At 41.2% G+C, this 275,489-nt stretch overlaps 9 protein-coding genes, 3 long non-coding RNA genes and 2 other non-coding genes across 17 annotated transcripts; 7 read left to right on the top strand and 7 right to left on the bottom strand.

Annotated features, from left to right (window-relative positions):
* Nucleotides 1-16,406: 16,406 nt before the first annotated feature.
* LOC101742328 (fatty acid synthase) lies at nucleotides 16,407-51,142 on the bottom strand. Its single transcript, XM_038016584.2, has 37 exons — nucleotides 50,946-51,142; nucleotides 50,281-50,473; nucleotides 48,843-48,963; nucleotides 47,476-47,679; nucleotides 46,690-46,806; nucleotides 46,405-46,583; nucleotides 46,044-46,186; nucleotides 44,267-44,470; nucleotides 44,003-44,189; nucleotides 43,754-43,916; nucleotides 43,497-43,666; nucleotides 43,074-43,225; nucleotides 42,816-42,999; nucleotides 40,149-40,297; nucleotides 39,875-40,059; nucleotides 39,678-39,797; nucleotides 39,490-39,599; nucleotides 39,048-39,238; nucleotides 37,805-37,959; nucleotides 35,949-36,203; nucleotides 35,134-35,236; nucleotides 31,520-31,666; nucleotides 31,323-31,447; nucleotides 29,963-30,125; nucleotides 28,527-28,716; nucleotides 28,300-28,412; nucleotides 26,369-26,527; nucleotides 25,288-25,460; nucleotides 23,960-24,109; nucleotides 23,338-23,538; nucleotides 20,490-20,595; nucleotides 20,237-20,381; nucleotides 18,709-18,859; nucleotides 17,872-18,019; nucleotides 17,625-17,801; nucleotides 17,399-17,501; nucleotides 16,407-17,319 (listed from the first exon to the last, which is right to left on the bottom strand). Exons 1-37 carry the CDS (start codon nucleotides 51,090-51,092, stop codon nucleotides 16,733-16,735), a joined length of 6,270 nt encoding a protein of 2,089 aa, XP_037872512.2. The 5' UTR covers nucleotides 51,093-51,142; the 3' UTR covers nucleotides 16,407-16,732.
* Nucleotides 51,143-71,186: 20,044 nt separating this feature from the next.
* On the top strand, nucleotides 71,187-73,801 carry LOC105842680 (uncharacterized). Its single transcript, XM_021353036.3, has 2 exons — nucleotides 71,187-72,932; nucleotides 73,207-73,801. The coding sequence occupies exons 1-2, from the start codon at nucleotides 72,683-72,685 to the stop codon at nucleotides 73,764-73,766; spliced, it is 810 nt and encodes a 269-aa protein (XP_021208711.2). The 5' UTR covers nucleotides 71,187-72,682; the 3' UTR covers nucleotides 73,767-73,801.
* A 37,690-nt stretch (nucleotides 73,802-111,491) lies between these two features.
* On the bottom strand, nucleotides 111,492-112,394 carry LOC134200375 (mucin-1-like). The gene has a single exon (XM_062673173.1). The coding sequence runs from the start codon at nucleotides 112,392-112,394 to the stop codon at nucleotides 111,492-111,494; it is 903 nt and encodes a 300-aa protein (XP_062529157.1).
* Nucleotides 112,395-117,476: 5,082 nt separating this feature from the next.
* LOC101742625 (fatty acid synthase) lies at nucleotides 117,477-172,268 on the top strand. Its single transcript, XM_038016324.2, has 38 exons — nucleotides 117,477-117,596; nucleotides 118,629-118,777; nucleotides 119,456-119,648; nucleotides 132,365-132,485; nucleotides 132,559-132,762; nucleotides 136,608-136,724; nucleotides 136,812-136,990; nucleotides 137,561-137,703; nucleotides 144,339-144,542; nucleotides 147,464-147,650; nucleotides 148,053-148,212; nucleotides 148,287-148,456; nucleotides 149,162-149,313; nucleotides 149,830-150,013; nucleotides 150,271-150,419; nucleotides 150,759-150,940; nucleotides 152,835-152,954; nucleotides 153,410-153,519; nucleotides 155,327-155,517; nucleotides 156,532-156,680; nucleotides 157,174-157,428; nucleotides 158,154-158,262; nucleotides 158,348-158,467; nucleotides 158,718-158,827; nucleotides 162,058-162,208; nucleotides 162,626-162,797; nucleotides 163,065-163,177; nucleotides 163,260-163,424; nucleotides 163,681-163,853; nucleotides 164,017-164,166; nucleotides 166,734-166,943; nucleotides 168,272-168,383; nucleotides 169,384-169,540; nucleotides 169,657-169,807; nucleotides 169,895-170,033; nucleotides 170,316-170,492; nucleotides 171,298-171,400; nucleotides 171,669-172,268. The coding sequence occupies exons 2-38, from the start codon at nucleotides 118,634-118,636 to the stop codon at nucleotides 172,220-172,222; spliced, it is 6,180 nt and encodes a 2,059-aa protein (XP_037872252.1). The 5' UTR covers nucleotides 117,477-117,596; nucleotides 118,629-118,633; the 3' UTR covers nucleotides 172,223-172,268.
* LOC119629740 (U6 spliceosomal RNA) lies at nucleotides 150,559-150,666 on the bottom strand. Its single transcript, XR_005245642.1, has one exon. It is a non-coding gene; the product is annotated as a U6 spliceosomal RNA (small nuclear RNA).
* An 8,544-nt stretch (nucleotides 172,269-180,812) lies between the features above and the next one.
* Nucleotides 180,813-183,914, top strand: LOC119629677 (fatty acid synthase-like). The gene is made up of 6 exons (XM_062673172.1): nucleotides 180,813-180,956; nucleotides 181,381-181,573; nucleotides 182,693-182,813; nucleotides 182,887-183,090; nucleotides 183,521-183,637; nucleotides 183,725-183,914. The coding sequence occupies exons 1-6, from the start codon at nucleotides 180,813-180,815 to the stop codon at nucleotides 183,912-183,914; spliced, it is 969 nt and encodes a 322-aa protein (XP_062529156.1).
* A 676-nt stretch (nucleotides 183,915-184,590) lies between these two features.
* LOC110386402 (fatty acid synthase) lies at nucleotides 184,591-196,559 on the top strand. The gene is made up of 13 exons (XM_062673104.1): nucleotides 184,591-184,724; nucleotides 185,288-185,491; nucleotides 185,909-186,095; nucleotides 186,734-186,893; nucleotides 186,967-187,134; nucleotides 188,598-188,751; nucleotides 189,030-189,213; nucleotides 189,981-190,129; nucleotides 193,685-193,866; nucleotides 194,264-194,383; nucleotides 194,835-194,944; nucleotides 195,349-195,539; nucleotides 196,451-196,559. The coding sequence occupies exons 1-13, from the start codon at nucleotides 184,671-184,673 to the stop codon at nucleotides 196,469-196,471; spliced, it is 1,884 nt and encodes a 627-aa protein (XP_062529088.1). The 5' UTR covers nucleotides 184,591-184,670; the 3' UTR covers nucleotides 196,472-196,559.
* Nucleotides 190,251-190,357, bottom strand: LOC119629739 (U6 spliceosomal RNA). The gene has a single exon (XR_005245641.1). It is a non-coding gene; the product is annotated as a U6 spliceosomal RNA (small nuclear RNA).
* LOC119629676 (fatty acid synthase) lies at nucleotides 196,361-210,668 on the top strand. Of its 2 annotated transcripts, XM_062673097.1 has the most exons (17): nucleotides 196,361-196,559; nucleotides 196,645-196,764; nucleotides 197,014-197,123; nucleotides 197,724-197,874; nucleotides 198,004-198,175; nucleotides 198,448-198,560; nucleotides 198,638-198,802; nucleotides 199,059-199,231; nucleotides 199,388-199,537; nucleotides 200,558-200,764; nucleotides 202,503-202,614; nucleotides 203,277-203,433; nucleotides 207,792-207,942; nucleotides 208,030-208,168; nucleotides 208,499-208,675; nucleotides 209,690-209,792; nucleotides 210,074-210,668. In XM_062673097.1, exons 2-17 carry the CDS (start codon nucleotides 196,678-196,680, stop codon nucleotides 210,514-210,516), a joined length of 2,610 nt encoding a protein of 869 aa, XP_062529081.1. In that variant the 5' UTR covers nucleotides 196,361-196,559; nucleotides 196,645-196,677; the 3' UTR covers nucleotides 210,517-210,668. The 2 variants fall into 2 exon arrangements, with proteins under 2 accessions (XP_062529081.1, XP_062529082.1); XM_062673098.1 differs by lacking the exon at nucleotides 199,388-199,537.
* Nucleotides 210,669-211,399: 731 nt separating this feature from the next.
* LOC134198720 (fatty acid synthase-like) lies at nucleotides 211,400-224,530 on the bottom strand. The gene is made up of 13 exons (XM_062673099.1): nucleotides 224,148-224,530; nucleotides 223,581-223,693; nucleotides 222,758-222,916; nucleotides 216,926-217,098; nucleotides 216,539-216,688; nucleotides 214,988-215,203; nucleotides 214,682-214,790; nucleotides 213,860-214,001; nucleotides 213,342-213,492; nucleotides 212,584-212,731; nucleotides 212,333-212,509; nucleotides 212,097-212,199; nucleotides 211,400-212,014 (listed from the first exon to the last, which is right to left on the bottom strand). Exons 1-13 carry the CDS (start codon nucleotides 224,329-224,331, stop codon nucleotides 211,431-211,433), a joined length of 2,409 nt encoding a protein of 802 aa, XP_062529083.1. The 5' UTR covers nucleotides 224,332-224,530; the 3' UTR covers nucleotides 211,400-211,430.
* LOC110385482 (uncharacterized) lies at nucleotides 212,706-217,262 on the top strand. Its single transcript, XR_005245608.2, has 2 exons — nucleotides 212,706-214,304; nucleotides 216,884-217,262. It is a non-coding gene; the product is annotated as an uncharacterized LOC110385482 (long non-coding RNA).
* A 448-nt stretch (nucleotides 224,531-224,978) lies between the features above and the next one.
* Nucleotides 224,979-255,859, bottom strand: LOC101735422 (fatty acid synthase). The gene is made up of 28 exons (XM_062673171.1): nucleotides 255,722-255,859; nucleotides 255,226-255,418; nucleotides 254,604-254,724; nucleotides 244,982-245,185; nucleotides 244,624-244,740; nucleotides 244,345-244,523; nucleotides 243,178-243,320; nucleotides 242,423-242,626; nucleotides 241,603-241,789; nucleotides 241,358-241,520; nucleotides 240,943-241,112; nucleotides 240,705-240,856; nucleotides 240,342-240,525; nucleotides 233,885-234,033; nucleotides 233,620-233,804; nucleotides 232,117-232,236; nucleotides 231,929-232,038; nucleotides 231,632-231,822; nucleotides 230,965-231,119; nucleotides 229,297-229,363; nucleotides 228,502-228,797; nucleotides 228,301-228,415; nucleotides 227,963-228,211; nucleotides 227,482-227,886; nucleotides 227,256-227,408; nucleotides 226,844-226,956; nucleotides 225,432-225,594; nucleotides 224,979-225,053 (listed from the first exon to the last, which is right to left on the bottom strand). Exons 1-28 carry the CDS (start codon nucleotides 255,857-255,859, stop codon nucleotides 224,979-224,981), a joined length of 4,701 nt encoding a protein of 1,566 aa, XP_062529155.1.
* Nucleotides 255,860-263,837: 7,978 nt separating this feature from the next.
* LOC101746481 (uncharacterized) lies at nucleotides 263,838-268,156 on the bottom strand. Of its 3 annotated transcripts, none has more exons than XR_005245597.2 (3): nucleotides 268,052-268,156; nucleotides 266,913-266,987; nucleotides 263,838-264,359 (listed from the first exon to the last, which is right to left on the bottom strand). It is a non-coding gene; the product is annotated as an uncharacterized LOC101746481 (long non-coding RNA). The 3 variants fall into 3 exon arrangements; XR_005245598.2 differs by having other exon boundaries at nucleotides 268,080-268,152; XR_009975230.1 differs by having other exon boundaries at nucleotides 267,978-268,150.
* On the top strand, nucleotides 266,436-271,376 carry LOC101746712 (uncharacterized). Its single transcript, XR_001139761.4, has 3 exons — nucleotides 266,436-266,652; nucleotides 269,015-269,284; nucleotides 269,573-271,376. It is a non-coding gene; the product is annotated as an uncharacterized LOC101746712 (long non-coding RNA).
* Nucleotides 271,377-275,489: the final 4,113 nt, after the last annotated feature.

The following is a 275,489-nucleotide window of genomic DNA, read 5'->3' as shown; positions in this document are numbered from 1 at the left end:
TATAAAATATTTTGTATAAAATGTGGTATAAAGTATGGTAATAAATGGTATTATGTATAAAATATGGCATAAAGTGTGGTAAAACTTAATTTTTTTTTTATGTACTTTATTAAATGCAACACAGTACACTCAATCAATTTAAAGCTTTTTGATATAGATAAGACGCTGACTCGTTCCATGGCGTTTTTATAATGAAATAAATTGTTAACAGCTACAAGAGAAATTTTTTTTATAACCTAGTTTCTCTCTGTATCTGTTTAGATCGGAAAACCATATATTTTTCGTCAAATGATAGATTCTAACTTATAGAATATATTGATTTTAGGTTCACTACGCAAGCCTTACTCCTATATACTATACTGGTAAAAAGGCAACAGGAGCAGTATCTCATCAAGCAAACGAAAGCTGCTATGGCATGGATTACAGCGGCGTTACTGAATGGTACATATTTGTAAGAATAAAAGGTAAAAGTAAGGTAAGTACATTTCCACGAGGAGACGAAAACATTGCAGAATCGCTGCAGGATCTACAAGAAATGCTTTACAGCCTTAATACGACCATTTTAATTAGAAAGGTCGTATTCGCATATTGGTATGTGTGGGTTCCAAACCAGGAAAGTCTAACAACAGTACTAGGTACAATACTGACTACTTAGTCTGGCCACAAATACTGTTAAAAAAAAATTTAATTTGGAATCTGTCATTTTTATATGATTGCTCATTGAGTTTTCTCACTTTGGCGCCAATACATTGTACAATATTTTGCGATAGTAAAATGGAGTGGGGTGATAAAGTGAACCGAATCGATGTGATTGCATTACACAAAGTAGGTATGGAGCCAAATGCAATTTTTAAAACTCTCCATATGCTTGGTATTAGTAAAATGTTTGTGTACTGGGCTATTAATAGGTGCAATGTGACCTCCTCTGTTTGTGACAGAAAAAGATCTGGCCGTCCACGTAGTGTTCGTACGAAAAAAGTGGTCAAAGCAGTAAGGGAAAGAATTCGAAGATATCCTATCCGAAAGCAAAAGATTTTATCTCGGGAGATGAAGATAGCACCAAGAACCATGTCGTGTATTTTAAAAGATGACTTAGGAATTGCAGCCTATAAGAGACGTACTGGTCATTTCTTAACTGATAATTTAAAAGAGAATAGGGTGGTAAAATCGAAACAACTACTGAAGCGGTACGCAAAGGGAGGTCATAGAAAAATTTTGTTTACGGATGAGAATTTTTTTACAATGGAGCAACATTTTAACTAACAAAATGACCGTATTTATGCTCAAAGCTCTAAGGAAGCTTCCCAATTAGTCGACAGAGTGCAACGTGGGTACTATCCGACTTCAGTGATGGTTTGGTGGGGTCTTAGCTATGAAGGAGTGACTGAGCCATACTTTTGTGAAAAAGGTATCAAAACATTGGCACAAGTGTATCAAGATACTATTCTTGAGAAGGTTGTGAAGCCCCTTAACAACACCATGTTCAATAATCAAGAATGGTCCTTCCAGCAAGACTCGGCGCCAGGTCATAAAGCTCGGTCTACGCAGTCTTGGTTGGAAACGAAAGTTTCGGACTTCATCAGAGCTGAAGACTGGCCGTCGTCTAGTCCCGATCTTAATCCGCTGGATTATGATATATGGTCAGTTTTAGAGAGTACAGCTTGCTCTAAACGACATGATAATTTGGAGTCCCTAAAACAATCCGTACGATTGGCAGTGAAATTTTTTCCCATGGAAAGAGTGCGTGCTTCTATTGATAACTGGCCTCAACGTTTAAAGGACTGTATTGCAGCCAATGGAGACCACTTCGAATAAGCTTTTTATACTTTAAATTAAAAGTAATAAATGTTATTTGCAATAGATTTTTTTTTCCTTTGTCTCAGTATTTATGGCAAGACTAGGTATAGTATTCGGCAAACTTCTTGAGCAAATGACCTTGACTGCGCAGAACCGAATTTTAGATCACTTTGGTGGTGAGGGTGAGGTGCGACGGCAGGGCAAATCGTATCTAGCGCGTTATTGGTAGATCAGTCGAACCTTGCGTCCCGCACCGCGCTCGTTCCTCGTTCCTCGTTCCGCTTGCTCCCAAAAGTACGCTTGCGTATAGTGAAAAGTCTATCGTTATTAATCGTTAAGTTATTTGTTATAATTGCTTGTTGACTTTGTTGCCATTGCTATTTGTTGAGTGTTTGTTGATTTTTTATAAAAAATACACTATGCAGTGACAAACTGGTGTAGTATTCAAAAGAAAGGGTAGAAAAATTGTGTACGACGTATATTGCTTCATTATAAAACAGGGGAAGAATGATATGGTAAAAGTAAAACAGACTTCGGAAGCAACAAAAAAAACATCAGTGAGTACTGTTAGGTGCATTATTAACGAAGCTAAAGGCTCTGGCTTGCTCGCCGTGTTTCGGACTCCGGGTAAGAAAAGATCAGGGAAGAAGAAAGTTACCGGAATGGGTAGTTTCATTCAATCTGTAATAAAAAGATGTAATCATAATAACTACATAACAAGCAGCGAAACTCCGTACCGTAGAAAGGCTTCGAAAAATTTAAAGAAGATATAAATTTTAATGGCTCGGAATGAAGTTTACGACGAATTATGTCAGATGGAAATAGAAAACAAAAAATTATCGGAACCTGGTAATTGAAAAAGTTACATTCGATTACTAAGAATCGAATATCTTCAAAAAATAATTAATTATAGACAATAAAGAAGACCGAACCGACCGAGTTATAAACTACACCGATGAGAGCCCTATGTCGACTCATCACGATGATAGCGACTCGGGTGATGAAAACAGTGATGATGATGATGGTCAAGATTATGATAACGAAAAAAAAATTACAAATACCAACTTCGCTTCAACTGAACCAAGACCTGGCAACAGCTCTAGTTTTTACTTAATAGAAGGAATATCTATTTTACCCCAAGATTCAATTATTAAAATTATTAACCTATATTTTTGTTGATGTTCTAATAAATATATAAATAAAGACATATGTTGATTTTAATAATTTAATTGCATTATGACGCAGAGTAAATAATGTTTTTGCACGTGAGTGTACCATGCGCGAACTTACCCCCACTACGTCAACAAATGCTCAAGAAGTTTGCCGGCTATTATAGATTATTGAATATACGCTTATGTTACGAATTATACGCTTTTTTACAATAAAATCATTTTTTCTTACACTATTTTAATTCAAATTTATTAAAATTTATTTTCTATCGTTTAGTTGGATTTTCTCTAAAAGCGTATTTTTTTAGTTTTTTTAAACTATTACTTATTTTTCTTTTTTAGTTAAATTTCAGTTTATTCAATATATTTTTTTATGTTGAATTGTCATCGGTAATTAATAAGTATACCAAATTTCGAGTTCATCCAACGTTTTGAAGGGGGTCAAAAACATGTTCAAAGATTCCGTTACGTCTGAAGCTAATAAAAGCGAATTAAAATAGAAAAAACTCATTCATTCGAAATAATAAAATTGTACTGAAAGATACGTCTGATGTCGAAAAAAGAAAGCGGGAAACCTCGACATCACCCAATATTATGCATACACTTAGACACACCAGAAACTCGAAACATATTATTGCACCACCAAAATTACACAAAACCAATGCATTCGAATATATGAGGGCAAGATCATCCTCTTTCAGTGAAAAACAATCTCAACTTTTTGAACCATGGGAATTATCAGACACCGGTAACGAAATCGCAACTAGAATAGGAAAACCATCCAGTACACATAATGAAAACTCCAATACGGCTGGTCACCGTGTAACGGTAAGCGTTACACCAACCGGTAGCCACAGTGGAGAGTATGAGTTCTAAAAAAAATTCTCAAGGCGCCTTTAAATAAATAAATAAAATGAAGTGCAGTCACAACAAAACATATATTAATTTAAACACACAAATACACAATAAAAGGAAATAACTATACAAAAAGAACACTTAAATTACTTATCTAGATTGTTATAAAAGGTTTATATAATTACAAAATTAAATGATGGTAAATCGTATGATAGTTTTGCGTCGAAATATTACAATAAAGAATGATACGTATCTTTTAAATTATGGTGATGTAGAAGACTAGGATCCTGGGGTCTATCGATGATACTCCAATTCCTTGGCGTCAGTTGAATAGAATTAGGATCAGATTTTGATTCCGGGACGTTACGGGACGTTCCACCGGAGCGTATTCCAATTGCAATAAAAAAGTCTCGATTGACGGGACTATTGGAACCCGATCTTACAAATCGGGCACTAATAATTAACTTGAATGTATAATATTCGTATACAGTTAACTATAAGCGTATTCTGACCTTTCCTTCGACTGTAATAAAGGAAAATTACAATACAATTATTTATATGATTTATTCTATCAAGTAATTGCACTGTGGAAAAGTGTTATCCCTACAATCAATCATTTCTGCACACTTCACTAAACTGTTAATATGAATCCACTGGAATCTTCACTGACTGATATGTCAGAGCTGTTTAATGCACGTATGTTGAAGTTTGAAGCTCAGCTCAACAAGTCTTCAGAACCCTCAATCGCAACGGATTTTTTGTCATTTCGGACCACACAAGGTCTACGGAAAAGGAATAACATAATGTAATAAAAATCAAACCCGCAAAATTGTGATTTGCGTAATTACTGGTGGTAGGACGTCTTGTGAGTCCGCACGGGTAGGTACCACCTATTTCTGCCGTAAATCAGTAATGCGTTTCGGTTTGAGGGGTGGGGCAGCCGTTGTAATTATACTTGAGACCTAAGAACTTATATCTCAAGGTGGGCGGCGCATTTACGTTGTAGATATCTATAATTGCTGGCCATTATAAAATAAATTGCGCCCATACCTGAGATATCTTATCTCACATAAGCTTAGTATACAGATACGCAGATGACGTTGAGTCTACTCCTGCTTAGGGCAGCCAAAGTCATTAATGCGTATGTTTAATTACTGTAGAAACGGCCACTACAACAATTGCAAAAAAACTTATGAAATCAATCAAATAGTTTTGTCTGTACATATTCATGTTGTTGTGAATTAAAAGCGATATTTTATGTGAATTAATGTTTTTGTAATCAACAACAAACGAAAATAGATAACCAGAACGACATGTATTCAACAGTGCACACACGCAAATGCAATGCAATGTGCTAAAAGTATTTTAAATAGAGTAGCAGTAGTAGTATTCTACTCACCACATTTGCATTACCAAGAGTAGGCAATGAATATATCGGTATCGGAACTGAGCTAATCTTCAGCTATGTGAGGGAAGCAAACAGTCAAACCTTGCTTGTTCTGAAAGTTGTTTTCTAGAAAATCTATTTCTCGAAGTCTTAATGTTACAAAATGGAATCTTGTGTGTCATACAACTACTTGCATTGAAAGCAAAGAGGTCGATTACCAGCGACTTCAGCATAATCAACATAATCAATCAGACTTCAATACTTAATAGACAGTAAAAAGCATACGCATAAGCTAAAGGAACAGTTGCTACGTCTTCTAGACTCCAGTGATATGGGACTGGCCACAACAGACTAGGGTGAGGTCGAAGATAATTTTGACAATAGGGAAGTGGAAAAATGCTAGGGAATACCGTTCTCACGCTTGATGGAGAGAAGCGATTCAGTGGGAGTGATGATATCATCATCTCCCAACGGTGCCACTTTCATTTCTTAATTATATCACGCTATACATTAAGGAATAAACACCAAACATCAAAGCTTTGTACCCAAAGGTAGAATTGCCAGTTTCAGCAGAGACACCCATGCTATCGTAATTGGTTGAATGGATGCACCTACAGAAATGGTAGGATGAAAATTTTAAAATCATAATTAAGAATTACTATTCAGTTTTTTTTTATCCTATAGATAAGCCATAACTGCCTTGGCTCACTGGTTTCAAGTAGCTATCGATGCAGATGCCACCGCTCAACTTGAAACACGAAGTGTAAGTCTCAATATGTCGTTGTAACGGCCGCATCATCCTTCAAACCAAATCGCATGAGGCTGTGGCATCTACCTACCCACCTACACATACACAAACACACACAGACACACACTAGCACACTTACTATATACATTGTCATTTATATAATATATACATATTATAAATACATATAATAATAACACGTACACATTTATACTACAACTATAATATTAGTATATTTACATATTTATTAGAATTACACCGACACCAGACGATAAAATAACGGCAATAGAATGTGCAACGAAAACCCACATTCCAATGGTATTTGCAGTGGAGTGTGCGGGGAGACAACCCCGATCCGGTGCATCGTCCCAACCGAGAGCGATTCTCACGACTTCACGCAGATCTCATGTCGCCTATCGATAACTTACTGACTCCGTAATTCTTTGTTTCCTGTATGTTTTATTTAAATTCAGTTTCCACCTTACAATCTATTAGTCTAGTCGACAAGTTAAAAATGGTGTTAATTCGACATACTACTGCTAAAATTATGTGGTGTAGCTCATTCGATTCGGAATAATGTCTAGACCATTGTGCTAAAAAATTGAATTAGCACATAAAAAAATCCAAAAGTTATTAACAATTAAACACCTTCAAAAAATAGCGTTTCGTTTATTGCTTATTGTCCGTAAACTATAAATATTTTCGAAATTTGAAAAAAAGATCCTTAAAGAGGAGGAAATTTAGTAAAAAAAAGTTCCAACTCCCGGAACTGTAGCTCCATTATTTATAATTTTAATTTAACGCTGAAAATAGCCCGCCGCGCGCCATTGTTAGGTTGCGCGCATGGCCTCGAAAGCGAGTACGTCACTTAAAAAATTTTTTTTCAAGTACTTAAAGTTAATTGAAAAATCTAAAAAAAATATTGCATAATCTAAACACTTTAAAAAATTTATTTCCGTTGAAATTTTTTATAAAAACATATTTTTCAATATTCTAGACGATTGTTAATTAAGATTTTTTTTTCCAATTTCCATCATCCTTCTAAACTAAAAAAAATGTTTAAATAATTACCTTAAAATTATTTCGCTTCGTGGACCTCTTCTTATAAATATATTAAACAAGATTGCGTCGTCTAAGTTATGAAATTGTTAATATTTTGTTAATAATAATTTTTTTAAGTTAACAAAAAAGAAAAAGCACAATTATGTTGTAAAGAAAAAATTTTTCTTTATTTATTATTATATTTTCGTTTTTGTCAATAAAAGACATCTTTTAATTGAAAAAAAAATTTTTTTTCTAAAAATCATAATTGACAGTTCTCTATAAAATTGTAAAAAAAAATTTTAAAAAATATATAAATAGTCCATTTGTTAACAAAATGTTTATAAACAAATGGATAAAAAATATTTCATAACTTAGACGACGCAATCTTGTTTAATATATTTATAAGAAGAGGTCCACGAAGCGAAATAATTTTAAGGTAATTATTTAAACATTTTTTTTAGTTTAGAAGGATGATGGAAATTGGAAAAAAAATTCTTAATTAACAATCGTCTCGAATATTGAAAAATATGTTTTTATAAAAAATTCAAACGGAAATAAATTTTTTAAAGTGTTTAGATTATGCAATATTTTTTTTAGATTTTTCAATTAACTTTAAGTACTTGAAAAAAAATTTTTTAAGTGACGTACTCGGTTTCGAGGCCGTGCGCGCAACCTAACAATGGCGCGCGGCGGGCTATTTTCAGCGTTAAATTAAAATTATAAATAATGGAGCTACAGTTCCGGGAGTTGGAACTTTTTTTTACTAAATTTCCTCCTCTTTAAGGATATTTTTTTCAAATTTCGAAAATATTTATAGTTTACGGACAATAAGCAATAAACGAAACGCTATTTTTTGAAGGTGTTTAATTGTTAATAATTTTTGGAATTTTTTATGTGCTAATTCAATTTTTTAGCACAATGGTCTAGACATTATTCCGAATCGAATGAGCTACACCACATAATTTTAGCAGTAGTATGTCGAATTAACACCATTTTTAACTTGTCGACTAGACTATATCTCCTATTTAATTCTATGAACTAATTATTCTTCGTCTGTGCTGTGCTATCTGTTTGTGCGTGTTCAAGTTGTTGTATGTAAATAAATATTAAACCTGGACCTTTAGTGATTAACTTCATTGACTTTGTGGTGCAATTTAAATTCATAAAAACCATTTAACCTAAAGTGGTGACCCCGGTTCAAGAACATTTTAAACACAAAATAAAATGAATACAACAAAAAATATCGTCGGTGATTCGAAACACCAAGCGCATGTTTCCATTGACTCATCTGGTGAATCATGTCGTGTCGGAGTACGGATCCCACCGTTTTGGCTGCAGGAACCGGCATTGTGGTTTGCACAAGTGGAAGGACAGTTCGCGTTGGCGAACATCACAAGTGACGCAACAAAATTTTATTACGTCACCGCCCAACTAGACCACATCTATGCTACCGAGGTAAAAGACATAATTATCGCTCCACCTGAAACAAACAAATACGAGAAATTAAAAACGGAATTAACTAAGCGACTATCCGCATCACGTGAAAAGGAAGTGCAACAGCTTCTCATGCACGAAGAGCTCGGTGATCCGTAAGCCTTCCCAGTTTTTACGTCATCTGCAACACCTGGCAGGACCGAACATTCCAGAGGATTTTTTGAAGACGATATGGACCAGCCGTTTGCCCAGCAGCATACAGCCAGTCCTGGCTGCTCAGCCTTTAACTCCGCTTCAGACACTCGCCGAGTTGGCAGACAGGGTGAATGATATAGTACCAGCAACACCTGTAGTCGCTAGTACTTCTGCTACCACACAGAATACTATCGACCAAATGGCCAAAATGATAGCAGAACTCACCAAGCAAGTCCACGCTTTATCAACTCGAGACGCAATATGATCAAGACCCACATATAGAAGAGAAGAAAGAAGCTGTAGCTCTAGCAGATCACATTCTTCTCACAAGAAATATCCCAACTGTTGGTACCATGCCAAATTTGGCACAAAAGCGAAGAAATGCGTGAAACCCTGCGATTTCTATTCGGGAAACGCCCCGGGCAGTCGATAATGGCGACTCACGATTGCCCTGGTTCTGGTCGCCTGTTCATCACGGACCAAAAAACCAAAACACAGTTTCTCGTCGATACAGGAAGCGACCTCTGTGTTTTTCCACGGACTGCAATTAAAGAATGAAGACAAAGAACCAATTATCAACTCTACGCTGCAAACGGGACACTAATCAATACTTACGGATATAAACATTTGAAATTGGACCTTGGACTTCGCCGCAACTATACATGGAACGATGTTTCCAAAGCCATCACAGGCGTTGAATTTCTAAGTTTCTACAAACTTATCTGTTAACTGCCGACACAAACGTCTTGTGGACAGTACAACCACATTACAAACATCTGCAACACCAGCCCGGTCCAACGTCATTTCTTCGATTCGCACAATATTGGTGAAGACGAACTATCACGAAATCTTAAAGGAATATCCAGATATAACCCGACCTTCTGGAGCTCCGCGTACAGTTAATCATAACACCACGCACCATATACGGACAACACCTGGACCACCAGTTTCCTGCAACCCTCGACGTCTGGCTCCTGACAAGCTAAAAATCGCTAAACAAGAGTTCGAGTCCATGATACGGAATGGCATCGCTAGGCCGTCAGAGAGTCCATGGGCATCACCGTTACACCTTGCTCCAAAAAAGGACAATGGATGGAGACCATGTGGCGATTACCGCATGCTAAATGCGCGTACAATACCTGATTGTTATCCGATACGCCACATCCAAGACTTCGCCCACTGCATCAATGGTTGGACCATATTCTCCAAAATAGACCTAGAAAAGGCTTACCAGCAAATTCCTGTTGTTCCAGAGGACGTACCAAAGACAGCTATTACCACACCGTTTGGCCTGTACGAGTTCCCTTTAATGACTTTTGGTCTGCGTAACGCTGGCCAAACGTTCCAATGATTCGTCGATGAAATAACCAGAGGACTTGACTTTTGCTACACTTTCTTAGACGATTTTTTAATTTTTTCGCATAACGAACATGAGCTCCAATCGCATCTACGTGAAATATTCAAGCGTCTTCAAAATTATGGCATGGTCATAAATAGTTCCAACTGTGTTTTCGGAGTTGAAAAGGTGCAGTTTCTGGGATACACGATCTCAGCTGAAGGAACAACACCTCTCGAAGCCAAAGTAGAAGCCATCCATAACTTTCCTGAGCCGAAAACCATAAAACAGCTTAGAAGGTTCCTAGGGATGCTTAATTTTTACAGAAGATTTATACAATCAGCTGCACAAACTCAAACTGCATTGAACAACCTCCTTACAGGCTCAGTGAAGGGCTCACATCCTGTCAACTTTAACGAACAGGAACTAAAAGCATTTCGAGACTGTAAAGATAGTCTGTGCCGTGCCACATTATTGGCACATCCAGACTGCGAGGCACCACTGGCATTGGTCACAGATGCATCTGAGAACGCTATCGGCGCTGTACTCCAACAATACAAGAATCGAGGATGGCAACCATTGGCATTCTTTTCGCGCAAGCTAAGTCCCAGTCAATTCAAATACTCACCTTACGATCGCGAGTTGCTTGCGATATATGAATCAGTCCGGTATTTCCTTCACATGCTGGAAGCTCGAAATTTCACAATTTACACGGACCACAAACCTATGACGTTCGCATTCCACGCACGTAAAGAAAAAGGCTCGCCCAGACAACATTGTCACCTGGAATTCATATCTCAGTTCACCACTGACATCCGTCACATTTCGGGCAAGGACAACGTAGTGGCTGACACGCTATCTAGAATAGAAGAAGTAATAGCACCACTGGACTATGCACAGCTAGCTAAAGATCAAGCCGTTGATGCAGAGCTCCAAGATCTGTTAAAAGAGGGATCGTCGCTGCGTCTTACAAAAATCCAAATTCCTGCAACAACAACCAGCGTATACTGTGATATCAGCACTGAACACACCAGACCGTTCATAATAAGACAGTTTAAACGTCAAGTTTTTGATAATATCCATGGCCTCAGTCACCCAGGCGCCAATGCTACAATCAAGCTAATCTCACAGCGCTTCGTATGGCCCGGTATAAACAAGGATTGTAGAAACTGGACTCGATCGTGCTATGCATGTCAACGTGCCAAAGTAACACGCCATGTATCAGCACCTCTAGGCACTTACCAGCTACCTCAAGCCAGATTCCAACAAATCCATATTGATCTGATTGGACCTCTACCGATATCACAAGGTTACCGCTATTGTCTAACTGTCGTAGATCGCTTTACAAGATGGTCTGAAGTAGCACCATTAACCGACATAACAGCAGAAACAGTAGCCAAGGCTCTACTAACACGCTGGGTGTCAAGATTTGGCTGCCCTACAGAAATAGTCACAGACCGAGGAACTCAATTTGAATCATAGCTGTTCAAACATCTCTCGGAGCTGACAGGTTTTCTTCATAAAAGGACTACTGCGTACCATTCTTCCTGCAATGGATTAGTGTAGAGATTTCACCGCCATCTGAAAGCCGCTATCGTATGCCACGCCAAAGAGAACTGGACGGAGATACTACCGTTAGTTTTACTTGGCATACGGTGCGCTTACAAGGAAGACCTGAAACATTTCTCAGCAGAATTGGTCTATGGCGAAACGTTGAGACTACCGGGACAATTTTTGACAGTCCTAGTGTGACACCAACCAACGATATGTCTGACTTTATTGCTCGGTTACGCTTATTCGCCCAGCAATTAAAACCACAACCAGCATCACGACACGGACATAAGCCAACTTTTATATTTAAAGATCTCAAGACATGCAGCCACGTTTATTTGAGAGATGATGCAAAGCGCAGGTCATTACAACCTGCATACACAGGACCTCACACGGTGCTGCACAGAGATGATAATACATTGACACTGCTCATAAAAGGGAAATCCATCAAAGTAACGATAGACCGAGTGAAACCAGCCTACTTACTTGATGAACAACCACCGAAACACCAACCTGAAAACGAAATTATCATAGAGAGGCGTACCAGATCAGGTCGCAGAGTACACTTCCCTGACTTTTACCGCCCGTAGCAACGGTCTCCGCGGGGGAGTGATGTGGCATCTACCTACCCACCTACACACAAACACACACAGACACACACTAGTACACTTACTATATACATTTATACTACAACTATAATATTAGTATATTTACATATTTATTAGAATTACACCGACACCAGACGAGAAAATAACGGCAATAGAATGTGCAACGAAAACCCACATTCCAACGGTATTTGCAGTGGAGTGTGCGGGGAGACAACCCCGCTCCGGCGCATCGTCCCAACCGAGAGCGATTCTCACGACTTCACGCAGATCGCATGTTGCCTATCGATAACTTACTGACTCCGTAATTCTTTGTTTCCTGTATGTTTTATTTAAATTCAGTTTCCACCTTACAATCTATCTCCTATTTAATTCTATGAACTAATTATTCTTCGTCTGTGATGTGCTACCTGTTTGTGCGTGTTCAACTTGTTGTATATAAATAAATATTAAACCTGGACCTTTAGTGATTAACTTCATTGACTTTGTGGTGCAATTTAAATTCATAAAAACTATTTAACCTAAAAGGCTTTGTGGCAGAAATGAGCCTGTGGTCACCCACCAGGGCGCGCCAAAGTCCGCAAGTCGTTGTTACATTAATCTATGTAATTTATGGTCATGTCATGAAGTAACACGTGATTTTCTTAATATTTCACATTATATTACTGAATACCAGACGTTCTAGATGTTAGGCCGAAAACGCTGAAGCTTTCATTCTTCAAAACTTTTCTCATATCATTATAAAGATATTGACTGTAACATTGAACTGCAGGTATGTTCCAAGCCACAAATTACTGAAATAATAACTTTTGCATAATATCAATAGTTATTATTATTTTGATAATATCCTGAAACGCTTTTTTTACAATAAAATCATTTTTTCTTACACTATTTTTAATTCAAATTTATTTAAATTTATTTTCTATTTTTTAGTTGGATTTTCTATAAAAGCGTATTTTTTTTTTTTAAACTATTATTTATTTCTCATTTTCTAGTAGAATTTCAATTTTTTAATTTTTTTTTTAATTTATTAATCATTGGTACTTTAATTAGTCGGTAATTACTCCGAAAAATAGGTGATCGGTGCACTTAGTAGTTTCTCTTCTTGGTCTTGATGCAGACACTCCAGGTCTCAGGAAAACAAAAAATCGCTAATCCTGATTATCAGAGAATCAGGACAATTAAACTAACTGTTTAAAATATTGAATTGTCATCGGTCCTTAATAACTATGTCAAATTTCGAGTTAATCTGACGTTTTGAAGGGGTCAAAATCATGTTCAAAGATTCCGTTACATACTCGTACTAACATACATATGAAGCTCATGTGGCGAAACCTTTGGTTCCGTCACGCGCATGCGCGGCTCAAAAATTCCGGAGGCCATAACCCCCGCCATAAGAAAAAGCCATATTTTTACATAAAATTAACATTGTATTATTTTATTTAGAGCCGCTTTTACTTAAGCATCCTAAAATGGTGACCCCCGATATGAAATTAATTATATTATTCAATCAACGCAATGCGACGAACTAGTGATCAACATTCATCATTGTCAAATATTTTGTGCGTCATACCACGATTTGTCCAAGTTTAGATAGTACGAGTATTAATACAGATGAGTTTATCGTCCGTCCAGTCACGTTTTTTTTTTGGATTGATGAGCCTTTATGCTGATTTACCGTTGTTTTGGTCTACATCTTATTCTTCCTTGGAGTGGAAAGCATTATGGAGAACACCGATGAAAACCATTCAGATTAGTCTAAGAGTAAGAATATCTACAATAATTTGGTCTATTTATGCTGTACCTTCAGTTCCTGTGATTTTACGGCGATCAGGACTTAGTGAAGCGATGTGCGTAGTTTGAATAAAAAACAAAAAGGATTGTGTGGTTTTATGAAACCACGGTAAAAGTTTCATTTTTTTTCACATTATAGACATTTAACTAAAAATTTTTGGAATAATATTCTATTAAGGGTGCAAACATCACTTTTTAAATCTTAATTTTATAATAGGTTGGGGAAAAAGTCTTTTCGCGTTATAGTGTGTATGAACTTGTAATAAAATTGTGTGAGTGTGTGTGTGTGATTTTTATTTATTTTTCGTACTGTCAAGATGAATCTAATGAAGAAATTCAATACATTTTAAAATTTTACTACAAAAAAAATAATAATGCAACGCAAGCCGCGAAAAAAATTTGCGATGTTTATGGACCTAGTGCAGTGTATGTGAGAGTAGCACAAATTTGGTTTAATCGTAGTCAATCCAGGAATTTTGATGTCAAAGATGCACGTCGCTCTGGTCGCCCTATTACGGATAAAATGGATGCCATTTTTAAAAAAGTGGAGCAAGACCGGCATATCAGTAGTTAAGACGTAGCTGAAGAACTGAGAATTGACCACAAAATAGTTTTGGCGCATTTGAAAAAACTGGGTACACAAAAAAGCTTGATATTTGGGTCACGAGCTTACTGAAAGAAACCTATGAACCTAGTATTCATTTGTGATTCTTTATTACGACGTAATGAAACCGAAACGTTTTTGAAGAAGCTGATAAGTGATGATGGAAAGTGGATCACGTACGACAAGAACGTGTGAAAAAGGTCGTGGTCAAAGGCCGATCAGGCTTCACAGACTGGTGAAACCCGGGTTGACTCGCAACAAAGTGATGCTGTGTGTGTGGTGGGATTGGAAGGGCATTATTCATTATGAGCTGTTACCACCAGGCAGGACCATCGATTCTGAACTCTACTGCGAACAACTGATGAGATTAAAGCAAGAAGTTGAGAGAAAGCGGCCGGAATTAATCAACAGAAGGGGTGTGGTTTTTCATCATGATAACGCTAGACCTCACACATCTTTAGCCACTCAGCAAAAATTAAGAAAGCTTAGCTGGAAGGTGTTAATGCATCCGCCGTATAGTCCTGACCTTGGACTTTCCGATTTCTACCTGTTTCGGTCTCTTCAGAATTCTTTAGGCAGTGTCAGGTTAACATCACGAGAGGACTGCCAAAACCAATTGTCGCGATATTTTGATCAGAAGCCCCAAAATTTCTTTAGCAATGGGATCATGTACCTACCTACAAGATGGCAAAAAGTTATCGAACAATATAGTACCTACCTACATACTTATACTTAGTTAAATGTAAATAAACTATATTAAAAAATGTTGTGAATTCTCTTAAAAAATGCGAAGAAACTTTTTCCCCAACCTATTACTTGGAAAATTGGAATGATTATGGGAAAGGATAAAAGTAGACTAAGTCTCCAACTGCCAACTCCAACAGCCCTCTAAAAGCCCTTGGGCGTCTCCACTGCACATGACTTATATATAATACTTGGCGACCATGTGGTGACTATCGCGCTTTAAACACCAAAACTGTTCACGATCAATATCCAGTTAGTAATATGAACGATTTTGCCCATAATCTTGCTGGAGCCACTATAATTATTTAGTACTCTTGATCTGGTGAAAGCTAATCATAAAATTCCTGTTTTTACGGAAGATATACCAAAGATGGCCATTGTTACTCCTCCTTTGGCCTCTTTGAATTTCCTTTTATGACTTTCGGGTTACGCAATGCGAGACAAACGTTCCAGCGTTTTATCGAAGAAGTTACACGAGTTCTCGATTTTTGTTTTCCTTACGTCCATAATATCGGTTCGAAGGGTGGGGTAGCCGTTGTAACTATACTGATACCTTAGAACTTATATCTGAAGGTGGGTGGCGCATTTACGTTGTAGATGTCTATGGGCTCCATTACCACTTAACATCAGGTGGGCTGTGAGCTCGTCCATCCATCGGAGCAATAATAAAAAATAAAAAAATATATTTTCACCAGATGAAGCTCGTCATGAGGAGCACCTTGGAATTCTGCTTAGTAGTCATAATAAGTATTTTTGGCGCAAAATGTTTCTTACTGTAATTATGCTTAAGCTTATTTGATTTTCTATACCACATTTTCAAATTTTAAATATACAGAAATGTAGGTCTCAATCTATACATTCCAAATATATACTTAACTCAATATCGACAAAAATGTGATTTACTGTATACATCGTAAGAACGGCAGTATATAAAGCGGTAGTTTTTTTTAATTTGTTCGTTAATTTGGTTATAGGAACATAAGAAAAGATATCAAATAATTTATTAAGATGCCCTCTACACCTCAAGGCAACAAGGTACTAGATTCAGCCTACCTATTAATTATAATAGTTTCTAATTCATCCAGTGTTTGTCTGTAACGTATTTAGCGTATCGTTGGTCGGTCGAAAAATAATAGTAAAAAACAATAACTGTCTTAAAGATTTATTTTTTAATAACTGTACCCCAAAATTTGACGTCCATATTTACACAAAAAAATATTCAAATGATTTCGTAGGCAACAACCGTCAATTCTTCTAAGATCGTCTGACAAAGTTACGATTGCCTCCAATAGATCAATCAACAACATAATATTACAAAAGATGAGATGTTTGAAAAAAATCAAAGTTTAAATAAATACAAAAGTATAATTTAATAATAAAAGTAAGACTGAAATTTTGTAGCAAACTATAATAATACATTATAAAGTAGCATACAGCTTTGAAAGTTAAGAAATTGAACAAGAAGTAAAATTTTACGATTCCTCCATTACTGTGTCAGACATGAAAGTATCCGCATTTAGAAGGTAAGTTTCACACAAATTCTTCTTATCGAATTGGTCTAAAATTTCATCGTCCAGATATTTGTTGATGATGGTAGCGCAACGCATGTCCATGGCGGCATGCGGTAACGGCGCCAGCAAGTCGTGTTCGGTGACCCCTCCCCGCGACAGCCGCTGCCATTCTGGCGGAGCGGAGCGCGCGGTGAGCGGAGAGCGCAGAAGGACGAGCCGGGAGCGCAGGGGCGCCGCCGGGCCGCCGTAGCGCCGCGCGTAGACGAGCCGCGCGCACGCCGCCTCGATCTGTGCGCGCGCGTACTGCGCCGAGTGGGACACGTGACCCAACAGCGTTCGCACTCCCGCATCCACTCGGTCATTCCACAGAGTATGTTTCGAAAATGCATTCTCTACTTCCTTAAAGTGTTCACGGGCCATAATTTTAAGCATGTGCCTTGCCACGGCCTCCTCGAGCTGATCTGTTTTGAATCCTTGCAGTTGATATTCTATCTCATTCAACACATCATTTGGTGATCCTCCCAACAAAAACAATGTACCCGTCAGACCTAAAAGTAAACAGCGGATTAATAAAATACAAGCTCATTACTGCTTAGTCAAGAATGAAACGTTCAAACGTAAACTTACCGTGTTCTTCCAGAATAGCCGTGATTTCTAACGCAACAAATATACCAGTTTCATATCCCAAAATGTAGAAATTATTTTTGATCGCCGATTTTCTTAGCAGCGACTGAAAAGTAGATTCAATTTAATTATTTTCATGAATAACCGACTATATAACCGGCATTGATGTACGAAAATATAATTCAAATTATCAGCATGTAAATTGAACAAAATCTAATAGATGCCTTACATTGGCATATCGTCGTGCTGTTTGTTGTATGGTCTCGTCCAGCTTGTCCAGCCCGGGTTGCAGCACGAGCGCGGGCAGCTTGAGTCGCTCGCACAAAGCTCGGAACCGCCCGTGGTGTCCCTCCAGACCCGGGACGATACACAGCGATGTCACTCTCACGTCGAACTCGTCATCACGCTGCAATTTTTATTAAACGTCACTAGCAATTTTTTACCTAAGCTATTTAAGTCATTTTGCTGAAGCTTACCATGGTCGCGCTACTGGTGAGTGTCGGCATGAACACCATTTCAGTTGTGGCTAGTAGTTCGTCTGGATCTACATATGAGTAGAACGCTTCCAACCCTTTCTTAGTACTATAACCAGGCGCAACAATAGCATCCTCTATCTCGTTAATTCTGTAAAATTGATAAAAATATAAAATTCGGTTTGGTCATAAAGTTTAATGCTTTGTCCGATTGACATTAATTCGCTCTCTGATTGTTATTTCATCGATGGCTAAACGTATTTGAACCATATTTGAACACTGAACCTTTTTAGGCTGACCTTAAATAGTAAAATAAGTACTACACTTAATACTACACTTACTAATATTATTTAATATCAAACTAAAGCCCTTTTTACTAGTGATACGGCGTCGTGTGTAGACCCGCATGTTAGTGCGACCATTTCTGTTACGCTGCAGTTATGCGTTTCGATTTGAAGGGTGGGGCAATCGTTGTATTATAAAACTAAGACTTAAAATTAAATTAAAAACTTAAAACCTCAAGGTGGGGTTGGTGGCATTTACATTGTTGGTGTCTATGTGCTCCGGTAACTACTTAACACCAAGTGATCCATGTACTCGCCCTCCGTACTAGCAATAAAAAAGTGCGCAGCTTATTCGCATAGTTAGTTGGTAGGGCGCATTAGAAGTCCACATACATAAGTAGCACAATTTTTAAGAGTGGGACAGTCGCTATTACAGTTGAGACCTCAAATGTCCAGGACAGCGCCAATCATTTTGCCAACAGGCCATGTGCTTGTTCACCCAATGATGCACAATAATATACGAAAAGATAGAACTTCTTAAAGTAATCAGAGTCACCTTTGCAATGTTAGAGAAGACACATCACTGTCAACCAACGTGATGTTATGATAGTCCCGTAAATAGTTTGTTATATTTGGTATTCTCTCGGCTACGACACCCAGCTCGCGAAGAGTCGTTGTTTCTTTAGAATCCTCTGACATTTCTAAACCTGTTTGAAGATCCATAACTTTGTTGACAAATGAATATACAGAATGGCTACAACTAGTACTTATAAAATTTTGAAGTCGATCGTTGCCTCAAACAATCACATTTCATAATCTTTCCTTAGAAATAACTATAATATTTAACCAAACAGTTTTTCAAAGAGATTCGCGTTCTTGTAGCCTATATGAGCTAAAATTTATATTAATGAATTAAAGTTGTTATTTTTTTTTAAATATCTTTATGTTGAATACGAGTAGGCTAGCCTTCTGAGCGCCATTATAAACGGCAACACAAACAGAAAAAGTTTGCCTACCGCGAGACATAAAATTTAGGTATCAATTAACACAACCTTCTTAATTTTTTGCACTTCAGCATACATTTTGTACAAGTTTTTTTTTGTACTTTGTACACAGCTAAAAAAACTTGAGCGTCTTCCAAATTTCATCATAAGGTTTATATTTGGTTTACGCAAATATTACCACGTCTCTGAGTATCGAGTTAAGCTCAAGTGGCTTCCTATTCGTTATCGCCGGAATGTTCATATATTGTCTCTTCTTTATAGTGTCCTTTTTAATTCTTCGTCCCCGCGCTACCTTCGGGAACGTTTTGATTTCCTACATACTGCAAACTCCCATTCACTTAGGTCATCGGAGAACTTAATGCTGAAGTTTCCGGCTCACGGGACGTCATTTTATGACCATTCCTTTGCGGTTGAAGCAGTCCGTTTATGGAATGCACTACCCTTAAGCATCAAACAATCGTCCTCGCCGGAAATTTTCAAGTTCAGATTAAAATCGCACTACCTTGCACAATAATATGGCTCCTACGATATAACTGTATAAGTTGCTACTTATTTTGCATTTACTTGCATATTTTTAGTATTTATTTGTATTCAATCGTATGTAAGTCTATCTTATATTGTATTTATTTTTCACATGTGTATATAAGTTTATATTTTTATGTAAGTTTATTAAGATATAGCACCGTCCAGTTCGCTAATTCCTCTCCCTGCAAGGTTGCCTGGAAGAGATCGCTTTCAGCGATAAGGCCGCCAATTTATGTCACCGACTATTATTTGTTTTATATGCTTACTCTGTACATATGGTGTTAAATAAAGTGTCATATTATTATTATTATTATTACTTCTATTTCAATTCTGGGGAAATGTGGTCACTCCGCCGTCGTCTTAGCAGTAAAATGCTAAACAACCTGAAGACACAAGTACGGAAGAAGTTCGAGGTCATAGACGAAACAAAGCGAGGTTGCATACTAGTTTCTTCAGATTAATAGCCTTCGAATACATATTTAATATTGTTGTGAACAATCACTAATTAGAGCTTATAAAATCTGATCTCAGAATTTTTAGAATGACTCCACTTACCAGCGATACTGCATAGTTGTTGTACGAGCGATTCTCGAGGAATAACGTGCGGAGCTGCAATCACTACATATTCTCCGGAGCACAAGGCAGCCTCTACAGCTTCCACACACAGACGATTAATTTGGGAAGACGATATATCGCGATCCTGCGAAAAAATATGCCAACCGGTGTTGTCATAAAAAACTTGTTAAATTTCTTGTAAATAAACACTTTAGAGGCGTTCTAAGATTATCTCGCTTTCGACGCCGCATACCTTTCTCAAAGCACCGAGGTCAAGTATAGTTGCTGGGTATTCGTCATTATTTCTTGGCAAACATATTTTGGTTTTCAAATTATCATCAGTTATCACCATGAAGAACCTAAATAAATAAATAACTTGAAATAAATTCTTATATGGACTTGTGGTTCAATATGTTCAGTACAGCGCAGTGTTGTTAGTTTAATTCTAAATAACGTACTGCTCACCGTTGGCAAATTGAGATCAATAACATTAATTATAAAGTTGTTACATACTCAGAAATATGCTGTTAATATGATGTTCATTTTAAAAGAAGTTCAAAGTTAAAGGTTTGAATATAGCCACATATATACTATATAGTATATAACTAGTCCAGCCATGAGTTCTGTTACAAATGAAAATGCATTTTTTTGAAATGAAGTAATGTAATATTATTAAAATGTATACCTACATATTTATTACAATCTAACCAAAAAAGAAAAAAATAATAATCGAAACGGCCGCCTTTGGCTTTTATACAGGCATTTAATCTGTTTGGCCACGAATCTATGGATATACGAACTGTTTCCAAGGGAAATTTCGCCAATGCTTGCTCCAAAATTTTTTTAAGAGACTCAATGTCGCCATGTCGTTTAGAGCAGGCCATGTCCTCTAAAACTGGTCATAATTTGAACTCTAAAGGGTTGAGGTCTGGGCCAGTCAAGTCAGGCTTGGATAGTTCGTACCGTTAAAGTCCACGGTATATTTTTAAAAAGTGTATTGCTGTGAAGTTTCACTACATAATCCGAGACTGTATCTTGATACACTTTGGCTGAAGTTTTCACTGCCTTTTCACAAAAATGTAGTTTTGTGACTCCTTGATAAGATACGCCCCACCAAACTATCACTGACGCAGGATGATGTCACGTTGTACCTTTCCGCCCACTTGAGCAGCTTCTTTAGAACGTTGAGCGTACACTTTATCATTTTGCTTTTTGTAGTGTTCATCAATAGTGAAAATTTTTTCATCGGTAAAAAGGATATTTCTATGCCTTTCACCTGCATATCGTGACAAAAGGCATTTTGATCGAACCACTCTCTTTAATTGTAAAGATTGATTTAGGGCATGCCCTGTATATCGACGATAAGCACCGAGCTTCAGGCCTGACTATGAAAATACGCGATAAAGTCCTAGCGGGAATCTTCATTCCTGGCGATAAGATTTTTTGTTTCTTAATGGGGTTTCGACGAATTCTGGCTTTAACATCAGTAACAACCTCGTAGCTGCGGCGTAACAGCACGCGGCCGCCCCGATCTTTTCGGCGCGGCCGCCTTTTCGACAGACGAAGTGTTGTTGTATCTGTTGATAGTACGATATACCAACATACGGCTGATACCAAGCGTGAAGTGTCTGGAATATGACCGACGACTCCATACCCACTTTGTGCAAGGCGATCACTGCAATCCTATTTTCTTTAACACCCCGTTCCATATTCTAATTTGGTAATGAAAACGATAAAATATGTGAAATGGCGCAAAATCGAAAGAAGTTTTTAAAATAATACACGTGTTCCAAATTATTATTCAAAATGATTAAAAAGTTGAAAAACAGAAAAGTTTTTATTAGTATTTATGGCTAGACTAGTTATATTTACCATTAGTGCTTAGCTAAAGAAATGCCGAATCGGGACGTATCTCATAGTAGCCGTCTCGGAAAAACCTTGTGGAACACGAAAGAAAAGCGCCGGTTTTTTTCATTCCTTTCGAAACGCAGGGTTGTGTCCGACTCAAACAAGATCTTCAGTGTCGGTACAGGCGTTGGCGCCTTTGTAACTATGCCTAGAGCTTAGTGTATTCACGCTCTTCCTTTGATTACGTGGCATGCCTCTCACACGCAGGGGAGTGCTCTGAGGAATTATTCGAGATGACACCGGCATCTCGTTTTTACCATCGCACCGCCCGCCACCGGAGTAGAGTTCATCCATACTACCTGGAGCCACTGCGGTCATCCACAGTGCGCTTCCAGAGATCTTTTTTGCCACGCACCATCCGGCTATGGAATGAGCTCCCCTCCACGGTGTTTCCCGAGCGCTATGACATGTCCTTCTTCAAACGAGGCTTATGGAGAGTATTAAGCGGTAAGCAGCGGCTTGGCTCTGCCCCTGGCATTGCTGAAGTCCATGAGCGACGGTAACCACTCACCATCAGGTGGGCCGTATGCTCGTCTGCCTACAAGGGCAATAAAAAAAAAAACGCTTTAAAGTGCAGAAGAAGCGTTATTTTGTCTGATACCAGGTAAATAATGCAAGTAGATTCCAAGATTCTGAATATTAAAGGCAATTTGGGAGAACATCGAGGCGTTTTTATTCGTATCCAGTCAATCAGACTATCGGCGCGCGTTATATGATACCGTAGATTTCTTCGAGCCGGAACAATGAAGCTGGATGGGGTTTTGTCTGTAGTCGGTTTTGCGGAGCAGGTCTTGCGCGGCTCTTTTACAAGGCGCAGTGAGTGTTCTAAGAGGAATTGGGAGAAGAAAAGGATCTCGGTCTTCCACTTCTCTCTCATCTTCTCTAGAGGCGCCGGAGTCCGGTATGGCCCGGTCTGTTACCCTTCTTGACCAGGTATCCATAAACGATCCCCCAGCGTTACAAAGAGCGGGGTCTAGTACATCAGAGTTCTCATTCGACAGTAATTTGTTTCCGGTAAAAAGGTGCACTTTTTAGTAGAAACAAGAAAAATAAGTGCTCAGCGGGCACCGCCGGGTTCTTAACCCAAAAATGAAATAAAATGTTAAAAATAAATATGGTACGTAAAGATATAAAATATAGTAATTTGAGTACAGAAACCAGTAAATGCGAAACCTAATCTGTTTTACACCGACCTGAGTGACGGGAACAGTTCTTTTGATGCGAGTTCTAGGTTTTTAAGAATCTGTTTTTTTTCACACATTTGTAGTTTATCAATAATAATTCCATCAACCTTTCCTAAGCTAGCTGCGTTATTTAACACTGTAAGAATTTGGTCCATGTTATTAATATTTTCACAAGAGGTTTGTACTTGAACACCTTGACTTTTCCATAATCTGTGAAAACAATAAAAGCATGTCGTTAGAGTTCGATAACATAGAAGATTAATTGCATATTACAATAAATGGTTTATCTAACGATTGTTAAATTTCCTCGTTCCATAATCGATTTTCGTCGTTTAATAACTGATTATATCGATATCAATAATTTATAATTATCGATTAGCCGAACTCTCGAAATATCACTTTACGCCTAGTTCTTACTATAGTGTTTTTGTTTTCGAATAAAGCAGATGAGATCACGGCCTACTCAGTATTAAGTGGTAATGAAGCCCACGGAAATCAAAACATGAATTTCACTGCATACCTTGAAACGTGGGCTCCACGTTCCAATAGTTTGGCCTGACGACTATCTATCTTAGTGCGCTGATATCATTCTCAAAGAAAACCTTGACATAACAATTATTGTAAAACTTACTGTATTTTACATGGAAGGTATCCTGGAAACGAATCATAATGTAGAAACAAATTTCTTGCACCACGCTCTATCAACCTATCCGCTAATTGTATCCCAAACGTGCATTGTGTAGAAAATATCACATAACAAACATCTGGATTGCATTGTATTCTGAAAAATATTAAAAGCAATCATAAATATTAAAGAGATTGAAGATCACCCAAATATACTTGGACAGTTGCGTTCTTTAAAACAACGGTCTTTAATTTAGTGTTTATGCACTTGTGAAGTAGCGTTTATGGAATTCAATCATACTACGGATTGCTGGGGGTGAGACATACTGCACTCTGTAAGTTTCCCTCCAATATCAAAGGATCCTCCTCCCTCTATAAGTCGTCGTGGCCTAACGGATAAGACGTCCGGTGCATTCGTGTTGAAGCGATGCACCGGTGTTCGAATCCCGCAGGCGGGTACCAATTTTTCTAATGAAATACGTACTCAACAAATGTTCACGATTGACTTCCACGGTGAAGGAATAACATCGTGTAATAAAAATCAAACCCGCAAAATTATAATTTGCGTAATTACTAGTGGTAGGACCTCTTGTGAGTCCGCACGGGTAGGTACCACCGCCCCGCCTATTTCTGCCGTGAAGCAGTAATGCGTTTCGGTTTGAAGGGTGGGGCAGCCGTTGTGACTATACTGAGACCTTAGAACTATCTCAAGGTGTGTGGCGCATTTACGTTGTAGATGTCTATGGGCTCCAGTAACCACTTAACATCAGGTGGGCTGTGAGCTCGTCCACACATCTAAGCAATAAAAAAAAAAAAAAAAAAAATCTATACTAAGCCGGCGATCGATAATCCGATACGGAGATACCCTAAGAGGCAGACCCACTGACCGATAGGTTCATTCGCGGATCTCGCACTTTGTGGTGGGATGCCTGTTGACACTAGTAACAGGAGTTTATTTTATTCGTTCAACTCCAGCACACCTTGCGATTGCCTTCTGCCCAAAAATAGTATTGTATGGTGCTCGCCTACCAACATACGGCTCAGATAGTTAAATCCTCTGATACAAGTTATCGCCTAACCGCACTGCCAAACTAATAATCTAACAGCACAACTAACTATAATTTAGGCACACCAAGATTGATTCAAGAACTTAAGTTTTTTTTAATTAAGGCTTAGATGGGTGGACGAGCTCACAGCCCACCTGGTGTTAAGTGGTTACTGGAGCCCATAGACATCTACAATGTAAATGCGCCACCCACCTTGATGTAAATGCGCCACCCAACTAATGTGAATCGATTATAATTCTAGTTTCAATAACGAAACATGAAAATTTACCTATGTTTGATCGACGGTTGGAATCCATCAATTCTCAGCAGCACTCGACCACGATGTTGTCTAGTTACAAGCAGCTGGAAGGCCCGGGATACCTCTTCGGCAGCATACGTCACTCGAGACAAAGGACGAACGTAACCCCTGGATATACCTTCGCTTAATGCTTTTTGCAAGATCTGGAACATGGACGTTAGTATACTATATTAATGTGAATGTTATTGTATTATTTAAACCAGTTCACTATATGTACTTACTTTGCTTATATTATAGATTGTAAGAATATCGACTCGACATAATTATTTCTAATGTACCGAGTCGACGGCCTACGTACCCAATTATAGTAAATAGATACATATTTAACTTAATTTTTATAATGACTCAATATATATGCGTGTATTTAACTTAATTATTCACACTCGAAGACACAATCAGTTATTCCTTAATGTACATCAGAAAACATCAAGCACCAGTTTATCACTGATAAACCCGTACTAGAGAGCGCCATATACAAGATTTATTATAATGGAGCAATATTTTGCAGTGCGACAGATCTAACAATGTTTTGGAAAATCGTCGTATTCAATGGCGAGTTTCATTTTGACCAAAGTAAATCTAGAGTAATCGGTTTTTTTACATGGAATCTAGGAATTTAACGCACACTAGAATAAACAGTACAGGACTAGTGCGGTTGCGACTACGGGAGCGAAAGTTCAAACCAGAAGCCGCCGATTACGATTCACAGTACGATGAATCAGTACTTAGCGCTTAGTAGTTGTTAAACTATAAAAATAATTACAGAAGTTTTTTTTTTGTATACATTCATTACTTTGAAATCAAATCATTATCTGGACGCGCCCTACAGTTTGCGTGTTTACAAGACATGTAATTCCAAACGGTTTCATTTTGTCGCTAAACGCTTACACCTTATTTATGCTGTCTGAATGCTTAATGCTAATGCATGCACATGCACGCACGCATTGCTAACGCAGTTGGACCACCGCCTAGCGATACTACAAAGTCATTAATTAACAAAATCGTAAATCTCTTACAACCTAACAATGAAAAAGTATACTGTTAAACTTACATTCAGCTGCTGGGAATTTCGCCTCATCAATAAGCTCAACACATTTATAGTCACATACGATCTGTCATCATTCAAATTGGCCATTCCGAATAAAGAACTGTCTTGAGGATTGTATTTTGAAACGTCCAGAGTCCATCTTGATGAGCATCTTAATGAAACCTACAGATATTAGTGATGTAAGGACCGGTCATTATATTGAACATTGGGGGAGGCACGAGGCAAAAAAAATTTTTTTTGTTTTTTTTTTGTTTTTAATCACGCCACGTTAACTGGTCCAGTGCTAAGTTCGTAAAGAACTTGTGTTACAGGTACCAGATAACGGAAATAAATGTAAGATTTTTATTATACACATACATATATTTAATATTGAATATACATCCATAACCCTGGAAAAGACATTTATATTTATCATACAAATATCTTCCCTTGGCGGGATTCGAACCCGCGACCCCCTTGTGTAGTGACCATGTCACTTACCACTACACCAGACGGCCGTTAAGCCGTTAATAATATAAGCTTATTATTGCTTACGTAGGTACATATAACATATAAGCTAAGGTGTTATAAAAATCTCACGTTCGTTGTTTCGGGCTTAATTTTCTTTTTCTTTATCATGTTATTTGCCATAAATCGCAATTTAATTCCCATTGTCCCACAAAAACATCTGCAATGCTAGAGCTACAGTAAAGCCGCAGGCTATTGCTATATCTTAAGCCAGATCAAAGGTAAGCAATGTAGCAGTGCAGTTCAGTTTGAGGGTTGGGACAGCAGCTAGACGTGCAGTGTTCCGGCGCGGCGGGAGTTCAAGCGCGGAGGCGGGTTGTGCTCGAGGCTTGTTCTCGCCGCCTGACGGACCTCGTCTACGGACGATGATTCGCCCGATCCTCTCGGACTGGGTGAATCACGACCGCGAACGTCTCATCTTACGAGCGACACAGGTGCTCACGGTACACGGCTGCTACCTGCACCTCATTGCCGAATCATGGAGCCGACGCCGAAGTGCCACTACTGCACTGACTGTGACGAAGACATGGCGGAGCACACGCTCGCGTACTGCCCCGCTTTCGCAGAGCAGTATCGCGTCCTCTTCACGAAGATTGGACCGAACTTGTCGTTGCCGACCGCCGTGACCACGATGCTCGGCAGCGACCAGTTTTTCTAACAGGCAATGCTCGACTTCTGCGAGTCCACCATCTTGCTCTTCTTCCCTCTAGGTGCCGTACCGCCGCCGCCGAGCCGGGGAGGAGGAGAAGGGCGTTCGTCCAGCTCTGACCTCTATGAGATGGTAGTCTTCTGCTGGTGATGGTCACGGGGCAACCTAAGCGACCTAGGGTGTCGAGGTTGCGCCGCACGCTACCGTCACTCTAGCGCGCTGGCACCAGGAGGATGGGGCGACACGTCGGCGGATATGGTCCGCGTTGCCGTTGTGGCTGTCGTCGCCAAACATACTGTGGAAGAGCATCCCGATCGGCGGTGTACCCTTTCGACCCGGCAGGCTGGTTCTGACCCAGCGGGGTATCTTGGAACACCAGCGACATCTCCCGGGTGGGCTGACGGGCCGCCGTACCTCGCAGACTGACGTCATTGGTCGACGACAATCGCCTCGGCGACCTGTTGCTCGGCGTGTTGACCGCGGGAGCCCCCTTACTCTAACCGGGTTCTGATCCCGGGCAGAGATTGGACGTCGGGTGTGAGAATCGTTAAGTGGGTAGAACCCTATACTCTATTACTTGCCCCCGCGATCTGCTTCCAACATCTGCGAACCGTCCAGTCCCGTATATTCGTAGGAAGACGGCCCTCTGGCCCGAAAAAAAGAAAGTTAGGCATGGCCCTCATTTCTCTATGTAGATGGTAGTATTCAAGTAACCTCTTATGTGTTAAAAAATAACTAAATATAAAAACGTAAGCGATCATAGGCATATTTAACTTACATTTCTTAGCTCTCCCTTAAGACAATTAATCACAATATTGCATCCTCTTCCATTGGTGGCGGATAAAACCATGTCTCCGAAACTGGGATTCCTAGAACTCGCAATGTTTTCTTCTGCAAGAAAGCATAAGCAAGCAATAATTAACATTCGTTATTAAATTTAATTTCATCATAACACACATTATGTAAATAGAACTTTAAAAAAGTATTTCATAAAATTTGTCATACCTTTTAGGTTTGGAAACAATCTCATTAGGAATCGTTTCTTCGCACTGTCACTTACAGTTGTAAATACTTGATAACCCATCGCTAATCCCATTGATATTAAAGCTTGACCCAAAGCGCCGGCACCTCCATGAATAAGGATGTTATCGGGTTTCATAGTTTCTACACCTATTCTCCCTCTGGTCAGACTTGTCTGGTAAAGCCAAAAACAAAAACAGCATTAAAACAGATGAAATAAACCTTTTAGGCGCAATATAATAGTAACTCAGAACTTATACTTGCGTCTAAGTCTTTTTAATTAGTATAAGTTTTTTTTTAATTGGGTTTTGCTGACGAAATTTTCGTTCTGGTAAACTTCATGTAACTCTATTTTTCATGATTATAACTGTGTACGTATAAATATCTATAAGGTGAGCTTGAATTTATTTTCATAAATTTCGTCTATCAATATCGATATTCGTCTATCAGTTATAATAGTATCAATATTGAGATTTTCCATATTCTCTACACATCTATACACGTTTTAACTTAGAAACCGTGTATTTTTTAATAATTTAATTTACTAGTGAATTAATTTATGGGTCTGACCGTTCGTTATCACAAAAACTAGAAAGTATTCGATATGTCGGAAATAATATATTATAATGACAATAATAAGCTCAATGTTGCAAGATTAAACTGTGAAGGTAGTTTTAATTACGACTTCGACTCGCGAAACCCAAGAAAATAATAAACAATAATCGAAGTGATATACACAACACTGCATGGTCATGAATACGTAACTTAATTTAAAGCAAGCAGCGGTTACCTTAACGCAAGCTACGCTAAGCTGTACATGCACCATGCGATAACGTAAAGATCTCTTAAACCAATATGTGTGAGGTGGCGGGCGATATTAATATTTGTGCCCCGATAATTGTACTGGTGGTAGGACCTCTTGTGAGTCCGCACTCCTACTGAGACCTTAGAACTTATATCTCAAGGTGGGTGGCGCATTTACATTGTAGATGTCTATGGGCTCCAGTAAGCACTTAACACCAGGTGGGCTGTGAGCCCGTCCACCCAACTAATCAATAAAAAAAAAAACTGCATATATGGGTTGATGGTCTCACGGCCCACCTTATTTTAAGGTGATACTGGAGCCCATTGACATCTACAACGTAAATGTCGCCACCTACCTTGAGATAGGAGTTATTCTAAGGTCTCAGTTTTTCACAGTACAACGGTTGCCCCACTCTTCAAACTGAAACGCATTACTGTTTCACGGCAGAAATAGTCAGGGTGGTGGTACCTACCAGTGCGGACTCATATGACGTCCTACCACCATTAACGACGCAATTATATCGAGTCATAGCTTGACTTTTAAAAGCTAACGCTTTTGAATGGAGTATACCACGAGAATAATTGCCACTATAATATTTAACACATTTTCAACTTACAACACACGAATTGAGACAGTAAAACGCCGTCATGTAGGCCATTGGTACAGTAGCGGCTTCTTCAAACTCCCAATGATCAGGAATCGGCCACAGAAGATCTGGACGTGCGCTCACCGTGCGCTTACATGAGCCATCAACCACAATACCCATGACGCGTTCGCCACTGAATTAGAAATACATTAACATTCTACTAGCAAACTAGAAATTAGACGTATACTTATGACCATGTATATCCAGTTTATTTCTGTAGTAAGCACATGACTTTCATATATCATTTACAGTTACAGAATAATTTATGATATACTCAGTCAGATCATATTCCCAATATTATTCTCCACTGCACTATATATTTCTAGAGCGAAAAAATATGTTGAAAGAGTATAACAGGTATTACGGCGCAGTGCCACCACTGCGCGGACCGCGACGAGGATGACACAGCGGAACACACGCTGGCGCGTTGCTCTGGATTTGACGAGCAGCGCGCCGCCCTCGTCGCGGTCATTGGAGAGGACCTCTCGCTGCCGCGCGTCGTGGCTACGATGCTCGGCAGCGACGAGTCCTGGCAGGCGATGCTCGACTTCTGCGAGTCCACCATCTCGCAGAAGGAGGCGGCGGAACGGGAGAGGGAGAGCTCTTCCCTTTCCGCACCGATCCGTCGCCGTCGAGCCGGGGGCCGGAGGCGGGAATACGCCCGTACGTCCCGGCCCCTGTAGGTGGCGGCCTCCCCCCGGTGAAGGTCAAGGGGCGACCTGAGGGGGTGAGGCCGCGCGGCGCGCTACCAGCACTCTAGCGCGCTGCCGTGGAGTGAATAGAGCGACCGGTCGACGGTGTATCGCGTCCCGACCCGGCAGGCTGGTTCTGGTCCAGCGGGGTATTCCGGGACACCAGCGGCACCGTCTGGGCGGCCCGACGGGCTGCCGTACCGAGACGGCCGACGTTTCAGAGCCTTCGATTCGCCTCGAAGGCTCCGTCGGCTGGGCGTCCTTGGGGTGAGCCGCGCCGTCTGGTTGTAGTGTTGACCGCGGTAGCCCCCCTACCTCATCCGGGTTCTGACCTCGGAGGGGATCGGACGTCGGGTGTAAGAGTGCAGGGGAGTCGTTTAGTGGGTGGGTCCTAAAATCCTTGGGCCCGCGGTCTGCTCACAACACCATGCAGATCGTTGAGTCTCACATACCCCGCGCGCCCCTTTTGCGCGGGGACCTCGTAGGAGGTTCGGCCCTCTACCCGAAAAAAAAAAAAAAAAAGTATAACAGTTATTTATTGTACCTGGTTTTAGGACTATCTATAAACGTGATATTAATAATAAACAGTATACAATCATAAATTCATAGGCGGCTTATGCTTGACAGAAATAATTTACCTTTTTGTAACGCCGCTAAAGTCGAAACCAAAATGATTGTAGTCTGAATCAGTTCCTATTGCAGCTTTATTCATCATACCTATGGCCTTTTCTACATCTAGTCTCGATATGCTAGCATAATGTACCTGTGAGAACAGCATAATATTTTTATAGTCAATGTTGGTATGAATAAAGAAGAATTAGAACTGAAAATGTACCTTGACTTCAATTTCAGAACTGAAATGTTGCGAATCTTGCATCCAGTACAGTGAGTGAATGTCTCCAATCTTAGAAGTTTCCAGCTTAAAGTTGGAATTCAATTTTCGCGGCAAAGGCGTGCGGCCATTGCTTCCTAACAATGCACTCTGAGAAAATGCAACCGTTTAGTAATATATATTTAAATAGAAGATGAAGATCAATTAAGCCGGGTATCCACTAGAGGCAAACTCGGGTCTAGCGGCTGCCTCGCTCCGCGGCCGCACAAGTGGAGACGCTGCCTCAACTTGCGGCACGCCGCGTATGGCTACTTTGTTACCGCGAACCGAGCCATATTTTGTGGGTTTTTTTTGCCGTGCTCAATGGAGCCTCAATCCGAGCCGTGTATTTGATGGAAACGAGCGTGTCCCTTATAATCGTAATTGCCAACGACACTGCTATTAAATTGATAAAATTATATGAGCCGTCAACCTGTTCTCTGGGATACGTTAAATAAAAAATGTGAAACAAGATGCGTGGAACGATATTAGTTTGAAATTGGGGATTGCAGTGGACACTATCGAAAAGAAGATTACCATTCTGTCAGATCTGACAAGGTCATATCGACGAGAAAAATTACGACACAAAAACAGCCTTACCACAGGATCTGGTAATTTTTTCGTGCATTCTGTAACTACAATTTTTAGGCTTAATAGCCTAAAATTTTTAGGCTATTAAGCCTAAAAATTGTAGTTGTAGTAAGTAATTGTAGTTAAAGTAATTGCTAATGCAACTACTTTATTAGCAACTAAAACAACGCTGCTGACATATGGCGCATATCTTTTAGAAACTGAGGCCAGGAATGAATGACGAATAATAAAAAAAAAACAATACGCGGCATATAAGTTGAACCAAAATGGTGGCTATCTGCGCAGATATAATTAGGAACTAAAGTGTTAATAGGGATTTTAGTGGACGACTATTCAATATAATAATATATTTTAGGTCAACTTACGTGCCGCGTATTTTACGTGTGTTTATTGAAGACAATGCAAATCTATGCTGGAATCATCTGAAAACCCAAATAAATGCAACTCTAGACATAATTAGGGCGACCGGAAGGGACAATGATACGTCGGGTAAGACTAAGTCGTGGATAGCTGTCGATACGTGGAAACTGATCCGTAACTGTAAGGAGCAAAGAATGAAGGGTCTGCAATGTCCTGAGGTCAGGAAGAAATACTTTGAACTGTGGAAAGAAGTCAAGAAGAATCGTCGTAAGGACAAAAACAATTTTCTCTCAAACATTTGCGTAGAGATAGAAAATGATTTCTTGAAATTCCAGACATCATACTTATCCAAGAAGGTCCGCCTCATATCTAGGCAGTTCAAACCGAAAACATGGGTGATCAATGACGAGGATGGCAATTCAATTCACGACTTGGACGTAATAGCTGAGAGGTGGCGTGGATACTGTGAAAGGCTTTATGACCAGCAACCGGATGCCTCACTGGAATCGTGTCCAAACTGGAACAACCTAGAGCCGGAGCCCCCAATACTGCGTTCTGAAATAACAGCAGCCATAGCAGCATTGAAATGCAAGAAAGCCCCAGGACCCGACCAAATAACGGCTTAGGTGTTGAAAGCCCTGGGTGATAGGGGCATCGACTATCTTCATCACAACTGCAACCGAATTGGCTGACTGGCAGATGGCCAAAGGACTGGACTGAATCAGTTATTCTACCCCTGCACAAAAAGGGTTCTACTAAGATTTGCAATAACTACAGGACACTGGCTCTGGTCTCTCACAGCAGCAAAATCATTCTACATATAATTAATAAATAACTGCTTAAGATACTTCCTCTACTGTCAGATTCCCCAAAAGCAGGCTGGTTTTGTCAAAGGTAGAGGCACTCGAGAGCAAATTCTCAATATTAGACAAATCATTGAGAAATCTTACGAATTTAACACCTCACTTGTAATATTTTTCATCGATTACAGCAAGGCTTTTGATTGTGTTAACTGACGAAGCCTATGGAGGGTACTTTGCGAACTGGGGGTTCCGGAACATTTGATTGTCTTGCTCCAGTCTTTCTTCATACTCCGACAACCAAGGCATGGTCAGGATTGACGCCACGCTTTCCAAGCCTTTCTCATTTAAAAATGGTTTAAGACAAGGCTGTGCCTTATCTCCTATTTTATTTAACATCTTTGGGGAGTATATAATGCGGCGAGTATGCGAGGACTGGAATGGTGGTGTTTCCATTGATGGAACGAAGCTCACAAACCTGCGTTATGCTGACGACACAACACTTTTCGCGTCCGACGAAGAGGAAATGTGCACCCTGCTGGGCAAATTGGAACGAACCAGCAGAGAAATGGGCTTCTCATAAACAGAGCAAAGACCAAAGTTATGGTGGTCGATCGTAGCCATTCTCTCACTATGACCAATAAGCTAAACCTGGAAGTCGTAGAGGATTTCATTTTTCCGGGCTCCGTCATAGCTAGTAATGGATCCTCCGAAAAGGACATCAGAAGGAGAATTGGTATGGCAAAGAGAGCTATGTCCCAAATGGACCGTGTTTGGGCGGACAGAAACATCTCCAAGAATACCAAAAATCAGCTCATCACCTCCCTCGTCTTTTCCATTTTTCTCTACGGCGCAGACACTTCGACCCTCAAGAAAGCCGACCGCCAACGTATCGACGCGTTTGAAATGTGTTGCTGGAGGAAAATGCTCTGGACTCGTCGGACAGAACACAGAATCAACAAATCCATTCTTACAGAGCTCAAGATTCCAATGCGCCTGAGCACTACATGCGCGCGGAGGAGTTTCGAGTTCTTTGGACATATCGCCAGAAAGAGAGGTGACAATCTGGAAAAGCTGCTGGTAACAGGCAAGGTATGCGGAAGAAGGCCCAGAGGCAGAAATCCAATGGCGCTGGTCGGACCAAACACGCTCCACTCTTAATACCTCAGTCCACGTTTCTATCCACACAGCCGAGGACAGGCAGGAATGGCGCAAGATAAAGCAGGAGAAAGTTATTAGAATAGGCCACGACCCTCAGCACTGAGGATTATCGACGCAAGGAAGAGGATTCATCTATTTTAATTAGATGACGAGACGACATATTATATATTTCAAAATGGTTTGCCTACGACCATTTCTATTTTTTATCAGACATCAGATATGATGGCACCAGTCGCGCATCTGCTGCCATCGCGTTTTGGCTTTAAACTGCCGAATCGAGTTGCGGCGACTCGCCTCGGGCTGATCTACAACGTGCCTCGAGCCTTTGCCTCAAAGCAAACAGCCTCAGTTCAGGATGTTTACTTGAAGTCGAGGCTGCTCGACCCGAGTTTTTCTTTAGTGGATACCCGGCTTTAGAATTATGATTAATTTAGTTTTTCCTTTCTTCACTGACATAAAAACGCTTTTCATGTCAAACCACAACCACGTCATTGTTCACGTTATCCCCCCGTTGGGGGTCTGTATCTTTGTGAAATATATTTGATAATGAAGGTCTTAGTGCGCTTGTTTTAACTCTTAATGTTTTTTTCGGTCTCGTAACACATAATATAATTCCGTTGGCCGTTGGAAGCGTAACGTTTATTTATTTACCAATCAATTACTTACATTTAATTCGGTCTTAACGCCTGATGAGCTTAGTGTAACGGTTTTTTCTGTCAGATGTGGCAAATGATGGAATGTAACTCCCTGTAAAGTCACACCTCCACATCTGCAAATACGTAACACTTTAAAATTAATATCACTTAAAAAGCAATGGTTGTATCTAAGGGGATATCTCAAGACTTAACACATTCTTCGAGAAAGTGGTATAGCACGATAACTCTCTTATTATATTCGTCGTAAATTACATCCTCGCCCTTGACGACCCCGCGACGAGGCAATGTACAGCTGCCGTTGCCCTAGACATGTAATTTTCGATCCTCCTCATCTGATTTTTACTGGTGGTAGGACCTCTTGTGAGTCCGCACGGGTAGATACCACCCACCCTACCTATTTCTGCCGTGAAGCAGTAATGCGTTTCGGTTTGAAGGGCGGGGCAGCCGTTTTACTGTTAAAAGCGAGACCTTAGAACTCAAGTCTCAAAGTGGGTGGCGGCATTTACGTAGATGTCCATAGGCTCCAGAAACCACTTAACACCAGGTGGGTCGCGAGCTGTCCACCAATGTAATCCAAAAAAATTTTTATCATTAAATTATTTAAAAAAATGTTCGTTTTTTAGGAGTAGAGGCCGCTGCATACTTTGACTCCAAAAATCCTAACATTCTCATACACTCGACTTCGCCAATCGAATACGCGACGTAAGAGGTGAAATCTATGAACCATATACTTTATTAATGTATTATATAATCTAATGAGATCAAGATCATCTTAGTCATAAGACATCTAGTAAGGTTGCTTGTTAATGTAAGTATAGAACTTACGTTGTAGTCTCATATTGTTTGAAAACACGGGCCTGCACTACATTCTTGCCATCAACGTTCGTGATATGCTTCTCATGTTCAGAAACATTTATACTCAGATTTCTAATTTCTGTGGGCTGAGATACTCCGACGTGTCGTTGCCTCAATACATTAACTTGTAGCAGACCATCAATAAGTGTTACCCAATTGTTGTTCCAGAGCATTGAAAATGAATCTAAAGCCGAGTTTCCTTGATGTATAGTCTGGAAGTCTTCGCTGTAATGATAAATAGAACTAATAACATTACTTTAGGGTAGCAGTATCTAGGAGAAATACTTTTTTATTGTTTTTGAAGGCTAAGAGCATATGGTCCTCATAACGGTGTGTGGTTATTATTACTCACGGATGCCAGTAACATCAGGGGCATGCCACTGCCTACCTCTTAAGAAGAGGAACATGTCCTAAAAGTCAGAACTAGTGAGCCAAGGTCATTTCAGAGCACTGTGAATGAATATAGGGTATCCAGTTTTTCTGCTCGGAGCGATGCTAAAATCACTTTTTAGTAATGATTTCATAATACGAAGACGTATCTATGAAACTATTCAATTACACAAACAGAATATAATCTTAGAAAGAAAAGCTTAGTCAGTACCTATACAAAGTATGGCATATATTTTTTTTTTTTTTTTGTCAGGAGGAAATCGCCGGACTTCCGCCCTCCACTGGGGATGGAGGGCGGGGCATGTCAGAGTCGAACTGACTAAAACCTCCTGTCGCTCAACAACCAACGTCCAAACCTCGCATGAGACAGAACTCATGAAGAGGCAGAGGGGGGAAAGTGAAGCGTTTAGTGCGGAGCACATCTCTCCCATCACCCTCCCCCTCGGGACGCCGGACCGGCGGTCGTCGGCGCCACGACCACCAGCCCTCTCGGTCGGCAGGCTATCCGAAGCCCGCCTAGATGGCGCCGGTTAGAGTGAGCTATCCTACGGAATACCCCGCTGGACCAGAACCAGCGTGAGTCGAGGATAGCCGGCCTTCCATCACCCGGATGCTCTTGCGTAAAACGCGTGCAGAGCAGTTTGCACGTCGTCTTCTTAGGCCCCCCTCGCCGTTCCCCAGACCGACATGTGAGGGGGACCCGAAACACTTAGAGGGCCAGGGCTTAGGCAAGATCCGCCTCCCTGGCCCCCGCTCGACGGCGGCGGGATTGTGCGTCTCTCACGCGCCCCGCCGCCTCCTTCTGCGAGATGGTGCACTCGCAGAAGTCGAGCATCGCCTTCCACGACTCGTCGTCGCCGAGCATCGATGGCATATACATAAGTGAATTGATGGGAATGATCCCGTCAGTTTCATCTTATCTCAAGATAATTTTTGGTACGCACTATCCGACTCTAGAATCAGCGTCGCTCTGGTACGGTATGGTAAATTGTGAGGCTATAAAATTTCCGGCGAAAAGTTTTGCTAAGATGTCTCGGCAATAACTAGCGTTGTAATCGTGTATTTAGGTGCCAAAAATAAGCGACGGTGACTAGACACGATCAGGATCGGAATCTGCTCATCTGCCGTCGTACTGATCTACATGGTTAGCGTACAATTCTGAAGTTCTTTAAAAACGAGAAACAAACATTAGTATAATCTATTTTCAAATAATACAATTAAATAAATTCTCAGAATACAAGAAGATACCTTCTAAGATGATTGTAACAGATTGTTCGTTTTACCGCAGTGACAGCTTTGAATTGCATTCACAGCTACTTCTAGCATTAGCATTGAAAAATATTTATTTAGTAGAAGAAACAAAACGAAGTCGAAATATAATGATCATGGTACCTCTAATTTACAATAAAATTCTGAAATTTAAAAAAAATACTTACCCGTAGGAATAATCGCGTACTTTTAAAAGTTCATAAATATCATTGCTCTTTATTTCCACACCATTACATTTTAATGAAGTTTCAGTAGTAAAGTTATATACTTTTTCAACGTTTGTGATATAACCCGTTGCCACTTTGATAAATTCATCCAAAACCTAAAAACATAATGGACTATATTTCTTCGACGTAACCTTCGCATGCTATGTAATTCATTGCCAGGTGATGGGGGTGAAAAGCTAAGGGGATGAAACTTATGGCAACTCTGTTTTATATACTGGTCATGAAAAAAATCTTCGATCGCTAAGATTGGTAAAGCAAATTGATACGAAACATCAATACAAAATTTGAGGGCATATTGAGAGAGCAACGCATTCTCTAAATACAATGACCAGAAAGAAATCTGAATAACAGACAAAGCTATTAAAAGCTTCGAACTCGAAATTAAATTTTAAACTTGAAGGAATTCCCTATTTTAACGGTGACAACTTATCAAGATTTTTTAAAAAATGTTTCATATGTGGTTGATGATGTGTGGAACATCGTTCGTCCTGATACAGAAACGATTAATTAAAATTAAATAGAAAAGTGTGCTAAGCATCTCTAATCTTAGAGGTAAGTTGTTCAGAACATTTGCTGTCACTATACATATAGATCTCACTACCAACAGACACTGTGGACGAGTATTTGCATCAGTATGTCTGGAGCAGCAGTATCGGAAGGGAACAGGAGGTAACAAAATAAACCTGTTTCTCTTCTGTTTAGTATTAAAAGCTTTGTTTACAATAAATTTATTTTCTATTTATTAGTTGAATTTTCTATAAAAGCGTGCTTTTTAGTTTTTTTTAAACTATTATTTATTTTTAATTTTTTAGTTTAAGTAGCATTATATATCGTAAATTATTCATTAATGTATTTACATTCAAGCAAATTAATGTTTCTAATTTGCTAAGTGAAAAAACGGAGGCGCTCAAATGAATTTGTTGCTTTGACTACCGAAAGTAAATAACTGGTTTAACTGTTTAAAATATTGAATTGTCATCGGTTTTTGATAAATATGCCAAATTTCGAGTTAATCTGACGTTTTGTAGGGGATCTTAATCATGTTCAAAGATTCCGTTACATACTACATACGTCTAAACCTAATCAAAAATGAATAATTTTACAGGGGATGTTATAAATAAACATTATTAGTCTAGATTAGGTAACAATCGTTACAATACAATAAATTATATTAAAACGCTACCTCAAATCTTCCCGTGCCCCTATGCAGGGCTACAGTCAATCTTAGTTGACTCTGATCATGAAGTGTCGGTTCAGAGAAAAGTTTTATCTCACGGAACATTACTGAAATTTGTTTTCGTTGGGCTTGAATTGACATAGCCAGGGTGTCCCATACTGCTACTAATACAGCCGCAAATGGAAACAAAGTTTTACCTGAAGAAACAAAATTAACATAAAACATCAAATTAACCCATTCTTAGGGACATAACTATAAGTACCTATAGTTATTGTAATCAGTCATATTATTTATGACCCATATTTCTTGTCATAGATACAGCTTAGAGTGAAAATAAAAAATATTTAGTCGTCTCGCAGAATAGTTAATTTGCTTTAAATGCAAAAGATATTAATAACATTTCAATAAATAAATAAATAAATGAACTATGAATAAATAATTTAATTACCTCTTATTTCATTTCCACTGAAATACTTATTTTCATCATCATGAATGGTAATAATAAATTTACAGGAAGCAGCAGTTTTTCTATGGGCCGACATATAGAGCGGTAATGGCCTATACAATAAAATTTTAGGTAGTTAAGTAATCATTACACACAGATTAGATTGTCTTCAAAGTCAATATTGTAGTTACCATTTTTCAGCATGGACCCATTCCACTAAATGGGACAGCATTGGTGTTCCAGTCGCCACTGGGAAATCTACTTTCGGATATAATTCCTGTAGTCTTGGATTATATCCTTCCATATACAAGCTGAAACAAAATTTTATCCTTTCAACGAGTAGTGGCATGCGTTTTATTTTATTATAAGACATGCTGAAGCTACTTACTTTCCAACAGCCTCAAGTAGTAATGCTACATTGTCTGGATGCGCTTTTCGTGTTAGAGCTATATTACGACAATCTGAATGCAATGAGCGTTTAAGTATTGCTTGAAGTAAGCCATGAGGTGCAATTTCAATGACCACAGCATTCGATGGTATTAAATTGGCAGTTTCTTCAAACAAAACAGGGCCCTATATAAATTGATGAAGCAAGATTAATTAATATAGCTGGACAATTTCGCCTCGAAAGTTTTATATTAAGGTTTTTTTGAAGTATTTACCAATAAATTATTAGTGTGGTATTCAGCGGATGAATACTTAGCAACAGGCTCATTCCATTTGTGCTGAGGAATCGATGTAGAAAGCCAACGATCACTTCGTAATTTTGGAGTTTTAATTACTCCCTTTAAATATTCCAATAGAGTAGGTCCTGAAACATTCAACACTAATGGAGCAAAATATATTGTACTTAGTAATTTAGTGATTTTAAAATTGTAATTTTTCATTTAAACTATTTAAAAGAAAAAATACATAAGGTTTATTTCTTCATCATATATCATTCTAATCGTCGACGTCCATTAGCGATGTTAACCAATCACCATCATGCTAGCTCGGAGCTGTGCGATTGCGCTAAACAAATTGTAAACAAAAATTAAACTAAGTTAAATTCACCCCACTCGGAGACTCGCCCAGAGAGCTCTCCGCTCACAACATGTTTTGATCATCTCTCCTACACCACGCTCCGACAAAAGGCTCTGATGGCCGATATATCGCACATCTGCGCTGTCATGCGCATAGCAATGCGTGCCATCAATAGATAGCAGACAGAGCACCGACCCTTGGGAAACGTCAGCGATAATGGCCATGGTATCCGAGCAGAAACTGTCTAAAACGACCGGGATGCTCCGTCCATTCAAAAAGCTAGCGATCCACTTGCAGAGACCCTCCAGGATTCCGTAAGATAGTAACTTCGGCAGAAGTGCCCTATGCCAGACCCTGTCGAAGGCCTTCGCGATATCAAGGCTTACAACTAGGAGTCTCGCCCTTGCTCTCCAAGATTCCAGTCCACCTGTGAGTAAGCTATACAAGAATACCGCCGGCTGAGAGACCATGACGGAATCCGTACTGTCGGTCACTGATTAGTTGGCGGTCCTCAACAAACTTCAGGAATTGCGTATTTATTATTCGCTCCATCGCCTTGGAAAGACCTATAGCTCTATGGGTCCGGGCAGTCAACCTTTCTTCTTATTTATTTATTGCTTAGATAGGTGGACGAACTCAAGGCTCACCTGGCGTTAAGTGGTAACTGGAGGCCATAGGCATTTATAACGTAAATGCCGCTACCCATCTTGAGATGAGATTGAGTTCTAAGGGCTCGCCCCACCCTTTAAACTGAAACGCATTACTGCTTCACGACAGAATTAGGCAGGGTGGTGGTACATACTGTGCGGACTCAAAAGACTTCTTACCGCCAGTAATTACGCAATTTATAATTTTGCGGGTTTGATTTTTTACACGATGTTATTTATTCCTTTACCGTGGAAGCCAATCGTGAAGATATCATAAGTACGTATTTCATCAGAAAAATTGGGACCCGCCTGCTGGATTCGAACACCGGTGCGTCGCTAGATAAAAATGCACCGAATGTCTTATCCGTTAGGCCACGACGAATCTTCTTTGGAATCCCTGACAGAGGCCCGGCTACCACCTAGTTCGACCACTTGTTCTACTACCGAGAGAGAGAGCAAAAGTCCCAAGGTGGTGTTGGGTTTATTGTCCACAAGTCTCTCATAAATATCATAGTGTTTGTCACGAATGTGTCAAATAGAGTAGCGTGCCTTATTGAATATATCACTGCTTAGAACGATCTTATTATGTAGAAGATAAACCGATGTGAGATTCAGCATATTGATGCTTCGATGTTAGCCAGCATGGGAGATCGAGCGACTCCTTGGGGATGCTACGTATAACTACTACACGTATAGCAACGGCAGCTCGGGACTCCACGGCGCGCTTTTTATCCTTTTGTACGAAGGTGTATCCGTCAATCAATGAGGCAAGGGCGAAGTCGACCTCCGAGTTAGAGTCGGAGGACGAGGAGGTGGGTACGACAGAGGCCACGGTGGACGACGCAGGAGTGGCGAGCGCGACAGAGGCCGCGGTATACTACGAGGAAGTTTTGCGCGCGGGGCACAAGAGACTCGGGAGCGGCGAGCGTGAGAGAATCCGTGAGAGGATTCGCGACGTGATCGGCCTTGAATGCTAGAAAATCCAAAATTAACTTCGGGTGTTGTAGGCGGAGTAATTCCGCAAATAGAGCATTGGTCGATTCCATGCTTGTTGAGTGCCCAAGGGGGCTGCCCCGGGACTAAAGTATGCTCATCTTGCGACAAGGCCCCAGCGCAGGAGTTCTTCGACGTTTGGATTGAATTACCAACTGATCACAAAGGGCCCACTGAGTTGCCAAAGGAGTTTCAGGAATTCAGGCGGTCCGACCGTTCACAGATGGCGATGCGACGCAAGTATCACAGGTAGTAACTTCCGAGAAAGCACTTGGACGCCAGATGTGCCACGACCAGAGGTCGAGCGATCGAGTGGTTGATGAGCACGTTTGCACGCGACGGACGCCTGGATCGACATGTCAGTCCGGGTACAGATAGACCGACGACCTAGTGAAAATCGCTGGGTCACGTTGGATCCAGATGGAAATGAACCGACCACACTGGAGATCGACTGCAGAGGCCTATATTCAACAGTGGAACTGTCCACTGTTGAATATAGGTTTCTACTGGGAAACGCTAAAATGATGATGAAGATAGGTACATTGTAGACATACTAGTCAAATGTAGACTTCGGCACCGGTCAGCACACTGGCAGGCTTAAACTCATCCAGCCAATAATTCCAGTCAATAAATGCACAAAAAAGAATAATAATTAAGTAAATTTACCTGCTTCTGCAATATATCTTGAATGATAGGCTATATTCGAGCATGGAACTTCCTTAGCGAATATTCCTTTAGCTGCCAACTCTGCGACGAATTTTTTCATATCTTCAGCGGGACCGGATATTGTGCTTGATTCTGAGCTGTTATGGCAAGCTACTTCAATAGAAGTTGGACACATCGCTGATACCTAATACATAGTTACATTTTTATCGTCAAATGAACAGTGTGAAATTTTGTTTACCAAAAAATGATAAATATTACCGTTTGATGTCCTATCCCAACGGCAGCCATGGAACCTCGTATGAATGGAGTCTGTACCGAAACAAGACCACGACTGTACGCCGATAGTATCATCTCTTCTGCAGTTAAACACCCATCTGCGTAAGCGCACCCCAACTCTCCTACACTGTGACCTGATTTCCATTTGAAATTATCACAAATACGGCAGTAAACAATTAGCTCCCTATCGTAATCGTAAACGTATTGCACGTATGAAATATTTGGATCCGGCCAGCGCTTAAAAATATTACATGATAACACCTGAAAAATTTTAAGGTGCTGTGTTGTCTTGTATTAAGAAAAATGATTAAATAAAAAATATGAAAATTAAAAGCTTAAATTATGAACTAAATTAGTTCCATTGCCGAATAGATTTAAATATGAAATATTCAACTTTGCTCGTACCGATTATTTTATCTGGTTTTATTTCTAGTGCCCTTAAAATATCAGTAAGTCCAATCTGAACGGCAGCTATGCCAACGAACGAATGTAAAATGTTGTCGAAAATTGCTTTATCGGGTGATGTTAGTATGTGCACAATGTCCACCCCTTTAGGTTCCAATACTTTTCGGCACCTGAAACATATTTACAATATTTTTAGTAGCCGAAATTAAAATGTGATAAACTGATACAGCCGTGTTTTATTATTCGTATTACTTTACCTTTCAATAGAAGCCACAAATATAGGAATCCGCATTAGTTGTGATCCCATCGTAGGCCATTGCGATCCCATCCCGCTGTACACAAACCACAATGGACGTTTTCTATCGTCAAAGTATTCTGCTCTTTCTTTTAGACAAATAGTTTTCTGCGCATCGTTTGTATCTGTAAATTACATACATTATCCGTAAGTAGTTGGATTAAAGTTATATATATTTTCGCTTGTAGCAATTAGTAATCAGGATAGTCACCTAAAATCGCAAACCCTCGTCCCATATGACCGGAAACGTTTGTTTGGTGAATATTATGTAATAAGGCTATTTCTTCAGGATCTATTTGACGTGATTTTAAGTCACCCAAAAGGTTTTTAACAGCCGAATCTTGCCTTCCCGAAATGGTCACCAAATATGGTATACTAGCCTGGTAGCGGCTGAGATCCTGTGGAAAAAAATTAAGGGAATCAACTCGGCTTGTTACTTACTCTCTCCGTGTTTAACTACATAAAATACATTTACCTTTGGTTTGTAGTGTCCTTTTAAAAGTACATGAGAATTGACACCAGTCACTGAGATGCCATTGACGGCTGTGTAGTTGCGACTGAACGGAATATTTTCACTCAATACGCGTATTCTTCCGTTGCGGATTCCACTGATATCAGCTCTAGGTGTTGTATAGTGCAAGTTACCTGCTAGTACACCTGTTTCGTATCCTAGTAATACCTAGGATTAAGCAAAATGTTATTTTTTTCATTACATGTAAATCGTTAATGGTATACTGTCAGATGGGCATCCTCGTGGTGAACCGTTAAATACGGATGGGTATGAAGCCGAACCAATAAACATTAGAACATTATACAGTCACCCACCCGAAAAGCCTGGACTGAAGTCCCAGTTGTGTTGCATAATGGTGGTTCCAGTATTTAAATCGCAACTCATGATTTCTTTGTGGGTGTGGAATGATAGTATATAATAGTTAGTGCTAGCTTACAATAATAATAATAATAATAATCGGTACGCTGCTGGATAGCAAAAAGTTTCGATCAACACCTTAACAAACTTTCGTTATCCAGCGGGGTTAGGAGCCTGATACAGAAGGCAATTATCCTCGATACTGCGCGTATTATGAGGAGGTTTCTCACTCTGAAGTCCTAACCACCGGTGGCTTGTGTCGTAGACATCGCCATCAGCTGCAATCTATCTTTATAATATTAATTATAGTGTTTTTTTTACAAATTGTATTTTTAATATATATATTTTTTTAAGTAGTGTATACCGGTTTGATAGCGGTTACCGATCACAATATGGTAGTTTAATACTATACACATACACAACAAGTTACTTTAAAAGATTGTTTTTACGACAGCCCAAAGAATGTAGATCATAGAGCTGTTAGATTATCTTGTTCTTCTATACCTATATATGTTGGAGTATTTCTACTTTCGGGTAGCGACATGGTAAGCGGGCGGTCTTCGTAAGTCAATAAAACCAGAAATGTTAACTCAGAGCGTATATTACGCAAGAGCGTTCAGTCTGATACGGCGACTCGCTCGCTTCTGAGCTCGACAGACAACAACGTATATATATATATATATATATATATGTCGGCGCGTGTTTTAAATGAATGTATGTAAATGAATGTGTATATAAATGAATTGCTGTTCGTTAGTCTCGCTAAAACTCAAGAACGGCTGGACCGATTTGGCTAATTCTGGTCTTGAATTATTTGTGGAAGTCCAGAGAAAGTTTAAAAGGTAGATAAATATGAAAATGCTCAGAATGAAATAAAAATTTTGTTTTTCCTTTGATGTCCCCCCGTCGGACTGATTCCTTTTGTTTGTTTTATGTTTATTTTATACAAAAGTTTAGGTCTCTTATTTATCGATTGAGGCACTACGAAGTCTGCCGGGTTAGCTAGTACTTAATAAAAGGCATCAGTCGTGTTGTCCTAAAGTAGAAGACCACAAATGTACTTAAAACGAACCATCTATATATATAAATGAATTGCTGTTCGTTAGTCTAGCTAAAACTCGAGAACGACTGGACCGATTTGGCTAATTTCGGTCTTGAATTATTTGTGGAAGTCCAGAGAAGGCTCAAAAGGTAGATAAATATGAAAATGCTCGGAATTAACTAAAAATAACAATTTTGTTTTTCCTTTGATGTGTCTCCCGTCGGACGGATTCATTTTGTTAGTTTTAAGTTTATTTTGTACAAAAGTGTAGGTCTTTTACATATCGATTGAGGCACTACGAAGTCTGCCGGGTCAGCTAGTTTATAATAAAATTTTAATAACCTTTGTAATGGAGGAGATTCCAGTAGCAGCTTCACTGTAACCTATGTTTGACATCACACTGCCGACCAGTAGAGGATCTTTTCTATTATTACAAAATACCTTATCGATAGTCTCTAGTTCTGATCGATCCGCTTCAGATACAGCTGAAATAATGTTGCAAAGGTATGGTGTTATCCATCTTTTACATCCTAACATTTGATTATTAATTAAATAATAAGTTGTTAAGGTTTATTCTTTAATGATATTTTTACATAAGTACAGCTTAGTTCAGTAATTCATTCACTGATTTACTCGTAGGAAACTCCAGCTTGAATCTTTATATTGTGCTATAACTAGGATACAGTAATAAATATTTATTCACCTGACCCAAAAGCTTCTACGTATTCAACAGCATCAGGTGACACTCCAGCATTTTCATACAACTTCTTTAGGAAATTCGCTATGACATCTGGATCACGACAAAATCCAAACTTTGGTCCAGTTACGGCATTTGGTAAAGCCGTAAATTCTGTTTTCACAAAAACAATTTCTGCGTAAACTCTGAAAGTTAACGCAGCTTACGTAGTAGAATTTTTTTATTTGTTCTCTTATAATTTCCAAAATATTGTTTCATTTTGGAAGTCATAAAATTTTGAGCTTTTTTTACCTGAGCGCATTTTCGGCCTTCTGAAGAAATAAAACGTTTATAGCTTCCGATTTGGCACAACCATCTGCGTTTTGATCGAAGGATTTCGTTTTCGCATCCATGCAAATAGTCAAGAGCCTAGAATTAATAAGTTCAGTAGTAGCTTTACCTAAATAATAATAATTTTTATAAGTTCAGTTTATTAATATTTCAAAATTGTACTTTGCTCAATCCGAATCCAGCCCCCTCGTGGTAACCTGGGGCTCTGGAAACCAGCACGAGGGGCCTGTCAAACACACGCCGCGATCGCGCGGTGCCGTGATTTATTTTCTTAATATATTATAATTATTGGCTTTTCACTCACCACAAACCGATGACCTCGTCGTATTGTGCATTAGGATAGGAGGTTTCAGAGTTTTTTTATGGCCCTTTTAGGCCGACGAGCATACCTGATGGTCAGTGGTTACCGTCACCCATGGACTTCAGCAATGCCAGGGGCAGAACCAAGCCACTGCCTACCGCTTAATACTCTCCACAAGCCTCTTTTGAAGAAGGACATGTCATAGGGAAACACCCTGGAGAGGAGCTCATTCCATAGCCGGAGGATGAGGATGTGGTAGGGAAAGTTGGGGATGATGAGATACTGTGGCTGTGCGGCCAACCCGTGTGTCTATCTTGCCAACCGAGAGGTGACAAATGTCGTGTCCAGTGTTGCCGTGGTAAAAAACTCAAAAACCCCCAGATTGATTTCGAGCATTCTTTGCAATTTTAAATCATAACCGACAATATTTAAAAGGTCGTGTTTACCTTCCGTGATGAATCAAGGAATGTGGATGAAGGCATATGTTAGTTCCTCCGACGATAGCCGCTTCGCATTCCCCTCGAGTCATGGCGAGGTAGGCTTGTTCAATAGCTGCAGTAGAGCTACAACAGGCTTCGTCTATTGCCATCGACGGTCCTTTGACATTTAACCAGTATGAAATACGATTTGCAAACATAGTTTTGCTGCACCTAGAATGTTAACAATAATTGCAGATACTTAGTTCAGTAAAAAGTATATGTCCATCTTGATTGAGCTGAAAGTCGTCGTATCCTAAAGGATAAGACGTCCGGTGCATCCGGGTTGAGCGATGCATCGGTGTTCGAATCCCAGGCGGGTACCAATTTTTCTAATGAAACTTAACAAATGTTAACGATTGACTTCCATGGTGAAGGAATAACATCGTGTAATAAAAATCAAACCCGCAAAATTATAATTTGCGTAATTACTAGTGATAGAAGTCCTGTGAGTCCGCACGAGTAGGTACCACCACCCTTCTGCCTTGAAGTTACCGTAACTATGAGACCTTAGAACTTATATCTCAAGGTGGGTAGCGCATTTACGTCGTAGATGTCTATGAGCTCCAGTAACTACTTAACACCAGGTGGGCTCTCCATACATCTAACCAATAAAAATAAATAAATAAAAAGTTTTTTTATTAAAATTCGTGAGTCCTAGTTCTAATTAAATCCACTTTAACGATTGAATATCGATCAACTTCATCCGTGCGTTTCGTCCGTGTCGAAAACTGTAAATATTTCGAAATATCGCCAAGAATATAATGACCATAAAAACTCGCGATTCTAGTCATTGTTATAATATGTAGTAAGTAGCCTTTTTATTTTCCTTCATTTTTAATCCAACTTTCCCTATGGTTTCTATGTTGCATCACGTAATCCACGTTCTGAGTTAATCATGAATTGGAATTATCCTATCGTTATCCCAGGCAATTTACTCCAACCATATTGGAAGCAAGGAGCAATAAAATTGAGGAATCTGTGGACCTCTATCTGCCCACAGACATCCACTGCTCGACATGGAGCTACCACAAGCCTCGCTACAACCGGTATTCACTGCCTCCAGTGGATTCCTACGGCCTGGAGCAGATCGTCGAGAGGATCTACGTAGGCTATGTCTTTCGGTACGCCGTCGCCACTAGATAGCTTTTTGGTCTCAGCGGAAATATGTTCGACGAACAATGTATCCTGCCCACTGCCACTTCAATCTGGCAATCCTATAGGCCCCAGTAATCACTTAATACTGGCAGCCCTTCAATATTTATATGAAAAAAAAAAGTTTATCTTTTTCTTTTTGAATATATTATTAACATACATTTTAAAATCGTATAACTTACCCTGCAATGCCAAAACCTGTCCTAGAGTTAGCTACATAAAAGCTAGTCTTTTCAGTTTCAGAGAAACATGTCCCAATGTACACTCCTACTTTTTTTCCAGCAAGATGTTGTGGATTAACACCTGTAAACAGAATAACGCTTGATATCGGTAAATTAATTGTACCCAATATAGCTATAACAACAACTCGGAATAAAATAATAATAATAAAACATAAAATAAAAATGAATGTCATAACTCCTTTAACCTAAAGGCCGGTTTGGATCCAGAGTGTTCAACATGCACACGTGTCCAGTGTTGCATTATTGGACAGTCCAGATCCATCCGCTAGACGAACAGCCGCAGGTAGCTGCTGCGACTGACCCGCACGCGGCAAATCAGGGAAGCGATTCGATTACGAATGATCGCTGCGAAGATATCTATTCTAGCATCCGCAAACATAAAGAAAGTACGAGTAATCATAAATTTGTAAAGACAGACACTGGCTGACGAGATTTGCACCGCTTTCAGAGATATTATTCACTATTAGATTAAAAGACTTACTAGAAAAGCTGTTCTCACTTTACAATGCCTCCAGCAGTAAAAAATAATAAAATACAAATTTCTAATAAAAATTAACTCGATGTAACTCGGACGCCCGACCGACAGGTCGCCGAGGCGATAGTCGACGACTTAGAACCGTTAACCTAAGTCCACGACGCTGAATCCTAGTAGCACAAACCAGATGCCCACTGCATTAAAAGGCCCTTGATTTATTTGTAGAAATTAACAAAGGGAAGGATTCCATGGACCGGCTTTTTTTTTCTGTAGAACCCAGTTCTAATATTAATTTCAGAACTTCCAAAGCATCCATTTTTTTCTTAAAAATGTCGTGAGCGCAATTCAGGGTTTGTCAATTCACTTATTGTACTAACTTTTTTTGGATTTTTTAAAATTATATATAAATTATAAAAAAAAAACAATATGCTGAATTTGTTTATGAAAAAGTGGATGAAAGTCGGCCTAGTAGTTTTTTATTTATTGTTTAGATGGGTGGACGAGCTCACAGCCCACCTAGTGTTAAGTGGTTACTGGAGCCCATAGACATCTACAACGTAAATGCGCCACCCACCTTGAGATATAAGTTCTAAGGTCTCAGTATAAATAAACAACGGCTGCCCCACCCTTCAAGCCCAAACGCATTACTGCTTCACGGCAGAAATAGGCGGGGTGGGGGTACCTACCCGTGCGGACTCATAACATGTCCTACCACCAGTGAAAAAGTTAGTCGCACTAACTGACTAATTTATGTGTATTATCTATGCTCGCCGAGTCAGTCAAATATTCGATTGCACTTGAACAGAATTACATATCGATTATGCCTTTCGAGCTCTATGTTCTGTATACTTTGTATTTTCTTTGTCTATCTAAGTAATATCGTAACAAACTTGAACTATTTACCGGCATCATATATTGCTTGATATGTTTGCTCCAGCACTTTTCTTCCCATTGAATCCATGCTGTTTCCAAGACGAAAATGCACCTTGAAGAATTGAGCATCGAAACGGTCAAGATCAAGGAGCTTTCCAGTGCATTGTGACACTTCAGGGTGGGAATAACTCCAACGTTGACGCTCGGATGTTATAGGATCTTTCTAGAAGAGTAAAGTAATTAGATCGTATATATCATAAAATACTTAAAATTGAGAGTTTTATGTATATTTTTTGTATGTATAATATGTATATTATTATAGTTTTTTGTTAAAGACAATGCGACTAAGTGATCATCGTAACCCATAAACATATTGTGAATGTCGCTGCACATCTTGAGACACTACATTGTAGTTTGAAAATACATGACAGCGGTCCCATCCTTCAAACCATAAGGTATGTCTACTTCGCGGTAGACGTAGATAGTACTTACGTATTTTACAATATTTCGCCCTACCACCATAATGGCTTATAAAATTGTTTTGTTTTTAAATTATAACACAATTTTATTACATATTTCTTTAAAATAAATAGATATTATCTTAATGTGCGATTTGGATCCCTGCACAGTCGCATCATTCGATATAATTGGGCGTCATGTTACGATAGCACAGTTTAAAGTGTCAAGTTACGAACCTTATTATACAAAATATCTGCCAAATCCTTAACAGATTTACAGTCAGGGTACAGGCCAGACATTCCGGAAATTACAACCCTTTCGCCGATGACAGGTTGCTTCGGTACATCTTCTAGTACCTTGTTGTCTTGAGGTGTAGGGGCCATCTTAATAAATTATTTGGTAACTTTTCTTACGTTGCTATAACCAAATTGACAAACAAATTCAATAAACAACCGCTTTATATAGTAAACTAGTTCATTTTCTTAATTCTTTTTAAAATGTAAATATACAATTAATTCAATTTGATTCAAGTATTTAATTCGGTATTGTCTAACACTTACATTTTTTTGTCCATGCAGTGGTCAAAAGATCAGGTTCAAGGGATCAGTAATTTCAATTTAAGCTTACAATTTTATCTGCGACTGAAGTTAACATCGAAAAAGAGAAGTATCCAATTTAGGAGTAAGGATTACTTGTGATCCGGAGGCCTTTCCAGTTTCGTCAGGTTAGATGGGCGAGCAAAGGCTCAGCCAGGAGGGTTGGGATTTGCTAACTGTTGCCCGAGCGCCTCCGAAGCAGACTTCATATTTGAAGGATAGCTTCGTGAGTTAAATGCATTCACAAGTGGCGTGGAGAGGGCCACGGCACATTTTTGACGCTCACCCGCTCTGGGCTCGCTGTTCTTCCGTTTCATCAAGCTAGTGCTTGTTCCTGGAAGAACAAGTCGCCCAGAGCCTTCGTAAACTCCTCCTCTGGCGAAAAATCGCCTTTAAATGGGATGCGACTCTGCCTCTCGGCCTACTGACACCTAGTTGTCACCTAGTCTATCGCGCCCTCAACAAAATCGACAGAGCAGGATGCCACATCGTTGACACCATCAGGTGTCATTTAGATCACAGTGGTGGCACTCCATTGTCATGGAGGTACCGGCCGAAAGCAAATGTAAAAGAAAAACAAAAGCCGGTGAAAAAATGCATCGACCGGAAGGTTGGACGCCCCCAGTCACAGTTCACCCAGTCCGCGAATACTGAGCGCACCGCCTCGACGGTCTGTTCATTCTAGTCCGAGAGCTGGTACCAATTTTTGGGTAGGTATTTGAGGCAAGCTGAAAACTTGTCACATACCTCTCCTATTATATTCCAACACGGAATTGCAGACCTGGCTGGTCTCCTCAGGATACTGCTGAAGCCATAGACATCGTAACGTCACACATCACCTCGACATTAGATAGGTCATCGAAGCAAGTTGTGGCGGAGGACTTCTTTCACCGCTTCGAATTGCCCGACGATATTAGGGAGCTCCTTCGAGCTAAGAACGCCTCGATCCGTGCCTACGATAGGTATCCTACCGCGGAAAATCGTATTCGAATGCGTGCCCTACAACGCGACGTAAAGTCTCGCATCACCGAAGTCCGAGATGCCAGATGGTCTGATTTCTTAGAAGGACTCGCGCCCTCCCAAAGGTCTTCTTACTACCGCTTAGCTCGTGCTCTCAAATCGGATACGGTAGTAACTATGCCCCCCCTCGTAGGCCCCTCAGGCCGACTCGCAGCGTTCGATGATGACGAAAAAGCAGAGCTGCTGGCCGATACATTGCAAACCCAGTGCACGCCCAACACTCAATCTGTGGACCCTGTTCATGTAGAATTAGTAGACAGTGATGTAGAACGCAGAGCCTCCTTGCCTCCCTCGGATGCGTTACCACCCTTCACCCCGATGGAAGTTAAAGACTTGATCAAAGACCTACGTCCTCGCAAGGCTCCCGGTTCCGACGGTATATCTAACCGCGTTATTAAGCTTCTACCCGTCCAACTCATCGTGATGTTGGCATCTATTTTCAATGCCGCTATGGCGAACTGTATCTTTCCCGCGGTGTGGAAAGAAGCGGACGTTATCGGCATACATAAACCCGGTAAATCAAAAAATCATCCGACGAGCTACCGCCCGATTAGCCTCCTCATGTCTCTAGGCAAACTGTGTGAGCGTCTGCTCTACAAACGCCTCAGAGACTTCGTCTCATCCAAGGGCATTCTTATCGATGAACAATTCGGATTCCGTGCAAATCACTCATGCGTACAACAGGTGCACCGCCTCACGGAGCACATTTTCGTAAGACTTAACCGACCAAAACCGATCTACACGGGAGCTCTCTTCTTCGACGTCGCAAAAGCGTTCGACAAAGTCTGGCACAACGGTTTGATTTTCTAACTTTTCAACATGGGCGTACCGGACAGTCTCGTGCTCATCATACGGGACTTCTTGTCTAACCGCTCTTTTCGATATCGAGTAGAGGGAACCCGCTCCTCCCCGCGACCACTCACGGCTGGAGTCCCGCAAGGCTCCGTTCTTTCTCCGCTCCTATTTAGTTTATTTGTCAATGATATTCCCCGGTCGCCGCCGACCCAGCTAGCCTTATTCGCTGACGACACAACCGTTTACTACTCAAGTAGAAACAAGTCCCTAATCGCGAGTAAACTCCAGAGTGCAGCGTTAACCCTCGGACAGTGGTTCCGAAAATGGCGCATAGACATCAACCCAGCGAAAAGCACAGCAGTGTTATTTCAAAGGGGAAACTCACCGCTTATTTCCTCCCGCATTAGGAGGAGAAATATCACACCCCCGATCACCCTCTCCGGCCAACCTATACCCTGGGCCAGGAAGGTCAAGTGCCTGGGAGTCACCCTGGATGCATCCATGACATTCCGCCCGCATATAAAAACGGTCCGCGACCGTGCCGCATTTATTCTCGGCAGACTCTATCCCATGATCTGTAAGCGGAGTAAAATGTCCCTTCGGAACAAGGTGGCACTTTACAAAACTTGCATAAGGCCCGTCATGACTTACGCGAGTGTGGTGTTCGCTCACGCGGCCCGCACACACATAGACACCCTCCAATCCCTACAATCCCGCTTTTGCAGGTTAGCCATCGGGGCTCCGTGGTTCGTGAGGAACATCGACTTATACGATGACCCGGGCCTCGAATCGATCCGCAAACACATGAAGTCAATGTCGGAACGTTACTTCGATAAGGCTATGCGTCATGATAATCGCCTTATCGTTGCCACCGCTGATTACTCCCCGAATCCTGATCACGCAGGAGCAAGTCACCGTCGTCGCCCTAGACACGTCCTTACGGATCCATCAGATCCAATAACTCTTGCATTAGATACCTTCAGTTCTAACACTAGAAGCAGGCTGAGGAACCCCGGTAACCGTACTCGTCGAACTCGACAAAGAGGTCGACGTGCAACCTAACCCATGCATCAGCCCGCTGAGTTTCTCGCCGGATCTTCTCAGTGGGTCGCGATTCCGATCCGGTAGTAGATTCATTCGCGAAGCAATTGCTCTTGAGTTGTTAGGTCTCCTTCGGAGGCGCTCAGGCAGTTGTTAGCAAATCCCACCCCTCCTGGCCGAGCCTTTTATTTATATATGTTGCAGTGTAATACTTAATAAATACGAAAAAAAATAAGCCAGACAATTTAATCGGGGTTGTAACATTACCAGACGCGTGCAAATAATTTTTGCAAAAAATTATAAAAAATGTTTTTGAGGCAGCTTGAAATTGTAATGGAGTGCTATTTATAGCTAAAAAATAATATTCCCAAAAAGACAGATCATTTTAGTAGGGCTTTCTACCTGCCAGGTGATCAAACAAATAATGGATGGGTACGGGCCTGTACTGCTGTAGACAAGCTGTAGTGTGAGAGAGAGCACATATCGACAGCTGTCTTCGTATATTTTTATAAATCTAGTTTTGCGATTTTATATTTTAATCATTGGTTTTTTTTATTACGTTATTAATTATTAATTTTAAGATGAAAAAGTTTTAAATTTCCGTATAAATTTTGACTTGGAATACTGTCAGAGAAAAAAAAAACATTTTTAGTTTTGAATGTAGGGGCAACAGTATGAAATCTGTACAAACATTTTTGGAACAAAAATTGTTGAAAAATGATTTTTTTTTAAATTCTCTTCAAAAAATTAATATTTTTACGGAAATATCAAATATTTAAACAATTCAGTACGTTTAAATTCGCATTAAAATTGGCAAAATAACAAATTTTTTAAGATAAAAAAGAAATCACAAAAATATGTCCCTCTAACGTCCATAAATCAATACAATCACTTTTATGCAAAATGTATTTAGTACAAATTCAGAAAATTTTAAATTTTTTACTCCGAAATTCTAACTAGAAACCTCATGGGTTATTGTAAGTCACGTGCCCTCGCTAGAGCCAATAGTAACGCGGCAAGCAAGAACGAAGACAGCTGTCGATATGCGCTCTCTCTCATACTACATCTTGTCTATAGCAGTACAGGCCCGTACCCATCCATTATTTGTTTGATCACCTGGTAGGTAGAAAGCCCTACCGAAATGATCTGTTTTTTTGGGAATCTTATTTTTTAGCTATAAATAACACTCCATTCAAATTTCAAGCTGCCTCAAAAACATTTTTTAGAATTTTTCGCAAAAATTATTTGCACGCGTCTGGTAATGTTACAACCCCGATTAAATTGTCTGGCTTATTTTTTTTCGTATTTATTAAATATTACACTGCAACATATATAAATTGCATATTGCCTCAAATATATTTTTGGGGAAAAAAAAAATATTTTTAAAAATGTAAAGGGGTTGATTTAGCCCCGCTACTCACCAGCCAGGTCTGCAATTCCGTGTTGGAATATAATAGGAGAGGTATGTGACAAGTTTTCAGCTTCCCTCAAATACCTACCCAAAAATTGGTGCCAGCTCTCCTACTATTCCCTCCTGTCGCCCTCTTAAACAAACGAGAGGTTCAGCTCGCTTAGGATATCTATAAAAATAATATAATAAACATATATTTTTAATAATTAATTCTGAACAGTTGGTTTTTGCAAGGTTAACTTGTAATGTCATCGCATAACTAAAAAGCAGGCACTTGCTGTTAACGAAAATTATAATTACAAATCAATATTGATTTATTCAAAATGATTGCTTTTGCATTTTCGTAATTGACTTTTAGTTAGCAATTATTTTTGTCTAGGTATCCTTCGATCCCCACACAACGTGGTCTCGCCTTGTCGCGGCGGTGGGGCTTAAGTGTGCATGCACCTCGATACCGTGGAGCAGCGTTGTCTGCACAGGGGTGCCGCGAACTAAGAAGACTGCACACGGTGTTCCCTTTTCCCACCTTTGCTGGACAAAGGGTGCGTGAAGCGGGAGAGGGCTCCCTTCTGGAGACCTCTTGGACGCTAGACCATGTCCCCGGCAGCTCTTTGGCTGCTAAAGGGGAAGGCCCTCCAGAGGAGGGTACCGGTACGCCGGCGTGGCCACGTCGTGGTCAGACGTGTGGGTCTGTCAGTAATGATAGACCCCACGTGGATGAGAAGTGAACCGGAGGGCACTCCCTTCCGGTCGCTGGTTGCCATGTCCCCGGCTGCCCCTTGGCGGCTACAGGGGAAGGCCCTCCAAAGGGGGGTACCGGTTTACCGGCGTGGCTTCGTAGAAGCATACCGTAATCCCTACCGAGTATAGGGGACGGGGACCGCTGCCTAGCAGGGGCCGCGAGGATGTGTACCTCTATAAAAAATGCCCTAATCTTAAGCCTGTGACGTGCCCGGTGATGAGATGAGTGGCTGGAGGGAGTCCAGTCGTAAGGGCCGTCCCAGGGGACCGACCCCTGGTTAAATAACAAAGGACCAAAAAATCGACACCTCCATGCAATAAAATTGTAACTCATTTTTTGAGATTTTTGGTGAGAGTAAAATGAAAATTCCAAATATCATAGCTATTCAAGGTTTCACTCTACAATCTTCGAAAGTGTTGTTATCCTATGTTTTTAATGTGCACTATTGTCATGTACTTTAAGATTATAAAAAAAAGTTGTTTTCATGGCTTTTCATGACTTACGTGAAAAACAATGCCTAGTCAAGTCACTTGAGTTACAGTGACAAACATTGTATGTCTGAGTTACGTCCTTTATTTTTTTACTTATTATGTTTTTTATCTTTTCAAACAATTGTAACTCTGAGTTACAATTTTATTGCACGAAAATTGTATGTAAACGTTCAATTGTTTTTCATACAAATAATTGCAAATTTCTTAAAAATCCTATCATAATGGACATAAGTCACTATAACAGGATTAATAATAATTAAAATATTTGATTGTAAGACTAAAACTGCAGCTTACTGACAAAATTTATTAAAAGTTAATTAGAACAAACACTTATTAAAGCATCGCACGCAATACCTACCTACCATTTAAAATCAGCCGCTAATGACAGGAATAACAAAAAAAATCAACTCAATTTTCTTGTTTGGTAACATTAATAAAATAGAACTCAATAACAATTAATTTTCATCATCACTTTTGTTATCTTCAGCTAATTGAGTTAAATGTGGAAGATTTAAGTAAAATTCTGGAATCGCGTTGCACTTGCATAAACTTACGAGAGCTTTAAAATTTCCTGTGGAAATTGGGAGTATTTTATCGTTGAATAATATTTTTTTTATTGCTTAGATAGGTGGACGAGCTCACAGCCCACCTGAAGTTAAGTGGTTACTGGAGCCCATAGACATCTACAACGTAAATCGTAAATGCGCCACCCACTAAAACGGGTAACGGAATACTTTCTTCCTCTGGTTGTTCACATGAGTTGTTTCTTTAATTCTTGTCGTTTTTTAATGCGTTTCCAAGCAAGGTTAATAGTTAGATATTGGCTACTTAAATAATCATATTGGAAATATATTAAATCTTGGTTTTCTTTTTCTATTTTAATGTGTTTTAATTTAGACCACATTACTTTTTCTCATAACTATCCAAGTTGTTTTTATCCGTCAGAAGCCTTTAAAATCTAGAATTACATTCTGATCTAATTCAGCTACGACTAAAGCTCGCATGTTGTTATAGCACATCTAATTAAAGTGATCCATTGCTCTAGTACGTAAATAATTTGATTTTTGTTCCGTAGTTCAGTCAATGCATGCATGGCATATCCTTCAGATTGCGAATGTCCAACTTCAAAATAGTTATGTATAATCGATATGCCAAATATTTTACACGCATAGGAAACATAGCTATTATTATTCGGTTATGGTTTTGTCCGCCACAGCAATTAGAAAAAAAGTTAAATATGCGAAAGCCTTCTTCATATTTCTGTTTAATAAAAAGAAACACAGCCTGTTGTCTCGTTCCATACGTACGAATATCCTTTGGACTTTCCTAAATTTAAGATGGTAAAATTATATACAGCTAATTTCCTTCTATAGTAAAATAATGAAACTTCAGACCGGGGTGTTGTCAAAACATTATGTAAGTCATAAATGGCTGTGACTATGCTTGGATTGAAACTTATAAGTCAGATACAGAGGTTTTGGCTTATGAAATTCTATGTTGTATTCTTTATAAAACATATCTTTATACTGTCTAGAATTTGACACTTGTTCTGTTGGACAATTAACTTTCATCCGATCAACATAAAGTCCATATAATTTAGAGTATGTTAAAAAGTATAATTTTTAAAGTATAATTTGAAAGTTCTTTTTCTTACGGTATGGGAATCAATTCTAGGGGTTAATGACAATAATTTCTGACAGAATCTTTCACTGCATCTGGGATCAGATTTGTTCGACTATTATGACTTCCTCTCAAATCCCTTGTTATAATTCCTGTCCCCCCTGCATCTATCTCCTTGTAAATAGTTTGCAACCACATGTCGGTAATACAGAGAGTGTCGAAAATCATATTTTTACAAAACCTTTTCTTGTCGCCATCAGCATATAAATAGTAATTAAAGGACCAATGACGTCGTGAGTGACAAATAACTGATATTGTTATTTATTTTCGTTAAACTCTGTCTACACATCAACATACAAAATTTACTTGCCTTGACTCAGACACCAAAAATCTTTAAAAATCGCATATCTCGCCGTTTCCGATATCCTTTCTTTACAATTTTTAATCGTGTAAACCGCACACACAATGCAAGTAAACTCGGGCGACAAGATCGTAATGCATCTTAGGGGTCAGGCCCACACAAAAACTAATATCAAAGTCCGTGCAATAACATTGTAACTCAGGTTACAATGCAGTAGCATGGTATTTTGTGTTCATAAACTCCAGAGTCATGCTGTGCAAAGATTGTGAATAAAGTTACAATTTTGTTGTATGTCATTGATTAGATATTCGTAATATTTTGTGTATTGTAAATAAAGTTACAATAACCTTGCAGGTTAATCTGTTTTTTTTGGGGATTTACAATGCTTTTACCTCTTTCATAAAATCAAATTGAATAGGCGTAGAGTTACAATTATTACACAGAAAAAATCCTTTTTCTTTATGTATAAGAATACCATCGTAACTCAAAATTTGTAAAAAAATGAGTTACGATGTTGTTGCATGGAGGTGTCGAAATGATGGCACACTTAAAAACAAAATTACCCTAGGAGGGTACCAACCCGAGGGACCTGGGCGGGCCCCCGGCGCGCACTCTGCGTGGCCGGGGGCTCCGTCTGTGGGGGAGTTTTGCTGGACTTCCACCGGGCGCGTCCGTAGGTGGCGGATAACGGGATCCTCTAGGAACAGTCCCACTCCCAGGGGTATCGTCCGGTCTTTTTCGTTGCAAGGATTTTTAGGTGTTAGGTAGGTAGGCTAGGTGTAGGAGTAGGGTAGCCTAGTTAGGCTTTGCAACGAAAGAGATCGGATGACGCGGACCAAAACCAGCAGGGGGAGTTGCGGGCTCTCCACGCCCTTCACTCGCTGAAGGGTGTTCCTCCTGGAGACGCTCGGGCTCCCTCTCTTGTCCCCTTTCTTCCCCCTTTTTTGTTTTTCTTCGGATCACGTCCGACCCGTTTCGGACGTAACCCATGGGAGATGGTGGGCCACTTTTGGCCTGCCTTTCGATGGAGAAGTGAGCCGGCGTTGCTTGCGCATCTTCCGGCCGCTGGTCGCCATGTCCCGCCATGGCTTCGGCTACAGGGGCACGCCCTCCAGAGGGGGGTACCGGTATACCGGCGTGGCTACGTCGTTGTTGCTCTTTTGAGCGTCGGGCGGTGGTCTGCCGTGTTGCTCGTTGCACTCGGCGGGCCGCCGGCCAACCCGTAATCCTCACCGCGTGGGGGACGGGGGCCGCTGCCGCGAGGGACGGGGGCCGCTGCCGCGAGGCACGGAGCCGCGAGGACGTAAACCCCTTTAAAAAATGCCCCAATCCTAAGCTCTGGTGCCCGGCGATGGGATGAATGGCTGGAGGGAGTCCAGTCCCGAGGGTACCAACCAGACCCCAGGGGACCGACCCCTGGTTAAACAAAAAGGAATAATGAAAAAATGGCACCTGTGAAGAATTTATTACCCCAGGAGGGTGGGTACCTCCCGCTCCGCGGGGGGAGAATCCCTCCGTGCGGTCGAGCGATCGGCCGCACGCTGCTCCACCGTTTCTGGGGGGGGGGCACACACTGCCACGAGGAAGGGGGCGACAGCACGGGTCGCGTAAGGGATCGAGTTCCCACCGTGCTCCTCGAACGATGTGACAGCCTGTTCTCGCTTCACTCGGCGCGAAGCTCCGCGAGGGGCGACGCGTCCAGTGGGAGGAAGACGCCAGTGCTGCTCGCAGACAGCGTGCAAAAGCGGACTCCTCGTCAGCCTGCATCTGTTCCTCCGTCCGACTCCTCGGAAGGAGAGCCTGCCAGCGCCAAATACATGGCGTTGGCGGAAGGGCCGGCGGCTGCTGCGGCGCCACCCGCCACAGATTGTGACACAGTTTCGTCTCGCGGACTGGCTGCTGCCTCCTCGGCGCAGTCCAGGGCCGCCTGCCGTGAGGCAAGACAAAAGACAAAAACCGGAGAGGTCGCGCGTTTAGAACGTTACCTAACCGAGGTGGGTCCTTTTGACCCCCTCCGAAAATTTACAATAGTCAAGGACATCGTCTCCACCATAGCCACAGGATCGGCAGCGGGGCTTAAAGGAGACTACGTGCGCGCTATGAAGTCGCAGCCGCCACCCTGGCAGAGCTAATGGAAAATGTGGTGAGCCGCACGACGGACGAGGAGACGATATGCCTACGTAAGGAACTAGATCTAATGTACGCCCGCTTAGAGCAAATTAGCGCCGAAAACGGTAGCCTTCGCGCGGAGAACGGGCAAATGAAGGTAGACATGGCCGAGTTGCGCACAGTGGTCAACGACCTGGTCGAGAAACAGCGCAGCTCGGCCCCCACTCCCCCTCCGCCCGAAGCGGAAGGCCTCACTGAGGTCGAGGAGCTGAGGCGGCAGCTCCTTATACAGGAAGCGCGCAGCTCCAGGGTGGAGCGTGCGAGGCCGCCCCTCGCTCATGAGACGAAAGGCAGTGCGCCTGTGCCAGCACCCCGAAAAACAATGGCCGTCAGAACTTGTGGCGGCCCTAAAAAGGGCGCGACACCTGCGGCACGTCCAGCCGTCTCGGCTGCTGTTCCGTCCAAGCCCGGACCATCGGGGGCCCAACAAGTCACGGGGGCACCAAAACCCGCCCCCTCAGGAGCACAAGTCACTGGCCAACGCAAGACTCAGAAGACTGCTCCTGCCCCGTCCCAGCCTGCGAAGGCGGGGCCCGGCAGGAGCCGGACCAAGAAGAAGGTGGGCGTCAACGCTGCGAAACCGACCCCGACTCCCCAGCCCCGCCCGCTGCCCCCGGCTCCGGCCACTATGGAAGAGGCATGGACAACGGTAGTGCGGCGTGGGCCCAAAAAGGTGGCAGCGCCTGTCGCGCCGCGCCCCAAGCCCGTCCCTGCGGCCGCCGCTCCCCGCCAAGAGGGTGGAGCGGAGCCGAGGGGCCGAAATGGACGAAGGAGGCCGCGCGCCCCGCGGTCGGCTGCAGTGGTAGTGGAGCTGCTGCCGGCCGGCAAAGAAAAAGGCATCACCTACCACGAGGTGATGACCCAGGCGCGCGGCGGCGTAAATGTGGGCGCCCTCGGCGTGGAGGGGGGCATCAAGGTCCGGCAGACGGCCAACGGGGCACGTCTCATAGAGTGCCCCGGCCCGAACACCAACGCCGCGGCCGAAAAATTGGCGGCCCGGCTGAGGGAGATCCTGCCGGACCCCGAGGTGGTGCGCATCGCGCGGCCCGTAAAAATGGCGGAGGTAAAAAATTACGGGCCTCGACGGAGGCGCCACGAAGGAGGAGGTCGCCGCGGCTATCGCGTCGCAGGGCAACTGCGCCCTCGCCGACGTCAAAGTCGGGGAGCTCCGAGAAACATATTCCGGTACCCGGACGGCGTGGGCGCGTTGCCCGGTAGCAACGGCGAACCTCCTGGCCACCCCTCCACAGGGTCGGCCGGCTGATAGTCCAGGGAGACTGCGCGTGGGCTATGTGATGGCCCACGTGCAACTGCAGGAGAGCAGGCCATGGCGTTGTCTTCGGTGCTTCGGCACCGGCCACGGCCTCGCCAAGTGCCCCTCGACCGTGGACCGCAGCGACCTGTGTTTCCACTGCGGCCAACCGGGGCACAAGGCAGCCTCCTGCACCACAGCCGCGCCGCACTGCGTCTTGTGCGACGCGGCTAAAAGGAGGGCCGACCACCGGGCCGGGGGCCCGGCGTGTAAGTCCGCCCCCTCCTCTACCAAAACGAGGAGGGGCGGCAAGAAAAATAAAAAGAAGAAGGAGAGGCCGGCTGCAACAAGGGCAGCCGGCGAGTCAGTTCCCGCCGCGGCTGTTGTCGAGCCGCAGGGCGGGACAGACGAGGGAGCGATGGACGTAGCCCCGTAATGGGTTGCGTCCATCGCTTCCTTCAAAGTAATCTGAACCACTCCGCCAGGGCACAGGATCTCCTCGTCCACACCATGGCGGAGTGGTCAATCGACGTCGCTGTCGCCGCGGAGCCGTACTTCGTCCCCACCGACCAGGACTGCTGGATCGGGGACGTCGACGGCTCCGTGGCCATCGTACTAAGACAGTCCGCGGCGTTACCCCCCTTGGATATGGTGGCCAGGGGACCCGGGTACGTCGCGGCTAGGATCGACGGGACCGTCGTGATCGGGGCGTACTTTTCTCCGAACAGGAGCCTCGCCGAGTTCGAGCGGTTTCTGGGCGGGCTCGAGGCGCTTTTGCACCGCTTCGGGTCCCGCCCTGTCATCGTCGCGGGGGACTTTAATGCCAAGTGCACGGCTTGGGGTTCCCCCCGCACGGATGCGCGAGGCGAGGCCCTTTCGGAGTAACAGAGGCACGGTCGCGACTTGCGTGCGGTGGAACGGGGAATCTCACGTGGACGTGACGTTCGCGTCCTCGTCCGCCGTGCGCCGCACCCGCGGCTGGCGCGTACTCGAGAGGGCGGAGACGCTCTCGGACCACAGATACGTCCGATTCGAGCTCTCCGCCTCTTCCTTGTCGTCGTCGTCAGCCGCGGGCGCCCGCGGCGAGGAGGAGCTCCCGCAAGGTGCGCCCCGTTCGTTCCCCAGGTGGGCCTTGAAACGGATGAACAAGGAGTTGCTGATGGAGGCGGCCGCTGTTGCTGCGTGGGCGCCAAAACCCGCGCGGCTCGCGGACGTGGATGCGGAGGTCGACTGGTTCCGGGGCACTATGGCAAACATTTGTGATGCCGCCATGCTCCGGGTCGGCCCCCGAGCACCACGTGGGGGTGCGTTCTGGTGGTCGCCCGAGATCGCAAGACTCCGCGAGGAGTGCGTGAGGAAACTGTTAAAAACCTTGGCGTTACCTTTAACTCTTTCTTAAGCTGGAATGAGCAGGTTAACAATGTTAGCAGCAAAGTTAACTTTACATTCCATTCACTCAAATGTCTCCAATATTTTTTGCCTTTGGAAACTAAAACTTCTCTTGCCCAGTCTCATTTTACCCATTTTGGACTACGCTGATGCTTGCTACTTGGATGCCACTGAGGAGCTTCTCAATAAGCTTGAGCGTTTGCAAAATTTGTGCATCCGTTTTATTTTTGGTCTCAAAAAATATGATCATATTTCTGAATTTCGCAAAAAGCTCAAGTGGCTCCCAGTCCGTTTCCGCAGAAATACTAGAATGTTGTGCTTCCTATTTAATATCCTACATAATCCTAACTACCCACAATATTTACGTGATCGCTTTACCTATGCCCTTCCCTCCCTTGCTCCTTGTAGAACACACATTAAAATTCTCCTCAAATGCCCCGTTCATAAAACACATGCTTACGCAAAATCATTTTCTGCACAAGCAGTTATACTTTGGAATTCCCTCCTTCCAAGCATACGAGCGTGCAAAACCATAGCAGCGTTCAAGAAATCTGTTAAAGAACATTATTTATCCTTACCATCTTAAATAAAGTATATATATTTGTATAATGTATTATAATATAAAGTAAGTATATGTGTGTATGTTATATATATACCTAGTTAGCTCATAAATTCTGTCACATGTTTAATGTAAAATAATTGAAACAAGTTTATTCATTATGTAACCATTCATATGCCAAAATGAACTTAACAAAACATAGATTCTTATGACACTAAAGTTTATTCAAAATGACCTCCATGATTTTGAATACAGGCCTTCAATCTGCGCGGCCAGTCGTCTATCGCAGTACGAACGAGGTCCATGTCAATATCGGCGGCTGCCTTAATCAAGGATGTCTTGAGTGACTCCAAAATGGGATGAGGCTTTGAGCACGCCTTTTCCTCCAAGTGTTGCCATATCTTGTAATTTAACAGATTAAAATCTGGACTGGAGGAGGACCAGTCTTCGTGCCGGATGAAGTCGATTTCACGCGCCGCCAGCCAGTCTTGTGTGCTATTCGCTCTATGAGCTGGCGCCGAATCTTGTTGGAATACCCAGTGCCTGTTATTGAACACGGTATGAGAAACAGGTTCCACAAGGTTCATCAGGACTGTATTTTGATACACAACTGCATTCGTTTTTACACCTTTCTCACAAAAATGTACCTCTGTTAAGCCCCAATAAGAAACTCCCAACCATACCATGAGCGAGGATGGAAAATGACCTCGTTGGACACGCGGAATACGGTTGCTCGCTTCTACACTACTGTGTGCGTACACCTTATCATTTTGTTTGTTGTACCTCTCTTCTACGGTAAAAATTTTTTCATCCGAAAAAAGAACTTCCCGATATTTTTTTCCCGCGTACCGCTTCAACAAAGCGCGGCATCTCTTCAGTCTCAGGTCCATTAGACGAGCATTCAAACGATGTCCTGTTTTTCTTCGATATGCCCGAAGCCCTAGGTCTTCATTTAACACCCTTTTCACCGTGGTTCTGCTTAACCCCATCTGAAGGGCCAACAGTTTCTGCTTACGTTTGGGATTTCTTTGAATTCGCGCCTTCACAGATTTTATCACTGCTGGAGTCCTAACAGACCGAGGGCTACCACTTCTTGACCTGTCATCTACACTAGAGTCTTCATTGTATCGTTTGATGGTACGATAAACGAATCTTTTGGTTATATTCAAAATTTTCAGTATGTTAAAAATTTGAATTGGCGCGTAACCGCAACGATGCAACGCAATAACTGCAACACGGTCTTCTTTAAGCGTCCACTCCATATTTGTATGTATATATATTGTTTTGTATCTTGTAATATGTATATATTATTATATGTAATTGTCGCGGCGCCTGACGCGTTTAGCACAGCAAGCTAGCCAAAACATTTACTACTACCGGCACCGCGCGCTGACAGCATTCAACAACAGTCTGAAGATACCTCCCAATAATCATTATTGACAAGACCTTCCTTTTTTCGAGAAAGGTCACATTCCAAGATTCATCGACGAACAATCACAACCAAACCATTGTATAATTAAAGCAAGTAGCCAGAATGCAATTGGTTTTATTAAAGAAACAATAGAGCCACAGTGTCTCGCGTAGACATACTTTTTTTGGCGACCGTGACAGGACACGCGTTCCGCCTCATTCGACGTGCCAAGTCATCATTAAGATAACGGCGTCGCATCAGCAATCTCCGCCAAAAGGAAGGAAAAGGGAACGCAGTACTGGACAATCGGTGGATCCGGCAGCGAAGCAGCAGCAGTAAGACTACGCCACGACCGCGTTGTCGTTCATCAAATAAGACATACTTTTTTTTTGGCGACCGTGACAGGACACGCGTTCCGCCTCATTCGACGTGCCAAGTCATCATTAAGATAACGGCGTCGCATCAGTAATCTCCGCCAAAAGAAAGGAAAAGGGAACACAGTACTGGACGATCGCTGGATCCGGCAGCGAAGCAGCAGCAGTAAGACTTCGCCACGACCGCGTTGTCGTTCATCAAACAAGATAAGTGTCTTTCCTTCAACATTCCCAATCCCTTAATATCAAATCCATAATTATTGCCTTCACAGTGTATCAGAAGTTTCGTACATTTGTGCAAAGGATAAATAACATAATTTTACGTAAATCATCCACGTGTTCAACCAAAGATTACCAAGTGCATTGTTATGCAATCTTGCTATCATTGCTTTAAAATACAATAAAACAATCAAACCTTCATTTCAAAAACGTTTTTTCGGTTAACAAGCTGCCTATCCACGCATTTCGTAAAAATTCTATACAATTTTACGCGTCATTCTGCGATCTACCTACACATTATAATTATTCAATCATTGTTTAATCTTAAATCATTAGAATTCATTGTTTTAAAATATATTCATATACAATAAAGGTCATAAAATTCATTAAACAAGTTTAACATTAGCCAATTCAATTGTCACTGTTTACGAAACAGCACGTTAGTAATTATATATTATTTCTTTCTGCTAATTCGTTTGGCCGACGTTTCCAGGCTCGCCCCGCGATCGATCGCGCCACTTCCGAACATACAGCCGCATGTAATATTTTTTTTTTTTTTTTATGATTGAAAGTTTACTGGTGGCCCGAAGGCCTTTCCAGTTTCACCAGGACAGGTGGGCGAGCAAAGGCTCAGCCAAGAGGGGTGGGATTTGCTAACAACTGCCCGAGCGCCTCCGAAGGAGACCTAACAACTCAAGAGCAATTGTTTCGCGAATGAATCTACTACCGGATCGGAATCGCGACCCGCTGAGAAGATCCGGCGAGAAACTCAGCGGGCTGATGCATGGGTTAGGTTGCACGTCGACCTCTTTGTCGAGTTCGACGAGTACGGTTACCGGGGTCCCTAAGCCTGCCCCTAGTATTAGAGCTGAAGGCATCTAATGCAAAGGTTATTGGATCTGATGGATCCGTAAGGACGTGTCTAGGGCGTCGACGGTGACTGGCTCCTGCATGATCAGGATTCGGGGAGTAGTCAGCGGCGGCAACGATAAGACGATTATCATGACGCATAGCCTTATCGAAGTATCGTTCCGACGCTGACTTTATGTATTTCCGAATTGATTCGAGGCCCAGGTCGTCGTGTAGGTCAACGTTCCTCACGAACCACGGAGCCCCGACAGCTAACCTGCAAAAGCGGGATTGTAGGGATTGGAGGGTGTCTATGTGTGTGCGGGCCGCGTGAGCGAACACCACACTCGCGTAAGTCATGACGGGCCTTATGCAAGTTTTGTAAAGTGTCACCTTGTTCCGAAGGGACATTTTACTCCGCTTACAGATCATCTGGTAGAGTCTACCGAGAATAAACGCGGCACGGTCACGGACTGATTTTATATGCGGGCGGAATGTCATCGATGCATCCAGGGTAACGCCCAGGTACTTGACCTTCCTGGCCCAGGGCCGCATGTAATAAGCCGTGCTCCGAGACCGCGAAGACTGCCATCGAATGGAGGAGAGTCAGTCGGTACCCGAATGAAACAACCGTTGCAGCTAAGTCAGAACGAGTGGTTTTTCATTATTTAAAAAATCATTTACTAACTTTTCCATTCTTTAAAACAAGTAACGATATTCTAAGAACTCAAGTAAATTAAATTTAAAAATACAACAATGGCTACTGGGTCTGATAAAGCCATGAGTAAATACAAAGAACTGATTCTAAGGCGTAGTTCTATTAAAGGTCAAATAACAAAGTTTAAAAATTATTTAGCTTTATTTGAATCATCGCCGTTATCCAGTATTGAGGTAGCTGAGCTATCACTAAGATTAAACAGATTTGAAAATTTATCCACAAAATTTGATAGCCTTCAATCAGATATTGAAGTGCTCAATCACGATAGTCTAGAGAGAGAAATCGATGAGAGGGATGGTATTGAGTGCGACATCATTTCATGCATTGCTACGGCAAACAGTTTGATATCAGAAACAAACATTCAACTAGAGGCGCGCCGAAAGTCTGTCGCGCCACCGGAGCCTCAATGCCATCACCACCACGATGACCCTGGTGTTAAGCTGCCACAGATTCAGATTTCTAGATTTGACGGAGCTTATTTCCGCTGGCTCGAGTTCCGTGATACCTTTGAAACATTAGTACATAATAATTCGCGTATTACCGATATTCATAAATTTCATTACTTCATTTCCTATCTCGAAGGAGACGCAGCTAGAATCATCTCCAACCTCGAAGTATCTTCTTCTAATTACAGAGACGCCTGGTCATTGCTTTGTGAGCGGTACAATAACAAAAGACTTCTTATCAATTACCACTTGTCTGCTTTAGTCAATGTACAACCTATAGCACGCGAATCAGAAAGGTCATTAAGATTTTTAGTTGACCATGTTACGAAGAACTTGCGTGCACATTCTAGCTTGGGACTACCCACAGTCAAGTGGGATATCTTGTTAATATTTTTACTTTCATCCAAATTAGATAATGTCACTCTGATTAAATGGGAAGAACTGCGTAATACTTTTGATAGTGTCCCAGAACTGAACCAGTTTCACAAGTTCTTAATTGACAGAGCTGATGTTTTGGAAGCCTTGAAACGTAGTAAACACAATAATAATTCTAGTACGCCACAAGCTACGTCTCAAAGAAGTCAGGGTATTCACAATAACAATAGGCTTCCTCAAGTTTATAAAAAACAATATAAAACAAATTATGTACACGCTACTAGAACTGGTCAACTATATAAAACCAAACCCACTTGTATCCTTTGCCATGATGATCATACAATTTACAATTGCCCTACTTTTAAGGCCAAAAACGTTAACGAGAAAATAAGTTTGGTTAAAAAATACAATTTGTGCTTAAACTGCTTGAGGCAAGGTCATCAAAAACACGAATGTAAATTGGGACCATGCAGAGAGTGTAAAAAACGACATAACACACTAATGCATAACCCTGAAGATTCAATATCTGATGAGAACAAAGATTCAAATTCGGTGACTGCTTTCAACCAAAGATCTTCAACCTGATACAATCAAAACTGATGCTATAAATATAGTTGTAAAGGCAATAATTCATCAAATAGAGTAGTTGAAGCCTGCAAGGCAAATATAAAATCAATCGATAATTCATACAAAATTCTAATACTTTATCCTGTTTGGTGCTTAATGAACTAACAGGGGAGCTCCCAAAGGCTCCGATAAATCTACCTAATCATATAGGTACATCTGGCTGATCCTAGTTTCAATTAGCCTAAACGAATAGATATCATTCTTGGAGTAAACATAAAATGGGATATTGTGGGTACTCAACAACAGTCATTGGGATTAAACGCTCCAAGCTTGATCAGCTCTAAACTTGGTTGGCTGGTAGCCGGACCTATTCATGTTATTTCTTCAAAGTATGTTGAACGTAATCAGTCTGCTCTTTTTGCTTCTTGCAAGCAAGAGAGCTCACGACGAGTATAGTAACGGTTTCAGAATCGATTATAATCAATATTAATTACTACTCTAAACTATCAATGTTGCAAAGATCATTCGCCTACGTTAGGCGATTCATTTTTAATTTAAAAAACCCTTTAAACAAATGCCTAGGTTTCGTAACAGCTGAAGAGTTAAAGGATTCTTTTGAACACTTATGTGCCATGGCTCAAAGACAAACTTTTCCATTACAATACAAATTGCTAACACGACACAAGATACTAAACACTAAATTTAAAATGTTGTCACTTTCGCGCCGGTTCATATCGCGTCGCGGCAAGCCGGCGGAAATATTCTCCGACATTGGTCGAGAGTTCTTGGGGACAGCTAAAGAACTAGGTACATACTTAAGAACTAACAATGTCTCTCTTTCTGACTTTGCTGCTTAAGAAGGAATCAAATTTTATTTCATTCCCGCTAACTCTTCTCACTTCGGTGGTCTTTGGGAATCGAGTATAAAATCAGCTAAACACCACATCAAGCGTGTGATAGGCAATAGCCATCTAACCTTTGAGGAACTACAAACTTTATTTGCACAAGTGGAGACAATACTTAACAGCCGTCCCTTGGGTCCTTTATCCTCCAGTCCTGACGACCTTTTACCTTTGTCCCCAGGACACTTCCTCATTGGACGACCACTAACATCGTTTCCATCCCCTGATGTTCAAAATTTGAACTCAAACAAGCTGCAACGCTATCAACGTCTTGAACAAATGCGACAACATTTCTGGACAAGGTGGCAAAGAGAATATATCTCCGAATTACAACAACGGCAAAGATGGACCCAAGAAACTGCAAATGTCAAAATTGGTGATCTTGTTTTAATAAAAGAAGATAACACGCCACCATTATGCTGGCGCCTTGGAAGGGTTTCGCAGACATTCCCAGGACCTGATGGCATAACCAGAGTGGCGGAAATTCGTACTGCGACGGGGAGCATACGGCGGTCACTCATTCGTCTATGTCCTCTATTCAATGGCCAAGAAACCTAGGAGTGTTGAAAGAAGACTCTTTCAACGGGGGGGAGTATGTCGCGGCGCCTGACGCGTTTAGCACAGCAAGCTAGCCAAAACATTTACTACTACCGGCACCGCGCGCTGACAGCATTCAACAACAGTCTGAAGATACCTCCCAATAATCATTATTGACAAGACCTTCCTTTTTTCGAGAAAGGTCACATTCCAAGATTCATCGACGAACAATCACAACCAAACCATTGTATAATTAAAGCAAGTAGCCAGAATGCAATTGGTTTTATTAAAGAAACAATAGAGCCACAGTGTCTCGCGTAGACAGTAATGTTTACTGTATGCACTAGGTTTGTGTTCCTAATTCTTCTTTCCTTTTGCGGGCCTAGTGGAAGCGATTTCAGCATGAAATAAGTAGTGCCCTTGTACTCTGTATCCTTATGGACGTGTCTTTTCTAACAGCTGTGTGTACAAAATATATTAAATAAAATAAAATAAATATAAATACTGTTACATAAAAACTTTTCTATTTTCAACTTTGTAATTATTTTGAACTTAGAACACGTATATTATTTAAAAACTTCTTTCGATTTTGCGCCATTTCACATATTTTTTCGTGTTCACAAATTAGAATATGAAATGGGGTGTTAAAGAAAATAGGATTACAGTGATCGCCTTGGACAAACTGAGTATGGAGCCGTCGGTCATATTCCAGACACTTCAAAAGCTCGGTATCAGCCGTATGTTCGTATATCGTACTATCAACAGATACTACATCTCGTCTGTCGAAGACCAGAAAAGATCGAGGCGGCCGCGTGCTGTTTTTGTTAGCGCTGTTAAAGCCAGACTTCGTCGAAACCACATTAAGAAGCAAAGACAAGACCTTTTTTTTTTTTTTTTTTTTTATTCAAAGACAAGACCTAAAGCTCGGTGCTCATCGTCGACAGGACATGCCCTAAATAAATCTTTACTTTTAAAGAGAGTGGATAGATCACAACGCCTTCTGTCGCGATACTTACTGTGGTAGGACCTCTTGTGAGTCCGCGCGGGTAGTACCACCACCCTGCCTATTTTTGCCGTGAAGCAGTTATGCGTTTCGGTTTGAAGGGTGGGGCAGCCGTTGTAACACTATACTTGAGACCTTAGAACTTATATCTTAAGTTGGGTGGCGTATTTACGTTGTAGATGTCTATGGGCTCCAGTAACCACTTAACACCAGGTGGGCTGTGAGCTCGTCCACCTATTTAAGCAATAAAAAAAACGCACCGAAAGGCTCAATTGCTTTATTGTATTCCTTTTGTTCTCTTCTCTCTAGAAATTCTTTTAAATTGTTCATTATCTCTAAGTTATTTTTAATGTCCACATAGGGAGTCAATCCAGTTTGCAGCCTTCGACTTTTCTTTGTATGTGACGCTCGTAACGTTGCACGTATCATTTTATGGTCCGAATTAAAATTTAAATTATGTAAAACTGACAGATCTTTAAAAACTTTTGGTTTATTGGTCATAATGTAGTCGATTTCATTTTTAAAGAGTCCATTTGGGTAAGTTACACGTCCATTTCTTATTCTTTTTCTTTTTAAAGAAACTATTCAAGATACTTAGTTTGTTTTCTAAACCGAAGTTAACCAAATTTTGTCCGTTTTTGCTTCTATTGCCATTGCCACCATATCTTCCTACAATGTACTCTTCGCCACTACGACATTCCCCAATTTGTCCATTAAAATCACCCATTATTATTATATTTTTGTGAGCAGTATCAACAGTACTTTGTAATTCCTAGAATTCCTCTATTTTGTTTGTGTCTTGTTTTTTATCTGCTTCAGTTGGCGAGTAAACCTGAATAATTAACCATAATTCGTCTCTGCTATTTTGTACGGGAAATTTGATGTTGAGTATTGCTATTCTTTCGGATATGCCTTTCAATTCCTCGATTCGGTCCGTATATTTTCTTTTTATCAAAAAACCAAACCAATACATGAATTTCAGAATAAAGGGCTTTATTATTATATTATTAAAACCGCTCCAACCATTGAATCCTAAATGTCTTAGAAGGTTTCTAAAGGATATTCCTTGAATTCGAACACTCAAGGGTATCAAATTTAAGGGCAATCTTATTTTCTATGAAAAAAAATGGGGGATACAAAAAGGCAAAACTCGCAAAACAACCATCACTACGGTTATTTTAGGCTATGTCAACTAAATGATCCAGCTATAAAAACTGACCAGCAAAAAAGAATACTCGTGAAACAAGATCCATCAAATGCTGCTTATTTTCAGATACTCATGGAAAAAATTGGTGTCGGTAACAATTTCTACTTGCTTGGGTGTGATATTGGAATTTTGATTGCGATGGAACTAGCTGCAATACTTGAGAAAAATGGTAAATTATTCCAAAACAATTTTACAGCAACAAAAAACTAAACAATTCAGAAGTATTCTATATCATAGTAAATCCTATAAATGCATATTCATTTCGAGAATCATTTCCATTCTAGAGTAATTTCCATTTCCAAATAAACAACGGAGCTTAAGAATTTCAAAATGAAATTTCGCTCTAGCTCAATAGTTTTCCCTATATGCATGCTACCGTTTAAAAAACCGAATGTAATGCGTGTAACTATACTTAAACATTTGGTATTTTATAATAATTGCAGGTTTTTTGGGCACCATATTTTGTCTCGGAACTACACCAGAAGACGTCAAACCAGTAATTGAACAACAACTAGGCGCGTTCTCAACAGAAGACCAACTGCAGCTTGGAATTTTAAAACATATTTTTACGCTACTAACTGGTGAAGTACCATCAGATTTAGATGAAACTCTGTACCTTCACTCTTCATGGAATGAAAAAATTGACGCTTGTATCAAAATAATGGCCGATCGTATAACACAAACAAAGCAATATGTGAAAGCGTTAATAAATTTCGTCTATGAAATAATTCTGAGCATCAAACAGTATGAATCTTCAGCTTTGCCAACACTGAAGTCTAGAGTCGTGATACTCCGCTCCCCAGGATATTCGTCAACTTCATCTGCATCATCATACGTAATTGAAGATATATCAGCACCACTTTGTGATGCTGCAAAAGATGTGCGATGTGCAGCCGTCATCAATGACAATTTGTCAACTGAAATATTGAAAGAATTCAAAACGAAGAACCTATGTGATATCTTTGTGATAAATTTTGACGACAAGTACGTAAGGGCGTACTAATATTAAATAAATACAATTTTTGTTTTGCCACATAATCATCATCTTTAGTTTCTATTTTATTTATTTTCTTCCTGAAGCTTTGCTTATAGACAGACTAATACCAGAACTTAAGGGGCTGGAAATACCAAATCCGGGAACGGGATGATTTCTGTTTTATTTATTACATTGATTAGTGCCAGAAAACCAATTTTTGATTTAATTTTTTTTACATGATTTTAATCCTACATCCCAGTTGTGATTTCCACAATGAACTTTACATTATATAACTAGTCAGGTCACAAGTATTGTCACACAGTAAAAACTTTTCTTTTAGAATGCTGGCCACAAAAAAGTTTATTGAATTCGAATTTAGAATTGTTCATGAAAATAAAAATGTATACTTTTAGAATTTTACTCATTTTTAAATATGGAGTGGACGCTTAAAGAAGACTGTGTTGCAGTTATTGCGTTGCATCGTTGCGGTTACGCGCCAATTCAAATTTTTAACATACTAAAAAATTTGAATATAACCAAAAGATTCGTTTATCGTACCATCAAACGATACAATGAAGACTCTAGTGTAGATGACAGGTCAAGAAGTGGTCGCCCTCGGTCTGTTAGGACTCCAGCAGTGATAAAAGCTGTGAAGGCGCGAATTCAAAGAAATCCCAAACGTAAGCAGAAACTGTTGGCCCTTCAGATGGGGTTAAGCAGAACCACGGTGAAAAGTGTGTTAAATGAAGACTTAGGGCTTCGGGCATATCGAAGAAAAACAGGACATTGTTTGAATGCTCGTCTAATGGACCTGAGACTGAAGAGATGCCGCGCTTTGTTGAAGCGGTACGCGGGAAAAAAATATCGGGAAATTCTTTTTTCGGATGAAAAAATTTTTACCGTAGAAGAGAGCTACAATAAACAAAATGATAAGGTGTACGCACACAGTAGTGAAGAAGCGAGCAACCGTATTCCGCGTGTCCAACGAGGTCATTTTCCATCCTCGCTCATGGTATGGTTGGGAGTTTCTTATTGGGGCTTAACAGAGGTACATTTTTGTAAGAAAGGTGTAAAAACGAATGCAGTTGTGTATCAAAATACAGTCCTGACGAACCTTGTGGAACCTGTTTCTCATACCATGTTCAATAACAGGCACTGGGTATTCCAACAAGATTCGGCGCCAGCTCATAGAGCGAAAAGCACACAAGACTGGCTGGCGGCGCGTGAAATCGACTTCATCCGGCACGAAGACTGGCCCTCCTCCAGTCCAGATTTGAATCCGTTAGATTACAAGATATGGCAACACTTGGAGGAAAAGGCGTGCTCAAAGCCTCATCCCAATTGGGAGTCACTCAAGACATCCTTGATTAAGGCAGCCGCCGATATTGACGTGGACCTCGTTCGTGCTGCGATAGACGACTGGCCGCGTAGATTGAAGGCCTGTATTCAAAATCACGGAGGTCATTTTGAATAAACTTTAGTGTCATAAGAATCTATGTTTTGTTAAGTTCATTTTGGTATATGAATGGTTACATAATGAATAAACTTGTTTCAATTATTTTACATTAAACATGTGACAGAATTTATGACCTGACTAGGTATATATGGAGGCTCTGAAACTTTTCTCGGGACTGTTTCTCTGGCCACTTTATACTAAGCTGCGCCCATGCCTGTGGTGCCTTTATGTCGTTTGTACATAAGCTTAGTATACAGATACGCAGACGATGCTGTGTCCACTACTGCTTAGGGGAGCCAAACTTATTAACATCAGAATGTGAATATGATCTGCTCAAGACATGGTTTAATTACTGTAAAAAGAGCCACGGCAGCAACATTTTTATCGTGAAGTAATAAAAAATAGTAATAATAGGATAAAGAAAAGTAATAAAGAGCAAAGATGTAAAGAAGAATTTACGCGGTATTTCGCGTAAATTCATCTTTCTTTTATATCAAATACGGTTTCCAATTTCGTTTGGCACCAAAGTGGATATTTTGAAGGTTATTTAGTCAATAGTACACACACGCCATGCATTCAATGATTTATGTGAATGATAAACATAATAGGTAAAACCAATATTTATTCCAAAAAAATTCATGCGATTTCTCCCTTTTCCATTACTTGCTTTCACTGTCAAATTCAAATCAGTGACAAAAGACATGTACGTATCCGCACTAAGTAAATACGTTTCACACAAATTCTTCTTATTAAATTGTTCTAAAATTTCATCGTCCAGATATCTATTTATTTATTTAAGGATTACCGACAGGGTTTACAGTAAGACATAAAATAACATTGACATGTATAGAGAAATTGATAATTGCAACTCTAATTAGAGGTAATCACAGCATGTATTACATTAATATATCAATAGAGATTTAACAATACTATTAATAATAATAAAAAATTAAAAACAAAAGAAAGACAATAAGGACAGTAATGCCCGAGCCACCCAGACCGATTTTAAGAGCCAAGGTACATTGTTGATTGTCTTTTTATAGAACTTAGTTCAATAGCATGAAAACCTCAGACCGAAGTACCCCATGTTTGAACACTGAACCTCTTTAGGCTGACCTTAAATAGTAAAATAATTACTACACTTAATACTACACTTACTAATATTATTTAATATCAAACTAAAGCCCTTTTTATTACTGATACGGTGTCGTGTGTAGACCCGCATGTTTCTGTCATGCTGCAGTTCTCGCCCACCTGTCCTGGTGAAACTGGAGAGGCCTCCGGGCCACCAGTAATCTTTCAATCATAAAAAAAAAACATGCTGCAGTTTGCGTTTCGATTTGAAGGGTGGGGCAATCGTTGTATTATAAAACTAAGACTTAAAATTAATGACCCAGGGTATGGTTGGTGGCATTTACATTGTTGGTGTCTATGGGCTACGGTAACTATTTAACACCAGGCGGTCCGTAAACTCGTCCTCCGTCCAAGGAATAAAAAAAGACCGCAAAGCTTATTCGCGTAGTTAGTTGGTAGGGCGCCTTGGAAGTCTGCATGCATAAGTAGCACCATTTTTAAGAGTGGGACAGTCGTTATTACAGTTGAGACCTCAAATGTCCAGTATAGCGCTAAGCACTTTGCCAATAGGCCATGTGCATGTTCATCCAATGATGCACAATAAAATACGAAAAGATAGAACTTCTTAAAGTAATCAGTCACCTTTGCAATGTTAGAGAAGACACATCACTGTCAACCAACGTGATGTTATGATAGTCCCGTAAATAGTCTGTTATATTTGGTATTCTTTCGGCTACTACACCCAGCACGCGAAGAGTCGTTGTGTCTTTAGAATCCTCTGACATTTCTAAATCTGTTTGAAGATCCATAACTTGACAAATGAACGCACTGAATGGCTACAACATTTCATAATCTTTCCGAAATTTAATATCGCTTTCTCACTACTCCGGGAAACAAAAACAGGAAATTTATGTATTATTAAATGGTAAATCTATCTAAAAAAATCTTCTCATTTTTGTTAGCAATTCTAGAAATATCTATAATTCGTGTTCTTGTAGCCTAAATTAGCTAAAATTTATATTAAGGAATTAAAGTTGTTTTTTTTTTAATTTCTTTATGTCAAATACGAGTAGGCGAGCCTTCTGAGCGCCATTATAAACGGCAACACAAACAGAAAAAGTTTGCCTACCGCGAGACAAAATTTAGGTATCAATTAACACAACCTTCTTTATTTTTTTTACTTCTTCTATTTCAATTCTGGGGAAAATGTGGTCACTCCGCCGTCGTCTTAGCAGTAAAATGCTAAACAACCTGAAGATATAAGTTTGGAAGAAGTTCGAGGTCATAGACGAAACAAAGCGAGGTTGCATACTAGTTTCTTCAGATTAATAGCCTTCTAATACATATTTAATATTGTTTTGAACAATCACTAATTAGAGCTTATAAAATCTGATCACAGAATTTTTTGAATGACTCCACTCACCAGCGATACTGCATAGTTGTTGTACGAGCGATTCTCGAGGAACAACACGCGGAGCTGCAACCACTACATATTCTCCGGAGCACAGGGCAGCCTCTACAGCTTCCACACACAGACGATTAATTTGGGAAGACGATATATCGCGGTCCTGCGAAAAAAATATGCCAACCGTGTTTAATTTCTTGTAAATAAACACTTTAGAGGCGTTCTAAGATTATCTCGCTTTCAACGCCGCATACCTTTCTCAAAGCACCGAGGTCAAGTGAGTCGACTATTATCAAAGCCGGCAATGTGACTTTTGGATAATTATTGGTAAATCAGAAAAACGAATTATTGACTTTGTATTCCATTGGCAGTCACAAAACTCTTCTGAACGACATCTTAGATAAATAACAAGTTAAGTATTAACCTTTATTTAATGCAGGTTTTGAACCGTATTCTTTGCAGGAGACGATTATATTCAAATCAATCTGTATTGAAATATCAATATTTTTTTTTTGTCCAAATGCACAGATTGCCACCTTTGATAATAGACGACTCAAGTATAGTAGCTGGGTATCCGTCATTATTTCTTGGCAAACATATTTCGGTTTTCAAATGATCATCAGTTATTACCATGAAGAACCTAAATAAATAAATATCTTGAAATAATTTCTTATTCGAACTTGTTGTTCAAGAGTACAGCGCAGTGTTGTTGGTTGAAGTCTAAATAACGAACTGCGCAATGTTGGAAAATTGAGACCAAAAATAGTAATTATAAAGTTGTTACATACTCTAAAGCTGCTAATATGAAGTTTATTTTAAAGAAGGTCTGAGTTAAAGATTTGAATATAGCTGGAGCTGGAGGCTCCGATTTGTCGATTCCGCCTGTATTTAGGAAATTCATTAGATTCTTTGCAGCTTTAGGTCACAGAGAGCAGTTCTCATCTTTTGGGAGGTCGTTGTGGAAAAATATTGTGGAGCATGAAAGAAATGCGCCTGTGTTTTTCATCCCTTTCGAAACGAAGGGTTATGACGACTCAAACGAGAACTTCGGTGTCAGAGCAGGCGTCGGCGCTTTTGGCGAGGCGAACATGGCTAGACTTTGTAACTAGCCTAGAGCTTAGTGTATTTACGCTCTTCCTTGGATTACGTGATTCACTTTGACTGGTACCAGGTAAATAATGCAAGTAGATTCCAAGATTCTGAATAATATAGGTAATTTATAAGAACACCGAGGTTCTTTTAATCGGGTTCAGACCTTCAGACTTTCGGCGCGCACTATGCGATAGCGTAGGTTTCGTCGAGCCGCCCTTATCTAACGGCGACGGGACAACGCAAAGCCGCCGTTGTTTGAAACATGTCTTGTCGGATCCGCCGAATTCACTATCGGTGCGTTTAGGCCTCTCAAGCACCGGTCTCCATCCTCATGGAACTCGTCGATTACAATGAAAAGTTCGACGAGCTAAAGCCCGTGAGCTCACCGACCCGTCCGGTTGTAGCTGGAATAGCCCCTTGGGCTACAGGCGAATAGAGAGGGGAAAAATCGAGCCGAAGTGGGGGAGCGCGATGGAGCTTAATCGGTAGTCGGTTTTGCGGAGTGAGTCTTGCGTGGCTCACTTCGGGCGGCCCTTTCATGGTCCATTTACAAGGCGTAGTGAGTGTTCTAGGAGGAATTGGAAGAGGAGGAGGATGACCTCGGTCTTCCGATTCTCCCTCTTATTCTCTAGAGGCACCGGAGTCCGATATGGCACGGTCTGTTACCCCCCTCGACCAGGTATCCATAAACGATCCCCCAGCGTTACAAAGAAAGGTGTCTAGTACATCAGAGTTCTCATTCGTCAGTAATTTGGTTCCCGTAAGAAGTTGCACTTTTAATAGAAACAAGAAAAATAAGTGTTCAGCGGGTACTATTGATTCATCTAGTACTTCTATCGTCCCGCCGGGTTCTTAACCCAAAAAAGAAATAGAATGTTAAAAATATATATGGTACGTAAACATATAAAATATATTTAGGAAACACGAATTTTATAATAAAGTTTTCGCCATTTTGAGAAGGCGGCACGACATGAGAACCCTCTCATCGTAGCCGCTGGAAATTACATACCCGACCCAGTAGACCGAATGGTAAACCGTCGACGTCGCCCAAAGCACGTCATTACGGATCCTCCTGATCCATTAACGGTGCTTTTAGGCACCACAAGCACCGGTCACCGTCCTCGTCGAACCCGTCGCTTGCGACGAAGGGCTCGACGAGCGAACTAACCCATAGACACAGCCCACTGAGTTTCTCGCCGGATCTTCTCAGTGGGTCGCGTTTCCGATCCGGTGGTAGATTCTGCGAAGCACTGCTCTTGCTAGGGTCAGTGTTAGCAACTCTCCGGTTGAGCCCCGCGAGCTCACCTACTAACGTTAGGGTGAAGCTGAAATAGCCTCTCAAGGCTATCAGCATAGGTAGGGAAAAAAAAAAAAAAAAAACGAAACATTCATTCGATCGGCGGCGTTCGTGAGAGAAGGTAGTCGCGGACATGGTGTGCATGAGTAATTGTTTTAAGTCTCTGTAAATGTGCGCTTAAAGTCAGGATAATATTATTATCAAAGTGTTTATTCTGTATTCTGGTTTTTTGGTGATTGATGTCAATATTTATGTTGAATTAGAGTCAATTAATTAGAGTTTGAGAATAACAAAAGTTGTAATGTTTAAATTGTAATTTTTTTTTAAATGGTTTTTCTTCTGAATCCTAAATTCAGAAGTGGGATCCTTTTTTCGTTAAAAACGAGAAAAGAAAACAACGCCCACAAGTTTGATTTTGTAATTAGTTTTTGTCAGGTACCCACACCTACCAGATGTAATAAAACACCAAGTAACTAGCTCAACAACTTTATCACGATAGATTTTACGATCTATTTTTGTCACGATTGAACATGCTCGAGACTGAACGCTCAGTTTCGATGGGTGGAAATAACATTCGAAGGGCTCAAAATAGTGTTACCAGTCGGCAATACACTCCCTCAATGAGTGAATTAGACATAAGCCAGACTGTACTGCGGACGGGACGCTGTCTTGTTCCGTCGCCGTGTCGATAGTACCTAGTTACTGATGAAAATAGTTTCACCAGGCGTAGTAACAATGAAATGTAGCCGAAACCATTAGATTCGTAAATTCAGATCTATCTCGTGGTTACTTTAGTTCTAACTTTGACCTTGCCGTGCAAGATATAGTGTGAGGAAGTAGAACAGGCTAGATCCTTTTACAGCTGGGGGGACTCTGTTTGTCACGAGTGTCTGGTTGTTTTAAGGGTGATGCGCGGGTTTGGGTACACGAGTGACTGATCAGAGAGTCGCGAACGCTAGTCTACAGATTCACGATTTGATTTAATTTTTGGTGGAGGTCAGGTTAGGCCGAGTCCTTGTAGGATTCAGGCCCTAGTTGAGTCACCGGTGACGCGTAACGTCAAACAAGTAAACAATTCTTGGGGTTGACTGAATGCTTTTCAGATGAAATTTGGGGATCACAGCTCATTCTGAACATCACAAAACGTAAGACAACAGACATCCGCCCTGTAGCTTCTGGTGCGAACAGACGCCACTATACCTGTGGTGAAGACTCTAATCCGTGATGTCTCGGAGCCGTGAAGTTCGTCGAGAACTAGGTCGAGGTAGAGCTCATCAGTATGTACCACGAAGTCAAAAGCTACATGATGCTCGCGTGGACGGGCACCAACGAGCAGCAGCCGTTTTTAATGTTGATAATCTTGTTTTTGTAATATCTCCCAGTCTACAGGAAATCTAGATCCGGGAATCAGTGGACCTTGCCGGGTGGTGAGGATGCTGCCTCACGGGCATTGCCAGCTCGGGCCTATCGGTGGTTTCTGCGGCAGAACCACGCAAGCGGCGGCCGGGTGTGTGGTACACTGAAATGATTTGTGTGGGGACGTGCGATTCAGCGATGCCTCCGTCCAATGATTTATGTGAGGACATACGATTCAGTGATGCCTCTGTCCAATGATTTATGTGGGGACATGCGATTCAGTGATGCCTCTGTCCAAGTGGACGTGCGACTCAATTATGCCTCCGTCCAATGATTTATGTGGGGATATGCGATTCAGTGATGCCTCTGTCCAATGGTTTGCATGGGGACATGCGATTCAGTGATGCCTCTGTCCAATGGTTTGCATGGGGACATGCGATTCAGTGATGCCTCTGTCCAATGGTTTGCATAGGGAAATGCGATCTGATTTGTTCACAGAAGCAGCGAGCAGCACAATGTCTCCGCAGCTCACGGATCAGCAAGAACAATGAGGAACAGGACAACTAAGTGACGACGAACAGCAGGACGCGCCGGGGACGACGCGACTTCAGGATGGCCGATTTTTGGATTGAGGAAACACGAATTTTATAATAAAGTTGAGGGTACAGTGCCTATAAATAGCAATGCCTTTGCTCGAAACATTCATCGTCGCCTATACTGGTAGGTAAAACTTCTGCGTCTTCCGCCGTGGCCGCTGTTCCACTGGCGCGATCATCCGCGGGCTCCGTTACGTCCGACGGACGTCCTGCAATTGCTCGTAGGTCGCCTGCGCCCGTCTCCTCGTCCTCCGACTCTGACTCAGACATGGAGGTCGACCTCGCCCCCGCCTCATCGACGGATGGATTCACCCTCGTACAAAAGGGTAAGAAGCGCGCTGCGGAGTCCCGAGCTCCCGCGGCCGCTAAAATTAGTAAAGCCGCGAACGCGTCGCACCCCCGCCCTCCGACCCCCGTCACTCCCTCTGCCCGTGCCACATCGTCGCCGCGTCCAGTGGTACAAAATAAGACTCAGACCCCTCCCCCGGTAATCCTTCAAGATAAGGCAGCTCGGGACCGAGTTTCTCTGGCCCTTCAGGCCAAAAAAAATAATTTTGTCAGCGCCCGTAATCTCGCGAACGGGATTCAAATGAAGGTAACGACACCCGACGACCATAGGGCCCTCTCAAGCTACCTCCGAAAGGAGCGTATAAGTTTCCACACTTATGCGTTTCAGAAGGAGCGTGAGCTCCGCGCGGTTATACGCGGCGTCCCGAAGGAATTAGATGCCGATCTCGTCAAAGCCGACCTTCTAGAACAAGGTCTGCCAGTCAATTCCGTGCACCGCATGCACACGGGACGCGGGAGGGAGCCATACAATATGATTCTCGTCGCCCTCCAGACTACCCCCGAGGGTAAGCAAATATTCAACGTCCGAACAGTCTGTAGGCTTTCCGGAATAACTGTCGAAATCCCCCATAAAAAAGGCACTCCGAGCCAGTGCCACAACAGTCAGTTGTACGGGCACTCTTCCCGTAATTGTCACGCGCGCCCTAGATGCGTCAAGTGCTTGGGCGATCACGCCACGAGCCTTTGCACTCGCGATCAAAAAACCGCAATGGAACCGCCTAGCTGCGTCCTGTGCCGTACACAGGGTCACCTCGCGAATTATCGTGGATGCCCCCGAGCCCCAAAAATAAATCGACGCGTTGCCCGCCAAAACCGTCTCCGAGCTTCCGGCCCTGGCACTAAGGCCTCGGCACCCTCTGTGCCGAAGGCTAAGCCTGCCTTCGTGCCGGCGACGGTGCCCAGCGTCTCGGCCTGGGCTAAACCGTTGCCGTACACGAACACGGCTACAACTCTCTCCCCCGCGACTCGTCCCACCCCCGTGATACGTCCCTCCCTCGTGACTCGTCCCTCACCCGCGACCTGCCCTCCGACCGCGTCCGACAATCTCGCTCTAGCGATCGACTTTTTTCAGTCGATCAACTTTGATCGCGTTAATGCTTTGTGTGACGCCATACGCGCCGCCTCCACTGCACAACACTTCATCGCCGTTGTGCAAGAATACGCTGACGTATACGCGTCGTTAAATACGTACGTCCTCCCCTCACTTCGCCGGTAATCAATGGCGTACATAAGTAGAATAAAGCCCCTATCCGTAACGATAGGTTTTTTTAACTCTTACGGTCTCGCAAATCAACGTGATCAGGTTTGTGATTTTTTACGTGACCATCAAATTGACATCTTTTTGGTGCAGGAGACCCTGCTTAAGCCAGCGCGCCGCGACCCTAAAATCGCGAACTATAACATGGTTAGGAACGACAGGCTCACTGCTCGTGGTGGTGGTACCGTCATTTACTATAGAAGAGCCCTGCACTGCGTCCCACTCGACCCCCCCGCGCTTTCTAACATCGAAGCATCAGTATGCCGAATCTCACTGACGGGACACGCGCCGATCGTTATCGCGTCCGTTTATCTTCCACCGGATAAGATCGTTTTAAGCAGTGATATCGAGGCGCTGCTCGGCATGGGGAGCTCTGTCATTATGGCGGGCGACCTAAATTGTAAACACATCAGTTGAAACTCACACACCATAAACCCTAATGGCAGGCGGCTCGACGCGTTAGTCGATGTTCTCGCCTTTGATATCATCGCTCCGCTAACCCCGACTCACTACCCGCTAAATATCGCGCATCGCCCGGATATACTCGACATAGCGTTATTAAAAAACGTAACTCTGCGCTTACACTCGATCGAATTAGTTTCAGAGCTAGATTCAGACCACCGCCCCGTCGTTATGAAGCTCGGTCGCGCTCCCGATTCCGTTCCCGTCACGAGGACTGTGGTGGATTGGCACACGCTGGGCATCAGCCTGGCTGAATCTGATCCACCTTCGCTCCCGTTTAGCCCGGACTCTACCCCGTCTCCTCAGGATACCGCTGAAGCCATAGACATCGTAACGTCACACATCACCTCGACATTAGATAGGTCATCGAAGCAAGTTGTAGCGGAGGACTTCCTTCACCGCTTCAAATTACCCGACGATATTAGGGAACTCCTTAGAGCTAAAAATGCCTCGATCCGCGCATACGATAGGTATCCTACCGTGGAAAATCGTATTCGAATGCGTGCCCTACAACGCGACGTAAAGTATCGCATCGCCGAAATCCGAGATGCAAGATGGTCTGATTTCTTAGAAGGACTCGCGCCCTCTCAAAGGTCTTCATCATCATCATCATCAACAGCCCACAGTCGTCCACTGCTGGACATAGGCCTCTCCCAATCTACAAAATCTCAAAGGTCTTACTACCGCTTAACTCGTACTCTCAAATCGGATACGGTAGTAACTATGCCCCCCCTCGTAGGCCCTTCAGGCCGACTCGCAGCGTTCGATGATGACGAAAAAGCAGAGCTGCTGGCCGATACATTGCAAACCCAGTGCACGCCTAGCATTCAATCCGCGGACCCTGTTCATGTAGAATTGGTAGACAGTGAGGTAGAACATAGAGCCTCCTTACCACCCTCGGACGCGTTACCACCCGTCCTCACAAGGCTCCCGGTTCCGACGGTATATCTAACCGCGTTATTAAACTTCTATCCGTCCAACTCATCGTGATGTTGGCATCTATTTTCAATGCCGCTATGGCGAACTGTATCTTTCCCGCGGTGTGGAAAGAAGCGGACGTTATCGGCATACACAAACTCGGTAAACCGAAAAATAATCCGACGAGCTACCGCCCAATTAGCCTCCTCATGTCTCTAGGCGAACTGTATGAACGTCTGCTTTACAAACGCCTCAGAGACTTCGTCTCATCCAAGGCTCATCGATGAACAATTCGGATTCCGTGCAAATCACTCATGCGTACAACAGGTGCACCGCCTCACGGAGTACATTCTCGTAGGGCTTAACCGACCAAAACCAATCTATACGGGAGCCCTCTTCTTCGACGTCGCAAAGTCGTTCGACAAAGTCTGGCACACCGGTTTGATTTTCAAACTATTCAACATGGGCGTGCCGGAGAGTCTCGTGCTCATCATACGGGACTTCTTGTCGAACCGCTCTTTTCGATATCGAGTAGAGGGAACCCGCTCCTCCCCGCGTCCACTCACGGCTGAAGTCCCGCAAGGCTCTGTTCTCTCTCCGCTCCTATTTAATTTATTTACTAACGATATTGCCCGGTCACCGCCGACCCACTAACCTTATTTGCTGACGACACAACCGTTTACTACTCAAGTAGAAATAAGTCCCTAATCGCGAGTAAGCTCCAAAGCGCAGCGTTGACCCTTGGACAGTGGTTCCAAAAATGGCGCATAGACATCAACCCAGCGAAAAGCACAGTAGTGTTATTTCAAAGGGGAAACTCACCGCTTATTTCCTCCCGCATTAGGAGGAGAAATATCACACCCCCGATCACCCTCTTCGGCCAACCTATACCCTGGACCAGGAAGGTCAAGTACCTGGGAGTCACCCTGGATGCATCCATGACATTCCGCCCGCATATAAGAACAGTCCGCGACCGTGCCGCATTTATTCTCGGCAGACTCTATCCCATGATCTGTAAGCGGAGTAAAATGTCCCTTCGGAACAAGGTGACACTTTACAAAACTTGCATAAGGCCCGTCATGACTTACGCGAGTGTGGTGTTCGCTCACGCGGCCCGCACACACATAAGACACCCACCCTCCAATCCCTACAATCCCGCTTTTGCAGGTTAGCCGTCGGGGCTCCGTGGTTCGTGAGGAACGTCGAACTACACGACGACCTGGGCCTCGAATCAATCCGGAAATACATGAAGTCAGCGTCGGAACGGTACTTCGATAAGACTATGCGTCATGATAATCGCCTTATCGTTGCCGCCGCTGACTACTCCCCGAATCTCGATCATGCAGGAGCCAGTCACCGTCGACGCCCTAGACACGTCTTTACGGATCCATCGGATCCAATAACCTTTGCATTAGACGCCTTCAGCTCTAACACTAGGAGCAGGCTTAGGGACCCCGGTAACCGTACTCGTCGAACTCGACAAAGAGGTCGACGTGCAACCTAACGCATATATCAGCCCACTGAGTTTCTCGCCGGATCTTCTCAGGGGGTCGCGATTCCGATCCGATAGTAGACTCATTCGCGAAGCAATTGCTCTTGAGTTGTTAGGTCTCCTTCGGAGGCGCTCGAGCAGTTGTTAGCAAATCCCATCCCTCCTGGCTGAGTATTTGCTCGCCCACTTGTCCTGGTGAAATTCGAAAGGCCTTCGGGCCACCAGTAATCTATCAATCATAAAAAAAAAAACATTCATTCGATCGGCGGCGTTCGTGAGAGAAGGTAGTCGTGGACATGGTGTGCGTGAGTCATTGTTTTAAGTCTCTGTAAATGTGCGCTTAAAGTCAAGATAATATCAAAGTGTTTATTCTGTATTCTGGTTTTTTGGTGATTTATGTTGAATTAGAGTCAATTAATTAGAGTTTGAGAATAACAAAAGTTGTAATGTTTAAATTGTTATTTTTTTTAAATGGTTTTTCTTCTGAATCCTAAATATATAATAATTTAAGTACAGACATAAGTAAATACGAAACCTGATCTGTTTTACACCGACCTGAGTAGCGGGAACAGTTCTTTCGATGCGAATTCTAGGTTTTTAAGAATCTGTTTTTTTTTCACACATTTGTTGTTCATCAATAATAATTCCATCAACCTTTCCTAAGCTAGCTGCGTTATATTTTAACACTGTAAGAATTTGGTCCATGTTATTAATATTTTCACAAGAGGCTTGTACTTGAACACTTTGACATTTCCATAATCTGTGAAAACAATAAAAGCATGTCGTTAGAGTTCGATAACATAGAAGATTAATTGCATATTACAATAAATGGTTTATCTAACGATTGTTAAATTTCGTCGTTTCATAATATATTTTCGTCATTTAATAACCGATTATATCGATATCAATAATTATCGATTAGCCGAACTCTCAAAATATCACTTTACGCCTAGCTCTTACTATAGTGTTTTAGTTTTCGAATAAAGCAGATGAGATCACAGCCTACTTAGTATTAAGTGGTAATGGAGCCCACGGAAATCAAAACATGAATTTCACTGCATACCTTGAAACGTGGGCTCCACGTTCCAATAGTTTGGCCTGACGACTATCTATCTTAGGGCGCTGGTATCATTCTCAAAGAAAACCTTGAAAATAACATAATAACAATTAATGTAAAACTTACTGCATTTTACAGGGAAGGTATCCTGGGAACGAATCATATTGTAGAAACAAATTTCTTGCACCATGCTCTATGAACCTATCCGCTTATTGTATCCCAAACGTGCATTGTGCAGAACAGATCACACAACAAACATCTGGATTACATCGTATTCTGAAAAATATTAAAAGCAATCATAGATATTAAAGAGATTGAAGATCACACAAATATACTTGGACATTTGCGTTCTTTAAAACAACTTTCTTTAAATTAGTGTTTATGCACTTGTGAAGTAGCCTTTGTGGTACTCAATTATGCTACGGATTACTGGAGGTGATATATACTGCACTCTGTAAGTTTCCCTCCAATATCAGAGGGTCCTCCCTCCCTCTATACAAAGCCGGCGATCGATAATCCGATACGGAGATACCATAAGAGGCAGACCCACTGACCGTTATCACAGGCACGTTCATTGGCGGATCTCGCACTTTGCGGTGGGATGCCTGTTGACACCAGTAACAGGAGTTTATTTTATTTGTTCAACTCCGGCGGCAATTCAGGCGGCGTACACATACTCGTACATTAGGACAAAAAAAAACAAGGTACACAACATACAGTCTACAAGCTTACATCTCCCCTCTCAAAAGTGCAAATTAGTTGGGGCTAATTTGAATAATCCAACTAGGGAATGAGTTTTGTCACATGGTACAATCCCAAGGACTTTTTATTCTTTCCAGTGTTGATTCTACATAGTGAATCTGATATCATTTCTTCGATCTCAAAAGGACCTATTCTTAGTTCATCCATTTTAGATCTGTTTAACTTATTACAGTCCATAATGGAAACCATATCACCTTTTTGAAACTTGTAATTTATTCTGTTTTTGTCAAAAATAGCCTTGTTCAATTCATATAATTTTTTTGATCTGAGATATGCTGTATGACGGTCTTTTTCCAGTTCTCCTGGTTCCACTTGTTTTTTTATTAGATTCATTGGTAGTACATCGGTTGGTTCCCCACTTAACAGATATAGAGGCGAATAACCTGGCACTGTGTGGTTTGTTGAGTTGTAGGCTTTCACACAATCCATTGCCACGGTTGTCCAAGCTGTTCTTTTCTCTTTGCTATTCAGGACACATCTAATTCTATTTACCAGCGTCTGGTTCAACCTCTCATTATGACCATTTTAAAAAAGAGCATCTATTGCTGTAAAAATTAAATTAACAGAGTAGTCCTTTAAATATTTTATAAACTCTTTTGAATTCAGTGCTGGATATTGATCAGAGAGCAATATTTCAACTTCATTATCCTTGATTACTTGGTTTACCAGTTTTATAAAGTCCTTAGTCAGTTGTGTCTTCGAGCATGAAATGTAAGCATAACGTGTGAAATGATCTATCAACAAATGTAGATACTTTTTTGAAGATCTGTTACCACCGAATCCTCCTATTGTATCTAGGGACATGATTTGGAAAGGTTTTTCTGCCAATTCTAATTGTGACATGAGTCCATAATTCCTATTCAACCGTGATTTGTTTTTTATACAAACTTCACATTGACGGTAAATCAATCTTATATTATCCAGTAGATTTGGTGCTGTGTAGAAAGGTCTTATTTTTGACTCAATCTGATTTATTCCTACATGGCACAAATGCTCATGCACCTTTTTTATTAATATCTTACTGTAGTCTTCGGACAAAATTATTTTTTTCCTCTTGTTGTTCCTTTTGTAATATACATAGGCTGCACTAAAAGTATCGGGAATGGAATATTTCCACTGTTCCTGTCATATTAAAATCTTTTTAATTGAAAACTCCTTGGTTTTAAAAATCGAATACCATTTGTTGGCGAGGAAGAGGAGGCAAGCAGTGGTGTATAAACGAAATGAATGTTTTATTTTTCCTTCCAAATTATATTTGAAATAACGGCCGTGACAATATACAGGTACATAGGTGTTGTGCGTAAGGTTGCTGCGAGAGAAGTGTCGGTGCGGTTGCAGTAGTGCTCGTTGACTGATTTCTTTTTTTTTTTTGTAGTTTTTGTGCGCATAGACATGCCCCCGGCCTTGGAAGCTGACAGACTGCAGGGTCGCTTTCAATGTTAATCATACTTCAACTGGAAGCGGACATATCTTGGAAAATGCCTTCTTAATGGTTCCTGTGGCAGTGCGGATTTCGGCAACTCTTGACACGCCGTCTTGGCCAGGTAGGACCGATGTGATTCTGCCAAGAGTCCACTTGAGTGGCGGAGAGTTAGTGTCTTTGATTACCACTAACGTATTCAGTTTCAGGTCTGAGTGGTTGGACTTCCATTTTGTTCTGGTCTGCATCTCGCTCACGTACTCCTTGGACCAGCGGTTCCAAAAATGTTGGCGTATTTGTTCGACTCGCTGGTACCGGGTCAGACTGGATAGTTGTCTCTCTTGCAGGTCAGCGCAAACAGGCGCAGTCAGCGGACGACCAACTAGAAAATGAGCGGGACAAAGAGGGGAGAGGTCGTGTGGATGTGAGGAAAGAGGGGTGAGAGGTCGGGAGTTCATTACAGCCTCTATTTGAGCCAGTGACGTACTCAACTCTTCAAAGGTTAAATGCGCATTACCTAACACACGCCGGAGGTGATATTTACAGCTCTTTACTCCGGCTTCCCATAATCCAACAAAATGAGGCGCGTAAGAGGGAATAAATTTAAAAGTAATATTTTGACTAGTGGCATAATCAACAATATCTTCTGAACAGTTTGATAAAAATTTTGTAAATTCGTTCATGAGCCCTACAAAGCATTTTCCATTATCAGAATAAATTATTGAAGGTTTTGAACGCCTAGAGATAAATCTTTTTAATGCTAGACAGTAAGCATCTGTAGTGAGATCGCTAACCAGCACCAAGTGCACAGCGCGAGTGGTAAAACATACAAATAAACAAATGTAAGCTTTGACAGTTTTAGCTCCTTTGCCTTTTCTATTTAATATGAGCACTGGACCGGCGTAGTCTACACCACAGTGTATGAACGGATAGCCTGGATGCAACCGTTCGGGAGGTAAATCGCCCATGATAGGTTGTGGCGTTTTGCCTCGCAATCGTGCACACAACACACAGTCGTGGAATACCTTCCGGGCTAAGTTGCGTCCCCCTAGTGGCCACCAACTTTCTCTCAATGTGTAAAGCAATAACTGTGGTGCAGCGTGTAGAAGTTTGTTATGTTCACACCGAAAAAGTGTAACGGTAAAATGATGTTTGCATGAAATTAAACTTGGATGTTTTTTATTGTAATTGAATTCTAATGAATTATTGAGCCGACCCCCAACTCGAATAATTTGATTTTCATCTATAAATAAATTTAAATTTGACAATTTATGTTTACGCTTGGTTATTAGTCAAGAAATCGTAAATATCGCTAAATGATTCTTGTTGAACTAAGTGAATTAAAAAATTTAATGATTCTTCAAATTCATTTGCACTCACGGGCCCTCTCCGTGAGTCATTTGCATGGTGTTTGTTATATGCAACGCGCTTCAAACGGGCAACCGCACGAATCAGTCTAGTTAAATTAGAAAATCTTTCAAAGGGAAACTTATATGGTTTATCGTTATTAGAAATGACGTATGAACGAATATTTTTAACTTCAGGTAGTACTTCAGGTTCTGTGACAGGGATGTCAGAGGTATTATTGTTGTAAGTTAGATCGAGGTCACGGAGGAACTCCGGGCCCTCCCACCACAGCTTAGATATACCTAGTCAGGTCATAAGTATTGTCACACAGTAAAAACTTTTCTTTTAGAATGCTGGCCACAAAAAAGTTTATTGAATTAGAATTTCGAATTGTTCATGAAAATAAAAATGTATACTTTTAGAATTTTACTCATTTTTAAATATGGAGTGGACGCTTAAAGAAGACCGTGTTGCAGTAATTGCGTTGCATCGTTGCGGTTACGCGCCAATTCAAATTTTTAACATACTGAATAATTTTAATATAACCAAAAGATTCGTTTATCGTACCATCAAACGATACAATGAAGACTCTAGTATAGATGACAGGTCAAGAAGTGGTCGCCCTCGGTCTGTTAGGACTCCAGCAGTGATAAAAGCTGTGAAGGCGCGAATTCAAAGAAATCCCAAACGTAAGCAGAAACTGTTGGCCCTTCAGATGGGGTTAAGCAGAACCACGGTGAAAAGGGTGTTAAATGAAGACTTAGGGCTTCGGGCATATCGAAGAAAAACAGGACATCGTTTGAATGCTCGTCTAATGGACCTGAGACTGAAGAGATGCCGCGCTTTGTTGAAGCGGTACGCGGGAAAAAAATATCGGGAAGTTCTTTTTTCGGATGAAAAAAATTTTACCGTAGAAGAGAGCTACAACAAACAAAATGATAAGGTGTACGCACACAATAGTGAAGAAGCGAGCAACCGTATTCCGCGTGTCCAACGAGGTCATTTTCCATCCTCGCTCATGGTATGTTTGGGAGTTTCTTATTGGGGCTTAACAGAGGTACATTTTTGTGAGAAAGGTGTAAAAACGAATGCAGTTGTGTATCAAAATACAGTCCTGACGAACCTTGTGGAACCTGTTTCTCATACCATGTTCAATAACAGGCACTGGGTATTCTAACAAGATTCGGCGCCAGCTCATAGAACGAAGAGCACACAAGACTGGCTGGCGGCGCGTGAAGTCGACTTCATCCGGCACGAAGACTGGCCCTCCTCCAGTCCAGATTTGAATCCGTTAGATTACAAGATATGGCAACACTTGGAGGAAAAGGCGTGCTCAAAGCGTCATCCCAATTTGGAGTCACTCAAGACATCCTTGATTAAGGCAGCCGCCGATATTGAACATGGACTTCGTGCTGCGATAGACAACTAGCCGCGCAGATTGAAGGCCTGTATTCAAAATCACGGAGGTCATTTTGAATAAACTTTAGTGTCATAAGAATCTATGTTTTGTTAAGTTCATTTTGGTATATGAATGGTTACATAATGAATAAACTTGTTTCAATTATTTTACATTAAACATGTGACAGAATTTATGACCTGACTAGGTACTTAGCGAATCTAACGCTAATCCTCGTGAAACGAGGTCCGCTGGGTTATGTTTGCTACGAACATGGCGCCACGGGTATTCCTTCGTGAGCTCCCGTATCTCCACAGTCCTATTCTGAACAAAGGTTTTTAACAAACTTGGAGTCATACGTAGCTACCCTAAGACAATTGTGGAGTCTGTCCAAAAATATACCTGATGAAAAGTACAACGCAGTGATTGTGTAATTTTATTATATAATTTAGCACTCAATAAAGCACCATATAATTCCAATCGGGGAATACTGACTGGTTTGATAGGTGCTACTTTACCCTTTGAACACAAAAGTTCAACACTATTCGTAAAGTCTGTATGTATAGTTCGAATGTATGCGCAAGCGCCGTAGCCCAACTGCGAGGCATCGCTAAATACATGTAGTTCTAAGTAACTAGGGTTGGAGCCAATAACGAGTCGCGGCACTCGTAAAGTGTTCAGAATCGAAAGCGATTTTTCGAATTGGTTCCAAGACGTTAATATGTCGCTGGGAACGGGTTCATCCCAGTCTAGTTTCTGTAACCACAATTTTTGTAATAATATTTTCCCCATCATTATAAAAGGACTAAGTAGACCAAGTGGATCAAATATTTGAGAGACACTAGAAAGTATAAAACGTTTATTATCACTTTTGAACTGAGCGTGATAATACAGTTCATCGGTGAAATTATTCCAACCTAGGCCTAGTGTACGACAGTTAACGTTTTCACCCAATGATAGATCTATGTTATTTTGATTTATGTTAATATTATTTAAGTTGCAGTCATTCGCATTAAAGTTGAATGTCCACTTGTGTAGTGGAAAACAACCAGATTCTAAGACTTTCTTTGTTTCGTGACACAAACGTAAAATATGTTCTATGGAATCGGACCCTGTGATCATGTCATCAACGTAAAAATCATTATTTATGATCCATTGAACATCCAAGTCACTACACTCTGCTGCTAACTGCTTTAAACACCTCACAGTGAGGAATGCAGCAGAGGCAGTACCATATGTGACCGTGTTTAACTTGTAGCACTTGAGACGATCACTTGGATTTTTGCGCCATAAGATCGTTTGAAGTTCCCGCTGCTGTTCATCGACTAATACTTGTCTGTATGCCTTCTCGATATCAGCGCAGGCCACAAACTTGTGCTGTCTAAATCTTAACAATATAGAAAATAAATCGCCCTGAATAGGTGGGCCGACATGATATGATGTGGCGTACCGTATAAGTCTACACGAGTCATGTGCCCTAGACTGCAGTACTCGTTCATGAACTCGGTGTACATTTTTTTTAATAAAGGGTTGCGCTGTAATCGTTTTTCAAGTGATAAAAATTGTTGTTCAGCTATCGTGTATGTATCACCTAAAATGTCTGGAGAACGTTTGAGAGGTATTTTGACGCAAAATCTACCATCAGCTGTTCGCATCGTATTTTTAATGAAATGCTCTTCGCATGCAATCTCATCATCGCTTAATAAATTAGCCTTTGGTAGCTCCTCAAGTTCCCAAAACATTCTTAATTGATTGTCGATAGCTTGTGTAAAATTGCAATGAATTAAATTGTCGCATTTTGAATTATTAGAGTGCATAAGTCCCGAAATAATCCACTCTAACTTTGTATTTTGAAGGAAAGGTCCATTATGCAAGCGCATCTTTCCTTCGCTTAACACATTTATTTATTTAAAAAAAGATTCTCGGTCTTGTCACGAGGTTTTGTCAAACTTGTTTAGTCGTTGAGAAAATGGAATTGACTCGAGAAAATTCAAGAGCGATGATTTATTATGACTTTCGAAGTGGTTTAACACAAAAACAGTGTGTTGACCGGATGATTTCTGCATTTGATGATGAAGCCCCATCCAAAACCACAATTTATCGCTGGTTTGCTTAGTTTCAACGTGGACGTGTCAAGCTCAGTGATGATCCCCGTCAAGGTCATCCAAAAACTGCAGTCACCCAAGAAAACGTTGATGCTGTGCGTAAGCTGATTGAGGAAGATCGACATGTGACATACCGCGAAATTCAGGCAACTTTAGACATTGGCATGAGTCAAATACAAATAATCTTGCATGAACAATTAGGTGTAAAAAAGTTGTTTTCCCGATGGATACCGCATTCGCTCTGTGAAGAGCAAAAAGCGGCTCGCGTTACTTGGTGCGTCAGAACTCTCGAAAGATTCCACGCAGGATCCTCAAATGCTGTATACAACATTGTATCAGGTGACGAATCCTGGATATACGCGTACGAACCCGAAACAAAAAACTAGTCACGAGTTTGGTCTCGTCGTGGCCTAACGGATAAGACGTCCGGTGCATTCGTGTTGAAGCGATGCACCGGTGTTCAAATCCCGCAGGCGGGTACCAATTTTTCTAATGAAATACGTACTCAACAAATGTTCACGATTGATTTCCACGGTGAAGGAATAACATCGTGTAATAAAAATGAAACCCGCAAAATTATAATTTGCGTAATTACTGGTGGTAGGACCTCTTGTGAGTCCGCACGGGTAGGTACCACCACCCTGCCTATTTCTGCCGTGAAGCAGTAATGCGTTTCGGTTTGAAGGGTGGGGCAGCCGTTGTAACTATAATTGAGACCTTAGAACTTATATCTAAAGGTGGGTGGCGCATTTACGTTGTAGATGTCTATGGGCTCCAGTAACCACTTAACACCAGGTGGGCTGTGAGCTCGTCCACTCATCTAAGCAATAAAATAAAAATAAAATAAAAGAGTTTGGGTGTTCGAAAATGAGTTAAAGCCAACAAAAATTGTTCGTTCACGGAGTGTGGCAAAAAAAATGGTGGCCACGTTTGTCTCCAAAACCGGCCATGTTACGACTATTCCTCTTGAGGGACAAAGAACGGTTAATGCAGAATGGTATGCTAGCATTTGTTTGCCACAGTCGTTTCTGAACTCCGTAAAGAGAACTGCAACCGCCGCATCATCCTCCATCACGACAATGCGAGTTCTCACACCGCGCACAGAACAAAAAAGTTTTTAGAGCAAGAAAACATAGAATTATTAGACCATCCGCCGTACAGCCCCGACCTAAGCCCTAATGATTTCTATACTTTCCCTAAAATAAAGAATAAATTGCGTGGACAGAGATTTTCATCACCTGAAGAAGCTGTGGACGCCTACAAAACGGCCATTTTGGAGACCCCAACTTCCAAATGGAATGGTTGCTTCAATAATTGGTTCCATCGTATGGAAAAATGTGTCAAATTTCGCGGAGAATACTTCGAAAAGCAAAAAATACATTTTTAAATAGTAATGTTGTGTCACTTCGTTAATTCCCGAAATTTTCAGTGCCGCCTTCGTATACCATTTTCTCTAATAAAACTATGTTTGTTCTGTATGTTTAGATTTTTGTTCTGGTCCTCCAATATTTCCTCAACCCTTACAATATTTACTGTTTTCAAGTTATCTTCTTCGTTTTCGTGGCTTTCAAACACAGGATTTCTGCTTAAGCAGTCCGCTTCTGTATTATTTCTACCTGGGTTGTATTTTATTTCAAAGTTGTATTGTGATAGGTAATGAGTCATGTCTCCCAGTTCATCATCTGTTCTGTTTTTTATGTTGAAATTTTCTAGTGGCTTGTGGTCCGTATAAATTGTGAATGATTTTCCTATTAGCCAGTGGTGCCAAAATTTTAAAATTTCTTTAAGCCATTAAATAAGCCATATTTTTAGAATGCTTAGCCATAAGCATTCTAAAAATATGGTTTTCTTCTGCTTTTGTGATTCATTCAACTTCTTTGAAAAGTATGCCACTGGTTTGATTTCTCCACATTTCTGTGTTTGTTTTAGTATTGCGCCATTCCTTTTATACTTGCATCAGTGTATATAAAAGTTGTCGCTTCTCGATCGAAAATAGCTAGAATTGGGGCAGAGCATGAATTCTTTTTTATTGTTTGGAAAGCTTTTTCACAATCAGCTGACCAATCGAAATTGACGTTTTTCCTAAGTAGATTGTGTATTGGGTCAAGAGTTATTGTAGCATTCGGAATGTATTTATTATAAAAAATTACTTTACCTAGAAATTGTCTTATTTGTTTCTTGTTTTGTGGTGCTGCAAATTCTGCTATAGATCTGAGGTTGTCTTTCAAAGGTGTGATTGTATTACCTTTTACAGACTGTGCTGCAAATTTACATTTTGTTAATTTCAGACGGAATCCTTCTGCAGCAATTGCATCCAGCAGTTTCGATAAATGGTTCATATGATCACTAAAAGTTTTCGAAACCACCATAATATCATCAATATAATTCATCATAAAGCTTGACAGCTTATGTTTTCTTATTACATTAGTCAGGATTCTTTGAAAAATTGCCGGAGATGTTTTCAGTCCAAAGGGAAGGCAAGTCCATTGATAATGACCTTCTTGTGTAACAAAGCCTGTCTTTTTCTGTCGCTGATCCTTAATGGTATAGACCAAAAAGCAGAATTAATGTCGAGGGTAGTAAAATATTTACAGTTTATCGTTTTTACCATTAGATCTTCTATTAGAGGAAACGGCTGTGGCTGTGGGGTAATAATCTTATTAAGATCTCTAAAGTCAATACACTGGTGCTGCGAATGGGCTGTAAGATTCTTCAATTAATTCTTTCTTTAGCAATTGTCCAATTTGCTTCTCAATTTCTTCCTTATCATCTAAGGAGCATCTATATGGTCTTTTTGAGCAATATTTATCTATTTGTAGGTCTAAATGCTTCATAGTTTTTCACTTGGCTTATATCATATTTATCTTTGGCAAATATGTGTTTATAATCATTTAATAATGCACTCATTTTCATTCTTTAGTCATGTTCCAAGTAAGTAGTATCTATATCAAAATTATTCACATCTATGTCCTCATTGAAATTTATTTCATAATTAAACTCTCTGGTTTCTATTTCTTGATTACTAATTTTTTTTTCTTCAGTGGGTCTGACATATTTATTTTCAGTTGGGTTGGCATCTTTCTGTAGTTGGATGTTTAAATTCCCATCATGGGTCAATCCAAACCGCTTTATTGTATCCAGTCCCAAAAGTAAATCATGAGTGAAGTTTTTATCCTTGCAAACAAATGCATTTATTTCTTTTTCAATATTCAGTATTTTTCCCTTTAATCTTATTAAGCCTGTTGTTTTTCCCCCATCTTGTAACATATTTGACAAGGTATTTTTTTTTTTTATATTCAGCTTCTGTTTTAGTCGAGCTTTTCTTTTCAGTAAAATGTTTTTGTACATATTCATTCTGACTTTCATGCATCCGTAAGGCATTAAACAGAAGAGTTGGGTCGGTTACCTCTTGTCTATCTAGTTTACTTGTAATATTAGTTGGCAATCCTATAACAATTAAATCAGTGAGAGTTCTGATATCTATATCACTATTATACTCGAGTAACAATCTCTGCTTTTTCAATCCATATTCCAGAAGAGAGCCATTTAAATGTTTGAAACCCAATGCATACATTACAGAGGACCAACTTTTATCTGCAAATGTGTGTAGGAAACTTGTTTGCCATATTTGCCACATCGAGTTTAAACTGTGTTTAATTAACATAGACTCATACCAGTCACTTTCTGAGTAATTTAGAAATAATCTCAAAGCACTAATTTTCTCTGTATCATCATTTAAATCAAATCTTGTACATTCACTTTCAAAATTTTGCAACCATTGTTTGGCGTTAGTGATTTTGTTATCAAACTTCTTTAAAACAAATTTTTCATTTAATTTGCTTAACTTGTTATGTTTTTCTTTGTTGACCTTGGTTTTATCACTTAATTTCTCTAAAATTTCCAATAATTTTCCATCTGTAATAGATTGGCTTGTGACTTGAGTCATTTCTTGTAATAAATAATCATTAAATACCATATTTTCAGCATCATCCATGTATAGTGCTAAAACATCACTTGACATGGACATCCACATCTTTCTATTATGACCTCTTCTCTGTAATGTATTTTTTATTTTCAAAAATTCTGGTAACTTTTTTTTTTCATGCACGTCAGCAATGCCAGGGGCAGAGCCAAGCCGCTGCCTACCGTTTAATACTCTCCACAAGCCCCGTTTGAAGAAGGACATGTCATAGCGCTCGGGAAACACCGTGGAGGGGAGCTCATTCCATAGCCGGATGGTACGTGGCAAAAAAAATCTCTGGAAACGCACTGTGGATGAACGTAGTGGCTCCAGGTAGTATGGATGAACTCTACTCCGGTGGCGGCCGGTGCGATGGTAAAAACGAGATGTCGGTATCATCTCGAACAATTTCTCAGAGCACTCCCCATGGAACATACGGTACAGAATACAGAGGGAACCGAAGTCCCTCCGCAGACCCAGAGGTTCCAAACGATCCAACTTTACCAATTGAGGGTGATGTTTCGCTGCTTGCAAACATGGTGGTATGAGATATGTTGTTCCATCTTCTTTTGTTACTGATTTTATAATCAAGATGTTATTCTTCGGGTCTTCATTTGCCGCCAGCTCAACATCAAATTGTAATCTTTTCATGATCTACTATTATCCAATCAAACTCTGACAATTGTCGATTTGTAATATGTTAGATGATACTGGAGTAAATAACGCAAATTTGATTTATCTAAAAATAGAAAAGTTTATTGTTATTATAAAATTAAACACTCAAAAATATTTACACATTGTGAATCTATTCACCTAAAAATAGAAAAATCGACAATTAAAGGTTTTTTACTTCCAATATTTCATAAATCACTTCACGGTCAAGGTCAAATTCTCTATCTGAGTGTGCCAGCGCCAATGTCATTCTTATATATAATCTTACTCTATGATGTGCAGCGTCATACCTGTCAGGCGGCGTACACATACTCGTACATTAGGCCACGTACACAACATACAGTCTACAAGTTTACATATATATATATATATATATATGTCGGCGCGTGTTTTTATAAACCATTAGTTCATGACTAATAAAGATGGGACGACAAACAACACGTGCAAGCATTCATCGAAAACTACACGTGCAAGATAAGAATCGTAAACAACATCGTCCCACCACGATACCTTGCAATAAAAACGCTCCGTTGTTGTCTCTCGAGCTCACAAGCGAGCGAGTCGCCGTGTCGGACGGAGCGCTCCTGCGTAATATACGCTCTGAGTTCATTTCTGGTTTTATTGACTTACGAAGACCGCCCGCTTACCATGTCGCTACCCGAAAGTGGAAATAGTCCAACATCAGAAGTGGGATCACCACGTGACGAACAACGGCCTAATGACGTAATCCAAGCTACGGCAGACGCATTTAAAACCACGATGAACGATATGATGACTCAACTGTCTTACGATCATCGCGTAACCTTGACTGAAATAATAATAATAATAATAATAATAATAATAAAACATTTATTTCAGAAAAAAACCATAAAATAATAATAATACAATAGTCAGCACACAAACAGTTCAACAATACAAATAGAAAATGAACAATATACTAATTCAATTAATTAAATATACAAAGGAAATGAATTAGAAACACATAATTATATCAATACAGTAGTAACCACTCTATGTCAATATTAGCTATCATTATGTCAATCAGTCAATTAATTTGGAGAAAAAAAATAAAATAAAAAGAAAATCATACACCTTTCATAATGAAGAGTAAAATAATAATAAGGATATGTCAGTCTTGTCCGGTAATTATACACATCCATTTATGTTGGATCGGACAATCAGCGCGAGAAGCAATCATCCCGAGGATGCCATTACTACTGTCTCTTACTCGTCTTAAAAAAGAGGCAACCTTTTTTCGGATTATAGCTTGATAGCCATCCGTCCGGGCATCAGCAAACATTTGCGACGCACTGTAGTAGGGAGGCAGCCGCAATAGCACCCTGAAGATGTTGTTATATTGAACGCGCAGGACCCTGGCAGCCCGCTGAGTATGATTCACCCATAGACTGCTCGCGTAAAACGATTGGAAAAATGCCTTAAACAAAGAAATTTTTACTGGGGAGGAGCACCGAGCGAATCTACGGGCAACCATGCTTCCTCGGACCGCCAATGCCCTGCGCTCCCGCTCCAAATCTGCGTCATCGGACAAATCATCCGTTACAATGTGGCCCCTGGTACTTAAAACTGGTCACTCTCTGCAGTTCCTCATCATATAATTTAATTGAAGGAACACGAACTGGAACGGGTGCACCTGACTTACCCTTGAAAAGCAGAACTTTACTTTTTGCTTTACTGTAGGTCAGTCCATGTTCCCCAGCGTAGGTCTCGCATATAGCCAGCATCTTACGAATAGCACCTACCGATGGTCCCAGCAGCACCATATCGTCCGCGTAGCTAATATTATTGACGCATACACTATCAATATGACAACCGGGATGAGTGCTGCTGAGCTCAACGATAAGGTCATTTATGTACAAGTTAAATAACAAAGGAGATGTCAGCCCCCCCTGCCTCACGCCACACTCCATGCCATATGGCCCGGACAAAGCTCCCGCCCATCTCACCTGGTTCCGCTGGCAGTGGTACCATTCCTGTAACACTGATATGACCTCAACCGGTACACCCGCCCTGCCCAGTTTGTCCCAAAGCTTATCATATAGGACTGTGTCAAACGCCTTAGACAAGTCTAGGAAGCACGCGTATACCGGTGTTTTCCTGTCGGTATAGTACTGAACAGCTTGCTTAAGACATAATATCGCACTTTCAGTGGAAAGCCCATTCAGTTTAATATGTTTGTTAAGAATGTTATTAAGCAAGCCGTCCAACACCTTGGCTAATATGGTCGCAAGAGAGATGGGTCGATAGTTATTCATATCCGAGACTTCCCCAGTTCTGTTCTTAATAATTGGAATCACTATAGTTTTAGTAAGTTCCTCTGGTAAGTAACTATGGCAAAGGCAGAGATTATAAAACAAGGATAGGACGCGTGGCAGGTGGACTCCAGCATGCCTAAGATGCTCGATGCTGATCCATCATATCCAGGGGATTTACCTCTATGCATGCTGTTAATAACTCTTTTAACCTCCTTCGATGTAAAACTGATATCCCTTTTCTGGATGATGGTTCCAGCAACGGGCGACCGAAACACACCAGTATTACGCTGCGGTGTCACCTTGAAGTGTTTACTAAACGCATTTGCAATCAAGTGATGATCAAAAATACCATTAATACTCACAGGAAGGCCAGGTTTCTGGTTAAATTTTCCGGTATCTTTCCAGAACTGTGGGAAATTATTAGCGGAATGATGGGATGCAAGTGAATCCATTTTAATTTGTTCCTGCCTATCCTGGCACCATCTTAACTTCTGCTTAAACAACTTCCTACTTTCTACCATGTCAACATACGTCTGACCATTCTTAGGCTTGCCATCTTCCACCCAGGCCTAAAACCTCGACTTGGCCTCCCTATGGTAACTTACAACATATTTGTTCCATCCCGCAACATAACCACCCCTCCTTCGAGGCTTGACCCTTTTACAAGTAGCTGTTGCTGCATCCAACAACGTAGTGACCAGTCTTAAGTACATATTTTTTATTAATAACTTGTGCTCAGCATTGGAGCACATTCCATCACAGCAACTACTCATTTTCATCGGAAAATCAATTTCTCGCAGTTGAGCACAACATAGTTTGTTATATTTCCGGATAATATGACCCCGATTCTAGTACCGATGTACACGATTGGGTAGATCTTATTACACGTACTCAAGCAGAATATAGATTTCGAGATCATGAGGTACGATTAAAAGCAGCAAGTGTATTAAAAGGTCGTGTAAAAACATGGGCAGATAGTAGCCTCCTAAGGACAACAACCTGGACGGAAATGCGGGATGACATGTTGCAAACTTTCGAACCCGAATCCAGGAAAACCCGGAAGCGTGCCACCCGAGCTGATTTCAATTATTGATGAAGAAAATGAGAGAGTTAATCCTAATTTTTCCGTAAAATAGTGTCTGAAAGGATGACCGAACGGGCAGAGAAAACTAAAGCTAAATTTGATAGCACTTAAGCAAAAATGAAAGGAATTGACTAGGTTCAATACGTTTTAACCCTTTCGGTTGGGAACCAAAGGAAGTCAAAAAGTTTGGGGGTTACGAGATAAAGAAGGTCCTTCCTAATGACCGATACGAGGTCAAGAAAATCACAGAACGTCGACTCAAAAGTAGCCCATGAAAATTACGAGCAGCTCCAAACTATGGAAAACAGAATTTCCATTAGAAGAGATTAATGAGATACAATTTTTGGAATGAGGCTTCTCTTTGTGTGCCTAACTTTGAACACCAGCGTGGAGGCTTGGTTGTTACAATGTATGGTGTCGATACCCAAGTTAAGTATATCCCAATTTATCTCGATTTAGGTAATATGCAATGCTCGTTTAGACCTGAAATTTGAGTGCCAGCGTCGAGGCTTGGTAGCTCTTCTGACATCTTAGGGCCTTGGAGCCTGGAATCTAACTGCCAGCGTCGAGGCTTGGTAGCTCTAGATTATTAAGGCTTCCAGGCCTGAAATCTGAACACCAGCGTCGAGGCTTGGTTGTTCTGGTATTCTAGGGTTTTGAGACCTGAAATTTGAGTGCCAGCGTCGAGGCTTGGTATCTCAAATAAAGGAGTCGAGACCTGGACACTAAAAGTTGAACTCGATAGTAATTTAGTGTAATAGTTAAGTGAGATGATTTATGTGAAGTATATCATTTTGACGCAGGGACGCGTCATGAGCAGAATGGCCGTGTTCATGCCATTAGTTCATGACTAATAAAGATGGGACGACAAACAACACGTGCAAGCATTCATCGAAAACAACACGTGCAAGATAAGAATCGTAAACAACATCGTCCCACCACGATACCTTGCAATAAAAACGCTCCGTTGTTGTCTCTCGAGCTCAGAAGCGAGCGAGTCGCCGTGTCGGACGGAGCGCTCCTGCGTAATATACGCTCTGAGTTCATTTCTGGTTTTATTGACTTACGAAGACCGCCCGCTTACCATGTCGCTACCCGAAAGTGGAAATACTCCAACATATTGTTATCGAGCAACACTTCCGGCCTCACATAATAAATTATTTACGAACTTAGGAAATATATAGAACTTATTATTCTTATAATATAATTAGTAATTTCATAATCAAGTAAATAGTTCATTCATATTTTCTTTATACTTATAATATTTTATTGGCGCCTTCCGCTTGACAGCTTCCGGCGCAATAAGCCTTAATGTTATTTGTTACATAATTCGATATTATTAAATAATAATTGTACGTAAATAATCAGCAGAATAATTAAGATGAACAATGTTTAATATTACCTACTCAGTTTGTATTAAAATAGGTCAAGATGATTGTATAAATACCGACGGTTAGCATATCTCTGTTGCATTCGTATTCTACCCACCATAACGTGTACTAAAGAGAATATATTATTTCGTGTGGATGTAAATTGTCTCAATTGTCGCCGCCACCCTGAGGATCCGTTTATACTTCAGAAGCGGGATTATGCCAGGCCCATGCATTGACGGATTTGAGACCGCTGAGAAACACAGGCGATACAAAATGCGACGTGTCACCCAAACCGATGCGGAGGTTATTCCAACGTTCCGGCCGGACGAAAAATCTAGCAACGTCAAGGGATGGCTGCACAAGATCGACCAGTTGGATCACGTATATGGATGGGACAACAAAGACTGCCAGTTCATCATGCAGATATGTCTTCGTGGGTCGGCTAGGGATTGTGCGATACACCACCGCAACTATACTACACATCCACGAATGGCTACCACATGGAGAAGAGAAGGTGCTGTTGCTCCAGTTGCAAGAGGGACCGACTTTCAACCAAAGAAATGTTACGCCTGCCGAAGAGAAGGTCATGAAACAAAGAACTGCAAAGAGCCGCGCTGCGAGGTGTGCCATCGCCCGGGACACACGTCGGTCAGCTGATGGTATGCGGCCAGCTCTTCACACCCAAAAGTGAGTAATATCTTATTTACAACATACAGCGTACGCATAGATTTACAAAAAAAAATAGTGTTAATTAATGGCTCTAGTCTCATTGCATACATAGACATGGGCAGCAAATTAAATATTCTGTGTGGCATATGCTGATAAGTTAAAAAATTAAAGATTGTCTTCCGTGGTTACAATGAGAGGTTTTGGAGGCTCATACTCGTTGACCTCTTTAGGAACATCCCCGTGAATGTTCATATAGACAACATTATTGTAACTTTGTGGAAATAACGAATTACGACATCGCTGATATAGATTTAATAATCGGAGAATTAATGATTAATATCAATATCACAAAATTCTGTTAAATTCGTGGGTAGTAGTGAAACTTTTAATAGTACTCTTAGTGAAATAAAATTACAGACAGACTTGTCCGATGTATTTAGGACACAGCTGTATAATATCACAGTAAAGTGCTGCTTTGGTACAAGTTTATCTCAATATTAACACTAATGAAACATTTCTTATGATTTCTGTATATTTTGAGCTGGGCTGCATGTCCTATGTACTTTTGGGTGGACTTGTAAGGTCGAAAGATTGATTTTTAAAAATAATTAATATCGGAGACAAAATCATTGAATAGAAACATAATTGATTAATAAGCACGCGTGGAAATTATTACTAATAAAATTGAGTCTACAAAGTAGTATGAACGTTATGATACTTGACCAATCTACTGACTCAGAATTGCAAGTATCAAAACAAACTCAACAAAAAACAACTCAACAACAAACAACTCAACAACAACTCAAAACAAAATCAAACTATTTCAGGATAGAGGCTGCATCAGTTAACAATAAAAGCTGTGTGATGTACAAAAAATAAAAGTTGTGTTATGTACAAAAAATAAAAGCTGTTATATACAAAAAATAAAAGCTGTGTTATATACAAAAAATAAAAGCTGTGTTATATACAAAAAATAAAAGCTGTTATATACAAAAAATAAAAGCTGTTATATACAAAAAATAAAAGCTGTGTGATGTACAAAAAATAAAAGCTGTGTGATGTACAAAAAATAAAAGCTGTGTGATGTACAAAAAATAAAAGCTGTGTGATGTACAAAAAATAAAAACTGTGTGATGTACAAAAAATAAAAACTGTGTGATGTACAAAAAATAAAAGCTGTGTGATGTACAACAAATAAAAGCTGTGTGATGTACAACAAATAAAAGCTGTGTGATGTACAACAAATAAAAGCTGTGTGATGTACAACAAATAAAAGGTGTATGATCTATGATAAATAAAAGGTGTATGATCTATGATAAATAAAAGGTGTATGATCTATGATAAATAAAAGGTGTATGATCTATGATAAATAAAAGGTGTATGATCTATGATAAATAAAAGCTATGTGATGTACAACAAATAAAAGGTGTATGATCTATGATAAATAAAAGGTGTGTGTATCTATGATAAATAAAAGGTGTGTGTATCCAAGATAAATAAAAGGTGTGTCGTATGAATTAGATAATACAAGATATAATTACTGCTTAAACATGTCAATTTCAGGTGCCATACTTCACGAGAACTGCGTATATTGCACGAGAAGCATAACAACGTTACAGAGAGATTTGGAAATTTACGACGAAAGGGAAGATCTTCCACCGAGCGGGTGATATTGCTCGGTAGACCGACGGTCCGAATGTTGTTGTTCGGAACTTGTATATATGCGCTTTATCTTGAAAATGTCGTAAGCGAGATTCAGGCATCTGTCAATTATCTTGCGTTGTATGATGGCTACCCGCCACATCACTCCCCTCCGAGACTGGAGGTCGTGTCATTTTAGTTATCGTTGTCCGTGCTGAGATTAGCTTGCAAGTGCCAGTGCTGCTCGAAGTTTGCGGTGAGTCGAAACTGAGCTTGAATGTTGCGTGATTGTCGCCAGTGCTGGTCGAAGTCTGCGGTGAGTCGAGACTGAGCTTGAATGCTGCGCGATGAGGCAGTGTAGGTGCGTGCCGTAGGGCCAGGAAGCGCGGTGAGTCGGCTGCGATGGTCCTGTTGAGGCTGCGATGCTGGCTTGCTGTGGGACGACTGTCGATGACTTGCTTTTATCTGCGAGAATGCGGGGATTGTGGTAGCCGAAGTTTTTTTTTTTTTTTTTGATGCGCTGATGATGAATCAGAAGGTTGCGTGTTCACATCACGTCGGGGTCACCAGTTTGGGAATATATACGACGAAAGGAAGATCTTCCACCGAGCGGGTGATATAGCTCGGTAGACCGACGGTCCGAATGTTGTTGTTCGGAACTTGTATATATGCGCTTTATCTTGAAAATGTCGTAAGCGAGATTCAGGCATCTGTCAATTATCTTGCGTTGTATGATGGCTACCCGCCACAGAGATACGAACTGTACTACGGCTCGGACACGAATGAATCAACGCTAGACAGCACGGCCGTATTTATAGGACTTCGTACACGTCAGCGTGTTTACAAGTATTAAACACGTGAGCGTGTTTACAAGATTTTAAAGTATTGAAATTACAATAAAAGGGACTGTTTAACATCAATTTCTTATCACAGAGTAATTAGTTGATGATCAGTAGATAAATAGTCATATTTGCGCCGACACGGCCATACTGACAGGCGGTGCGCGCTCTGCACCGGCCTCGTTGATTCTCGTAGGTTTTTCTTTGATTCTCATTGACCTGCAGGAATAAAAAGTTTCTCTGAGTAGCGCATCTGTTATACTTGCGTTACTTGTAACTATGTAGGTTTGAGACTTATTAATGCGATTTGATTGTAGGGTTCTCGGAGGGTATCGTAGGGTTCTCGGAGGGTATCGTAGGGTTCTCGGAGGGTATCGTAGGGTTCTCGGAGGGTATCGTAGGGTTCTCGGAGGATATCGGAGGGTTCTCGGAGGGTTCTCGTAGAATTCTCGGCGGTTCTCGTAGATTTATTTAAGGTGTTCGGATAAGGATGTTGTGTAGTGTGATGTTGTGGCGTACACTGTGGTACTTTTGTAGTGGGCGTACACTGTGGTACTTATGTAGTGGGCGTACACTGTGGTACTTATGTAGTGGGCGTACACTGTGGTACTTATGTAGTGGGCGTACACTGTGGTACTTATGTAGTGGGCGTACACTGTGGTACTTATGTAGTGGGCGTACACTGTGGTACTTATGTAGTGGGCGTACACTGTGGTACTTATGTAGTGGGCGTACACTGTGGTACTTATGTAGTGGGCGTACACTGTGGTACTTATGTAGTGGGCGTACACTGTGGTACTTATGTAGTGGGCGTACACTGTGGTACTTATGTAGTGGGCGTACACTGTGGTACTTATGTAGTGGGCGTACACTGTGGTACTTATGCAGTGGGCGTACACTGTGGTACTTATGCAGTGGGCGTACACTGTGGTACTTATGTAGTGGGCGTACACTGTGGTACTTATGTAGTGGGATTTTAGTAATCAAAAATAAAAACTTATCTTTGAGTGTTGATTTTGTTGCTCGACCATGCTGATTTGTGGAGTAGATGTATAGGCTCATCGGCTGTTGCTGGAGGGTAGTCTTCTTCCGCCGATATGGTTAAATGGTCTCCAGGTTGTTCCTGAGCGGAGGCGGCATGTGATCCCACTTCTGATGACGGAGGAGAAACGCTGAAGGAATGTTTTTAAAAAGTGTGACGTCACCATTGCTGACGTCACGGTCATTAAGTTCTCGACGAATGACTCATGTTTGGGCTTCCAAAACAAAACTTCACGAGAACTGCGTATATTGCACGAGAAGCATAACAACGTTACAGAGAGATCCGAACTGTACTACGGCTCGGACACGAATGAATCAACGCTAGACAGCACGGCCGTATTTATAGGACTTCGTACACGTCAGCGTGTTTACAAGTATTAAACACGTGAGCGTGTTTACAAGATTTTAAAGTATTGAAATTACAATAAAAGGGACTGTTTAACATCAATTTCTTATCACAGAGTAATTAGTTGATGATCAGTAGATAAATAGTCATATTTGCGCCGACATATATATATAATTTTTTTTTTGACACTCGAAAACAGTCAGTTATTCCTTAATGTACATCAGAAAATATCAAGCATCAGTTGATGACTGATAAACCCGTACTAGAGAGCGCTATATGCAAGATTTATTATAGTTGAGCAATATTTTGCAGTGCGACAGATCTAACAATGTTTTGGAAAATCGTCGTATTCAATGGCGAATTTCATTTTGACCAAAGTAAATTGAAAGTAATCGTTTTTTTTTAAATGGTATCTAGAAAATTAACGCACACTAGAATAAAAAGTACAGGACTAGTGCGGCTGCGACTACGCGAGCGAAAGTCCAAACCTGAAGCCGCTGATTACGTTCACAGTACGATGAATAAGTACTTAGCGCTTAGTAGTTGTTAAACTATAAAAATAATTACAGAAGTTTTTTTTTTTGTATAGATTCATTACTTTGAAATCAAATCGTCATTATCTGGACGCGCCCTACAGTTTGCGTGTTTACAAGGCATGTAATTCCAAACGGTTTCATTTTGTCGCTAAACGCTTACACCTTATTTATGCTGTCTGAATGCTTAATGCTAATGCATGCACATGCACGCACGCATTGCTGACGAAGTTGGACCAACGCCTAGCGATACTACAAAGTCATTAATTGACAAAATCGTAAATCTCTTACAACCTAACAATGAAAAAGTATACTGTTAAACTTACATTCAGCTCCTGGGAATTTCGCCTCATCAATAAGCTCAACACATTTATAGTCACATACGATCTGTCGTCATTGACAGATCGTCGTCTTGAAAGTCGTCGTGGCCTAACGGATAAGATGTCCGATGCATTCGTGTTGAAGCGATGCACCGGTGTTCGAATCCGGCAGGTACCAATTTTTCTAATGAAATACGTACTCAACAAATGTTCATGATTGACTTCCACGGGGAAGGAATAACATCGTGTAATAAAAATGAAACCCGCAAAATTATAATTTGCGTAATTACTGGTGGTAGGATCTCTTGTGAGTCCGCACGGGTAGGTACCACCGCCCCGCCTATTTCTGCCGTGAAGCAGTAATGCGTTTCGGTTTGAAAGGTGGGGCAGCCGTTGTGACTATACTGAGACCTTAGAACAATATCTCAAGGTGTGTGGCGCATTTACGTTGTAGATGTCTATGGGCTCCAGTAATCACTTAACATCAGGTAGGCTGTGAGCTCGTCCACACAACAAAGCAATGAAAAAAATAATAAAAATTCAAATTGGCCATTCTGAATAAAGAACTATCTTGAGGATTGTTTTTTGAAACGTCCAGAGTCCATCTTGATGAGCATCTTAATGAAACTACAGATATTAATTGATTGATTAATCTAAGGACCGGTCATTATATCGAACCTTGGGGGAGGCACGTAGGCAATAATATAAGCTTATTATTGCTTACGTACATATAACATATAAGCTCAGGTGTTATAAATATCTCACGTTCGTTGTTTCGGGCTTAATTTTCTTTTTCTTTAACATGTTATTTGCCATACAAAAAAAAATTCGCATTGTAATTTCCATTGTCCCACGAAAACATCTGCAATGCCAAGGCTACGGTAAAGCCGCAAGCTATTGCTATATCTTAAACCATACCAAAGGTAAGCAATGTAGCAGTGCATTTCAGTTTGAGGGTTGGGACAGCAGTTAGACGTGCAGTGTTCCGGCGCGGCGAGAGTTCAAGCGCGGAGGCGGGTCGTGCTCGAGGCTTGTTCTCGCCGCCTGACTGCGCCGCTTTCGCAGAGCAGTATCGCGTCCTCTTCACGAAGATTGGACCGAACTTGTCGTTGCCGACCGCCGTGGCCACGATGCTCGGCAGCGACCAGTTTTCCTAACAGGCGATGCTCGACTTTTGCGAGTCCACCATCTTGCTCTTCTTCCCTCTAGGTACCGTACCGCCGCCGCCAAGCCGGGGAGGAGGAGAAGGGCGTTCGTCATTCCCCGGGTGGGCTGACGGGCCGCCGTACCTCGGAAACTGACGTCATTGGTCGACGACAATCGCCTCGGCGACCTGTTGCTCGGCGTGCTCAGGGTGGCGCCGCGCGTCTGCTTGTAGTGTTGACCGCGGGAGCCCCCTTATTCTAACCGGGTTCTGACCCCAAGCAGAGATTGGACGTCGGGCGTGAGAACCGTTTAGTGGGTAGGGCCCTATACTCCATTACTTGCCCCCGCGGTCCGCTCCCAACATCTGCGGACCGTCCACTCCCGTATATTCGTTGGAAGACGGCCCTCGGCCCGAAAAAAAAAAGTTAGGCATGGACCTCATTTCTCCTGGACCGTGTAAGTGTGAAAACTTATATGCTCCTTACGGGGATAAGAGGTGGGGGCCCTATGGTCGTCGGATGATTGCACCTTTATTTGGATGCCGTTCGCAAGATTGCGGGCGCTAGTGAAGTTAATTTTACTGGCTATAAGGGCCAGGGAAACTCGGTCCCAAGCTGCTTTTTCTTGCAGGTTTTTTTTTTTATGATTGAAACATTACTGGTGGCCCGGAGGCCTTTCCAGTTTCACCAGGACAGGTGGGCGAGCAAAGGCTCAGCCAGGAGGGGTGGGATTTGCTAACAGCTACCCGAGCGCCTCCAAAGGAGACCTAACAACTTAAGAAGAGCTGTTTCACGAATGAATCTACTACCGGATCGGAATCGCGACCCGCTGAGAAGATCCGGCGAGAAACTCAGCGAGCTGATTCATGGGTTAGGTTGCACGGCGAACTCTTTGTCGAGTTCCACGAGTACGGTTACCGAGGTCCCTAAGCCTGTTCCTAGTGTTAGAGCTGAAGGCGTCTAATGCAAAGGTTATTGGATCTGATGGATCCGTAAGGACGTGATCTTGCAGGATTACCGGGGGAGGGTTTTGTTTTCTATGTTGTTCTTCTGGATGCGGCGACGGTGTGGGATGGGGAGACGGAGTGACGTGTTCGCGGCTTTACTAATTTTGGTAGCTGCGGGAGCTCGGGACTCCACAGCGCGCTTTTTTCCCTTTTGGACAAGGGTGAAGCCATCTGATGAGGGCGCGGGGCAGGGATCGACCTCCATGTCCGTGTCAGAGTCAGATGAGGACGAAGAGGCAGGCGCGGGCGACCTGCGAACAGGTGCAGGTGCTTTAGGAGGCACGTAAGCTGCGGTGGACGACGCAGAATTTTTCCGGGCGAGTATCAATGACACAGGAACGGCGGGCGCGACCGATGCCGCGGACGATCCTGCACGTGCAACGGAGGCCGCGGTGGACGACGCGGGGGCTTTGCGCGCGTTATTAGTAGATGCGGGAGCAGCGGGGGCGACGGAGACCGCGGACGATCCTGCAGGTGCAACGGAGACCGCGGACGATCCTGCACGTGCAACGGAGGCCGCGGACGATCCTGCAGGTGCAACGGAGATCGCGGACGATCCTGCACGTGCAGCGGAGGCCGCGGACGATCCTGCACGTGCAACGGAGGCCGCGGACGATCCTGCACGTGCAACGGAGGCCGCGGACGATCCTGCACGTGCAACGGAGGCCGCGGACGATCCTGCACGTGCAACGGAGGCCACGGACGATCCTGCACGTGCAACGGAGGCCGCGGTGGACGACGCGGGGGCTTTGCGCGCGTTATTAGTAGATGCGGGAGCAGCGGGGGCGACGGAGACCGCGGAAGAGCTCGCGGCGTGTTGAGACTTATATTCTGTCCATTCTGTTCCGAGGGTCGGATATTTTTCGCAGAGGAATTCTTCGAACAGGGCGTTGGTTCGAGAGAACTCCATTTTTTTTTACTGACTGCCCAGTTGTTGTGCCCCGGGACTTAAAACACGCGCTAATTACTAATTAACTACTATTACAAGTATTATATTACAGTAACAGTATTACAGTACATAATACTACAGTATTTACACAATAACAAAGTAAGCTACAGCCGGGTGGGGCACGCAACCGCCCCTGTGCCGTGACCCCTTCTCTACAAGTTAGGGGAAGGGCCACGGCACATTTTTGGCGCTGACCTGCTCCGGGCCCGCTATTCTTCCGATCCATTAAGCTAGCGTTTTCTCCTGGAATAACAAGTCGCCCAACTTCGTAAACTCCTCCTCCGGCGAAAAATCGCATTCAAATGGGCTGCAACTCTGCCTCTCGGCCTACTGAGACAAGAGTTGTACCTTGTCTAGCGCGCCCTCGACGAAGTCGACTGAGCATGATGCCGCATCGTTGACACTGTTAGGTGTCAGGCCACAGTGGTGGCACTCCATTCTCATGCAGGTACCGGCCGAAAACAAATTCAAAAGGAAAACGAAAGCCGGTGTAAAAATGTAAAAAATGTATCGACCGGAAGGTTGGACGCCCCCAACTTTTACTGGTGTTAGAACCTCTTGGGAGTCCGCACGTGTAGGTACCACCACCCTGTCTATTTCTGCCATGAACCAGTAATACGTTTCGGTTTAAAGGGTAGGGCAGCCGTTGTAACTATACTTGAGACGCATTTACGTTGTAGATATCTATGAGCTCCAGTAACAACTTAACACCAGGTGGGCTGTAAGCTCGTCCACACATCTAATAAATAAAAAAAAATAAAAAAGTCACAGCTCACAAGGTCCGCGAATACCGGGCGCACCGCCTCGACGGTCTGTTGATTCCCTCCTGTCGCCTTCTTGAGAGATCGACCTCGCTTAGGATATCAATAAAAATAATATAATCAACATAAATTTTTTATCATTAATTTTGAGCAGTTGGTTTTTGCAAGGTTAACTTGTGATGTCACCGCATAACTAAAATAGCATGCACTCGTTTTTCACAATAATTATAATTACAAATCAGTATTGATTTATTCAAAATGATTGCTTTTGCATTTTCGTAATTGACTTTTACTTAGCAATTATTTTTGTCTAGGTGTCGTTCGGTGAAAGGTCATCCTTTCCGTCTATTTCCTAAACATCCATAAATATTTCAAGATCATAATTAGGCAAATCGGTTCAGCCGTTCTTGAGTTTTAGCGAGACCAACGAACAGCAATTCATTTATACATATATGGTATATAGTTACTGATTCTGGCTGGATTTGAGTGATTTGATTTAAGGCATTTGTTTTATTTAATAGCCTGAAATATTTTCTTTAATTCACACAAAATTTCTAAACACACGCATAAAATTTTACAGCCAATATACTCGTATATGTCAATCCTTTTTCATTAGTGACATTAATCTACATTTTTCAAATGTAAAATACGTCATTATCCGAATATTGTGTATATTATATTATTATCGTGTCGATTCGAAACCTTTATTTAATTACGTTCTTTAATTTGAGGAGAAAGTTAACCGTATTGACGTAATAAACATTAAATGTTTGACAGTTACGAGACCCACGAACATTTTGTATGGGAAAATCTTTTTTCTTTCATCTAATTTTTCATCAATTTTCTAATGTTCTTAATAGTTTCTGCTATTCGGGACGGAGAAAAATAAAACAAATCAAAAACCATGAAAATCGGACTTGCCGTTCTCGAGTTATGTGTTCGAACAAACCCGACTCGGCGGTAACGGATAGGTGCGAAGAAGAATAAGCTCTCCCTCTCTCATTGCGAGATGGTGGACTCGCAGAAGTCAAGTATCGTCTTGCAAGACTCATCGCTACCGAGCATCATAGACACGACGATCGCGAGTCGCAGCAGACCCTGGTATAACAATGCCAGTAGGAATGCTGTACACCTGAAGCGGTCCGCATACGCGGCATGGGGTGGTTTCCAGGAGAGGTCGAGATCCTCACGTTTCGCCAGCGTTTCACAAAGCCGCCTCAATGGAACCAGCTCGTTAATTGATGTAAATAATGAATTAACTTTGCAATTCGTTCCTGCAGTAGAGTTCAAGGTAAGTATAAGTTAACATACAATATCACCCGATATCTAATACATACAGTCGTGGTCAACTAATTAGGGACAATCTCTAGTTAAGCCAAATTGTGAATATTTTTTTTATTTTCCAACGAGTCTTAGCAATATTCCATATCTTTGACATGTAAGTGTAATTAGTCATTTATGTGCGCGATTATACAAACAATAACAACTTCTTAAACATTAAACATCTTTACAGTATAGCTGATACAATATCATAGTGCTATTGGTTCAAAGAATGCTGGCTGGCCATTTAATTAGGGACACTGAGGTATTGCGTTCTAATTTCAAAATTGGAATTTTAATACTTTTTTGTTTCTTTTCTTATTGTTTAGTGATTGTTTTGGCGGCAATCCAGATTTTTTATTTTAAGTTTTGAGAATTATTTTGAAGAAAAATGGGCAAAAATAAAAGTTGCGATCCAACACTACGAAAAATTATCATGAAGTTTGTCGAGCGTGGTTGGTCATACCGAAGGATAGCACAACATTTAAATTGTTGAAAAACTATGGTATGCAATGCAGTGCAACATTTCAAGCGCTATAACACGGCTTTAAATGTGTCCAGAACAAAAAGATCGAGAAAAACGACTTCGCAAGAAGATAGAATGATAACCAGGTTAGCTAAGAAAGATCCGTTTCTAGGCTCTATTTTAATTAAACACGAAGTGTTTGGGGCAAACTAAAGAGCCGGTGTATCTGCGAGGACCGTTCGACGACGTGTGGGAAAAGCAGGGTTGTTCGGAAGAGTGGCTCGCAAAGTACCGTTGTTGAAGAAAGAACATAGAAATGCTCGATTGGCATTTGCACGTAAATATGGACATTGGACCTACGCCCAATGGCAACAATTACTGTCATGTACTTTTCTCTGACGAGACCAAGGCTACTTTGATTTCTTCAGATGGAAGGCAATATGTACGGCGTCCTGTAAAAGCGGAAATGAATCCAAGATTCACAAAAAAAAAGAGGTGAAACATGGCGGTGGAAACATTAAAATATGGGGTTCATTTTCTGGACGTGGAGTGGGACCTGTGAGGAAAGTTCAGGGTAACTTAGACCAACATCAATACAAGGCAATATTGGAAGAAACTATACTTCCCTATGCTGAGGAGCATCTCCCTATTATATGGACGTTTCAGCAGGATAACGACCCGACACATACCGCCCATTCAGTCTAGTCGTTTCTTACCAGTCAGTTTGTATCGGTGTTAGATTGGCCAGCAAATAGCCCGGACCTCAACCCAATTGAGCACCTTTGGCACGAAATCAAGAAAAAAGTTGCCACTTATCGTAATACAAATTTGGATGAACTTCATGAAGCTTTTTGTGAGGCATGGGCAAACATTCCTGTCAAAACATGTCAGAAACTGATAATGTCTATGCCACATCGGTGTCAAGCGGTAATTACTAACAAAGGTTTTGCTACTGGGTACTGATTTTACACGTGTTGCAAATGATGTGACAATAAAAACCAGCAGCGTAACGACAAGTTCTTTTATTTGTGCGAGAATGCAGAAAAGCAGGTAGAAATGGCTGGCATGGCTTGTTTTATTAACACTATCCCCCCTTCGTTGGCTTTGGCTGGCGGCGGCGGCGGTGGCGGAAGGGGGCGTGTTAATATGGCTTGGCGGCTTGGCTGGCGGCAGGGAATGACAGCTGACGTCACGTCCGTTACACACGTAATAAAATGGAGCTGTTAAAGATATTATAACACTGAAGATTATAAGTTTTGTGTAACTGTATTTTTCATTATACTTTACTGTCCTTAATTACATGTCCACTACAAAATTGTACCTTAATATTTAATACATGTTTAATCTTTGATATTAAATACTTTTTCTATTTATTAAATCTTTTATTTACAGCCATTTATAGCATAATAATCGGACCACATTATGCAAATAATAGGTGCTGAGAAATCAATAGGGTTTTATATTTAAATGTACATAACCGGTTATAGCCCTTCACTATCTTGAATGTCCCTAATTAGTTGACCACGACTGTATATCATTCAGTTTGTGCACGAATTATATACTAATTACAAATTATTTGTTAATTTATAAGATGAAACTTTTAAATTATCTTTTACCCTTTAATTAGCAATTATTTATTTTATTTTTTATGAGTGAGGGATTCCTGGTGGCCCGGAGGCCTTTCCAGTTTCACCAAGACGGGTGGACCAGCAAAGGCTTAGCCAGGAGGGGTGGGATTTGCTACCAGCTGCCCGAGCACCTCCAAAGGAGACCTAACAACTTAAGAAGAGCTGTTTCACGAATGAATCTACTACCGTATTGGAATCGCGACCCGCTGAGAAGACTCGGCAAGAAACACAGCGAGTTGATGCATGGGTTAGGTTGCGCGTCGAAGGCCGTATTCGACTAGTACGGATTTTGTTTTTCTGTGAAGGGATACGGCATATATAGAATTAGCTGCCAACCAATTATGATTCGATTTTTAAGAGCAATATTTTTTTTCTTAATCATCTGAACAAACATAGGCCACACCTGGTGTTAAGTGGTTACCGGAGGCCATAGACATCAACAGATTAAATACCACTCCCCACCTTAAGACATGAGGTTTAAGTCTTAGTTTTATAGGTCAATGGCTGCGCCACCCTTCAAACAAATATGCATTACTGCTTCACGGAATAAATACGTATCAATCAGTAATTACGCAAAATATAATTTTGGCGTTGTTAAATTATAAGGTTATGTCTTCATCTTGGAAGTCTGCCTGTGAGGTTTGAGCACAGATACAGTCACATCGTCGCAGCGATAGTGAGTTCTTATCATCAAGTGGGCCGTAAAGTCGCCTTACTAAAAAGCAATAAATAAATAAAAAACAAAAAACCTACATATGATTTCACACTTAGCTTATTTTAGACTTGCTTTAAAAGATAAAATATTCCACGTGATTTAAATTACAAATAACCATAGTATAAAAGTTAAGTCTGAAGTTAAATTTCTTACATTTCCGGAAATCGTCCTATCTGGATATAGTTTGGTTTTTAAAATATTCAAAGGCTTACTTAAATACGAGTAATTTTTTCAAACATTTTTGCGAAGTTTTGGAATCAACTACGTTAAAAGGTAATTCTCGATATAAGCACTGAAACTTCATACTTAATCAAACCGCGCTTTTTCACCGCCTGTCTTTTTTATTTTATTGCTTTGATGAATGGGTAAGCCCGGCCCACCGAGTGATCAGTCAGTTAAGTGGTCACCAGATCATAGGGCCATTAAAAACATAAGTGCACCTTGAGTCGTGAGTAAGTTCTAATCTCAGTTTTGTAGTAAAAAGGCTTGCCCACCCGTCGATTTGAAATGCGTTACTGCTTCACGGCTGAATTAGGAAGGTGGTAGTAACTACCCTTCCTGGCTCACGAGTCACCCTACAACTAGTAACTACACAAACTAAATTTTTAGCGGGTTTGATTATTATTACATAATGTTATTTCTAAGTCGTGAAAGTAATTAGTGAACGTGTGTGTGTTAAGTACGTATTTCATTAGAAATATTGGCACGCCCTGCGAGATTCGAAAATCCGTTTCGCTTGATACAAATGTCTGGGCGCCTTATCTTTTAGGCCACGATGTCTTCAAGCCCTATTCAATCAATGGGTACTCTGTCTCGATGGGAACCGGAAGCATGGGTAACTAGTGACAGAGTTTTTTTAATTCCGATTCAACGCCCACAATACCGTCCCGTCGCCTAATAATAAAGATCATCTACGGCACTGTTTTCCATCTTCCCATCGACTCATAAAAATGGAAGAGCTTGGCAATACTATCCACCTCAATATCTGATCGAAATATCATAACTTTAAACTTCTTCTTTTGGACATAACGACAAAGAGAAGATTATCCACCGCGCGAGTCTAATTGCTTGATAGACTGATAGTCCGATGTTGTATATAGTTCGAACTTTGGACTTGTGTATATGCAATATTATCTTGAAAATGTCATTAGTGAGATTCAAGCATCTGTCAAATATCTTGTGTTCTATGATGGCCACCCGCACATAGTAGTAGATATTTATCTATAAAGTTGCCATTAGACTTATACAAAATCTTCTGTTATTTAATAAGTTAATAAACGATAAAAATATATTACCAAATTCAAGGTAAAATGAAGGCTTCAGCAGGCAACACTACCACAGATCGAGGCGTGAAGTCTTCATCGGAACGTGACAGGATTGTCATCTCAGGGATGTCAGGTCTGTTTCCTGAGGCGCAATCCGTCCAAGAATTTGCTGATATTCTTTACAATAAGGTATAGTAACAATGTGGTAATTTCATTAGTATTTTTAATATAAATAATGGTTAGCACTGACTACTTTCGCTTTAGATAGAGTATATATTTTATTGATTATCATCTTGAATTAATTACATGTTCTACATGGAATACAACGAATAATTTGTGTTCGTTTTTTTTTCACGTTTACTATATTTATAAAATACTTTCAGTCACTTCACAATTGAAACAAAAAACATTATCCTTATTCGGTAGTCAACCATAATTGATTGCATTTTATCTATATCTATACTAATATTATAAAGAGGAAAGATTTGTTTGTTTGTTTGTTTCGAATAGGCTCCGAAACTACTGGACCGATTTGAAAAAATCTTTTTCCATTAGAAGCCGACATTGTCCCTGATGAACATAGGCTACTTTTTTTAAATTTTAATTTTTTTATTTTTTTGTTTTCATGTGTGTTTTAATGTTTCCGAAGCGAAGCGAGGGCGGGTCGCTAGTTTTAGTATAAACCGATTGCATTACATAAAATTTGTAATCTTTAGAACAAAAACAAAAAAAGAATGTCGATTGATAAATAAAGTAAAAAAACCCTGAACCGTTTTGCCTTTAGCTAGAATTAAAACCTTGTCAACTGGAGCTGTACCACTCTATGATTTCTTCTGCACCAAACATATGTACTTTTTTAATTTTAAGGTAAATCCTGTAACATCAGAGAACAGTCCTTGGTTGTATACACCACTAGAAATTGGCCCGTATTCAGGAAAAGCCCCAGGATCACAATATTTCGATGCACAATTTTTCAAAGTACATCAACGACTTGGAGAAAAAATGGACGTTATGTCGAGGAAGTTGTTGGAGCAATCTTACCAAGCTATTTACGACGCCGGTAATCTTTTATTTTTAATACGCTTTTATTAGCTTCAGACGTATGTATGTAATAATCGACTCATCCGCAGAATATAGTCCTATCTGTAGGATTGATAGTTTTCAGTAGAGGTTAAAGAAGTTGTTGACTTGTGTAACTATTAAACGGTGCGACTTGTTGTTTAAATTTTTTGATATGTTATTACTACGTCTCAGCTTTGTTAAATACTGTGTAGTTTATAACTGTTATTCTTTTATTTCTGGAGATAGTGAGTTCTATATTAACATAAGACGTTTTATGGCAAAACAACGAGGGTCCTTAGTGAACGTTACACGTTGTTTTATGGACACATGTAAATTAAATGATGTTCTATATTAACATGAGTCGGTTTTCTTTGGAATTACTAACTACTAATGAGTCCTACGTAAATAACAACCTTGAAATATTTAAACATAACGTTCCTCATATCATCACTGCCCTCCTATATAACTAAATAAAAAAGATAGTAATTATTTAAAATCGTTTATTAAGTGAAAAAATCTCAAAACTGGTATAAAGAATCATCATAAACAGCAATCATAACACTAAAAATTACAAAAAAACTTGCAGGTTCATGTATACATTAGAACATTGCAGGACGCAGACGCGGACGAAGATAATAAAACTTTTTTTTTTTTTATAATAACAACATTAAAATCAGCAGTCTCAAAGTTTTTTTTATTGCTTAGATGGGTGGACGAGCTCACAGCCCACCTGGTGTTAAGTGATTACTGGAGCCCATAGACATCTACAACGTAAATGCGCCACCCACCTTGAGATATAAGTTCTAAGATCTCAGTATAGTTACAACGGCTGCCCCACCCTTCAAACCGAAACGCATTACTGCTTCACGACAGAAATAGGCGGGGTGGTGGTACCTACCCGTGCGGACTCACAAGAGGTCCTACGACCAGTAAACTATCTACTCACTAATCGTAGAACTAATCTACTAATCACTAATCTATAATAATCAGCCTTCATAATTAATCAATCAGTCTTACATAGTAACCTAGACTTATAACAGGTGCACATACTTAATAGCAATGAAATGGCATGTAGACAAACATTAAATATTATAATTAACATTGCTTCGCTAAATTAGTAGGAAGAATTCAGCTCTAAAAAGAGGAAGCAGACACTAGATCAATAGATAGAAAACTTTTCGAAATCAAACAGCAGTAACCATGTTTCCGTTTGACTCCTTAGCATCTTTTTTATCTAGGCTTTTTAAATGCCTTGCCTTCTTATTTATCTGGTGTTATTGAAAAGCTTCTTTTTCTTGGTCAGTTGGATTTTTATTCAATCGAAAAACGTGACATTCCTCGCACTAATCCTTTTTGGGAGTATGAAAACCTAGATTGAAGTTTGAGTTGACAATGTCACGATACTGGCGTTCTTTTATGGCTTTAGTGTTGTATTTTTCATGGTCATGATACATGATTAGGGCAGAATACGGTGTTGCAGATCGAATGGATATTAGTAGGAGATTGCATGAGTGCTGGTACTGACAGTTCCAAATTGAACGGAGTACATCTCTGGTGATCTTCTAAATCTTCAAGCTGTATATGTGTTAAATTTTCGTAACTTAAAGGCACTTTCAAAGAAAATATACTAGGTTGGTTGCTGTAAGCATCCAAGGCAGATACATCAGGCACGAGATTAGGTACTGAGCTGTCGCAGGTAATTTCCTTGGTCCCACTATCTTCATGTAGCATTTTTCCAATACATCAGCTAGTACCTGACTGATGTCTACTGGACCAGGAGGCAAAGGTGACGTTTGTATGTCTTACAGGTATCATCGTCATTTACAACTTAAAATTTAAAAAAACTCATATTTTTATGACAATTTATAAAATACTATTCATATTTATGTGTTTTGCAAAACAATTTAATTATTCAGAAATAATTTAACAAAATTTAAATAAAAAATCGTTATATTTAACAACTTTTTTACACGATTAACGTCCTAACTGATTTCATTATCCCAGTAATAACGTCTCATCTTACTAACGACCAACAAATCGCGTCACAGAGTTCGTAAAAAAATGTCCCATATTCACATAGACCGCTTAGAGGTTCAATAGTGTTCGTAAAATATCGTCCTAATATTTCATAACGCTTTTATTTTTAACAGTTAATTATTATAGAAAGATTGATTACTCCTGTGAATATGCATTACGCCAATTGTGTTTTTGCATTAAAAATGCGTTTCATTACCTATTCGTCAAAAAACGTCTTATAAAAACATCGATCGACTACAAGCACTTATCATTCTCGCTCACGACTCGGTCGTGCGCGGACGTGCTTTCCGATCCGTGGCCCGCTTGCGAGCTGCGTCTCTGAACTCACAGTTGTGCTCGACAGTGTAGTGACCGTGAATACATCGTGCTTACAATTCGGTAGTGCGGACGTTCCGATCCGTCGGTCGCTTGCGATCTGCGTCTCGAAGTCCATTTTTGTGCGCTAAAGTGTTGTAACCGCGAACCCACCCTTTACCAACTGTCTTTTTCAAGACAAAACCAATCGCTACGATCAGGCTTCCTGTGGCACTATCACAGGCTAGCGATTTCCTAACCCTTCCCAAAACAACAGTCTTTTTCAAGACTAGACCCCCGCTCGCGATTCTGCCTGCTGTAGCATTATACAGCCCGAGCGGGTTCCTTTCCTTTTCCCCGCCGATTGCCGTTTTCACGGCATAGGAATCCCCCCCCCCTACTCCTTGCTGTCCTGCAGCACAGGGGGGTTACAAATCCTATCCGGGGCTTCGCCTTTCGGCGAGTTCAACAAAAGTCCCGGGGCCGCCCCCCCCGGGCAAGAAGACCGAAGATGAGCGAAGATTTTGTGTGTGACAGTGAAAGTGCTAGGGACGTTGTCGGGTTCCTCCGGGATAGGTACCCGTCAATTAGGGCCGAGTATCTTAGCTATAGGGCCGCTCGTGGCAATCCCTCCCCCCCCGCGTCCGTCGCCGCGTTTCTGAATCGTGCCTCGGAGGCACGCCGCGCGCCCCCCGCCGCCGTGTCAAGTTCGAGCGCACGTTCCCACGATGCGGCTCACATAGCGCCTAACGCTACCCCCACCCCCGCGCCCGCGTCGTTTACATCATCGCGCGCTTCGTCCGTCGCGACCTCGATCGTTTCGAGTTCAGGCTCCGATACCGAATCGGAGATGGATTTCGAATCCGCATCAAGCCCTCAGCCTGGAACTTCGGATGGGTTCCAAACCGTAACGCGCGGCAAAAAGCGTACTCGCGCCGTGGAGTCCCGGAGCTCCACGACGAAACAGACTAAATCCGCGACCGCCTCCCGCCCGCAGGTAGTCGTGACACCGGAGTCGGACTCCGCTCGCCGCGTAACCCCGCCGCCGCGTCCCAAGCCCGCGCCCGCTCCTAAAGTAGCTGCCCCGCCCCCGCTGATACTTCAAGAGAAGACAGCGTGGAATCGCGTGTCCCAGGCCCTTCAGGCCAACAAAATTAATTACACCCATGCGCGTAACGTCGCGCATGGGATTCAGATAAAGGTCGCAACGCCGGGCGACCATAGGGCCCTCTCTTCATACCTCCGAAAGGAGAACATAGGTTTTCACACCTATGCTCTTCAGGAGGACCGCGAGCTCCGCGTAGTGATACGCGGAGTCCCCAAGAAGTTAGACATCGATTACATAAAGGAGGATCTGACCGCTCAGTCCCTCCCGTTAGTTAGCGTGCACCGGATGCACAGTGGGCGGGGCAAGCAGCCCTACAACATGATCCTGGTAGCTCTAGAACCCACCCCGGAGGCCAAAAAGAAGATCGCATGTCTCACGACAATTTGCGGCCTATCTGGGATCTCAATCGAAGCCCCCCATAAACGTGGTACTCCCGGGCAGTGCTACAGATGCCAGCTTTACGGCCACTCGGCTCGTAATTGCCACGCGCGCCCCCGCTGCGTAAAGTGCCTCGGCGATCACGCCACATTAGATTGCTCGCGAGTTAGGGAAACCGCGACCGAACCTCCAAGCTGTGTCCTATGCCTTAAGCAAGGGCACCCCGCGAACTACCGTGGATGTCCTAGGGCTCCGCGAAAACGTCCATCCCACCCGGCTCCGCGAACCGTCGGCCCAAAGACTTCGGCACCTTCAGTGCCGAAACCCGCCTTCGTGCCGGCTGCAGTTCCCACGGTCTCGGCGTGGAAAAAGCCGCTGCCGTATACGAAGGCGGGAACGGGAACCGCACCCCCGCCCCCGCTCGTGACACGCCCCGCGCCCCAGCCCCTGCTCGCACCTCGCCCCGCGCCCGCGTTCCGTCCCCCGCAAACCTCTGCCGTCAACGACTTCGCGCTCGTGCGCGACTTCGTCACCGCGGTCAACTTCGACCGTCTGCGATCGTTCGCAGACGCGATACGTAGGTCGGTAACCCCCGAACAGCGGCTCGCGGCCGCTTTCGATCACATGGACGTCTACGAGTCCGTGTCCCGCACGTTATAAAAATCTTTACCGGTAACCAATGGCGCAAAAAGGTAGAGAAAAACCGTATTCCCTTACGTTAGCATTCTATAATGCTAACGGACTCGCGCGGCAACGCGATCAAATTGTTGAATTCCTCCGCGACAATCTTGTAGATATTCTATTAGTGCAGGAAACCTGTTTGAAGCCCTCGCGTCGTGACCCGAAAGTCGCGAATTACGTTATGGTTAGGAATGACAGACTCACCGCCTCCAAAGGCGGGACTGCCATTTACTATAGGCGGGCCATGCACGTCCCTCTCGATACTCCCTCGCTCTCACATATCGAGGCGTCAGTGTGCCGTATCTCGCTGACGGGACACCAGCCGATCGTCATCGCATCCGTTTATCTCCCCCCGGACAAGCCCCTTCTGAGCAGTGACATCGAGTCACTGTTCGGCATGGGAGACTCTGTCATCCTGGCAGGCGATTTAAATTGCCACCACACTAGGTGGAACTGCCATCGTACGAACGTTAACGGTAGGCGTCTCGACGCGTTTATAGACGACCTCACCTTTGAAGTAGTCGGTCCCTCAACTCCAACATGTTATCCGTATAACATCGCGCTCCGTCCGAGCACTATAGACCTGGCATTGCTTAGGAACGTAACTCTGCGCTTGCGTTCCATCGAAGCACTGTCAGAGCTCGACTCAGACCACCGACCTGTCGTTATGCAGCTCGGTCGCCCTCACAACCCAGTCACTGTTACGAGGACCATGGTGGATTGGAATAAGCTGGGCACGTGCCTAGCCGAAGCCGCTCCGCCAATCCTCCCTTACGGCCCGGATTCGAATCTATCCCCCGAGGACACCGTCGAATCCATAAACATCATTACCGATCACATCTCTTCCGCGATCATTAGATCTTCAAAAGAAGTCGATGTGGAGGACAGCTTCCACCGCATCAGACTGTCCCCCGATCTTAGGAATCTCTTAAGAGTTAGGAACGCGGCAATCCGGGCCTACGATCGTCCACGCATTCAAACCGGATTCGGATGCGTCGTCTACAACGCGAAGCCCACTCCCGCTTAAGCGACGCGCGTAACGATAATTGGCATAGTTATTTAGAACAACTCGCGCCCTCCCACCAAGCTTACTGGCGACTAGCTAGGACTCTCAAATCCGAAACTACCGCTACTATGCCTCCCCTCGTACGCCCTTCAGGCCAACCACCGGCATTCGATGACGCTGACAAGGCTGAGCTGCTGGCCGATGCACTGCAAGAGCAGTGCACCGCCAGCACTCAACACGCAGACCCCGAACACACCGAGTTAGTCGACAGGGAGGTCGAGCGCAGAGCTTCCCTGCCGCCCTCGGACGCGTTACCCCCCATTACCACTGACGAAGTTAGAGACGCGATCCACAACCTCCAACCTAGGAAGGCACCCGGCTCCGACGGCATCCGCAACCGCGCGCTAAAACTCTTGCCAGTCCAACTGATAGCAATGTTGGCTACAATTTTAAATGCCGCTATGACGCACTGCATCTTTCCCGCGGTGTGGAAAGAAGCGGACGTTATCGATATACATAAGCCGGGCAAACCGACAAACGAAACTTCTAGTTACCGTCCGATTAGTCTCCTCCCGACGATAGGAAAAATTTACGAACGTCTCCTTAGGAAACGCCTCTGGGATTTTGTTACCGCGAACAAAATTCTCATAGACGAACAGTTCGGATTCCGCTCTAAACACTCGTGCGTACAACAAGTGCACCGCCTCACGGAGCACATTCTGATAGGACTAAATAGGCGTAAACAAATCCCGACCGGCGCCCTCTTCTTCGACATCGCGAAGGCGTTCGACAAAGTCTGGCACAACGGTTTAATTTACAAACTGTACAACATGGGAGTGCCAGACAGACTCGTGCTCATCATACGAGACTTCTTGTCGAACCGTTCGTTTCGATATCGAGTAGAGGGAACTCGTTCTCGTCCCCGTCAACTGACTGCCGGAGTCCCGCAAGGCTCCGCGCTCTCCCCGTTATTATTTAGTTTGTATATCAATGATATACCCCGGTCTCCGGAGCCCCATCTAGCGCTCTTCGCCGATGACACGGCTATCTACTACTCGTGTAGGAAGATGTCGCTGCTTCATCGGCGACTCCAGATCGCAGTAGCCACCATGGGACAGTGGTTCCGGAAGTGGCGAATAGACATCAACCCCACGAAAAGCGCAGCGGTGCTCTTCAAAAGGGGTCGCCCTCCGAACATCACTTCGAGCATCCCACTCCGTAGTAGGCGCGCAAACACCTCCGCCGTTAGTCCCATTACCCTCTTTGGCCAGCCCATACCGTGGGTCTCGAAGGTCAAATATCTAGGCGTCACCCTCGACAGAGGGATGACATTCCGTCCCCATATAAAAACGGTACGCGACCGCGCCGCGTTTATTCTAGGACGACTCTATCCAATGCTTTGTAGTCGAAGCAAACTGTCCCTCCGCAATAAGGTAACTCTCTACAAAACTTGTATACGCCCCGTCATGACGTATGCAAGCGTAGTGTTCGCTCACGCAGCCCGCACCCACTTGAAATCCCTTCAGGTTATTCAATCACGATTCTGCAGGATAGCCGTTGGAGCGCCATGGTTCCTTAGGAATGTGGATCTCCACGATGACCTGGAGCTCGACTCTCTTAGTAAGTATCTACAGTCGGCATCGCTGCGCCACTTTGAGAAGGCGGCACGACATGAGAACCCTCTCATCGTAGCCGCTGGAAATTACATACCCGACCCAGTAGACCGAATGGTAAACCGTCGACGTCGCCCAAAGCACGTCATTACGGATCCTCCTGAACCATTAACGGTGCTTTTAGGCACCACAAGCACCGGTCACCGTCCTGGTCGAACCCGTCGCTTGCGACGAAGGGCTCGACGAGCGAACTAACCCATAGACACAGCCCACTGAGTTTCTCGCCGGATCTTCTCAGTGGGTCGCGTTTCCGATCCGGTGGTAGATTCTGCGAAGCACTGCTCTTGCCAGGGTCAGTGTTAGCAACTCTCCGGTTGAGCCCCGCGAGCTCACCTACTAACGTTAGGGCGAAGCTGAAATAGCCTCTCAAGGCTATCAGCATAGATAGGAAAAAAAAAGCACTTATTGAAACAAAAAAGCAATATAGATAATATTTTTTAATTTAGAACTTAATAGCGTGTGAATTATGAAATAATACAACTGAAAAGTTGGCAACTTAATATTATTTATATGTTTCTCCATATGAACAGCGGCTACATTAGAAAATGATGAACTAAAGTCAGGGTCTTCTGTATCAGCCTTAAGTATATTCAACATTTTCCGTGATCGTGACATGTCTAAAAATATTTTTTATCGAGCAAAATACGTGTTACATTATTAATTTAAAATCAAACAGTAAAAACCTAAGCGCTTGACACAAAGACGCCTCTCTCCAACAAGTCCAACGAACAGCGGCCGGACTGACGAACGAACAGTGCGGCCGCTCCGTGCGGGCCGGCGCTTGATCACTCCGTACGTTTTTATGCGGAGCTAACCACAGATAGAACGTTATTCAATTATATATTTCCGAAACTAAATGAGATACAAAAATTCCAAAAACACACGTCCGTAGAGTTCGTATCCCTTATTGCGCCTAGCTATATAACTCGTTTTTGCTCTATGATCACATCGGACTTTGTTCTGCGGATGAGACTATGTATGTTTGTAACGGAATCTTTAAACATGATTTTGACCCCCTTTAAAACGTCGGATTAACTCGAAATTTGGTATACAAAAATAAAATTTGGTAAAAAAAATTGAAAAAATTTAAATTAAACAAAAAAATGAAAAATAAATAAGAGTTTAAAAAAACTAACAAAATACGCTTTTATAGAAAATCATACTAAAAAATAGAACATAATTTTTAATAAATTTGAATTAAACATAGTGGAAGAAATAATTGTTTTATTGTAAAAAAGCGTGGAGTGCTTTTCAAGGTATTATCAAAATAACCCTTCTACTCATATCTGTTCATAAAATATTTATAACGACTGATACCATGCATTCCACGCTTTTTTACAATAAAATCGTTTTTTCTTACACTACTTTTAATTCAAATTTATTAAAGTTTATTATTTTATCAGGTTCATAGTATTTGGTTTTTCTAATGCCTGTACCCGTGAGTGTCTTAAAAAGCAGCAACAGCACCATAATGATGCATAAAGGTCAATGAAGTCCCCTGCGTCAAACCCCGTCGAAGACCTTCGTAATATCAGGGCTCACAGCAAAGCCTCGCTCTTACTTTCTGAGTCCTTGGGCCAACTATGAGTGAAGTACACAAGGAGGAGCTATCCGTAATGACAGTCGTTGATATGCTGGCGATCCTTGAAGTACCCTAGGAGCGTTTGAGTTTAGCCTTTTTTATGGTAGTGCTGAACCGGCAAAGGTTGTCTTCTGCAGCCTTGGAGTGCGACCGAAAAACCCGACTCTCTGAAGGATAGCTCTTCAATCGCTATTTTCCCAACATGTTGTAACTTCGCCCCAGCAATGGTGTCGTTATGGGACCTGGAAACGGCGTTAAATCTCTGCCATTCCTCAGAGACGTTAGGTTCCTGTCCTACTAGCATCGTTCCAAGCCGCATATGCGGAGCACTTGGGCGTACAGTACTACTGGCTTTATAAAACCAGGGTCTGCGACCCAAACTAGCACCTCAAAAGAATTAAATCAAAATGCTTTTCCCTGGAGCACCACATCTTTAAGTCAGTCCAGACAGACGTCAGGATCACTAGAGGTAAGCAGAGCCGTCCTCATGGGTAGGAAGCCAAAAATTCATGCATTTTATTCCAATCTGCTAACTTATATTGCCAAACTGTTCGACACCCGGTAGTTATTCGACGATCAGGGCGAGAGAATGGCATAGCGGAACGAATAAGGAAGTGATCAGACGATTCAAGTGTGGCGTCGATTACCACACTGTGTCCGACTGGGGTGAGTTAGCAGAAAGTCCAACAAAGAAAACTCGTGCCTCTCAATGTTTAGGACAAGAATAAGCTGTAGTTGGAAGAAGCCGTAGACACGGTGAAATCGTAGGCCACCCGACCCGGGAGGTCAGTGTTTCTGAACTCCAACCACTCTTGGTGATGAGCGGTAAGATCTCCAAGATCTCCATACATGGATACTGCTAAAATACGCGGTCAGTCCCCTCTTGCTTACGCTCAACCAGATTTGACTCTGCAACACTACTATCGGATCTGTACATGCGGGTATATTGACAACAACAACAGACGACATTCGCCCGAATGAACACGCACACCCGTGCTGTGCACCGATATGGATATATCCGTCCAGAAAAGCAGGGCAAGCCGCCACGTCTCAAGATGGTGACATACTGCGTCAAGGTTGCATGAGCGGCGGTCGACAGCGGTGATCGTTTCACTGGGTCACCCTATACCTCGGTCAAGAAATCACACTCCACGAGCTCGCATACATGTCTGCTCCGCGTGTTCCAAGCATCGCCAGGATTCACTCCCAACAAGGAAGAGGAAAGGAAAGAAATATAACTGGCTCTCCTACCCACACGCCGGAACACAGATAGGCTATTTGGCGGCGGATTCTAGTGAGAGGGCGGTCGCCAGCCGAGTGGACAAGGTCCTACCATCGGTTATGTCAACTGCTCCGTTTTGCTCCACTCAGGAGCTACTTGTAGGGTATCGCGGGCTAAACCTACGGAAATGTAAAGCACCAACCCCCAAACATGATGAAAAGTCAAAGTCCAAACCAAATTAAAATTTCCTGCCGTTCGATACTGTATCGTCCGACACTCGCCGAAATTTAACTGGGCAATCGCAAGAACGGGAAATCTGTCTTAAGTGTTTACCTACCTGAAACTATAGGTATTGGGATTGTACGATATACGTACTTATACCTAGTCAGGTCATAAATTCTGTCACATGTTTAATGTAAAATAATTGAAACAAGTTTATTCATTATGTAACCATTCATATACCAAAATGAACTTAACAAAACATAGATTCTTATGACACTAAAATTTATTCAAAATGACCTCCGTGATTTTGAATACAGGCCGGTCGTCTATCGCAGCACGAACGAGGTCCATGTCAATATCGGCGGCTGCCTTAATCAAGGATGTCTTGAGTGACTCCAAATTGGGATGAAGCTTTGAGCACGCCTTTTTCTCCAAGTGTTGCCATATCTTGTAATCTAACGGATTCAAATCTGGACTGGAGGAGGGCCAGTCTTCGTGCCGGATGAAGTCGATTTCACGCGCCGCCAGCCAGTCTTGTGTGCTCTTCGCTCTATGAGCTGGCGCCGAATCTTGTTGGAATACCCAGTGCCTGTTATTGAACATGGTATGAGAAACAGGTTCCACAAGGTTCGTCAGGACTGTATTTTGATACACAACTGCATTCGTTTCTACACCTTTCTCACAAAAATGTACCTCTGTTAAGCCCCAATAAGAAATTCCCAACCACACCATGAGCGAGGATGGAAAATGACCTCGTTGGACACGCGGAATACGGTTGCTCGCTTCTTTACTACTGTGTGCGTACACCTTATCATTTTGTTTGTTGTAGCTCTCTTCTATGGTAAAAATTTTTTCATCCGAAAAAAGAATTTCCCGATTTTTTTTTCCCGCGTACCGCTTCAACAAAGCGCGTCATCTCTTCAGTCTCAGGTCCATTAGACGCAAATTGGGATGAAGCTTTGAGCACGCCTTTTTCTCCAAGTGTTGCCATATCTTGTAATCTAACGGATTCAAATCTGGACTGGAGGAGGGCCAGTCTTCGTGCCGGATGAAGTCGATTTCACGCGCCGCCAGCCAGTCTTGTGTGCTCTTCGCTCTATGAGCTGGCGCCGAATCTTGTTGGAATACCCAGTGCCTGTTATTGAACATGGTATGAGAAACAGGTTCCACAAGGTTCGTCAGGACTGTATTTTGATACACAACTGCATTCGTTTTTACACCTTTCTCACAAAAATGTACCTCTGTTAAGCCCCAATAAGAAATTCCCAACCATACCATGAGCGAGGATGGAAAATTACCTCGTTGGACACGCGGAATACGGTTGCTCGCTTCTTTACTACTGTGTGCGTACACCTTATCATTTTGTTTGTTGTAGCTCTCTTCTATGGTAAAAATTTTTTCATCCGAAAAAAGAATTTCCCGATATTTTTTTCCCGCGTACCGCTTCAACAAAGCGCGGCATCTCTTCAGTCTCAGGTCCATTAGACGAGCATTCAAACGATGTCCTGTTTTTCTTCGATATGCCCGAAGCCCTAAGTCTTCATTTAATACCCGTTTCACCGTGGTTCTGCTTAACCCCATCTGAAGGGCCAACAGTTTCTGCTTACGTTTGGGATTTCTTTGAATTCGCGCCTTCACAGCTTTTATCACTGCTGGATTTCTAACAGACCGAGGGCGACCACTTCTTGACCTGTCATCTACACTAGAGTCTTCATTGTATCGTTTGATGGTACGATAAACGAATCTTTTGGTTATATTAAAATTTTTCAGTATGTTAAAAATTTGAATTGGCGCGTAACCGCAACGATGCAACGCAATAACTGCAACACGGTCTTCTTTAAGCGTCCACTCCATATATAAAAATGAGTAAAATTCTAAAAGTATACATTTTTATTTTCATGAACAATTCGAAATTCGAATTCAATAAACTTTTTTGTGGCCAGCATTCTAAAAGAAAAGTTTTTACTGTGTGACAATACTTATGACCTGACTAGTTATATAGGTTAGCGAACAATTCAAAGCCCGCTTAGACGATGACTGTGATTGAATAACAACGATGTATTTAGTAACTTGATAGCCTATCTAAAATACCTCTATCAATTGTATTAACAGAACAGGAAAATTACGTACAATAACAGTGCTTGAAAAAAAGCATGACTGTGTAATTACACAAAAAGAACTCAAAAGCAAATTTAGTTTCGTTAACGAATTCGTTAATGTGAACTAAATTTGCTTTTGAGTTCTATTAAGCTCAAATATTTATATAAAATCCGAATATAGTGTATGTAGTTAGGTAGGTAGGTAGATAAGCCAAAAGGTGCCAACCCATTAAAGGGCATCGAAACGACGATACTAAAATAATATTACAGATACAATGTGCAACAATAATCTTCTTTGTCCTATTTTCCAATTAAATACCAAGAAAACAGAAAAAGAAGGATAATTAATAATATTTGAAAATATCTTGTACAATATCGATTTCGAAATGTTTAAACAAGACATTGTTTTCAGGTCTGAGCCCTCAGAGCTTAAATGGTAAAAATGTTGCCGTCTACATAGGTACTTCTATTTCTGAGACAGAAATAACTGGATTTCTTGATACATCTTCCAAGAGAGGTTTTGGAATAATGGGGTAATTCAATTTGTTTTATTTTTTAATTATACTTAGTGAGGTAATAATCTTTAATTCAATTGTTTCTAAGCAGATGTAGTAAAACAATGTTCGCAAATCGTATCTCCTATTGGCTAAATGTAAAAGGTCCTTCCATGGCCGTGGACCAAGCATGTTGCAGCTCTATGAGTGCTCTACAGCTGGCATATCTTGCCATGAAAAGTAATGAATGTGAAGCTGCCATTGTTGGAGGATGTCATTTGAGTATGCTGCCTGAATCATCAGTTCATTACAACAGGTTAAGATTATCAAATTCATTAAAACATACATTCAAATAAATTCTTTAACGGTGGGATTTAAATTTTAAACTATAACGGAACGAAATTTCCGAACGTGCGCTACCGCCCCCGCCGCCGCCTTACCCCCCGCTGAGACAGAGCTCTCTGAGCGCGAAAACACAGGGCCTCAGCGCGCGCGACGACGACCAGTAAAATATTGCGAGTCTTAGTTTAACTGTACGATTCTCAACTCATTTTGTATTTTATGTTAGTTATTGTGTCGCTTTTTATATTAAAACCTCATACCAAATCAGCGTAAACATTATTTCTATATCATCTTCGCCAACAGCCCGGAACAACGAACTCACAAAAACTCACAAAAGTCCCGCCAGTCGGACTTGTAGTGTTAAAAATGGCGCCCAACGTGGGGCTGTGAAGTGATATTTATAAGAAATTATTGTGCCTGCATGAACGATTTGTGTTTTCCTGACTTTACCGACTAAACCGTCGTCAAATAATGCCGCCAAAGAAGATGCCGAATTCCGAGGAGCGCGACGCGAGAGCCGCGTCGCCGCCCCACGCGCCGTCGAGTGACGCGCCGCCCGCCAGTGTTTGCTTCCGCCCGGAAGACATCACCATGCTGATCGACACCCTTCAACGAACGCAGCTAGACGCGTTCCGGGAGCTGTTAGATAGCGTCAGGCAGTCGGCGACTCCTACATTCGACCATCGGCCTGCCAACAACTTCAGCCGCTGTAAATCTGTATTCAGCGGACGCGCAGACGAGTCAGTAGAAGGTTTTATCGACGCAATAGAATCGTACAGAGACGCCGCCAGTGTTCCCGATGACGTAGCCGTAAAAGGTATTTCCATGTTGCTGACACACACCGCCGCTACCTGGTGGCAGGGTATCAAGCATCAAGTTTCTACATGGGAAGACGTCATCTCATATCTACGAAGTGCTTTTGGTGATCGCCGCCCACCCCACAGAATTTATGTCGACCTATTCGTAGACGGCCAGCAGCCTATGAAGAAAACCGACCTGTTTGTCGCCAGGGCTCGAGCACTCCTCGCGAAGCTACCTCGAGGCGACCTATGTGAAAAAGTGGAGCTCGATATGATATACGGATTACTGCATCATAAAATTCGTAAACGCCTTCGTAGAGAGGAAATCACCAGTTTCAATGTTCTCCTGCAAAAAGCACGAAGTATTGAGGATTCTACGAAAGAAGCGCATACTTCAAACGCCGTCGCCGAGACATCAAAGGTTGCCGCCGCCGCCGCCCGCGCTCGACTCGAGCCGCCGGGGCCTGCAACGCAGCGTGTACCTACGGCCGCTGTAGAAGTTTCCCCGCGCCAACGTTCGTCAGGCGATAACGCCGACGCCACTCCGACCGCCGAAAAACCCGAGAAACGTCGACACTGTGTTTATTGTAAAAGTTACGGTCATACGCGTGATCAGTGTCGTAAATTGTTATTAAAACAAACCGCGAATGACAGTAACGATAACGTAGTTAGTAAATTAAATAATATTAAATGTTACGGTTGCGGCGCGAGCGGAGTCATACGTTCTAATTGTTCCAAATGTAGTTCAAATTTTAGCGCGGTCGATTTTATTCAAATACCGCGAACACGATCGCGAAGTACAACGACCGCTGAGACATTAGCTGTTGGTAAACCGTCCGCCCAGGTGAGTAATTTGACAAGTTTACCTATGGTTTTTACTGGGGCTGTACCTGACTTGTGTTTATCCAGTAGTGTTCATACTGAGCGCCCAAATTATGTTAATTCATCACTACACACTGCTCAGCCAAGTTTGGTATCACGTAATAATGTAAGTACACCTCCCGTAAATAATAATTTGGCCCGTAAATGTAATGTAAACTCGTCCCATAAACGTGTTGATAAACAAGTTGTTTCAAATTTGCCGCGTTCCGATGATACGCCTTTGTTTACATACTTATCTCGTCCTGTTAAGCAGGGGGAGTGTTTTAACCGCACTCATGTACCTAGCGAATTGAAATCAGTATCTCCTAGGGAATTTTGTGTTAATCAGTGCGTCGTAAATAATAGACATAAATGGAAAACGAAACGTTCTCGTCAGTGCCTGTCACGTGGTCCGTCACCGAGTAGGGCGACCATGATTTTCTCAGGACAAAACCAGGAATTCGATAATAAAAGTAGGGTGACCAAAAATTTTTCAGGACACAACCTGGAAATTTTTGCACCGGTTAAGGGGACCACAAATTTTAATTGTGATAGTTTTGTCACCTTTTCGTCTGTAACTTCTTCGCAAAATGGCAAAGCGCGACGACCTATTCTAGGTATAGAGATTTTAGGAATCCGAGGTAGGGGTTTAATCGACACCGCAGCCAAGCGAACTGTTGCCGGTTCTTCACTCTACGCCTTACTGCAACAGCATAATCAGTCTTTTGTGTCTAGTTCTATACGTGTTAAGCTTGCCGATGGTTCAATTCAAACGCGACAAATGTTGTCAACGACACTTGATGTAAAATTATTACCGGATAAAGTTATTCCCATGGAATTTGTCGTATTTCCGGACGCCCAGGATAATGACACATTATTGGGTGTAGACTTTTTAGTAGCAGCTGGTTTAGCCATCGACTTCCATACTTCGACATGGCGCTACCATGGTTCTGAACGAGTTTTTCCATTGGAGTTCGAGTACCCCAGTGACCTCACGCCTTGTTCTGCTGCTGATTTCTTAAGAGAAGACGAGGGAACTATGCTGTATCCTCCAAAGCGTTAACCGCCTAGCTTCTCTTCTGCAGTGCAACGAGGATGTCTTCAGACCAGGGGGAGCCCCAATGCCTTACGCTGAACATCATCAGGATGATAGGAAGTAGCAAACCGACAAAATTCAGTTATCTGGTCCCAGTTACCAAGTAGGTGATCTAGTCCTTCTCTCAACGCACTTGTTAAGTGATGCCGCCAAAGGTAGAACGAAGAAGTTCATGCCTAAGCGTGACGGACCCTACCAGATTAGCAATATCGTTAGTCCTACTACCTATGAGGTTACTGATTTGAATTCGCAGGTTTTAGGGAAATTTCATGCTTCTCATTTGAAGCCGTATCATAATCAAACCGGTCAGGTCTCAGCTCCAGTACAGCCTCGACGCCTGCGTGGACGGCCCCGTCTTGTTGTTTCTGCCGAGCCACTAACGAGGCGTTCTAGTGACTCGGAGGGGGAGGATATAACGGAACGAAATTTCCGAACGTGCGATACCGCCCCCACCGCCGCCTTACCGCCCGCTGAGACAGAGCTCTCTGAGCGCGAAAACACACGCCCTCAGCGCGCGCGACGACGACCAGTAAAATATCGCGAGTCTTAGTTTAACTGTACGATTCTCAACACATTTTGTATTTTATGTTAGTCATTGTGTCGCTTTTATATTAAAACCTCATACCAAATCAGCGTAAACATTATTTCTATATCATCTTCGCCAACAGCCCGGAACAACGAACTCACGAAAATTCACAAAAGTCCCGCCAGTCGGACTTGTAGTGTTAAAAAACTCAAAAACAAATTAATTATCTGAAGTCTGTAATATACTTTCTTTAAAAGTGGGATTTAAATTATAAATTTAGACACAAATTGGCAATAATTTATTTATTCAAACACAAAATATACTGTCACGTTGTGAATCAACTGAAAAATTATCTAACAAAATTACATTCGGGATAAATCAAAGAAATCTAAATCTCATTGCTACAGTACCAAAAAAAAATGGTAATTACAGAATATTGTATAGTTTGCGTTTGATAAAAAAGTTTTGTTAACCAACTATACTGGTAATCAGCAGCATTTATTTAAATTCACACTAATAGTGCATTTGGTTTTTAGAATAAACAAGATAGCAAAAGATGGAAAGACTAGGTCGTTTGATCAAGAGGCCAACGGATGTGTTCTCTCTGATGCTATCAATGTTATTTTCTTGCAAAAAGCGAGTGATGCTTTGAGGTAAACCATGTTTTTCTTCGTTGTGTGTGTAGTTTGATTCGTAGCATTCCTCAGTTTATGAGAATTTGAGAACAACATTTATTTAAGGGTATATGCTGATGTGGTCCATGCTAAGAATGAATACATTTCTTTGAAACAAGAAAATGAGTTTCCGAAGAGCGGATCATATAGGAAACCGCATGAAATTGCAAATTATTTAAAAGATTTTTATATAGAAGCGGATTTCGCCCCACAAGATGTCGACTACGTAGAGGCATTTGGCATCGGTAGGCCTTGAAATTTATTATTCACTTAAATACATAAAGATGATACAGGTTTCGTTGAAGTTAATTCAAAATATGTTGGTAACCATTTTTTGCATTCTAAAAAATAAACTATACATAGGTGATACAAAAAGATATCGGCGGAAAGCTAAGCTAAAAAAAAAATTAAAGTTTATCTAAGCATGTCGTGTATCTTTTGTTCTGCAAATTTGTAATTGAAGTATTTTAATTAACTAAATTATCACATTTCGGTTAAAATCAAATTTTAGTGACTAAAAATAAGCAAGTGTGTGTGGATCTTTTTTTATGAGGGTAGATCTAATACTTGTCAACTCACGACCGGTCATCGAACCTATCCCATAACCAGTTACTCGAAAAGACTCGCCGACCGCACCGCGCTGGCTGTACGCGCACCCGCCGCTTTTTACATCTCAATATTTTGGACTTGTGCTACTCATACTAGAACCAGCGCACCGCCGTGGTGAAAATATCTAAGGATTTAGTTTTTTTCCACTAGTATGTAATGTATAAAAATTAACATCTATTCTCAGTTATAATTTTTAAATTTTATAGGTAATCCGGAATCAGATAAATCTGAACTAGAAGCTTTAACTGATGTTTTCTGTGACAAGAAAACTAATCCATTGTATGTAGGCAGCGTGATGTCCAATATAGGTTTTACCGCAGCGGCTAGTGGCATTACATCCATTATAAAAGTGAGTATTTTTTCAAACTATTGTGACTTCTAGCTATTACTCAAATTGGGTCTTGCGCACAAGAAATCTAAATTGTATATTAGTTGATTTCTGATGTATTAATTCTTATTATACTATCAAGTCTGAAACAAAGTTGAAGTCTGTTCTATAACTTTATGGAATACACGATTCTGAAAAGAATTGGTTTGAACAGTAGGTATATAATTATAACAGCATAATATGTATTTTATTTATTTAGCTATTTTATAGAACCCATACAAATAAACTAGCTTTTGCCCGCGACTTCGTCCGCGTGGAATAGTTTATTTGGAATAGTTCGTTTCATTTACGTAGAAAGTGAAAATATTTTTGAATAATAGTATGTTAAGGAGCTATTTAAGGTCCGAAAATCACGCTTTTTAACCGACTTCAAAAGAGGAGGCTATCAATTCGACCACCATTTTTTATCTATGTATGTTCACCGAGTTCTCGAGAATATTTGAACTGATTCTGATAATTCTCTTTTCAGTTTTTTATTCGAAAGGTAGACTTCCCGAATTGTTCTGTAATCATCAAGACCTGATCATGAGATCCTGGAGAAATCTATAATTTTCAAAGTCTCAAAGCTTTTCTTGAAGTGATTTGGGTGTTTCTTGTTATTGTTCTTAGTCTGTGCTGCCGCGCACCGGCCGGCCGGCGCCTTGTACATCAATATTGATCATTATTTTGCTGCGAGGCTATTTTAAAACTGCGATATCTTCTCATACTAATTAAAATACTCATAGCGAGATACTCATTAAAATCAAGTGTGGGTAAATTTCTTTAAAATTAAATACTTGTAATGAATTCCGTTTCCGGCTGTCCAAAGGAAAACAGTGTACGTTATAGTGCTTCCAGTTTTTATTACATACTACAGTGAAAACCAATGAATACAAACCGTGTATCACATAACAAAAACTTGGAAAGGAAGATTGACGAAAACACCAAGAAAAACTCAAAGAAAACACCTTATTACTTAGGGTGGATTCGACCAAACTTAAATTTATACTCGAGTAACTATACGAGGAATAACCTATTCCATGATTTTAATCTCGAGTAAATCCATAGTCGTTTTTCCACCTAAACTTACGCTAGGAATAACAATACGCGAATAGCAGAGTGAATGGTGAACAAAAATAAAATCCGGCAAATAAATGTTGTTGTACAACGGCATAGTGTAAGAGCATACAAATCGTCAACTCGATTTTGCCGTATTTTAGTGTGAAAAAGTAGCTGTTGTGTAAGATATCCAGCTGTCAAACGTATTATTTTTATTTGTTGTTTGTTTGAGGGAATTGTCAAGTTTTGTCGTGTGGTTTTATCTTTTTTCGTTTAAACGTTGCATTATACAATGCCAGACTATTAATAATAATTTAGTGCATTGCGTTGACTTGAAATTAAAACAGAATAAATATTTATGAAATGACAGAAATCAGATGATTGGACTAACTGACGCCATTACTTTATTCTACGAATAGCTCCGTTATTCCGTGCAAAACGGCGGTATAGTAGCAATTCCCGAATAGGCCCACTATTCTTAGAATTGTAGTTGGTAAAACGTAAAATTGATTTACTCTCGATTAACTGACGAGTTATTCTAAGAATAAGATTTACTCTTGTTTGGTCGAATCGACCCTTAATCAAACTAAATTAACGACAACTAAATCAAACGCAGAATCTGTCAGCGACTTTAAAAAGTCAAAAACGTCAACGGCATCCAGTGGTGCCAACACAACGAGCAAATTACGTTCCAATCTACACAAACCAAAACAGCTTACATCACGATGGCTTCGATCAAAATGTCAGAAGATATGACAAAACTATACTTTTTTTTTTTATTGCTTATATGTGTGGACGAGCTCACAGCCCACCTGGTGTTAAGTGGTTACTGGAGCCCATAGACATATACAACGTAAATGCGCCACACACCTTGAGATATAAGTTCTAAGATCTCAGTATACGAGAGCTGCACTAAAAGTATCGGGAATGGAATATTTCCACTGTTCCTGTCATATTAAAATCTTTTTAATTGAAAACTCCTTGGTTTTAAAAATCGAATACCATTTATTTATTTAAAAAAAGATTCTCGGTCTTGTCACGAGGTTTTGTCAAACTTGTTTAGTCGTTGAGAAAATGGAATCGACTCGAGAAAATTCAAGAGCGATGATTTATTATGACTTTCGAAGTGGTTTAACACAAAAACAGTGTGTTGACCGGATGATTTCTGCATTTGGTGATGAAACCCCATCCAAAACCACAATTTATCGCTGGTTTGCTGAGTTTCAACGTGGACGTGTCAAGCTCAGTGATGATCCCCGTCAAGGTCGTCCAAAAACTGCAGTCACCCAAGAAAACGTTGATGCTGTGCGTAAGCTGATTGAGGAAGATCGACATGTGACATACCGCGAAATTCAGGCAACTTTAGGCATTGGCATGAGTCAAATACAAATAATCTTGCATGAACAATTAGGTGTAAAAAAGTTGTTTTCCCGATGGATAAAGCATTCGCTCTGTGAAGAGCAAAAAGCGGCTCGCGTTACTTGGTGAGTCAGAACTCTCGAAAGATTCCACGCAGGATCCTCAAATGCTGTATACAACATTGTATCAGGTGACAAATCCTGGATATACGCGTACGAACCCGAAACAAAAAACCAGTCACGAGTTTGGGTGTTCGAAAATGAGTTAAAGCCAACAAAAAATTTTCGTTCACGGAGTGTTGCAAAAAAAATGGTGGCCACGTTTGTCTCCGAAACCGGCCATGTTACGACTATTCCTCTTGAGGGACAAAGAACGGTTAATGCAGAATGGTATGCTAGCATTTGTTTGCCACAGTCGTTTCTGAACTCCGTAAAGAGAACTGCAACCGCCGCATCATCCTCCATCACGACAATGCGAGTTCTCACACCGCGCACAGAACAAAAGAGTTTTTAGAGCAAGAAAACATAGAATTATTAGACAATCCGCCGTACAGCCCCGACCTAAGCCCTAATGATTTCTATACTTTCCCTAAAATAAAGAATAAATTGTGTGGACAGAGATTTTCATCACCTGAAGAAGCTGTGGACGCCTACAAAACAGCCATTTTGGAGACCCCAACTTCCGAATGGAACGGTTGCTTCACTGATTGGTTCCATCGTATGGAAAAATGTGTCAAATTTCGCGGAGAATAATTCGAAAAGCAATAAATACATTTTTAAATAGTAATGTTGTGTCACTTCGTTAATTCCCGAAATTTTCAGTGCCGCCTATGTAGGTACAACGGCTGCCCTACCCTTCAAACCGAAACGCATTACTGCTTCACGGCAGAAATAGACGGGACGGTGGTACCTACCCGTGCGGACTCAGAAGAGGTCCTACCACCCGTAATTACGCAAATAATAATTTTGCGGGTTTGATTTTTATTACACGATGTTATTCCTTCACCGTGGAAGTCAATCGTGAACATTTGTTAAGTACATATTTCATTAGAAAAATTGGTACCCGCCTGCGGGATTCGAACACCGGTGCATCGCTAGATACGAATGCACCGGACGTGTTATCCTTTAGGCCACGACGACTTCGACAAAATTCCATTCCATATTCCAGATGATGAAATCGGAATTCGATAAACAAACTGCAACAATTACTCAGAGTGTAACCGAAACTATCATGCGCAATATAGATGACAAAATAAAACCAATCTTGGAAGAAAATAAGTATCTTAAAAACGAGTTACAAAAGTTGAACGACAAAGCAAGATACTTAGAAAACAAAGGTAATAAAAACAAGCTGATTCTACACTGTATAAAAGAAACAGAAAATAACCGGCAAGAACTGTTTAATATAATAAATCATAAAAGTTTTAAATGTTGATATCAACTTCTATGAGATAAATAACTACTATAGACTGGGAAAGAAGTATAATGAGAAAAAAATGAGATCAATACTTATATCTTTTACGCCATTTCTAAAGAAACTAGAAATATTGAAAAATAAGATGAAAATGCCGAAACAAGCTTATATCACACAAGATTTTTCAAAAGAAAGAATACAATTACGCAAAAACTTATAAGAACAACTCAAGCAAGTAAAACAAAATGGAAATGACGCATTCATTCGAAACAATAAAATTATACTGAGAGATACGTCTGATGTCGAAAAAAGAAAGCGGAAAACCTCGACATCACCCAATATTATGCATACACCTACACACACTCGACTACAGAAACTCGAAACATATTATTGCACCACCAAAATTACACAAAACCAATGCATTTCAATATATGAGGGCAAGATCATCCTCATTAAAAACCTCAGTAAAAACAATCTCAACAATTTAAACCATAGGAATTAACAGACACCGGTAAGGAATCGCATCTAGAATAGGAAAACCATCCAGTACATATAATGAAAACCCCAATACGGCTGGTCACCGCGGGTCCACCGACCACTACCCCCAAGATCTCAAAGATTTCGACTCCAATCCAAATCCAACTAGAAATCAGACATGAAATGAAACAAATACAAAGGCTAGAAAACATAGATTATGTATAGCAACACTAAATACTAGATCATTAAAATCGAAGGAAAAATTAGTAGAATTGGAAAAAGGTTTGAATCAGATCAATTGGGATATCCTGGGTATACGTGACGTCAGACGGTCGGCTGAAAAAATAGAAGAACATGATGAACACATTTTATACTACAAAAATGAACAACCAGGAATATATGGCGTGGAATTCTTGGTTAAGAAATATCTTAAAATCAGTATGATAGAGTTTAAAGGAGTGTCAAATAGTATAGCAATTTTAAATATCACTCTTCCTGGCTACAAAAATCTTCAATTGTCCAAATATATGCTCCTACAGAAACAGCAAAGAAAGAGACTAAAAACGAATTCTAGAAAAGCTTAAATGGAATAATGGAGAATTTATACAAAACCATTATTGTAATGGGAGATTTTAATAGCCAAATTAGTCAGAGGAGAAAAAACGAAGACAAAATAACAGGACCCTTACACAATAGGCAAAAGAAACGATAACGGACAAAGGTTGATAAACTACGCGGCAGAGAATAACTTAAGTATAATGAATAGTTTCTATAAAAGAAATCTTCTAAGAAAATGGACATGGCAATCTCCTGATGTCATAACAAGAAACGAAATTGACTTTATTACAACAAATAAACCGAAACTTTTCTTAAACGTGGAAGTTCTTAACAGATTTAATTTTAACACCGGTCACAGATTACTACGAGGCCACTTTCATATGTTTCAAACAAAAAACCAAAGGAAATATATAAAAAACTAGCTGACCCGGCAAACGTTGTGTTGCCTTAAATAAGATTTCTAGGCAAATTCTACTGTAGAAAAAAAAACCTCATTTAACCACATAATACCTCATTATAAACAAAAAAAAATATATCAAAAAAATAAAAAATAAAAAATGTTTGGGGTGGACAACCCTTTTCACTTAGGGGTTTGAAAAATAGACAGTAGCCGATTCTCAAACCTACTGAACATACTATTGATACACAAATAAAACCAAAAAAACATGGCTGGAAAATGTATAGTATTGTATAGCTCTCAAATATATTAAGTGTATAATCTATGATGTTATAGTGAGTAAGTAAGACAGGAGACCGGCTTCGTCCTCATCCCTACTACCTGATGTTCGCTGGATGAGTGGTGACACCTGGCGGGGATAGCTGATCGATTGATAGTTGATCAGTAGTCGACCGGCGAGAGCGGGAGATCAATTTCAATTTAAAAAAAATCATAATTAATGGAACTTGAAATTATAAACTCTGAATAAGAATTTATCGTACTACAATTATAATATTTGATTGCCATCTTGCAACCTTATTGCGGATCTGTGCATAGAATAAAAAAAATATTAATCGGGATGGAAAAATAGGGGTTGATCGTAGAGGGGTGAAAATTTCAGAGTAATATGAATTTTTTTATTCTACGTCATGACAAAATAAAAACAAAATACTCGCAAAAAAATTTAAAGTTTTTAATTAGCAAATAAAAAATAAGGGTTGATCGTAGAGGCGTGAAAATTTAGGGTTGTATGTATTTTTGTATGTTGTATCATAAAAATAGAAATTAAAAATTTTGTCTAAAAATTAAAAAAAAATATTTAGGGGTGGACTACCCCTAACATTTAGGGGGATGAAAAATAGATGTTGGCCGATTCTCATAGATACCGGATAAGCACAAAAAATTTCATCAAAATCGGTCAAGCCGTTTCGGAGGAGTATGGCAACGAAAACTGTGACACGAGAATTTTATATATTAGATATAAAGCTGCCTACTATTATAGATAAAAACAAAATTACCTGCTTTCAGTATTATAAGGTGTGAAATTCTTACTCTATTTGCCTACAGAATAATCCATGACAGCCACATTTGAAGTGCTAACTATTAAGTGTATTTATTATTTATGCTTCAGTCGAGCATCGCCGCCCGCATTTTATTTATCGAAGCTTAAATAGACAAAAGAGAGTAAAAACTTTTTTCCAGAACACAACATAAATTTTTAAGACATAAATTCATATCAAATCTTTTACTAGAGAGTAAATGACTAAAAACAATTGGTGTGAGATATTTATAGGGCGACAATTAAACTTCATAGGTGCTCCTTGGCTACCACAACGGTTTATTTGCTGGTAACCTGCATTACAATACGCCACGCCACGACATAAATGCAATAAAAGATGGACGAATTTGTATTCTTGACGATCACTGCCACATTAACGGAAATTACGCAGCAGTCAATGCCTTTTCAGTAACTGGAGTCAATGCTCATGTTCTGTTGAAAGGAAACCGTAAACCAAAGGTAATCTGCATGGTTTTTAAATTCTAAAATAAAATTGTCTAGATTTCAAGAGAATGAGAGATCCTTTGGTTTGGATTACGTAAACAGTACCAGGCTTAGAGTATACATAAACTATAGAGCGCGCACATCGCTGGTTGTCCATTATACCAAGTGTAAGCAGATGTTGTAGCGGTCGAATAGTGATGTGCTACGATTGATATACTCGTATGTAAGTATTAGGTAAGTAAATACTAAAATTTAGGTTTAAGCAGATCAATAAAACACAGTTAAGTCTTTTTTAAATAATAATAAAAATATATTTCACAAAAGTATGTACTTAAGGGTAATAAGATTTGTATATATATACTAATATTATAAAGCTGAAGAGTTTGTTTGTTTGTTTGAACGCGTTAATCTTAGGAACTACTGGTTCGCTTTGAAAAATTCTTTCAGTATTAGATAGCCCATTTATTGAGGAAGGCTATATAACATCACGTTAAGACCAATACAAATGGAGCACCAATAAAGAGTGTTTCAAAATCAGGTTTTTTTTCCTTTTTGAGTGCTTCCGCTGCGTGCGCTGCGGAAATGGTTAAAGTTTCGCTAAAATAATGTATGACAGAATTGTTTCCCCTTAAAAGATCTAAAAAGTCTGCGATAGCATGTGTCTATATGTTAAGGTTGGCTCACTATAACGTTTTTTATGCTAACCAAATTTGTTCTAAAATAAGGCATTATTTCTGAAGGTATTTTTATAGAAATAATATTAATCCTTATCCAAATGTATCAAATACTTATGATGTATTACAATTCCAAGCTGTTAGTTTAGACATCGATCTTAAATACAATAAAGAAAGAAAAATAATTAAAAATAAAGAAATAAAAAAAAAATGTAATTACATAGTATCGAGTACAACGTGACACAGCACTACCTCCAATGCGGAGAAGGTCGGAAGCGGGAGGCGCGGGAACGCACGCTGCGTGAACCCACCCGCGCGCCTCCCGCAACACCCTTTCTCGCCCTGAGTAATTAAAATACTTAAAATTATGTTTTCTTATCAAAACACTATTTACTGATGAAAGTAAATATCCTTGTTCTTTTTAGTTTGCTTCCGTGAATCATTCTTACAACTTGGTACTGCACATTTCACCATTATAACATTAAAATTAAATAAATATCGGTGCGAGAAACAATCAGCGCGTTCGTCTTTTCGATATTCGAACTCGATATTGTTCAAACCCGTACTTACAGTTCATACTCGCTAACGGGTGCTCTATAGCTTGCTTATGTATACTCTAAGGTACCAGGATACTTTTGCGTAATTTTGCATTTATACTGTATAAAATAAAATTATTGCAGTATTGTTTTATTATACCTAGTCAGGTCATAAATTCTGTAACATGTTTAATGTAAAATAATTGAAACAAGTTTATTCATTATGTAACCATTCATATACCAAAATGAACTTAACAAAACATAGATTCTTATGACACTAAAATTTATTCAAAATGACCTCCGTGATTTTGAATACAGGCCTTCAATCTGCGCGGCCAGTCGTCTATCGCAGCACGAACGAGGTCCATGTCAATATCGGCGGCTGCATTAATCAAGGATGTCTTGAGTGACTCCAAAATGGGATGAGGCTTTGAGCACGCCTTTTCCTCCAAGTGTTGCCATATCTTGTAATCTAACGGATTCAAATCTGGACTGGAGGATGGCCAGTCTTCGTGCCGGATGAAGTCGATTTCACGCGCCGCCAGCCAGTCTTGTGTGCTCTTCGCTCTATGAGCTGGCGCCGAATCTTGTTGGAATACACAGTGCCTGTTATTGAACATGGTATGAGAAACAGGTTCCACAAGGTTCGTCAGGACTGTATTTTGATACACAACTGCATTCGTTTTTACACCTTTCTCACAAAAATGTACCTCTGTTAAGCCCCAATAAGAAACTCCCAACCATACCATGAGCGAGGATGGAAAATGACCTCGTTGGACACGCGGAATACGGTTGCTCGCTTCTCCACTACTGTGTGCGTACACCTTATCATTTTGTTTGTTGTAGCTCTCTACTACGATAAAAAAAATTTCATCCGAAAAAAGAATTTCCCGATATTTTTTTCCCGCGTACCGCTTCAACAAAGCGCGACATCTCTTCAGTCTCAGGTCCATTAGACGAGCATTCAAACGATGTCCTGTTTTTCTTCGATATGCCCGAAGCCCTAAGTCTTCATTTAATACCCTTTTCACCGTGGTTCTGCTTAACCCCATCTGAAAGGCCAACAGTTTCTGCTTACGTTTGGGATTTCTTTGAATTCGCGCCTTCACAGCTTTTATCACTGCTGGAGTCCTAACAGACCGAGGGCGACCACTGCTTGACCTGTCATCTGCACTAGAGTCTTCATTGTATCGTTTGATGGTACGATAAACGAATCTTTTGGTTATATTCAAAATTTTCAGTATGTTAAAAATTTGAATTGGCGCGTAACCGCAACGATGCAACGCAATAACTGCAACACGGTCTTCTTTAAGCGTCCACTCCATATTTAAAAATGAGTAAAATTCTAAAAGTATATATTTTTATTTTCATGAACAATTCGAAATTCGAATTCAATAAACTTTTTTGTGGCCAGCATTCTAAAAGAAAAGTTTTTACTGTGTGACAATACTTATGACCTGACTAGTTATATTTCTAGTTATCATTTATCTGAATTTTATATACTTTAATGATTTAATTCGTTTTCAACGACGCAATTTGTTTGTCACTTTAAGACGTATACTTTGATATGTTAGTTTTTTTTCTCTGTAAATCACTACAGTACAGCCTCGTTAGAAAAAATTTTAATGATATCTAGCTCACTTATCTTCTACACGAGTTAAGTACTTAAAAAAATATTACTATTCTTAATTGCGAAATGTTTATACATAGCATTTATGTATCACAGGACTTAGCCAAATATAAATCCAGCATACCACACCTGGTGACAGTATCAGGGAGACAAGATAGTTCAGTAAAAAAAGTACTTGATAATTTAAAATCAAGACCAATAGATCCAGAAGAACTAACATTATTTCACAACATACATTCGGTGGTGACTCCAGGGCACTTGGGAAGAGGCTACACAATTTTGCGTAAGTAGCGTTACAGTTCCGACAGAGGCAGGAAGGATATTTTTGGAACGAAGTTTCTTATGAGACCGGGAAAAAACGTCCGTAATGTAAGATTTTTTCTATTTAGTTTGTTATCAACAGATGTCACTGCACGTAAACTCAACAATTCCTGAATCGATTTTTTTTTAACAATAAAAAAATCATAGTAAAAAATGTATACTCGAATAATTATTTTCTTTATACCTCGAATGGAACTTAAAATTAATATTTTTTATAATATTGAACTTTATTCCTATCCGGTGTCCCACGAATACCACACATTTTTTTTATCTAAATGTGTTCACAGATTGTAAAAAATAAAGCATGCGAAGCTACTAAATTGGTTTTTCAGCTCCTTTTTATCCATTTTTCATATCCTTGCAGAAACGCAAGAGAATCAAACAGTAAGTTTAGGAGAAGCAGTGAACTATTTCGATAATGCCAAACGTCCGTTGTGGTTTGTGTACAGTGGGATGGGTTCTCAATGGCCTGGGATGGGCGCGGAACTTATGAATATCCCAATATTTTCCGCAGCTATTGAGCGGTAAAAAGTACTTCGATTTATTTTTTTACTTTAGTACATTATATGCCTCTTTTTATCAAAACGACCTTTTGCAGCTGCCAAAAAGCAGTCGAATCTAAAGGAATAGACCTCGTGAAAATTATAACGTCTACTGATCCTGATATTTTCAATAATATTCTAAACGCTTTCTTGGGTATCGCGGCCATTCAGATCGGTTTGACAGATGTCACCTATGCACTTGGTTTGGTTCCTGATAATATCATTGGTAAAGGTTAAATTATTATATAGTAATAAAATTTTTAATAATAAAATGTCTATTTACGTTATTTTAATTTACATATAAAGGCGTTGTATCTCTTTTAAGGCCAAAGCTAAGGGTTATAATATGTATAAACAATGGAAGGTCTGTCTGTATTTGTTTTATGTATTTTGAATTCAAATCTTAAAATCATTTGTTTTACAGAGATATTCAGAATTTCTTTGTCATTGTATTTCCATTTCGTTCTCCTACATACAAAATCGTATTAAATTCTAAAGTCACCTCAATTAATTCGTCATAAGTTACCGTGGCCTGAAGGATAGAACGCCGGGCCCATCAAGCAATGCCATTGTACAAATTCGGCAAATAATAATATGTAGAATATAATAAAATACGTACTTCACCCGTGTTCTCCGTCGAAGGAATACCACTATCTTGCACAATAATAAATTCGAACACACAAAAAAAGAATTTACGTCTTTACCGATAATAGTACGCTTTCTATGCTCGCACAGTGAGATACCTCTCTAGTACTACAACTACAAGTGTGAAAGCCGTTTTACAATACAAGTGAGACATGTTTCAAGGCGGTACTCACGGCATGTGTGAGTTCTGGTAGTTAGTTTACACCACGTAGGCCACAAACGACGTGTTCTATCGTCTAGAAATAATATGTATAATCATGATTTTAATGTTCTTTATAAATAAAAGGACACAGTGTGGGCGAGCTCGGCTGCGCTTATGCCGATGGTTGTCTAACAGCAGAGGAAATGATTTTGGCTGCGTATTCTCGTGGTCAAGCATCCATTGAGACTAAACTCATCAAGGGTTCTATGGCGGCCATCGGGATGGGATACAAACAAGTAAAGTATTAAAAAATGTTACATAAAACAAATCTTGCTTTTAAAAAAATTGGTCTGTGATTGTATTTTTCACACAAAACATGAGAACTGTGAGATTGCTTAGCTACGTTACATTTATAATTTTGGCAATATAATAGATAAATATCCTTAAAACATGGTGCGCTTGCAAGTGGTACACGTGAAATAAGTGAAAATTCTTTTCCGGTGTGTTTTTCTTCATTTTTCATCCTTATTAAATCAAATTTTTCTTGTTATAGGGAATGCTCTGTATATGTTTCCCTCTCTCCACGGTCGAATGGTTCACGAAACGCTTTGTCTATTTTCTCACTTTCACTTTTCCTAAACTGTATCATTTCTCTCTAGCCGTAACGAATCTGTCGCAAGTTAAATTTTACTCTCAACGGGCCTAAAGAAGTTTCACTTCAAAAATTGGCTTTTTTTATGAAGATTTTAAATACAGTTTCAGGTGTACCACGTCATTTTGACCATGTGTATAAGCTTTGCACACTGTTTCAGATCTTACCTCTGTGTCCTCCAGAAGTAGACGTGGCGTGTCACAACGGACCGGACTCTAGCACTATATCGGGCCCAGCGGATGTGACTGCCCATTTCGTAGCCGAACTGTCAGCCAAAGGAATATTTGCTAAAACAGTTCCTTCTGCGAATATCGCGTATCACTCTCGTTACATAGCTGCTGCTGGTAAATCCTTTGATTGTTTATTTGGAAAATCAAGAAAATTATTAAAGTTATGATATTATACTAAGAATTCTAATAAATGAACAATTCTGATTCTAATATTAAATTTTGAATACAAACATTAAAAATCTTTGGGTTGTGAAATAAACCAAGAGTTACTTTCCAATTATTTAAATAGTAAATGAAAACTTTTTAAGACTTCTGTTATTTCTGTGGTTTCTAATTTCACCTTTATAAAATGTTTTTTTTTGTAATGTAAGGCTCCAACCTCTTACAAATGCTGAAGAAGGTCATAAAAAATCCACGTCTTCGTAGTGAACGTTGGGTTTCCACGTCTGTTCCTCAAGAGGATTGGAATAATGCAGCAGCCAAATACTGTTCCCCTGAATACCAAACTAATAATTTGTTGGTGTGTACTGATTAATACTGATCAATAAATTTCCTGATGAAAAATATTAAATCTAATTTTCACAATAATAATTTTTATGTGTGTATAAAGTACAAAAAAATATTTATTTCTTCGATTTTCAATGATTCGCATGCCTTTTTTATGTGCGTGTTCCCTCATAATTGTGCGTGTCATTCTTACGCAGGGGCCATCCTAATCTTCTTAGTATCGTTCCAATTTTATTTTTCAAATTTAACCCATCATATTTGAAATCTATAAATGAAAAAAGAACTACTAATTTAAATAACGATTATTAAAAAAGTTTGTGAAAGCAATTAGTAAATTAATTACATGTTTCAGAACCCAGTTCTATTCGAGGAAACATCTCGACTTATCCCAAACAACGCCATTCTCATAGAAATAGCTCCACGTGGACTGCTACAGGCCATTCTGAAACGTTCAGTATCACCAGATTGCTTTAATATATCGTTAACTAAAAAAGGAGATGGTAACGTCATACATTTACTTCAAACCATTGGGAAGTAAGTAAAGATGAAATAAATAAGTAAGTTGAAATTAGTTGTAGGTACACTTAAATCATCTAAATAAGTATGTAATCTAAATAAGTAATCATACAAATTTAAACGGCGGTCAACTATAATGTGCAGCAAAAGATTTTTATTCGGGGGCTATAGGTTATATTATCACTATTCAAGTATGAGGGAGATAGCCGCCGAACTTTCTGTATCTCCCGAGTAGATCCATACCATTTTAAATAATGACTTGAGTTGTCCACAACACGTTGCCACTCGGCTAGTCCCAAAAGACCTGAATTTTCTCCAAACACTCAATCGTATAAGAGTCACTGAAGACAGGCTAGAACGAGTCAACTCCGATCTAACATTCATAAAACGAATTGTTACTGGGGACGAAACCTGAGTTTACGAGTTTGACATACAAACTAGTCAACAAACCTCAGAGTGATGCGCTCCATTTGAACCGAAACCGAAAAACCTACGCCAAAGTCGATCAAAAGTCAAAGTCATATTGACTCTTTTTTATTATGACGGTGTTGTACTGGAGAGCGAATTCGATGAAAAAGCTATGATTAGTGAAAATAAAATTCTTGGATTTTGCACCATGATAATGCGCCATCCATCAAAGCCATTATTGCAAACATTTTTTTTTTTACTAAAAACTCAACAAATACCATCGATCAACCACCTTATTCAGCAGATATGGCTCCGACTGACTTCATTATTTTTCCTAACCTTAAATTGCCACATCGTGGCACATGTTTTCGTTCGGTAGAAGAGGCTATCTTAAATCGTAAAGGAGAGGTGAGAACTACAATCAATTCCGGAAAAATCGTTTAAAAAATTATTTGATTACTTTATTCGGTGGCGTAATTATGCCGTTTTTGTAGGAACATAGTTTAAAGGTGATAAAGGTGATTTGAATGAATAATTAACATTTTGTGTATTTTTGATCTTTTTTCGGTAATTTCTTGATAATTATATGAAAATAAAAGCCATTTATCGAGAAATTTGCGATTCGAATCACTCGTTTTTGCCAGCTTTCGGCAAGGTCCTAAAGAGTTTAGCATTTTGTGTTTTATTGGTTTATCGCTTTTTGAAGGTCTTTATATTCAAATTGATATTGACCTATTACATTACCTTTTAAAAATAAGACTTCTTTGCATACATGGATCAAGTTTCACAAAGTTAATTTGTCTTCACTCAGATTTTTCATGTTATAGGCTCCCTTTTCAGTGCTCGTTGAAGTTTCGGTCAAGTCATCCTACGAATTAAGCAACACTTAAATGTCGTCGTATCTGTTCGAGTCCATATCATCTTATTCGATTTGCAAATTTGAATTTGCACGAATTCTTCATAATTTTCGACAGTTAAAACAGTCCACAGTATTTCAAAATAAATAAAATTAAATAAAAATTGAGGCCAATACCAATTGCCGTATCGATTAATTTAAATCTAGTGCTGGTATGACAAGTGGTCAACTCCAATCATAAAAATCTCTTGCTCCTATTCTTCTGTTAAAGAAAACTCTTCTTTCTTTCTGAAGGGCAAGTCAACAGCTATAATTATAATGTACAAAACGTATTTGGTACGGGAAATAAATTATAAGGGCCTCATTGTTACAAAATTTAATGGGAAAAATGAGTGCTGGGAGCATTTAAACATTTCACGCATTAAATCAACATGAAGTCAGAGTCAGTAAAATAAAGGGAGAATATCATCTGTGAATCAATAACAACAAAAAATATCTTCTTCCTATTCGTACACTCTTGACAGAGTGGTCGTGGTCATGCATCAGTCGGATCCTGCGATACCGATGCTCTCGCGATGCGACGCCATCAATCATAAAAATATCAAGAATACATTTTTAACTAAACGTTTCATTTCTTAATTATTTCAGGCTATACATTGAAGGATGCACACCAGACATCAAGGCTTTGTACCCAAAAGTAGAGTTACCAGTTTCAGCAGGGACTCCCATGCTATCACAATTAGTTAAATGGATGCATCTACAGGAATGGTAGTATGCAAATTTGAAGATAATAATTAATAATTAATTCATTTTTTTATTTTTATCCTATAGATGAGCCAAAGCTGCCTTGGCCCACTGGTTTCAAGTAGTTACCGATTTAGTAGATTCTGCAGGATGGGTGCCACCGCTGAACTTGGGACGTTGTACTCGTTGTGAAGTCGAGTCGCTGTAACGGCGGCATCATCCTTCAAACCAAATCGCATGAGGCTTTGTAGCAGAAATGAGCCAGTGGTACTTCAAGGCGCGCCAAACAAAATCCGAAAGTCGTTGTTACTATGTAATTTATGGTCATGACATAACACGTGGTTTCCTAAAAATATCCCATTACATCACTGAATAGAAACTTATCAGATATTCTAGATGCTAGGCCGAAGACGCTGAAGCTTTCATTCATTAAAACTTTTCTACCATATAGATATTGACTGTTGAATTTTGAACTACAGGTACGTTCCAAAGCCACAAAGTACTGAAATAATAACTTGTGCAGTCTGCGAACATTTCATATCTGTGCATGACAAAGAGCATAGTTATTTAAGAGGAAACATTGCTCAAGGTAAGATTTTTTCTATGATTGAGGGTGGCCCAGAGGCCTTTCCAGTTTCACAAGGGCAGGTGGGCGAGCAAGGGATTAGCCAGGAGGGGCGGGATTTGCTAACAGTTGCCCGAGCTCCTCCAGGGGAGACCTAACAAACTAAAGAGCAACAGTTTCGAGAATGAATCTAATACCGGATAGGAATCACGACCCGCAGAGATCCGGCGAGAAACTCAACGGGCTGATGTATACTACCAGCCAATCTGTTAAACAGTTTAATAATTTAGGTAAAATTAAAAAAAAATACAAAAATGATAATATTTCTTTAGTACTGTTATGACTTACACTTGGACTTGCGTAGTACTTTGTTATCAACCATCAATAAAATCAATTATTATAACAACATTGAATATGGTCATTGAATATGTACGAGTATAACATACAATTACGATTATGGTTAGCTTAATGCCAGCTATATTAAATTATATTTTAACCGCCAAGGGCTATGTGCCGATATCTCAGTTGGTCGGTTGCGTAAATGAATAGGTGAATGATCATGAGTTCGTATCCTTTTCACAAGATTTAGAAGTTAATATTTTAATTTTGTAGATATTTAAGTGAAAAGTAGGATATAAAATTTTTTTTGGGAAAATGATGAGATTGCACAGAAATAATACACGTTTTCAAAATTTTAAATGTGTATTTTTAAAACAACATTGGAATTCATTATTACAAATTTAATATGACGCAGTTATTGATGTTATACAATGTGTTAATTCTTCTTTCTGCTCGTTCCCTCAATGCTGAGGATCGTGACTGTATGTCAATCTTCTCCACTCGCTCCGGTTCTGCGCCATATGTACCGCTCCCCATATCTGGCCTCCAGTCACCTCCTTGAGTTGGTCAACCCATCTAGCTGGCGCTCTTCCTCTAGCGCGCTTCCCCTCCATCTGTCCGAGAATTGTGAGTTTCTCCAGGCTGTGCAATGAGGATCGCATTATGTGCCCAAAGAAACTCCGGATCCATTCCTGTTAATTAAATAACTGCAAACCAGAAAGTAGTTCCATCAGAATCCAGAGTAAAATCGAATTAGACTATGTTTCAAATCAGGTTGTGTTTGAGTCTTTAAATCCTTTTTATTATTGTGCCCAGTCTAAATGCTACTATATTAACAATAACGGGAAGAGTGCTCGTGCAGCTGACAATTGTGGCATTGGCTCGGAGTGCCTTTATGTGTGGGGCTTCCACAGTGATTGCGGAAAGCCTACACACAGTCTGGATGTTCAATATTTGTTTTCCCTCGGGCTGGGCTGGTGGGCGACGAGAACCATGTTATGTGGCTCCCTCCCGCGTCCTGTGTGCATGCGGTGCACGGAGTTTACCACTGATTTGCCGAACGAATTCCACGAATTCAGAGGTCCGTTCGCTCACAGATGGCAATGCGACGCAATTAGCCATAGGTAGACACTTCCGAGAAAACACTTGGACCCCAGATGTGCCACAAACCGAGGTCGGGCGATCGAACGGTCAACGAGCACGTCCGCACACGACGAGTGCTTGGATCGGAATGTTGATAAGAAGTTGTACTGAATAAGAATAATAGCACTTCAGAAGGAAAACTAAATGTTCAGCAAAACATGATTATGTTAAAAATATAATAAATAATACATATCGCCTACAGCACGTTTGAGGCAATGGTGCGGCAAATCAATTTTGAGTTCCAAAAAGAGCTCAAACGTTATAAAAGATAGGCATTTTTGTGATTTTATTGTCATGAAATGCATTTAGACGTATGCCAGAGATATTTAATAATTCAAAATGTTTTTAGGGAAAATGATATATCCTATTGGAGGAATTTTAGTTCTAGTTTGGGACACGTTATGCATGTCGATGCTATTGCCCAAAAAGAAGGTGTCGGTTAAATTTAGCGACGTTCATATAGAAGTGCAACCAATACTTTGCGAAGAAAAAATATTAAGACTGCGTGTAGCGATCAACAAGGGAAATGGACGATTTGAGGTCAGTGTTTTATTCGCAAGTAGTCTTTTTTTCCACTATCCCACTAGGGTCAACACAGCAAATTTTTCTTATCCTTTCTCTCGTATATTCATTCAGACAATCTATTAATGTCTTCTTTGGTTGACCTCTTCTCCCTTTGTAATGATTTTTTAATTTTTTGGACTTACGGAAGGCTATGTATTTGCAAGGTCTCATTCTCGATATTATACGGTCCTAAATGTTCTCAATGGGTAAGTCGTAGTTTGATAATCTATTGGGATTTGTTTTGTTTAAGATTATAATATTTACACTTTCATATTATACCTTTTCATTACGCATTTTCTCTTTACATATACATATATTATTCTTAATCAAACTCTACTACTTCCTTTTCTTGACTATGCCGATGTCTGTTTCCGAGATGACGGTGAAGCTTTCTGTATTAACTCTTCACACGACGTTTTCTCTGAATGAATTTCATAATTTTATTATATCACTATCACCAGACTAGCTTAATAATACCAGATTCTTGAGTCATCATCAGTAACAGCAGGTTTTATGGTAATACAAAAAGTAGCAATAAGTAATTTAGAGTTTCTTCCGTTTGAAATAAAACAAAACTTTTCGGGATTAGTTATTGGTAATAAATAAACAATTTTAAGTCAACGTTTAAATATATAATATAATGTATTAAATGTATTCGCCGCGAAATGAGCCGATATCTTCATTATTTCTTGAAATAGTTACGTCTGATGGGTAATCGGGCAAAGAGATTGTGCAGCACAAAACGATGACAGTTTCGAGACGTCTTCACTCTTTCCGAGCTAGGCAACGAGTGTGCTTCCATTCAACCCGAGCCATGATACCTCGACTCTGCCGAAGCACACCACCCGAATGGAGCCGATCTTTGGCGAGTTACGGCTCACATCCTACGGCTAGGTGGCACGCTTTTGCTTCGTTTGTTATTTTCGGATGCGACATACAATGTAACATATTTAGGATTAAAAATTATTGACTATTAAATTGACTATTCAGGTTACAAACGCTGGATCTAAAGTTGCAAGTGGAATTATTTTTACTACAAGTAAAAATGTGATTAACAAAATGGATCATGCAGTTACTTCTATGGAACTAAATAAAAACGACGTATATCAACTACTATGGGAAAAAGGATACTCTTTCAGGTTTTGAAATATCTTAATAACGTAACGCACTACTTTAACGCTAACTATGTATATAATATCAGAATATATAATAGAGAAATATGTCTTACCATTGAAATTATAGATATTTTGAGATATTTGGTCGGCCCTAATGTTTTATTGCAGTATTTAAAATGTTCACTGCCTATTTGTATTTTATTTATTTAAACGCCAGACATACACTACCAAACTAATTTAATGGCACTTTTTGTTTTGCCTCACAAATCAGCGAGGTAATTTTTTACGAAATTTTTACGACTATAGGACTAGGAAAAGTTAACATAATTTTCTATTATAAAGCCCATTTTTTGTGTTACAATCTTATTTAAACTGCAGTATAACACAGTTTATATTAAATTGATGTCATTGGTACCTAAAACAGGTTTTATAACAAGTATAAAATAATTTGGTAAATTATCTCTCAAAAAATTGAGTTTTATATTTATTAACCGCCCGATATCATTTAAATTTTTAGCGAAGAATTCCGTTTGATAAAGAGTGCAAATACGACTTTATCTGAAGCCATCGTAGAATGGCGAGACAACTGGGTGACGCTGATCGAGAATATGCTGCAACTGAATATCTTAAATCAGAACGATAATGGTGTTTCACTACCTGCTAAGATCTCTGACGTTATTCTTAATATTTTTGAACACGAAAAGCCAATATTTTCAAAAGATAGTTCATCCACATTAAAAGTAATTCGGTCTGAAGTATATGATTCGACGGAGTGAGTTGATATTACATATTTTTATTTTTTTCTAATCTATATACCTAAACAAGGTTTAGTAGGTAAGCTATAAACTTCTCGGGGCTTAATATTCAAAATATAGCTAGTATCCTTGAAGAAACGGCATAAGGTCAATGTTCCAATGGAATTTGTATAATAACTATCCTACAATCCGATATGCTTCCCTACTTCACGGTCGATATCATGGATGGTAGTATCGAGCAGTCCGAGCTATCACGCTGGTTATCACTAATAATAATTATGAAAAGGAATAAATTTTAGAGTTGCATGTTCTAGTTTAAACAGGCTTTAGAATTGAATCTTTTCCAAAACTAAGAAATCTACAAGCAAGCGATATTAAATTCACGTCGAGTAAAATTGAAACTTAACACGTTGAACGCCCTATTATGAAAACCGGAGTATTTTCATTCAAGCCACTTTTAAAATATCTTCAAAACTAGACGCTAATATTTTTTTTATCTTGCACGGAAGATAAAAATTATCGCATTTTATAAATTTGAATGAAAATCTCAAATTGATAAAAAATACTGATACCCTGATTTCGGCTTAGCCCGAATGGTATAGTATGCTAGGCCCGCCGGTTGGCTGCATGGCGTTCAACGTGTTAATATATTATTAACAGAATGTGCCATGAACAACAAAAACAAAGAATTTCGGACCTATGAAGAGTTTTGTGAACGTAATAATATTTTCAAGTATTTCAGATGCGGGGGTGTGATCCTTAAGGGTATACGATTTCGTCAAATTCCTAGAATTTCATATCCCACGAGTCTGTTGGTTCCGTCTAGCAAAGACAAAACTGAATTGATAAAGGCAAGTTAACTTAGTTCGATTAGATATTTAATGTCACTTTCATATGATAATTCTACAGCTATTAATTGCTTTTGGTTTATTTTAGTTGAAAATACAAACTTCCTCTTGTTCAAATACGATGCTTCTAAGCGCAGAACCTGGGAATATAAATTCCATTCATTGGTCTCAAGTCTTTGAACCATCTGGATCCGGAATTCTTGTGAAGGTAAACTGAATCTTTTAATATTCCGTTCAAGACAATGGAATTGAATTTATCAGGTAAACTGTTAATTGAAAAACAGTATGAACAATTTCGATTGTTACACTATTGTACAACAAGAACAAATCGTTGACGGCTGCATATAAGAGCTTATTCTGTTTATAATTTAGCTTCTCTCTGTATCTGCTTAGATCGAAGAAACCATAATTTTTTTGTTAAATAATAGATTCAAATTTATAGAGTATATTGATTTTAGGTTCACTACGCAAGTCTTACTCCTATAGATGGTGAAAAGGCAACAGGAGCAGTATCTCATCAAGTGAACGAAATCTGTTATGGTATGGATTACAGCGGTGTTACTGAAAGGTACAATAATTGTAACAATAAAAGGTAAAAAAAAGTCTAATTCTGACTATGTGGCAACGTTCATGAGTGAAAGTGGATTGAATATAGCGAAATTCTTTATTTCATTTCACAATCACTTCGTACACGTCTTTCTAAAACTTTTCCTATGTTCCTACTCCCTCTAACCTTAAACTGCTATCTCTTTCTGAAGATAATAGAATGTTGCCACTGCAACAAGCTTAAACAAAATAAATATTAAAAAATAAAATAAAAAAACGTAATAAAAATAACACTCCCCACACGGCAATCCTGGTCAATCGTCTGACCCAGATGAACTACCTTCATCCACGACCCAAGGCTTCATTAGGTCGCCGACTTTTCTTACAGCGTACCGGTCATGGTGTTTCTTAGCCACTACTTCGTAAGGCCCCAGAAATTTTGGATACAGCTTACTTCCCTGGGTGAATTGAGTTCGCTTGATAGCAACCAAGTCCCTACTTGACATTCTGTTCCTGTATCTTCTTGATAGATTCTATAGCTTTAGTTCTTGGTTCATTTCGTTTCTCACTGTAATTCTGTATTTCCTCTTCTTCTACCAGCTTCATAATATCTTCATTTTTGTCTTTCATCTTTGTCCCAAAAAGAAGTTCAAAAGGCGTCATACTACTACTACTTTGGTACGTGCTATTCAAACAGCGTTGTACTCCTGAAATTCGTCTTTACAATTTCGTCGGATCATCAGCACTAAGCTTACTTAAAATGCTTATGATTACTTTGTGGGGTGCATGATATCAGTACAGCCAGATACAAATAGTATAGCCAAAGAGATTTTGTTACAAGTTCATACACAATATAATGCGAAAAGACTTTTTCCCCAACCTATTATATAACTAGTCTAACTATAAATACTGTTACATAAAAACTATTCTTTTTTCAACTTTTTAATTATTTTGAACTTAGAACACGTATATTATTTTAAAAACTTCTTTCGATTTTGCGCCATTTCACATATTTTTTCGTGTTCACAAATCACAATATGAAATGGGGTGTTAAAGAAAATAGGATTACAGTGATCGCCTTGGACAAACTGAGTATGGAGCCGTCGGTCATATTCCAGACACTTCAAAAGCTCGGTATCAGCCGTATGTTCGTATATCGTACTATTAACAGATACTACATCTCGTCTGTCGAAGGCCAGAAAACGCGCCGCCAGCCAGTCTTGTGTGCTCTTCGCTCTATGAGCTGGCGCCGAATCTTGTTGGAATACCCAGTGCCTGTTATTGAACATGGTATGAGAAACAGGTTCCACAAGGTTCGTCAGGACTGTATTTTGATACACAACTGCATTCGTTTTTACACCTTTCTCACAAAAATGTACCTCTGTTAAGCCCCAATAAGAAACTCCTAACCATACCATGAGCGAGGATGGAAAATGACCTCGTTGGACACGCGGAATACGGTTGCTCGCTTCTTCACTACTGTGTGCGTACACCTTATCGTTTTGTTTGTTGTAGCTCTCTTCTACGGCAAAATTTTTTTCATCCGAAAAAAGAATTTCCCGATATTTTTTTCCCGCGTACCGCTTCAACAAAGCGCGGCATCTCTTCAGTCTCAGGTCCATTAGACGAGCATTCAAACGATGTCCTGTTTTTCTTCGATATGCCCGAAGCCCTAAGTCTTCATTTAACACCCTTTTCACCGTGGTTCTGCTTAACCCCATCTGCAGGGCCAACAGTTTCTGCTTACGTTTGGGATTTCTTTGAATTCGCGCCTTCACAGCTTTTATCACTGCTGGAGTCCTAACAGACCGAGGGCGACCACTTCTTGACCTGTCATCTACACTAGAGTCTTCATTGTTCGTTTGATGGTACGATAAACGAATCTTTTGGTTATATTCAAATTTTTCAGTATGTTAAAAATTTGAATTGGCGCGTAACCGCAACGATGCAACGCAATAACTGCAACACGGTCTTCTTTAAGCGTCCACTCCATATTTAAAAATGAGTAAAATTCTAAAGTTATACATTTTTATTTTCATGAACAATTCGAATTCAATAAACTTTTTTGTGGCCAGCATTCTAAAAGAAAAGTTTTTACTGTGTGACAATACTTATGACCTGACTAGTTATTTTTGGCTGAGACTTTAATAAATATTTAGATATACATTTTAATAATGTTACATTACTTCATTAAAAAATGCATTTTTATTTGTAACAGAACTTATGGCTGAACTAGGTACATACATATAAACAGTCTTTAAAAAGCAATAACTATTAATTTAAAAAAAAGCTGAGCAGGGGCTCGGGACCGGGGTCCCGTCCGTAACCCGGCCCCCTAAGGGCTTCGGGCTCCACCCGCTTTGTGCGGGGAGGAACCTAGGCGTGGGGCGACGTGGTAGGTCGCGTTCCCCCGACCGCTCCGGGGGAAGGTGTAGCGCGGCGCTATCAATCGGGCTCTTGGCCCGTCGACCGAGGGAACCGGCGGTCGTGTTACTGGCGGTCGCCGGTACGGCGTCTGGGGGACGGCGGGATGGATGTAATGTGTACTGCATAAACCCTGTCCCGCCGTCTCAATGGCTCCGACTGGGTTCCCACCCGGTCCGGGGTAGGGCGCCGGCTGTGAGCGGCAGGAGTTTTTAGTGAGGTTCGACTCCCACATACCCCACCTGCCGTGCGGGTGAGGATCCGGCGATTTTCTCCTGTGAAAAAAAAAAAAAAAGTATTTAAAAAGCAATAACTATTAATTTAAAAAGAAGTTTTTTCACGGCCGCAGTCTTCAAATAAAAAGATTGGAATACTTTATATAATCAGTTTGTTGACCGTCTATCTGTCAACTATCCACTTGAATCCACTTGAAATGAGTACCTAATAATAATGTTTACTGCGAATGGAAGTCATAAAAAAATCAAGCTTCTAAGTCAACGGAATCAAAAGCCATAGCCATATTTTGTCATTCAAAAAAACCTATAGGATACTTCCAGTTTTCAAGGACGATCATGACATTTAACAAGTTGCAAGAAGATCTTATAACACAAGTAAAGAAAAACGTCTCAAAATAATGGGCAGCCGCATAGCATATTCTCAATATTACTGCTAAGGGTTTCCTTGTGTAAGAAAAATCTTAGCTTGTAGTCGGAAGCCATACAGCACCAGGTTTAGATGCACTTGTCTGGTTTTTTCTTATTTATAATTTTGAAGATCACCGGTGCGAAGTACTGCGAAGCAGTTAAACCATGTATTACACATTTGTAGTGGACATCGTGTGATGGGTATAGTTCATCGAGGTGCTTGTCGAAATTATCTTCGAGCTCACCCTGATCTGTTGTGGCCAGTCCCGGATCACTGGAGTCTCGAAGATGCAGCAACTGTTCCTTTAGCTTATGCGTATGCTTTTTACTGTCTAGTGAGTATTGACGTCTGATTGATTATGTTATTTTGCTCTATTCAATTACCGATACATCCATGGGACCCTTCCGTTACTAGTTTTCTTTTTTACTTTTTGTGTGGACACACAGCGACGACGCAGTAGTTGTTTACTAATGATAAGTCTGGATTTTACTAACTCACTTTAATACAACGTACAAATGTACTATGTAATAAATGTTATTGTTATATGTTATATGTTAATGTTGTAATAAATGTTAATATTAAATGTTAAGGTCGCGAGGACCGAACCCGACTTCCGCGGAGCCCGGTTGTTATACGACTGTTATGTTATGTTCAACTGCAACTTTAAGTAAACGTTCAGTGTGGCGTTATTGCTTGGTAAGATGTTCGATCGTATTACACCAAAGAATTTTGGTAATTTTCCATCTTCCAGATGATTAAAGCAAAACTTTATTCGGGTATGAAAATTTTAATACACGAAGGAGCTGGAGCACTCGGCCAGGCTGCCATATCCATTGCTCTTGCACACAAATGTCAAGTGTTCACTACAGTTGGTGACGTGAGAATGAAAAGTTTCTTGAAAAAGCTCTATCCAGAATTGAAAGGTAACAAAATCATTGCATTCATTTTTAAATATAATTCTTATAAGGTGCAGTCATTTGGGCCTCTTTATATCCACGTCGGTTCCTGGCGTTTATCAAATCGATGGGATGACGATATTCGTAGAATCACAATTGCATAAGATTGGCAATTGAATCCCAGAATAAGCAGCGTACTCACAATAAAAATTGTTTTCGGCAATGGGCAAATATAGTCTGAAAATGGAAAGTTTTGGAAACCAACCCAGAAATATATGATTGCCAAATTTTCAGAACAACACATTGGGAATTCTCGAGATGTGACTTTTGGTGACATGGTACTATCAGCAACAAATGGGAAAGGTTGCGATATTGTAATATGTAGTGTCGAACCCTGGCTCAAACATGTAAGGAAATATTAATATTTTTTTAAACTTAGCTAAAGGTGACATTGCACACTTTGAGGTAAAATAATGTTCTTCATTTCAGGTTTCACTTCAATGTGGTGGAGCTTTAAGCATTATAATTGATACGGCACAAATGTACAACCAGAATAAGTTCGAATTGCGTATGAATAGTCTGATCAATGATAGATCCTATGTGATTGCCGATTTTGTGTCCATGTTCGATTTTGCGAAAAATGAAGAATTTAAAGTTTGTGAAACATATCTTTAATTTCGCGACTGACTTAGAGATAATTTTAGCTGAGATAATAAATACAATAAACTAACTGAATACCGTATTCAACCTGCAAGCTGGAAACCTAAGATCGAAACCTCAATTGCATTAGAATATCCTACTGTGATTAATTTAGAAATTAGAAAACGTTACTCATGTCTATCGTAATTTCAACAAAACTGCTTAGGATATTAAATTGAGATCTATTCGTTGATTTGGTCCGTATGTACAGAAATTACAAATCCTCGTGAGTGGGGGCATCTCCAAGGGCTACGTGCGACCACTAGGGCGAGTGACTTATGCTGCAGATGAAGCTCCACGAGCTCTACGCCTGTTATCGAAGAGTTGGCATCGAGGACATGTCCTTTTAAGACTTACAGATCGAGCGCTTCCAGCTAGCCTTAGGTAAAGTCTAAATTTTGGAATTTCTAGGTTCTTTTACAATACAGAAAGAACCACATAACATGATAATTATTTAAAACCACGAGCTAACAAGATCTTTAATAAGTCACCTTATTAAAAGATGTCACCAATTGAAGTTATATCAGGTATAATATTACAATTACAGGATTAACTGTACTTCTAAATGCAGCCATTTAATCATCTTCAGCGACGAATATTTTGGTATTCAGTTGGCAAAAAGGCTTATCAATAGAGGTGCCAGAATGTTACATATCTGTTGTTCGAAGCCTTCGTGGTATCTTCAACATCAAACAGAGTTAGTAAAAAATATTACATTCATGCATGGATTCGTTCGTTACGAAAGCTTTATATCCCTTTATAGATTCTGAAATTTCACATACAATTAATTAATTCGATTTAAAATGTACATCTTCAGCTCAAAAATGTTACGAATTTCGTTACAATTATTTCTAAAATTATGTCTAAACGTTATAACAGATGTATGAAATTACATTATTGCATTTTTTTTAAATTCAACAATTCAAACGATTGTCACTACAGATCTACAAAATTAGTCTAGAATGAAACCGATAGCCACTGGTATTTAATAACAGCAGAATGTTATCTGCCAACGCTGTATTGAATAGTGTCATCTGGTTCCCCACTCGCACAGACAAGATGCCCTTACTTATATTTCTCAATACTGTCTATTTTCATTGTAAATTAATTTTAGCATAATCATATCAGAATCAACATCATCATCTTATTATCTACTTCTCATCATCATCATCTTACATACTATAAGTCTGTTTGATTACTTATCAGAATACGACCATGATCAATACTACTACTTATTCCCAATAATGCTATGTTGATCACTATAATATAGCGGTAAAGCGTGTTACATAGTGGCATATGTAGGTACTACTGCACCTGATAAGTCGACAAGACTTTTATTGGAAAGGTCGTATTCAAATATTGGTATGTGCGGGCTCCAAACTAGGAAAGTCTGGCAATAGTACTAGGTACAATACCGACTAGATTATTGAATGTCCGCAGTCACTGGATTAATATTATTCTATTTATACGCAACCCTTTAAGCTTTATTTGTTTTTAAATATTGTTTTGTATTATATTTTTTTAATTTTGTTTAAGTATATTATAATACATTGTGTATTAATTGTATGTACCTAGTCAGGTCATAAGTATTGTCACACAGTAAAAACTATTCTTTTAGAATGCTGGCCACAAAAAAGTTTATTGAATTCGAATTTCGAATTGTTCATGAAAATAAAAATGTATACTTTTAGAATTTTACTCATTTTTAAATATGGAGTGGACGCTTAAAGAAGACCGTGTTGCAGTTATTGCGTTGCATCGTTGCGGTTACGCGCCAATTCAAATTTTTAACATACTGAAAATTTTGAATATAACCAAAAGATTCGTTTATCGTACCATCAAACGATACAATGAAGACTCTAGTGTAGATGACAGGTCAAAAAGTGGTCGCCCTCGGTCTGTTAGGACTCCAGCAGTGATAAAAGCTGTGAAGGCGCGAATTCAAAGAAATCCCAAACGTAAGCAGAAACTGTTGGCCCTTCAGATGGGGTTAAGCAGAACCACGGTGAAAAGGGTGTTAAATGAAGACTTAGGGCTTCGGGAATATCGAAGAAAACCAGGACATCGTTTGAATGCTCGTCTAATGGACCTGAGACTGAAGAGATGCCGCGCTTTGTTGAAGCGGTACGCGGGAAAAAAATATCGGGAAATTCTTTTTTCGGATGAAAAAATGTTTACCGTAGAAGAGAGCTACAACAAACAAAATGATAAGGTGTACGCACACAGTAGTGAAGAAGCGAGCAACCGTATTCCGCGTGTCCAACGAGGTCATTTTCCATCCTCGCTCATGGTATGGTTGGGAATTTCTTATTGGGGCTTAACAGAGGTACATTTTTGTGAGAAAGGTGTAAAATCGAATGCAGTTGTGTATCAAAATACAGTCCTGACGAACCTTGTGGAACCTGTTTCTCATACCATGTTTAATAACAGGCACTGGGTATTCCAACAAGATTCGGCGCCAGCTCATAGAGCGAAGAGCACACAAGACTGGCTGGCGGCGCGTGAAATCGATTTCATCCGGCACGAAGACTGGCCCTCCTCCAGTCCAGATTTGAATCCGTTAGATTACAAGATATGGCAACACTTGGAGGAAAAGGCGTGCTCAAAGCCTCATCCCAATTTGGAGTCACTCAAGACATCCTTGATTAAGGCAGCTGCCGATATTGACATGGACCTCGTTCGTGCTGCGATAGACGACTGGCCGCGCAGATTGAAGGCCTGTATGCAAAATCACGGAGGTCATTTTGAATAAAGTTTAGTGTCATAAGAATCTATGTTTTGTCAAGTTCATTTTGGTATATGAATGGTTACATAATGAATAAACTTGTTTCAATTATTTTATATTAAACATGTGACAGAATTTATGACCTGACTAGGTATATTTACGGATATATGTATGTAAGTATGTATGTGTACATATATGTATATGTATTTCACTAGATTGGTACACCGCGCGTAGTTCGTTTCCAAATGATTCTTGTCAACCTGATGGTTGTCTGGAAGAGATCGCTCTTAGCGATAAGACCGCCAATTGTACTTTTTTGTATTTAATGTATCGCATCGTTTATTTGTTTTTTGGTGTACAATAAAGAATACTCTCTCTCTCTTTCTCGCTCTCTCTCTCTCCCCTCTCTCTCTTTCTCGCTCTCTCTCTCCCTCTCCCCTCTCTCTCTTTCTCGCTCTCTCTCTCCCTCTCCCCTCTCTCTCTTTCTCTCTCTTTATGGAATTAATTATCAGATCAAGATCAGTAGTGTTTTATTTCAGAAATCTTAAATCTCTTGGAGTGAATGTTATCGTTTCTTCAAATAACTTAAATGATTTGGATGATGTTGCAACCGTGCTAAAGAAAACTATAGCAATGGGACCGGTAGAAGGCGTATATTTGACGAGCTTCAAAGATATGGACAATAAATACATATCAAATAGCTTGGAATACCTTGATGTTATGTCACGAAAATTTTGCCCATCCCTCAAGTGAGAATTATTATAGTATTCATAATTTAATAAAATTAGACTAAATTTAAATATTATGTTTGGCCATTTATTATACCGATCTCTAGGTATAGATACAGGGTGTCCCACTACTATAAAAAAAAATATACACGTAAAAAAATTACGTGTCGTATCGTACATATTATATTTAGTAGACAGAATTCATACAAAAACGGATTTATTAATTGTTTCTGTTCGATAACAGAACTTAATTCACAACAAAAGTACCGCTAAGCCGTTCATTTACTTTAACGCGTCATAACGAGATGGACAATAACGAATTCGATCAACTCATTTCAAACAAGGAATACAACAAAAATGCAACCATATTACTGGCTCAATAAGGCCCAAAACAAATTTCAAACTTATAACGGCGAATGTTACTAAATGTGAACTGTATTGTAAAGCAAAAAAGAAGCTGTTTAATATGTCGACACAGTCGGAGCGGACTAATGGTACCACCACGATGCCTATTTCCGCCGTGAAGCAGTAATGCGTTCCGGCTTGAAGTGTAGGGTAGCCGTTGAACTGTAAAAACTGAGACACAGAACTCATGTCTCAAAATGGGGATGCGGTATTTATGTTCTTTATGTATACGTACTCTAGTATCTATGTTTAAAGTAAATATATTTAAAAACAAAAACATAAATTCGCATTGGCCAGTTTTATTTTTTACTATGGATCATATTACGGAACCTTACCTAAAACATAATTCAAGTGTTGGCAAAAGAATAGTTTTTGTGAGAAATAGATGAATGAAAGATGAATACAAAGTGTTCTTTATTCCGGAACTTAGGACCTTTTATTCTGTTGAGTTGATTTTTCTAATAGAACACTATTCTGTTTGATTGCCCTTTGTGGGATACCCTGTATTGGTAACTAGCGTTAAGGCTTGACTTTCTAGTACGCTTTTAAGACTTACTGACTTTTTGCATTCTCAAATAGTTCTAGACTCTAACGCATGTAATATAATAACCAGAAAATTACGAAACATAGACATCTTTCTCTTTATTTATTAGAAATAGTAAAACCATTTTTATGTTTTTCGACGTCTAATATGCAACGAGGATTGGGACTTTCTTGTTGCATTAAAATTCGCGTACAGGAGACATCTTGAAGATCGGTATGTGTCATCACTTATTTATCTTCAAGTCAAAATGTTGATAATTGAATTTAAGATAGGAACTATCATCTATAAATACTTTCGAGTCGTTTGGCATATATTGATCAGCCCTTCACTCGAAAGTACTGGCTTTAAACCGTCAAGGATGACTCATGGATAGAATAAAATGTTAATATTTTATTTTTAGATATTTTGCAGTGATCACAAATAGTGAAAACGTCGGAAAACAAACGTCGATTTTCAGAGCAAAGGATAATTTAGTTATTTCACGTATTGAAGTTCAAAAGCCAGATTTTTGTGTGAGTTCGACTTTAAAAAATCACAATTTAAAATCTCAAAACGTAACTCTATGTTTTTTAATTTGTATTTTTATGCTACATCAAATTTAAAACGAAAATCTATTGTGTTCGCAATGCGCGATTTGCCCATCAGTTTTCATTTTACATGACGGAGAAAGCAATACAACGATTAAATTATAGAAATATTCCAAAATCCAATGTTATCCAAAAAAGGGAATGAAAGTCGTCGTGGTTTAAAGGTTAAGACGCCCGATACATTAGTATCGAGTGGTGCGAGTGTGCTGGTATTCGAATCCCGCAAACAGGTACCAATCTATTTTATTGAAATACGTACTTAACAAATGTTCACTAATGACTTCCACGATAAAGAAATAACATCGCGTAATAGTCTGATGCTCGGGCGACTTATGAGCCAGCGTGGGTACCACCACCCTAACTATTTTGCCGTAAAGTCCTAATACGTTTCGGTTTTAACACGTCCTTACGGATCCATCAGATCTAATAACTCTTGCATTAGACACCTTCAGCTCTAACACTAGGACCTTACACTCGGCAAAAAGTTCGACGTGCAACTTAACCTGAACATCAGCCTGCTGAGCTTCACGCCAGTTCAGATTACGATCTGGTGGTAGATTCACTCGCAAAACAGCTGCTATTGTGTTGTTAGGTCTTCGTTGGAGGCGCTGGGGTAGCTGTCCTGGTAAAACTGGAAAGGCCTCCGGGCCACCAGTAATTCTCATTAATAAAAAATAAAAAGGTTTGAAGTGTTTGACAGACATAGTACTGTTAAACTCAAACTTAAAACCTTTAAAACTCATGTCTCAAGGTAGGTGGCGCATTGCGTTGTGGATAGTTATGGGCTCCGATAACTAACTACCTAACACCAGATGTGCCAGGAGTTTGCCCACCCATCTAAGCAATAAAAAATACCAAAATAAAGGAGAAAGGGTCACACGAAGTTAACGATATGACTAATTTATTCATTAAAATAATCCATCAGGGGGATACAAATACTGAAGTACTGTTAGACAGAAGAGCTTGGGATCTATCGCTTTTAGGCGCAGTCGAGACAGGACTTTGCTCCAAGCTTCCATTGTTGGTCGCACAAATAAAGACTGAGACGTTGCCGCTGTATCAACAGCTTGCTGATGTCGCTGGTAAATATCTTTACTTTTATTTTCAATACAAGTGGAATATGAAATACAAGTATGTACTTTGTAACAATAAGTCTTGCACTAAACAATTAATGATAATGATTTGAATTCATTTTTAGATCTACCATTATTAAATGAGGCTGGCGACATGACCACTCTACAAGATTTGGCTGCTAGAAGTGACAATATAAAAGTAATTAAGGAATTTTTACGTCTGAAATATCATGTTTGTATTTCGGAACACAACGTTTTGAAGTTAAATAAACATAAGTAGGTTTATCATATCCAATAATTGATTTATCCACTTTAATGAGGAGAAGAATGATTTTTCTTTACTAACACTTTCCTGGGTTTCAGACTTCGTGAGATAGATTTTCTTGAAAACAACTTTGAGCACAAACAAGGTTTGGCTGTTTACTTCTCTCACATAGCTGAAGATGAAATCAGTTCCGATACTCCTATATACTTATTGCCTACTCTTGGTAATGAAAATGCGGTGAGTAGAGTATTTCAATCTATCGAATTGACGGGATATGATATTCCGCCTTGAGCCACGTTTGTTTTCCAACGAACTAAAAAGTGGTCTGCTTTATTTAAAAAACGGTCAAAAAGTAAACTTTTCGTAAAAGGAATTGTCCATTAGGTACTAGAAGGTACTTACTAGAATACAAAACGATATTTTACTTGTTAACATTAATTAAGAGAAAAAATGTTAAGTACTGGTAATACATCTAAAAAGTAACATCTAAAAACTAATGTTAACACAAAATCTATGCAGGAAAAACGAGTCGATGCACTGAAGTCTGAGTATTTGTGCGTTGTTCCTGGGATTGAAGGCCATCACGTAAGATTTCGTGGTCTCTGCGAGAGACTCAAACTGCCCGCGCTGGTGCTGCAGCCAAGTTTGGATGTGTTGCACGAAACCATAGAACAAGCCGCTCAACGCTACTCTAAGGTACCTACAGATTTTAACTTAACTAGGTGATAGCGTCTGTAATAAGAAACTGAATTTAAAAAAGCGTTAGTGTCTTGTTTCTAACGTTTGTTTTACATCACAGAATTGTTTTTTGACCAAATAGTTGAAGATTTTAATACCACTTAAAATCCAGTTGAGCTTTTTTCATAATTTTCTTGAGATGTGCATGTATGATGATTTCTTTGTTGGGAGGGAACTCATTACAGAATTCGATCGTACGAGTATATGGCAAAAATTATCAATAAACAAACACGTATTGTTGAATAGCGCAGTAGTTCCAAGAAGAACGGATGAATTCTGCTTCGGTTGAGGTACAATAGTCAAAATATCTCCTATTACAGTCAATTGGATGTAGTATCAATAGAAAGTAGCGGATATCTTGGAGCTTCGGCTCCCTAGATAGGAGTATAACTGTACACGAATCCGGCCTTATGTTTTGTGAAGCCCCAATCTTGGTTCTGATGTGTCCTTTAGTTTGTTAAGAACTTCCAACATTTATTCAATTCTAAATACTGCTCGAGCTAGTGAATCCTAAAAATCTGGAAAGGTTGCCAAAGGATAGTCCTTGGATTCGAACACTATCACTCTAACACTCAATATTAACGACAATTTTATTTTCTTTGGAATCATTTCATTCAAATAGGGGATATAAGAAGCAAAAGCCCCTAAAACAAACATCACTATGGTTATTACAGCTATATCAACTAGATAGTCCAGCTATAAAATCTGATCAACAAAAAAAAGACCCGTGCAACAAAATCCATCAAATTCTGCTTGTTTTCAGACACTCATGGAAAAAATTGGTGTCGGTAACACTTTCTACTTGCTTGGGTGCGATAGTGGGATTTTGATTGCGATGGAACTAGCTGCAATACTTGAAGAAAATGGTAAATTATTCCAACGATTTTACAACAAAAAAAACTAAACAATTCAGAAGTATTCTATCTCATTGTAAATACTATGAATGCATATTAATTTCGAGAATCATTTCCATTCCAGAGTCATTTCGATTTCTAAATAAACAACGGAGCTTAAGAAATTCAATAATAAATTACACTCTAGCTAAATAGTTTTCTCTTTATGCATGCTACCGTTTAAGAAATCGAATGTAATGTGTGTATACTTAAAGATTTGGTATTTTTATAAATATTGCAGGTTTTTTGGGTACAATATTTTGTCTTGGAACTGCACCAGAAGATGTCAAGCCAGTAATTGAACAACAACTAGGCGCGTTCTCAACAGAGGACCAACTGCAGCTTGGAATTTTAAAACATATTTTTACGCTACTAACTGGTGAAGTACCATCAGATTTAGATGAAACTCTGCACCCTCACTCTTCTTGGAATGAAAAAATAGATGCTTATATCAAAATGATGGCCGATCGAATAACACAAACAAAGCAATATGTGAAAGCGATAGTACAATCCGTATATGCAAGAATTCTTAGCATCAAACAGTACGACTCTTCAACTTTGCCTACACTGAAATCTACAGTCGTAATACTCCGCTCTCCAGGATATTCATCAACTTCATCTGCATCGTCATACGTAATTGAAGATTTATCAGCACCACTTTGTGATGCTGCCAAAGATGTGCGATGTGCAGCCATCATCAATAAAAATTTGTCAACTGAAATATTGGAAGAATTCAAAACGAAGAATTTATGTGATAGCTTTGTGATAAATTTTGACGACAATTACTATAAGTAAAGGCTTACTAATATTAAGTAAATAAAATTTTTGGGTTGCCACATTATCCTTAATCTTTAATTTCTATTTGAATTACGTGATGCTATTCCTACATCCCGGATGTTGTCATTTTTACAAAGAAAATTACATCCATACAGTTGTAGGCTCTGAACCTTCTTTCGCGACTGTTTACCTGGCCATTTTATACTAAATTGCGCCCATACCTTCTTTAACTTTGTCGTTTGTACATAAGCTTAGTATACAGATACACAGATGACGTTGTGTCTACTCCTGCTTAGGGCTGCCAAAGGCATTAATGCGTATGTTTAATTACTGCAGAAACGGCCACGACAACAATTGCAAAACCTAAAAAGCTAAAAAAACTTATGAAATCAATCAAATAGTTTTGACTGTACATATTAATGTTTGCTGTGAATTCAAAGCGATATTTTATGTGAATTAATGTTTTTTTAATCAACAACAAACGAAAATAGATAACCAGAACGATAATAATATGTATTCAACAGTGCACACACGCAAATGCAATGCAATGTGCTAAAAGTATTTTAAATAGAGTAGCAGTAGTAGTATTCTACTCACCACATTTGCATTACCAAGAGTAGGCAAGAAAAATATAGGAGTATCGGAACTCAGCTCATCTTCAGCTATGTGAGAGAAGTAAACAGCCAAACCTTGTTTGTTCTGAAAATTGTTTTCTAGTAAAACTATCTCTTGAAGTTTTTTTTTTTTTTTTATGGTTGAAGGATTACTGATGGCCCGGAGGCCTTTCCAGTTTCACCAGGACAGGTGGGCGAGCAAAGGCTCAGCCAGGAGGGGTGGGATTTGCTAACAGCTACCCGAGCGCCTCCGAAGGAGACCTAACAACTCAAGAGTAGCTGCTTCGCGAATGAATCTACTACCGGATCGGAATCGCGACCCGCTGAGAAGATCCGGCTAGAAACTCAGCGAGCTGATTCATGGGTTAGGTTGCACGGCGAACTCTTTGTCGAGTTCGACGAGTACGGTTACCGAGGTCCCTAAGCCTGCTCCTAGTGTTAGAGCTGAAGGCATCTAATGCAAAAGTTATTGGATCTGATCGATCCGTAAGGACGTGTCTAGGGCGTCGACGGTGACTGGCTCCTGCGTGATCAGGATTCGGGGAGTAGTAGTCAGCGGCGGCAACGATAAGGCGATTATCATGACGCATAGCCTTATCGAAGTACCGTTCCGACGCTGACTTCATGTATTTCTGTATAGATTCGAGGCCCAGGTCGTCGTGTAGGTCACCGTTCCTCACGAACCACGGAGCTCCGACGGCTAACCTGCAAAAGCGGGATTGTAGAGATTGATGGGTGTCTATGTGTGTGCGGGCCGCGTGAGTGAACACCACACTCGCGTAAGTCATGACGGGCCTTATGCAAGTTTTGTAAAGTGTCACCTTGTTCCGAAGGGACATTTTACTCCGCTTACAGATCATGGGGTAGAGTCTACCGAGAATAAACGCGGCACGGTCACGGACTGATTTTATATGCGGGCGGAATGTCATCGATGCATCCAGGGTAACGCCCAGGTACTTGACCTTCCTGGCCCAGGGTATGGATTGACTAAAGAGAGTAATCGGGGGTGTGAGATTCCTCCTCCTAATACGGGAGGAAATCCGTGTGGAGCTTCCCCTCTGAAATAGCACCGCAGTACTTTTCGCTGGGTTGATGTCTATGCGCCATTTTCGGAACCACTGTCCTAGGGCTAGGGCTGCGCTCTGAAGCTTCTTCGCGATTAGGGACTTGTTTCTACTGGAATAGTAAATAGTCGTGTCGTCGGCGAATAAAGCTAAATGGGTCGGCGGCGACCGGGGAATATCGTTGACGAATAAGCTAAATAGGAGGGGTGAGAGGACAGAGCCTTGCGGGACTCCAGCTGTGAGAGGTCGTGGGGAGGAGCGGGTTCCCTCGACTCGATATCGAAAAGAGCGGTTCGACAAGAAGTCCCGTATGATGAGCACGAGACTATCCGGCACACCCATGTTGAATAGTTTGAAAATCAAACCGTTGTGCCAGACTTTGTCGAACGCTTTTGCGACGTCGAAGAAGAGAGCTCCCGTGTATAACGGTTTTGGTCGATTAAGCCCCACAAGAATGTGCTCCGTGAGGCGGTGCACCTGTTGAACGCATGAGTGATTTGTACGGAATCCGAATTGTTCATCGATGAGAATGCCCTTGGATGAGACGAAGTCTCTGAGGCGTTTGTAGAGCAGACGCTCATACAGTTTGCCTAAAGACATGAGGAGGCTAATCGGGCGGTAGCTCGTCGGATGATTTTTTGGTTTACCGGGTTTATGTATGCCGATAACGTCCGCTTCTTTCCACACCGCGGGAAAGATACAGTTCGCCATAGCGGCATTGAAAATAGATGCCAACATCACGATGAGTTGGACGGGTAGAAGTTTAATAACGCGGTTGGATATACCGTCGGAACCGGGAGCCTTGCGAGGACGTAGGTCTTTGATCAAGTACTTAACTTCCATCGGGGTGACGGGTGGTAACGCATCCGAGGGTGGCAAGGAGGCTCTGCGTTCTACCTCACTGTCTACTAATTCTACATGAACAGGGTCCACGGATTGAGTGCTGGGCGTGCACTGGGTTTGCAATGTATCGGCCAGCAGCTCTGCTTTTTCGTCATCATCGAACGCCGCGAGTCGGCCTGAGGGGCCTACGAGGGGGGGCATAGTTACTACCGTATCCGATTTGAGAGTACGACCTAAGCGGTAGTAAGACCTTTGAATGGGCGCGAGTCCTTCTAAGAAATCAGACCATCTGGCATCTCGGACTTCGGCGATGCGAGACTTTACGTCGCGTTGTAGGGCACGCATTCGAATACGATTTTCCGCGGTAGGATACCTGTCGTAGGCGCGTATTGAGGCGTTCTTAGCTCTTAGGAGCTCCCTAATATCGTCGGACAATTTGAAGCGGTGAAGGAAGTCCTCCGCTACAACTTGTTTCGATGACCTATCTAATGTCGAGGTGATGTGTGACGTTAAGATGTCTATGGCTTCAGCGGTATCCTGAGGAGACGGGGTAGAGTCCGGGCTAAACGGGAGCGATGGTGGATCAGATTCAGCCAGGCTGATGCCCAGCGTGTGCCAATCCACCACAGTCCTCGTGACGGGAACGGAATCGGGAGCGCGACCGAGCTTCATAACGACGGGACGGTGGTCTGAATCTAACTCTGAAACTACTTCGATCGAGTGTAAGCGCAGAGTTACGTTTTTGAATAACGCTATGTCGAGTATATCAGGGCGATGCGCGATATTTAGCGGGTAGTGAGTCGGGGTTAGCGGAGCGACGATATCGAAGGCGAGATCATCAACTAACGCGTCAAGCCGCCTGCCATTCGGGGTTGTGGTGTGTGAGTTCCACCTGATGTGTTTACAATTTAGGTCACCCGCCAGAATGACAGAGCTTCCCATGCCGAGCAGCGCCTCGATATCACTGCTTAGAACGATCTTATCCGGTGGAAGATAAACGGACGCGATAAAGAGCGGCGCGTGTCCCGTCAGTGAGATTCGGCACACTGATGCTTCGATATTAGCGAGCGCGGGAGGATCGAGCGGGACGCAATGCAGGGCTCTTCTATAGTAAATGACGGTGCCACCACCACGAGCAGAGAGCCTGTCGTTCCTGACCATGTTATAGTTCTCTTGAAGTCTGAAACCAAGGAAACTATGAGTGATTGATATTTTCATTAAACCTGACAAAACACTGATATGATAAACTTACTTTTTATTATTTAGCTTTAAAACGTCATGTTCCGCAATACAAACATGATACTTAAGATGTAAAAATTCCCTATTTACTTTTATATTGTCACTTCCAGCCTACGAATAAATATTTATTCGTAGCTTCCAGCAGCCAAATCTTTTCATGTCGCAAGCCTCTTTTAATAATGGAAGATCTAAAAATAAATTCAAATCATTAATTGTTTAGTGAAGACTTATTGTTACAAAATGGAATCTTGTGTGTCATATAAATACTTGTATTGAAAGCAAAGAGATAGTTTACCAGCGACTTCAGCAAATCAACATAATCAATCAGACTTCAATACTTACTAGACAGTAAAAAGCATACGCATAAGCTAAAGGAACAATTACTACGCCTTCGAGACTCCAGTGATCTGGGACTGGCCACAACAAATCAGGGTGAGGTCGAAGATAATTTTGGCAAGCACCTCGATGAATTATACCTATCACAATAAATAATTTGGATATACCTACAAAGCGAAAATAATGGAAATGTACAAAATAAGATAAAAAAAATTTAATTACTAATTGGGTGGATGAGCTCACAGCCCACTGGTTTTAAGTGGTTACTGGAGCCCATAGACATCTACAACGTAAATGCGCCACCCACCTTGAGGTATAAGTTCTAAGGTCTCAAGTATAGTTACAACGGCTGCCCTACCATTCAAACCGAAACACATCACTGCTTCACACATTGATTTTTATTGCACGGTGTTATTCCTTCAACGTGGAAGTCAATCGTTAGGATATCTTAAGTATGTATTTCATTAGAACAATTGATACCCGCCTGCGGGATTCGAACGCCGTTGCATCGCTACATACCAATGCACCGGACATCTTATCTTTTAGGCCAGGACGACTTCCAAAAGCCATATTTAGTTATTTTCTTCAGCCATATTAAGTACAAATAAAATTAACATATTAATTTATGTCAATATTTAATAATTGACTTGGCGATTCGCTTTTGTATTTGTATTGAGGTCATAGGCCAATCTGTAGCAATGTTATTGAATAATAAAATATATGCACTGTTTGTGCATTAAAATTACAATTACAAATTACTGTTGATTAATTTATTTATTTTTTATTTATTACACTTCATGTAAAATTTCCATTGGCGAACTTAATGCCTAAGGCATTCTCTACCAGTCAACCAAAGGCAGTGCAGAGCGGATAGTGGCAGGTGCAATGAAATTTATATTAAGTTACAAAAAGTATATATATACATACATAATAATATATACATATATATACATACATTCATACATACATACACAATAACATACATACATATAATAGTTTATATAGTATTAAAAGGAATATATTAATAAATTTCCTTAACAAATAACTTCATCTTAATAAGTTCATGATGATTCCGCCAACCTTTCCAACAACATTCGCCGAACCCTTAACTTGAACGTGCAACGGTTAGTAATAGTCCTTTAGTAAAAGTAATTCTATAACTTTTCTTTGTTGACCTTTAATTGGAAGTTCTTTTCGCTAGTCTAATGGTATTTTTATATTACACGTCGAATTTAACAATAAAAAAAAAATTGCCCCAAAGAGGGGTGCCGCCTCCCGCAAGAACGTCGCGGCCCTGCGACGTCCGCAGCGTGCGATCGCGGTCAGGGCGATCCGAGGATACCGCACCGTCTCCTTCGAGGCGGCGTGCTTGCTCGCCGGGGCGCCACCCTGGGACCTGGAGGCGGAGGCGCTCGCTGCCGATTACAGGTGGCGTAGCGACCTCCGCTCTAGGGGGGAAGGGCGCCCCGGCGAAGGTGTAGTTCGAGCGCGGAGGCTCCACTCTCGGCGGTCCGTGCTGGAGGCGTGGTCTCGCCGCTTGGCGGACCCGTCGGCCGGCCTCCGAACCGTCGAGGCGGTCCGCCCGGTTCTCGCGGACTGGGTGGGCCGCGACCGCGGATGCCTCACCTTCCGGCTAACGCAGATGCTTACCGGCCATGGTTGTTTCGGCCGGTACTTGCACAAGATAGCCGGAAGGGAACCGACGGCGCAGTGCCACCACTGCGCGGACCGCGACGAGGAAGACACAGCGGAACACACGCTGGCGCGTTGCTCTGGATTCGACGAGCAACGCGCCGCCCTCGTCGCGGTCATAGGAGAGGACCTCTCGCTGCCGCGCGTCGTGGCTACGATGCTCGGCAGCGACGCGTCCTGGAAGGCGATGCTCGACTTCTGCGAGTCCACCATCTCGCAGAAGGAGGCGGCGGAGCGAGAGAGGGAGAGCTCTTCCCTTTCCGCACCGATCCGTCGCCGTCGAGCCGGGGGCCGGAGGCGGGAATACGCCCGTACGTCCCGGCCCCTGTAGGTGGCGGCCTCCCCCCGGTGAAGGTCAAGGGGCGACCTGAGGGGGTGAGGCCGCGCGGCGCGCTACCAGCACTCTAGCGCGCTGCCGTGGAGTGAATAGAGCGACCGGTCGACGGTGTATCGCGTCCCGACCCGGCAGGCTGGTTCTGGTCCAGCGGGGTATTCCGGGACACCAGCGGCACCGTCTGGGCGGCCCGACGGGCTGCCGTACCGAGACGGCCGACGTTTCAGAGCCTTCGATTCGCCTCGAAGGCTCCGTCGGCTGGGCGTCCTTGGGGTGAGCCGCGCCGTCTGGTTGTAGTGTTGACCGCGGTAGCCCCCCTACCTCATCCGGGTTCTGACCTCGGAGGGGATCGGACGTCGGGTGTAAGAGTGCAGGGGAGTCGTTTAGTGGGTGGGTCCTAAAGTCCTTGGGCCCGCGGTCTGCTCACAACACCATGCAGACCGTTGAGTCTCACAGACCCCGCCCCTTTTGCGCGGGGACCTCGTAGGAGGTTCGGCCTTCTACCCGAAAAAAAAAAAAAAAAAAAGGGTTGCCGCCTAAACCCCATTTCAAGAACGATGTTTATTTAAAAATCTATAACCATTTTTTGTCAAATGACTTTTCCTTTTTGAATCGAGGTTTGACCACTCAAGTCCTCGGATTGGTTACGCCCTTGGCATTACTGGTACTCATTATCGATGATGATTACTTACCAGGAGGTGGGCTTTAACAATCAGATGGCCAAATTCCCAAATACAATTACTGGTGGTAGGACCTCTTGTGAGTCCGCACGGGTAGGTACCACCACCCTGCCTATTTCTGCCGTGAAGCAGTAGTGCGTTTCGGTTTGAAGGGCGGGGCAGCCGTTGTAACTATACTGAGACCTTAGAACTTATATCTCAAGGTGGGTAGCGCATTTACGTTGCAGATGTCTATGGGCTCCAGTGACCACTTAACACCAGGTTGACTGTGAGCTCGTCCACCCATCTAAGCAATAAAAAAAATCCAAGAAAAATCTGTCCCAAACGAATATCCCAGAAAAGGTAAACCGGTAGCCCCAAATCTATTCCAGTTTCGGCAGGATCAGTGGGTGAGCACGAACTCGGTCAGTAGAGATGAGATCCGCCAATAGCCGCTCAAGTGTCTCCAAAGGACTTCTCGGCTCACGGGCTGCTGCATCTACGACCGGGTAGAAATCCTGATCCTGATAAGAATATTCAACAAGAAACGCATAGGTTTAGGGTGAGTTCTGTCTCATCTGAGGATCAAACGCGGATAGCTGAGCAAGAGAGAGTTTGAGTTTTAGTGGTTTCAATTCTTGCTTGCCCAGAGTAGCGTAGTGTACGAAAGTCTTGCGAATTCCAACAGGCTCAAAAAACGTAGTCAGGGTCACTAGGCACTAAAACAAGGAGGCGATGGTATTAAATAAAAACGCTTTAATTAATTTAACACCTGTAAAGTTATACCGAAATATAATTTCACGCTTCACTTATTTCGAAGGTGCTTTCAAAGGTAAAATATTCTACGTGATTTAAATTACAAATGACAGAAGTATAAAAAGATCGGCATCGATCCCTAAAGCTTAATCTTTTAGACTCTCCACACGTCGACGTTCTCTAGACGTGATTTTATTGAAAAATAAATCATAATTCGTTTAGTTAAATTCAAGTCATCACTTTCCAACATTTTTGCTATAAGCCTATTTACGTTTTGGAATAAACTTAATTAAAAGGTAAGACTAAAATTAGCCACCTTCTTTGGTGTAAGACCACACGTGCGGGTTCCAGCCCGCTGACCGACGGTTAGTGAGCCCATTTCTGTTTTGCATCAGGGTGAGTTATTCGAACCGCGTCGAGTTGTGGGGCCGGGGCTCCCAAATACCAACTACTTTTATATGACTCCATACAGAAGAGAGCCGTTCGGATTGTCGATAATCCCATTATTTTGGAACCTCTGAGTCTGCGGAGGGGCTTCGGTTCCCTCTGTATTTTGTACTGTATGTTCCATGGGGAGTGCTCTAAGAAATTGTTTGAGATAATACAATCATGTCGTTTTTACCATCGAACCGCCCGCCACCGGAGTAGAGTTCGTCCACACTACCTGGAGACACTGCGTTCATCCACAGTGCATTTCCAGATATCATTTTTGTCACGTACCATCCGGCTTTGGAATGAGCTCCCCTTCACGATTTTTCTCGAGCGCTATGACATGTTCTTCTTCAAACGAGGCTTGTGGAGAGTATTAAGCGGTAGGTAGTTTGGCTCCACCCCTGGCATCGCTGACGCCCTGGAACGACGGTAACCACTTACCATCAGGTGGGCCGTATGCTCGCATGTTTTAAATTGATTGCTATTACTTACGCGTTAAGACAGTGTGAAAATTACAGGATTGTCTAGACCAAGTTAATATTAATCATATTACTCAACTCAACTCATTACTATGCTGTCTCATACATTTACTATTTTTAAATATTAATGATAAATATATTGCACCATATTGAAGGTAAAATGAAGGCTTCAGCAGGCAAAACTACCACAGATCGAGGTGTGAAGTGTTCAAGGAAAAATGACAGGATTGTCATCTCAGGAATGTCTGGTTTATTTCCTGAGGCAGGTTCCGTCCAAGAATTTGCTAATATTCTTTACGATAAGGTATGGAATAGTGCAATATTGGCCCATTTAATATAATTTCTATATTTAATATAAGTAGTATTCACCCAATGGGCGAAATTCGAACATAACCACTTCTAGATTTAGATACATTTTATCTCATGGTTTATTTATTACCATTTTTTCTTAAAAATAATAATTATTTATTTATAAATGTGTAATGACTAATAATTATTCTACGTTTCTCTATCATAAATACCTAAAATAGTATACTATTTTCATCTTATATGTAGAGACATTCAGTCCGACAACTAAGATTAACCTAATAATAGCACTAATGTGGAAATCCATCAAACAGTCAGCAACAGTCCTTTTTTATATTTGGCTAGGATTAAAGCTCGATTGGGGCTGTATAACTATGATTTCTTCCACACTAAACATTGGTATTTGGTTTTTTTATTTGAAGGTAAATCCTGTAACGTCAGAAAACAATCGTTGGTTGTATACACCACGAGAAATTGGCCCGTATTCAGGGAAAACACCAGGATTACAATATTTCGATGCACAATTTTTTAAAGTACATGAAAGACTTGGAGAAAAAATGGATGTTATGTCCAGGAAGTTATTGGAGCAATCTTACCAAGCTATTTACGATGCAGGTAATCTTCTATTTCCGTTTAATATTCGGTTTTATAAAAATCGTGCTGTATGAGATTTCGCGTTATCATGGAGCAATAATGGTGAAGATCGATTCAGGAGTCAGGGCTGTTTCACTGAAAGTTTTTCTATCATTGTTCGGTATTGGGTACAGTAGACATCTGCCGTTATTGCTTGACTATATTGGAGAAAATAGTGAATAACACCTGCTGAGACCACCAAACAGTTATACCTTTTTATTGGTAAGCTTTGCTTTAGGACACTACTGCGGCGTTTGACCTGAGGTCAGCCATTGTATTTTTCGCTTACGGTTATCGCAAAGAATCCACTTTTCATCACATGTCACAATTTGATCCAATATTCCTTCATTTCTGTATCGATTCAACAAGGCAACACAAATTTCAACACGCATTTCTTTCTGCAGATCAGTCAAATCATGAGGCACTCATTTTTCATATTTTTTTATTTTATTGATTTGACGCAAACGAGTCAATATTGTTAGTAAGGTAACGTTAAACCATGCAGCTAATTCCTGGGTAGTTTGGCTCGGATCGGCTTCCACAATATCTTTCATCTCATTGTTATTCATACATACTACCACGCGGTTTGTCCTTCAAATCAAAATTTCCATCACGAATGCGTTTAAACCAAAATCGCACGATACGTTCATTAACAGTTCCCTCTTCAAATGCAACATTGATATTGCGAGCTGTTTCTGTAGCCTTAGTTCCACGTCAGAACTCGTATTCAATAGTCACCCGATTTTTCGAAGTATCCATCGTTTCTTGTCTTAGCTCAATTAAAAAAACAACGGAAAGTCGATAATCAAATGTTACACATTTTTTTAAAAGAAGAACCGTATACCATACCATTTGAAAAAAGTTTCACTCAAAAATCTCAAACCATGAAGGGCCTATGTTAATTCGAAATACCTATTAAAATAAAACGGCAATTTCATACTTTAACCCCTGTTCTTACAGATACTTGTGTGCAACAAAAAACTTCTTTATCCTATTTTGCAATTAAGCACCTAGAAACAGATAAGAAGGATTATAAATAATATTTGAAATTATCCTGTACAATATCGATTTCGAAATGACAAGACAAGACGTGCTTTTCAGGTCTGAGCCCTCAGAGCTTAAATGGTAAAAATGTTGCAGTCTACATAGGTATTTCTGTTTCTGAGACTGAAATAACCGGATTTTTTGATAATTCTTCCAAGAGAGGATTTGGAATAATGGGGTAATTCAATTTGTTTTATTTTTAAATTATACTTGGTGAGGTAATAATCTTTAATCCAATTGTTTTTAAGCAGATGTAGTAAAACAATGTTCGCAAATCGTATCTCCTATTGGCTAAATGTAAGAGGTCCTTCCATAGCCGTCGACCTAGCATGCTGCAGCTCTATGAGTGCTCTACAGCTGGCATATCTTGCCATGAAAAGTGGTGAATGTGAAGCTGCCATTGTTGGAGGATGTCATTTGTGTACGCTGCCTGAATCATCAGTTCATTACAACAGGTTAAGACTATCAAAATATATTTTCACATAAATTCTATAAAAGTGGGAATTGAATTATAAATTAAGAAACAAACTAGCTTTGATTTAGTTATTTAAGCACCAAAAATATATTACAAGCATTTACATGCGAGTACATTATTAGTATTGGTGTTATATTCATTTTATACAGTATATTATACAGTATAGTATACAGTGCACAAAAGTGCACATTGAAAAAGCACAGTGTCAGTGTCCGAAAAATTGATTTAACAAAATTACATGCAGAGTAAATCAAACAAATCGAATTAATTGCCACAGTATCAAAGTAATAGTAATTACAGAAATTGTATGGTTTGCTTTTGATTAAAAAGTTTTGTTAACCAACTATACTGATATATAATTACCAAGCAACATTCATTTAAATTCACACTATATTGCAATTTGTTTTTAGAATAAACTCGATAGCAACGGATGGAAAAACTAGGTCGTTTGATCAAGAGGCCAACGGATGTGTTCTTTCTGATGCAATCAATGTTATTTTCTTACAAAAAGCGAGTGATGCTTTGAGGTAAACCATGTTTTTCTTCGTTGTGTATGGAGTTTGATTCGTAGCATTCCTCAATTTATGAGAATTTGAGAATAACATTTATTTAAGGGTATACGCTGATGTGGTCCACGCCAAGAATGAATACATTTCTTTCAAACAAGAAAATGAGTTTCCCAAGAGCGGATCATATAGGAAACCGCATGAAATTGCAAGTTTTTTGAAAGAATTTTATAAAGAAGCGGAATTCGCCCCACAAGATGTCGACTACGTAGAGGCATTTGGCATCGGTAGGCCATGAAATGTATTATTCACTTATATACATAAAGATGATACAGGTTTTAGTTGATGTTAATTCAAAGTATGTTGGTCAGTTTTTTTTACATTTTAAAAAATAAACTATATATAGGTGACACATAAAACTAGCTTCGGCGGAAAGCTAAATTTAAGTAAATTGTCACACTGAGGCTAATACAAAATTTTAGTGACAAAAAATAAGCAATTGTATCTAATGTAATCTACATCTTTTCCTTAAGGAAATAGCAAAAAGGTTAGTCGACATCACAGGAGACCGAAGAACTGGCAGCTACCTTGGACAAAGAATTAGTCTAGCTATTCAAAGGGGGAACGCTGCCAGTATCTTCGGAACTTCGCCTAAAGGGACTCCTTTTAATAATATATTTAAGTCATGAAATTATTATAATTATTATTTATTATTTAATATTATTCATAATGTAAATATATATAAGGTTTGTAAATTATGTTATGAAATGTATAGATATTACATGATAACTCAAGGAATGTCGTGAGGATTTATATGACACAACAAAGACACGACAAACAACAATTTGGGTTGTTGTATGTTTGCTCGTAAGAAGTTTAACATGTATATACATGATAAGTATTTTTTAAGTTAATTTTATTTTATTTATAATTTTATTTATTAATTTATTTTTTAAATTCTATAGGTAATCCGGAATCAGATAAATCTGAACTAGAAGCTTTGACTGATGTTTTCTGTGACAAGAAAACTAATCCATTGTATGTAGGCAGCGTGATGTCCAATATAGGTTTTACCGCAGCGGCTAGTGGCATTACATCCATTATAAAAGTAAGTGTTTTCCAAATACTATATCGTAACTCCTAGCCACTATTTAAATTAGATCTTGCGGACAAGAAATCTAAATTATATATTAGTTAATTTCTGATATTTTAATGTTTTATGTATACTAAAGTTTCAAAGAAATACTTATTCGATTTGGGATATACTCTTTTAGTATTGATTTAAACAGGAACTATATAGCTATGCATGTATTTTATTTATTTAAGATAATTCTAATGTAATATTTTATAGGACCCATATAAACAAATACAAAACTAACTTACCTCAGTAATTACAATTGTAAAGTGCAAAGTAATGTGCAATTCTTACTATATTTGCCTACAGTTTAAGTAATGACAATCGAATTTAAAGAGTTAACTCCAGTTGTGCGTCGAAGCTGACACGCACATTTTACTTATCGAAGTTTACATAAACAATGGACAGTGTAACTTTTTTACAGAACACGACGTAAGCCCTTTAGGCATAAGGTCATATGAAATATTTTACTGGAAAGTAAATGAATAAAAACAATTGGTATGAGATATTTATAGGGTGACAATTAAACATTATAGGTGCTCCTCGGCTACCAAAACGGTTTATTTGCTGGTAACCTACATTACAATAAGCCGCGCCACGACATAAATGCAATAAAAGACGGGCGAATTTGTATTCTTGACGATCACTGCCACATTAACGGAAATTACGCAGCAGTCAATGCCTTTTCAGTAACTGGAGTCAATGCTCATGTTTTGTTGAAAGGAAACCGTAAACCAAAGGTAAACTGTATGTTTTTTAAGTCCTAAAATAATAATACTGTTTAGATTTTAAGAGAATGAAAGATTCTTTGTTTTGGAATTCGTAAACAGTCCCAGGATGATACACTTCCGCAATTTTGCAATTATATTGTACAATATAAAATTACTGCAGTATTGTTTTACTATATCTTTGTAGACATTATTTATCTAAATTTTCTAGTCTTCTATTATATTGATTTTCAACGCTGCAATTTGTTTGTCACTTTAAAACGAATGCTTGTTAGTTTTTTCCTATAAATCACTGCGGTACAGTATCCTTGGAACAAATGATATATAGTTACAATTCTAGCTCACTTATCTTCTACACGAGTTAAGTACTTTAAACATATTATTATTCTTAATTGCGAGAATGTTATACATAACATTAATGTACCACAGGACTTAGCCAAATATAAATCCAACATACCACACCTGGTGACAGTATCAGGAAGGCAAGATACTTCAGTAAAAAAAGTACTCGATAATTTAAAATCAAGACCAATAGATCCAGAAGAACTAACATTATTTCACAACATACATTCGGTGGTGACTCCAGGGCATTTGGGAAGAGGATACACAATTTTGGGTAAGTAGCGTTGCAGTTCCGACAGGGGCCGGTAGGATATTTTTTAAGTGAAACTTCTTTAGAATCGTTGTGATTTCAAATTCGATGAAACGAAATGAATGAAACAAAAAAATAAGTGTGCCAAGATTGGCTTACCAAAGCGGTCCACACGGTCTCGCGTCCCCGACTAGTTCAGTGTGTTTTTGACGTCCGTGCATGCTGTCGTGGCTCTCGGAGCGTCCTGAGATACTTTTATTTTGTATTTAGTTTGTTATCAACAGATGTCGCTGCACGTCAATTCAACAATTCCTGAATCGCGGTGACGAGATGTTACACAGTTGATAGACGTTCTCGTATTTCTCTTGTTAAATCATGCTAACCTGGCGTAAGGATACTGTGATCATGCAGGAGGTTCTCCAGGGTGAGGCTGCCCCATTGTACTGCGGAGTGGTAGACCCTTGCGATTATTTTTACTTTTTATAAGTTTCACTTCTACCGTGTGTGACTTGCAAACACACATCTTTTTTTTCTAACTATAGCTTCGATCCTATTGTTGATCGAAGAACTAAAGGTATTTACAGACTGTAAAAAATAGAACATTCAAAGCTGCTAAACAGGTATTAAAGCCCCCTTTTTATATATTTTTCAATTCGTTGCAGAAACACAAGAGAATCAAACAGTAAGTTTAGGAGAAGCAGTGAACTATTTCGATTATGCCAAACGTCCGTTGTGGTTTGTGTACAGCGGGATGGGTTCTCAATGGCCTGGGATGGGCGCGGAACTTATGAATATCCCAATATTTTCCGCAGCTATTGAGCGGTAAAAAGTACTCCCTTTTATTTTTTACTTTAGTATATTATGAGCCTCTTTTTATCAAAAGACCCTTTTGCAGCTGCCAAAAAGCACTCGAACCTAAAGGAATAGATATCATGCAAATCATAACGTCTACTGATCCTGATATTTTCAATAATATTCTAAACGCTTTCTTGGGTATCGCGGCCATTCAGATCGGTTTGACAGATGTCATGTATGCACTTGGTTTGGTTCCTGATAATATCATAGGTAAAGGTTTAATTATTATATAGTAATAAAAACTGTAATAATAAAATTTGTGCTTATGTTATATTTCCATAAGTTACCGTGGTCTGAAGGACAAAACTTCTCTCAACTTCTTGCTTTAATCTCATCAGTTGATCGCAGTAGAGTTCAGAATCGATGGTCCTGCTTATTGGTAACAGGTCATAATGAATAAGCATTTCCAATTCCACCACACACACAGCATCACCTTGCTGCGAGTTAACCCGGGCTTTGCCACAGATCGTACGAAAAATTATAAAAAATTACACATTTTCCTAATTTGAATTTGGAATTATCTTCTTTAAAATTTAAACTTTTAATTATACCAAAACCAATCAGATACTAATAGTATAGCCAAGGATATTTTATTACAAGTTCATACATACAATAAGGCAAAAAGCCTTATTCCCCAACCTTTTATTACACATTCTATGCTCGCACGGTGAGATACCACTAACCTATTTCTATAGCTACAACTATAACAGTAAGAAATTCGTTGTACAATACAAGTGAGACATGTTTCAAGGCGGTATTCACGGCATGTGTGAGTTCCGGTAGTAAGTTCACACGGGTAGGCCACAAACGACGTGTTCTATCGTCTAGAATTAATATGTATGACGGCGCACCGACCTCCGGGGAATTTTTGGAAAAGGTGACGTCAGATAAACTGACGCTACCATCTCCATCACAAGGCTCACTCATTGCAAACGAAACACCAAATTATAGTTTAACACTATTTAATTACAACACTTCGCCTAGCACTGATATACACACTTAAAAATAACCTTAAAATAATACAACAGTATGTACTCACAGAGCTTCTGGTCGCAGCCGAGGCGCAGCACAGAATGAAGCTTTTTCCGTCTTGATCACAAGCCGCCACTTTGAAAACAAAAACGGTGGCTCTTGTCAAGTCGGAAATCACTTCAAATTTACAAATTATTAAAACGCAAACTCACTCTAAATTATCCAAACTTGATAGTTAAATCACAAATTAATTTAAACAACTAAATTAGGTCACTAACTAAACCTAAAGTTGAATCTATTTTTACAAACGTAATCACGTGGTATCGTTTCCGCGTATTACAAAATCTGGCGGAGTTCCTTAAAACATTAATATTAACCAAACATCGTGTTAAACAAGTATACGTCTCTTAAAATTCAAGAAATGAATTTAACAAATGATTAAACATTCCTCTGAAGACGAATGGTAATGCAAAGTTATCGTTTGCTGCCCAAGCGACAGCAAACCATAACATTGCATTTTGCTTAAATTAACAATCAATCTGAACTATATTTACTACACGTGTGATAATTACAATCAATAATTACGCCGCATGTTAAATTAGGAATTAATCTTGACTGATTAATTAATTTTTCCATATAATTAGAGTGGTGCGTCGACATGTATAATCATGATTTTAATGTTCTTTATAAATAAATAAATGGACACAGTGTGGGCGAGCTCGGCTGCGCATATGCAGATGGTTGTCTGACAGCAGAGGAAATGATTTTGGCAGCGTATTCTCGTGGTCAAGCATCCATTGAGACTAAACTCATCAAGGGTTCTATGGCGGCCATCGGGATGGGATACAAACAAGTAGAGTATTCAAAAAAGTTTTATAAAACAAATTTTGCTTTAAAAAAATTGATCTGTGATTGTGTTTTTCAAATAGAACTTGGGAACTGTTCGATTAATTACTAAGCCGTTATGTATATAACTTGAACAATAAAATAGATAAACATGGTTAAAATTTGGCTTTTTTAAATGAAGATTTGAAATGGTACACAGAATTTCAGGTGTAGGTACTTACCATGTCATTTCCAACAACCATGTGTATAAGGTAACTAACTACTAAGTTTTGCAAACTGTTTCAGATCTTACCTCTGTGTCCTCCAGAAGTAGACGTGGCGTGTCACAACGGCCCGGATTCTAGCACTATATCCGGCCCAGCGGATGTGACTGCTCAATTCGTAGCCGAACTGTCAGCCAAAGGAATATTTGCTAAAACAGTTCCTACTGCGAATATCGCGTATCATTCTCGTTACATAGCTGCCGCTGGTAAATCTTGTGCTTGTTTAGACAATGAAGAAAAGTATCGAAGCTATGATATCTATATATTAATACGTGAATCAAAAACTTTGTATTCCTTTTTACGAACATTGCGCGGACGAAGGATTATGAAATTTCCTACGCTTATAGAGAAGGAGTGCAGAATGTTAATATTTTTTTAAATTATGCATAATAAATGCATTAAATCAATTAAAAATAATATCACACACACTACCGTGTATTTGACACAACACGCATACATGCTATTTGTTTATTGTCAAACTTTTCTTATTGCTTATTAGTCTGTGGTCAAATTGAGAATAGATTAAATATTGTTGGTCTTTATTAATATTTGTCTAACGTGTAGGCTTGGCAAATCTGTGATTATAGAAGTATAATAAGTAGTCTTTAACAATAGAATCATAATAGTGTACATACTTATAATTTCAATTATTTTAGTCGAATTTCGATTACGACCCCCCAGTTAAACTAAGAACTCGAATAAATGAACAATTCTAATTCTAATATTAAATTTTGGATACAAACTTTAAAAAGCTTTCGGTTCCATTATGAAATACACCAACCAGTTACTTTCCAATTGTTTAAATAGTAAAGGATTTTTTTTTAAGATTTATATATATTATTTGTGTGTTTTATAATTCCAGCTGTAATCAGAAAATGAACCTGCATAGAGAAAATATCGTATTATTAATAACTGTAATATATAGATACATTATTTAAATGATGTTAATATAGTTTCTTTATTTTTATTTGAGGCTCAAATCTCTTACAAATGCTGAAGAAGGTCATAAAAAATCCACGTCTTCGTAGTGAACGTTGGGTTTCCACGTCTGTTCCTCAAGAGGATTGGAATAATGCAGCAGCCAAATACTGTTCCCCTGAATACCAAACTAATAATTTGTTGGTATGTACTGATTGTTTCAATAATTTTCAGATGAAAAATACTGAATCTAATTTTCACAACAGTGATTCTTGTGCATGTACAAACAACAACAAAATTAAATTATTTTTTTTCGATATTGAATGATCGCATGCATACCTTCCCATTTTCGTGTGTCAACCTTGCGCAGGGGCCATGCTAATCGTCTCCGTATTGCCCCAACTTTACTGTATGTACTTTCGAAACAAGTAGATGATTCGCATGGCCAACCAAACATAGCTTATTCATCATTTTCATCATCATCATGGTTCCAAACCGGTTTCGGCCAAGGCCAAAATTTTTTGTTTAAAAACTTAAAAGCGCGCTTAAAGTTTAAAACTTAAAAGCCTTAATGTCCGCGCCTCTCGTGCTCTCTAATATGGATAGCCTATCTTGTTCTTGAACGTGCGCAAACAGAAGCTACACGTAAGAACATCACCTATGAAGTTGTAAAAAATGGTGGAAGACGGTTTATTTTTCAGTTTGTTTCGTCTGTCATCCAGTTCACGCCTCCTATCGTTTAAAAGACACACACGCTCAGCTGCACCAAGCGTCTCCACTCCAAACGATTCTGTGCTTGGAGCTCCCAACGAGAGGGATCAATGTTGCATTTTTTCATATGCCTCTTGTGAACATCCTTATATCTTAAGAATTAGCCGCCACTTTTTCGGTTGTCAGGATGGAGTTCAGAGTTGAAGATGCGCTTTGCTATCCTCTAGTCGGACATTCTCATCACATGGCCACACCAGAGCAACTGACGCCTCATTAAAAAAGCCTCTATACCGCCAATACTGGTTCTTCTTAAATCCTCCTGACAGGATCTGACCATGATATGTTCATTATCTGTCGGAGGTATTTAAGGTGAAATCTATCCAGCACTCGTATATGTTTGCGATACAACCACCATGTTTCTGAGGTGTATAATAGATTAGACAACACAATTGGCAATGTGTACACTTTTATTTTAGTGTTTAGAGAAAGGTCATGCGAACGAAAAACTTTATCCCGAAGCTTCTCAAATGCCGCCGAAGCAGCACTAGCCCGAGTATTTATCTCTGCATCAAGGTCTCCTTTATTTGTTATCACACTATCAAGGGACCTCAACTTGTCAACCTGCTTAAGCACACAATCATCGACAGATACAGCAAGCTCCGTGCGGTCCATAGCCATGGCTTCTGTCTTAGTGATGTTAATCTTTAAGCTAAATTTCTAACAAGCACTATAAAGATTATGACCAATCTTTCTCCTGAAAACCAACTGGGCTGTCAAAAACAAAGCCAAGATCATCAGCATACACAATCTCCGTGATGATGTCAAGTGAAGACCTGGAGCAAGCTCTCAGTCTTCCAATACTGAAAAAAATCCCGTCTGTTTTGAAACGTGAATGGACTCCATTATTAGATGTTTCTGTAACCCTTTCCATAGCCACAGAAAAGTACTGTGCAAATAGTGTTCGGGCCAAGACACAACCTTGCTTTACGCCATAGCTAACGGGAAAGAAGCTAGATTGTCACCATTAACCACAACGCAATAGTCCATACTATCATGCAGTAGTCCCATAAAAACTCGCGGGGAACGCTATCGAAGACTTTTTCTAAATCGACAAAACAGAGATATAGCATCGCAAGTTTCCCGACCTGGCCGAAAACCAAATTGTGTCTCAGGCTTTTGCTGACAATTTCTTAAGACGGTTGAGAAGAAGCCTAGCGAACACTTTTCCAAGAATCGAAAGAAGTGATATGCCTCTGTACGAATTACAATCGGCACGGTCCCCTTTTTTTTGTACAGAGCACATATGTTCGACTCTGAAAAAGCTTCGAACGCTCTGGTTGTAGGTTAATAGTAGGCAGCGGCTTGGCTCTGTCCCTGGCATTGCTGACGTCCATGAGCGACGTTGACCACTTGACGGTGACGGTGACTACCAGTTAATGTAAGAAAGATCCGCCGCACGATCAACATCCCCCGTCATGACTTACGCGAGTGTGGTGTTCGCTCACGCGGCCCGCACACACATAGACACCCTCGAATCTCTACAATCCCGCTTTTGCAGGTTAGCCGTCGGGGCTCCGTGGTTCGTGAGGAACGTTGACCTACACGACGACCTGGGCCTCGAATCAATTCGGAAATACATGAAGTCAGCGTCGGAACGATACTTCGATAAGGCTATGCGTCATGATAATCGCCTTATCGTTGCCGCCGCTGACTACTCCCCGAATCCTGATCATGCAGGAGCCAGTCACCGTCGACGCCCTAGACATGTCCTTACGGATCCATCAGATCCAATAACCTTTGCATTAGATGCCTTCAGCTCTAATACTAGGAGCAGGCTTAGGGACCCCGGTAACCGTATTCGTCGAACTCGACAAAGAGGTCGACGTGCAACCTAACCCATGCATCAGCCCGCTGAGTTTCTCGCCGGATCTTCTCAGCGGGTCGCGATTCCGATCCGGTAGTAGATTCATTCGCGAAACAATTGCTCTTGAGTTGTTAGGTCTCCTTCGGAGGCGCTCGGGCAGTTGTTAGCAAATCCCACCCCTCTTGGCTGAGCCTTTGCTCGCCCACCTGTCCTGGTGAAACTGGAAAGGCCTTCGGGCCACCAGTAAACTTTCAATCATAAAAAAAAAAAAAAAAAAAAATAAACGATCAACATCCAGCAAACATCGGAAATGATCAGCCTACCGCTGCAACAACTCCCTCTTATCAGATATTAAACGACCACCTTGCAGCCTTCAACAGTACATTTTAACCCTATACTGTGGCCCAATGATCTTCCGCATTTCACCAAAAAAGAGTCCAAGCTGATTTGCATCAGAAAGTATCTGCATGTAGCTAGCCTTCTCTAGCCACCACTTATCTTTAATACTTCGCATAAACTTTCTTAGTTCGGATGCATTTTGCTTGACTCATGCACTGTGGTTTGCATTAAGTATCAAGTGCGCACCTTTGATTTTTAGCAGCTCCCGATGGAGGGCAATGACATCGACAAGGACCCCATTATTCTCATCAAACCAATCCTCATTAACTCGCTTTTGTAACCCAAGCGTTTCAGAAGAAACTTTGATTATCTGATACGTAAAGTCAGACTATTTGAATAGCTTGTCACCACTCTCAGTATCCACTTGCGATGCATACTCACTTAGCTATTGTTTATAAATACCTCTCAATTCGTTTCCTTGCAGCTTCTTTAAGTCTATTCGCTTAGCTTGAGCTTTACCAGATCTAGAAAGAGGATCGTATCTGTAAATTTGAGATTACTAGTCTGTGATCCGACCAACAATGAGCCCTTTATGATGCCAATACCTTGACCTCGGGTGCATCCACGTAGTTTTGTATTTGGAAGGGAGGCGGAACATGGTGTTGGTCATAGCCAACTTAAAATTGGAACAAAGATCAAGTAGTAACTGCCCATTGCTATTCATATTATCCACACCATGCTTGCCCAAAACTAAATAATAGCTTAATAAATGAAAAATAAGTATTAATTTAAATTACAATGAAAAACAAAGTGAAAGCGATTAGTGAACTACCTACATGTTTCAGAACCCAGTTCTATTCGAAGAAACGTCTCATCTGATTCCAAATAACGCCATTCTCATAGAGATAGCTCCACGTGGACTGCTACAGGCTATTCTGAAACGTTCTATATCACCTGACTGCTTTAGTATATCATTGACTAAAAAAGGAAATGGTAACGTCATACATTTACTTCAAACCATTGGGAAGTAAGTAAAGATGAAATAAATAAGTAAGTTGAAATTAGTTGTAGGTACACTTAAATCATCAAGTATGTTATTCCATACAAATTTAAACGGCGGTCAACTATAATGTGCAGCAACATATTTTTATTCGGGGGCTATAGGTTATATTATCATTATTCAAGTATGAGGGAGATAGCCGCCGAACTTTCTGTATCTCCCGAGTAGATCCATACCATTTTAAATAATGACTTGAGTATAAATTCTTATATGGCAACGTCATACATTTACTCCAAACTATCGGAAAGTAAGTAAAAATTAAGCACACCACCAGCAAAAAGTCAGATTCAGTGAAATCTGAAAATATATCAAGCCAAAAAAATATAGAGAATTCCTTTTCAACTTCAACCCTTAAATATTTCAGGCTATACATTGAAGGATGCACACCAGACATCAAAGCTTTGTACCCAATGGTAGAACTACCCGTTTCAGCAGGGACTCCCATGCTATCACAATTGGTTGAATGGATGCATCTACAGGAATGGTAGGATGAAAATTTTAAAATCATAATGAATAATTACTTTTTATATTTACTTTTATCCTATAGACAAGCCATAACTGCCTTGGCTCACTGATTTCAAGTAGTTATCGATTCAGTAGATTCTACAGTGCGAGTGCCACCGCTCTAATGAAACACGAAGCTCATATCACAACATATCGTTGTAATGGCATCATCAGCTTTCAAACCAAATTGCATGAGGCTTTGTAACAGAAATGAACCAGTGGTAGTTGCATACCCATCAAGGCGCGCCAAACAAAATCCAAAGTCAATGTTACAATAATCTACGTAATTTATGGTCATGATGCATCACGTGATTTTCTAAAAATATCTGAATACAAACATACCAGACATTCTAAATGTTGAGCCGAAGACTTTGAAGCCTTCATTCATCAAAACTTGTCTACTATAATGACTGTTGAAAATTTAACTACAGGTACGTTCCAAAGCCACAAAGTACTGAAATAATAACTTGTGCATTCTGCGAACATTTAATATCCGTGCATGATAAAGAGCATAATTATTTGAGAGGAAATATTTCTCAAGGTAAGAATTCATACTGATTATGAATGATAGATATGAATAATGATCAAAGGGAAAACCAAACGTATGATTGCCCTTAATACAATTAAGCAAAGAAACATGAGAATGATACAAAAGTATAATAAGCACTATAAAAACTAATAAACTTTAGCACGCTCAAGTGCTTTCCAAATAATTTCTTGGAATTTAGACATGAGGTCCTAATAGAAAAACAGTTTTAATGGATTCAACTCCAAGATATCATCCACAGCCCCAAATATTTGATAATTTTATGCATTCGCCCTTAAGTCTTTAACATAAGCTTGATAGTTCAAAAGAGAACTCGAAAATTGCAAAAAATACGTATTTCTGTCGATTAAACTGTCAAGACGTTCATACAGACATATAAAAACATTAGACCGTTTTAGGTAAAATGATATATCCTATTGGAGGAATATTAGTTCTAGTCTGGGACACTTTATGCATGTCGATGCTTTTGCCCAAAAAAGAGGTATCGGTTCATTTCACCGACGTTCATATAGAAGTACAACCAATATTTAGTGAAGAAAAGTTATTAAGACTGCATGTAGCGATCAACAAGGGAAATGGACTATTCGAGGTCAGTATTTTATTCAGAGGGCGATGTAATAATGATTGGGCCACACTTTTTCGACTGCTACGGAAGGAAATGTAGCTGCAATGTCTTATTTTTTGAAGTAAATATAATACCGACTGTATTGTAATATTATATTATTATTAATTGATTTTTTTCTTAATCATTGAGATTGGGTTTGTTTGAGTTTGAAATATTTACATTATAAGGGTATCTGCTCGGTTGCCGTAGTTTCGTTTTTTTTCCAGCTTCTTTTGATATATGTACTAGTTTTTTTCTCATAATTATTTATTTTAAATAGAATATTTGGACTTTATAAAAATAATTTCCTTGCTTCATTATGCGAATTTCTGTTTCCCGTTGAGGATATAGCTATTCTTCTTCTTAGTCGTTTCAGACTTGACAGAGACTTCAGTCTTGATTTGTTTGGTTCTCAATATTGGAGACCTGCTGCACGGTTTTGTGCCGTACACCCTTCCTTGCGCGAAGAGACATTATATGGACTGGTTATACTGTCTGAAAACGTGTCCTTTTCTTTTCTCTACAGTCCACATTATAAACATGAGCTGCTATTTTTTTTTATTGGTTAGATGGGTGGACGAGCTCACAGCCCACCTGGTGTTAAGTGGTTACTGGAGCCCATAGACATCTACAACGTAAATGCGCTACCCACCTTGAGATAGAAGTTCTAAGGCCTCAAGTATAGTTACAATGGCTGCCCTACCCTTCAAACCGAAACGCATTACTGCTTCACGGCAGAAATAGGCAGGGCGGTGGTACCTACCCGTGCCGACTCACAATAGGTCCTACCACCAGTGAAACAATACATTAACAAAAAGTGCCATAAATAACAAAAAGTAAGAATTTCGGACATATGAAGAGTTTTGTACACATGTTAATATTTTTAAGTATTTCAGATGTGGGAGTGTGTTTCTTAAAGGTATACGATTTCGTCAAACTCCTAGAATTCCATATCCCACGAGTCTGTTGGTTCCATCTAGCAAAAACGAAACTGAATTGATAGAGGCAAGTTAACTTAGTTCGATAAGATATTTAATGTCACTCTTATATGATGACGCTACAGCTATTAATTGCTTTTGGTTTATTTTAGTTGAAAATAAAAACTCCTTCTTGTTCAAATGCGATGCTTCTAAGCGCAGAGCCTGGGAATATAAATTCCGTTCACTGGGCTCAAGTCTCTGAACCATCTGGATCCGGAATTCTTGTAAAGGTAAACTGAATCATTCAATATTCCGTCCAAGACAACGGAATTTATCAGATAAACTTTCATTGAAAAACAGTATAGACTTTTTCGATTGGTACACTATTGTTCAACAATAACAATTTGTTGACAGCTGCATACAAGAGCTTATTCTTTTTATAATCTAGTTTCTCTCTGTATCTGTTTAGATCGACAAAACCATCATTTTTCTTGTTAAATAATAGATTCTAATCTATAGAGTAAATTTATCGATTTTAGGTTCACTACGCAAGCCTTACTCCTATAGATGGTAAAAAGGCAACAGGAGCAGTATCTCATCAAGCGAATGAAAACTGCTACGGCATGGATTACAGCGGTGTTACTGAAAGGTACAATATTTGTAATAAGAATTCTGGTTCTTATTCTGATTCGGCTTTAGAAAGCAATAACAATTAATTTAAAAAAAAATGTTTTTCGGGGCCCCAGGCTTCAAATATAATGATTGGAATACTTTATATAATCAGTGTCTTGACCGTCTATCTCTCTGTCTGACATTTAGAACCATTTTTCTCAGGAGCAAGTATGGGAGGGGTATCCAGTTAAAATAAATTCCAAACAATAATGTTAACTGCGAAAGATAGTCATAAAAAAATCAAGCTTCTAAATCAACGCAATCAGAAGTCATAGCCATATTTTTTCATTCATAAAAACCTATAGGTTACTTCCAGTTTTCAATGACACTTTTGGAATTAAGCAAGTAGCAAGATTCTTATTCATAATAAAATACTATTTGAGCAAATACGCTCTGTCATCGCATATAACACAAGTCTCAAAATAATGAACACGCGCATAGCATATTCTCAATATTACTACTGAAGAGCTTCCTGTACGAAACATTTTAGCTTATAATGGAAGCCGTAGCAATATCCATAGCTTTATAATTATATCCAAATTAATTAGTCTTTTTTTTGTGTGTGTGATTTTTGTAGTGGAATTCGTGTGATGGGTATAGTACATCGAGGTGCTTGTCAAAATTATCTTCGAACTCACCCTGATCTGTTGTGGCCAGTCCCGGATCACTGGAGTCTCGAAGACGCAGCAACTGTTCCTTTAGCTTATGCGTATGCTTTTTACTGTCTAGTAAGTATTGACGTCTGATTGATTATGTTGTTTTATTCTTTTCAATTACAAAGACATTACGTATCGTGGAATCATTCGGTTACTGATTTTCTTTTTTTGCTTTCGGTATATTTCATATCCATCTTTCAGACAATTAAAGCAAAACTTTATTCGGGTATGAAAATTTTAATACACGAAGGAGCTGGAGCACTCGGCCAGGCTGCCATAGCCATTGCTCTGGCACACAAATGTCAAGTGTTCACTACAGTTGGGGACGTGAGAACTAAAAGTTTCTTGGAAAAGCTCTATCCAGAATTGAAAGGTAACCAAATCGTTGCATTAAACTTTAAATACAAGTATGATTATTATAAGTTGCACCTATTTGGGCCTCTTTATATGCACGTCGGTCGGTATCTGGTGTCTATTAGATCGATGGGTCGACGATATTCGTGGGATCACAAATGAATAAGATTGGCCTCAATCCCGGCATAAGAATCGTACTCGCAATAAAAAATATTGTCGGCAATAGGCAAACTTAGTCTGAATATAGCATTTTTGAAACCCGCAAGGAATAGACGATTGTTATATTTTCAGAACAACACATTGGGAATTCTCGAGATATGACTTTTGGTGACATGGTACTATCAGCAACAAATGGGAAAGGTTGCGATGTTGTAATATGCAATGTCGAACCCTGGCTCAAACATGTAAGGAATTGGATTTTTTTAACTTAGCTAAAGGTGACATTGCACACTTTGAGGTAAAATAATGTTCTTCATTTCAGGTTTCACTTCAATGTGGTGGTGCTTTAAGCATTATAATTGACACGGCACAAATATACAACCAGGAGAAGTTCGAATTTCGTATGAATAGTCTGATCAATGATAGATCCTATGTAATTGCCGATTTCTCGTCCATCTTCGATTTTGCGAAAAATGAAGAATTTAAAGTTTGTGAAACATATCTTTAATTTCGCGAGTGACTTAGAGATAATTTTAGCTGCGATAATAAATACAATAAACTAACTGAATACCGTGTCCAACCTGCAAGCTGGAAACCTAAGATCGAAACCTCAATTGCATTAGAATATCCTACTGTGATTAATTTAGAAATTAGAAAACGTTACTCATGTCTATCGCAATTTCAACAAAACTGCTTAGGGTATTAAATTGAGATCTATTCGTTGATTTGGTCCGTATGTACAGAAATTACAAATCCTCGTGAGTGGGGGCATCTCCAAGGGCTACGTGCGACCACTAGGGCGAGTGACCTATGCTGCAGATGAAGCTCCACGAGCTCTACGCCTATTATCGAAGGGTTGGCATCGAGGACATGTGCTTTTAAGACTTACAGATCGAGCGCTTCCAGCTAGCCCTAGGTAACATCCAAATTTTGGAATCTCTAGATACAACATAGAAAGAACCACAAAAATGATAATTTTTTTAAGCCATGTTCTAACAAGATCTTTATTAAGTCACCTCATTACAAGTTGTCATCAATTGAACTTATATTAGGTATAATATTACAATTACAGGATCAACTATACTTCTGAATGCAGCCATTTAATCATCTGCAGCGACGAATATTTTGGTATTCAGTTGGCACAAAGGCTTATCAGTAGAGGAGCCAGAATGCTACATATCTGTTGTTCGAAGCTTTCATGGTATCTCCAACATCAAACTGAGTTAGTAAAAAATATAACATTCATGCATGGATTTGTTCGTTAAGAAAGCATTATATCCCATTTCAGATTCTCAAATTTCACATATAATTAATTAATTCGATTTAAAATGTACATCTTCAACTCAATTTTTTTTTTTTTATTGCTTGGATGTGTGGACGAGCTCGCAGCCCACCTGGTGTTAAGTGGTTACTGGAGCCCATAGACATCTACAACGTAAATGCGTCACACACCTTGAGATATAAGTTCTAAGGTCTCAGTATAGTCACAACGGCTGCCCCACCCTTCAAACCGAAACGCATTACTGGTTCACGGCAGAAATAGACGGGGCGGTGGTACCTACCCGTGCGGACTCACAAGAGGTCCTACCACCAGTAAAAAAATTACGAATTACGTTAAAATTATTTCTAAAATTATGAATAAACGTTATAACAGAAAGATGACGTTACATCGTTGCATTTTATTTTGATATTACAACAATTGAAACGATCATCACTACAGATCTACAAATTCTGTTCAGAATGAAACCGATAGCCACTGGCATTGAATAACAGTAGAATGTTATCTGCCAACGCTGTATTGAATAGTGTCATCTGATTCCACTCGCACTGAAAAATCTTCTATTTCTCAAAATTTTCTATTTTCATTGTAAATTACTCTTAGCATAATCATATCAGAATCATCACCATCATCTTATCATAACATTCTTGTTATCATTATCTTTTATAAGTCTATTTCCCAATAATGCTATGTTGACTGATATTGCTAGAGTGTGTTACATAGTGGCATAAGTAGGTGCTACTGCAACTGATAATTCGACAAGACTTTTTTATTAGAAAGGTCGTATTCACATATTGGTATGTGCGGGCTCCAAACCAGGAAAGTCTGGCAATAGTACTAGGTACAATACCGACTAGATTATTGAATGTCCGCAGTCACTGGATTAATATTCTGTTTATATGCAACACCTCAAGGTTTATATATATTTATAGAATTAATTAGACCAGTAGTGCTTTATTTCAGAAATCTTAAATCTCTTGGAGTGAATGTTATCGTATCTTCAAATAACTTAAAAGATTTGGATGATGTTGCGACCGTCCTAAAGAAAACTATAGCCATGGGTCCGGTAGAAGGCGTATATGTGACGAGCTTCAAAGATATGGATAAATATACATCAAATAGCTTGGAATACCTTGATGCTATGTCACGAAAATTTTGCCCATTCCTGAAGTGAGAATTATTATAGTATTCATAATTTATTAAAATTAGAATAAATTTAAATATTATGTTTGGCCATTTATTATGATTATCAATATGTAAACAGGATGTGCCACTACTAAAAAAATATATACACGTAAAAAAGTTACATTTCTTATCGTACATATCGTATTTAGTAGACAGATTTCATACAAAAACGAAATTATTAATTATTCATGTTCGATAATAGAACTTAATTCACAACAAAAGTACCATTAAGCCGTTCATTTACTTTTACGCGTCATAACCAGATGGACAATAACAAATTCGATCAACTCATTTCAAACAAGGAATACAACAAAAAGGCAACCATATTACTAGCTACATAAAGCCCAAAACATATTTCAAACTTATTACGGCGAATATTATTAAATGTGACCTGTAAAGCAAAAAAGAAGCTGTTTAATACGTCGACACCGTTGGAGCGGACTAGTGGTGTCGGCGCCGATGTCACATAGACATAGCTTATTTGGAGGAGAAAAAAGTATTCAGTATATGCTCTCAGTTCGTGCCACCAGTTAGTAATACATGTTCTTCCTGTTAGTACTGACTGGTACTAGGGCGTCTTATGAGGCCGCACGGGTAGGTACAACTACCATGCCTATTTCTGTCGTGAAGCAGTAATGCGTTTCGGCTTGAAGTGTAGGGTAGGTATGTATGTAATGAATGATTGAATGTCAATCTGTCATATGACAATTGACAGTTGTTTAAAATAATTTTTCGGTTAATTGACGTTGTGAAATGTGTTATAAAGAATTATTGAAGAAAGGGCATTAAATGTTATTTTGTAATAGTAATTATGTTGTTTAAATAAGAAAAGACGAAATTGCGTTTCTTCTAAACAACAAGAAACAACATTTAATGCCCTTTCTTCAATAATTCTTTATCACACATTTCACAACGTCCATTAACCGAAAAATTATTTTAAACAACTGTCAATTATCATATGACAGATTGACATTCAATCATTCATTACATGTATATCTCTGTTATGTATATTTACTCTATTATCTATATTTAAAGTAATTATATTTAAAAACAAGAACACAAATTGGTAATGGACAGATTTATTTTTTACTATGAATCATATTACGGAACCTTACCTAAAACATAATTCAAGTGTTCGCAAAAGAATAGTTTTTGTGAGAAATAGATGAATGAAAGATGAATACAAAGTGTTCTTTATTCCGGAACTTAGGACCTTTTGTTCTGTTGAATTGATTTTTCTAATAGAACACTATTCTGTTTGATTGCCCTTTGTGGGATACCCTGTATTGGTAACTAGCGTTAAGGCTTGACTTTCTAGTACGCTTTTAAGACTTACTGACTTTTTGCATACTTAAATAGTTCTCGACTCTGACGCATATAACATAATAACCAGAAAATTACGAAACATAGACATCTTTCTCTTTATTTATTGAAAATAGCAAAACCATTTTTATATGTTTTTCGAGGTCTGATATACAACAAGGATTGCGACTTTGTATTAAAACTCGCGTACAAGAGACAACTTGAAGATCGGTAACTGCCATCATTTATTTATCTTCAAGTCAAAATGTTGATAATTGAATTTAAAATATCATCTATATAGACTTTAGAATCGTGTGGCAAAATTAATATATCGATCAGCCTTCTTAAACTCGAAGGTACCGGCTTTAAACCGCCAAGGATGACTCACAGATATAATAAAATTTTAATGTTTTATTTTTAGATATTTTGCAGTAATCACAAATAGTGAAAACTTTGGGAAAAAAATGTCGATTTTCAGAGCGAAGGATAATTTAATTATTTCACGTATTGAAGTTCAAAGGCCAGATTTTTGTGTGAGTTTAACTTTTAAAAATCACAGTTTAAAATCTCAAAACGAAACACTATGTCTTTTGATTTGTATTTTGATGCTACATAAAATTTAAAGCAAAAATCTATTTTGTTCGCAATTCGCGATTTGCCCATCAGTTTTCATTTTACATGACGGAGCAATCAATACAACGATTAAATAATATAAATATTCCAAAATCCAATGTTATCCAAAAAAGGGAATGAAAGTCATCGTGGCTTAAGGGATAAGACGCCCGGTGCATTCGTATCGAGTGGTGCGAGTGTGCCGGTATTCAAACCCCGCAAACAGGTACCAATCTATTTTATTGAAATACGTACTTAACAAATGTTCACAAATGACTTCCACGATAAAGAAATCTTTTGAAAAAGTCTTATGAGCCAGCGCGGGTACCACCATCCTAACTATTTTTGCCTTAAAGCCCTAATAGGCTTCGTTTTCAACACGTCCTTACGGATCAATCAGATCCAATAACTCTTGCATTAGACACCTTCAGCTCTAACACTAGGAACGGGCTTAGGGACCCTGGTATCCGTAATCGTCAAATTCAAAACTCAACAAATAAAAAAAATACCAAAATAAAGGAGAAAGGCTCACATATCCGAAGTTAACGATACGACTAAGTTATTCATTAAAATAATCCATCAGGGGGATACAAATACTGAAGTACTGTTAGACAGAAGAGCTTGGGATCTATCGCTATTAGACGCAGTCGAGACTGGACTTTGCTTCAAGCTTCCATTGGTGGTCGCACAAATCAACACTGAGACGTCGCCGCTGTATCAACAGCTTGCTGATGTCGCTGGTAAATCTTTACGTTCAATATAAGTATTTGTATGAAATACAAGATTGTACCACCCCCGCGCCCGCGTCGGTTACGTCATCACGCGCTACGTCCGCCGCGACCTCGATCGTTTCAAGTTCAGGCTCCGATACCGAATCGGAGATGGATTTCGAATCCGCGTCAAGCCCTCAGCCTGGAACTTCGGATGGGTTCCAAACCGTAACGCGCGGTAAAAAGCGTACTCGCGCCGTGGAGTCCCGGAGCTCCACGACGAAGCAGACGAAATCCGCGTCCGCCTCTCGACCGAAAGTAGTAGTTACACCGGAGTCGGACTCCGCGCGCCGCGTAACCCCACCGCCGCGTCCCAAGCCCGCGCCCGCTCCCAAAGTAGTTGCCCCGCCCCCGCTGATACTTCAAGAGAAGACAGCGTGGAATCGCGTGTCTCAGGCCCTTCAGGCAAATAAAATTAACTACACCCATGCGCGTAACGTCGCGCATGGGATTCAGATCAAGGTCGCAACGCCGGGCGACCATAGGGCCCTCTCAGCATACCTCCGAAAGGAGAACATAGGTTTCCACACCTATGCTCTTCAGGAGGACCGCGAGCTCCGCGTAGTAATACGCGGAGTCCCTAAGGAGCTAGAAATAGACTACATTAAGGAGGATCTGACCGCTCAGGCCCTCCCGATAGTTAGTGTGCACCGGATGCACAGCGGGCGGGGCAAACAGCCCTATAATATGATACTCGTGGCGTTAGAACCCACCCCGGAGGCCAAAAAGAAGATCGCATGTCTCACGACAATTTGCGGCCTATCCGGGATCTCGATCGAAGGCCCCCATAAGCGTGGCACTCCCGGGCAGTGCTACAGATGCCAACTCTATGGCCACTCGGCGCGTAATTGCCACGCGCGCCCCCGCTGCGTGAAATGCCTCGGCGATCACGCTACGTTAGATTGCGTTAGAGATAGGGAAACCGCGACCGAACCTCCCAGCTGTGTCCTATGCCTTAAGCAAGGGCACCCCGCGAACTACCGTGGATGTCCTAGGGCTCCGCGAAAACGTCCAACCCACCCGGCTCCGCGAACCGTCGGCCCAAAGACTTCGGCACCTTCAGTGCCGAAACCCGCCTTCGTGCCGGCTGCAGTTCCCACGGTCTCGGCGTGGAAAAAGCCGCTGCCGTATACGAAGGCGGGAACGGAAACCGCACCCCCGCGCCCCAGCCCCTGCTCGCACCTCGCCCCGCGCCCGCGTTCCGTCCCCCGCAACCCTCTGCCGTCAACGACTTCGCGCTCGTGCGTGACTTCGTCACCGCGGTCAACTTCGACCGTCTGCGATCGTTCGCAGACGCGATACGTAGGTCGGTAACCCCCGAACAGCGGCTCGCGGCCGCTTTCGATCACATGGACGTCTACGAGTCCGTGTCGCGTACGTTATAAAATCTTTACCGGTAACCAATGGCGCAAAAAGGTAGAGAAAAACCGTATTCCCTTACGTTAGCATTCTATAATGCTAACGGACTCGCGCGGCAACGCGATCAAATTTTTGAATTCCTCCGCGATAATCTTGTAGATATTCTATTAGTGCAGGAAACCTGTCTGAAGCCCTCGCGTCGCGACCCGAAAGTCGCGAATTACGTCATGGTTAGGAATGACAGACTCACCGCCTCCAAAGGCGGGACTGCCATTTACTATAGGCGGGCCCTGCACGTTGTCCCTCTCGATACTCCCTCGCTCTCACATATCGAGGCGTCAGTGTGCCGTATCTCGCTGACGGGACACCAGCCGATCGTCATCGCATCCGTTTATCTCCCCCCGGACAAGCCCCTTCTGAGCAGTGACATCGAGTCACTGTTCGGCATGGGAGACTCTGTCATCCTGGCAGGCGATTTGAATTGCCACCACACTAGGTGGAACTGCCATCGTACAAACGTTAACGGTAGGCGTCTCGACGCGTTTATAGACGACCTCACCTTTGAAATAGTCGGTCCCCCAACTCCAACATGTTATCCGTATAACATCGCGCTCCGTCCGAGCACTATAGACCTGGCATTGCTTAGGAACGTAACTCTGCGCTTGCGTTCCATCGAAGCAATGTCAGAGCTCGACTCAGACCACCGACCTGTCGTTATGCAGCTCGGTCGCCCTCACAACCCAGTCACTGTTACGAGGACCATGGTGGATTGGAATAAGCTGGGCAGGTGCCTAGCCGACGCCGCTCCGCCAATCCTCCCTTACGGCCCGGATTCGAATCCATCCCCCGAGGACACCGTCGAATCCATAAACATCATTACCGATCACATCTCTTCCGCGATCATTAGATCTTCTAAAGAAGTCGATGTGGAGGACAGCTTCCACCGCATCAGACTGTCCCCCGATCTTAGGAATCTCTTAAGAGTTAGGAACGCGGCAATCCGGGCCTACGATCGTCTTCCCACGCATTCAAACCGGATTCAGATGCGTCGTCTACAACGCGAAGTCCACTCCCGCTTAAGCGACGCGCGTAACGATAATTGGCATAGTTATTTAGAACAACTCGCGCCCTCCCACCAAGCATACTGGCGACTAGCTAGGACTCTCAAATCCGAAACTACCGCTACTATGCCTCCCCTCTTACGCCCTTCAGGCCAACCACCGGCATTCGATGACGATGACAAGGCTGAGCTGCTGGTCGATGCACTGCAAGAGCAGTGCACCACCAGCACTCAACACGCGGACCCCGAACACACCGAGTTAGTCGACAGGGAGGTCGAGCGCAGAGCTTCCCTGCCGCCCTCGGACGCGTTACCCCCCATTACCACTGACGAAGTTAGAGACGCGATCCACAACCTCCAACCTAGGAAGGCACCAGGCTCCGATGGCATCCACAACCGCGCGCTAAAATTTTTGCCAGTCCAACTGATAGCAATGTTGGCTACAATTTTAAATGCCGCTATGACGCACTGCATCTTTCCCGCGGTGTGGAAAGAAGCGGACGTTATCGGTATACATAAGCCGGGCAAACCGAGAAACGAAACTTCTAGTTACCGTCCGATTAGTCTCCTCTCGACGATAGGAAAAATTTACGAACGTCTCCTTAGGAAACGCCTCTGGGATTTTGTTACCGCGAACAAAATTCTCATAGACGAACAGTTCGGATTCCGCTCAAAACACTCGTGCGTACAACAAGTGCACCGCCTCACGGAGCACATTCTGATAGGACTAAATAGGCGTAAACAAATCCCGACCGGCGCCCTCTTCTTCGACATCGCGAAGGCGTTCGACAAAGTCTGGCACAACGGTTTAATTTACAAACTGTACAACATGGGAGTGCCAGACAAACTCGTGCTCATCATACGAGACTTCTTGTCGAACCGTTCGTTTCGATGTCGAGTAGAGGGAACTCGTTCTCGTCCCCGTCAACTGACTGCCGGAGTCCCGCAAGGCTCCGCGCTCTCCCCGTTATTATTTAGTTTGTATATCAATGATATACCCCGGTCTCCGGAGACCCATCTAGCGCTCTTCGCCGATGACACGGCTATCTACTACTCGTGTAGTGTCAAATATCTAGGCGTCACCCTCGACAGAGGGATGACATTCCGTCCCCATATAAAAACGGTACGAGACCGCGCCGCGTTTATTCTAGGACGACTCTATCCAATGCTTTGTAGTCGAAGCAAACTGTCCCTCCGCAATAAGGTAACTCTCTACAAAACTTGTATACGCCCCGTCATGACGTATGCAAGCGTAGTGTTCGCTCACTCAGCCCGCACCCACTTGAAATCCCTTCAGGTTATTCAATCACGATTCTGCAGGATAGCCGTCGGAGCACCATGGTTCCTTAGGAATGTGGATCTCCACGATGACCTGGAGCTCGACTCTCTTAGTAAGTATCTACAGTCGGCATCGCTGCGCCACTTTGAGAAGGCGGCACGACATGAGAACCCTCTGATCGTAGCCGCTGGAAATTACATACCCGACCCAGTAGACCGAATGGTAAACCGTCGACGTCGCCCAAAGCACGTCATTACGGATCCTCCTGATCCATTAACGGTGCTTTTAGGCACCACAAGCACCGGTCACCGTCCTCGTCGAACCCGTCGCTTGCGACGAAAGGCTCGACGAGCGAACTAACTCATAGACACAGCCCACTGAGTTTCTCGCCGGATCTTCTCAGTGGGTCGCGTTTCCGATCCGGTGGTAGATTCTGCGAAGCACTGCTCTTGCTAGGGTCAGTGTTAGCAACTCTCCGGTTGAGCCCCGCGAGCTCACCTACTAACGTTAGGGCGAAGCTGAAATAGCCTCTCAAGGCTATTAGCATAGGTAGGGAAAAAAAAGATTGTACTTTGTAAGAATAAGTCTTGCACTAAACAATTAATGATGATGATTTGAATTCATTTTTAGATCTTCCATTATTAAAAGAGGCTGGCGACATGACCACTCTACAAGATTTGGCTGCTGGAAGTGACAATATAAAATTAATTAAGGAATTTTTACGTCTGAAATATCACGTTTGTATTTCGGAACACAACGTTTTGAAGTTAAATAAACAAAAGTAAGTTTATCAAATCCAATAATTGATTTATCCATTTTAATGAGGAGAAGAAAGATTTGTCTTTACTAACACTTTCCTGGGTTTCAGACTTCGTGAGATAGATTTTCTTGCAAACAACTTTGAGCACAAACAAGGTTTGGCTGTTTACTTCTCTCACATAGCTGAAGATGAACTCAGCTCCGATACTCCTATATATTTATTGCCTACTCTTGGTAATGCAAATGCGGTGAGTAGAGTATTGGAAAACTCTCGAAAAATTCTCGAATTGACGAGTTATTATATTTAGCCTTTGACCTCTAATGCTTTCCGACGAACTAAAGTGGGCTCTACATTATTTAAAAAAGGTCAAAAAGTAAGCTTTTAGTAAATGCAATTGTCCTTGACGTACTTATTAGTAGGTTCTTACTAGGATACAAAACAATATTATACTTGTTAACATTAATTAAGAGAAAATTTTAAATGTAACATATAATCATTAAACTAAGTAACTATATAACGAACTTAAAAAAAGTAACATATATTAACTAAAAATAACGTTAACACAAAATCTGTGCAGGAAAAACAGGTCGATGCACTGAAGTCTGAGTACTTGTGCGTTGTTCCTGGGATTGAAGGTCATCACGTAAGATTTCGTGGTCTCTGTGAGAGACTCAAACTGCCCGCGCTGGTGCTGCAGCCAAGTTTGAATGTGTTGCACGAAACCATAGAACAGGCTGCTCAAAGCTACTCTAAGGTACCTAAAATTTTTAACTTAACTGTAACCAGTAACTGTTAGAATTTGAATTCGAAAAAGGGTTAGTGTCTTGTTTCTGCCGTTTGTTTTGCATCACAGAATTGTTTCTAGAATAAAAAAAAGAATGTCACTTAGAACCAATTTCATTATCTTTTTCATTATTCAAGAGCATATTCGTCATCATTATCATCTTCATCATCATCATCATCATCATATTCAAGATCTCTTTTCATTATTTTCTTGAAATGTGCAAACATTTCTTCGTCGCAACGGAACTCATTATAGAATTCGATGGTATGTGGCAAAAATCATCAATAAAAATGTATTGTTTAGTAGCGCAGTGGTTCGAAGAAGAACTGATGAAGTCTGGTTCGGTTTAGGTACCATAGTCAAAATAACTCTTATTGAGGTCAACAGTATATGAAGTAGCGGGTATTTTGGAGCCGAGGCTCCCTAGACGGGAGTAGATCTCCACGCGAATCCAGCCTTGTACTTTGTGATGCACAAATCGTTGTCCTGATGTGTGCTTTAGTCTGTTAAGGTCTGCCGACATTTGTTTAATACTAAACACCGCTCCATACTGGACCAGATTTCCAGAAGAACGAGCACAATGGAGAGAGCTGGAGGAGGCTTATGCCGCGAGGCACGCCGAACTGCGAGATATTATAAGACATATTAAATGTATAAATCCAAAAATGTTAAATTGCATCATGCATGAATTTCAGAATAAAGGGCTTTATTTTTATATTATTAAAACCGCTCCAACCATTGAATCCTAAGTGTCTTAGAAGTTTCTAAAGGATATTCCTTGAATTCGAACACTCAAGGGTATCAAATTTAAGGGCAATCTTATTTTCTATGAAAAAAATGGGGGATACAAAAAGGCAAAACTCGCAAAACAACCATCACTACAGTTATTTTAGGCTATGTCAACTAAATGATCCAGCTATAAAAACTGACCAACAAAAAAGAATACTCGTGAAACATGATCCATCAAATGCTGCTTATTTTCAGATACTCATGGAAAAAATTGGTGTCGGTAACAATTTCTACTTGCTTGGGTGTGATATTGGAATTTTGATTGCGATGGAACTAGCTGCAATACTTGAGAGAAATGGTAAATTATTCCAAAACAATTTTACAACAGCAAAAAACTAAACAATTCAGAAGTATTCTATATCATAGTAAATCCTATAAATGCATATTAATTTCGAGAATCATTTCCATTCTAGAGTCATTTCCATTTCCAAATAAACAACGGAGCTTAAGGATTTCAAAATGAAATTTCGCTCTAGCTAAATAGTTTTCCCTATATTATTATGCAAGCTACCGTTTAAAAAAGCGAATGTAATGCGTGTAACTATACTTAAACATTTGGTATTTTTATAATAATTGCAGGTTTTTTGGGCACCATATTTTGTCTCGGAACTACACCAGAAGACGTCAAGCCAGTAATTGAACAACAACTAGGGGCGTTCTCAACAGAAGACCAACTGCAGCTTGGAATTTTAAAACATATTTTTACGCTACTAACTGGTGAAGTACCATCAGATTTAGATGAAACTCTGGACCCTCACTCTTCATGGAATGAAAAAATTGACGCTTGTATCAAAATGATGGCCGGTCGTATAACACAAACAAAGCAATATGTGAAAGCGTTAATAAATTTCGTCTATGAAAGAATTCTTAGCATCAAACAGTATGAATCCTCATCTTTGCCAATACTGAAGTCTAGAGTCGTGATACTCCGCTCCCCAGGATATTCGTCAACTTCATCTGCATCATCATACGTAATTGAAGATATATCAGCACCACTTTGTGATGCTGCAAAAGATGTGTGATGTGCAGCCGTCATCAATGACAATTTGTCAACTGAAATATTGAAAGAATTCAAAACGAAGAACCTATGTGATATCTTTGTGATAAATTTTGACGACAAGTACGTAAAGGCGTACTAATATTAAATAAATATAATTTTTGTTTTGCCACATAATCATCATCTTTAATTTCTATTTTATTTATTTTCTTCCTGAAGCTTTGCTTATAGACAGATTAATACCAGAACTTAAGGGGCTGGAAATACCAAATCCGGGAACGGGATGATTTCTGTTTTATTTACTACATTGATTGGTGCCAGAAAACCAATTTTTGATTTAATTTTTATTACATGATTTTAATCCTACATCCCAGTTGTGATTTCCATAATGAACTTTACATTATATATATATGGAGGCTCTGAAACTTTTCTCGGGACTGTTTCTCTGGCCACTTTATACTAAGCTGCAACCAAGCCTGTGGTGCCTTTATGTCGTTTGTACATAAGCTTAGTATACAGATACGGAGACGATGCTGTGTCCACTACTGCTTAGGGAAGCCAAACTTATTAACATCAGAATGTGAATATGACCTGCTCGAGACATGTTTTAATTACTATAGAAAGAGCCACGGCAGCAACATTTTTATCGTGAAGTAATAAAGAATAGTAATAATAGGATAAAGAACAGTAATAAAGAGCAAAGAAGTAGAGAAGAATTTACGCGATATTTCGCGTAAATTCATCTTTCTTTTTTATCAACTACAATTTTCAATTTCGTTTGGCACCAAAAATGGATATTTTGAAGGTTATTTTATCAATAGTACACACACGCCATGCGTTCAATGATTTATGTGAATGATAAACATAATAGGTAAAACCAATATTTATTCCAAAAAAGTTAATGCGATTTCTCCCTTTTCCATTACTTTTTTTCACTGTCTAATTCAAATCAGTGACAAAAGACATGTACGTATCCGCACTAAGTAAATACGTTTCACACAAATTCTTCTTATTGAATTGGTCTAAAATTTCATCGTCCAGATATTTGTTGATGATGGTAGCGCAACGCATGTCCATGGCGGCATGCGGTAACGGCGCCAGCAAGTTGTGTTCGGTGACCCCTCCCCGCGACAGCCGCTGCCATTCTGGCGGAGCGGAGCGCGCGGTGAGCGGAGAGCGCAGCAGCACGAGCCGGGAGCGTAGGGGCGCCGCCGGGCCGCCGTAGCGCCGCGCGTAGACGAGCCGCGCGCACGCCGCCTCGATCTGTGCGCGCGCGTACTGCGCCGAGTGGGACACGTGACCCAACAGGGTTCGCACTCCCGCATCCACTCGGTCATTCCACAGAGTACGTTTCGAAAATGCGTTCTCTACTTCCTTAAAGTGTTCACGGGCCATAATTTTAAACATGTGCCTTGCCACAGCCTCCTGGAGCTGATCTGTTTTGAATCCTTGCAGTTGATATTCTATTTCATTCGACACATCATTTGGTGATCCTCCCAACAAAAACAACGTACCCGTCATATCTAAAAGTAAACAGCGGATTAATAAATACAAGCTCATTACTGCGTGATTAATCACGAATCAAACGTTGAAACGTAAATTTACCGTGTTCTTCCAGAATAGCCGTGAGTTCTAACGCAACAAATATACCAGTTTCATATCCCAAAATGTAGAAATTATTTTTTATCGCTGATTTTCTTAGCAGAGACTGAAAAGTAGAATCATTTTCATTATTTTTATGAATAACCGACTATAGCATTGCGTGTAAAGAGTGCCTAATGTAGAAAATATAATTCAAATGATCAGCAAGTAAATTGAACAAAATCTAATAGATGCCTTACACTAGCATATCGTTGTGCTGTCTGCTGTATGGTCTCGTCCAGCTTGTCCAGCCCGGGTTGCAGCACGAGCGCGGGCAGCTTGAGTCGCTCGCACAAAGCTCGAAACCGCCCATGGTGTCCCTCCAAACCCGGGACGATACACAGCGATGTCACAGTCACGTCGAACTCATCATCGCGCTGCAATTCATTAGCTGAGTAGGGTCTAGTCCTTTTCGAGTATTATAAAATAAAGTGATTTCCATTCGACTTACCGCAGTTGCACTACTAGTGAGTGTCGGCATGAGCACCATTTCACTTGTGGCTAGCAGTTCGTCTGGATCTACATACGAATAGAACGCTTCCAACCCTTTCTTTGTACTATAACCAGGCGCAACAATAGCGTCCTCCATTTCCTTAATTCTGTAATTTTAAGAATAAGGAAAAATAATGAGGTGATAAACTATAGTTTTGATTATAAGACTCGTAATAGTTTTTAACTTCATTTAAAATAACAAGTATTTTTATCGTGACCCCGAACCAATATGTAGCATTATAGTACCTATCTCTATCCTGAAACAGCCATGCGTCCAGATTTAAAAAGTTTAGCAGCAGTTCTACAATAAAAGTGATACTATGATCTAATGCCTCAACATGGGCAGCGGTAGTCGTGTTATGATGTCTATGGGCTCCTGTAATTTAAGAAAACGCGTTTTACCAGAAAAATGTTACTGAGTACTCGAGGTGGGTCGCGGCATTTACGTTGTTCATATCTATGAGCTCCGGTGAGCACTAAACACCAGGTTTTTTTTTCTATTGCCCTTGAAGGCTGACGAGCATACGGCCCACCTGATGGTGAGTGGTTACCGTCGCCCATGGACTTCAGCAATGCCAGGGGCAGAGCCAAGCCGCTGCTGGTGGATTGCGAGCTCGTTCGACATTAGAAATAATGAGATAAAACTGTTAAGTCTATGACACGCGAAACCCGAAAAAAATACTACAACTAGATTCACTCGTACATTCAATCGCGTACCTTTGGAACGTTAGTGAAAGAACGTCTTCTTCATTTAGTGTGATGCCATAATGAACTCGCAGATAGTTTGAAACAAACGATGTTTTCTCATTCACCACACCCAATTCACCGAGCGTAGTATTCTCATCAGAGATTCGAGTTACGTCAACATCTAAAAAAAATTCATAAAGTTAATTAGTTGATGTTGCAGCTTTATTATAATCGAATCAGGTATTTCTTAAAAGCTCGCACGGAATAATAACCCAATCTTGTTTCTTACGAGGCAATCATAACTTAAATTGTAGGACAGTCGGTATATTAAAATTTGTATGGGATTTTCATTTTATTTGTATAGGCTAGCAAGTAGCTTGTGTGCCAATCGATGACAATGGAGAAAAATATTTTAATAATAACTTAGTTTACTTTTCAAAAATGTACAAGAGACAGAATCCAATTGATGACAAAATAGATACAAGTATCAATTCTGCTGACAATGCTGTCATTTGGACAAAATTTAGAAAATAAGAAATTATGTTTACCAGTTATAGCACATAATTGTTGCAGCAGCGACTGTTGAGAAGAACTAGGGAACGCAACCACCGAATTATCTCCGGAACAAAGCGCAGCCTCCGTCGCTTCTACATACAGACGGCTGCTTGGAAAATTATGTGTGTCGAGGTCCTTTGAAAAATAATGGCTTTATCTAACTAGCTGTTTTATTAAATATTACATTCAACTATTATAAGAAGGATACGAAGAATGATATTGATTCTGTACAAATTCATGCTATACATGGTATCGTCCACAAAAATAAAGAAAGATTGGCGATGTGGTTTCTGCCTAGGGTAGTATAATTATATTGCTTCATGAATATTGCAAACGCCAGCTGGAAGATTTGCTAGGAAATGGATATGCGTTATATCAGGATGCTGCGGTCTTCAACTGGAATTTACTGGTGGTAAGACGTACCGCACAGCTACACAGGTCAGTACCACCATCATATTTTTGCGGCGAACCTGTCATCTGTTCTCGTTTCAAGGTTGAGACAGTCGTTATGCAATAGAATTGAGCTCGAAGTCTCAAGCATTCACGTTGTGATATATCATCTCCGGTAACCACTTCACACCGGATGAGCTGTGGTGAGGTCCATTCAAATTCGAACACAGGCATAGTTTCACCGCTCGACACCTATCATCTTACCCTTTAAGCCACGAGGACCTCAAACTTTTAAAGAGTATAATATGAAATTTCAATTAAATAAGAACTTATGACCAGACCAAGTGTGAATATTTAATAAATATAAAATAGAAGAAAAACAAACAATAAGAAATAAACAACACACAAGTAACTGATAAATGTACCTCTTTCAAATGGCCGATATTAACCACTGTTACTGGGTATCCATCATTTTGTCGCGTTAAACATATTCCTAATCCTAACGAATTGTCATCAGTGACTAAAGTAAAATATCTGAAAATTGAAATACCAAGTTAATATACTTATACCTAGTACCAATGTAGTGTACGGCTTCTTGCTTCGATTTATCGAATATCTATTATTGTGCGATTTAGAAACTAAAATCTACAAGACTACAATTAGGTGTTTTCTACGGCTGCCATTACCTAAACATTCAAGCCTTATTGATCTTTGATCATGTTCCAACGTACCTGAGAGATTGGAATAATTTTCTTGATACAATATCCAAGTTATGAATAGTAGATCGAATTTCTTCAGTTTCACTTCCACATGCATTCGTCGCGTCAACGATGATACCGTCGACGCAGCCCAAACATGCGGCGTCATTTATCAGTTTATGAACTTTAGCCTGACTATTGATCTTCTCAGATGACATTTGCACTTTGACGCCCAATTTTTTCCATTCTCTATAAATAACGTATTTAAAGTAATTAATTAAAAAGCGAGTTAAACTGGCCAGCAAAGTTATGCACGTAAAGAAATCATTGAAGTGCTTCATAAAATATTCATTAAATATACCTAATTATGTCATTGAATCTGGAACATGAAAGATAAAGCCGATATTTTTTTATTATTCGCAATAAAAAAACGGTCCTAAAACTGAAAGTTATTCTACATTACCAAATAACTACTACTACTACTGCACTATTAGACAGAATTACATAAATTAGAAATTAAACTATATAAGAATAAGTTAAAAATAAAATCGATTATTTTACGGAATACGTTTTTTCTTGTTTTCTTGTAAACTCCAAATTTTACTGATTGCGGGTATTGTGAACACGAATGGATAGATACGAACCCATTGATTTTGTAGCTGGATCTTCTCAGCTAGATTCAGCGAAGTACTGCTCTTGCTGGGGCTAGTGTTAGCTAATTATCTCAAGTTGGGCCCGTGAGCTTACCTACCCGTCCGGGCAGAGCTGGAATAGCCCCTTAGGCTACCAGCAAAAGTAGTAAATACCAATAATATCCTGTCTATGTTTACCGTAAATTCATGCGTTCTATTTTGTAGGTTAGGACAATTGATGTACAATTGAGATTCGACTTCTTATATATTAGATACTTCTAATATAGTTGCGTGGCCATGTGACGTCTATGATCTCAACACCAGGTCATAGGTTTCATACTTGGGAAGTGCTCTGAGGAATTGTTCAAGATGATACCAGCATCTCGTTTTTACCATCGCACCGCCCGCCACCGGAGTAGAGTTCATCCATACTATCTGGAGCCACTGCGGTCATCCACAGTACGTTTCCAGAGATCTTTTTTGCCACGTACCATCCGGCTATGGAATGAGCTCCCCTCCACGGTGTTTCCCGAGCGCTATGACATGTCCTTCTTCAAACGAGGCTTGTGGAGAGTATTAAGCGGTAGGCAGCGGCTTGGCTCTGCCCCTGGCTTTGCTGAAGTCCATGGGCGACGGTAATCACTCACCATCAGGTGGGCCGTATGCCCGTCTGCCTACAAAGGCAATAAAAAAAAGAAAAAGAAAAAAAAAAAACTTTAGTGTACCAGGTGGTGTTAAGATCATAGACGTCACACGGCCAGACGTCACACGTCAGACGTCAATTCTGATAATTTTTTTACACCATCCCCTCTAATAAAATGATTTTGGCTCGTTTAAAATTTAGTGTAAACTTTATAAAGATAATTATAATCGCTTTTAAGGTCAAATCTTCTTAATTTTCGCATGACTCGTCAAAAGTGATGAATTATATAAGATTGTTTGTCAAACTCACTGCATTTTATAAGAAAGGTACCCAGGTGGAGTGTTATAATGTAAATACAAATTTCTTGCTCCACGGTCGATCAGTCTACTCGCAAGTTGCACTCCAAAAATATCTTGTCCACAAAACAACACATAACAAGCGTCCGGCTTGCACTGAACCCTGAAATGAAATGATCCTCGAATGTTTTTTCAAAGAGAAAACCTGGTGTCAAGGTCAACGACTGTGGTGACAGCACGTGTATTAAGCACGAATAGCTAGCATCATCCTTTAAGCTTTATGTACCACAATCACGGGTTTCTGTCTGATGGACAGTATGGCATTTTTTTTAAACTAATTGAGACATCACCTTTGCAGTAAGCATGATCTCCTACTCAACTACGTCACAAAACAATCTACCTGAGTTTGTTCGAGGGTGGAAATTCATCGAGCTTCAAGAGGATCCGTCCACGGTGCTGTCTGGTCGCCAGCAACCGAAAGGCGCGGGAAACTTCAGAAGGACCATATTTCACTCGTGACAAAGGACGAACGTAACCACGGGATATTCCTTCACTTAACGATGAGTGTAACATCTAGAACATAACAGATACTTTATATGAGGGCTTATGATTGAAAATAATATTTTAAGACTAGTCCTTAAAGGTCAATTTAGCTTCGCACAGTGCAGATAGTATGACTGTTAGACGAGTTCTTTGTTAGAAAACAAAACAAGCATCAAATAAATAATGAATTTCCTCGTACGACTTTAATTATGTAAATAAAAAAACTATAATAGTTTTATGGTTTAATGTCACTTTTAAAAGCCTTTGAAAGCACTGTTCTACTCAGTCAATTTATGACTCTTTTGAAATTCGTTGATCATCAATTCGGTTCAATTAATTCGTTCTTCTATGTAAACAAATATTTGCTGAAGTTCATATCGATGGTCTTTTTTTTTTTTTTTTATGATTGAAAGTTTACTGGTGGCCCGAAGGCCTTTCCAGTTTCACCAGGACAGGTGGGCGAGCAAAGGCTCAGCCAAGAGGGGTGGGATTTGCTAACAACTGCCCGAGCGCCTCCGAAGGAGACCTAACAACTCAAGAGCAATTGTTTCGCGAATGAGTCTACTACCGGATCGGAATCGCGACCCGCTGAGAAGATCCGGCGAGAAACTCAGCGGGCTGATGCATGGGTTAGGTTGCACGTCGACCTCTTTGTCGAGTTCGACGAGTACGGTTACCGGGGTCCCTAAGCCTGCCCCTAGTATTAGAGCTGAAGGCATCTAATGCAAAGGTTATTGGATCTGATGGATCCGTAAGGACGTGTCTAGGGCGTCGACGGTGACTGGCTCCTGCATGATCAGGATTCGGGGAGTAGTCAGCGGCGGCAACGATAAGGCGATTATCATGACGCATAGCCTTATCGAAGTATCGTTCCGACGCTGACTTCATGTATTTCCGAATTGATTCGAGGCCCAGGTCGTCGTGTAGGTCAACGTTCCTCACGAACCACGGAGCCCCGACAGCTAACCTGCAAAAGCGGGATTGTAGGGATTGGAGGGTGTCTATGTGTGTGCGGGCCGCGTGAGCGAACACCACACTCGCGTAAGTCATGACGGGCCTTATGCAAGTTTTGTAAAGTGTCACCTTGTTCCGAAGGGACATTTTACTCCGCTTACAGATCATGGGGTAGAGTCTACCGAGAATAAACGCGGCACGGTCACGGACTGATTTTATATGCGGGCGGAATGTCATCGATGCATCCAGGGTAACGCCCAGGTACTTGACCTTCTTGGCCCAGGGTATGGGTTGTCTAAAGAGAGTAATCGGGGGTGTGAGATTCCTCCTCCTAATCCGGAAGGAAATCCGTGTGGAGCTTCCCCTCTGAAATAGCACCGCAGTACTTTTCGCTGGGTTGATGTCTATGCGCCATTTTCGGAACCACTGTCCTAGGGCTAGGGCTGCGCTCTGAAGCTTCTTCGCGATTAGGGACTTATTTCTACTAGAATAGTAAACAGTCGTGTCGTCGGCGAATAAAGCTAAATGGGTCGGCGGCGACCGGGGAATATCGTTGACGAATAAGCTAAATAGGAGGGGTGAGAGGACAGAGCCTTGCGGGACTCCAGCTGTGAGAGGTCGTGGGGAGGAGCGGGTTCCCTCGACTCGATATCGAAAAGAGCGGTTCGACAAGAAGTCCCGTATGATGAGCACGAGACTATCCGGCACGCCCATGTTGAATAGTTTGAAAATCAAACCATTGTGCCAGACTTTGTCGAACGCTTTTGCGACGTCGAAGAAGAGAGCTCCCGTGTATAACGGTTTTGGTCGATTAAGCCCCACAAGAATGTGCTCCGTGAGGCGGTGCACCTGTTGAACGCATGAGTGATTTGTACGGAATCCGAATTGTTCATCGATGAGAATGCCCTTGGATGAGACGAAGTCTCTGAGGCGTTTGTAGAGCAGACGCTCATACAGTTTGCCTAGAGACATGAGGAGGCTAATCGGGCGGTAGCTCGTCGGATGATTTTTTGGTTTACCGGATTTATGTATGCCGATAACGTCCGCTTCTTTCCACACCGCGGGAAAGATACAGTTCGCCATAGCGGCATTGAAAATAGATGCCAACATCACGATGAGTTGGACGGGTAGAAGTTTAATAACGCGGTTAGATATACCGTCGGAACCGGGAGCCTTGCGAGGACGTAGGTCTTTGATCAAGTCTTTAACTTCCATCGGGGTGACGGGTGGTAACGCATCCGATGGTGGCAAGGAGGCTCTGCGTTCTACCTCACTGTCTACTAATTCTACATGAACAGGGTCCACGGATTGAGTGCTGGGCGTGCACTGGGTTTGCAATGTATCGGCCAGCAGCTCTGCTTTTTCGTCATCATCGAACGCCGCGAGTCGGCCTGAGGGGCCTACGAGGGGGGGCATAGTTACTACCGTATCCGATTTGAGAGTACGAGCTAAGCGGTAGTAAGACCTTTGGGAGGGCGCGAGTCCTTCTAAGAAATCAGACCATCTGGCATCTCGGACTTCGGCGATGCGAGACTTTACGTCGCGTTGTAGGGCACGCATTCGAATACGATTTTCCGCGGTAGGATACCTGTCGTAGGCGCGTATCGAGGCGTTCTTAGCTCTAAGGAGTTCCCTAATATCGTCGGACAATTTGAAGCGGTGAAGGAAGTCCTCCGCTACAACTTGTTTCGATGACCTATCTAATGTCGAGGTGATGTGTGACGTTAAGATGTCTATGGCTTCAGCGGTATCCTGAGGAGACGGGATTGAGTCCGGGTTAAACGGGAGCGATGGTGGATCAGATTCAGCCAGGCTGATGCCCAGCGTGTGCCAATCCACCACAGTCCTCGTGACGGGAACGGAATCGGGAGCGCGACCGAGCTTCATAACGACGGGACGGTGGTCTGAATCTAACTCTGAAACTACTTCGATCGAGTGTAAGCGCAGAGTTACGTTTTTTAATAACGCTATGTCGAGTATATCCGGGCGATGCGCGATATTTAGCGGGTAGTGAGTCGGGGTTAGCGGAGCGACGATATCGAAGGCGAGATCATCGACTAACGCGTCAAGGCGCCTGCCATTCGGGGTTGTGGTGTGTGAGTTCCACCTGATGTGTTTACAATTTAGGTCGCCCGCCAGAATGACAGAGCTCCCCATACCGAGCAGCGCCTCGATATCACTGCTTAGAACGATCTTATCCGGTGGAAGATAAACGGACGCGATAACGATCGGCGCGTGTCCCGTCAGTGAGATTCGGCACACTGATGCTTCGATATTAGCGAGCGCGGGAGGATCGAGCGGGACGCAATGCAGGGCTCTTCTATAGTAAATGACGGTACCACCACCACGGGCAGAGAGCCTGTCGTTCCTGACCATGTTATAGTTCGCGATTTTAGGGTCACGGCGCGCGGGCTTAAGTAGGGTCTCCTGCACTAAAAAGATATCAATTTGATGGTCACGCAAAAAGTCAGAAACCTGATCACGTTGATTTGCGAGACCGTAAGCGTTAAAAAATCCTATCGTTACGGATAGGGGCTTTATTCTACTTATATACGCCATTGATTACCGGCGGAGTGAGGGGAGGACGTACGTATTTAATGACGCGTATACGTCGGCGTATTCCTGCACAACGGCGATAAAGTGTTGTGCAGTGGAGGCAGCGCGAATGGCGTCGCCCAAAGCGTTAACGCGCTCAAAGTTGATCGACTGAAAGAAGTCGATCGCTAAAGCGAGATTTTCGGACGCGGTCGGAGGGCAAGTCGCGGGAGAGGGACGAGTCGCGGGGGCGGGACGAATCGCGGAGGAGGGAGTTGTAGCCGTGTTCGTGTACGGCAGCGGTTTTGCCCAGGCCGAGACACTGGGCACCGCCGCCGGAACGAACGCTGGCTTAGCCTGCGACGCAGAGGGTGCCGAGGCTTTGATATCTGGGCCGGAAGCTCGGAGGCGGTTTTGGCGGGCGACGCGGCGATTTATTTTAGGGGCTCGGGGGCAACCACGGTAATTCGCGGGGTGACCCTGTGTTCGACACAGGACGCAGCTAGGCGGTTCCGTCGCGGTTTTTTGGTCGCGAGCGCAAAGGGCCGTGGCGTGATCGCCCAAACACTTAACACATCGGGGGCGCGCGTGACAGTTACGGGAAGAGTGCCCGTACAATTGACAGTTATGGCACTGGCTAGGAGTGCCTTTTTTATGGGGGGCTTCGACAGCGATACCAGAGAGCCTACAGACGGTCTGTGTGTTAAAGATTTTCTTACCCTCGGGGGTAGGCTGGAGAGCGACTAGAACCATATTATATGGCTCCCTACCGCGACCGGTGTGCATACGGTGCACAGAATTCACTGGTAGGCCTTGTTCTAACAGGTCGGCTTTTACGAGCTCTACATCTAACTCTTTAGGGATTCCGCGTATTACAACGCGGAGTTCGCGCTCCTCCTGGAGCGTATACGTATGGAAACTTATACGCTCCTTACGGAGGTAAGAAGAGAGGGCCCTATGGTCGTCGGGTGTTTGAACCTTAATTTGAATGCCGTTCGCGAGGTTACGGGCATTCGTGAAATTTATATTTTTGGCCTTAAGGGCTAGGCAAACTCGATCCCAAGCTGCCTTCTCCTGAAGGATAACCGGGGGAGGGGTCTGGGTTTTATTTTGTGCCACCGGACGCGGCGACGGAGTGGCACGGGCTGGGGGCGCAACGGGAGTCTGAGGGCGGGGGCGCGACGCGTTCACGGCTTTGCTAATTTTAGCGGCCGCGGGAGCTCGAGACTCCGCGGCACGCTTCTTACCCTTCTGTACCAGGGTGAATCCATCCGTCGATGAGGCGGGGGCGAGGTCGACCTCCATGTCCGAGTCAGAGTCGGAGCACGAGGAGGCGGGTGCAGGCGACCTACGAGCAAGTGTAGGTGTTTTAGAGGGCGCGACGGAGGCCGCGGATGATCGCTCAGCTGAAACGATGGTCACGGCGGACGACGCAGCAGCTTTTCTCGCCAGTATAGGCGACACGGGAGCGGCAGGCACGACAGAGGCTGCGGTGCTCAATGCAGAAGCTCTGCACGCAGGTACAGGCGACGCAGGAGCAGCGAGCGCGGCGGAGTCCTCGAGAGGGCTCGCAGTGTGATTGGCCTTGAAGGCCAGAAACTCCGAGGCGAGCTGTGGGTGGCGAAGTCGGAGGAATTCCGCGAATACAGCGTCCATGATCGCTGAGTACCCAGGTGGGGCGGCCCCGGGTCTTGAAAACACTCGCCTTGCGGCGAGGCCCCAACTTCTCGGACCTGAGTGGTTCTATTGAACACAGGTGGCAATGCGGCGCGATTACTACAGGACAAAGAAAAAGCACAACAAAACAGAAATTACGAAACGAAACAAAACAAATAAATACTTGCAGGAAACCACTTTGTCGGCAAATGTTCCACGAACACAAAAATAACTAAAACAAAACAAATAAAAGCTTCCAGGAAACACACTTGGTCGGCAGATGTATCACGAACACAGGCCGCGCGAACAATGGCCGGGCTAACAAAAGCCGGGCGAACAAAGACCGGGCGATCGAGTGGACGATGAGCACGTCCGCACGTGACGGGTGCCTCTATCGGAATGATATCGATGGTCCTATGCCAGAAGCCTTCTATATAATAGTAAACAAAAAAGAAAACATTGAAACGGAAAAGGTATAGATAATTCCAGAAGAGTGCGAAGAAAATTTTAGTTGGAATATTAGATTTAATATTCGTTGACTTACCTTAAGTTTATTTGAGTTTTGGGTCATCAACAAGTGCGATACGTTAACAGTCACGTACGATCTGTCTGCAGTCAAATGGCCCATTCCAAAGCTACTACTCTCTTGGGAATCATATTCGGATATGTCCAGTGTCCACCCTGCCGAACACCTCAATGAGGCCTACCGACATTGTTGACAAACATTGTTGAAATGTACAAAATTATATTTTAATTGAATTGAAAATATTAATATATTATGTAATACTTCTAGAATGGAAGGTGGCATACCGCGACAAGGGAATAAAAGTTATTATGATGTTGATTAACTTGATTCCGGTTTGAAGGTTTCAACAAATTTACCGGCATTCACCCTGTAATGTCTATCATCATCATCATCATCAACTTATAGCAGTCCACTGCTGGACATAGACTTCTCCAGTTGCACGCTACTGAGCACAATCTTCGGCTTCTCTCATCCAGCTCCTGCCACCCAATGTCTATAGGTTTCCGTAATTAAAAGCAATTGCATCATAAACACCATCATCTTTATTTATTTATTGCTTAGATGGATTGGACGAGCTCACAGCCCTCCTAGTTCACTGGAGCCCATAGACATCTACAACGTAAAGGCGCCACTCGCCTTGAGGTATAAGGTCTAAGGTCTCAGTATAGTTACAACGGCTGCCCCACTCTTCAAACCGAAATGCATTACTGCTTCACGGCAAAAATAGGCAAGGTGATGGTACCTACCCGCGCGGACTCACAAGAGGTCCTACCACCAGTAAGAATCTGTTCACTAAAAACAATAATTTATATATAAAGTTTGCAACAAGAGAATTTCTTACGTTTCTTAGCTCTCCTCTGAGACAATTAATCACAATGTTGCAACCTCTATGATTAGTCGCACACAATACCATGTCAGCAAAAGTAGTATCTCTGGAACTCCCAATATTTTGTTCTGCAAAAATTTGATTTGTCTTGTTATCTTAGTATTTGCTATTGACCACTTACTTACTTATGAGATAAAATGTTCTAAAAAAGCTATGCGCGATCTTGAATGCTTTGATAAATCTAATAAGTTGATAAACTAAACAAGCTTATAACGCAAGACTGCTTTGCGACGGAAATAGGATGCTGGCACTTCCTCTAACACTAATGAGTATAAAAAAATCACAAAAATTATAGGAAATGGGCATTTTGTCATCCAGTCGACGGTATAGTCAAAATATGCAAATGTGCTACAGACTTATAATACCTATAGATGCCAAAAATTAAAATCACATATCACAACAAGCTTTCGCCAAATCACCTAAAACAAATAAACATACAAATGATAATAGGTATACTTCCAAACAGACCACATACGATGCTAATATAGGCACTTATATAGTTAAAATTCCTTTAATATTGACCTTTTAGATTAGGAAACAATTTCTTGAGGAATCGTTTCTTTGTAGAGTCACTCACAGTTGTGAATACTTCATAATCCAAAGCTAATCCAATCGATATCAAGGCCTGGCCGAGGGCACCAGCCCCTGCGTGAACCAGAATACTCTTAGTCTTCAACGCATTTTGATTTTGTCTACATCGGACCATTTCTCCCTGGTAAAGAATAATTAATACAATAGATTATTACTAATGATGTGATCATTGGTTGATGTTCTAAACCTGCACGCAAAATAGTCATAAATTTCGGATTGAAGGATGGAAAGCCTTTACACAATATTGTGAATAATACGACCTTATCCCTGATGGTGGGTTTTCTTTTTTTTTATTTATTGCTTAGATGGATGGACGAGCTCACAGCCCACCTGGTGTTAAGTGGTTACTGGAGCCCATAGACATCTACAACGTAAATGCGCCACCCACCTTGAGATATAAGTTCTAACATTTCAGTATAGTTACAACGGCATTCACGTTGATGGCATTCACGTTGAAATGTCTATGAGCTCCGGTAATAATTTAATGCTAGTTGGGCCATAAGATCGTTCACTAATCTAAGTAATAAAAAAGGAACGTGCTATTTTAGATCAAAATGACATATCACAATAATACTCTGCTTAGCAATTAATTAGATACCTGTATGCGACCTTGGCATCAAACTATCACAGCTTCGTTTATTTCGATCGCTTGCAGTTCTCAATCCTCATTAAACAATCCCTAATTCCTAAGCTCCTAGTTCCTATAAAATACCCACAAGAACTTTCTTTCTGCTCTTCCTTTCATTTCTGTTGTGGCTGTTTCTAGTTCGAAGTCAACATGCGTTTAGATTTGGGCACTATGTTGTAAAATTTCAGGATTTTATTCAACCATGAACTCTGGGTAAACGTATAGCAGACAGATAATAGAAGACTATAATCCTGTCTACACCGTCAAAATAAAATAGATAAATAAAAAGCATGTTTGAAAATTGACAATTCTATTACGATTTAAACTATGATAATGTTTTGGGATAGAAATAATTTAAGTTGTTCTTAATAAGTATACCCCGCTAAGATTAGTATATCATTCTTCCGTTGTAGATAAATGAGTTTGTAACAGTAGTACGACTAAAAACTTATTTCTTCCGACGATGATAGCGTACAATTTTAAATAAGAATCCTGCTCATTAAATAAAACTGTCACTCATAATGAATTAGGTTACTATTTAAATGAACCAATGCCAAGAAATAAAAAATATTGGATTTTTTTCTTACAACACAAAAATGGAGACAATAAAATGCTGTTAAATACGCCATAGGTACAGTGGCAGCTTCTTCGAAATCCCAATGGTCTGGAATCGGCCACAGCAAATCTGTACGGGCTCTCACCGTGCTCTTGCATGAACCATTTACTGCAATACCCATGACTCGAGCACCACTGTAATAGAAAAGATTCATATTATTCAGTTTTTCCCTACCTATTCACTGGTAGCCAAAAGGATGGGAGAAAACAATAAAAAGGAAAATCACATAAACTGGCCTTCGATGTTATAATATTAATAAAGATTACTATTATTATATATCGGAATCTTTAGAATTTATCCTATTCTTATTCCTGGTAATCGTTAAGACAACTTGAATCTTAAATAAACACAAGTTCTCAGGACAAGATCGCGTATTTTTGCGTAAAATACTTTAAATTCTTCGGCATCAAACAGCCGATTAGTGTGGCTTTACCGCTATACGATCAACAAAACAATTATATACCAACATATCCTCTAATTAAGAACCAAGATACTTGATTACTTTATTATATTTGAACAAGAACAAGAAACGGTGTGCTTATGACCCATAAAAATAATGAATTGAAACATAATTAAAGACAGCAAAAATTCCTATTCGTAGCAAAAAAACTAACTCAATATTCAAATTCAATAATGATAATAACTAAATTGGATACCTATTGATGAAAGTTTATTTTATAATTTTTTCATTACAGAACTTAGAAAATTGTATGCCGAAATCTAAGTAATAAAAATGACTTTTACAGCTTAATCTCGAGTTTTTTTTTCTGTCAATTATTTCCGATTTTCGAATACTTTACAGATATAGCTATCATACAACACAAGATATTTGGACAGATGCCTGAATCTCGTTTACTCATTTTCAAGAAAAACTTGCATATATACAAGTTCCGAATATTTAGATCGTCGGACTATCGAAGATCTGGTGGTAGGACCTCTTGTGAGTCTGCACGGGTAGGTACCACCGCCCTGCCTATTTCTGCCGTGAAGCAGTAATGCGTTTCGATTTGAAGGGTGGGGCAGCCGTTGTAACTATAGTGAGAACTTAGAAGTTATATCTCAAGGTGGGTGGCGCATTTACGTTGTAGATGCTCATGGGCTCCATTATAACCACTTAACAACAGGTGGGCTCGTTTACCCATCTAAGCAATAAAAAAAAACCTTCCCTTTGTCGAGAAACCTCCCAAAACAGTTTTCATCGTCATGAACGACTAAGTTGTTGACCTTTAATTTAAGACGTACTTAAATGTATTACAATACCTTACTCATTAACTGACTACCGTCAGGAAATCTTGGAATGCACCATACTACCGCGAACATAATATTATCAAGTACGCTACTGTCTTAGGGAACTTCTCGCGTAAATACTAAATCTATATTTACCTTCTTGTGACCCCGGAAAAGTCAAATCCAAAACAATTGACATTCGAATTTATGACGATACTTTCTCCCAAAGCTTTTGATACATCCATCTTCGATAAGCCTGCATAGTGTACCTGTAGAAAAAGTTTTATTTTATCTTCAATTTCGACTTCCAATTTCAAGGGCACTATTTTATTATTATTACTATTTATATAGTAAGATTTATGTCTTGTGTTATTGGTACAGGATACACGTATACTAGACAGCAGTCGAAAAACCTGATTATCAATATTCTCAACAAATTCTAAGGTAACCAATTGGCTACCTAGGTGATGAATTAAATTAGCGTATTTACGTACGTAATTAAATTTACGTTTACATAACAATAAAACATTCAATTAACATATTAATAAAAGATTTGTGGAACTCTTACTTTGACTTCGATTCCTGGAGTACTGCTTTGAGAATTTTGCACCCATTTCAAGGAATTAAGATTTCCAGTAACCGAACATTCCAATTTTAATTCGCAATCCTCTTTCGTAGCCTCTTGTTTCAGTGGTAAATAGTAGTAACCGCCAAATGCACCCTAAAACCAATCAACTATGAAGAAAATACGTAAAATAATCATAATAATTATATTGATCAATACTCTAACGTACATTCTTCGATACATTTATCGACAAGTTTAAATTGGCTAGATTATGCGACTCATGATCGCCCATAATCACGTAGATATTATTAAAACCGTTTTCTTTTCGCCAGCGACGTATTAGATCCAAAAATCCCTCCAATGGTGGGTACACTGTGAAAACAAGTAGACGGCTTCGAGGAGATAGCGAATTTAGAGTTGATATTAACAGCGCAATATCTGATTGTCTAGTCACAGAAACTGCTGCCCCAATATCGTGAACTTCCGACGGTCTCCAACGAAGAAGCTGCAATTTTCCTATGGACGACACGACGCGGTAAAGGGCATCCGGACGATCATCATTACTTTTAACTTTATCTTCAATGTTCAAAATAAAAATGCCACGTTTCAGTTCTTGAAAAAATATTTGACACACCTGTAACACATTCCAATTTTAAATTATTACAATTTACGTTACTAAAACATATTTTATAAACTCTGAATATTCTTACACAGCTATCTGTGGTCATGCCTCGAACAACTACAAGGTCTGCATCAGCTAAATGTTCGGATTTTTTTGTAATTAAAATCTTACGGCTGAGTTCTTTGTAATGTATAGATATTCCATTAAATTCATTTGTGATTTTAGCGAGGGCTGGATGAACAAGACCGCTGTCATTTAAAATTCCAAGAACGTTGAGTTCGTCTTTGTCAATATTTTCCATTACGATTTGTAGAAAAACATGTATAGCTGAGACATCCTGAAAACTCAAACAGATTTTGTTCATGAAACATTATATAAAATCAGAAAGCCAGTTGTGGTACAAAATTTTGTAAAATTAATAATTACATCTAATTTCGCGTTGAAGCGAGGGATGAATTTTGAAGATTTCAGGCAGATGCCCTTAAGGATCACCGGTGGTAATTGCTGGAATAATAGTCCCTGCAATAATACACCTCCAGCTCTAAAAATTAGAAACGGAAATCATTTAGATTTGATTTATAGATATAAAGATGATTTAAGCTTGGAAGAAGAAAATCACGTCCTTACTTTGTGGTTTCATGCTTTTCAAGAACCTTGGCTGGTATTATTTCCTTGTTATCAACTTTCGTAATATGCTTTCTGTGCTCGGTAACATCTATACATAATTTTCTAATTTCCGCGGGCTGAGATACTCCGTCATGTCGTTGTCTTAATGCATTAACTTGTAGCAAACCATCAATAAATGTCACCCAGTTATCATTCCAAATAATTGAAAATGAATTCAGTATAGAATTTCCATTATGTACACTCCGAAAATCTCCGCTGAAATGAACAACGTACATTAGTGATAGCACAAGCAATTCCTCCATTACCATTTTTTTGTTGTAGAACAAAATATCTCAAGATTCGTACTGTCGAACAATTATTTGCTCAACCCTTAAAACCCCTGGAAATATAGTTTATCTATCTATCGGCGTACATACGACCATTGACCACGGCGTACATACGGAATGAGGCGTTCGCTCCTGGCCTTTTCATTTACCATTTTTTTTTTTTTATATGTATTTTTTACTTCTTTTTTCGTTAATTGCAAATATTTTTACTTATTTAAAAAAAAAAAACAAAAAAAAAAATATTTGAGAAAAAGAAGCCTGTTGAGTTTGTTTCGCTGGTTCTTCTCAGGACTGTGGCTTTTTTTGGAACCGGTTTTAGAGTTAACATTGTTATTTATATTTTGACATTCAACAAGTGTGTTATACTGACATCTAAGTTGAAATAAATGATTTTGAATTTGAATTTGAAATTTGATTGCTGTGTATAGGCCACCTCCAGGGTTCGCCACGACGACTGGTCCTAAGTTGCCTGCAAATAGCGGATTCCCGTGATCTTGAACAGATCGTCGATCCATCTTGAGTGAGGCTTTCCCACGCTACATTTTGCGGTACGTGATGGCCGCATGAAAACCTTTTTCGGCCCATCGACCATGTAAATGTTCATTGAGTATTGTGCCCCGTAACTTGCCACTTTAACCTCGCATTTCTTTAGGTTGTGATGTCGGTTATCATATTTCTCCTGTGAATATCCTCATTCCTACTTCAATCCACCACATATCATAGAATTAAAATTTCTATTCTAAAGTCATAATGACATGTGAATAGCTTTTGTTGTTTGATTAAAATATTGGAAAGTAATAATAATTAATGTTTCACCTCCCAATATTCTAAAAGTATATTTTAACTAACAATATTTTACATATAAATACTACCTAAAGTTTTGTTAACAATATTAACTTTTATGGTTCAATCTCTTCTATTCTTCTATTAATTAATTTATTTTACAATTTGCTACTTCCATAAAACTTATCTGTGGTCGCAACTGGCGAAAAATTCAACAATAATTTCATTAAATACCATCTAAAACATTTATTTTGAAATGTCCATATAAGGGTAAGCAATTTTTTTAGTACTTATGCACGAAGGACTCCTACAGTGAATGGATAATATCATGTTTTAAAATGAATAAAAATGGCGCCAATCACGGCTTTTATTTTAAAATTTTTGGACAGTCTTTACATGTATATATCTAATTATGATGATAATAAGCGATTACATTCTAAACTTACCTTTTTTTATGATTGAGAGATTACTGGTGGCCCGGAGGCCTTTCCAGCTTCACCAGGACAGGTGGGCGAGCAAAGGCTCAGCCAGGAGGGGTGGGATTTGCTAACAACTGCCCGAGCGCCTCCGAAGGAGACCTAACAACTCAAGAGCAGTTGCTTCGCGAATGAATGAATCTACTACCGGATCGGAATCGCGACCCACTGAGAAGATCCGGCGAGAAACTCAGCGGGCTGATGCAAGGGTTAGGCTGCACGTCGACCTCTTTGTCGAGTTCGACGAGTACGGTTACCGGGGTTTCTCAGCATGCTCCTAGTGTTAGAGCTGAAGGTATCTAATGCAAGAGTTATTGGATCTGATGGATCCGTAAGGACGTGTCTAGGGCGACGACGGTGACTTGCTCCTGCGTGATCAGGATTCGGGGAGTAGTCAGCGGCGGCAACGATAAGGCGATTATCATGACGCATAGCCTTATCGAAGTAACGTTCTGACACTGACTTCATATGTTTGCGGATCGATTTGAGGCCCAGGTCGTCGTGTAGGTCGACGTTCCTCACGAACCACGGAGCCCCGACGGCTAACCTGCAAAAGCGGGATTGTAGGGATTGGAGGGTGTCTATGTATGTGCGGGCCGTATGAGCGAACACCACACTCGCGTAAGTCATGACGGGCCTTATGTAAGTTTTGTAAAGTGTCACCTTGTTCCGAAGGGACATTTTACTCCACTTACAGATCATGGGATAGAGTCTGCCGAGAATAAATGCGGCACGATCGCGGACTGTTTTTATATGCGGGCGGAATGTCATGGATGCATCCAGGGTGACTCCCAGGTACTTGACCTTCCTAGCCCAGGGTATAGGTTGGCCGAAGAGAGTGATCGGGGGCAGAGAGTGATCAGAGGGCGTAAACTTACCTATAAGAGTAGTCGCGCAGTTTTAGTAGATGATAAATGTCATCCGCGTTCAATTCCATGTCCTTATGATCCGAATCAACTTCATTGATACATTGATTTACAACTTTGGTTTTTATTATGAAACCTGTTGCAACTTTACTATGTTCACTCATGATCTGAAATTACACAAAGGCAAACACTTTTTTAAGAGATCCCGATTCCACAGTCCACTCTGTTACAACATTTATGAATAGCAGTCCCGTGTAACCCGATCACATAATACATAAAACTTATAAACACTGATATTTAACAGATCCTCAATACGAGTTTCTCATTTAATATTGCAAGTACTATGATCAACTGAGTTTTTTGCCGGACCTTCTCAGTGGGTCGCGTTTCCGATCCGGTGGTAGATTCTGCGAAGCATTGCTCTTGCTAGTGCCAGTGTTAGCCACATCTCCGATTATAAATTATCATCTTATTGCTTTTGCACATTTGACTTTATGAATATTTTTTACCAATTAATCTAGTAATTATGTTATAATTTTTTTTTTTTTTGTATTTTGAGTAATACTTGTCGTATACCGCTACCCGCTATGGTAGAAATAAGGATTAGTAAGTGTTGGTATGATTAGTTATAAACCTATAAAGTCTGAATACAAAGGATTATGTTTATTCAAACTCTCACTTCGAATCTTCCAGTGCCTCTGTGTAAAGCAACGCCAAGCCTCAGTTGCCTCTGCTCATGTAGTATCGGCTGTGAGTACAGTTTTACATTATGAAATGTTACCGACATCTGATTTTTTGGAATTTGCAGAGTCATAGCTAAAGTGTCCCATGCTGCCACTAACGCAGCCGCAAACGGATATAATATTTTACCTAAAAAAATTATATTCAAAATTAAAAAATACTCGTAATATTATGGACTTTTAGACTTGTAGTGTGTGTCTTATATTATAATTATATTATTTGAATAAATAATTACCCCTTATCACGTTGCCATAGAAGATATTACTTTCATCGTCGTGGAGAGAAATAACAAATTTACAAGAAGCAGCCGTTATCCTGTGGGCCGACACAAACAGTGGAAGAGGCCTACGAAGTGAAATTCATTTTTAGACTTACATTAAAGCAATTTACAAATATCGTTTTCGAAATCAACAATGGAATTACCATTTTTCAGAATGGACCCATTCTACCAAATGAGAGAGCATTGGTGTTCCAGTGGAAACCGGAAATTCGACTTTCGGATACAATTCTTGTAACCTCGGAGTAAAACCTTCCATGTACAAGCTGCAACAATGAATATTTATAATTTCATTTCTCGAATAAATTAACTTTTTTTTTTTTTTTTTTTTTTTTTTTTCCCTACCTATGCTGATAGCCTTGAGAGGCTATTTCAGCTTACCCTAGCTTGTGTAGGTGAGCTCGCGGGGCTCAAACCGGAGAATTGCTAACACCGCCCTAGCAAGAGCAGTGCTTCGCAGAATCTACCACCGGATCGGAAGCGCGACCCACTGAGAAGATCCGGCGAGAAACTCAGTGGGCTGTGTCTGTGGGTTAATTCGCTCGTCGAGCCCTTCGTCGCAAGCGACGGGTTCGGCGAGGACGGTGACCGGTGCTTGTATTGCCTAAAAGCACCGTTAGTGGATCAGGAGGATCCGTGATGACGTGCTTTGGGCGACGTCGACGGTTTACCAAACGGTCTACAGGATCGGGTATGTAGTTTCCGGCGGCCACGACAAGAGGGTTCTCATGTCGTGCCGCCTTCTCAAAGTGGCGCAGCGATGCCGACTGTAGATACTTACTGACGGGGTCGAGCTCCAGGTCATCGTGGAGGTCCACGTTCCTCTGGAACCATGGTGCTCCGACGGCTATCCTGCAGAATCGGGATTGTATTACCTGAAGGGGTTTCAAGTTGGTGCGGGCCGCGTGAGCGAACACTACGCTTGCATACGTCATGACGGGGCGTATGCAAGTTTTGTAGAGGGTTACCTTGTTACGGAGGGACAGTTTGCTTCGTCTACAAAGCATTGGGTAGAGTCGTCCTAGTATAAACGCGGCGCGATCGCGTACCGTTTTTACGTGGGGACGGAATGTCATCCCTCTGTCGAGGGTGACGCCTAGGTATTTGACCTTCGGGGCCCACGGTATGGGCTGGTCAAAGAGAGTGATGGGGCTAACGGCGGAGGTGTTTACGCGCCTACTGGGGAGTGGGGTGCTCGAAGTGGTATTCGGAGGGCGACCCCTTTTGAATAGCACCGCTGTGCTTTTCGTGGGGTTAATGTCTATTCGCCACTTCCGGAACCACTGTCCCATGGTGGTTACTGCGGTCTGGAGTCGCCGATGAAGCAACGACATCTTCCTACACGAGTAGTAGATAGCCGTGTCATCGGCGAAGAGCGCTAGATGGGTCTCCGGAGACCGGGGTATATCGTTGATATACAAACTAAATAGTAACGGGGAGAGTGCGGAGCCTTGCGGGACTCCGGCAGTCAGATGACGGGGGCGAGAACGAGTTCCCTCTACTCGATATCGAAACGATAAATTAACGAAGCAGCAGTTTTTAACGGTAGACAGCGGCTTAACTCTGGCCCTTGGCATGGTTGACTCACTCACCATCAGGTGGGCCGAATGCTCTTCTGCCTACAGTGGCAGTAAAAAAAAGTTACTTACTTGCCAATGGCTTCTAGTAGCAATACAGCATTATTCGGGTGTCCCCTGCGTGTTAAAGCTATATTGAGACAGTTAGAAGGTAAGGAGCGTTTAAGAATCGCTTGAAGTAAGCCATGTGGTGCTATCTCAATGAGCACAGCATTTGATGGTATCAAATTCGCAGTTTCTTCAAATAAAACTGGATTCTGTGGAAATTAATTTGCAATAAAAAGGATTATCTTTGTAAAAAAATGATAAAGGTCGAGATTCGCCAAAAGACACCTACTAGTAAGTTGTTAGTGTGGTATTCTGCTGATGAATACTTAGCAGAAGGCTCATTCCATCTGTGTTGGGGAACTGACGTAGATACCCAACGATCACTACGCATTCTGGGTGTCTTGATTACTTCTTTCAAATACTTCAATAAGCCAGGTCCTGTTTAAATTCATTGAAAATTAAATATAAATAAATATAAATATTTTACTAACAATCACGCCACGTTAACTGGTCCCGATAGAGGCACCCGTCACGTGCGGACGTGCTCATCGTCCACTCGATCGCCCGGTCTTTGTTCGCCCGGCTTTTGTTAGCCCGGCCATTGTTCGCGCGGCCTGTTTTCGTGATACATCTGCCGACCAAGTGTGTTTCCTGGAAGCTTTTATTTGTTTTGTTTTAGTTATTTTTGTGTTCGTGGAACATTTGCCGACAAAGTGTTTTCCTGCAAGTATTTATTTGTTTTGTTTCTTTTTGTAATTTCTGTTTTGTTGTGCTTTTTCTTTGTCCTGTAGTAATCGCGCCGCATTGCCACCTGTGTTCAATAGAACCGCTCAGGTCCGAGAAGTTGGGGCCTCGCCGCAAGGCGAGTGTTTTCAAGACCCGGGGCCGCCCCACCTGGGTACTCAGCGATCATGGACGCTGTATTCGCGGAATTCCTCCGACTTCGCCACCCACAGCTCGCCTCAGAGTTTCTGGCCTTCAAGGCCAATCACACTGCGAGCCCTCTCGAGGACTCCGCCGCGCTCGCTGCTCCTGCGTCGCCTGTACCTGCGTGCAGAGCTTCTGCATTGAGCACCACAGCCTCTGTCGTGCCTGCCGCTCCCGTGTCGCCTATACTGGCGAGAAAAGCTGCTGCGTCGTCCGCCGTGACCATCGTTTCAGCTGAGCGAACATCCGCGGCCTCCGTCGCGCCCTCTAAAACACCTACACTTGCTCGTAGGTCGCCTGCACCCGCCTCCTCGTGCTCCGACTCTGACTCGGACATGGAGGTCGACCTCGCCCCCGCCTCATTGACGGATGGATTCACCCTGGTACAGAAGGGTAAGAAGCGTGCCGCGGAGTCTCGAGCTCCCGCGGCCGCTAAAATTAGCAAAGCCGTGAACGCGTCGCGCCCCCGCCCTCAGACTCCCGTTGCGCCCCCAGCCCGTGCCACTCCGTCGCCGCGTCCGGTGGCACAAAATAAAACCCAGACCCCTCCCCCGGTTATCCTTCAGGAGAAGGCAGCTTGGGATCGAGTTTGCCTGGCCCTTAAGGCCAAAAATATAAATTTCACGAATGCCCGTAACCTCGCGAACGGCATTCAAATTAAGGTTCAAACACCCGACGACCATAGGGCCCTCTCTTCTTACCTCCGTAAGGAACGTATAAGTTTCCATACTTATACGCTCCAGGAGGAGCGCGAACTCCGCGTTGTAATACGCGGAATCCCTAAAGAGTTAGATGTAGAGCTCGTCAAGGCCGATCTGTTAGAACAGGGCTTTCCAGTGAATTCTGTGCACCGTATGCACACCGGTCGCGGTAGGGAGCCATATAATATGGTTCTAGTCACCCTCCAGCCTACCCCCGAGGGTAAGAAAATCTTCAACACACAGACCGTCTGTAGGCTCTCCGGCATCGCCATCGAAGCTCCCCATAAAAAAGGCACTCCTAGCCAGTGCCATAACTGTCAATTGTACGGGCACTCTTCCCGTAACTGTCACGCGCGCCCCCGATGTGTTAAGTGTTTGAGCGATCACGCCACGGCCCTCTGCGCTCGCGACCAAAAAACCGCGACGGAACCGCCTAGCTGCGTCCTGTGTCGAACACAGGGTCACCCCGCGAATTACCGTGGTTGCCCCCGAGCCCCTAAAATAAATCGCCGCGTCGCCCGCCAAAACCGCCTCCGAGCTTCCGGCCCAGACATCAAAGCCTCGGCACCCTCTGCGTCGCAGGCTAAGCCAGCGTTCGTTCCGGCGGCGGTGCCCAGTGTCTCGGCCTGGGGAAAACCGCTGCCGTACACGAACACGGCTACAACTCCCTCCTCCGCGATTCGTCCCGCCCCCGCGACTCGTCCCTCTCCCGCGACTTGCCCTCCGTGACCGCGTCCGACAATCTCGCTTTAGCGATCGACTTCTTTCAGTCGATCAACTTTGAGCGCGTTAACGCTTTGGGCGACGCCATTCGCGCTGCCTCCACTGCACAACACTTTATCGCCGTTGTGCAGGAATACGCCGACGTATACGCGTCATTAAATACGTACGTCCTCCCCTCACTCCGCCGGTAATCAATGGCGTATATAAGTAGAATAAAGCCCCTATCCGTAACGATAGGATTTTTTTACGCTTACGGTCTCGCAAATCAACGTGATCAGGTTTCTGACTTTTTGCGTGACCATCAAATTGATATATTTTTAGTGCAGGAGACCCTACTTAAGCCCGCGCGCCGTGACCCTAAAATCGCGAACTATAACATGGTCAGGAACGACAGGCTCTCTGCCCGTGGTTGTGGTACCGTCATTTACTATAGAAGAGCCCTGCATTGCGTCCCGCTCGATCCTCCCGCGCTCGCTAATATCAAAGCATCAGTGTGCCGAATCTCACTGACGGGACACGCGCCGATCGTTATCGCGTCCGTTTATCTTCCACCGGATAAGACCGTTCTAAGCAGTGAAATCGAGGCGCTGCTCGGTATGGGGAGCTCTGTCATTCTGGCGGGCGACCTAAATTGTAAACACATCAGGTGGAACTCACACACCACAACCCCGAATGGCAGACGGCTTGACGCGTTAGTCGATGATCTCGCCTTCGATATCGTCGCTCCGCTAACCCCGACTCACTACCCGCTAAATATCGCGCATCGCCCGGATATACTCGACATAGCGTTATTAAAAAACGTAACTCTGCGCTTACACTCGATCGAAGTAGTTTCAGAGTTAGATTCAGACCACCGCCCCGTCGTTATGAAGCTCGGTCGCGCTCCCGATTCCGTTCCCGTCACGAGGACTGTGGTGGATTGGCACACGCTGGGCATCAGCCTGGCTGAATCTGATCCACCATCGCTCCCGTTTAACCCGGACTCTATCCCGTCTCCTCAGGATACCGCTGAAGCCATAGACATCTTAACGTCACACATCACCTCGACATTAGATAGGTCATCGAAACAAGTTGTAGCGGAGGACTTCCTTCACCGCTTCAAATTGTCCGACGATATTAGGGAACTCCTTAGAGCTAAGAACGCCTCGATACGCGCCTACGACAGGTATCCTACCGCGGAAAATCGTATTCGAATGCGTGCCCTACAACGCGACGTAAAGTCTCGCATCGCCGAAGTCCGAGATGCCAGATGGTCTGATTTCTTAGAAGGACTCGCGCCCTCCCAAAGGTCTTACTACCGCTTAGCTCGTACTCTCAAATCGGATACGGTAGTAACTATGCCCCCCCTCGTAGGCCCCTCAGGCCGACTCGCGGCGTTCGATGATGACGAAAAAGCAGAGCTGCTGGCCGATACGTTGCAAACCCAGTGCACGCCCAGCACTCAATCCGTGGACCCTGTTCATGTAGAATTAGTAGACAGTGAGGTAGAACGCAGAGCCTCCTTGCCACCATCGGATGCGTTACCACCCGTCACCCCGATAGAAGTTAAAGACTTGATCAAAGACCTACGTCCTCGCAAGGCTCCCGGTTCCGACGGTATATCTAACCGCGTTATTAAACTTCTACCCGTCCAACTCATCATGATGTTGGCATCTATTTTCAATGCCGCTATGGCGAACTGTATCTTTCCCGCGGTGTGGAAAGAAGCGGACGTTATCGGCATACATAAACCCGGTAAACCAAAAAATCATCCGACGAGCTACCGCCCGATTAGCCTCCTCATGTCTTTAGGCAAACTGTATGAGCGTCTGCTCTACAAACGCCTCAGAGACTTCGTCTCATCCAAGGGCATTCTCATCGATGAACAATTCGGATTCCGTACAAATCACTCATGCGTTCAACAGGTGCACCGCCTCACGGATCACAATCTTGTGGGGCTTAATCGACCAAAACCGTTATACACGGGAGCTCTCTTCTTCGACGTCGCAAAAGCGTTCGACAAAGTCTGGCACAACGGTTTGATTTTCAAACTATTCAACATGGGTGTGCCGGATAGTCTCGTGCTCATCATACGGGACTTCTTGTCGAACCGCTCTTTTCGATATCGAGTCGAGGGAACCCGCTCCTCCCCACGACCTCTCACAGCTGGAGTCCCGCAAGGCTCTGTCCTTTCACCCCTCCTATTTAGCTTATTCGTCAACGATATTCCCCGGTCGCCGCCGACCCATTTAGCTTTATTCGCCGACGACACGACTGTTTACTATTCTAGTAGAAATAAGTCCCTAATCGCGAAGAAGCTTCAGAGCGCAGCCCTAGCCCTAGGACAGTGGTTCCGAAAATGGCGCATAGACATCAACCCAGCGAAAAGTACTGCGGTGCTATTTCAGAGGGGAAGCTCCACCCGGATTTCCTCCCGGATTAGGAGGAGGAATCTCACACCCCCGATTAGTCTCTTTAGACAACCCATACCCTGGGCCAGGAAGGTCAAGTACCTGGGCGTTACCCTGGATGCATCGATGACATTCCGCCCGCATATAAAATCAGTCCGTGACCGTGCCGCGTTTATTCTCGGTAGACTCTACCCAATGAGCTGTAAGCGGAGTAAAATGTCCCTTCGGAACAAGGTGACACTTTACAAAACTTGCATAAAGCCCGTCATGACTTACGCGAGTGTGGTGTTCGCTCACGCGGCCCGCACACACATAGACACCCTCCAATCCCTACAATCCCGCTTTTGCAGGTTAGCTGTCGGGGCTCCGTGGTTCGTGAGGAACGTTGACCTACACGACGACCTGGGCCTCGAATCAATTCGGAAATACATGAAGTCAGCGTCGGAACGATATTTCGTTGCCGCCGCTGACTACTCCCCGAATCCTGATCATGCAGGAGCCAGTCACCGTCGACGCCCTAGACACGTCCTTACGGATCCATCAGATCCAATAACCTTTGCATTAGATGCCTTCAGCTCTAATACTAGGGGCAGGCTTAGGGACCCCGGTAACCGTACTCGTCGAACTCGACAAAGAGGTCGACGTGCAACCTAACCCATGCATCAGCCCGCTGAGTTTCTCGCCGGATCTTCTCAGCGGGTCGCGATTCCGATCCGGTAGTAGATTCATTCGCGAAACAATTGCTCTTGAGTTGTTAGGCGCTCGGGCAGTTGTTAGCAAATCCCACCCCTCTTGGCTGAGCCTTTGCTCGCCCACCTGTCCTGGTGAAACTGGAAAGGCCTTCGGGCCACCAGTAAACTTTCAATCATAAAAAACTGGTCCCGTGATAAGTTCGTAAAGAACTTGTGTTACAGGTACCAGATAACGGATATAAATGTAAGATTTTTATTATACACATACATATATTTAATGTACATCCATAACCCTGGAATAGACATTTATATTTATTATACAAATATCTTCCCTTGGCGGGATTCGAACCCGCGACCCCCTTGTGCAGTGACCATGTCACTTGCCACTACACCAGACGGCCGTTATAATGGTAATGGCGATTATGTCGTTGTCAATAAATATCTGCTATGGAATTTCTAGAGCTTACTCTTATTTGATATTACTCATTTAACTTTACTATACTTTTTAAAAATATGAATACTTTTTTTTTTATTGCTTAGATGAGTGGACGAGCTCACAGCCCACCTGGTGCTAAGTGGTTACTGGAGCCCATAGACATTTACAACGCAAATGCGCCACCTACCTTGAGATATAAGTTCTAAGGTCTTAGTATAGTTACAACGGCTGCCCCACCCTTCAAGCCGAAACGCATTACTGCTTCACGGCAGAAATAGGCGGGGTGGTGATACCTACCCGTGCGGACTCACATGAGGTCCTACCACCAGTAAAATTCCAGATATGGAATTCATGTAAAAAAAATCTTGAGATCGATTTTATTATAATCTGAATCTGAATCTATTATAGTTAATTGTTTTGCATTTAATAAATTAGTTCGGCAACAACGACTCTCGCTATAATATTATCACATTAATAAACATTAGCAATTAAGGATGCTTAAAGTAGAAGTGGAAGTCACTTATAAATAGCTGTTTAGCGGTCCAAGTTGACTGACTTAATAACGACATTTTTTTGTATTTGGAAATCTAAATTTTAATATCAATGATTAAAATAATAAATTACGTATCATAAAACCAAAAACGAAGGAAGTAAAAAAAACACCAAAGGAAGAAGAAGAAAGAAAGAAGCTTCCTATAGCACGTATCGTGAGATAACCCAAGGAGGGTTGACCACAGACAGGCGTTGACCCGAGAGTAAAACTCATGCCAAATCCCTATGCAGTATCATAAAAGGATAAGCTGCGACCCTACTTAAGAAAAATGCTAAGTAAACTCATTAAGTTACTTTTAAACTAGGTAAGATTGAGTAAATTTACCAGCTTCAGCAATGTATCGTGAATGATAAGCGATGTTAGAGCATGGAACTTCTTTAGCGAAAATTCCTTTTGCCACCAATTCAGCGATGAACTGCTTCATGTCTTGCGCGGGACCGGATACGGTGCTTGATTGTGAACTGTTATGACAGGCTACTTCTATTGACGGCGGACACATTTTCGATATCTAAAAAAGGTTATGAAATCATAGGTACCCACTAAATTAAGATTTTTATGAAGCACGTTTCTATATGCAAAGAAGTGAATACAAATTTCGATTTCCCACAAAATTAGTTTGACGAAAAAATCCGATAGGCCGATTTAGCCGATTCGTTTTTTTTTTTTTATAATATAATGAATATCGACCTCTTGGTATCCTATTCCTACGGCAGCCATGGAACCTTGTATGAAGGGAGTTTGAACAGAGACTAGCCCACGACTGTACGCCGACAGTATCATCTCTTCTGTTGTCAAGCATCCGTCAGCGTACGCGCAACCCAGTTCACCAACACTATGACCTGATACAAAAACAAAACAAATGTCCTTTAATTTCAAGTACTTGTTCATGAACCCTCTCATTCTTACAACTTTATAAGATCCATACCAATTATTTTATCAGGCTCAATACCGAGAGACTTTAAAATGTCAGTTAATCCAATCTGCACGGCTGCTATTCCAACGAACGAATGTAAAATGTTATCAAAAATCGTACTATCAGAAGATGTCAATATGTCCACAATATTCACTCCTTTTGGTTCCAATACGCGTCGGCACCTGAAAGTAATGTTTTTTTTTTCAATTATACGTATTGAAATTTTAATGGTAGGTAGGTGTTAAAATATGATATGGCTAAAATTTTGTGTCCTAGAGCTGTAAGGGCAAGAATTTTGGCGGTATTACAAGAAGTGATTGGATTCAATGCTCATAAAACAGATGATACAGAGTTTTATTGTATATTCTTACATAATTCATTTTTGTTATCTTGGCAACCACGAACCTCTTACCAATGAAAACTTTACCTTTCAATAGAAGCCGCAAATATAGGAATGCGCATAAGCTGTTTCCCCATCGTGGGCCATTGCGATCCCATGCCGCTGTACACGAACCACAAAGGACGTATGGCATCGTCAAAGTACTCTATCCTTTCTTTTAGACATACAGTATTCTGCTCATCATCTTGATCTGAAAGAGGAATATTTTAAATTTGGATTTAATACTGAAGTTGTTTTGTTTAAAGCACAGGTAAAATTTCGGGTAACTTTACCTAAAATAACAAACCCTCTTCCCATATGTCCAGATATTGTTGTTTGGTGGATGTTATGCAACAACGCCAATTCTTCCGGATCTATGGGCCGTGATTTCAAATCGTCGATAACAGTTCTGACTGCAGAGTCTTGCCTTCCCGAGATCGCAACCAAATGTGGAATGCTTGACTTGTACCGGTTGGGATCCTGCAATTCGTAAATTGAAGTTTTTAAAAGCATAAAGTGTTGAATAATGACAGCTTGTATACAAAAAAACTCGACCCCATATTCTAATATCACCTGATTAAAAAAATCAGCTTTTATTTAACTTATTGAATCCATCGCAAAACCTACTCGGATAAATTAATGATATTTGATTTGACAATTGACAATTGAAGACATGAGTGGATGAAGTGAATTTTTTTTACTGCTTTGGTTGGTGGACGAGCTCACGGCCCACCTGGTGTTAAGCGGTTACCGAAGCTCATAGACATCTACAATCTTGCAAATGCCGCCACCCACCTTGAGATATAAGTTCTAAGGTCTCAGTATAGTTACAACGGCTGCCCCACTCTTCAAACCGAAATGCGTTACTGCTTCACGGCAGAAATAGGCCGGGTGGTGGTAAATAAAATATGTGATATGATACAATTTGTCAATTTTGAGAAACCAGTCAACAAACTTGTACTTTTTCTTCGTACAAAACTCCTTCATCAGATGCAATTTCTAAAAATAGCTTTTAAACCGGGAGTTGCAAGGTCTAATATAGTTTATAGGCACATAACACCTTCATTCATTCCCTTTTTAATTATTTCATTAGCTTTGTAACGGAAGAAAAACCTTTCTCTTGTAATGTCCTTTCAGGAGAACGTGAGCGTTGATTCCAGTCAGCGACATGCTATTAACGGCTGCGTAATTTCGTTTAGTCGGTGCGTGATCATCCAGCACGTATACTCTTCCGTCGCGAATTGCACTGATATCATCTCTAGGTGTCTTGTAGTGGAGATTACCGGCTAGCAGACCGGTCTCATAACCTAACAGCACCTAAAATTAGTGATGTTTTTATTATTTAAAAATATATATTTCGTAATTAGAATTACTTTTAAGGTTGATTCTTGTATTTTTTTGTTTTGTTATTAAGTTAAAATAATATTACTATTACTATGCTAAGGAAACTATAAGATTCCAATTCCTACGAAACTTTCTATTATTATCAGTACAAAGGTTTAAAAACTGCTAAAGTTCTTTAAAAGATTATATAATCTACAAAATCAGTCATAACATAATAAGCTAGTCCGCTGAATTTGTTTCACAGTTTCTTTTCAGCGCTGTAGCCTTTTTTGGAACATGTGGTACAGATGGCATGTTTTGAGATTAAATTTTATTAACTTTATAAATCACTCTCAAAAACAGTATTTCCCTGATATTCTTTGCACCGCATGTAAGGTATTTTTTTAAATCAGATGGCGTGCGGGATCCATCTATGATGAAAAGCGAGTCTTTAATTGTCGTTACATTACGGGCCCACTAAATATGCAATTACTCATTTCGAAAATGATTTTTTACTTACAAGCCGTCTGTAATGTTTGTACTACCTTCGTAATGGATGAAATTCCGGAGGCAGCATCGCTGTTGCCAATGTTTGACATAACACTACCGATTGCCAGCGGATTCTTTCTATTTTTACAAAAAACACTATCGATGGCTTCTATTTCAGACTTATCAGCTTCGAGTACGCCTGAAAATTTTGAAAAATCCAAATTTGTTATTGATATGGTGATTAATGATTTGTTCGTTTTTGTTCACAGACTTTAGATTGCATTATCATCACAGACTCCGGTAACTCAACACAGGTATCAAAAACAATGAGGCAGTCTCCTCCCGGTGATGGTCACGGGGCGACCTAAGGGGGTTGAAGCTGCGCCGCACGCTACCGTCGCTCTAGCGCGCTGGCACCAGGAGGACGGGATGGCGCGTCGGCGGCTGCGGACTGCGATGCGGTCCGCATTTTCGTTGTCGCTGTCGTCGCCGAACATACTGTTGAAGAGCAACCCGGTCGGCGGTGTATCGCGTTCCGACCCGGCAGGCTGGTTCTGGCCCAGCGGGGTATCCCGGAACACCAGCGGCACCGCCTGGGCGGCCGGTAGGGCCGCCGTACCGCGGAGACCGACGTCGTTGGACGTCGACTATCGCCTCGACGACCCGTCGGTCGGGCGTCCTCGGGGTGGCACCGCGTGTCTGGTTGTAGTGTTGACTGCGGGAACCCCCCTACTCTGACCGGGTTCTGACCCCGGACGGAGATCGGACGTCGGGTGTAAGAGTGCAGGGGAGTCGTTTAGTGGGTGGGCCCTAAAATCCTTGGGCCCGCGATCCGCTCTCAACACCTGCAGATCGTTGAGTCTCACATACCCCGCGCGCCCCCTAGGCGCGGGGACCTCGTAGGAGGTACGGCCCAAGGCCCGAAAAAAAAAATGTATCAAAAACAATTACACAACTATATCAAATCACCAATGCAGTCTCATTAGTTTCGTCCCACTTTCTAATTTTTGGTACGCCTTTTCAAAGCATTGTTGATTTGTTCTCGGCACTAAACATAGTAATTATGTCTTTTCAGTATCAAAACGGATTTCACGAATTGTCTTCTCTTAATAATGCTTATTTTTACTTACTAATACAATTTCCGGTCATGTTAGCGAAATATGTGACGACAACTTTTGAACTATCCTCAGTTACTACGACATTTTGACATCATCCATATTTACCTGAACCAAACGCTTCAACATATTCAACAACGTCAGGTGAAACACCAGCCTCTTCATAAAAATTCTTCAAGAAAGTTGCCGTGTCTTTTGGGTCACGATCAAAGCCAAATCTGGGTCCGGTTTCTCCTTCCAAAAGCATCGTGATTCCCGATTTGACGTGCACAATCTTGGCGTAAATTCTGAAAATGAGGGAAACATTACAGTCACTATTCTGGAGTATTTTTAAGCTGATAGACTAATATGACCTAATGTGTCGTACGTAGCAATAATGAAACTAACCTGAGAGCGTTTTTAGCTTTCTGAAGAAATAAAACATTGATAGCTTCAGATTTTGCGCACCCGTCTGCATGTCGATCAAAAGACTTCGTTTTTCCGTCCATGCAGAGATTCACAATCCTGAAATAACCTTTTCTTAATACTATAGTATTAGGTACTTATTTGATTAATATTTGAACTAGTGTTTACCCAATGATCGTAATTCGACGATAATCACTAACATATCAGGATTTAAGTAAATGTTTTATTCCATTTCTGTTTTGTTTTGTTCATGATCTTTTGAAAAATAAAACGGAATATTTAAAAAAATAACTAAGGACAGATTGTCCTGCCATGACTTACACCCTTGTTTTCAACTTACCTGCCATAGTGAACTAAGCATTGCGGGTGAAGACACAAATTGACCGCTCCGACAATGGCCGCCTCACATTCGCCCCGGCTTATCGCAAAAAAAGCCTGTTCTAAGGCTGCGATAGAACTGCAGCAAGCTTCGTCAACAGCCAACGATGGTCCTTTGACGTTCAACCAATACGATATGCGATTTGCAAACATTGCTTTGTTACACCTAGAAAAAACATGAAATATTCAATATAATATTATACATTACATACATACTATTATTTGCAGTTGGCCGACACAGATTCCACAAGGATCATCGTTTGGTCGTTGAATTACTTCTAAGATATGTATACATGTTTTTTTTTTTATGATTGAAGGATTACTGGTGGCCCGGAGGCCTTTCCAGTTTCACCAGGACAGCAAAGGCTCAGCCAGGAGGGGTGGGATTTGCTAACAACTACCCGAACGCCTCCGAAGGAGACCTAACAGCTCAAGAGCAGCTGCTTCGCGAATGAATCTACTACCGGATCGGAATGGCGACCCGCTGAGAAGATCCGGCGAGAAACTCAGCGAGCTGATTCATGGGTTAGGTTGCACGGCGAACTCTTTGTCGAGTTCGACGAGTACGGTTACCGAGGTCCCTAAGCTTGCTCCTGGAGCTGAAGGCGTCTAGTACAAAGGTTATTGGATCTAATGGATCCGTAAGGACGTGTCTAGGGCGTCGACGGTGACTGGCTCCTGCATGATCAGGATTCGGGGAGTAGTCAGCGGCGGCTACGATAAGGCGATTATCATGACGCATAGCCTTATCGAAGTACCGTTCCGACGCTGACTTCATGTATTTCTGTATAGATTCGAGGCCCAGGTCGTCGTGTAGGTCAACGTTCCTCACGAACCACGGAGCTCCGACGGCTAACCTGCAAAAGCGGGATTGTAGAGATTGAAGGGTGTCTATGTGTGTGCGGGCCGCGTGAGCGAACACCACACTCGCGTAAGTCATGACGGGCCTTATGCAAGTTTTGTAAAGTGTCACCTTGTTCCGAAGGGACATTTTACTCCGCTTACAGATCATGGGGTAGAGTCTACCGAGAATAAACGCGGCACGGTCACGGACTGATTTTATATGCGGGCGGAATGTCATCGATGCATCCAGGGTAACGCCCAGTTACTTGACCTTCCTGGCCCAGGGTATGGATTGACTAAAGAGAGTAATCGGGGGTGTGAGATTCCTCATCCTAATACGGGAGGAAATCCGTGTGGAGCTTCCCCTCTGAAATAGCACCGCAGTACTTTTCGCTGGGTTGATGTCTATGCGCCATTTTCGGAACCACTGTCCTAGGGCTACGGCTGCGCTCTGAAGCTTCTTCGCGATTAGGGACTTGTTTCTACTGGAATAGTAAACAGTCGTGTCGTCGGCGAATAAAGCTAAATGGGTCGGCGGCGACCGGGGAATATCGTTAACGAATAAGCTAAATAGGAGGGGTGAAAGGACAGAGCCTTGCGGGACTCCAGCTGTGAGAGGTCGTAGGGAGGAGCGGGTTCCCTCGACTCGATATCGAAAAGAGCGGTTCGACAAGAAGTCCCGTATGATGAGCACGAGACTAACCGGCACACCCATGTTGAATAGTTTGAAAATCAAACCGTTGTGCCAGACTTTGTCGAACGCTTTTGCGACGTCGAAGAAGAGAGCTCCCGTGTATAACGGTTTTGGTCGATTAAGCCCCACAAGAATGTGCTCCGTGAGGCGGTGCACCTGTTGCACGCATGAGTGATTTGTACGGAATCCGAATTGTTCATCGATGAGAATGCCCTTGGATGAGACGAAGTCTCTGAGGCGTTTGTAGAGCAGACGCTCATACAGTTTGCCTAGAGACATGAGGAGGCTAATCGGGCGGTAGCTCGTCGGATGATTTTTTGGTTTACCGGGTTTATGTATGCCGATAACGTCCGCTTCTTTCCACACCGCGGGAAAGATACAGTTCGCCATAGCGGCATTGAAAATAGATGCCAACATCACGATGAGTTGGACGGGTAGAAGTTTAATAACGCGGTTAGATATACCGTCGGAACCGGGAGCCTTGCGAGGACGTAGGTCTTTGATCAAGTCTTTAACTTCCATCGGGGTGACGGGTGGTAACGCATCCGAGGGTGGCAAGGAGGCTCTGCGTTCTACCTCACTGTGTACTAATTCTACATGAACAGGGTCCACGGATTGAGTGCTGGGCGTGCATTGGGTTTGCAATGTATCGGCCAGCAGCTCTGCTTTTTCGTCATCATCGAACGCCGCGAGTCGGCCTGAGGGGCCTACGAGGGGGGGCATAGTTACTACCGTATCCGATTTGAGAGTACGAGCTAAGCAGTAGTAAGACCTTTGAGAGGGCGCGAGTCCTTCTAAGAAATCAGACCATCTGGCATCTCGGACTTCGGCGATGCGAGACTTTACGTCGCGTTGTAGGGCACGCATTCGAATACGATTTTCCGCGGTAGGATACCTGTCGTAGGCGCGTATTGAGGCGTTCTTAGCTCTTAGGAGCTCCCTAATATCGTCGGACAATTTGAAGCGGTGAAGGAAGTCCTCCGCTACAACTTGTTTCGATGACCTATCTAATGTCGAGGTGATGTGTGACGTTAAGATGTCTATGGCTTCAGCAGTATCCTGAGGAGACGGGGTAGAGTCCGGACTAAACGGGAGCGATGGTGGATCAGATTCAGCCAGGCTGATGCCCAGCGTGTGCCAATCCACCACAGTCCTCGTGACGGGAACGGAATCGGGAGCGCGACCGAGCTTCATAACGACGGGACAGTGGTCTGAATCTAACTCTGAAACTACTTCGATCGAGTGTAAGCGCAGAGTTACGTTTTTTAATAACGCTATGTCGAGTATATCCGGGCGATGCGCGATATTTAGCGGGTAGTGAGTCGGGGTTAGCGGAGCGATGATATCGAAGGCGAGATCATCAACTAACGCGTCAAGCCGCCTGCCATTCGGGGTTGTGGTGTGTGAGTTCCACCTGATGTGTTTACAATTTAGGTCGCCCGCCAGAATGACAGAGCTTCCCATGCCGAGCAGCGCCTCGATATCACTGCTTAGAACGATCTTATCCGGTGGAAGATAAACGGACGCGATAACGATCGGCGCGTGTCCCGACAGTGAGATTCGGAACACTGATGCTTCGATATTAGCGAGCGCGGGAGGATCGAGCGGGACGCAATGCAGGGCTCTTCTATAGTAAATGACGGTACCACCACCACGAGCAGAGAGCCTGTCGTTCCTGACCATGTTATAGTTCGCGATTTTAGGGTCACGGCGCGCGGGCTTAAGTAGGGTCTCCTGCACTAAAAACATATCAATTTGATACTACTGAGCTGGCGCTATGACCCCGAAGTGGGTCTTGGCCTCCGACAATAAACTTTGCCATTCATCCCGGCGCTGCGCAACACCTTGCCAGTCCGACACTTGGAGCTCCCGTAAATCTCCTTCCACAGCGTCACACCAGCGGTACTTGGGCCTCCCTACGGGGCGGCGTCCCTCCGGTACACCCGTGTACACCCGTTTCACAGCCCGATCCTGCTCCATACGTACTACATGTCCGAGCCATCCGAGCCTCCGTGCCTTCATCTCCCCCAGAATATTTGGCTCACCAAAAAGCCTCTCCACATCCTTATTTTTCCGGACGTGCCAAGTACCGTCTTCTTTCCGAACTGGTCCTAGTATTTTTCTCAATACCTTTCGCTCCGTCACGAGAAGTTTTGCCTCTTCTTTCTGTGTGAGCGTCCATGCTTCGCATCCATACAATAGGATCGGTCTGACTAGAGTCTTGTATATCCGAATCTTGGTGCGCCTGCTTAGTAGCTTCGAAGAGAGAACCGGGTGTAGGGCTGCACTGCATCGTAGGGTATTTTGTATACGAATTTCGATTTCATCTTCCCTGTCATTGGTGTCTGTTACAGTGCAGCCAAGGTACCGGAATTTAGCCACTCCTTTGAACCTCGTATTTCCCACCACTAGGTCTTCTCGCTTCCGTCTTACGTTTTTATATCGACGCATGTGAAGATATTCTGTCTTCTCGTGGCTCACGCGAAGGCCAATCCGAGAGGCTTCTTGTTGGAGGCAGTTGAGTGCGTCTATAACGTGCTGCTTTCTTTCTCCAAGTAGAGCGAGGTCATCGGCATATCCTATCACCCTATGCTGTCCGTTGAGCCACACTCCGCCACTAAGTGTGTTCACTTTCCGTATGGCGTGTTCAAGTGCCAGGTTGAACAGCATTGGTGACAGAGCGTCCCCCTGCCTGAGTCCAGTCACAACGTCAAACTCATCAGTGAGAGAAGCGCCAACTCGTACCGTCATTCTACTTTCCCTAGTAGCAACCTCCACCATTCTCACAAGTTTCTGTGGGATTTTAAAGCGCGTGAGGATTCTATATAGAGTCGGTCTATCTATGCTGTCGTAGGCCTTAGCAAAATCAACAAAGAGCGAATGAATACTTTGTGCATACTCCCATCTTTTCTCCATTAACTGTTTCAGAGTAAAGATTTGGTCGACTGTACTACGATTACGTCTGAAGCCGCACTGATAATCCCCAATGATTTTGTCTGAATACGGCTCTAACCTGCTTAGTAAAACGTATGACAGTATTTTGTACGCTGTAGGTAGTAAAGCAATTCCTCTGTAGTTACTGCATTTCTTCCGGCTGCCTTTTTTGTGTATGGGGCAGATGACCCCCGAATACCACTGGACAGGTTGTTGTTCAGATTCCCATATCATTTTAATAAGATGGTACAATCTGGACTGCAAGGCTTCTCCGCCGTATTTCCACAGTTCAGATGGTAGGTTGTCAATACCTGGCGCTTTGTTGTTCTTAAGCCTCATAATAGCGTTTTTTATTTCTTCGAAGTTCAGTGGCTCCACTTCTTCTTCCTCCGCAGGATCTTGGGGGTTGTCATCTAAATCTTCCGTCGGTGGAGGGCAATTCAGAAGGTTTTGAAAGTACTGACGCCACATTACACTGATCTCACGAATGTTAGTCACAAGATTTCCGTCTTCGTCTTCAAGAAATTGTGCGATTGGTTGGTATGCCTTCTTTACCGATCTTATTTCCTGGTAGAATTTTCGAGCCTCATTCGTTCTTATCAGGTTTTCCATATTCTTCATGATGTCATTCATGTGCTCTCGCTTGGCTGTTCTTATAACTTGTCTGGTTTTTCTTTGAGCTTCCATATACTCATCTTTCCACTTACTATCTTGCTCTGCCTGTATTTTTAGCTTTCTTCTTTCTTCTATCATCTTGGTGCATTCATCTGTCCACCATTTCCTATTATTACGCTTTTTTCGTTTCCCTAAAGTTTTCAATGCAATATCCCTAACTGTGTTGCTAATAAGTTTCCATTCTTCATCAATACTATCCGAAACTTCCAAAGTATCAAATCTATTGAGTAGTTCAATCTGAAAAGATTTACACTTTTCTGTATCTTTAAGGTTTTTTAGCTCTATTGTTTCGTTTTGTGTTCTGGATTCTTTTCTACATGTTTGAATTCTTGCTCTAATTTTGATTCCTAGCATATAGTGGTCACTGTCACAGTCAGCTCCTCTGAAACTCCTCACGTCTATTATGCAGTTTTTATGCCTATTGTCAACGAGGACATGGTCTATTTGGTTAGTAGTGACGCCGTCAGCGGATTTCCAGGTATCTTTATAAATGACTTTATGCGGAAACATAGTGCTTTTCACAACCAAGGATTTGGAAGATGCAAAGCTTATCATCCTTACACCATTATCATTTGATTGGTCGTGCTTGCTATATTTTCCAATAGTTGGTACAAAAATGTCTTCCTTCCCGACCTGTGCGTTAAAGTCTCCTAAAATAATCTTGACATCATACTCTGGTACTTGATCGATCACCGCTTCAAGATCTTCATAAAAGCTGTCTTTGTTTTCCTCTTTGGCCAGTTCTGTTGGGGCATAGGCGTTAATAAGTGTGAAGTTCGCAAATTTACCCTTCAGCCGTAGGATACTCAGCCTTTCAGAAATAGCGTCAAATCTTATCACGCTCGCAATATATCTCCCGTCAACCATGAATCCTGTTCCATATTGGTGCTTGCCCTGAGAATTTCCACTGTAAAACAGCACGTGACCACTATCCATTAGACACTCCCCTGAGCCTGGCCATCTGACTTCCTGAAGGGCGGCTATACAGATGTTATATCTTCGTAGTTCCCTAGTCACGGCGTACAGGGCTCCAGGTCTATACAGACTACGGACATTCCATGAAGCAAATCGGTTTTCCGTTATTCCGTGCCTTGGGTCGTCGTTTATGGGATCGGATCGTTTCTGTTTTCTTGTCGGTTTCGTAACAAAAGTTTTTTTTACATGAAGGGGTTGTCAGCCCCTTGCATAACCCCCGAAATGCAGGAGGACCACACCCTACTTTGGTCAGCGAGCCCATCGGACTTAGCCGGCAGCTAGCTAGGCTGTACTACCGACCACTCCCCCATCCGCCACCCGGGGGACGCTCCCTATACGCCGTGAGGGCCAGCGCAGGGCCCTCACGGCGTATAGGGCAATTTGATGGTCACGCAAAAAGTCAGAAACCTGATCACGTTGATTTGCGAGACCGTAAGCGTTAAAAAATCCTATCGTTACGGATAGGGGCTTTATTCTACTTATATACGCCATTGATTACCGGCGGAGTGAGGGGAGGACGTACGTATTTAATGACGCGTATACGTCGGCGTATTCTTGCACAACGGCGATAAAGTGTTGTGCAGTGGAGGCAGCGCGAATGGCATCGCCCAAAGCGTTAACGCGCTCAAAGTTGATCGACTGAAAGAAGTCGATCGCTAAAGCGAGATTGTCGGACGCGGTCGGAGGGCAAGTCGCGCGAGAGGGACGAGTCGCAGGGGCGGGACGAATCGCGGAGGAGGGAGTTGTAGCCGTGTTCGTGTACGGCAGCGGTTTGGCCCAGGCCGAGACACTAGGCACCGGCGCCGGAACGAACGCTGGCTTAGCCTGCGACACAGAGGGTGCCGAGGCTTTGATGTCTGGGCCGGAAGCTCGGAGGCGGTTTTGGCGGGCGACGCGGCGATTTATTTTAGGGGCTCGGGGGCATCCGCGGTAATTTGCGGGGTGACCCTGTGTTCGACACAGGACGCAGCTAGGCGGTTCCGTCGCGGTTTTTTGATCGCGAGTGCATAGGGCTGTGGTGTGATCGCCTAAGCACTTGACGCATCGGGGGCGCGCGTGACAGTTACGGGAAGAATGCCCGTATAATTGGCAGTTATGGCACTGGCTCGGTGTGCCTTTCTTGTGTGGGGTTTCGACTGCGATTCCGGAAAGGCTACAGACCGTTCGGATGTTGAAAATTTGCTTACCCTCGGGGGTAGGCTGGAGGGCGACGAGAACCATATTATATGGCTCCCTTCCGCGGCCTGTGTGCATGCGGTGTACGGAGTTAACCGGTAGGCCTTGTTCGAGAAGGTCGGCCTTGACGAGCTCGGCATCCAACTCTTTAGGGATGCCACGTATAACGGCACGGAGTTCGCGCTCCTCCTGGAGCGTATACGTGTGGAAACTTATACGCTCCTTACGGAGGTAAGAAGAGAGGGCCCTATGGTCGTCGGGTGTTCGAACCTTAATTTGAATACCGTTCGCGAGGTTACGGGCATTCGTGAAATTGATATTTTTGGCCTTAAGGGCCAGGGAAACTCGATCCCAAGCTGCCTTCTCTTGGAGGATTACCGGGGGAGGGGTCTGGGTTTTATTTTGTGCCATCGGACGCAGCGACGGAGTGGCACGGGCTGGAGGCGCAACGGGAGTCTGAGGGCGGGGGCGCGACGCGTTCGCGGCTTTGCTAATTTTAGCGGCTGCGGGAGCTCGAGACTCCGCGGCACGCTTCTTACCCTTTTGTACCAGGGTGAATCCATCCGTCGATGAGGCGGGGGCGAGGTCGACCTCCATCTCCGAGTCAGAGTCGGAGGACGAGGAGGCGGGCGCAGGTGACCTACGAGTAGGTATTTTGGAGGGCGCGACGGAGGCCGCGGATGATCGCGCTGCTGGAACGGTGACCACGGCGGACGACGCAGCAGTTTTACTCGCCAGTATAGGCGACGCGGGAATGGCAGGCACGACGGAGGCTGCGGTGCTCGATGCAGAAGCTATGCACGCAGGTACAGGCGACGCAGAAGCAGCGAGCTCGGTGGAGTCCACGAGAGGGCTCGCGGTGTGATCGGCCTTGAAGGCCTGAAACTCGGAAGTGAGCTTTGGGTAGCGAAGCCGGAGAAATTCCGCAAATACAGCGTCCATGATGGCTACGTGCCCAGTTGGGGCTACCCTGGGTCTTAGAAAACACTCGCCTTGCGGCCCCAACTTCTCGGAACTGAGCGGTTCTATTGAACACAGGTGGCGATGCGGGGCGATTACTACAGGACAAAGAAAAAACACAATAAAACAGAAATAACTAAAAGAAACAAAACAATTAAACACTTCCAAGAAAACAGTTTGTCGGCAGATGTACCACGAACACAGAAATAACAAAAGGAAACAAAACAAATAAAAACTTCCAGGAAAAACACTTAGTCGGCAGATGTACCACGAACACAGGCCGCGCGGGCCGGGCCGGGCTAACTAAAGCCGGGCGAACAAAGGCGATCGAGTGGTCGATGAGCACGTCCGCACGTGACGAGTGCCTCTATCGGAATGATGTTTACATGTGCGTACTATTGGTTTATTTGTTAGTAATATATTATACTTATATATTAAGTTTATGACTGAGCACCCTTTTGTTTTAAGAAGTCCCACACACAATATTTTTTCTTTCAGTAGTTTTTCTCAACACTTCAATCCACGATGCCATCCGCGCTGCTAAGGGTGGGCGGGGCTTGCTCTGAATAATCCAAGGGGAAAGTTATTAAAGGAGGCCACGACCGTCAGCACTGGATATTATCGACGAAAGGAGAAGGATCTTCATTAGTTTTCGCGAGTCGTAGGTAAACATAATTGAAACTACTTTTACGGTTTGACCAATCGCCTGTAGTGACCACGAAAATTTTAAAGCATTCGTAACATTGTCAATAATAAAATGATCGTAGAAAACGCGAAATCAACCCCGTAAAAAAGTTTTAATTAGATGATTACATGATTTTTTTATTATTATTTTATGTTTTATTTGGAATACCCTGAACTCAATTTACTACTTACTATATTTTTATTGCATATATAGTATAGATAGTTGTATTAACGGCTCGTCTGGTGTTAACTGATTACCGGAGCCCACAGATATCACAAGATAAATGGCATTACCCCATATGAGATTGAACTCAAAATTGTGTTGAATATTGGTTGTCCCACCCTCCAAAGCGGAATGCATAATGTCTTTGCGGCAGATATAAGCAGGATTGCAACATATACCCATAACGCACTCCAACATTTATTCTCATATATCTATCAAATTTAGATTATCTATAATTATATTTAAAAAGATATGATTTTTGATACGCCGTATCAATATTTTGTCATTGAAGGCGCCACAAGCCCGGATTAAGTACATATTGCATGATCGCCTTGCTTGGTACAACGAGTACACCCGGAAAATTATCCTTTAGGCTACGACTTCTTTAAAATATCACCTATAACCGAAATAATTACTTACCCGGCAATACCAAAACCTGTTCTGCAGTCTGCCACATAAAAACAAGCTTTTTCTGTTTCAGAATAGGACATACCGATGTACACGCCCACATTCTTTCCTGAAAGGTGTTCAGGACTGACACCTGTCGGGAAAATCATACATTTTGCCATTTTCAATATTTGAAAATCATTTATCAGTCTACCATTGAATTTTGGTCTTTAGACCCGTGAGCATCTGTTACCAGAAGATATGATGTTGAAGTCTCAATTGTTATGTAAGTTTGGTCTCCCTCTCCAACAATGGAAAGTACGTGATTTTTTCGTGGCAGATTAGGGTTTGTGGAATGCTATTGACATGAGACTGCAGTATTTGGGATGAGAAGATTTTGCACGGCTTTCGCTGGATACGGGCTACGTAATAACGGTCATTATGGCGAATCTTGGTGAAAGCCTATGTTGACCAAGGCTGACATAGGCTGAGCTGTGCGTTGAAAAGAGAGCTGGCATGCATCTTTGGTTTATTAATCAGTCATACAAAAACATTTGTATATTTTTCTTTAGCACTATCATCTCTTATGCTTTCACTGTTTTCAGGAAAAAAGTCTCAAGAATGCCGGAATACCGTATCATGAAAGAACACTTACCGGCATCATAAATAGCTTGATAGGTCTGTTCTAAGACTTTTTTCGCCATTGGGTCCATGTTATTCGCGAGGCGATAATGCACCTTAAAGAATTGTGCATCAAACTTATTCAGTTCAGGTAGCTTTCCTGTGTACTGCACCACTTCTGGATGAGAGTAATTCCAACGCTGGTTTTCAGATGTTATAGGATTTTTCTGAAAACGGTTCATAGGGATTATATTTATCTAACTATATAATGTTGAACAATTAATTATTTGTGTTGATGTGATTGGATAACAAGAGAAGCACTCGGTGGTAGTCTGTACCATGCAGTCCATACCACCCATGATCGGGCACATTGGAAGTACGTCGCATGTGGTCGCGATCCTCAGTAGTGAGGGAACGATATAGAAGAAGAAGAAGATTGGATAACAAGATTTTTTTTTTTTTTTATAATTACATATTTTATTGACAAGATGAGAATGTTGACAGAAAACTGGTAAAGAAAATTAGTTTACCTTGTTGTACAAAACGTCAGCCAAATCTTTAATCGACTTGGAAGCCGGATATAGACCAGACATTCCACTGATAACAACCCTCTCTTCTTTGAATGTCATTTCTGACATACGTTCGACAGTCCTGCTGTTTTCAGGCATTGCTGATGCAATAAATGCTGTTGTAAAAGATATTTGAAGTCTAAATATATCAGATGAAACAGTCATCTAAATAACCATCTACAGTTTAATAGAGCAAAAAGCTAGGTACATTACTTTCGAGCAATGCCAGTATTCTATAATAATCATTATTCATCTTTAATATTTAACGAATAATAAATTTGCGTCATTAGTAGTACCAGTATAGTAGGTTGTACAGTATTCCCAAAGGGTTACTTAACACCCCTTTTCTCTATTCCTGTTGTAAGATAGCCGAAGTATAATACAACTGTGACTTCGGCCTCATGTCAAAATGTAGTCATTTAATACCAAGAATGCTTTGAGCACGTATGATCAAAGGAAAGTTAAGGTAATTTTTAAGGTTCGTATCGAGGATAAAGCTAGTTTTTTATAAGGAATTTCCTTAAATAAACTTTCTAAAACCAAGGAATAGACATTAAATACTATTTACGTACAACTTACCAAATATCAACAGGACAGAATCTTTGTTAGGTAAAGACTGGTGTCTTTAACCCTGAATGCGTTGTTATTTAAAGGCTTTTATAACATTATAAGGAATTATAATTAATTTATGCCAACTCGAAAATAATCAAAAGCTCTGTTAACCTTATGACCGGACCATTTGATTATCTACTGAATAAGCATTTATAGGGATATATTGTCATTTGCGTATAAATGTCCTCAAACCATTGATTTTCGTTTAAGGCTATTTCACATCGGAAGTAATTTGGGTACCATTGCACCATCTACATCTCCCCTAACTGTGCAAAAGCTCAGTTAGGGGAGATGTAGATCCTGTAGAAAACGGAGGCCTTTCCAGTTTCACCAGGATAGGCCTCCGGTCACCAGAAATTCTTCAATCATAAAAGAAATAAAAAGCAATCTGCATTGTAACCCATTAATTCTATCACACACCACCCTGCTCTTGAATACATTCTCTTCACACTATTTTTTGATCCCTGTGTTCTACCACAAACGTGATTTGAAAATAATTCGCAGCGGTGGATAGCGGCATCGCTTTGCTTTTGGTAATGCTAATTCCTATGAGCGGCGGTAACTATTTACTATTAACCTAGCTATAAACTCTACTATTCTTTTTTTCGTTGATGGGCAAATTAGCTTACGGCTCACCTAGTGTTAAACGAGCATAGGAGGCTATAAAAATTATATAGTAGCCTCGGCTTCTTACGAGACTTTTTAAGGATTTCAATAATTTTTGTGTGTTAAAAGACAATGCCAACACAGTTCGTGCGTCAAAAAGTAAATATAATTAAAACCGTTGCTACTGAAATGAGGTCCAATGTATACATCAGTTGATTAAACAGCAACTTGTGACTTTATCATTCAAACATTTGATTGAATGCAAATGGGAGTGGATTGAATGCAAATGAAGTTGTATAGTAAATGAGTTTCAAAATCAACCTGGTTTTGCGAAGTAAGCTCTTTTGTTTTGAGCCTGTACTGTGTTGTGCAGATCGTTTGTATTATATTGTGCAGACTTTATAACGGTTGCCCCATCATTCAAATCTGAAGGCATGACTAAAGAAAAACAGAGATGTTTTAGCATACCCGTGCATTCTCAAACAGTCTTAACCACCAGTAGCTTAGTAGTACACTATATTTCGATTCCTAATAAACTTGCACAATATTATTTCATAGTTGTAGCCATCCATAGTCCATCGGGATCATTCCGATTCAGGCACCCGTCGCGTGCTGACGTGCTCATCGACCGTTCGATTGCCCGACCTCGGTTCGGGGCACATCTGGCGTCCAAGTGTTTTTCTCGGAAGTGACTACCTGTGCTAATTGCGTCGCATCGCCATCTATGAGCGGGCGGACCCCTAAATTCCAGGAATTCGTTCGGTAACTTAGTGGCCCGTTTGCAAGCGGACGGCTGTGTGCCGTAATTAATTGCGATTACTACAATTTTTGGGGCCTCGCCGTAAGGCGAGTGTGTTTTTAAAGTCCCGGGGCAGCCCCCCCTGGGCACTCGTCTATTATAATGGAGTCCACGGTCGACCTGTTTGCGGAATTTCTTCGCCTTAGGTACCCAACGTTATCGGCAGAATTTTTAGAATTCAAGGCCCATCACGCAGCGAACTCGCCGGCGGTCTCCGTCGCCCCCGTCGCTCCTGCGTCGTCCATCGCGGCCTCCGTCGTGCCCGCCGATCCCGTGTCGCCGATACTCGCGCCCAAAACTTCTGCGTCCACCGTTGCAGCTTCCGCCCCAACCGTGCGTTCGTCGGCGACCTACGTTGCACCCGTGTGTTCATCCACAGCCTCCGTCGTGCCTGCGTCGTCCACTGCTCCCGCTAAAACACCCACCCGCAGGTCGCCCGCGCCCTCCTCATCCGATTCAGAGTCGGACATGGAGGTCGACCCTTCCCCCGCCGTCGCGACTGATGGATTCACAGTAGTCCAAAAAGGTAAAAAGCGCGCTGCGGAGGCCCGAGCTCCCGCGGCCGCTAAAGTAAGCAAAGCCGCGAACGCGTCGCGTCCCCGCCCTCCAACCCCCGTCGCTCCCGCTGTCCGTGCCACACCGTCGCCGCGTCCAGTGGCACAATCTAAAACTCAGACCCCTCCCCCGGTAATCCTTCAAGAGAAGGCAGCTTGGGACCGAGTTTCCCTGGCCCTTAAGGCCAAAAATATTAATTTTGTCAGCGCCCGTAATCTCGCCAACGGGATTCAAATAAAAGTAACGACACCCGACGAACATAGGGCCCTCTCAAGTTACCTCCGAAAGGAGCGTATAAGCTTCCACACTTATACGCTCCAGGAGGAGCGCGAACTCCGCGTTGTCATTCGTGGAATCCCGAAGGAGCTAGATGCCGATCTCGTCAAGGCTGATCTGATAGAACAAGGCCTACCAGTAAATTTCGTGCACCGCATGCACACCGGCCGCGGTAGGGAGCCATACAATATGGTTCTAGTCGCCCTCCAGCCTACCCCCGAGGGTAAGCATATTTTTAACATACGGACCGTCTGTAAACTCTCCGGTATCGCCGTCGAAGTCCCCCATAAAAAAGGCACACCTAGTCAGTGCCATAACTGCCAACTGTACGGGCACTCTTCCCGTAACTGTCACGCGCACCCCCGATGTGTTAAGTGTTTGGGCGATCACGCCACGGCCCTTTGTACTCGCGACCAGAAAACCGCCACCGAACCACCTAGCTGCGTCCTGTGCCGAACACAGGGTCACCCCGCGAACTACCGTGGATGCCCCCGAGCTCCAAAAATAAATCGCCGCGTCGCCCGCCAAAACCGCCTCCGAGCTTCCCGCCCAGACATCAAAGCCTCAGCACCCTCTGTGCCGAAGGCTAAGCCTGCCTTCGTGCCGGCGCCGGTGCCCAGCGGCTCGGCCTGGGCTAAACCGTTGCCGTACACGAACACGGCTGCAGCTCCTCCCTCTGCGATTCGTCCCGCCCCCGCGATACGTCCCTCCCCCGCAATTCGTTCCTCCCCCGCGACCAACACTCCGACCGCGTCCGATAATCTCGCTCTAGCGATCGACTTTTTTCAGTCGATCAACTTTGAGCGTGTTAACGCCTTGGGTGACGCCATTCGCGCCGCCTCCACTGCACAACACTTCATCGCCGTTGTGCAGGAATACGCTGACGTATACGCGTCGTTAAATACGTACGTCCTCCCCTCACTCCGCCGGTAATCAATGGCGTACATTAGTAGAATAAAGCCCTTATCCGTAACTATAGGATTTTTTAACGCTTACGGTCTCGCAAATCAACGTGATCAGGTTTCTGACTTTTTGCGTGACCATCAAATTGATATTTTTTTAGTGCAGGAGACCCTACTTAAGCCCGCGTGCCGTGACCCTAAAATCGCGAACTATAACATGGTCAGGAACGACAGGCTCTCTGCTCGTGGTGGTGGTACCGTCATTTACTATAGAAGAGCCCTGCATTGCGTCCCGCTCGATCCTCCCGCGCTCGCTAATATCGAAGCATCAGTGTGCCGAATCTCACTGACGGGACACGCGCCGATCGTTATCGCGTCCGTTTATCTTCCACCGGATAAGATCGTTCTAAGCAGTGATATCGAGGCGCTGCTCGGCATGGGCAGCTCTGTCATCCTAGCGGGCGACCTAAATTGTAAACACATCAGGTGGAACTCTCATACCACAACCCCGAATGGCAGGCGGCTCGACGCGTTAGTCGATGATCTCGCCTTCGATATCGTGGCTCCGCTAACCCCGACTCACTACCCGCTAAATATCGCGCATCGCCCGGATATACTCGATATAGCGTTATTAAAAAACGTAACTCTGCGCTTACACTCGATCGAAGTAGTTTCAGAGTTAGATTCAGACCACCGTCCCGTCGTTATGAAGCTCGGTCGCGCTCCCAATTCCGTTCCCGTCATGAGGACTGTGGTGGATTGGCACACGCTGGGCATTAGCCTGGCTGAATCTGATCCACCATCGCTCCCGTTTAACCCGGACTCTACCCCGTCTCCTCAGGATACCGCTGAAGCCATAGACATCTTAACGTCACACATCACCTCAACATTAGATAGATCATCGAAACAAGTTGTAGCGGAGGACTTCCTTCACCGCTTCAAATTGTCCGATGATATTAGGGAACTCCTTAGAGCTAAGAACGCCTCGATACGCGCCTACAACAGGTATCCTACCGTGGAAAATCGTACTCGAATGCGTGCCCTACAACGCGACGTAAAGTCTCGCATCACCGAAGTCCGAGATGCCAGATGGTCTGATTTCTTAGAAGGACTCGCGCCCTCTCAAAGATCTTACTACCGCTTAGCTCGTACTCTCAAATCGGATACGGTAGTAGCTATGCCCCCCCTCGTAGGCCCCTCAGGCCGACTCGCGGCGTTCGATGATGATGAAAAAGCAGAGCTGCTGGCCGATACATTGCAAACCCAGTGCACGCCCAGCACTCAATCCGTGGACCCTGTTCATGTAGAATTAGTAGACAGTGAGGTAGAACGCAGAGCCTCCTTGCCACCCTTGGATGCGTTACCACCCGTCACCCCGATGGAAGTTAAAGATTTGATCAAAGACCTACGTCCTCGCAAAGCTCCCGGTTCCGACGGTATATCTAACCGCGTTATTAAACTTCTACCCATCCAACTCATCGTGATGTTAGCATCTATCTTCAATGCCGCTATGGCTAACTGTATCTTTCCCGCGGTGTGGAAAGAAGCGAACGTTATCGGCATACACAAACCCGGTAAACCAAAAAATCATCCGACGAGTTACCGCCCGATTAGCCTCCTCATGTCTCTGGGCAAAGTGTATGAGCGTCTGCTCTACAAACGCCTCAGAGACTTCGTCTCATCAAAGGGCATTCTCATCGATGAACAATTCGGATTCCGTGCAAATCACTCATGCGTACAACAGGTGCACCGCCTCACGGAGCACATTCTCGTGGGACTTAACCGACCAAAACCGATCTACACGGGAGCCCTCTTCTTCGACGTCGCAAAAGCGTTCGACAAAGTCTGGCACAATGGTTTGATTTTCAAACTTTTTAACATGGGCGTACCGGACAGTCTCGTGCTCATCATACGGGACTTCTTGTCTAACCGCTCTTTTCGATATCGAGTAGAGGGAACCCGCTCCTCCCCGCGACCGCTCACGGCTGGAGTCCCGCAAGGCTCTGTTCTTTCTCCGCTCCTATTTAGTTTATTTGTCAATGATATTCCCCGGTCGCCGCCGACCCAGCTAGCCTTATTCGCTGACGACACAACCGCTTACTACTCAAGTAGAAACAAGTCCCTAATCGCGAGTAAGCTCCAGAGTGCAGCGTTAGCCCTCGGACAGTGGTTCCGAAAATGGCGCATAGACATCAACCCAGCGAAAAGCACAGCAGTGTTATTTCAAAGGGGAAACTCTCCGCTTATTTCCTCCCGCATTAGGAGGAGAAATATCACACCCCCGATCACCCTCTTTGGCCAACCTATACCCTGGACCAGGAAGGTCAAGTACCTGGGAGTCACCCTGGATGCATCCATGACATTCCGCCCGCATATAAAAACAGTCCGTGACCGTGCCGCATTTATTCTCGGTAGACTCTATCCCATGATCTGTAAGCGGAGTAAAATGTCCCTTCGGAACAAGGTGACACTTTACAAAACTTGCATAAGGCCCGTCATGACTTACGCAAGTGTGGTGTTCGCTCACGCGGCCCGCACACACATAGACACCCTCCAATCCCTACAATCCCGCTTTTGCAGGTTAGCCGTCGGGGCTCCGTGGTTCGTGAGGAACGTCGACCTACACGACGACCTGGGCCTCGAATCGATCCGTAAACATATGAAGTCAGTGTCGGAACGTTACTTCGATAAGGCTATGCGTCATGATAATCGCCTTATCGTTGCCGCCGCTGATTACTCCCCGAATCCTGATCACGCAGGAGCAAGTCACCGTCGTCGCCCTAGACACGTCCTTACGGATCCATCAGATCCAATAACTCTTGCATTAGATACCTTCAGCTCTAACACTAGGAGCAGGCTAAGGAACCCCGGTAACCGTACTCGTCGAACTCGACAAAGAGGTCGACGTGCAACCTAACCCATGCATCAGCCCGCTGAGTTTCTCGCCGGATCTTCTCAGTGGGTCGCGATTCCGATCCGGTAGTAGATTCATTCGCGAAGCAATTGCTCTTGAGTTGTTAGGTCTCCTTCGGAGGCGCTCGGGCAGTTGTTAGCAAATCCCACCCCTCCTGGCTGAGCCTTTGCTCGCCCACCTGTCCTGGTGAAGCTGGAAAGGCCTCCGGGCCACCAGTAATCTTTCAATCATAAAAAAAAAAAAAAAAGTCCATCGGGATAGCAACACAACGCTACAACATCACGCACCGTGCCCTCGGTAAAGCTGTTCGAACGTCGCCATCATCTCGTCCACTCTTTGCGCGAAGAAGTGGTGAATTCAAGTTTGAAGATTGGGACAGTTATTATACAATATAACCAAAAACTGTGGGTAGCAGCACTCACATCGATCTATATGAGCTGTAGTTACCACTTTTACTCTTATTGGTGGTATTATCATTAAGAAAATAAGAGTCTGCATGGTACCACCATCCCGCCTATTTCTGTCACGAAGCAGTAACACTGACAAACCTAATATCTGACAGATGATGGTGAAATTTAACTTGAAATGTTCAACGGCTTAATATTACTGGTAGGTAATATTAAGCCCTTGAACGGTGGGTAGGTACCACCGCTTTAGAAGTCGTCGTGCCCTAAAGGATAAGACGTCCGGTGTATTCGTGTTGAAGCGATGCACCGGTGTTTGAATCCCGCAGGCGGGTACTAATTTTTCTAATGAAATACGTACTCAACAAATGTTCACGATTGACTTCCACGGTGAAGGAATAACATCGTGAAATAAAACTCAAGCCCGCAAAATTACAATTTGCGTAATTACTGGTGGTAGGACCTCTTGTGAGTCCGCGCGGGTAGGTACCATCACCCTGCCCACTTCTGCCGTGAAGCAGTAATGCGTTTCGGTTTGGAGGGTAAGGCAGCCGTTGTAACCATACTTGAGACCTTAGAACTTATATCTCAAGGTGGGTGGCGCATTTACGTTATATATGTCTATGGGCTCCAGTAACCACTTAACACCAGGTGGGCTGTGAGCTCGTCCACCCATCTAAGAAAAAGAAAAAAAAACCGCCCTGCCTATTCTGCCGTGAAGCAGTAATGCGGTTCGGTTTGAAGGGTGGGGCAGCCGTTGTAACTATACTTGAGACCTTAGAACTTATATCTCAAGGTGGGTGGCGCATTTGCGTGATGTCTATGGGCTCCAGTAACCACTTAACACCAGGTGGGCTGTGAGTTCGTCCACCCATCTAAGCAATAAAAAAAAGCAACTTTAACTCGTCGAAAGCCTGCCTGCTTAGAGTCAATTAAGAAATCCTATTTACGGCCTCAACAGTACTAAATGAGATTTTTAAGGTTTTCCTTGCTACGAAATTGAAACGGGTAGTTTACAGAAACTTTAATCAGCAAGAGTTTTTGACAATTTATCAATGACAATTCTGGTCCTTTCGGATAGATACTGATCAATCTGCCCGAGAACTTTGACGACATGCAGCATTTTCTGGATTCCTTTCTTGAACTTCTCCATTTTCTCTGCACTGGATTCTTCGTCAATTTCTCTTATTGTCGGTAGAAATACTGGAGTTTTTATTATAGGCGGTGAAATATTCGCATAGCTTGATTTCAATTTCGGCACCTTGATAACGGGCACTTTTAGTTTTGGTAATTTCAATTTGGGTATACTGGGAACAAAGCCTCTCGGAGGTGCCACAGCCGTCGGTATTTGGGTGTCACTAAAACCATACTGATCGATTTCGTATTCGTTGGAGATAAATTTGCCGTTCCTCACAGATTTCGGTATAGCACTATGTATGAAGTCGCAGAAGGTGTCCACGTCGAAACGATCTTTCGATATCGCGTCTGAGTTAAGTCTCCTTTTGAAATGCGATCGCCCGATTAGTGATTCCTGGAAGAAAATAATATTATAAATCATTATTTCGGAGCAAAATTTGTATATTCGATTTATTTTGGTTGTATGTGTACAGTAAAAAGTTCTTGTTCAAAAAACAATAATTCAGAATTTAACGATACAATTTTGTGGAGCGACACTACTTTTAGTGCAACTTTTGAAAATGAGTTAGTAACTATACTTGAGACCTTAGAACTTATATTTCAAGGTGGGTGACGTATTTACGTTGTGGATGTCTATGGGCTCCAGTAACCACTTAACAGCAGGTGGGCTGTGAGCTCGTCCACCCATCTAAGCAGTAAAAAACAAGATTTAACATTATCTGACAACTTTTTTCCCGAGCAGGCAGACGAGCACACGGCCAGTGTAACGAGCGATGGTAACCACGGTAAGTGGTTACCATCGCTCATGGACGTTAGCAATGCCAGGGGCAGAGCCAAGCCGCGGCCTACCGCTTAATATTCTACTAGACTTTATTGTCCATGTCAACTTGCTTATGATGAAAAGTTTAAAATACTATGAGACAGACAATGCAACCGAAGAAAATGGATTAAGTACTATAATACAACTAGCTGCGCCAGGGTCTTCGCTGCCAACAAACTGCAGTTTTATATTAAAACATAAAATTCAGATTAGAAAGATAACTACGCAAGATAATTTTAGCACACATACATTCCTTTTTATATATATATTATATATATTTCAAAACAATTCGGCTTATGGTTCAAAAGACAAAAATCACTGCCACTAGCGCCACCCTATGTTCGTCGGAGTGATCATGTGGCCCTTTATATTTATACAGTCTCATATCAATTGGGCGAACGGTTCTCGAGTTTTATTTACATGACTAACATACGCGCACACATTCTCTTTTATATATTTAGATAAGTTACTTCACTCAACTTCATTATTATTTGCTATTTACTCCTGTGTTTCTATTTCGACTGATTGATAGATACGACACAATACTTTAATATTCAAATGAATAGTCTAATAAAAATAAAAAATCCTCGAACCTGTTCAGTTTCATTTTCATTATGCAAATAATTCGTTTACATATTGAAAATAACCGTTTTGCATAAACCCGTTCATTGGAATCTAAATGACATATTTTGTGACCCTTTCGAAAAATATAGAACGCAATCATTTGTTTTCCATTCCTGATTCCGTAGACAGAATGGTAAATAGTCGACGTCGCCCAAAACACGTCGTTACGGATCCTCCCGACCCTTTAACGGTGCTCTGCTCTTAGGTACCACAAGCACCGGTCATCGTCCTCGTCGAACCCGTCGCTTGCGACGAAGGGCTCGACGAGCCAATTAACCCACAGACACAGCCAACTAAGTTTCTCGCCGGATCTTCTCAGTGGGTCGCGTTTCCGATCCGGTGGTAGATTCTGCGAAGCACTGCTCTTGCTGGGGCCAGTGTAAGCATCAATCCGGTTTGAGCCCCGTGAGCTCACCTAAACGTTACGACGAAGCTGAAATAGCCTCTCAAGGCTATCAACATAGGTAGGAAAAAAAATTGTTTTGTCTTCTTCTATCACTACATTATACGGCTAAATGTATATAATACACAAAAATTGGCAGTTTAAGCAAATCGCGACCTTCATCAATACAAAAAAAATATGGCCACATCGTCTTAAAAAACAGGGCCGTATCCAAGTACCTAATACAAACAATAGCTTGTATCGCCATTCCCATTTGAAGATCGAATAAAAGATAATGTGGTTTAAAATAAATAAATAGATTATTTGATTGATTAAATACATTTATGTATTAAGTTGAGTGAGATGAATGTCTTTTTTATTTATGAAAATGAGATACTTTGCATCCTCTTCGTGGCTATATATGAAATATATTTATGTCTTAAGCAAGTTGATCTCAAATACATTTTTTAATTGGTTCATATTTTACCAATAAACTTCAAAACTTAATTGGGTCCTGAGGTTTCTCATTGGATTTATAATTAGAATTCTATTTTTGTGAAATTTATTATCAGTTGGTAAACATTTTATTATAAATCTGTGAATCCTACCTAATTAACATCGTTTCGCACTTTTTAAGTGTAATTAAACAAATTTTAAATGTGTTTGCGAGAGGTTGTCTGACGAGAAAAATAAATTAATTTTCTTTGCTAATAATAGGCAAACTTAAGTGGCATCTATTTTGAGTGTTTTGTTTAAACCAGATACGCCGTGTGTTCTCTTGAGCAATTAAATACTAGAGACGAAGTTCTTCCACCAAATCCCACGATTGGCGGCCTGTTAAAATTGGTGACGTTACAGCCGGTAAGTTTTTTTTTTTTTGCTCTCGATGCTCTAGATGGGTAGGTTAGCGCTTAGCAACGTTTTAATTGTTAGGTGCTTATCGGAGCCCACAAAAATCACAACGTAACTGCCGCCACGTACTGAGAAATTCAAGATCTCAATTGTATTGTACAAGTATTACGTCTGTCCCACCGATCAAATCGGAACGATAGATTGCTTGCGGCTTAAGTCGATGAGACAATGGCGCTCCAGTGTCTGTGTAACTATTAAATGCTACTCACTCTCTCTTTTGATTCACTAGTGCAGTCAATCGTCACGCGCACGGGTGATGTATCGATATCAGTTACGGCTGTGAACTGAAAAAAATTTAATAATAATGAGAAATAGTTTCTTTGTAAAACAAAATAACGGGAAATAAGACGGGTCTTTGTTTTGGCATTTGTAGGCAGAGACGCAAATCGCTACCGACTGCTTCGAACTCTTTTTGGGAATTGTTTGTGATATCACTCAGGAAGCACCATTCTTGAGAGTTCATTCCAGAACCAAATATACGTAGAAAAAATCGACTAGAAAAATCTCTCACACACTACACACCTAAAAATTCGCACGCTTTTGCGCTACAGCCAGAGAATGTTACATGATGATAATCATATTTATGGTTATTGGTCAGACCTAAAATACACCCTGATATTTTCTTCCTAGAGAAGCCTCCCTAATTTGCATCACCTAAATCCTATCTAGATTTTGTTTTCATTCCGACTTACCAATAGGAGAATCCGGCTGACTCAATGGCTTAATGGTGGCTGTGAACCACGGTAGTCGCTAAAAGAAAAGTTCTATATATCTAAGGGTCCATAAAGGTTCTATCTAGAAAGAAAAGTTCCATCTACGTTTTTCTGACACGATATCGTATAGCCAGCCCTGTTTGAAAAGAAATGAAAGTTGTCATACAAATAAGACTTGAGGCATGATATCTGGGCGCTGGCTTAATATCATATGTGCGTAATCAGTCTTCGTCACAGGTTTTTCAGGTTTTCATTTACAAAACACATTTTCACCAACTCAAATGGATAGTTGAGGGGTTTCAAACAAGAACGCCAAGAGAACTTAGCTCGGCCACATCACCACGATTAAGCCACGTCGTTTATAGCCCAGCGTGAAATAAAACAACAAAAAATACATTAACGGCGTATTGGTGAAGCGTCAACTCCTAATCCATATAATTTATAATAAAACATTTTACACATAGCCACAAGTAATGACAGCTTCTACATATATCTTAAGAATTATTCTCCAATATCGTGCTTTGAGTTTAAGTAGAAAGAAATTAAGAATCCTCCACCTACCTACAGTATTTTCACTTTATAAACGGCACACGTAACAAAGGCACTGTTATTTTTGTCTATAAAATAATACCAACCACCAAATAGAATGCTATCGCCACGTACCGATACATTGTTGAGGTGATAGCCACAGTCACGACATTCTGCAGCGTCGGACATGTACTGTGAGCCATCACGTACAGTCGACCGCAATGTATATTAAATGTATAGTGTAAAACAATATTAATGTATTGTATTTGCGTATATTTGGTATTTACCATTGGCACTCAATATATTACAGGTCCGCCAAATTCTAGAAAATAGAGTGGTATGATGTATCGTATAGCGTATCTTGATGGCCTAGCAATACGCAAAAATTAAGGACGATAGTACCAATACAGCACACTTTCTAAAAGCAGTCTCTTTTGTTTATGAAATCAAATCATATTGAAACGTTTTCTTGATAATGCTAAATTTTGAATATATTTTTTTTTTTCTAGGTGTGTGGACGATCTCACAGCCCATCTGGTTTTAAGTGGTTACTGGAGCCCATAGACATTTACGACGTAAATACGCCACCCACCTTGAGATATAAGTTCTAAGATCTCAGTATAGTTACATATTTCGGATTCATAGTTGTATTTAGTTCAGCAGTTCTTTTCTTTCAAATACCATGAATAGCTTTAGTTCTCGAAGTGATTTTGAAACCATTGATTAGAAAACAAATTCTTGTAATTATATAAAATAACCGAAACAAATCAGTCTGAGATATGAATTGTTTATATATAATCTTGTCATATAATATTAAATTATTGCTGGATGCCATTCAACAACATAAATAGCGTCAACCAAATTGAGTCCTGAGGTCTCATTTATTTGGAACATGAACGCTTCGCAGCCAAATTGGGCAGGATAATAAAACCTACGGCTTATACGACCTATTGTCATTTAAGAAAAAAATACATTAAGATAATGCTTTTTAAAATACGTTATAAACAGATAGGTTAGCTTACTGTTCAATCAATACATCGTGTCAATTTATACTTTTTTGCTTTCTGCAGCATCAGCAACACGCGAACCAACGCCGCGATCCCCAAGGTTGCGATTACACAATACCATCGGAAATTCATCAATCGCGCCTTATCTACTCTACGTGTTCATCTAGATATTCATAAACGTCTTCATTATAAATAACATGCAGTTTATTCTAAGTGGCTGTTACGGAATCAGCATCCTCATGTACTTAGTTGCGAAAGTCTATTTCGAGAATGAAATTAAGAAGACACGTTATTTGGATGGTTTTGGCGGTAGCTGTTTTGGAATCTGTCGAGGTATTTATGGTCTAACCCTTAAATTTGTCTTGATTACCAAACTCAGTTATGTTAATAATATAAATATTAGTAGATAAAATACATAAGAATAAAAATTAAGAAGTTCATTCACATTTGATGTTCCCTAATAATGTTTGGGAGTGTAACTTTAGATGCTTTTATAATATTACATTTTTGCACTATATTACTTAATTTGAATGCATAAGTGTTAAATCCAGTAACTTGTAATTTTAATGCTAGATCGAATACCTAGTAGTCAATGGCTGATCTGACATTCTTGGGTTCCAGAGCAGCATACTTCTAAGCCGGTCTTTGCTGAAGCCTCGTCTCCCAGAGCCCTGCTTCACTTGCCGCGCGGAAGACCGGCCTTACAGTTACACCCTCATTTCGCACTTCAACACGATCAAGGATATGTTTGTGAGGGCCCTCAACACTCTTGTGGAGAAGACCAAAGAATACCAACTAGAACAAATGAGTTTAGTAGATAATGAAAATTAAATTTGTAAAGTGCAGTGATTCTAACTGACTTAAAAACGTATCTTTTGCAATGCTAGCCTTAATTTCAAAGCTACAACAGAATGTTTATCTCTTGAAAAGGATTGCAGCTGTAAATGATACAGACAGGGATCTAACTTATCAGAGATTTTTTCCGTTTTCTGATAGAAATTTTTGAGTAGAAAACTGCTTATTATTAAGGAGAATTGTTATCAGGGACTACGAAGAAGTAATTTTTTTTTCTTACATGGGCTCACAACCCTCCTGGTTGTTAAGTGGTAACTGGAGCCCATACATCTACAACGTAAATGCACCACCCACCTTGAGATATAAGTTCTAAGGTCTCAATATAGTTACAACGGCTGCCCCACCCTTCAGACTGAAACGCATTACTGCTTCACGGCAGAAATAGGCAGGGTGGCGGTACCTATCCGCGCGGATTTACAAGAGGTCCTACCACCAGAAGCTTAATTTTAAAGACCAATTTTATACACGGCGAGTAATACTTTGATTATCATATTCTTAACGCGTTCATCATCATCTGATTCATCTGTCTAATTCTAAATGTGAAGTGCTTAGATTATGATTTCGAGTATAAGGCTATGGGACTTTTTTAGTGCAACATAATGCTATGGTCTACACTAACTACCTACCACATGAGCCGCTAGTCAATTAGTGTTACACGGAACCATTCTTGATTCTAAATAGAATTATCTCAACAGTAGTAAAAAACTTTGTTCAATTGTTCAGCGAAGACTTGATACTTATTATTGTAGCTATTTCATATTTCATGAACCTTCGAACGTAGGTTCCACCTCAAACGGTATCCATGATCCTGCACGGGAATCCGGTTTTACATACTACATTACCTCTTACAAGGAACTTGGTAGATAAACTGGTTTTAAAGGAACTACTATCACATCAGTGATCGCCTGCACTATCTCACCGTCTTCGGAAACAACAAGCTTACACCCGGTATAATATTTTATAACGGTTGCTTATGTCACTGAGAAATAATATATATTATCTGGGAACAAATCACAGACGGTCATCCGGCTCTAAGTTAGGATTTCCTGTGTTATAGGGGTACCTACTGGAGTCTTTACCTAGAGTCCTGAGTCTCTGGTACTGAGACTACCTGGAGTCTCTGGTAAGAGACTGACATGAATACTTGTATATGTTTAAATATATACATATACAGATAATATATGAAATAAACTATAAAATGTTCCTTCAGTGGGTGTTTATTATGGACATGGACGACTAAACAAAAAGTTTCACTGAATCGAATGGAGCTATATTAGACCAATCTTCATGATGTGGTGCGTATGCCCAGGTGTCAAAGGCATTTTAAAAAATGCACATAAAATTCGATTTTTCTATAAAGAAAGGCTAACTACCAATAATATAAAACAATATTGTTGAAACATTTATTCAAACTGTAAGTGACTTAGGCAAATGTAATAATGGTAACATAATTAATTTTATCTTAATAATTAAGCCCATTAAACCTATAATACAATACATCTATTTATATAAGTTCTTAAATAACAATGTAAATATATTTTTAAATAAATTATTACATACATGTTTAGAATTCGTTTTTTTTTTTCAAATGTACAAGTGTCTTGTGTGGAGTCACCTTATTTTTCTCATTACTCGTTCTTTTATCTAGACAAAAGAAATATAACTATTTGCATATTATTAAACAATTAATTTACGAATTCGTAGAACATTACGAATCGCAGTGTATTTGTTCGTATCAAATACCTCCATCTAAGCATTTACTTTTGAATTGTTTTAAGTGGATGTGTGAAAATAGACGTTTTTATAAATCTATGGACTAAGATAAACAATATTAGGTAGAAACAAAGTGCTTTTAAATTGCATTAACAGTTGACAATGTCTTCGTCAAAATGGCTTTTTATTGCATGAATGGTTGGACCTCACCCACCTGGTGTTAAATAATTACCGCAGCCCATAGACATCGTTTTTTATTGCCTTTATAGGTAGAGGAGCTTACGGCCCACCTGATGGTGAGTGGCTACCGTCGCCCGTGAACTTCAGCAACGCCAGGGGCAGAGCCAAACCGCTGTCTACCGTTGAGTGCTCTCCACAAGCCTCGTTTGAAGAAGGACAAGTCATAGGGCTCGGGAAACATCGTGTAGGGGAGCTCATTCCAAAGCCGAATAGTACGTGGCAAAAAATATCTCTGGAAACGCACTGTGAATGAACGCAGTGGCTCCAGGTACTATGGATAAAGTCTACTCCGGTGGTGGGCGGTGTGTTGGTAAGCATCTATAACGTAAATGCCGACACCCACCTAAGGTTCTAAGGTCTCAGTATAGCTACAACGACTGCCCCATCCTTCAAACCGAAACGCATTACTGCTTCACGGCTGAAATAAGCAGGGTGGTGGTACTTTTCCGTGCGGACTCACAAAAGGTGGCGTTTGTCGTCGTCGTGGCCTAAAGGATAAGACGTCCGGTGCATTCGTGTTGAAGCGATGCACCGGTGTTCGAATCCCGCAGGCGGGTACCAATTTTTCTAATGAAATATGTACTCAACAAATGTTCACGATTGACTTCCACGGTGAAGGAATAACATCGTGTAATAAAAATCAAACCCGCAAAATTATAATTTGCGTAATTACTGGTGGTAGGACCTCTTCTGAGTCCGCGCGGATAGGTACCACCGCCCTGCTTATTTCTGCCGTGAAGCAGTAATGCGTTTCGGTTTGAAGGGTGGGGTAGCCGTTGTAACTATACTGAGACTTTAGAACTTGTATCTCAAGGTGGGTGGCGCGTCTACGTTGTAGATGTCTATGGGCTCCAGTAACCACTTAACATCAGGTGGGCTGTGAGCTCGTCCACCCATCTAAGCAATAAAAAAAAAAAAAAAAAAAAAAGGTCCTACTACCAGTAAATCCTTAGCCATACAGAGGGCGGTGCCTCATGTTATTATTGATACACGTGAACTAAGATAACTGCTGACTATGGGATAGGCCTTAATATCGTCTGCTTTAATAAAATGAAAACAAAAATACGGGCAAGTACCGCCTTCCCGTCAATTTGTGGCGCAAAACAGGCGTGTTCATGAGTTAGACAATCAAATTTTAATACAATTGAGAACTCAACCTCAAATCTCAAGGTGGGTAGCGGATTGTGATACTTCTTTGATAAATATGTACGTAAGGTCTTCTACACATATACAGCAAAAAAAAACAATGAATCTTATCGCTAAAAAGGTCACACAGATATTTGTGACAAAGCATTGTGCGTAAACATTTTTTTGTCGTGTATAATTTTTCTAACTAATGAACTTGTTTGCCATGATAGCTGTAAACAAATTAAACAAATATTAGAACAACAACAAAAATTAATTGATATTAAGTTCCGGACGCCCTACTACTAAGCCGCATTCGGGAGACATTAATAGAAATAACGCGATATTAAGACTTTCTTGTCTTGACTGCGCCATACGTTAAAAGATTAGCTAGTAGTAATTTTATACACAAAATTAGAGCTAACAATGAGAGCTTAACAATGAGACAAAATTATGGATACAGATCAACCGATATTGCTGAAAGCGCAAATATTTTGAATGAAAGTTGCAAAACTACGCTGGAATCTTCTTCGGCATTTTTACGTGATTCTTGTCTTTTGTAACGTGAGAAATTGGTTTTGGTTTCTCCGCAACAAAAATTTTTATAGCTGCGACGGTCATATCGAGATTCGAGTTAAAAATGCGCGAATAAAAACTTATATGTACCAAACATATTTGATTTGATCACCGTGGAGTGCTCTGACTCAGAGCCTCTGAGGAATTTTTCGAGATGATACCGTCATCTCGTTTTTACCATCGCACCGCCCGCCACCGAAGTAGAGTTCGTCCATACTATATGGAGCCACTGCGTTCATCCACAGTGCGTTTCTAGAGGTCTTTTACGTCTGCCACGTACCATCCGGCTATGGAATGAGCTTCCCTCCAGCGAGTGTTTCCCGTGCGCTATGACATTTCCTTCTTCAAACGAGGCTTGCGGAGACTATTGAGCGGTAGGCAGCGGCTTGGTTCTGCCCCTGGCATTGCTGAAGTCCATGGGCGACGGTAACCACTCACCATCAGGTGGACCGTATGCTCGTCTGCCTAAAAGGGCAATAAAAAAAAAAAGTTTGACACTAAGCTTTATGAATACTAACAAACATGAACTTCGATGAAAATATTATCTAAAATACGATTATTAATATACAATACGGCAGTTTACATCGTTTTGCAATTTGTTGAACTATATGTAATAGTAAAACCGAGTAAACCTCGTAAGAGCTTTTTTATGGACAAATTTACTCTCATGCAGTAAATGTAAACTTTTATTTAACATCATATAGTGTATTGGTGTAGTAATAGCCAAATATTAATTCAGCTATTAAATAAATATAAAAACTATATCAAATTTATATTTTCACTAATATCTTCATAAATCTACTGAACTCTTGAGAGGTTAGTGCTCCTTTGTTTTTCAGTTGCAGTAACTTTTTCATTACTCCCTTCTTCATATCAGTTGCTACATCGAACGCCTTTAAGGATCTTCCCAAAATCGGTACATTTAAAGGCTTCAAACCGCCCAATTTTGGCAACCGCGGTAGTTTTGGTATACGAGGTAATATTGGTAATCTTGGTAAGAATGGTAAAGGTGGCAAAATCGGTGGTAATATTGGTGGTAGAATTGGTAAGTGAGGTAATATTGGTGGCAGAATCGGCAAGTGAGGCAAAATAGGAGGTAATATTGGCGGCAAAATTGGGAGTAACGGCAATTTCGGTGGAAATTTCAGAGGATTTCGTATTGATCTTGGTAGTTTTCTTACTTTCGATATTTTAATGGGTGGCGGTTTTGATGGTAATTTAGGCAATTTTAAGGGTGGCACAGAAACTTTTGGAAGTCCGTGATTAATGTTTATATTGATAGGCGAATGTTTTGTTACTCTTTTTACAAACAATGGACTGGATAATTTTCTTTTGTCGCCAGCGAAAAGTCCTAGATTAAGACTATTTGATGCGACCACCTAGAACAACAAAAAGTATTATTACATAAAATAGACAGAACCAAAACTATTTTTACGGTTTAATTTTGGAATATTTGACAGCTACGTGATCATGGAAAAAATTGCGAATGTGCGAATACCTTTTTTAGGAGGGATCATGTATGTTTTGCCAGTAATCGTAAGATACTTTTATAAAAATATGAATTTATGAAATTAATCACCTTTGGGTATTTTTAAGTATCGCAACATATTTTTTTCAAATTAAGTACAAAGACTCAATGGTGCTCGAAGGTAACCTCAAAAGCATCAACATAATAACCTCGTGTCATTGCAAATGTCGAAAATAATGGTAACCAATTTCCACCACCAAAAACGCGTCTAGAGCCCTCGAAAATTAAAGATCTTGGTTTACATAATGTTCTCACAGAATATATACACATGTACGTATGCATGTGACTATAAAACAATAACAAGCTCTCATAGTTTCTAAGTACTTGACTGACTTGAAAAATTCTAGCGTTAAAATACCGTAAAGGCCATATTTATTATTCTATATCAGACAACAATAGAACGGAAGGACCAGCCAAATAATATAATTTTCATATTCAAATTGCTAATATGCAAAAGATAAAACGTTTATTTTTGCAATATTTTAAATCAGATAAAAAAAA

The sequence above is a fragment of the Bombyx mori genome, chromosome 16, assembly GCF_030269925.1.
Source record: "Bombyx mori chromosome 16, ASM3026992v2".
NCBI lineage: Eukaryota > Metazoa > Arthropoda > Insecta > Lepidoptera > Bombycidae > Bombyx > Bombyx mori.
Note: the sequence above shows the minus strand (reverse complement) of the source record. Positions and strands in the feature narration are given on the sequence as shown.

Excerpts from the sequence above, each read along its gene's own strand:
- LOC101742328 (XM_038016584.2), bottom strand. The coding sequence starts at position 51,092 with ATGGCCCCTACACCTCAAGACAACAAGGTACTAGAAGATGTACCGAAG. Across the intron at positions 39,798-39,874 it reads CTACTTGAGGCTGTTGGAAA|CTTGTATATGGAAGGATATA; the intron begins GTAAGTAGCTTC and ends ATTTTGTTTCAG. Across the intron at positions 20,382-20,489 it reads ACCTCGGTGCTTTGAGAAAG|GATCGCGATATATCGTCTTC; the intron begins GTATGCGGCGTC and ends ATTTTTTCGCAG.
- LOC105842680 (XM_021353036.3), top strand. The coding sequence starts at position 72,683 with ATGGGGGATACAAAAAGGCAAAACTCGCAAAACAACCATCACTACGGT. Across the intron at positions 72,933-73,206 it reads TGCAATACTTGAGAAAAATG|GTTTTTTGGGCACCATATTT; the intron begins GTAAATTATTCC and ends TAATAATTGCAG.
- LOC134200375 (XM_062673173.1), bottom strand. The coding sequence starts at position 112,394 with ATGGAGTTCTCTCGAACCAACGCCCTGTTCGAAGAATTCCTCTGCGAA.
- LOC101742625 (XM_038016324.2), top strand. The coding sequence starts at position 118,634 with ATGAAGGCTTCAGCAGGCAACACTACCACAGATCGAGGCGTGAAGTCT. Across the intron at positions 150,941-152,834 it reads TTACTTCAAACCATTGGGAA|GCTATACATTGAAGGATGCA; the intron begins GTAAGTAAAGAT and ends TAATTATTTCAG. Across the intron at positions 166,944-168,271 it reads AAATTTTGCCCATCCCTCAA|ATATTTTGCAGTGATCACAA; the intron begins GTGAGAATTATT and ends TTTTATTTTTAG.
- LOC119629677 (XM_062673172.1), top strand. The coding sequence starts at position 180,813 with ATGAAGGCTTCAGCAGGCAAAACTACCACAGATCGAGGTGTGAAGTGT. Across the intron at positions 180,957-181,380 it reads CTAATATTCTTTACGATAAG|GTAAATCCTGTAACGTCAGA; the intron begins GTATGGAATAGT and ends TTTTATTTGAAG. Across the intron at positions 182,814-182,886 it reads AGAGGATTTGGAATAATGGG|ATGTAGTAAAACAATGTTCG; the intron begins GTAATTCAATTT and ends GTTTTTAAGCAG.
- LOC110386402 (XM_062673104.1), top strand. The coding sequence starts at position 184,671 with ATGTCCAATATAGGTTTTACCGCAGCGGCTAGTGGCATTACATCCATT. Across the intron at positions 189,214-189,980 it reads TCGTTACATAGCTGCCGCTG|GCTCAAATCTCTTACAAATG; the intron begins GTAAATCTTGTG and ends TTTTTATTTGAG. Across the intron at positions 194,945-195,348 it reads GAGAGGAAATATTTCTCAAG|GTAAAATGATATATCCTATT; the intron begins GTAAGAATTCAT and ends AGACCGTTTTAG.
- LOC119629676 (XM_062673097.1), top strand. The coding sequence starts at position 196,678 with ATGCTTCTAAGCGCAGAGCCTGGGAATATAAATTCCGTTCACTGGGCT. Across the intron at positions 198,803-199,058 it reads CGAAAAATGAAGAATTTAAA|AAATTACAAATCCTCGTGAG; the intron begins GTTTGTGAAACA and ends CCGTATGTACAG. Across the intron at positions 202,615-203,276 it reads TTCAAAGGCCAGATTTTTGT|GGGGATACAAATACTGAAGT; the intron begins GTGAGTTTAACT and ends ATAATCCATCAG.
- LOC134198720 (XM_062673099.1), bottom strand. The coding sequence starts at position 224,331 with ATGGTCCGATGTAGACAAAATCAAAATGCGTTGAAGACTAAGAGTATT. Across the intron at positions 222,917-223,580 it reads TCAGAGGAGAGCTAAGAAAC|GCCTCATTGAGGTGTTCGGC; the intron begins GTAAGAAATTCT and ends CAATGTCGGTAG. Across the intron at positions 216,689-216,925 it reads CCACCCTCGAACAAACTCAG|GGTTCAGTGCAAGCCGGACG; the intron begins GTAGATTGTTTT and ends ATTTCATTTCAG.
- LOC101735422 (XM_062673171.1), bottom strand. The coding sequence starts at position 255,859 with ATGCCTGAAAACAGCAGGACTGTCGAACGTATGTCAGAAATGACATTC. Across the intron at positions 241,521-241,602 it reads AAGAGGGTTTGTTATTTTAG|ATCAAGATGATGAGCAGAAT; the intron begins GTAAAGTTACCC and ends TTCCTCTTTCAG. Across the intron at positions 229,364-230,964 it reads CTGCGCGACTACTCTTATAG|CGTGGGAAAGCCTCACTCAA; the intron begins GTAAGTTTACGC and ends CGCAAAATGTAG.